The 288,358-nt window shown below is 39.7% G+C and overlaps 2 protein-coding genes and 1 long non-coding RNA gene across 15 annotated transcripts; 2 read left to right on the forward strand and 1 right to left on the reverse strand.

Annotated features, from left to right (window-relative positions):
• The first annotated feature begins 26,263 nt into the window (after positions 1-26,263).
• LOC134539875 (sodium/bile acid cotransporter 7-like) lies at positions 26,264-74,400 on the forward strand. Its single transcript, XM_063382253.1, has 6 exons — positions 26,264-26,534; positions 31,498-31,720; positions 38,539-38,689; positions 40,966-41,209; positions 72,855-72,980; positions 74,357-74,400. The coding sequence occupies exons 1-6, from the start codon at positions 26,426-26,428 to the stop codon at positions 74,398-74,400; spliced, it is 897 nt and encodes a 298-aa protein (XP_063238323.1). The 5' UTR covers positions 26,264-26,425.
• Positions 74,401-78,466: 4,066 nt separating this feature from the next.
• LOC134527111 (uncharacterized) lies at positions 78,467-212,621 on the reverse strand. Of its 13 annotated transcripts, XR_010074077.1 has the most exons (12): positions 212,366-212,621; positions 194,657-194,885; positions 183,584-183,760; positions 153,185-153,389; positions 142,421-142,644; positions 139,813-139,957; positions 134,406-134,595; positions 104,262-104,378; positions 99,546-99,669; positions 95,399-95,523; positions 93,853-94,086; positions 78,468-82,519 (listed from the first exon to the last, which is right to left on the reverse strand). XR_010074077.1 is itself a non-coding variant. In XM_063359463.1 (11 exons), the coding sequence occupies exons 1-11, from the start codon at positions 212,497-212,499 to the stop codon at positions 82,297-82,299; spliced, it is 2,010 nt and encodes a 669-aa protein (XP_063215533.1). In that variant the 5' UTR covers positions 212,500-212,621; the 3' UTR covers positions 78,467-82,296. The 13 variants fall into 13 exon arrangements, 9 of the variants coding, with proteins under 9 accessions (XP_063215533.1, XP_063215540.1, XP_063215537.1 ...); XM_063359463.1 differs by lacking the exon at positions 104,262-104,378 and having other exon boundaries at positions 78,467-82,519; XM_063359470.1 differs by lacking the exon at positions 104,262-104,378 and having other exon boundaries at positions 78,467-82,519; positions 211,912-212,621.
• Positions 212,622-275,800: 63,179 nt separating this feature from the next.
• LOC134529682 (uncharacterized) lies at positions 275,801-280,240 on the forward strand. The gene is made up of 3 exons (XR_010074663.1): positions 275,801-276,006; positions 276,568-276,670; positions 280,066-280,240. It is a non-coding gene; the product is annotated as an uncharacterized LOC134529682 (long non-coding RNA).
• Positions 280,241-288,358: the final 8,118 nt, after the last annotated feature.

Here is a 288,358-nt window from a genome sequence, read left to right on the forward strand (position 1 = left end):
CTAAAACAAAACAAAAACAAATAGACGACTGATTTCTTAACATACATTTATTAAACTCTTAGGCCTATAGATATATAATGAACTATGTTTTTATTTCGTTAAAACGCATGGTGATCTAAAAGTCTGCCCCACACGACACCCAATTCCTTAGCAGTTTTCATGTAATTTTTATGCTAGCGCGCCTGCTCCCGTGTGGGTAACATTTCAGCACTCTTCCAAGGGGTCTGGCTCTGGGTATAAAAGTTTTCATAACCGAAGTCTTAGCCAAAACCGTAATAGAATGTGTTCTATTTTTCTGCTATACCCACGAGCTGGAGCCGTCAAGATGGCGGACCCACGTTTTGCAATATAACCCCGTATATAGTCTGTATTGTCAACATTAAGGGACGTAACAAATGTAATGGTATGCCAAATGAAACTTTATAATAGTAAAACTACTATGGAATATATTTGTTAAGCTGAAAATGCCACAGAAAGAAGTAATCGGAAATTTTAAAATACGTTATGAAAATACGTTGCAATCTATATTACCCATTATCTCCTATCATATTCGTAAAAGTTGCGGTAGCGTAGTGGCGAAGGGCACGATGGCAGCGGTAGAAGGGTGATTTTGAAGGTTGTTCGAATCCTCATCAGTCCAATTTTTTTTAGTTTTTTTTAAATAACAGATAATTAAATTGTACATAGGCTACTGTGCTTTCTGCAAATATAAATTATTAGAATTAATTTATGATATAATATTATTAACTACATTTAGGGGTCTCAGTCCATTGATTTTATTCATAGTACTACGTACCTAGATTTATTTTTACTTTTAAAAAAGTAAAGTAAAATCACATGTTCACAAATAGTTTAAACCAAAAGTTAATTTTATAATTAAAACGCCAACGTTTATTAAGAAACGAGTGTCCATAAATTAATAATGAATAAACTGATACTTCATAGCGACACACCTGTGAGGGTAAAAAAAACATGCAAAATGTTTTTCTTCACCTAAGATTTAAATTTATTACGCGGTATGTGCGTGTTTATTTGTCTCACTGGGTTACAAAAAATATTAGTTACAATTCCTCTAATTATGTAGTTAAATATATAAGTAATCGATAAATCTTATATAATATAACATATATGAATCGGTAGCATTTTTTTACTATTACAATGAAATTAGCTTGATTAACTGTATAATTAAATTAATATTAGAATTTAAGCCGTACATAAACTACATTTAGTAAACCCAATGTCCCTTGTATCATTTAAATTTATATATTTTTAGATTTTGAAATTAACCTACAACTTAAAAATATATTTGTAATTCCAAAATTGCTCTTAATTTGTTTTTAAATACTAAACCAATTTTGTTATTTATTTGCAAATGAAAAATATAAGATAAAATATCAAATAATATTTCCGCAAGTTACATAATTTTTAACACAAACAGGTGTAACTTTTACTTTTTTTTCAGTATTTTGATAAGTTGACTTCGACAGGTTTATCCTCCCCTGATATGTTTGCTTTGGTCGGCAACTGCGTTGGCTGGTTTTCTGTTAGCATTCTAGGTATAGTGTGTATGGAGTTTAGAAATCTTTCTGCGGTTCTGCTATACAAATTTTTATGAAAATTTTTATACCCATGGCCATGGGTATAACAGAAATTATAGCAGAAAATGGGCATCGTGTGGGGTGGGCTTAAGCAGCAATATCTTTAGCAAACAGGATAAGTCTATTGCCTCTGTGTTAAACTTTCAGTGTGTGTGTATATATATATATATATATATATATATATATATATATATATATATATATATACACACACATATATATATATATATACACACACATATATATATACGTATATACGTGTATATATATATATATAGTATTGATTAAATTCTATACTTAGGTAATAAATATAATACATGGACACCGCTCTGTCTGCATCCCTGTGCTGGTTGTAGGTCCGTAAAGAAAATAAGTGTGTGACGCCACCGTCAGTGCTCCCTCTGAGAGTACAGGCCGTTATGTGTCCTCAACACCTGATCAGTGCCGTGCCTCGAGCACGCCCGTGCGTGCAACGAAGTGCAGTGCACCGAACGGCGTGACGTCAGTCACGGCCTCCTACGTGTGCAAAGCGCCCGGCCGGGTGTGGCACTGCGCAACTAAATAATCTGTTCATGCATTCGATAAAACAAGCAAAAACTAGAACTTGTAAAATAACCAATAATTAATGTTAATTCAATAATCATTTTGTAAACCAATATCGTTCACAAAACTGACCGAAATCATCTTCCCACGCTCCGCAGTTTCCCGCGGAATTTTCCCCCTCCCTGGCTCCGGTGGCCAGGGAGGTTAGTCAGTAGCCATCCAGCACTCGCCAGGGCCGGCAGCCCCGCGCACGGGGAGCATTCATCTTTCGCGCCAATCTCACCATTAACTGCAATAGGTAATTATAGTCTAACCGTTTCAACAGCTCCCCGGTCGGCCTTAACCTGCTGTACGATATTTCGTGCAGTCTTTCAATATAATGTGTGACTCGCCACCGGGTCTTTCTTGTGCTACGTAAATTAATTAGGTGACCTACCGTGGCATCTGAGCCTCACGCTACTGAAACTCCCCACGGGGAATTAGTTCATCGCCCACGCGGGGCGGCATTGTGCCAAACGCGAGACTAAGTTTACGGACGATTCATCAACTGGGACGTGCAACGGTCACGGACGCGATATCCCGCTGGATTCCACCGTGCCCGTACCCAGCAAAACGTGGCCCTCGCCACCACGCGGAGTAGCCGCCATTGTGTGACCACCTGAGTGGGACACTTGAACTTGGCCCGAACCCGGGACTAGCCCTAGTGACTATAGTGTATTGTTTTGTATTAAGTAACTTTGTAGGACCAGTCGTAAACGTATTTCACGTTACGTCCCGCACAAACCTTCACGTGTGCAGAAACAGGCTTGCCGCTCACCCGAGCATTCATCTCGCAACTCGCCGGGTAACTACCCCTCCTAACGTACTAGCCGCCGGACTACCAAGCTACCGTAACGAGTACCGCCAATTGAGGGTTGTGTAGGCTGAGTGCAGGTCGACGATGATGCAGCCAGTCGCGTGCGAGTGCCATATGTGACGTAGCTAAGTGTAACGTGTGCGATGTAATAAATCGGTTAAAAGTACGTGTGTGTTTTTTCTAATACGGCGTCCTGGAAGGCCATAACAGCCCGGGGAGCCCTTTGCCGACGCGTCCCTGCCTGCAGCCACGAGGCCAGGAACCCTGCCCTTGAGATCCAAATTCTTTAAAACCTTTTAATTTAACTTAAATTCAAAACAGGCAGCGGGGACGGCGTCATGTGTCCCAGGGTTCGGTTCGGCCATGTGACCGGAGGCATAGGCATGTCAACCAGGGGCATAGCCAGGGGGGGTTTTTTGGGGTTGGAACCCCCCCTTAGCACCAAATCATTAATTACTTTCTTATTCATCACTCAAACAAATTTCATATCAAAATTAATAAAAATTTTACCATTACAATATTTTAATTTAAGAACAGAAAACGGCAAAAATATCAATATTGTACACCTTAAAATCCAAATTTTCCCGGGGAGGAAGCCCGGACCCCCGCTTTAATACGCTGCTTTAATACGGGGGAGGGGGGGGAGCATGCTTCTTAACACCCCCCATACACAAATCCTGGCTACGCCACTGATGTCGACTGAAGGACTCCCTGGGTTCTTCAGGCTACCCAGGACGCCGTATTAAATGAAAAATAATAATGCACGAATAAAACTTGTGGTGGTTTGTATGCACTGGCACGAATTACACGGCACTATCGTACCCCTGACCATTTCTGTTATCGTATAGACGTCTCTGCACTAACGCGGCCCCTTCCAGTGGCAGCACTGATTACGTTGCTGGTGTAGGCCTTTCCCGACGAGTGATGCGGCAGACGTTTCCGTGTGTAACTAAGTCCCCGCAGCTAATGCATGAAACAGCTACATGCATACAGCTAGTACATACATGAAAATCCGACGTTGTACTTAAGGCGAAGATGTCGTCGTGTTACTGTGCGTGTGATGTGCAGTACTATACCGACATGGCGGACGTCTCCATTACATGCTCGTTTGCACGCGAAAGTGCTGTTTCCGCATGGCATGGAGGCTGCCAGCCTCTGTGAGCTCCCGATAGTGACTAACTTGCCTCCCCAGCGCCGGGCCGGAAGGAGACTCTAACTCCCGCCAAAAAGCGCAGAGCGCGGGAAAACAGAAGTGGCCAGTTTTACGACATAGTTGCACGTTGAGCAATTTGTATTTATCAAAAAAGTAATTGAAAGCTGTTTCAAGTTTTAGTTTGTCCCTGTAAAGAAATACATAAACCCTTTAGCCTAGTTCGGCAGAAGCGTCTTGCCACACCCGGCGGAGTGATATTGCCAACGTGGCCGGTAGTGACGCTATCTTTGTAGCTATCTTAATCCAAATTCACTCATCAATGAAAAATTACCATGACCCGAGTAGGGGTTATAGGCTGTTACTGGCCCAATGTAAACATATAAATGTAAACACCACGCCAGTACCAGCCTGGGGGCCGCCATTGTTGTTGACATTGGTTACCAGGGCGCGCCACCGTCTGCTGGAGGCCGCCATCTTAGTTCAGCCTTTAGTTACCGGAGCGCGCCACCGTCGCTCCGAAGGCGGGAATTGTATACAAAAAAACCTGGGCACTGGGTGGATTCGATCCCGGGGACGCACCAACATCGTGGTTAGGAGGCGGACGCCTTGACCACTAGACCACGGGACCAGATGAAGTATGGGTAATTAAATAACGAACATATGCTTTAAAGAAGCTATGCCTAAAATAAGCTATGTCTTTAAAAGCAATAATATCTATGCTTAAAATTCGAAAAACAATATGTCTATAAATCCCCACCCAAAGTATGTCTAAAAAACCCGCCATTATGCATAACCGCCATATTGTTAAATTTTAAAAAATATATATATGTCTATAACCCCCCACTCCAAGTATGCCTAAAACCGCCATGTCTTTAAATTTTAAAAAATATATATGTCTTTAAACCTCCACCACTCCACAACCACCATATTTTTTAAAAAAATATGCTTAAAAAAAGCAACCGCCATGTTGTAAAAATTCGAAAATAAATAAAATACTGCTATGCTTAAATTTCGAAAGAAAAAAAAATGCTTAAATAATACAGTCATTCTAGCTATGTCTATAAAACCCCACCCCATATTAGCTATGTCTAAACCACCATGTTTTTAAATTACAAAAAGTATGTTAAATCAATTACCGCCATATTAGCTATGACTAAACCCCTCCACTATAAGTAAGCTTAATCACAATGCTTAATTTCCAACCGCCATATTAGCTATGACTAAAGAAACATAACTTCAAAAATCCTGCGCAGAGAGAGCGAGATGTTGCCCGCTCGAGCGTCACTCGTAAACTGCGCAATTATAATCCCCACATCATATTATAAGCATAATAATGTCTTAAAAAAAATGCTTTAAGTAATAAGCATAGTTAAAAAAAATGTGTTAAGCATTACTTTACATCGAGTAAAATAAATATAATAAATAAAGAAAATAAGCATAGTTAAAAGTTTTAATAATATTAAGCATATTTAAATTTAATAATATATTTATAAACACTGTGTAGTAAATGGCTCTCGGCCAATGTGTTAAGCATTACAAACGCCGTGCTGGAAACCTCGCTCGTGCGACCAGGAATGTATTAAGGAACCCCTACAGGTAACACAAAACGTTAAGTAATTAGCTGCGGCATGAATGCCAGAAATAAACTTTATAGGCATAGTTAAAAAAAAGTACGCAAAGTTAAAATAAAGAAACAGTTCTATCCCTCCAAATAGTGGTCTGAAACATATACCAATAAGCATACATAAAATAAAAACTCACCGGAACGCACCCTCACCCACTCCGGCGACATGTAACAAAATAAATATAAAGTAAATGTTGTGTAGGGAGCTGCAAGCATGTTCTCACACTGGTGGCCGCGATGCGTCTGCAGATGACTTGTTGACAAAGAGTCTGCATGTAGTGAAAGTGTTTACCGATGCGGCGTGTGGCCGGAGGGGGGAAGGTGAAAGCACCACTCCCGGTCTCGTCCGCGAACGCTCAAGGGGGCAAGTTGTTATGCCGGACACAGGCGGCGAGGCCGAAAAACAAAAGCCGGAGGGGGAATGACGGGCGACCCACAAACCTACCGGCTAATATCATGGTAATTAACCCAAGTCTTTACAGAAACGGGAAAACCTTTCCACGACACTAGGAAACGTTCACCACACTTTTTATGAATTTTATTCACTAAATAAGTATCGGGGTAGGCAGTTACTTGAATCTCAGGACCATAAAATCCGCCTTTAATTTCATTACCGTCCAAATCACTCAAATGAAACACACGTGGAAAATTATTCATAACTCTGACCACTCTGAAAACTTCGTGCGACCACCTCGGTTTGAATCCCTTCTCAAACATTGTCTTGTGTTTTGATATACGTACGTACGAACTCACGCGAGCCTTTGACCGTCTAGAATCTATTTTCTTAACATATCTGTAAACTTTTTGTAGCAAAGAGTTATCCCTCACAGCATTCGGAGCCATGCCTATAGTGCGGTGGAACCTATTATTGTAGACAGAAAGTAATTTCGGTAAAAGTGTAAGCCACTTATAATTTCCTTGTGCCGAGAACTCATGGTAAAGCATATCCTTTAAAGTCCTATTAAAACGTTCTACAACAGACGCCTTGACTTCGCTATAACTAGAGTAATGATTAATTGCATACTTTTGCATTAAGGCTTGAAAATGTTTATTGTAAAATTCCGCTCCAGCATCGCTTTGAATATTCTTAAAACTTCCCGCCTCATTTAAAATACTCTTCATGGCCACGGTGACTAATATTCCCGTCTTTCGTTTAACTGGAATCGCATAAGCACGTTTGCTATAAACATCTATAGCAGTAAGGATGTACTTGAAACCGCTATTCATCCCGCTGTACGGAATCATCTCCACCAAATCAATCTGTAATAAATCGCGAAGCCCATATGTCAACACAGGTCTACGAGGAAAAATTCTGCGAACTCCGCGATGCAGTTCATTAGAAATCCCACGTTGTGCGACACTCATTTTACGATATATCCAGCTTCCTTCAACTCTTCAAGAATAGATATCACCTCGTTGCTATGTCCGGTATGGCCAGCAGCTTGCGAGGCCATTAGTAATCTGAGGCGAGCAATAAGTTGGTTCGGGTTGTCCCAATAGATAAATTGCTTTGTGCGTTGCAAATCCAATGTTTTTTGTAACAAACCACTTCCTCGCTGAGATGAGTCAATATTCGGAAACAATCCTTTAATGATATCAAACTTTGCATGCGTTTCGCTTTTATATCGTTTCGTCGCAGGATCATTTCTTTTATTATAAGCATTTGTAATATCTAGTAAATGTCCGTATTGTTTTAAGGCAGAATCGGAGTAGGTGTGCGGCACTCGGCGGAACAATAATTCGAATAAGCCGGGAGCAGGCTGTATCAATTCTTCGTTGACGCGAATTAAATTATTATCGTGAAAAAATACTTCCGCATCCCCTAAGAACCAATGGTTGTTGCGTTTATAGAGACCGTAGGTCCCATCACCCGAGCGAAGGTTGTAGCTCCGTAAGTAAGACTGTAATTCACCCAATGAATCATTCATAACATTGCGACGTATACTAGTGTCAGAATCATAACCATCACTCATTACTGGTTCCGGCTTCACCTCTGAAGTCTCTTGTTTCGGAACAATATCACGTTGCGGGATAGACTGCACAAACGACTGTCCAAGACTATCCAAACGCGAATTAACAGACTTGAACATTTCCTGATTAATCGTATCCCTCTCCATTCGCGCTCGCTTAGCCAAAATATATTTGGCACGTATGTTCCGTATGACATGATCTAAAGCGTTTGCCTCGGCAGACATGACTTAAGATAACCATACAGCATAAAGCCTTTTTATATACAAAATGTCTAAGTTTTAGGAGGCGGGCTCTGAGGTGTGGGCCGCTTAGCAACAGTCCTCGCAGTCGATGCAGAAACCAGTCCATCAACACCATTCTTAACAACACCAATAGTACGAGCCAATTGAGACACACGTTGCGAAATGTCAGCGCCACTAGCGGTAAGTTTCAATATCAGTTCCGCCAAGATACCGTTTACCTTTTCTATAATCGTATTCTCAAATAGATCGAGTTTATTCTCCAACAAAGTAACATACATATCACCCAACTTTGTTGGCAGTATCGACAGACGAGAATTGATTTGGTCTACAGACCGCTGCTCCTTCACCTCCATATTACGTAAAAACTCGATAATACCAACCTGTACATCCCGTACATTGACTAACGACGAATTGAGCTCCGTAAACCGACGCAACAGCTCCTCCGTCACCGTGCGAGTGATTACACTCGCGACCGAGTCGATATAATGTTTACTCGCGCCATCCCCAGCATCCTTTGGCATACCCACACGCTTTAAAAGTTTTCCGCCCAAATCGCAATTCCCATCAAGATCGCGAGATATACACGAGTCAATCTGACGTTTCAGAGGACCACCTCCAAACTTTGATACGCTGTAGGACATCCTTCAATGACTCGCAACAATAAAATGATCAAAACCACAACAATACCTGCCATTAAGTAAAGGATAATCCTTTACGATAACAAGAAAACCATGTTCATTTTTCCAACACAAGAAGCACATATCCTTAAACGCGCGAAACTCCATATCACTGTTTACATGATCATCGTAGGCATGTCGCAAATTAAGCATATCCACGCGTAAAAGCACGATAACATTCGCATTATCACGAAGCAAATGTTTAGGTATTCTGCCATAAGTTTGACCTAGGTAAAAACAATCAACATGTGCGTGTCGACCCATAGAAAAATACTGTTGTATGATTCCTTGTTTCTCACACATTATATCGTCAAACACAAACACCGAATTGGCTCTGGCCTCGCTAGGAGGTACCACATCAGCATTTTCAGTATACGGGAAAAATCCTAAACCTTCCACCGCTCTAAGAACCGTAGCCAGCCGTTTATACTTTGGTTGGTGCAGCGATTTTGAATAAAGATACACATTCTCGAACCGAAGACCGTTCGGTTCCTCGAGTAAACTGAGTAGGACACACGTTTTTCCGCATTCGGACGGACCGACAATCAAACATCTTATTGTCGAAGGTAATAAAGTACCATGCCGAAACTCGCGAGCACTGGCTTCATCAGCCTGTGTAATCCGCACAGGCAGCGACTCGCGCTGTGGCACTACTTCCATTACGCAACTAAACAGAAAACTATAAAAACAGCGTACTTATACCAACTCGAATCAGTATAGTGTTATGCATTGTACACGAAAGAAGGTACAAAGAGGTGGAGGAATAATAAACTCTTTTATTAACAAGCTGCCAGTAGAAGTACATCTGCCAGGATATAATTTCTGCGGTCCGGGAACGAAACTCGCCAAGAGGCTAGCACGCGGTGATACAGGAGTCAACTCCCTTGACGAGGCGTGTCGTCTCCACGATATTAGCTATTCTAAAAGTAATAACCTAAGTGACAGACATATAGCCGACAGTATATTAGCGAACCAAGCCGCACAAATAGCAAAGAATCCCGCAACGAAATTCGGTGAAAAGATTGCAGTGTGGGGAGTCAATAAGATAATGAGAGTAAAACGTAAGATTGGCGGCGGCGTCTCAACAAAGAAAAACCGCGCGAAAAAAGGCGGGCTACTACCTTTCATTTTCCCAGCGCTGGCAGCGCTAGGCAGTCTGATTGGCGGAGCGGCGGGTATAGCCAAGACAGTGAACAACGCACAGCACAATAGTAAAATGCGGGCGCTTGCAAAAAACGGTGCGGGCCTATACCTGCGTCCCTACCCAAAGTCAGGGGGAGGGGTCAAGCGGAAAAGAAGGAAGAGGGGCGGGAAAAGGAAATGAGGATACTGAGTAACCTGCCAAAGCGAGCCCTTACCACCACAGACATAAATACAGCAATTAGGAAATTAAAAATTCCACATTTTAGAAATGTGTTTATGAAGGATAAATTACCCACAAAACCATATCACAACGAGAGCGGTATTATTAATTTAGATACGAGTAAGGGGCCTGGAACGCATTGGGTAGCGTATGCCAAGGCCGGTCGTACGGCCCGGTATTACGATAGTTTTGGAAACCTGCTGCCCCCTTTAGAAATGCAGCGATACCTGAGAGGCTGCAAAATAACATATAATTACGATAGACAGCAAAAGTTAAACTCATTAAACTGTGGACACTTGTGCATAAAGTTTCTCATCTCGGTATATAAGAGAACCGGCTTCGAAAGAACATGTCCATCACGCTAATACTAAGTGGAAACACATCGGAACTGTGTTCAACACACTTCCCACCGATCGACTTAAGTGACGGGTTATGGCAGCTCGCTCTCGTGGATTTTACCGTATACAATTCCATCCCGAACGTGGACGAAAACAACCGGATGTTTAGGTACAAGCTGAAGAACGAAGAGATGACGCGAGAAATTAAATTACCTATAGGTTCCTACGAAGTCTTAGACATTGAAATGTATATTAAACAACACCTACCCACAGACGTAATGTTTTCGTTGAAAGGTAATCCAAACACTCTACAATGCGTATTGCACAGCAATGCACAAATCGACTGCACCGGCGACTGTTCCCTAGCCCCGATGCTTGGATTCGAACCGGAAGTCTACGAGGCGAATAAAATTCACGAGTCGACCCAGCCCGTAAACGTGATGCCGGTAAATGTGATTAGAATCACGGCGAATATTATTGGCCACAGCTTCCTTAATGGAAAACCAAACAGTACGATACATGAATTTTCCTCGAACGTTCCTCCAGGATATAAGCTCAGTGATACGCCTCAAACACTTATTTACAGTCCGGTTACCGTGCAACAAATACGAGAGTTGGTTATTAGAGTGGTAGACCAGAACGGTAAATTAATCAACTTTAGAAAAGAGGTGACTACACTACGCTTACATTTGAAAAAAGTATGGGGGTAAGATACTTTGGTTTGCATAAAGGGGCGGGGGTGAGCAAGCATAGAGCCAGTACGAAAGCAAACAGCAAGCGGTTAACACCTGCCAACGTGAGGTTCCTAGAAAAATTAGGTTTCAAAGTATTTCCAAATGGAATATAGTATACTCGATGTGCAACAATCACCGCAGTTTGATGATGCAGTCTCAAAATGTGAAATGCACACGTACAAACCATACATTGCGGGACCGTACGAGCCAAGCTCCGAGATAGTTATAGCAATACAAAACTCTGACGTGTATACGCACATTGCTAAATCGTTTCTGCGAATTCGCGGTGCATTCACGAAACCAAACGGGCAGATACCAGACAATGCAAACATCGTAAACAATGGTATACTGCATATGATAAATCGAATATCATTCGAACTTAACGGCGTGACAATCGACGAGGTACGTGAAGTTGGAATTGTGACAACTGTGAAAAACTATTTATCGCGCACGCGTGACGAAAAATCCGTAAATAAGATGGCGGGATGGTGTCCGGACGGCGACTACAGTTTACCACTTACAGCGCAAGGCGAGTTTGAAATATGCGTTCCGTTGAACCAGTTGCTAGGCTTTGCAGAAGACTATAAACAAATATTAATAAATTGCAAACAAACGCTCGTTATAATCACCGCAAACAGTTATATTAATGCTATAATGGACACAAGCCATCAGCCACAGCAAGTGACATTAAGTTTGCAATCTATCGACTGGCTTGTTCGGCATGTAACTGTAAGCCCCGCCCAGCGCACACGGCTGTTGAAAATGATTGAAAAAGGCCGCGACATAGATATGGCTTTCAGATCGTGGGGAGTAGAAGTTTACCCGAGTTTACCACCATCACAGAGCATCAGTTGGGCTGTAAAATCTAGGTTCTCCAGCGAACGCCCTCGTTATATAATAGTGGCATTTCAAACCGGCAGGTATAATGTTCTAGCCACAAACAAATCTAAATTCGACCATTGTTATTTACAAAATATCAAGGTCTATCTTAATTCCGAGGCGTATCCATATTCGGACCTAGCAATAAACTTTACGAATGGATACTACCTACTTGCATATAATATGTACTCGGACTTTCAAGCGAGCTACTACGGTAGACTAAATACACCTCTACTTGACCCGGAGGGATTTAAAGATAAGGCCCCTCTCTTTGTATTCGACGTGTTACGTCAAAACGAAAAACTGACCTCAACCGTCATAGATTGTAAAATAGACATTACCGCAGCAAACAATATACCGCCACTAACACAGGCATACGCAATTATTCTACACGATAGATTAGTATCGTACCGAGGGATCAAAGTATTAAAATAATGAGTTAAACACGATGTATGTTCAGTCGTGTCTCAGCTGCCATGGCGAAGTGTGTTAACCTCCAAGGCTTCTTCTCACAGCACGGGTTTATCGTTAAGGAAGTTAGCATCGCAGACGCGGAAGGGAACGTGATTACGCGCTTGTTTCAACCACCATTTGCGTGGGAACATTTAATTAGAAAACATCAACAAACAAACACGTGGCTCACCAACAACTTCCACAATCTGAAATGGGAAGACGGAATATTTTCCTACACAAGCCTGCCAAACATATTGACGGCGCACCTGAGTGGAACTATAATGGTCGCCGGGGCCGAACAGAAACGTTGGCTAGCTAAACATTGTCGCAAACATGTGCGCATAGTGAATGTTCAAAGTGAATATGGCTGCCCATCATTAAAGTTATTAGATAAAACGTACAGCAACAACCGCAGGGGCACAAGACCGGTATCGTCGCGCCACAACGCAGCGCTGCTCAGAACATGGATGGTTGAAAAAATTGCCGAGAGCAATGAGAAGGCGGAATTGTCAGAGGAGGAGGGGTAGGCTGCAAGGTCGCAGCAAGCGGCGAGAACGTAAAAAACAAAAACAAGATGTCGGTATAAATATAGCTCGGTGGTCCAGAGCTAACCAGTAAACGGTAGCCCACACCCGTTGGGAATGACGTTCGACCCAACAGCACACTACCTGGAGGTAACGCCGGGCTTCCGCCGCGTGCAGTGTGTCACCCCCGACGGTCATTTTCAGCTACACGTATGCAACTTTGATCATCATTGGGTGAGTGACTGCGACGAGGAGAACCCAGACATCCTCGAGACGCCCTGCAAGCTGTCAGACTGTGTCGTACACCATATACGGCCAGATACTACTTTCCCCACAACGCTAGAAGAACTTAAGGCAGCAGCTGACACTGAAACTATAAATTCAATTCCCGATTATTCCTCCGTAACGTGTGAACTGACACGCATCACGAAGCCAGAGACTATCGTTCGTTGGGTAGAGAGTTGCGGTGGACTTATTCACTATACCATATATGGTAATCATAGATGGTACACATCGTGCAGCTTCCTACAGTGTAGACTCTTCCGCTTCAAACCTCTCGTGTAACAATGTTACGTAACCGCAAACCAAGGACTCTGAACGAAGCAATCACAATAAGACATAATGTTGCGCGCTGGGCTGAAGACTATATACCTGACGCTATAGACATACACGATGATCCTGTATTATACCCGCTGTGGCATCTATCGCCGGACCCAACACAGTGTGAAAGGCAGGCATGCACTATGTTTGACCCTACCGAAAAAAGATACATGCTTACCCATGCGGGTTTGCATAGTATAGAATACCGAATACGCTTCTATGATACAAACAATCCAAACATTATCAAAGCCTTCACATACCTTGAGTACTGCAGAGACAACACGCATTTCCGATTGAGGTGGGAACCGAAACGGCCATATAATACTGTGCGACGTGTGAGCGTGTTTCAGTGTGAGGGTAAAGACTGTATTTTCCATTTGAGCCATCCGCATGCACGCTTCCCATGCACGCGTCACGACCTTGAAACATCCAGAATACCTGCTGAAGAATCCGGTTACGCCAAGACGTGTGCCGGATCATCACATTCTCGCTATGACATGCAATTACCAACAGGATGGATACAAACGCATGACACGCCTTGTAGTCACCATTTGTGTCCGTTGGGGCGAGCCTACATATTAAAATTAAACAACTTCTCAGTGCCTTCGTATCTAAATACCCAAGTAACAGGTCGTACACCGAAACATTGCCGTTTGATGCCACTCCTCTTACTACAATAAACTGTTCAGAATGCCGTGATTGCATAATCCATTTAATTATTCATCTGGTAAATATTGTTTTAAATAGACACGCAGGTCCGTGCGTGAACAGTCGTGCGGAAACAGTGACGGTGTAAAGATGGCTAGCTTTAATCCCCGGAACACGTATCCAGATGTAACTCCAAGGGTAGACAGTGTAGAGTATAGCGAGTGGAGTCAGGGCGCGTTGAGACATGTTACGGAAGAATGTGACTCTACCGTGCACTCGAAACATATACACAACCCAAGACCGGAAGACCTGCCTCTAGAAGTGATTCCCTGCCCCGGCTTCGGCGAGTGCTGCGTTAGTATGCTACGCAACGATACAACTCTACCCGCAACAAGTGCAGAGGTCTACGCACACTCCTTCGAGACGCAGCCGCCATTGCCCGCCTGCAGCCAGACTTCACCGCCGTCGGTAGAGCCGAGACGCCGACGCCGCCCTTCCGCCCACAGAGTGCGGGGCCTCGATGAGGGCGACCTGGGTCCAGCGGTGAGCAATGACCAAGCAATGGACGAAAGAGTGTTAGACATTGCCAGAACCGCACTGCGCAAAGTACTTACAGACCTTTTAAAGAAAATATAATTTATTTTATACGTAATTTTTTGTATTTACATGTAATATCATTTATGCGTAATATCATTTAAACTTAATTTCAATGTAATATCTTTATACGTTAAATTGTTTTTAGTGTAATATCTTTATACGTAAATTGTTTTCAATGTGACTTTTATTTTATACGTAAAAAAAAAACATATATTCAGTGTAACTTTTAATTTATACGTCAACATTGTCTTCAGTGTAACTTGTATTAATTTCAATGTAACTTTTAATTTCAGTGTAACTTTTATTTTATACGTCAACATTGTCTTCAGTGTAATATCTTTATACGTAAAAATTGTAACTTTTATTTTATACGTCAACATTGTCTTCAGTGTAACTTTTATTAATTTCAATATAACTTTTAATTTCAATGTAATGTAACTTTTATACGTAATAAGTTTGTAACTCTATTCCAATGGGTGTGGGCTGTTAAAAAAATTTAAAAAAAATGTCTCGATGTATTTTTCTTTCTACTTGACCCTGACAACTACACTAATGTGTTCACTCGTGACCTTGCAAACCACATAAATATTTTTTTAAAAATGGGTTCACTCGTGACTTTGCAAACCACATAAATATTTTTTTTTAAATGTGTTCAGACGGAAAACGTCCGTGTGATGTACATGTTTACGGACGTGTGGTGAAAGTGTGTCCGACCCGGACTGACCTAGCTGGGCATGCATAAATACCGCCGTCGGGAGGTGATTGCTTGCATTTGATGTCGGCGCATGCTACGTGAGGTAAGTCTCATCCGCTAGTGTTAATTGTATTACACATTTTCTATTAATCACATCTCTACGTCTCTACACAGTCCCTCCCGCTGGCTGGGAACTTTAATAGCAGGCTCCCTCCCATTACATGAAGCTGGCGACTTGTTCTCCCCTGGAGAGTGTTATCTTGGACTCTGCTTTTGCTAACCAGATAGTGGACTTTCGGATCGGAAATGATGTTGAGTCTATTGATCCCGATTTGGACCGGTTTCTACAGAGATGTAGGGTTCCCTTTCTGGCCTTAACTTCCGTCTTGGTACGCCCCTTTAAAGTCTACATTTCACTCTCGGCTTCATTTGTTAAGGAATCTGTGGAGGGAGGCGAGAGTGAGACATTTCATTTTACAACCCACTCAGCCGCGGTAATGCTCTCTGATGAGGTAGGGGAAATCTATGATTCAGTATTCATTCCGGAAATCAATAGGAACGTTAGCGAATTCGCTGCTCGTGGCAGTGGGTGGGCTCTACAGCGATTGATTAACATGGATGTACATGTTTCAAGCTATAAGGCTTTCACTGTTGGCGCGCCGCACACGAAATAACCGACGTTTTTATTCAATAGGAAAGCTTGTGTCAATATTGAATGTCCCGAGCAGCATTGCTTTCTGTATGCCGTTATGGCAGACGTGATGCCGGCGGAGGCTAATGTTAACCGAGCCAGTTCGTATCCGGATCCACTTGTGGCTTTCAATACGTCTGGTTTGAGTTTCCCATCCACTCTCCATCAGATTAACACATTCGAGAGGAACAATAATATTTCCGTTAACGTTTATGCTTGCGTAGACAGTAAGGGGAGTATTGTTGATGAATGTTTTAGTGGCAAATCTGTATCCTCTATCCAGCCTCTTCGCGTATCCTCTGAGCGAAGAGCAAGACATGTAAATATTTTAGCGATTCGTTCTAGTGGCGCGGCAGAGCACCTACACTTTGTAACAATTAAGAGTCTGTCCAGATTATTAAATTCCCAACTGTCAAGGTCTAATCGTAAGAAATGGATTTGCGAGCGCTGTCTTCAATACTTTACAAGTGAAGACAGGTTAACTTCTCACACTGTTCTCTGCAGCCAGCATCAAGCGGTGCGTTCCTGTTTTCCTACAGAGGAGAACAAATATTTACAGTTTACAAATATTGCAAAACAGTATCGCCTCGGCTTTATTGCGTACTGTGACACCGAGTCATACCTTAAGCCGATATCCACCTGTTTACCCGGTGATGAGACATCTAATACCACACGGGTAAACGAACATGTACCATACGCATGCAGTATTTTGTTAGTGTGTGGATATGATAGCTCTTTGACCAGGTATGTGCAATTCTAGGGTGATACTTGTATTGCTGAAATGGTTGCCGAATTAGTTTCAATGACAAAGTGGGTATGTGATATTTATTCAAAGACCGTTCCTATTAAGACGCCGACTCCAGCCGTCTCTGCAAGGCTTGCGAGTCAAACACATTGCCATATCTGTAAGAAGGTATTGGCTGGGCAGAAGGTGCTCGATCACTGCCATTTGACTGGTGAAATACGTGGTTATGCACATTTAAAATGCAACCTGGCTTTCAGGATGCAAAAGAAACAGCTTGTCGCGGTATTCCATAATTTGCAAAATTAAGATGCCCACTTTTTAATGAAGCATTTAGTTTCGCGGCGGATTGCACAGCCGGACGGCTCCTTTGTTGTGGAGAATCCCGGCGAGGTCAAAGTATTAGGCGTAACTCTAGATAGTTACAAATGTATTACTAAATACATACCTGTCTCAGATAATGCGCAAGGAGGCGTGCGCGCTGTCCGTCTTCGATTTATTGATTCACTTAACTTTTTAAATTCATCTCTGGAAACTCTCGCTGGCAATCTCACGCCGGATCAGTTGAAACTCACCCGTTCAATGTTTCCAGATGACGCACAGTTTCAGTTAGCTACGCGTAAAGGTGTGTTTCCCTATGACTTTGTTAAGTCTAGTGAACATTTGCAGACTGCCTCGTTACCACCAAAGGATGCGTTCCATAACGTAATGAGTGGCACGGACGTGAGTGATCAGGACTATACTTATGCTCAAACGGCTTGGGACGTATTCCATTGCGCCACATTGAAAGAGTACGCACTTAGTTACCTTAAGGTGGATACTTGTTTGCTGGCCGATATATTCGAATCTTTTCGTTTCGTTTGCCTACAGCATTATTCGCTTGATCCCGCACATTACATCACCGCTCCCTCGCTCGCATGGGATGCACTTTTAATTAAAACCGGTGTGCGTCTTGAACTTGTGACCGACCCGGACATATACCTCTTCCTAGAGTCTGCCGTTCGTGGAGGTATTACAAACGTATGTCAACGTCACGCGAAAGCTAACAATGTGTACATGTCCAGTCACGACCCGAGCCTTCCGTCTTCATACATTTGTTATTTCGATGTAAACGCACTGTATGCTCACACAATGTTGGATAAGCTTCCTGTGGGTAATTTCCAATGGGTTCCCAGGGATGAGTATACGAGTTGGGATTTCAACACCATTGACATCGATGGTGATACATCATTTTTCGCGGAAGTAGATTTGACCTTTCCCGATGATTGTCACGATCGCCTATCAGATCTGCCTCTGGCCCCTGTGAATGGCGTACCGCCAAACGGGCGTATGAGTAAATTACTGTTAACTCTCGCGCCGCGTACTAAATATGTTGTCCATGCTAAAACACTGCGGCACTACGTTCAGTATGGGGCGGTCATCGGCCAGGTTCACCGCGTGCTGCGGTTTGCGCAGGCGGCCTGGATGAGGGACGATATAGCCTTTAATGCTGAGCGTCGTGCCCAGGCTGCGAACCCCTTTGAGAAATCGTTTTTTAAATTAGTGTCGAACTCGGTTTACGGAAAAAGTTTCGAAAATACGCGAAAGCATAAGGATATACGCATTGCTTCACGATACGATTCCATTTATGGGGCGGCTGAGCTGATTGGTCGTCCGACATTCAAGGCTCGGCAAATCATCGATGAGAATCTAGTCCTCATAGAGTTGCAGAAAGGGACGATTACCTTTGATAGACCATTGTACACAGGTGTCGCCATTTTAGATTCATCTAAATTAGTTCTCTACGATTTCCATTATAATTACATGCAAAAGAAATTCCCTCCACAGTCTCTGCATCTCCTGTACACGGATACGGATTCTTTAATTTACCACGTTGTGTGTGACAACATTTACGATTCGATTCGCCCCGATTTAGCTTCCCGTTTCGATACTTCAAATTATGCGCCAGGTAATGAGCAACGCTTCCCCTTGGTTAATAAGGGTGTAATGGGGGTGATGAAGGATGAGGCCGCTGGCAATATCATCACAGAGTTTGTTGGTCTTCGCCCGAAGCTTTACGCGTTTAAGATGGAGGACGGTTCTTCTACGCATAAGGCCAAGGGAATCAAGGCCAGCGCACTGCTTTCACTCCTGTTTCCTCAATACCTGGAATGCTTGCTTCAAAATTCACTGGTTCTCGCGACCCAACACCATTTCCGATCGCGAGGCCACACAGTGTTTACGGAGCGTGTGACCAAGGTAGCATTGTCTTCAGGAGATGATAAGCGTTGGCTTTCTGAAGACGGTGTCAGCACTCTACCTTGGGGACATAAGGACCTACGCCTTTCCCCGGATAATGATTAGCCCTTTCCTATTGTTACGTTCAGCTATGCTGTCGTCCCCGAGTGATGGGGTCGCCTAGCGCTCCGATTCTACCACCGTTGCACGTGGAGAATATCCTATTGGTATGTCACAGTACACAAGTAATTTATTTTTCTCTTTAAAAAAAGTTATCTCTTTTACAAAGGCTAATGTAATTTAATTTATTTTTCTCTTTAATAAAAAAGGAATGTTAACATAATTTATATAATTCTATTTTAAAGCTAGAATGATTTTAACGTATTTTATACACACGTAATTTTAACGTAATTTATACACGTTTATACACGTTTAAAGTTAGAATGATCTTAACGTAATTTGTTTTAAACATGTTATTTAATTTTCCTCTTTTACAAAGGCTAATGTAATTTATTTTTTTTCTTTACAAGTCTTAACGTAATCTCTTTTACACCAGTAATTTATACAAATGTTAACATATTTTATACAAACGTTAACGTATTTTCTCTTTACAAATCTTAACGTAAATGTTTTACACACTTGGGTTATGCTGTAGCTATTGCGTATGTATTGTTCTGCAGATCTCCCCAACACGAGATGGCTGTATCATGTGATGATATGTCAGCCCTTATACCGAAAGAGATCGCCGAGCTGTTCTTTATGGAGGAGGGTGAGCCACAGCCACCGCGGGAACGTGAGCCTGAAGTTGGCCGCAGCGATGGCTCGACCGCGCGCCGAGGGAGTTGAAGAGTTGGCGGGGGCTTCGGGGTTGGAGTTGTCCACCGCACATGTTTTATACATAAAGTTAAATAAAACAAACATTCTTTTTTACCCGTGTGTTGTCTACATTATTTCTTTTTCCACCTCTGTATATACCTTGTGCTTGCTCCTTTCCTGTACGCAGCGATGACCTGACCTTGTTTATCTGTGGTAAACACTTTCACTGTCACCCAGCAGGTAAACACATTCCTGGTCGCCGGCGCACGCTCTCAGCACGGCATTTGTAACTTGACGTACAGTAATGCTTAACACATTGGCCGAGAGCCACTTACTACAAAGTGTTTGTAATAATTTTATTAAATTTAAATATGCTTAATATTATTAAAACTTTTAACTATGCTTATTTTCTTTATTTATTATATTTATTTTACTCGATGTAAAGTAATGCTTACCACATTTTTTTTAACTATGCTTATTACTTAAAGCATTTTTTTAAAGACATTATTATGCTTATAATATGATGTGGGGATTATAATTGCGTAGTTTACGAGTGACGCTCGAGCGGGCAACATCTCGCTCTCTCTGCGCAGGATTTTTGAGGTTATGTTTCTTTATTCATAGCTAATATGGCGGTTGGAAATTAAGCATTGTGATTAAGCATACTTATAGTGGAGGGGTTTAGTCATAGCTAATATGGTGGTAATTGATTTAACATACTTTTTGTAATTTAAAAACATGGTGGTTTAGACATAGCTAATATGGGGTGGGGTTTTATAGACATAGCTAGAATGACTGTATTATTTAAGCATATTTTTTTTTCTTTCGAAATTTAAGCATAGCAGTATTTTATTTATTTTCGAATTTTTACAACATGGCGATTGCTTCTTTTAAGCATATTTTTTTTAAAAAATATGGCGGTTGTGGAGTGGTGGGGGTTTAAAGACATATATTTTTTTTTAAATTTAAAGACATGGCGGTTTTAGGCATACTTGGGGTGGGGGGTTATAGACATATATATATTTTTTAAAATTTAACAATATGGCGGTTATGCATAATGGCGGGTTTTTTTAGACATACTTGGGGTGGGGGTTTATAGACATTTTTTTTTTCGAATTTTAAGCATAGCTAGTATTGCTTTTAAAGACATAGCTTCTTTTAGGCATAGCTTCTTTAAAGCATATGTTCGTTATTTAATTACCCATACTTCATCTGGTCCCGTGATCTAGTGGTCAAGGCGTCCGCCTCCTAACCACGATGTTGGTGCGTCCCCGGGATCGAATCCACCCAGTGCCCAGGTTTTTTTGTATACAATTCCCGCCTTCGGAGCGACGGTGGCGCGCTCCGGTAACTAAAGGCTGAACTAAGATGGCGGCCTCCAGCAGACGGTGGCGCGCCCTGGTAACCAATGTCAACAACAATGGCGGCCCCCACGTGACAAGATGGCGGCCCCCCAGGCTGGTACTGGCGTGGTGTTTACATTTCTATGTTTACATTGAGCCAGTAACAGCCTATACCCCCTACTGACCCGCACAGGGATTTTAATTATAACATATCATGCTCAAATCCCTAATGTTCAAGAATCTGTAACAGTTCATGACACGCACACTGTCTTTAAAAAAACTTCCAAACAGATTTACTTAGAAAATTCCATTTCGTATTAAATAAATGGATATATGTGTCTCCTCAAAATACTGTTTCAGAACTATGCTGAAAAAGTTTAGATCAGCATTTGTTATACAAAATCATAGGAATTTATAATTTTAGATTTATAAACTCAAGGCTTTCCTTTTCAAGAAAACACTTCAAAGCCGCGGGTATCATAAGTTGCGCCCGCCAGCCTACTGCGTGGTAACAACGCCAATACAAAAAAAAAGACATAAATCTAAAAAAAATTATTCAAAATCAAACTACTTTACTTGAGACTAGATTGCACTATCTCAACCTCAACTGCCCAGGACTCCGAACACGCGTGTATGCCGCAGGGAACAAAATTACATTTAAAAAAAAAAGGGCAGATTTAATTATTTTACCCAACAAAATCTTCACAAGAAAATTTACCTAGCACCAAGAATAATTTAAGACAAACCAACACTTACTGTTTCAGATGCCATCTACAGGATTCAGACGATGCACTAATAATTTGCGCAACCCAAAGCACAAACACTTATTCTGCGACAGCTGAAACTGAACTGGAAAACTGAAACTGCCGACCTCTCTTACCCACTTCTTCAGCACCGACGATCCATTGGACGATCATGTAGACACAGCTCCGAATTACAAACAACTGCCGATTCACTGCCGATCTTCATAAGATTCAGGACGACTCGACAAAAGAAATTAAATTTATTCTTACTAAACTTTGACTGCAATACTGAAGAATAATTGTAAAAAAAAATAAGTTAAAAAAATTAACTCAACGATGTTGAAGTTGTTCAAGTTGACTGCCTGCTCGTCGACAACATTCTTGTCCTTTCTAGCTAAGTCCTATGTTTCCCTAATACCTCGTTCACAAAAAAAAATTATGTTTCGCTCTTGATCAATATTCCAAATTTTCTTAATAATAATATTTAGTAATACTGCGTCATTATGTAGAGGCCCCGATGTTATTACGTACATTATTTACGTAGCTGTACATTCTTGCATTACAGGAAAATGCTGTTCGAAACAAGTTTTTGGTGCTGCTTGTCTAATACTTCATTGCCGCCCCGCTTCAACGATTTCTACCAGCCAACCGAGCCCTCGACTGTCCGCGAGACTCATCACCCGCCTCCCTGCGAGCCAACTTCGTGTTTCAAAACTAAACACCGCCGATCTTCTTCCCGACGCGCCCGTCCCAAACTTCGTCGTGCTGAAGACTACCTTTTCTTACGTAGCTTCACAGCGCATATCTTTAACTTGAAGTCACAGTGCCAGTTCCCGACAGCTCACACCTGTCCCCTCTCATTCCGCTCAACCACTTGACCTCCTATCATCACGTCTCTAGCGCTGTGACCAACCTGCGCTGACAGCTGACAGAAAGTCGCGGCGCTCAACGATCCGCCCACGTCACACAAACACATTTGCGCGCAGCGCAAAACAAAATGTGACAACCGGAAACGGGTGTCACAACATCCTTTGCGTAGTTTTAAAGATGTAAGCATACATAGGGACAGACAGACAGCGGGAAGCAACTTTGTTTTATACCAAGTATGTAGTGATTTACAACTTCTAGCGGCCGGGGCCCAAACCATTTATTCTGATCATTGTAATTTTTGTAATTTCTAAGTTTATCAAAAGAAAATAATGAAAATGATAATTAACAATAACAAGAGTAAGCTCGAAGCATAATTCTTCTTTTTTATTTACTACTTCAAATGCGAGCCATAATCGACTTCCTATTGTGAGAAGAAAGATTTTTTGTTTTGTTTCTCCCTTGTATACCTCTGAGTATACTGTTGTATGTTTCGCCCACTTAAAGCAGCTTCCAGGGCTTTTATAACAAAGTTAATATAAAGTTTTCTTTAACCACACAAGGGCAGTAACAATGTCCAGTGTGTAACCTTTTTTCCGAATGTGTGTCTAGTGTGTGTATTGCAAGTTCGTTACGTGTCCTGTGTTTCCATTGTGTGTACTGTGTGTTCATTGCTCGTCCAGTGTGTATACTATGTATACATTGTGCGACCAGTTTGTGTGTATTATGTGTTCATTGCGTGTCCTATGTTAGTACTATGTGTTCATTGCGTGTCCTATGTTAGTACTGTGTGTCCATTGCATGTCCTGTGTGTACTGTGTGCTTATTGTGTGTTTATTGTGTATGTACTCTGTGTATTGTGAGTTCATCATGTTTCCAGGGTGTGTAATACAGTATGTGTGTACTGTGTGACTATTGTGTTTAATATGTGTCGTGGATAAGTTGGGTTTCCTAGGTTGGCGACAGTGAACTAGCGCAATAATGGACGACAGACACGAGGCAGTAGTGTATAATGTTTTATCTGTCACCAGCTAGAGCCTGTCTCACCAACAGCTAAGCACCAAGAGGACCTACAGTCAATACTTTCCACACCAGCGTCGGCGACCACCCATCAAAGCGACGGATCTCCAGAGTTTCGGGGATTCGACAATGAGGACTTTCCAACAGTGACAGGAAAACACCCAATCACACTAGTGACAACCAAAACACGCAGTGGGAGAAGAGTACTTCCACCTGAGAAACTTAATTTGTGAATTAGTCAAGTCAGGTCAGGTTAAACTCCTGACCATTACATTCGAAACCTAGGCCCAAGAAGCAGAAAAAGGGAGATGTCGTGGATAAGTTGGGTTTCCTAGGTTGGCGACAGTGAACTAGCGCAATAATGGACGACAGACACGAGGCAGTAGTGTATAATGTTTTATCTGTAACTAAGCAGTGTTTCTAATTATCCGTCTATGTAGTCGTGTATTGTTGACAACTACCTTAGTAGTTATTAAAGGACTTTATGTGAAACTACAACATGTGTTATTTTCCTGTGTAGAATGTGTATCGTTTCGTTAATTGTACGTAGTCAAAACTGCAGTAGCTCTGAATATTTACTTTTTCAATACATGTTGGACTTGAGAAAACATTTTTCAAGAATTCTTGGTCCTTTAGTAAGCGCAAAACATATTCCGTTAGTTTAATTGCTTGTTGTAAATGTATTTCACGCATCGAAAAAAAAAAATAGTCTTCCGTGTTTGGCAACGCGACATTTTTAATTCATCGGACAGGTATCTTGCATAGATTAATTTTTTCGTAAAGAGAATTATTAATATACTCCACGAAGTGTAATAGAGAATAGGATTTCATTTGATATTAAGTTTTAGTTAATAATCACTTGTCGAGAAAGAAACCAAGGATGGATATTTTTTGAATCAATCATTATTTAATACATGAAATTTTTTGATGAATTTTGGAACATTCCAATTTTAGGTCAATAAATATATATTTCTAAGATGCCGAGCATATCGGCTTACTGTAGGCTGGTAAATGAAAAATTTAACTTGCTTTTAGGATTTTGAACGTGATTGATTAAATAAGTCTTTTTTGACCAAAAACAAATTTTTGAATCAGTCAAGTATCTAATCAAGACTGGGAATCGATCGAATCAATTATTATTTCCACAATTTTTTTTTATATTTTTTTTTTTAATATTTTGCGTTTTCCTAGCTTAAAAATTACATATTTTCTAGAGGGTAACAATTACAACATGGGAGTATCGCCCTCTAGCAGAAAAAAACAAGATGGCGGCTTCGAGCAGACGAAAACATGATGACGGGCGTGACGTCGTACTATCTATCAATTTATACCTTGGCATTAGTGGTGGGAGGTCAGTCTGTCGGTGGCTTCCATGGAGGAAGGATCAGTCACCATTTTTTTTTTGTTCTCACTATGTTTGAACCGAGTAATTCAAGCTCCGTGTCATAAGTGAGTTTTTTAATTATAGTTTTATTAAAATTTAATTAAATAAATTTTTATAAAGTTAATTTTTTTCACAAATTCTAGCTAAATAATTATGAATGTTCAAGTTGGCAGATGTGACGTCATGACCCAAGATAGCGGAATGACATTTGTTAAAAAAAATTATTAATTTAAATTTTTTTCCCGATTATCTAGGATTTTTATAATAGCGGTCGTAACAAAAATTGCAGTGTTCTAGATGCCAAGATTGCGTTTGTAACGAAATGTGTTACAATGACATCATACATTCCGCTCAGTGTCGAAGGCAGATTTCAATCATGTAGGCTACTCATGAACTGTGTCCAAGATAGGTTCAGTGTGTAAGGAGAATTTTAATAGAAAGCCAGTACGGTACGTACTCGCCTTTAATGATAAAGTCGTACACCGTGGTTAGGGCTAACAGATTATTACGCAACACTTGCGCAATATAACGGTGAACTGTTACATGCAGACGAAGATCTGCAGCCAGTACAATTATATTTGCTACCATCATATTATTAAATGGAAGCACTTGATGTCACAATGAAAAGGTTTATATGTTATGACTTTAAAACATTGGCTTTCCAAGATTAGCCGTGAAGATGCTTAATTGAAGCGGAAAATTCATATTGTTTAATTTTATGTGTTTGCATTTACACACGCACGTTTGCATACATGTATGAAACTATAATTTTCAATAGACTTACAATAGACTTGGCATAAAGCCAAATTAAACCGATAAGTAGCTAAACCAAATACAATAAATATAGCAAGTTTTTGGTTAAACTTTTTTAACATGTCATCAAAACGCTATCTACATTAGAATAAAGTAACATTTTTTTTAATTAGCGCGCCTTACTTTCTTTCTTAAGTAATGTCTTTGGCCAGAATATATAAACAAGTTTTTTCATTGCATTGTGAAAACTTGTGACTGAGTTTTTAATTCTGTTTGTGTTTAATTTATTGATGGTTTGAAATAATAACTGCCAAAATCACCTGTTATGTGTTACATATGAAAGGAACTCTAAAAAATGGAGCGCTATCTTAATGCCGTATATTCTACTCAAAGGTTATGGCTACCATTAAGTCTGATTTTTTCAGCTGCGTTGGCTGCTGTTCTGCCGGTGCAGATCAGCGAAGGTGAGTGGAATATGCCTAACATTAATCTTCGTGCTACGAATGACTATGTCTAAGAGTGGCCGCTGAGAAAAATTATTCTAGCCACATAGTTCCCGCTATCTGGGCCTTTTAAAAATGTTTACATAAATGTTATTTAATATTTAGTTATAGATGTATTTTATGGTTCGACACTGCATCAACAATAATTTACTCCTTTTTTTAGTTCGTTAATAATATTATTGATTTGTTACATTAAGATGAAAATATTACTTTATTGGAATATCTAAAAATTCAATAAGTGTAGCACACTCGGTGAAACAATTTCGAATTAGTAAGCTTAAATAAATATCCTTGGCTATTCGCTACGCTACACCAAGTTCTAAATTGTCGAAAAAAATAGTTTTTGTTTATAGTGCGAGCGATGGCTGAATTTGTAAACATGCAATGAAGATAGTAAAAGCCTTCATTAGATAAACACATTTTAAATACAGCACGATTTCATTTTCATGGTCATCCAAATATTCCCGAAGACGCTAGGCTGCTCGGCAGATTTTATTTCGCGGTACCGTAATTGAATTGTTTTCTAGTCAACGTGACTGCTAAATAAATACGTAAAGGAATAGGTTAAGCATTTGCTATGTGTTTCGGTAAATTAAATATGAAAGCACGTCTTTTATTAGTGTTTTGATGCAGAATGAAAATATTTTATGAATTGTACATAGAAATGGGAAATGCATAAAATGAAAAATTCATTAAAAATATTTAGCATAACCGAATTTCTTCTGTAATACTAAGTGTACACAAACGTTTGAGACATTAGACATATTTTACCGATATTGTTTAAGTCGCAAGCAGCGACGGGTGCTGGAGCCTGCAAACGGGCGTCCGAAGAGGTGCGGCCGCCATCTAGGTCTTCGGGCAACACGTCAAACACTTTTTTCACTAAACTTACTAAAATTTAAGTGTATTTGCAGACGTGGTCTGGGTTAGGAAGGGTCCTAGGTGCGTCTCAGACCAAAGCCATACGCCTAGTCATGCTGAGGATTAGCCATGCAGAGAGAGGGTCGCACGCATCGTGTGCTCTGTGCGAGGATTGGCCAGCTACGGCAGCGAATACATGACTAACTCCTCTATCTTAAATCTATTACGTAAAGTTGGGTCCGCAGGCAAAAACTGCATAAACACAGGGAAAACCCTGGGCACAGACATGCGAGCTGCTATGGACATGCTGTATAAATGTACAGGACAGAGGATGGTCTGAATGAAAGAAGAATGGTCAGAGCAGAAAATATTCTACCATGCGGGGGCTGGGGGCACTCGGGCACTAGGTCCGCTTTCATATATAAATTCACATCTTGTCTTTGTAACCATGGACGCAAGCGCCCCTAGTGGTGGGTGGCTACAATCATCGTCCACCCGGCTTTCAGCAGTACCTTAAGGAATAAAGGAAAAAACCACTTACACACTGTGCAATTGATTAATACACTTTGTGTACGTCCTGTAGCTACCTCCTCGGTTCTGAGTCCGTTTCGATTATTATTTTTTCAAGGTCCTACATACCTTAAACTAGTCTGAAGATAATAATAATCTTTATTTTATTTCTTGTAGATTTTTATCTTATTTGTGTATTTTTATTTTCTTAAGGCTTTTAGATTTAATATTCAGTACTAAATCTCATCACTTGCGAGCTGCCGAGCTGCCCTGCACGGGCCACCTCCTCGGTCACTGGCCACTCGGAGTCCGTTCCGCCTTTGAATTTAAATGGAGTCGGATACACGAACACTTTCGAACTTACCAGAACTCTGTCGCTCTATCGAGCATATTCATGGTCGGAATAAAAACCACCATTTTGCGAGGGTAATTTTTTACTTTTATTATTAATTTTACGATTTCAAGGTATTTTAAAAGTCGCTGACATAACCTAACTAACATTTCATTTTAGTTACGATCACCTAGACGTGCAAGAGAATATTTGCAACGTATAGTTAGCACACGCTACTTAAACTACATTTTACCTTTATAGCAGAAAAAAAAAATTAAAAATTAATATTTTGACAAATGTGAGCGAGCCTTTCAGTACTCGCCAGAGATGTGTAATATCTAACCTCGGTAACGTGCGAACTCATGTGTTCTCATGTTGCAAATACCCTTATAATAGGAAACTCAGAAACAAAATTTTACGTAATATCCTTTAAAATAATGCCGAACGTGATAAGTATACGCAAATTGTGTTTTAAACTACATTACTTGACGCGAATCAAACCTAGTTTCCGCACCCGCCGCTAGAATTCGCTGCCGTAGCAGCTACGTTGAACTATTGAATCGTTTGATTAGCAGGCCAAAATGATAAACTATATAATGAAACGGCTCCGATAAAAGCGAAAAGTAATTGAAAAATGACTAAACGCCGGATTTGCACCTGATTTTCGACAAGGATTTTTTTTAAATACTGCTAAAAATTATTAAAAATACACTCAATAATTATTACTATAAAGTTGACCTTTGGCTTTGTGAGCATTGGTTCGCGCTATCCGCCACAGATGGCAGCACCATGGTTACACATTCCTATTAGATGCAACATCCGTTCGATTCACGAAATTACTCCTACCAAAAGCCGTAAACCGAAAGCTAAGATATTGCATATCAAAAATCCGAACATGCATGAACGCAGAATATTCAGGCATCTGACTCGGGTTGAGCGGATATTATTTCTCAAGGGGGCAATGCGTAGTGCAGTTCAGACAGGGCCAAGCGCGGAAAGCCCTGAAAAGAAGCGAGACCTGCGATGGCGACGGTCTGCCCAAGAGGGCCAAGACCTGGGCTGCGTTTAGAAGCTGCGCAAGGAATGCAACAGCGCAACCAACGCAAGGAAATTACAGTAGTTCATAAAGCACGCAAGTCGCAAGACGTCACCAACCCTATGGCTTCAAATTGTAAAACCAAATAAAACATTTTTCTACACCGGACTTGTTTTTATAATTCCAATTTATCACGAAAAAATAAAAATAAAAAATTGTCAATAATTCGACACAATCAATTTATTTTCGTTCACTGTGTGGAATTTTACAAGTGTGATGTATACAGTAAAAATAACATCGTGGGGGCTTCTATGCACATCATGTTTACGTCTTCAAATGTTTTCGGAACGCTTATAAGTACTGCGTCGAAAACGCAAACCAAAACGCAAGAAAGTTCGTAAGTTGAACAATACTTGCGTTACGTTATTGCTTCTTGCGTAGTTTATAAACCCCGCCTTAAGCACGTTCCGTGACACGGAAGCGGGGACGGATATCACGGAACGGAGTACCTACAATAGCTAGCATGCGTACGGATTACCTCGGCAATGCTCAGCTCTCCCGTTTACGTCACTCTGTACTACCAATAGAGGGCGCTTTTTAATTTGGCCGCGGTGGTAGCCATGTTTGTTCACCTTTTAAATACCATAAAAATTTGTTTCAAATATAAGACTATCTAAAATTTCGTCATATATTTATGGATTATTTGTATTATACAGCCTACTTACAAAAATCGTGACCGTGATTTAAACTTAGATCTTAATTTTTTTTCAATTACATTAAATTTTCGTAAACTGAAATTCATTCATATTGGATGCCATTTGTTACGTTTTCCGTGCACTGGTGGAAGCGGCAGACATACAGTGAAATTAAACATCTTTATGGGCCGGGACAGTTTTCGTTTTTACGTTTCCGTGCCAGTGTGGAATGAGCCGTAGGGGAGACCAGGGCAGGTTGTAACAGTTTTTGTATTTAATTTTTTTTGTGTTCATGTATAATACCTAAGAAAAATATTTACTGGGCAAATTATGAAAGAGCCCTTCTTCTTCCATCTCAGGTATTTTGGAAACAATCATTCTGCTATTTTTTGCTGCACAAGGGGAAAACCGCTTAAGAGAAAAGTGTTACAACCAGCCCCGCTCTGGGGCTGGTTGTAACAGACCCTGGGGTTGGTTGTAACAGTATTTAAAAGTATTTAAAAATTGAAATCCAGGAATTATTTACAATTTATTGCGAACCATACAGGAAATATTAAACATATATAGGTACCTGTCGTCATCTATGGGATTTCTCAAGACACACTCGTTTTACCCACCCATTCACTCCGCCAGTGTACATTGTCATGCCATCTTTTGTCCTATGTATCGACCCGAATGTTGAGAGATGTCAAGCCTTCATTTAAGCCCACCGCACACGGTACAATATTTTCTACTAGTTTTCTTACTAGAATGCTTACTGGTTTCTGTACTGTGTAGGCTACTAGCTGAAACACTAGGCGCGCTACAAGTTTCTGCTGCACACGATTCTAGCTGCCTTACTAGTTTTGTTAAGAGAATATTCTCCACAACAAATTTTTATTATGATAATTCACATTTTTTACTGCATACAAACAAGGCTTTTCTTTGTATGCATTTATTAAAACGAGAAGTTGGTCACTAGTCCACTTCTTTCCATCCATGTTTATCACGACATTCGCGCTTAAAAGTGTAATCAACCCCTCGTGCTGTTTTCGTGAGTTCTGATTGGCCACTCCTTAAATATTGGAACACACCAAGCAACGAAAATAGGACGCTGTATATTACGCAAAACCAGTAGGCCAGCTCGTACAGCTCTAGTATCCAGTTTGAATTCCAGTGAAGAAACTAGTAGTAGAGCCAGTACGACTCCTAGCTTACAATATTGTAAGGAATATTGTACTGTGTGCGGCGGGCTTTATTAACAGTAAAACATTATTTGCGATCAGAGAATTTGCGACTATACTTTTAAAATTTAGTCCTAAATGGTTTTAAAGGCCATTCATTAACTTAAAACCGTATGAAATTTGTAATAATATTTTGCTAGTAATACAGCATTCATGAAGTTTGTACAGTGATATACCTGGTATGAAATAACTGGAAATGTAACTTATTTGGTTACATCAATATTTTCTTGTATTAAAATCAACAGTACTGTCTTGTTTTTATTTACAGTTTCAGATTTGATAAACATCATCGATAGATGGTCAGCTGTGACAGTTGCTTTCACCAGTGGCTTTTTCATATCAACTAATAAATTCCTACATTATGCGAGGAAACCCAGGATCCATTTATTTGTAGTGATAATCAGTCTGGTATTCATCCCAATTTTTACAGAGATAACTACTTATCTGCTGACGGTAACTAATGTTATAGACAGTGACGACTTCATTGAAGGGTAAGTGACAGTTCTATAAAAAAATAATGTATTTATTTTTACTTGTAGGTGAGAGTGGGTGAATAGGGCCCACCTAAGATAAATTACTCTTAAATTTGAAAATCACAGATCTTTCTTCCATTGTTTTTTCATGTGAGTAATAAGTCATATGTCAACTGTTCAGTAGACATATTAAATATTCATGTTAAGTATTTCAGTTTGTCAAACTAATGTAAAATGCAACATACTGCACTGAGCCCCATTACCCAACCATGAGGGGCAATGGGGCTCACAGTATGAACAAATGTAGAGAGTGAAACATGCATTACATTTAAGTTTTACAAAATAATAAGTTGCATAAAATAATTCACTATTATTGTTTACATACTTAATTTTCTTCCTTTTTTAGATTTTTCATGAGAATTGAAACACTGCACACCAATACAAGGTTGCGAATCATTTCTTGCAAAAATCACACATGTAATTTGCTGGAGAGTCAAAACCACTGCATTCAGAGTGTGCCCAAGCACCACACACATCGTACAATTATACCACAGTTCTTGGTTCTGTTCAAAATCCCCACAAACAGCACAGGTAAAGGTATTATCTTCGTTGCTCACATTCAGTGTTCCTTCGTCTTCATCATCACAAAGTTCTTCTTCATTGTAGTCTTCCTCTTCAGTTGATGACTCTTCAAATATCAGACTCTTTTTTTTCCACACACCATTCTTTCTATTTTTATTTTTCATTAGCTTTGCAGCAGGATGTTTAACAATAGGCATTTTTTGTCTTCTCTTCTGTTCTTTTTCTTTATAGACATGTTTTAACGGTGTTCCCATAAGCACTTCGGAATGTTGTTTCTTTATAGCAATTTTGGATTTCTTTTATGATGGGCCAGGAATTGGAACTACGATTCTCATCTCTGAGAGGAAGTATTTTCATTTTATACTTGCTCTTTTTCTCTGTTACCATCAGGCCGGGTATTTTCGTCATTAGGCCTAGATGTTCCGTGTGTTGATTCAAAAAGTCTTGATTTTGATGACAGGCTGCAGCAAAATCCTCATATGAGAAAACATTAGGGTTAAATGGGAAGATGCCAGTTACCTCAAAACCCTTAGTTGCTTTCTCAATCGTAGCAACACGACTATAGGCCTTATTAAACAACATAGCCAATTCATATGGTGTTATCTTCTCATGAATATGTGACTTCATGTAAAGACCACATTATCGATGGAATGCTGTTTTCAAAGGTCCATAAAACGTTACATCTAACAGTTGGATTTTGTGAGAGGTATGTGGAGGTATAGAGACCATATGTACCTATGCCATTGCTTCTGCAGAACTGGTAAGCAGCCAGTGATATATGGCTAGAGTGATTATCGAGTACCAATACCACGGGATTTTCTACACTACAACTTGTGAGTTTTTTGAAATGTTCTAACCATATTACGAACACCTCTTCAATCATCCAGCCTGATTTTGAACAAATATAAATAGCACCTAGAGGGCCATCTTTTTGGAGAAGGGGAGTCATTCTCTGTCTAGGAAAAATGAATATTGGTTGAATATATATTTCTGATGCACTGAAACAACACCCAACTGTGACATTCTTGCCCCTTTCCCAGCTTGTGGCTGCACCAACCTGTTTTTGGCCTCTTTCTGCAAACACATTACTTGGTTGGTGCACGGTGGAGAGACCAGTTTCATCGAAATTAAATAACCTATTTGGTTCAATCATGATTTTAGTGACAGTATTTTCCAGATTCTCCTTGTTAAAGGCAGTAATTCTATTTATACTGGTTGCTTCTGGTTTTCGAAGACTGAGTCTGCGGTTTCTTTTCAAAAAATTATACCTGTCCTTACCTGTAAAACGACTGTTTACATTAAAATTATGTGCAATTTCATTCTTTTCAGCAAATTCAAATGCTATGTGGCGTACCTCTAAAGGCGTTAGCCCGTAAAAGACCTTTGATAAAAGGAAAATGTGATCTGCAATTTTTTTCTCTTGTTCTCCTGAAAATACTGCTTTCCGCCCTAGAGAAGCTTCTGTGTTGTTACCTGATTTGATGCGTTTTCTCAGAGTAGTGTAGGGAATCCCGTAAGCCCTGGAAAATTCTCTCACCCCTCTCCCTCCAGCAACTGCAGTCATGGCAGCCTATAGTGTTTCTGCAGTCCAGGAAGCTTTATTTGTTTTCCTTTTAAAAATACGTGGCATTTGAAATAATTGAAATAGATTCCCTTGTATTGTTTGTAAAATTTTGTAGACAGAGGAATAAATGTAGGCATTTTAGATAGACACACAAAAGCTATCAGTACCGTACCAGCAGCACATCTTCATATTTTATACAAATAAAATTAACCAAATAAACTTATTCATCTGAAGTCTAATTCGCGAAAAATGTAAATTTGCTATTTTGAGTGTTTTCACACGAGACACTTCTTAACAATTTTTGTCACAGTAAACATCTACAAGCTGAACTTTGTTGGTACCTATATAGTTAGGTGTTTTTCCACAAACAACGTCTGTAAGCAGTTTTGTCTCATATATAAAATGATGTACCTACCTATGAAATGTGAATTATATAGGTTTCTATTTAAATATTTGTAAAACTTAGCATACTATAATTTTATTATAATTAAATAAGTTGAAAAGGTTTCGTATTTAATTTCATGTGGGAAAATGGGGCTCACTTGAGGGGTAATTGGAACCACAACTGAGCCCCGTAACCCCTCGACGCCATGTCATGTTTAACCTAGACAACAATATTTACCTGCTAAGAAAGACAGTTTTTCTTTCACACGTGCCTGTTCTTAAAAGAAAATAGATAGTAACCAAATAAAAACTGAAACATTTCACTCAGTAAAATGAGATTTGGTACCTTCAAAGAGAAGGACTTCAACTAAGTAGAAGAAATATGCGCGATTCACAAAAATCATCACAGACTAGAGGTGGGTTGCAGAGTATTAACTTGCTACTTTGTAACTGATGCACGCCTGTATCAAGTACTACAAACGAGTACACTATTCAAGTATCAAGAACTTTTGTATCAGTTTAAAATTCGCCTGGAACAACACCACAGCCAATGTGCGCAGAACCCGATCGCAGATGACGGTCACTTGGGCGGAGCTTGTGAAAGGGGAAGGAGCGGCACGACGAATAAGAGAAAAAAAAGGGAAAGAATGTAGGGGAGGGGAAAGCCTAAGATGTACATCAAGTTCTGTCCCTCCCCGAATACGCCCGAATATTCACCTTCGGCCAACCTCGGGTTTATTTATATATATTTATATTTCTCTGTTTATTTTAATGTAGCTATACTAACCTAACTAACGGTCCATAGTGTTTTAAAGTGTTTTAATGTAGCTAACCTAACCGACCACTTTTAATATTTAAATTCATTTTTCCTGCGCAAAAATAAAACAAATCCCGAGGTTGGCCAAAGGTGAATATTCGGGCGTGTTCGGGCAGGGACAGAGCTTGATGTACATATTAGGCTTCTCATCAAAGTACGCTGAGTGCACAGTGCGTGCTCCTTGCGAAGATTGAAGACTCCGATTACGAAAGGCGTGGAAAGAGAACACCGATATCTTTTTTCGACTACGAAGAATATAGAATGAGAAATCTGATACCTTTTTACGACTACGAAGAATATAGATTGAGAAAACTGGTACCTTTTTACGCTGGTGATGATGGCACTGAGGATGTGTAACCTTTAACGAGAATGCTGATACCTTTTTGCTTCCTGGGACCACTACTGCTCTAGCTGATACAGAAGTATCAGCTACTTGTAACCAGTATTTTACTGGATCAGTAACAGGTTGGAACAGATACCGAAAATTTCTGAAACAACTCACCTCTATCACAGACAGACGCGTATGTACAGCTTGGCAGCCATCGTTCCACTATAGAATAAACACTACAGTCGCTAGGTGGCAGCACTAGATGGAGCGGAAAATTGCCAGTAGTTTCTCTTACAAAGACGTGGGCCCAATTACCCACTGGGCCTCATTCCCCTACTCTCCCCTACATCATCAAGACACATGGGCTACATATGACAAAATGATCTTTCCTCAATTGTACAGTAAAAAAATTATATATAAGTAACTTCAATTAGAGTAAGTACCCTTCATTTTTTAAGATGAAAGCACATTGCTTGGGATGAAAGGGATAGCCACTTATGTCCAATGTGTTATTAAATGGCCCGTCAACAATAGCAATGTCCTAAACGGTGTCCGGACACTCGTCGCTGATTGGTCCACGTGACCCTCTGACGTCATGCGTCAAGTGGGCGAAGGTCCGAACCTACCTGGTACGAAGACATTCGTAAATTTGAACTTTTTGTCCCAACATGTGTACTTCGGACACAGAAAAAGAACAGAACACTCACAATATTTGAATTTCCGGTTCCCGTTTGAAAACGTGGTGTTTGTTTTTGTTATTGAAGGAAATGGAAGGTGTTGTATGTCACTTATAACTAACATAACTTTCATAAGTTCAATCTCAAACTACAAAGCATCAAAACAATAAACAAAAAAAATTGGTTTGGCACATTTACTGCGCTCTGGTGACAACTTTAGAAATCAATACATTCGGACATCGAACATCGCAATTGTGGAAAGGGCAGTTTTCCGTGAGACAATGTGACGTCACTCACATTCGGATAAGGATGCGGACCACGCACAGGTTCGGACTATTATAGACGGGCTCTAAAAGATACATTCAAAAAATCACAGCTGTATGACACTATGCTAGCTTTACGGAATTTTATGGAAGCAATACGTAATGTGTTTTTGCAGATAGGTGCAACAAAAATTATAAATAGTCTTTCGAATAATCTTGGTTCTTCAAATGTAAGAAATAAACAAAGTAAAATTTGAGAAATCACGAAGAAAAACTTAGATTTATACAAATAATAATTCTGTTCAGAATTAAACTAATAAATAACTCATTTAATAATTATTAATATCTCACTGAGTGTACCAACAACAGCAATGCATATGTTTTTTGAACATATTGTTAAGAGTGGGAATATGGGTCCGGAAAGGATAAGTAACTCAATTAATTGATTTTAGCTTTAGTAAATAATAATTTCTCTATTTCTAAAAACACAACAATCTAAATGTCTGCCCACAAATTAATCACAACTTTGTAGGAACACTTTCCTACTCTCTTCACTGGAGCTCGGCTCGAAAGAAACTTCCACTACTGTTAGAGCTTAACTCGCACCTCAGTCTTAACACATCGCCTCGCACTATCCACTCGTCCGTCGGACACACAACACTGCCCGGATGCTTTTGTCCCCAATGATACTATCTTTGCACAAGAAGCCCATCGTTTGTCTCTTGCAAAGGGGTCTTTCATCTTCTTCAATTCACCACTCCAAGGATCCGCACATCATCAAGGTTGACTTAACACCCGAAGTTATGAGAACAACGGTGTTAGTTATGCCACTTCATGTGGACGGGGCAAACACTCGAGAGGGAAATACAGGTGCCGCTCTAACTGGTTTACCACATAGCGGAGTGACAGGCGCTACCTGTTTCCAGGAGGGGGGTCTTCCCTGTTCTCCCTGCTGGCCAGCATGCTGGGCTGACTGGCCTGTCCCATTGCTTCATCTCTAGTGTCCTTGCTATAATATGTATACTTTACCGCAAAGAAAGTGTAAGTGACTGTCATAATTTTCTTAAAAAAAAAAAAAAAAATAATGTTTACTATGTGACTATTGTGTATTCCTCCAAAAACAGAAAATTTTCGCCTTCCACAAGCTTTTTTCTCAAACCATACTCATCCCGTTGTCACTCAATCGTAAAACCTACTGCAACCTACAGAGCCAATTCTGAAAAGTTAATTATGGCTGTACTTTGTGCAAGCTTTAGCAGGCTATGACGTATTGCCCAAGCCCAACGGTGGCAAAACCATGGCAAGCGGACCATTTTTGACACTAAAAATAAATTGCAACTGGACTGCTAAATTAATTAAAATTTCTAAATTATACTGGTTAACAATTTTTTAGATAGTATGGTAAAAGGTATTTAATCTGGCTCATTAGGAACCACGGCCAGCCAGATTATCGATCATCAATATAATTTTAGCGGGAATACCAAATGTGAAATGTGAAACGTTACTTGCTATAAAACAGGAAACACTATTGAAATGAAAATGGACAGTAATGATAAACTCTGAGTGAACTAAAAATGTTTGCAGCGTGTAATGGGACATGGCTGCCAAGGTCAACAGCCGGATCTACCTGAAAAAATCTGAACGTGAGCGGCTCCATTGTGCTGAACATAGAATGCCTGATTTAATACCTTCAATGTGAATATCAGTTGCTTGTATGTACTTACATTCTATAAGTTACCATATACTGAAACGTCATAACAGGATACTAAAACTTAAGAGTTCCAGTTACTGGTCCGTACTCTGGGTTTGCTAATGTTGCCCCAGGCCAAGCCAACTTTAGGTCCTGCTCTTACCAGCAAACCTTGTAAGCAAAATGGTCACTTGAACTGATATTTGTATGTAATTTTCTTTAGATTTTTTAATGATATAGTTCAAGCAATTTTACTAATGCCTATTTGTTTAGTTGTGTTTAATCATTTATATTTTAATGGTAAATATTTATACCTCCCAATATAGCTATGCTTAATATAATTTCTGTCTCAGGCATTTTTACAATGGTTATTGGAATACTATGGTATCAGTCTATTTCTTGGTCCATGTCTTTATTTTGTAAAGTTTTTAATAACCTACATTATTTAATCAAAATAATTTTTGGTTGACTCATGTTCGACCATGGAAAAGATCCATACAGAATCATATGACAATTTTGACTTTATTACAGACTCATAATCACCAGCTGTATGCCAGCATCATTCAGAAGTGTTGTCACACTGACTTTTGATGGCTTAGGGAACGAGACTAGTGCAATGATAAGCGTCATTCTTTGCAAGTATCTAGCAGTAGTGGTGACACCTTTATGGATAACAATATTCGTAAGTACGTAATTTATACATTAACATAAAATTGCTATAGAAATAAATTAGAATTGTGATCCTTTTAAGTTGTCAGTGTAAATGAGTCACTAAATGTGTTCATTAGTTATAGAAAAGTTTGCATTTAACTGACAAACCTTATTTGGCAATCAGTTTGTTGTTGTAACCCATTTTTCAAATGGGAGTAATTACTGGATGAAACATTTAGAACATATTGCCACTGTAGGTAAATATGGTAGTCACGTAAAATCCTAGAATTTGACATAGAAAAACAAAACAAGAAACAAATTAAATTTACTACAAATTACAAACACTAAACATGAAAAAAACTAATAGTTGATAAAAATTGAGTTCATACAAAAATATTCAATATTACTCCATGAAATAAAGATAACACAAAATAAGAAAACTGTTAAAATAAGACATACACAGATGGACAATATACAATGGTGATGACATATACTATTACCCAGTGGCGTAGCCAGGATTTGCATATGGGGGGTGTTAAGAAGCATGGCCCCCCCCCCCCCGTATTAAAGCGGGGGGTCCGGGGGTCCTCCCCCGGGAAAATTTGGATTTTAAGGTGTAAAATAGTGCTATTTTAGCAGTTTTCGGTACTTAAATTTAAATATTGTAATGGTAAAAATTTTATTAATTTTAATATGAAATTTGTTTGAGTGATGAATAAGAAATTAATTAAAGATTTGGTGCTAAGGGGGGGGTTCGAACCCCTAAAACCCCCCCTGGCTACGCCCCTGCTATTACCTACTTAATAATGGGAACATGTAATAGTTCATAAACTTTGCTACACATACAAAATAAATGGCTATTATCATAAATTATGCATGGGAAAAATTAGCAAAGTGTTATGGATGTGTTATGGCCAAGTATAAGTAATCTAATGCTTGTGTTCATGTGAATGTTGCAAGTATTATACCAGTGATTTTGCAAGAAAATATTAGTCACCTAACTTTGATGTTTTTTGTGTTGTGTATAACAAATTATACAACATAGTAGTTTTATAAACATTCTTCAGGTTGGAACTTTTTTTAAGATTAACTAACAAAGCTGTGTGTGATTTTAAGTTTAAATACACTAGCCTAAACTAAAAAAAAGTCAAATTTATAGTATTGTAATATATATATGTCTATAAAAGGCCTGTGCACATTACGGCCAATTCTCTCCAGTGACTGGGCCTGAGATGACAACTAGGTCCACCTGTATATTAATTTGGCACTGAATGTTGATAGACAAACACATGTATGATACCAACACTTGCAAAATGAATGGGCACATGCACGTGAATGTTGGGAACCGAATGTGGGTCATCGAATGTGCATCATCTGAGTTTAGATTCCTACCAGCAATCATGAAACACTGCTGTTGAAACACAGCGCATTTGTATGCCAATGCGCATGTCCACAAGTATAATTACCACTTATCCGCGGTAATATGCATTTTGTCACAAAAATTCTCCAGAAAAGATTTTTTTTCACCAAGCTCCATCACAATTTTGACTCTAGCCCTTAGCTTGATAGTACTCATGCAGACACAAAGACTAGTAGAAAATACAATATTACCAGTTTTAAGGATTAAATTTTTCCCGGATGAATAATAGCTGGTTCTTGTCATTGCAGAGTTTTTATATATAACATACAACTATTTTGTATGATATATATATAAAATTATTCTGAACTATTGCTGGTTATGAAAAAAGAAATTTCTGTAACCTGGAGGTATAGGACACCATGTCACAAAATTGTAATTAGGGAAATAGTGATGCAGGCTTTTGTATATAAAAATTGCACTACCTATGTACTATAATTTTGTATACAAAAATTGCAGACTTAATGGTATGAATGCTCTATACCAATATGTAGGGTGAAAAATCTACATCTTGGACATGGGTCCTACTATTTCATAAAAAATGATTCAAATTTACAGTGTGTACTGTTAGATTGGAAAAAGCTAACTATAATATTTTTCTTTGTTTCCAATTGGACATGTCAGCTCAGTTATAAAACTTTCTGACAGGTGAGCTGAGGGATCTGGGTTCAATTCCCGGCAGGATCAACAATCTCTAACTTGTGAAAAAATTCCCTCCTGGGTTAAGGACTAGGTAATGTGCTGCCTCTTTACTTCCATACTGTGGAAGGCAGTGAGCGGTAAGCCAGCCATTGTTGAATCATCTCGCTCAGTACACCTCCTATGGGGATGGCCGAAGGATTCAGACCAGCCTCTGACCAACCCCCTTCTAACAACCTCCTTGGTTCCAGCTGGGAAGTGCAGAAGTGAGTACAATACGAGAATCCCTGTGGGGCCTGAACAGTACGCTTCTGGGGCCTTTCGTCCTGGGGCACGCGATCCAGCGCTTGACGGACTTCCACAACGAGATGGTGATGCCATTTGACATTGCGATGAAGGTTATCTTACTTTTTAACTTCTACGTAGCAGCAAGTCAATTATCACAAGAACTAGAAATCTATAGACCACTCGAGATGCTGACACTGTTCATCACAGGTGAGACAGCAATAACTTCTTCAAGTCTCATGTCGTAGATGATTGCATATGTTTTTGCCCCCTCATACAATGCCAGCAGAGTGAACTGTAATATTAGAGAGTGATGTGGTTTTATATCCCTCATTTAATAAGAATAACACCAGAAGATATTTGCTCAGAAAATGATGTTCTTTCACACCAAGAACATTTCAAAATAGTTTTATGTTTACATTGGCATATCTGTTTCCACAAATCAAAACCAAGCTTTAGAGAAAATAGATGATTACATTATTAATTTAACAGCAAACAAAAATTCATAAAAATAGATTTTTTTGAAAATGTAGGTTTCTGAGAAAATATTTACCAGACTACATTTATAATAATTCAATAATTGTATTTATTCTATAGATATTTCTTTCGTTAGTAACATGCACGGCACACACCCATCCACAAACAATGCATGCACACAATACCCAATCATGCACTAATGCATATGCACATGTGTACACATTTACACATATATGCAAGTGCATACACACAGAGACAAAAAAAGAGAGACTAACGCAGTTTTTTTTGCCATAGAAACCTATGCTGTTGTGTTGTCCAGATTATTTGTGACGACACCTGGCTCTCTGACCCCTGTTGCGAGTGATTCCCTGTCGTGACGAGAGCGCCGGCCAGCCTAAAACTCAGGGAGTTAACAGGTTCTCACCTTGTGGCTTACAACAGGGGGCCAGGACAAAGGCGACCCCTCGAGCTGTCGGCCACTCAAGACGCCATTTAGTTCAGTCTATGTCTGTCCGTAGTTCGGTCTATGTCATTAAGGCACTGGCTGCTAAACGGCGAACCACTCACGAGTCGCTAGCGGCGAAGTGCGGAGCAGCGCTCAGATGCGTCCGTCGCGGATGAGAGGCGAGGTACGACTGACTCCGTCCCATGCACCGGCGCACGGCGAGCGAGAAGCACGGGTGGGGGACGCACGAGATGCGTGGGAGACAGTACGCGGTCCGGGTCAGATTACACCGTCGTTCGTCACACCAGCGCTCGGGTGCCCTCACCTCTCTAAGCACCACTCAAAACACTTTGTTACACTCATGCCAGGACCAGACGACTATGGGCAACAGCGGGCCTAGGGACCAGGATGGACACGACAGCTGTTGTCATTAGTTTAGTTTAGTTTCATAGTTGGGGTCATCTGTCCCTCGCTGTGTTGTTCAATAAGGTTGTTGTTTGTCTGTATTATCTGTTATTGTTGAAAATTTCTCATCATTCCTTTCACAGAATTCTCTGTGCTATAATGCATTTAACATTTGAGATGATTCAGACTTGTGTGTTTATATAACCATCTCTGTCATACATTCTTGATGTTTTTGTATAACAACCAGTTAAACCAGGAATAGCATATGTTCAAGAAATTATTTAAAATCAATAATCCTTTTGTAAGAATGATTCAAAGAACTTTATAATCCTTGTTTACATGACACCTATCTGTGGAGACAAAGAATTTCATAAAAGAATAACATCAGTGCATGAACAGGTGTGAAACATGCCGGGAATGTTTGAGAGGGTCCTGAAATATATGGTGCATCAGTTTCAAGCCTGCGTGGAAGTCGGTGGATGTGGATCCCTCAAGAAGGAGAGGTATAATTAAAGAGTTAGTGTGAGTGGCACATGACCTTGTACCAGAGTGGATGTCTCAAGGCAGGCCTACAGTTTCACAAAGTGCATCTTCCCACTGGTGACTGGGAAGTGCATACCTTTAAATCTTGTATTATTGCTTATGAAATAAATCTATGATAGTGGGGTTCTAGGTCATAATTATCATTGCAAGTGTAGGCCGACATAAGTTATGTTTCTAATTTCACAATTACTTCTTAATTTTCTTGTACACCTATAAAAAACTTTCAACACAGTACTTTTGAAAAAAAAATAATAATTTGTTCAAACACAAATGTAGAAAATAATCAATCCACACAATCTTTGTGATTCTTTTCCTTTTGCCTTAAAAAAAAAAAAAAATCTTGATAAACTTAATTTTGGTGTTGAAATTTCAAAAGCTCAGCAGCTAAAAAATTTGGTTAACTCTCCAGCTCTTATACTCAGTCATGATGAAAACAACCAGTGCGTGGGGCCGTTTCACTCATGTCGAAACCCGACTGCAATTAGCAGGGGGTAACACTTTGTATGCAAAGGTTAAAAAAAAATGCTTCCTGGTTTCAAGCAGTACCGTGCCATTTTTCCTGCACATTCTGGTTGCTTGTTGAGGCAACAGCCATGCAGACCACCTCGTCTACATTGCAGCAGTAGGCCTTGTGGTCCGGGAGTCTCACAAAGCTCCCGAGCCACGGGGTCGAACACCGTCGCAGCTGACTTAGTTCCATAGAGGTGAAATTTTTCATTGCGGTTAGAAAGCTGAATTTTGGTTTACAATGAAAGAAGTTTGGAAATTAATTGTTGGCGGACTGAACATGAGGTTCAAACTCATGCTTGCTGAGTGTTGAAGGCATGCAAGTTGAAAAAAAAAAAAGGCAGTACAGTAAAACTTAAATTAACCATACCATCCAGACCAGGCCTCTCACGAATAACCGAATAGATAACAGAAATCTGTTAATATATATGTACAGTAACATGATTTCACTAAGGACTTGTGACAAAAATAAAAATATTCTCTTTTAAAATTAAATAATACTGTATTTAATTTAAAAATCCATCAATATGAACTCCAATATGTATATGTTAAATTAATAATGTGATGTATGTATACCTTACATACATATGTGCAACTATAAATCTAAGTTACTTTAAAATAAACTGTCAGTGTCCTCTGTGTCTTTGAGACTCGAGCTTTCGCATGGCAATGATGGATAACAGAAACTGACGGCTAAACAAGTGGTGGTTAGTCAAAGTTTTACCATAAAAACAAGCTACTAGATGAAATGTAAAGCTGTGTCCTTTTTGTTCGTTCACTCAGGGTGCAGCGAATCTACGCCGTTTGTTACGTGACAACCTCCTATCTGTCGTAGCCTCCTAGTTCACGAATCATAGCATTCCTGTGGTGAATGGTACTTTTGTGTTGTTAAACTTGATGAAACGATTTAATGTGATTTGCGAGTTAAATAAGGTGTGCCCTTTCTCACCCTCATTACAGTCCTTGCAAACAACCCAACCAGCCAATCAAACAAACCGGCACATGTAAAAAATTCACGCTTCATGCTTCTAGCAATGCATGGAGGGAGTTTGTAGACATATTTTATGAATACCATTTTTTGTCTCATAGTGACTGACAACCCACTTAAGTTTGACCTTAAAGTCTGCAAACACCTTGCATATAATTTGTGTCATGTATCATTAAGTATTGGTTTATATTTATAATTTTTAACAGTTAAATAATATATAATAACTAAAAAATTGTTTTGGGCCAAACACTTCCACACTGTTGTTGAAATGACATCTCAATCTTGGCTCTGTCGAAATTAATTTTTCTGAAATGATGTTAACACATTACTTAGCAAAGACACTGCCTACATCACAATTCATATTTAGACACAATTGAGACCCAGCATCTTTTAAAATACAGATAGGTAAATTTAACACTACTGTAAGCCGTGCATAATTGAAAATAAGAAGATTCATTATCACAGAAACAAAACAAAATTTGACTGTTAGCTTTACTTTAAAAGACTTAACAGTGACCCTGAACCTGTTAATATCAGACGTACTCAGCAAAGCATCTCAAACAAATTGTGAAGGTGCACAAGTTTTACCAACTACTTGATCCAAATGCAATTGTTTAGACCAAAGAACTTGATGAAGTTCACCCACAGTTTTCAATTTGGCCAAAAGTGGGATGATAGCAGCACAATGTAGCTACCACACTTTGTGAGAGTTTATGAATAGGATGCCAGACTAGTATAAAGTCAAGGAATTTTAGCTGTTTACTAAAAAGTTTGGCTATCAGAATCATGTAAACATTTTCTACCCAATTTTCAGTGTAAATATAATGGGATGAGTTTGTCTAAAATATGTAAAGTCTTCGGCAACTGTTTGGCTAAGAAATAATGGACAGACATAATTTTAGCAATATCTAGAGTGTCTCTTTTAAATATACTACCACAAATTCTTGACAATCTACGGACAGTAAATATATTTACTCTGATGTAAATGCTTTGAAAAGCATAGAAATTTAGCACTGAACTAACTCTCTGGCTACATTCTAAAAGTAATTGCCATATCTACAATTATTCATAGAGCTGGTGTAAAATGTTTACGAAAGTTCTGTGAGTAAAATAATTGGTGTCTAAATTTCTGTCTGCATGCAATATCCTTTGGCCTAAATGCAACTTGCAAAGATAGTAAACTAGCATTCATAGAGTTTACCATTATAAAAATCTGCAAACATCTAATGTAGCTGAATACACAAAGGATGGAATTGATATTCATCAAATAAGCATTTCTGGAAACAAGTTTTGCTTGTAATCATTATTAAGTACCCGTAACAATTATCAATCTATAGTAGTCTTCACCAGTAATACTTTTTGCCAACCTTGAGGTAATGCTTCATGAAGTACTTACTTTATATGTAGTTCTTATTAATTCATAGTGACAAAAAGAATAGTGCTTGTTTACCAGGAATTCAGTCACAAAATAGGTAGTATTTCTTATGTGCCAAGAATTCACAGTCAATGAAGCAGTGCTTAATGGTCTACATAAGTTGATTTTCAAGAATAAACTGTAGTTGACTTAAGCATTATTCTCCTTATATTATACTTGAGGTGGTGATAGTCATTGGACTGATATGGATATGTGCATGAAAATGTAACCGAAAATTACAAAGATGACATATTGTGTTTTTCAAGTGACTGTAACTATTTTCAAAATGGTTTTAGGTAGTCTATACACTGGGTGGTTAAAAAAATATATAGTTTTTGAGAAAATATTTTTATGTGAATTGTATTTAATGGAGAATATAAATCGTATAAATTTAAAAAATTTCATTACGTACTAACCAACAAAAGTAAATTCAGCAATTTTTTTGTGTGAAACATAAAAAAATTATATAAAATATGATGAACAAATGATCAATAGTTTGAGAAGATTGCTTTTAACAAATATAAAAGTAATAATATATAGTATTGTGTGAGCATAGACACCAATTTTTTTTAGGTTAGTAACTAATCAGTATTACGGTTTCTTGTGAAGCATAAACAAACTTTGCTTAGTAAGTCACCAGTAGAATTTACTCATCAAAGGTTATTTTTAAATTGATTTAAAACATGTACTGCTCTATTCATTAATTTAAATAACACTACCATTTACATTTTAATAGTTTATTAATTTTTTATTGGTAAGAATGTACATTGAAAAATCATTAATATGATAATATTTTATGTAATATAGGTAATTTAAAATAAGTGTCTATATAAAAAATGAAAAATCGACTGAGGTTTGAACCTACGCCACGTGATTATTGATTATTTGTCAGTAGGATACACTATACACAATGTATAACTGAGTTGTTAAGAAATTTTTAATTTCTTTTACTACAGGTTATTTTTTTTTTCTTTTAACCCCTTAACATATTAACCTGAGTATATTTGTTTTTTTACATTTGGCACGTAATTATTAACCCGAGTTTACTCGTCTGATTAACAAAAATGTGCGTCCGATTATATTATTTTGAGTTTACTCAAAATAGTTACATGAGCTCTCGCTAGATGTCGCGGTAGGTATTGTCAGCCTTTGAAACAGACTTCCAGTAGTTTTATGTTACCCACTAGATGTCAGGGCAGATTCGATCCATCACAGTAGCCTACTTACACGCGTTCGCCGTTTATGTTTGAAAAATTGTACATAAGATGTCTCTAATAGTACTATTATGAATTAATGACGTTCCCGCCAATGTTTATATATTTTAGCTGAGGTTTCAACATTACTGTAATGTGAATAATATAAATTGTTCAAAATGAGTGATTCTGACAGTGAAGGAAGCGACGTGAGAGATCTTGATAAATAGGGATCTGATAGTAGCGACAATATAATGACATTTCAAGCTCGGAAGAATCAGGTAGTGAAGAGATATCTGGCAGAATGTGGTGTGAGATAAACTGTATTGTGCCAACTATCTCTCCTCCAAGATACCCATTTACAGGTAAACCAGGCGTCAATGTAAATGTAAATGTTGACGATAATTTTCTTCGTTATTTTCTCTTATTTTTTGATAATGATTTGGCTGAACTCATAGCTACAGAAATGAACAGTTTTGCATCACAGTACATTCAAACACATCCTCAAACAAAATAGAAACCAACAAACAAAGAGGAAATCTATGTTTTTCTTGCACTAGTTGTGGCTCAAAGCATAGTCAAAAAAACCTACATATCAAGTGTACTGGGCTAAGACCCAATATTTGACACACCATTTTATAGGAAAACCATGCCATTTCGCAGATTTGTTCAGCTGAAACAGTTTCTTCATTAAGTGGATAATGAGTCATATGATGCAGCCACCCATCCAAACCCTAAACTGAACAAAATATGGCCTATATATATTCATTTGCAAAATAAACTTTCTGAACTTTACACTCCAGAAAAAGATGTCACAGTAGATAAAAGCCTTATGTTTTACTAGCTGACCCGGCAGACTTCGTACTGCCTAATTAAATTGCAAAAAGTCCTGTCAAAATGATTTGTAATGTGACATTTTTTACCCTACATATTTTATAGTCGGGGCAAAAAATTCTCGTGAACAGAACTGTCACCCTGGTGATAGGGTGTGACGCCGTCCCCGTTGCCTGATCTGAATTTACGTAAATTGAAACTGGTGGGTTAATTTTGAATCTCAAGGGTGGGGTTCCTGGCCTCGTGGCTGCAGTCAGGAATGCGGCGACAAAGGACTCCCCGGGCTGTTATGGCCTCCCAGGACGCCTTATTAATGAAACACACACGTACTTATAGCCGTTTTATTGCGTAGCACAGTTTACACGCCACACGTTCACGTAACTGGCCGCTTTATCGTCGACCTAAGCTCCGCGCACGATGAACCTGCTATGGCTTCTGCGAGAGTACTCGGACGCGACGTGAGGTGTGTGGACGATCGGTCCCGCAAATTACTTATGAAAACACATTACACTAAAAGGACGGCAGGTCCCGCGAATTTACTTATGAAAACACATTACACTAAATTACTGTGATTAGTCCCGCACAGGAGGATATGCACAAGCGGCTAGTCCGCGGGGTGGCGAAGGCCACGTTAAGCTGGGTACGGACTCGGTGGAATCTGGTACGATATCACACACGTGGCCGTGGCACGTCCCAGTTGCTGACTCGTTCGAATGTTTGTGGTCGCGTTTGGCGCAGTGCCGCCCTGCATGGGCAAAGAACTATGTCCCGAGGTGGGGCGTTATAGCGTGAGGCGCAGGTGCCACGAAGGATCACCTAATTGATTACGTAAGATATAAAAATCCCTGGTGGGATACACATTTTATTAATAGACCGCGCGAGGTTGCTAACGGCCGATGTGGGCCGACCGGGGAGCTGATATAAAAACGGTTTGGCTATAATTACCTATTGCAGTTACAAGATGTTGGCGCGAAAGTTGAAGGCTCCCCGTGCGTGGGCTGCCGGCCCGGGCGAGTGCTGGATGGCGACTGACTAACCTCCCTGGCCGCCGGGGCCAGGGAGGGGGGAAATTCCGCGGGAAAACTGCGGAGCGCGGGAAGATGACTTCGGCCAGTTTTGTGAATTATAACCCTTTATAACATGATTATTAAATTAACATTGATTATTGATGGTTTTAGATTTATTAGTTTCTGTTTATATTATAAAATGCATGAATAAACACTACCCTTGCGCAGTGCCACACCCGGCCGGGCGCTTTGCACACGTAGGAGGCCGTGACTGACGTCACGCCGTTCGGGGCACTGCACTACGTTGCGCGCGCGGGCACGTTCGGGGCGCGGCACTTACCAGGTGTTGAGGACACATAACGGCCTGTGCTCTCAGAGGGAGCACTGACGGCGGCGTCAAATGCCCCCCCCCCCCCCTCGACGAGGCCGCTATGTGCCTCAACACCTTTACACACGGCGGGTCGCAGCACTCTGACGTTGCACTGGTTCGCACACGGGTCTGGCTAAGCTATGAGTATGACACTGGGGCAAGGTGTGGTCCCTCCAGATGAATATGGCCCCCCCCCCCCTGTGGAGGCTGGGTGTCCCTGGCTGTGTGCCCCCGGTGAGTGCTGACATTGTCCCCAGGAAGTAGTCCCGGAGGTGGGTAGGGGCATGGCGAGTGCGGCCTAGGCGGCCACGGGGGCCTGGGGGCTCAGTTTCGGGCCGGTGGGTGCGAGTGGGGGCCCCGGCCCCCCGGTTGCTATTTGCCTCCCTGTCGGCCTGGTCGCCGGTGACGTAGTCACCTAGGTGCGAAGGGGCCCGTCGGTCCCTCTGGGGCCGGGCCGTCCCTGTGTCGGCCTGTTCGTCCAGGTCCCTCGTGTCCCTGTCTGCCCTAGCTTTCAGGCCAGCTGCCCCGTCTCCTTCTCCCCCTGCCGGCGGTTCTCCTGTACAGCACGTGGGCCGCACCAGACGCCGCCTCCGGCGTGGATACCTCCTCTCCACTATCTCCTTGTCCCCTGCCTCGGCCGCCGGTTCCACAATCACTACACGGAATGTCGACGTGCTCAGGTTTAGGTCTATCGGCCACCACAGCTCGTCCTCCTCGTCCGCTTCCGGTACGTAGGCCTCGTCGTCCGGGTGACTCACAATGGGTGCGGTCTCGCCCGTGTCGGTGGGGTCAGTAGCGGGGTGGTTACGGGAGTATGTCGTCGCCCCTGCTCCGTCCGGTTGGTCGTCGGTGAGTACGGCGACTGGACTCGTCGGGATGTTGACGTCAGTGGGTACGGCGACTGGACTCGTCGGGAGGTTGACGTCAGTGGATACGGTGACTGGACTCGTCGGGATGTCGACGTCAGTGGGTACGGCGACTGGACTCGTCGGGATGTTGACGTCCGTGGGTACGGTGACTGGACTCGTCGGGATGTCGATGTCAGTGGGTACGGCAACTGGACTCGTCGGGATGTTGACGTCCGTGGGTGCGGTGACTGGGATCATCGGAAGGTTGACATACCGTGGGTGCGGTGGAATCGGGGCCCCCCGTGTGTCGCCCCCTCGCCCCGTCGGTCGGTGTGTCGGGGAGGGTGGTTACTAGTCTTAAATCGTCCCGATGTACCTTGGCCGGACGTCCGCTCGGGGTGCGCACGGCGTAGGTGGACGGCCCCGTCTTCCACAGCACCTGCCGCGGCGGGGACCACTTCGGGGCCAGCCCGGCGCAGAAGTTCTTTGCCCCCGCCGAAAGGTGGTGTTGGCGAACGTATACCCACTGTCCAGGTGTGAGGGGGACAGGGGCGTGCGTGGTGGCGGGTGTTTTGCGGGCGAGGAACTGGGCCTGTCTCTCCCGCGCCTGCTCTCGCATGGCCTCGATTTGGGGCCGCAGCTCCTCTCCCCACCAGTCCTCGGTGGCTGTGTTGGCTACTCGGCACTCTCCCGGGAGTGCCAGGTTTTGCCCCTGTACGATCTCCGCGGGAGAGTGGCCGGTAACGGCGTTGACGCGCCGCCTCAGGCAATACAAGATCTTAGGCAAGTGAACGTCCCATTTAGTGTGGTCATCCCCCAGGCGTAGCCGGAGCTGGGCCTTGATGTCCTGATTTCTCCTCTCCGTAGGGTTGGCGCGAGGATGGTACGTGGGGGTAGTATGGTGGGTGATGCCCCAACGGCGACAGTCCGCCCGCCATTGCTTGCCCATGAACTGACTGCCGTTGTCCGTCAGGAGGACCTTCGGGAAGCCGTACCGGGAGTAGACCTCCCCCTCCAACAGGTTGGTGATCGTCCGCGCCCGGACGTTAGACGCCGGAAACGCCTCCACCCATCGCGTGAATAGGTCGGTGACTACCACGAGGAAGCCCTTCCCCCTGGGTGTCCTTGGGTACGGGCCCATGACGTCCAACGCCAGCGTGTGGAAGGGTGCCTGTGGCCTGTGGGGCTGTTGTTGTTCTACCCCGTCGGCCCTCCGGGCCTTGCGTTGTTGGCACGGCTGACAGCCCCGGACGTACTCCCGTACGTCTCGCGCTACCCCGGGCCAGTGGAAGGTGTGTCGCAGCGCCTCCTGGGTCTGTTCCGCCCCGGGATGCCCCGCCAGGTCGTGATCGTGATAGAAATGCATTACCGCCGGACGGGCAGCGGCGGGCACGTATGTGCGCCAGCTCTCCATGTCGCCGGGGGCGCGTGTCTGCAGCTCGCCGTCCAGACACCGCTGGAAGGAGCGGTGCCCGGCCGGGCACGCAGCCACGTCGGCGAGCGCCGTCGCGTCCGTCAGTTGTGCGTGACGCACGACCTGGACGAGGCGGGCCAGGTTGTCGGGCTGGGGGTTTTCCGGCGTAGCGGTGTGTTGGGTGGCGTACAGGGCGGCTGTCTCCCCCCCCTCGGACTGTTCATGGGAAGTTCCAGGTGGCGACAACAACTCCTCCCACGTCCCCTCGTCCTCGAACTCCGTGCCCGGGTCGGGGTGGCGGGACAACTCGTCGGCCAGTTGATTCTCCCAACCCGGCACGTTCTCTACATGGAAGTCAAATGTTTGTAAGGTGAGAGCCCACCGGGTGAACTTGGATTTCCGCCCCTGCACCGAATCCAGCCATTTTAGGCACTGGCTGTCCGTCCGGAGTGTAAAGGGTCGACCCTCGAGGTGGTGCCGGTAGCATCCCACGGCCCACACGACGGCCAGACACTCCTGCTCGTTCACGTGGTAGCGGCGCGCCGCCGGCCCAAATTTGGAACTGGCGTATTCCACGACGCGCCGCTCCCCGTCGGGACCCAGCTGATACAGGACCGCGCCCATGCCCTCCTGGCTGGCGTCGGTCTGCAGGTATATGTGCTCTGCGGGTTGTAGACGAGCAAGGGTGTGACATTCCCAGAACAGGCGTTTGACGGCGTTCAGGGTGTGGTCGTCCTCTGGGGTCCACCGGAACCGGTACTTGGGCGACAGAAGGTCGGTCAGGGGGGCGGTGACGATGGCGAAGTCGGGTATGAAGCTCCTGAGCCAGTTGAGCTGCCCCACCAGCTGCTGCAACTGCTTCCGGGTACGTGGGGGAGGCTTGGACTCGATCAGATCGAGCTGGGCTGGCAGAGGCCGGCACCCGTCCGCACTCACCATGTGCCCCAGGTAGGCAAGATCCACCGCGCCGACATGGCACTTGCGGGGCGCGCATGTCAGGCCGTGGCGGGCCAGCCGTTCGAGTACCATGGCGAGATGATGCGCATGGTCCTCCCACGTCCGCGACCAGATGATGACATCATCCAGGTAGGCCGCGGCAAACTTGCCCACGAACCCATCCAGGACGCGCACCATCATGGTCTGAAAAGTCGCGGGGGCGTCCATCAGCCCGAACGGCATGGCGCAGAACTGGAACCTGCGGCCGTCGGGCGCAGTAAAGGCCGTCTTCGGCCGGTCCTCGGGGCGGACGGGTACCTGCCAGTACCCTGACTTGAGGTCCAGTGAGGTGAATATGCCTGCTTCCCCCAGTCCTGCTAGTGCGTCAGTGATATTGATGATCGGTGGAGGGGCGGGGAGGGTGACTGCGTTAATGGGCTTGAAGTTTACGCAGAACCGGAGTGAGCCGTCCTTCTTCTTGGCCATCCCCACCAAGCAATTGTACGGCGACTCACTCGGTTCGATTACCCCGTCCCGCAACATCTCCGCGATCTGGGTCTGAATCGCCTCTCGCTCCCTGGGTCCGAACCCGAAGGGCTTGACAAAGCGGGGCTCGTGTGGCCGTGTCGGGATGGTGTGTTGGGTGACTGTGGTCCGCCGCAGCATGTCCGCGGCGGCGAACCCTGCGCTTGTTGGGCCAGTACCCCATTGAACATGTCTCTGTACTCTGGGGGCACCTCGTTCTGCAGGTCCGCTAGGGTGACGACGGGGGCTGGCGGGGCTGTCCCCCTCTGGTTGACACTGTACAGCGTCCTCCTCCCCTGATGCCCGACGTGAATCCTACCCTCACCTACGTCGATGGCGGCGTTCTCCTGCACGAGCCACGGTAGTCCCAGGATCAGGTCGTCCCTCAGCTCCGGCACCACCAGGGCTGTTGTCCGACTGCACATGTCCCTGACGTCGATTCTTACCTGGGCGCGCCCCGTCGTGAGCGCACTAGCTCCCCAGGTGGCCAGCTGGATGCCTCCCTCCTGCTGCTCCAGGTCCGCCTCGGACACCAGGTGGGCCGCGACGTATGTGTGGCTCGCCGCGGTGTCCACCAGGGCATGGATGGGCTGGCCATTCAGCAGGACGGGCACCCGCATCAGCTTGTCCGTGGTGTTCCCCGCTCGCCCCAGCCGCGGCGATGGTGCCCGGTCAGGTCCCGCAGGCGGTGCTGGGTGCGTCGGGGGCGCCATTGACGCGGCGCCGCTCGCCGACGACCCGGGGCGGGACGTCGACGGGTGCTGGGGCACACCGCCGCCTGGTCTGACGGGCGGCGATGGTGCCTGGTCAGGTCCCGCAGGTGGTGTCGGGTGCGTCGGGGGCGCCCGTGACACGGCGCCGCTCGCCGACGACCCGGGGCGGGACGTTGACGGGTGCTGGGGCACACCACCGCCTGGTCTGACGGGCGGTGATGGTGCCTGGTCAGGTCCCGCAGGTGGGGCTGGGTGTGTCAGGGGCGCCCGTGACACGGCGCCGCTCGCCGACGAGCCGGGGTGGGACGTTGACGGGTGGTGGGGCACACCACCGCCTGGTCTGACGGGCGGTGATGGTGCCTGGTCAGGTCCCGCAGGTGGGGCCGGGTGTGTCGGGGGCGCCCGTGACATGGCGCCGCTCGCCGACGACCCGGGGCGGGACGTTGACAGATGCTGATGTTCGCCACCGCCCGGTCTGACGGGCAGCGGTGTTGCTATGCGGACTGGCCTCGTGGTTGGTGCGTTGGCCGTGATCCAGGAACAGTAGCCCGCCGGTATCCTGTTCCCTAGCGGGCGTTTCCCGACTGCGTTGCGCCGGGCCGGCGATCCTGCCATAGCGCGGCCCGTGTGGGACACACCTCGTGCCAGTGGTAGGCCTCCTCCCTGCAGTAGCGGCACCGTGGGGGCCGGTCTCGCTGTCCCTCGGCTCGCGGGTAAGCGCGCGCGGCCCGCGGCGTGGTGGTGTTAGCCACGGGTGCGGCGGGTTGCGTCGTGGTCCCTCTCTCCCTCACCTCGCCTCCCCCAACGGGTGGCGCCGGAAGGGGGAGGGGGGTTCACGTACGGTACTACCGCCCACTCGTCCTCCGGGGCCGTCGCGGGTGACGGGGACGCCCCTCGGCGGCGAGCTGCTGTGTCCCGTGGGCGCGGTGACAGGCGTAGGTCCCGCTCTATTTCCTTCGCCAGCTGGACGAAGTCCTCGAGCTACCTGTCCACGGCCCCCCGCAGGTGCGGGCGCAGCTCCCTCTTTATCAGCTTTACCGTCACGTCAAGCGCCGCGTTGACTGGTCCGCCGGCGTCCAGACGTCGGTGTAGCCTCAGCTTGGACCGGATGAAGGTTGCCACGTCCTCGTCCGCCCTTTGCGGTTCGCAGAACAGGGCGCGCTGGGACTGGGCGCGTGCGCGGGCGGCATTGAATCGGGCCTCCAGACGTGGCGCGAAGTCCTCCCATTCCACGCCGTATTCGCCCGTCATGGACCACCAGTCCGTCGCTGGCCCCCTAAGCTGTTCCGTGACGCGTTCCGTCCACTCCTCTTTGGGTACGCCGTACCTGGCCAGGCGGTCCTGGCACGCCCGTGTGTATTTCTCCGGGTCTTCATATGGGTGCCCGGAGAACTCGGGCAGCTTGACCCGGATGTTGTCCCGTCGGGTTTCACTTACGATGGTCACGGGTGCGGGCGAGTTGACTTTGTTCTCGCAAGCCGCGCACATGAATAGGCCGTCGCGAAAGTTCAGGAATTCTCTAGCTTCCGTGCACGTGCGGTGTCTCGTGGTGCCGCACTGGTGGCAGTATGCTACTTCTTCGAGCTGGCTGTGGCACTCTACGGCGTGGCAGCGTCGCGCCGACGCGACCCTGACCTCCCTCTTGACCTGGGCCATCGCTTCCCGCGCGCCGCCTTCCCGTGTGGTTCTTTCTACCCCGCCTGTCAAGAAGTCCGTATTCCACCACTCCCCCATGTCAATCGTGACGTCGGTCTGTATCGCGCCGCGGCAGGACGGCTCGGGCGGCAGGTCGTGACGTCGCTGTCCCGACTCCATGGTGGCGCGGCCGTGTGACGTCACCCCTCACAGCTGGTCTGGGGTGGAGCGTGGTGGGGAGGGGTGGTGAGCGGAGCGATGCGCGAGCTGAGGGGTGGTATCGGGCGTAGGAGGGAAGGGGTGGTGAGTGGAGTGACGTGCGGGGTGAGGGGTGGTCTCGGGCGGAGGAGGGGAGGGGTACTGTGCGGGCAGGAATGCGGGGGCGGGGGGTTGTCCGGCTGGCGTGGCGCCGCTCCGTCGCGCGGTGTTGCCACGCTGCGCGCTGTTGCACTGTCCCAACTCGAGCCCTTTGTCCACTAAATTCTCCGTTTCGTTTTCTTGGCTTGATTGTCGAAAGAGTTTGGTGATGTTCTAGCCACACTAGTTGGGCGCCATTTTGACGCCGTCCCCGTTGCCTGATCTGAATTTACGTAAATTGAAACTGGTGGGTTAATTTTGAATCTCAAGGGTGGGGTTCCTGGCCTAGTGGCTGCAGGCAGGGATGCGGCGACAAAGGACTCCCCGGGCTGTTATGGCTTCCCAGGACGCCTTATTAATGAAACACACACGTACTTGTAGCCGTTTTATTGCGTAGCACAGTCTACACGCCACACGTTCACGTAACTGGCCGCTTCATCGTCGACCTAAGCTCCGCGCACGATGAACCTGCTATGGCTTCTGCGAGAGTACTCGGACGCGACGTGAGGTGTGTGGACGATCGGTCCCGCAAATTACTTATGAAAACACATTACACTAAAAGGATGGCAGGTCCCGCGAATTTACTTATGAAAACACATTACACTAAATTACTGTGATTAGTCCCGCACAGGAGGATATGCACAAGCGGCTAGTCCGCGGGGTGGCGAAGGCCACGTTAAGCTGGGTACAGACACGGTGGAATCTGGTACGATATCACACACGTGGCCGTGGCACGTCCCAGTTGCTGACTCGTTCGAATGTTTGTGGTCGCATTTGGCGCAGTGCCGCCCTGCGTGGGCAAAGAACTATGTCCTGAGGTGGGGCGTTATAGCGTGAGGCGCAGGTGCCACGAAGGATCACCTAATTGATTACGTAAGATATAAAAATCCCTGGTGGGATACACATTTTATTAATAGACCGCGCGAGGTTGCTAACGGCCGATGTGGGCCGACCGGGGAGCTGATATAAAAACGGTTTGGCTATAATTACCTATTGCAGTTACAAGATGTTGGCGCGAAAGTTGAAGGCTCCCCGTGCGTGGGCTGCCGGCCCGGGCGAGTGCTGGATGGCGACTGACTAACCTCCCTGGCCGCCGGGGCCAGGGAGGGGGGAAATTCCGCGGGAAAACTGCGGAGCGCGGGAAGATGACTTCGGCCAGTTTTGTGAATTATAACCCTTTATAACATGATTATTAAATTAACATTGATTATTGATGGTTTTAGATTTATTAGTTTCTGTTTATATTATAAAATGCATGAATAAACACTACCCTTGCGCAGTGCCACACCCGGCCGGGCGCTTTGCACACGTAGGAGGCCGTGACTGACGTCACGCCGTTCGGGGCACTGCACTTCGTTGCGCGCGTGGGCGCGTTCGGGGCGCGGCATTTATCAGGTGTTGAGGACACATAACGGCCTGTGCTCTCAGAGGGAGCACTGACGGCGGCGTCAGGTGTTGTGAATAAGAAATATAATTAAATAAAACATATAAACAAAAAGATAAATAGAAAAAAATAATTAATCTCTTTATTGTTAATCATGTGAAACATAAAAAAATTTATTTTCATTGTAGTGCATGATTAGATCGGTAATTAGCTTGGTTTGTAGCATTTCGGGTTCTTCTACTTAAATTGATTCATCTAATAGGAGGCATATCTTCTATATTATAGATTATTTTGTCACATGCAATAATTAGCGATCATAGGTAAACAAACACTGCACAAATCATTATATAGGTAAGAATTTGTTTCGTGTATAAGTTGACAAAAGCAAATTCATTAGGGTAGGTAACCTAAAATCCAAGGAAAAAAAAAAACACTGACATTGACATTTTGTTTTGTTTCAACTTTTTTTACATTTGGTATGATTTGGAGGCAAATCCTTCAAGCCGTATTTAAATTGGGAAAAGAAATAATAAAAACTTATGCATTTTAAAGTAAAACAAATGAAATAATATCGCGAAGCCGACCAAATTGAACTATTCGATTTCGTTTTTTTTTTTTTTTTAAATTTATCTGTGCTTCAACGCACACTGTTTTGATAGATATGATTGAACGTTGTACAGAGGTAATAAAGTGCAAATTGACTCTTTGACGTTAGGAACATACCTACATTGTTCAAACAACAATGAGTGCTCGTTTTAGTTAGAAAACGTTTGTTAGTCCATTGAAAAGTTACATTTGGGGTTGCGTTTTTTAGAGGACGCAATTTTATTTTTTTGATGTGTAGGGGGGGGTCAGTATAAAGCTAAAACCAAGTTTGTGGGGTCGCCACCCGTGTCCCACGGCCGCCATCTTGAAAATAGGGGTTGAAATGGTTTTTACGATTATATCTCTTAAACTATTTATTTGATTAAAAAAAAGTGTTATTAATTTTTGTTGCAAATTAAATGCTCTACAACTTTGGCCCAGTAAGTTTTTGTCGTAGAACTATAAATAACAAAGTTATAAACGAAAATCGAAAATCTTCAGAAATTCAAAAAAAAAATTTATATTTTTCGATATTAATTTTTTTTTTTTATCATTTTACGAAAAAATGATATCTGGCCATTTTTGTAGATCGTTTTTTGAGGAACAACTTTTATTCACATCATTTTTTCATTAAGTCAATAGCTAAGGTTTTACAGCGCTCCGAACTGAGTACTATTTTTCAGTACTCTTAACTATACCTATATTATACGTGTGTACTAATAATATGTCATCAGTTATTGTTTTTTTTATTTTGTTATTTTAATTACAAATTTTGCAATATTATTTATCATTAATTATTGACTGTGACGTCAGCCGGGGCTTCGCCCCACGAGCCTGATCATCCTCCGTTCCCTTTCCCAACACCTTCCCTACCCGGCATTTGTGTCGTAACGTACGTAGCCGTGTGCGATTCAAACTGCGCGCCACGAACTACAGCAAGAGGGCGCTTAGACGCAGTGCGCTGCACCCCTAAGTATACCAATTCATATTGTAACCCTTTTTCTTTTATTCTTTTGCACCAGTGTCTTGTTGCAGTGTAATCATGTGGTTCTCCAATTTAAATATTATAATTAATTATAAAACTATAGACGTTGCCCGGGCGGACCCGAACAGGCACGGACTTGAACGAGGGTAGAAATGTTTTAGAATAATTCTTAATAACTACGTAAACATTAATGTATTTTAAATTACCAGTAATTTCTATATAATTATTAATGTAATCTACTATTTACTTAACTTTCGCCGGGGCACGGAATCGCAGAGTGTGTAACGGTCATTGTGTTCGGCGCGAAGGGGCGCCATGTTACCACCTGCAAACCATGATCTCATCCCAGTCTCCTTCTACAGCCGGCCGAGAGCGGACGTCTCTGTCGACACCCCGAGGACATCACCGTTGAGTCACTGAGTCTTAATTCCATAGTTTAATTTATTCGAATCTCTTTCTTTCATCCTCGGGGCCTCTCTCGGTCGGAGAGACTGTTTGAATAATTAATAGTAACTCCTCTGAGTTTTTAATATCACCATCGTAATACGTAACGACTTGGGGCGGCCACGTGCGTGGTCCGCCTCTCCATCTAAACCGATTCGTGCCCCGGGCATTTTACCTGCTGTACCAGTGAAAGAACGTGTACGGAAATAAATCGTGAGTAAATAAACTAATTAACTGTGTTCCGTGTCTTTGTGTTCGGGGGACCACGTGGGACCCCAACCTGGTCGGCGGCATGTGGGACGCCCTGAGAGCCCACTGAGTGTTAGAAGCGTGCCCGACGCTGAGAGCGGGCTTAGGTAGGGTCGAGAGCGGCGCGTTCAATATCCAGAGGGCCAAATATCTCGCCGCACACAGGCCATGTAACGCCCTGAGTAAGAGTATCAAGCCGGGTCCACGTGCCCACTCACGTGGTGGTGCCCACTATTTAATATCGATAAATTCACCACAACACCGTACGCCCTCAAAAGGCGCCCAAGAGCGTGTGGCGGGATATTCGTGTCGTGAATACCAGCTCCACACGAGTTAGCGCGAGTTAGGCGGTTGTGCACCGGAGCGCGAGAGACAACGGTACCGAGCGGCCACGTGACCAGCCGAGCGCGCGCGCTTCTGAGAATTCGCAGCGAGCAGCCAGGTGGCTGTATTCCTGGCAACAACAACAACTCAGGCAGTGTGTGTGTGTACCGCCAACCGCGTCGCGTCGCGTAGCGAGGAGAAGAGAGACAATCGACCGGGTCTCACAACCACTCAGCCATGTCGGACAATTACGGACTTAACAACAATCCGGGCGCGATTCAGGCAAGTGAGTTGTTTAAAAAGAATAACTTGTATTGTGTTATGTGCGCGCGACCGCGCCAGATGACCGGGACGGCGGGAACCTCCTGGATGGACACGTGTGTGTGCTTAGGGCAGTATGACGTACCACGGTATCACGAGCAGGCGGTACGGGCGGAGCATTACGGGCCGGAACACGGGAAGTGCACGAGCGCGGAGTGCGGCGGAGACGTGCGGGGAGGAGGATGGTGCCGGAACTGTCGCGCGTTCAAGCACACGGCATGCTTCGCGAAAACCGAAATCACCTCGTTTCAAGACGGGTGGTACACGTGCCAATGGTGTCACCACGCGAGGCGAGCGAGTGTGCCGAGTCACAGCCCGGTGAGGGACGTTGCCGATACACTACGTGGCAGGATACCCCTTGTAGGCCACGTCGAGCTGCCGGAGTTCGCCGGGAGGACCAGCGACGACCCGCGAAAATTCGTGCGCGCGTGCCAAGAACGTCTGAGCCGCTACGGAGTCCCGGAGTGCGAGTGGGCGGACAGGGTCGGCAGCACGCTTAAGGGCGACGCCAAGACGTGGTGGCAGATCACTCACGAGTACGACATGCCGTGGGCGGAGTTTGCAAGGCAGTTCGAGACAAGATTTGCTGACGTTAAGGCGGAAATGAGAGTGCGGGCGGAGCTGTACTGCCTCGAGCAAGGGGCGGTGGAGACGGAGGAGGCGCTTCGTCATCAAGAAAATACGTCTACACAAGCGGCTGTGCCCCGACGGAGAGCCGACGGAGGTCCTGGAGCGGGCGGTGGAGCTGATGCGCCCGGAACTTAGGCCACATCTGCGCCTGCTGACGCGATGCTCGGCCGAGGAGTTCGTCCAGCATGCCCGCGCCATAGAGCAAGACCTGCGGGGCGCGAGGCCGACTAGGGACACCACACCCTCCAGAGGCAAGCAGGAGGACGTGGCGCCCGCCGACACCAAGGCGCTGGTGCCCTACGTCACACCCACTCGGAGCGACACCCGGCGCGACGAGTCCGGGTCAGGCGGCCCTCTCCAGCCGGCATGGCGGAGGCGTACTCCTGACGGCAGCCAACCACCGCAGTGCCACACGTGCCCGCCCGGCACGCGACACTGGCACGAGGACTGCCCGGTGCTGAACAAGTTCCGGCCCGACATCATGAACAGACGGCCGTCGGGAAACGGGCGGCAGGGGGCGGCGAACTGAAACGGCTCACCCCCCCCCCCCCTGCCACGATCAACAACAACGGACCAACAACGGCGGGGCCTCTCCTGGGTCACGTGGGAGCAGCGGAAGCAGACCTGTTGCGGATCCCGGTGGTTGTCAACGGGCGTGCAGTCCACGCGCTTGTTGACACCGCCGCCAGCCATAACTGCGTGGCCGCGCGCGTGATCGGCCGCGCTGACGTCGAGTCGCGCCCAGGCCAACTCCACCTGGCAACTACGGGAGACGTCTGCCACACCCGGGGCGTCGCGACGCTGGAGGTAGACGTGCAGGACCACTGATCCACCACGACGGCACTGGTCGTGGAGTGACTGCGCGACGACGTCATCCTGGGGCTGCCCTGGCTCTACGAGCAGCACGCCGCCATCGACGTCCGGGCCGGATGCGTGCACGTCGGCACCCAGTGACGGCGCACCATCCACGGGCTGGGTAGGCCGACGCCACCAGCAGTAAACAAGGTCAGTCTCGACGAGTTTCAGCACGGGGTGCCCCCCGAGTTCCATGCCATCATCCAGCAGGTCCTCGATCACCAGTGTAATGTGTTTGCATCCGCGGATCTGCTAAAACGTACCACCATAGCTGAACATGCCATCCCAACCCATCCTCACGAGCCCATGTTCAACCCGCCCGGTAGTTACGGCCACGCCGGTAAACAGACCATCCTAGACCAAGTTCAGGACATGTTACAGGATGGGATAATTGAGCCTAGCGAGAGCCCATACAATTTACAGGTTGTGCTGGCAGAGAAAAAGGACGGCAAATTACGTTTTTGTGTCAACTTTAAGCCTATTAACAGAGTAACAGTTAATGCACCGCCCCCTCTGTTGAACATAGCCGACACGCTCACGGGACTGGGAAACGCCAAAATATTTTCTTCCCTTGACTTAAAATCGGGGTATTGGAAAGTGCCCATACGGCAGGCGGACCGGCCCAAGACAGCATTCACGGCCCCAGACGGGCGTAGGTTTCAATTTTGCGCGATGCCATTCGGCCTCCAAGACGCCCCAGCCACGTTCCAGGGGATGATGACACGCGTTCTAGATAATTATTCGGGCAAGTTTGCAGCCGCATACCTAGACGACATAATTATATGGTCACAGACGTGGGAGGAGCACGCACATCACCTAGCGCTAGTCTTAGAACGCCTGGAGAGCCACGGCCTCACGTGTAATCGCGAGAAATGTCACTTGGGGACCACGGAACTGGACTTCCTGGGTTTGGTAGTCAACGCAGAGGGAAACCGGCCCACGGAAAAACAACTTAACGTCATTGTCAACAAAGAGCCCCCACACACTCGTAAACAGCTGCAGAGATTCCTGGGATTAGCCAACTGGCTGCGAGCCTTCATTCCGGAATTCTCAGTAATAGCCGCGCCGATGACGGAACAGCTGTCACCCAAGCGACCGTTTCGGTGGACAGCGCAGGCTCAGGACGCTTTCGACGAGTTAAAGAACAGATTTCGGCAGTGTCATTTGCTCGCGCGACTGGACCCGACCAAACCATTGATTGTACAAACGGACGCGAGCGAGAAGGGGATAGGGGCCATACTCCTACAACTCGGCGATGACGGCGAACCCCGGGTAATCGAATACGCGAGCGCCAAGTTTGGGGACATCGAGCGGCGGTACAGCGTTAATGAGAGGGAGTGTCTCGGCGTGGTTTGGGCCCTGAGGCGCTGCCGCCCACACTTGGAGGGGCAGTCCTTCGTGTTGCGGACGGACAGCCAATGTCTGAAGTGGCTGGCCACCATGCAGGGGCGGCGTTCAAAACTGACTCGGTGGGCCATGCTCCTACAGGCCCTAGATTTCAAGGTCGAACACGTGCCTGGGAAGCATAACGAGCTAGCGGACGAGCTATCACGCAACCCGGACGTCACGATAACAGCACACGACGATGCCGAGTGGAAAGAACTACTACGGCCGTCCAAAGGGCGCACACCCCGAACATCTCACCTCGACACCGAACGCCGCACTTTGCGCGATCGCCCCGAACACCACACCGACACTACCCCCAGGCGCGGAGCTAGACGACCTGGACGCGTATGTGCGGGCGGTCCAGCTGACGGACCCAAACACACAAGGACTCATACGTCACTGCGGAGAGGCGGAATGCGAGGGGTACCGGGTGGTGGACGGGCTACTCCAGGCACGACCGAAGGGGACGGACGACCCATGGCGGACATTCGCACCGTCAACTACGAGGCGGGAGGTTTTCGACATGTTCCACGTGAACCGACTAGCAGGACATCCCGGCGCAGACCAGACGCGTCACGACGTACGGGGGCGATTCTACTGGCCAGGGGTGAACCAGTTTGTACGAGACTGTGTACGGAAGTGCCGGCACTGTCAGCGGCACAAGGCACGCCATACAGACGGGACAGCTCAGCAGATACCTAGGCGACCCACGGAGCCCTTTCACACGGTCGCCCTTGACCTCATGGGGCCGTATCCACGATCGCCGCGAGGGAAACGATTTTTGCTAGTCGTGACAGATTGTTATACGCGCTGGGTAGAGGCGTACCCCCTCACGAACGCCCGGGCCAGCACCATTGCGCGCAGTCTAGAGACAGAGTTTTTCCCTAGGTGGGGCTACCCACGTGTCCTGCTGACAGACAACGCCACTCAGTTTGCCGGGCGCCGGTGGGCGCAGCTGGGGAGGAAGTGGCGGGTCATCCTGCACACCACACCCATATATCACCCACGCGCAAACCCCACGGAGCGACGTAATCAGGAGGTAAAAGTGCAGCTGCGGTTGAGACTCTCGGATGTCCACGCCCAGTGGGATGCCCACATCCCCGACATACTGTACTGCATCCGACGACGGGTGAATGCTGCAACCGGCGAAACACCGGCCACAATGGTCCAGGGGCGGAACCTCACTCTCCCTGGGGAATACCACGTGCGCCAACAACAGATCGAGGCGGATGTAGAGAGCCCCGAGATGCGCTTGAGGCGGTTGGCCGAGACGCATGACGCCGCGCGACGCAACCAGGAGGCGTACCAGGCACTGCGAATACCCGGGACAACTCGCCCACCACCTGACTTGAGCCCCGGCCAGCTGGTATACGCCCGACTTCACCGACTCTCTTCCGGTTGTCGCAACTTCTGCGCCGGATTAGCGCCGAAGTGGCTCGGCCCGGTGACGGTAATTAAAGCGGGACCCACGGCGGTGGTGATAAAACTACCCTCTGGCCGGGCCGCAAAATAACACCGGGACGACGTCAGGGTAGCAGGGCGAGAAGACGGAGAGACGGAGAACGTGACGGACGACGGGGAGACGGAGAACGTGGCGGACGACGGAGCGGCGGGAAGAGACGGAGAACGTGACGGACGACGGGGAGACGGAGAACGTGGCGGACGACGGAGCGGCGGAGCGGCGGGAAGAGGCGGAGAACGTGACGGACGACGGGGAGACGGAGAACGTGACGGGCGGCGGAGAGGCAGCACAACCGGTCACGTCCACACCAACGGACGCAGATGGGGACGGGTTCAGGGGCTTCCCGGAGGTAGAGGCGGGACAGGGGACACCCGCGGCAACGACGACTACCCGACCAAGGCGGCTGTTTGAGTATTCGGGAGACGGGGCCTCACCCTTCAGGGGATTCCTCAGTGACACGGCCGGAACATCAGACCAACCAGAGCCCCAACCACTCGTATGGGAGCCAGAGGGAGAGGAGGTTAGACCGGCATCACCAGACGAGCCGCTGTGGCCGCTACACTTCTCTCTGGCGGACGCTACGTTTAGTGTGACAGTGGAGGAGCCGCCAGAGGACGAGACGGCGCAGGGGGCGGCGGGAGATCCCGCGTCGGAGACACCGATCCCGGCGCCACGGTACCAGCTGCGTGCCCGCGTGCTCGCGCGAGAATCCAGATGCTGTGCGATAGGGACGTGGGAAGACGGCGCGCACACCAGGAGCGGGCACGCCCACCGGGCACGAAAGGAAACGTCGGCATGACAGGCTATTCGAGAGGGGGGCAATTGACGTCAGCCGGGGCTTCGCCCCACGAGCCTGATCATCCTCCGTTCCCTTTCCCAACACCTTCCCTACCCGGCATTTGTGTCGTAACGTACGTAGCCGTGTGCGATTCAAACTGCGCGCCACAAACTACAGCAAGAGGGTGCTTAGACGCAGTGCGCCGCACCCCTAAGTATACCAATTCATATTGTAACCCTTTTTCTTTTATTCTTTTGCCCCAGTGTCTTGTTGCAGTGTAATCATGTGGTTCTCCAATTTAAATATTATAATTAATTATAAAACTATAGACGTTGCCCGGGCGGACCCGAACAGGCACGGACTTGAACGAGGGTAGAAATGTTTTAGAATAATTCTTAATAACTACGTAAACATTAATGTATTTTAAATTACCAGTAATTTCTATATAATTATTAATGTAATCTACTATTTACTTAACTTTCGCCGGGGCACGGAATCGCAGAGTGTGTAACGGTCATTGTGTTCGGCGCGAAGGGGCGCCATGTTGCCACCTGCAAACCATGATCTCATCCCAGTCTCCTTCTACAGCCGGCCGAGAGCGGACGTCTCTGTCGACACCCCGAGGACATCACCGTTGAGTCACTGAGTCTTAATTCCATAGTTTAATTTATTCGAATCTCTTTCTTTCATCCTCGGGGCCTCTCTCGGTCGGAGAGACTGTTTGAATAATTAATAGTAACTCCTCTGAGTTTTTAATATCACCATCGTAATACGTAACGACTTGGGGCGGCCACGTGCGTGGTCCGCCTCTCCATCTAAACCGATTCGTGCCCCGGGCATTTTACCTGCTGTACCAGTGAAAGAACGTGTACGGAAATAAATCGTGAGTACATAAACTAATTAACTGTGTTACGTGTCTTTGTGTTCGGGGGACCACGTGGGACCCCAACCTGGTCGGCGGCGTGTGGGACGCCCTGAGAGCCCACTGAGTGTTAGAAGCGTGCCCGACGCTGAGAGCGGGCTTAGGTAGGGTCGAGAGCGGCGCGTTCAATATCCAGAGGGCCAAATATCTCGCCGCACACGGGCCACGTAACGCCCTGAGTAAGAGTATCAAGCCGGGTCCACGTGCCCACTCACGTGGTGGCGCCCACTATTTAATATCGATAAATTCACCACAACACCGTACGCCCTCAACTCTTTTCCCCACCAACCACGAGGTAGAGTCTAGAGGCGCGGTTTTTTTTACGTGGTATCCCCAATAGTCATAATCCACTGTGATTTTCTAAATAAGAACTACTCCGTCCTTAGTCGTTTCGATGGACCAGGCTGCGGCTCAGCATCTGATCGGCTTTCTGAATTAAATACCAGTGGGAGAACTGGAGAAGGAAGGGGTGTTAATGTCGGCGGTTCATCATCAGTCATTTTCATTTATTAATTCTGAGAGTTCCATTAAGTTGCTGGAAGTCTCTCCAAAACAATGGAAGCACACTGCAGAACATTTCAGCCCTGCTTTTCGACATCCACACATCGCTCCACAGTTTCCTTTGCATTTGCAAAAGATCAATTTTAGAAGTTCAGGGGGTGCTGGAGGTTTAGAGTTCTGCACTGGCATCAATAATTTTCCACATTTTTTCCAGCCCCAGTCTTCAGGATCATTATAATTACCAAGCCACGACTGGACCTGATGGTAGACTCGGAAAGTATGAAAGCGAGCTGTGTCTTGTGTTGGAGGAAGTGAAGATAAGTTAAATGTACTTTTTGTCACTGCCTTGGCGAATTGTTTGTATCTTAGCTTGTCAAGAGAATTATCATCTTTATTACCACCGTATAAAGATAAAAAAACGTTCACCAATTACAGTGAGCAAAGCAGGGTCAACTCTCTTGTTGAGAAACAAAGCCGTTCCACTTGCAAACTCTAAATGTTTTTCCAGGTTTTTCACAAATTTCATTTTACCGATATTGTAAGGAGCTGAAGTTGTGTCACATCCGGAAAAAGCATGAAGAAACAGCAAGTTATCCGCAATGACATTTCCGTACATAAAACCTGACGCACAATATAATTGTTCTGCTGTTCGTCCTTTTGATGGTTTTAAAAAAAATACATTTGCTTGTTCTCTGCCAAGTGCTGTGAGCAATATCAGTATGTCAATATCTTCAGCTAAAATAGTAACAGTATTAAATAATGGAGATGCAGCAAGAGCAGTGCGAACGATAAGAGCGTCTGCGTCTGATTCTGCTTGGTCAACAGTGAAACCCATTTCCGAGAATACAGTTTTAAAAAGTATAATAAAGTTAGATTTGTTCTTCTCATTACCAAGAAATTTCTCTTGTGATAATGTCGGTATGGTGTTCTTGTCAAATTTTACTTCTGTCGACTGGTGTTTTTTCGTGCGGTGCAAACGTTCCCAAAACTTTCTTCCTGCGACATCAGGGTGGTCTGAGTAACCGTCAAACACAATGCTTGCAGAGAGCCCGAAGTGTTCTTGTACATATTTGACGTATTTTGTAGTTATATCCTTGAACAATGAATTTCGATCCCAAATTACTTTATGTAAAAAAAAACCACCGTCAATAACAAAATGACTCCTGGCGCTGATGTTAGAGGATCGTTCCACCGGTGTAAAGGCATTAAACAAAGATGACTTAGTACCTTTTCTCATGCCATCCTCCACGAATAATGACACGTATAAAATAGGTATAGTTAAGAGTACTGAAAAATAGTACTCACTTCGGAGCGCTGTAAAACCTTAGCTATTGACTTAATGAAAACATGATGCGAATAAAAGTTTTTCCTCAAAAAACGATCTACAAAAATGGTCAGTTATCATTTTTTCGTAAAATGATAAAAAAAAAGTTATATCGAAAAATATCAATTTTTTCCTCGAATTTCTGAAGATTTTCGCTTATAACTTTTTTATTTATAGTTCTACGACAAAACGTTACTGGACAAAAGTTGTAGAGAATTGAATTTGCAACAAAAAATGTTAACAAACTTTTTTTATCAAATAAATAGTTTAAGAGATATATCGTAAAAACCATTTCAACCCCTATTTTCAAGATGGCGGCCGTGGGACAAGGGTGGCGACCCCACAAACTTGGTTTTAGCTTTATACTGACCCCCCCTACACATCAAAAAAATAAAATTGCGTCCTCTAAAAAACGCAAGGTAAGGCCTAAAAAATGTAACATTTCAATGGACTATGTATGGGAAAAAGAAAAGGGCTGGTTTTAGGGTTTTTCCGGCAATTATTCAAATTTTTCTCGCCGTAGAAACCATCTTTGAACTTCAACGAACATTTAAAAAAAAAATTGGCCAAATTGGTCCAGGCGTTGTTGAGTTATGCGCTTACCAAAACATTTTGCGATTCATTTTTATATTATAGATAAAGGGCGTCTAGGTTGCAAACAGTACTTACCTCTCAAAAGGGCGCGGTTCGGAATAAAGTCATTCATGTTATGTGAATCGTCAATTGGATATATATATTCCTTCGTAATTTACACCGGACGAGGAAAAACTTTTGATGATGAATACAAAGGCTTGCCATTGTCGTCACAAGTAGTTATGTCATTAGTGAAACCTCTTCTTGGGAAAGGTTATTGTGTCATTACTGACAATTTTTACCTCACCACAGCTATCAGATATGTTGCTATCACATTGAACCGATTATTATGGGACTGTGAAAACTACAAGAAAAGAAATGCCACCAGAATTGCAGAAACAAAAATTGCCGAAAGGCAGTGTCATGGCTTTCCAAAGAGGGAAACTATTGGCATTGAAGTGGATGGACAAGAAACCAGTCACAATGTTGTCTACAATCCACAATTCTGAAATGAAAAGTGTTACAATCTATGGACAACAGCACATGAAACCACAAGTTGTGTTAGATTACAACAGTACAATGGGAGGTGTGGACATTGTTGACCAGCGCACAACAGACTATGCAGTACCCAGGAAAAGGGGGACAAAATACTATAAGAAGATTTTTTTCCATTTAGTGGACCTAGCAATATGGAATTCATTTTTGTTATATTCAAAGTTGGGAGGGTAGCAGTCACATTTGGAGTACAGAGAGGCTGTTGTCAAAAATTTGATTGAACAGTTTCACAAGCCAACAATGTCGCCAGGACGAGTTAGGCCTGGAAAATCAACGAATCCACTGAGAATGATTGAACGTCACTTTCCAGCTACGATCTCGCCAACTGACAAAAAAAGTAATCCTACACGCCAGTGTGCAATGTGCAGCAGGGTGACAGATGCATGGGGGAAAAAAATACGGCGTGAAACACGGTACATGTGTGAAGACTGTGGTGTGCCACTGTGTGTAGTGCTGTGCTTCAGAGTTTATCATACAACAGCAGACATTTAGGCAGAAATTAGTTAGGCCTACAGTCAGAGTGAAATGCATTCAAGAATAACTCCACAAATGTCAATACAGACTCGTGACATTATTCAGCTCTGTATTCAAATAAACATTCTGTGAAAAAAACTGAATGTCTCACATAAAAACTTTGTTTTTTTTGTAAAGAATGACATCCTTGACATTACAATGATTTTTTGTGTATTTGTGAATGTTCAGCTATTGCAATTAGTGTATACTGTACAAACCTTGCGGGGTAAATTTTTATACGAAGATCTATTCGGACTGACAACATTTACATAAAATATGTACATATGTATTTTGGTTTTCATGCTATTCAGGCAATTTTATAAAAAAGTAGATGTAATTTTGTAAAAGAAATATGTTATGTTGCAAAAGTTATTTCATTGGTTTCCATGTAAGCTTATACTAAATCTGGCTAATGTTATAAATATTTTTAGTAATATTAGCACTGACAAGTATACACTGGTTAGTAAACCAGTGTCCATTCAAAATGACATGATGGTGTGATAAACGTGAAATTTTAATGTATTTTGTGTGCAGTGGCGAGGCGTGAGGTTTACATGAGGGGAAGCAACAACTCCGTTCACACCAAAACATGATGAGGTTGGGGGGGGGGGGGTGGGGGGTCTGGGGGCCCTCCGCAGGGAAAATATGGATTTCAAGGTACAAAATGGTGCTATTTAAGTAGTTTTCTTAACTGAACATTGACTATTCCACAGGTAGAAAAATTGAAATTTTTTTAAATACATTATTTTTGAAAAATAATGATTGACTTACATTATTCTGATAGTAAAATACCTACTCTACATTACTTATATACTAAGTGGGAGTGTAGTATCATCGTACGCCCACAAATCCCCCACGCACTGCCAGCCAACAGCCCGCGGGAGAGATGCGCGCGCCCCGAGAGACGACCGCCGACTGAAACGCGACATCGCCACCTGCCGTGCCGAACTGTACCGGACATAGCCGAAGCAGTCGGCGGAAGAATTCCACCGTCTGCTTCGGCCATGTTCGCTCCAGTTCGGCAAGAAAGCGTTACCTTCGTAGCTTCTACCACGTATTTTTCCAGCCAATCCCCTCCCTGAACCTTTGTACCATGCCACCCCCCTCCCGAAAGGAAACTACTGCGGCAGCCTTCCTGCTGAAAGCGATCCTACCAGCGCTTCTAAACCTAGCAACGCTTCTAAAACAGAATGTTTTTGTGTCAACGAGTTCTTTTCTTATAGCGCACAGCGCACAGTATTGGGTCCCAAGAAGATAGTGTAAAAAATACATACACCTAACTGCATGAGCCAAAGTAAAATACTATTCTGAATAAAATATTTATTTAAAAAATACAATGTCTGGAAACTGCCTGGGCAAGCACTGCTTGCCTTGCTTGCCCTGACGAGACGCCACTGTTTGTGTGGTATGTCTATTTGCATATTGAATAGGTAAAATATATTGCTGCATAAATGTGATTTTCAGATAACTACTTTTGAGAAATAATTCTAACCATGCTGAACATTACTAATGTTGTTATAATAACTGTTCAACTTCCAATATGTGTTAAATTTTTTTTATCTAAATATTTATCTATATGATTATATTCCATAATTATTTATAATGTATTTACATATATTTCAACAATGGTGAGTATACTTGGGTGAGTAAAACAGTGAGCATTAAAAATTACATAATTTTGTAAAAAATGTAAAAATGTATGTTTTACATGTGGTAAGTTTATTTGCATAAAGAAAACAATAGATTACTGCAAAAAAAACAAAATTTGAAAAATGTATTTTTTGACACACATATCTAGCCATAATATAAATGTTAAGGGGTTAAGAGACAGTATTTTACTAACTTATACATGCTTTAGAGAATGTGTAATAAGTTTACATTGATTTAAACTTCATTAGTTTGTTACAGACTGATAAATACACTAGGTTATAGCTTCTGCACACCATCATGGTTGTGCGCCTCCCTCTACGAGGTGATACGCAACACGGAAACAGTTTCGTGTTTAGTTACTGACGAACCTTAGATGTTAAAGTAGGTACTGAGAAGCTTACAGAAAATAATATAATCTTAAAATAAGCTGTAAATACTGTTTTGTATGCAGCAGGATTAACACATGTTCAGCACAACTACTTAAATTATTAATTCATCATGTACAAAATGGGATGCATAAGTAGTGCTTCTTCGACCATTATTAAGTACTTGTTCCAATATCATTAATTCATCACCAGATAAGTAGGGTTTATATTATAGGAACTACTTCACAAAATATACTTTGTTTGCAAATAAATCCCCTGTTACAAATTCCACCACACATAAGGCGCCTGCCTAGCCAGGGATGTATTAGTGGTAATGAGGTGGGATAATAAGAGCAACACTCGCTAGTGCTTCTAGTGCAGGGTTGTGAACTGGCGCAGACTTCTCATCGTGCATTTGGCGACTACAAAGTTAAAGAGGTAAAAATAACATCATATGGTGGAGAAATGAAGAGAATGGTGTAATGCCAATTCCTTGAGTGCTTTCAAGAATCTGTAGCGGGTGTTTCATGCCTGAAATTTATTCTGAAAACACATGTTTAAGCCATTTGCACTCTTATAAAAATACAGTTTAAAAACTAAATACGAAAACAGAACTGCCCCTCCGGCTTCAGGGTGTTCTTAAGGGCTCCGCCTACCCGGACACACATACGGTGTGCAGAGCTTCAGGAAAAACAACGCGATTTCAAAACTACTCAAGATATCCGAGTGGGGTCTGTTTACGAAAAGCATTTTAGAGCTCGCTGAGGGCCGAAAAGTACTTTTGATTTCGGATTAAGTTTTTAAACTGTAGTTTTAGAAGAGTTAAAATGGCTAAAACGCATGTTTTCAGAGTGATTTTTAGGCGTAAAACAACCAGTACAGATTCTTGAAAGCACTTAAAGGACTTGCATTACGCCTTTATCATCATTTCTCAGCCATATAATGTTACGGTCACCGCTCAAATTTCATAGTTATCCTGTGACGACGAGACAACTGCGCGGCAGTTCAGAGCCTTGCGCTTAGAGGCGACACAGCGCTAGAAGCACCAATGATCGTCGCGCTTATCATCCCGCCTCACCAACACCCCCTGACGAGGCGGGCCCCTTAAATGCTTTTCATAAACAGACTCCACTTGGATATCTAAAACAGTTTTCAAATCGAGTTATTTTTTCTGACGTTCTGTATGCCATGTGTGTGCCCAGATAGGCTGGACCCCTAAGTGTTGAAGCGGCAAGATCGCATGGGTCCATAGCTCAACTTCAGCGTGAAAGCGAAGTGGGTTCAAGTTACTATAACCTTAAAGCTGTGATATAAGACTTTCTGAGACAAACAAATAATTTACTATTAAACTATGTAAGACAAACCTTGAATTGTTACATTTATACATATACTAACTTTAACAAAAATAAAATTTTTTGGCTTGAATGTTTTTTCATAGTGGCCATAACTCTGACTGTTTTGAAACTGATAATAGCAAAAATATCAGATATAATGGAATTAGATCCAGAGTCAAGAAATTCTATTGCTATTACGTATGCAGCAACACACAAGTCTCTTCGTTCCGGTAAGTAAATTACATTAATTTTTATTTATACTACAAACTTTAATCAACATAAAACAATGTAAATTTATTAAAGAAAATGACAGCTATATACAATTGACTATTTGTACTTATTGTGATTAAATTTATCTCAAAGTAATGTCTTGTAAACTTAACATGTAGTTATATAACCCGTACAAGACTTACAATAACTCAGAACTTAGTTTAATATAAACATTATTCAGACTGCAAGTGACTAAAGAAATCAATACATCTGTTTATCTTCATGTCAACTTTGAGGTCATTAGAGATGATAAATGGATTACATAGTACGACGGAACGAGAAAAATAGGCGTACTATGGGAAAAGTTACCAGTATATGGCATGTGCATGATGTTTCCTACTCAATAAAAATGAGGGAGAGAAGTGGTGTGACCATCCAATTACAGAGGTTCCCACCATAACAAATGGTTAGGTTCTAAAGCTTTCATGCTTGTTCTACGGCAATTCTTCAAACTGCTTCACTAAAGAAGTAGTATTGCATCTAGGTTTCTGTTGCAGAGTTTGGCAACACTATAAATCAAGTATTGAGTAGAGTGGAAGGTTGGGGAGAGCTGGGGCAACGAGGTGCGAAGGATGTGGCCAGCTTCTTCTCTATGGGAAAAATACTTAATAGATGCTAATGCCAGCTCCTCTAGGAAATGTGTTTTAAATAGTTATTTTTTAAAATTATGTTTATTCCTTGGTTCTACATTATAAGTTATTTTTAGTTTATTTTAGTAAATTAATTTGTTTAGCCATAAGCACCAATAGAAACAACTGTCTAGTTATTTTAAGGTAAAGTTGGTAAAGTAGGTAAAGTTTTTATTGCATTATGTTTTTAATGCATTTTTAGTTTAAATTGTTTTAAGATATTTTGTTAATTTTAGTGTAACGTATATTTTACGTGAGGCCTAAAATACGTGAACAAGTATGAACTATAAAATACACAAATGAACTTGCGCTCCAATAAAAACTGTTTGCACATCTCCGCCGCCAGGCGCGGTGCAGACAGGGATGAAGAGTGACGTAGTGACGAGTACGACAAGGCATTCGCAAGCACTCAGGTGACTGGTGCGGACGTCTGTGTGTGATTGCTGGCCACAAGGGCGGTTGCAGCGATTGGGCCGGACTGTACAGTAGTGATGGCTGAACTTAACTAACTTTAAGTAAATGTTACGTATTTGAGATGCACGAGTCGAGAGTACCGGAAGGGGAATCGGTGAGCAAAAGTCGTGGCGAATAAGTACGTGTGCGCTCAACCAGTGAGTCCATAAGCTGGGCAAGCCTTCAAGTAGCTGCTTGGTGGATTGCCAAAATTCCTGTTTATGGTACCAGGTAAGAAGACCTGGTTTTCGCAGCGACATCATCAATGAACAAGTCAGTCATAAGCTCCGTCGCCTAAGCCCTTGCATTCCCGTGGGCGAAGTCAGCTACTATGTTACATGGCGTCCCAGTTTGACTATACGAGTGTTGCGACTTCATATTAATGGTCGTGTGAGGGTACCGCCTGAAAACTTGAATTAAACTATATCGAAAGTGAAGTTTATGGCCAGTAGAACTACTTTAAGTAAAAGAAGAAAACATGCCCCTGAAAGGAAAATTTGTGGTACCGCCGTGCGCGGACTATTAATAGACCCGGGTTGAATCATTTAAATATTATTGTATGGGGCAATTTAATAAGTATTTGTGTTAATAGGTTTTTAAGTATTTTCCATGTGTAGAGGCTTAAATTGCTTATGTATGATAACCAGGCTGAATTGTATTAAGACATTTTCTGTAATTGTAAGTATGGTAAATATATATAAAAAATATACAGTAGTAGCAAATATTTTGTAGCTGTTATTAAATGTGGGCTGATCGAATAAGTTGATTGCATTTGGTTCTTACCTTAAATTTTGTGTATTTGATTGTTTTACTCTGTTTTTCGGGGCACCTGCTTTAAGGAACAGTGAGAAAAATCACACTAAAAATGAGGCAAATAAAAAAAAATTGTAATTTTTTAATTAATTTGAAGACAGTGTCCAAGCAGGTGTCTGATTTGTGTTGGCTTAGCCTGGATTGGGTAACCCACCACAAGGAGAAGACTACAAGTGGGAGAGAGAACTCTAGGAAATTTTTTAAGGACAGAACAGAAAGGGCAAAAAACTTAATGATAGTGAAAATGATAGGGACATGGAATGTCTTGGATGATGAGTGTGTGATGGCAACAAGCAGAATGAGAGGAAAGTAGGGTGAATGCTTGCCACCGGGCTTGTACACAATTGCAGCAGTTTTCAAATAAAAATATATAATTAGTTATTTGATGATTGTAAAATTTTTGAGATGTGCTCATAATTTAAATATGCTATATTAAAAAACTTCAATTTTTTTCAAAGCTGATAGTAATGTTTACCACACACACTCTGTATTCTCAAAGGTGGAGCGATGGTCAGGTGTTAACATCACCCCCTCCCAAGGCAAACAGGGTTACATTCCAGCAGGATCAAACCTTGAATTTTTGTAAATAGGAAACCTTATAAACATGACCATGCTCCAGTGGGTTTTCTTGTGGTGCTCTTATTTCCCTTGCACATTCAATCCGCCAATGCTCCATTTTCATCCCATTACCTCTTATTGTCTCTAATTACCCCTATGCTTTAGTCATTTTATCACTTTATTTTCAAATACAAAAAGTGTCTTAGTAAAATATTTAAATGTGAAGTCGCTGAGGCTAAAAAAGTGAGAGTTCTCATTAATGTAACAATAAACGGTGACCCTACCAATTTTGCCAAAGTTATATTACATGCTGCATGTCTGCTGAATATAAATATTAATCACTGTGAAATAATCTGTTTTTGATATTTTTTACCAACCATTTGGTTAACATACACAGGAAACACAATAATAATATCACTATAATAATGGCATAAACAAGTTTTTACATTCTGTTTGAATGCAGTGAGTCCTCACTACAACATACCTGTAAAAACCCACCTTTACACCATGCTTTTATTTGCTTGATTGTATGTACGTACATACGTATGAATGAATGAATGAAAATGGACTATGCAATAAAATCTTTCCATTAAATTTTTACCCACTTTTGAACATCTGTATGTGTTGAAATTTTGCATATGTATAAAAAACTTAAGACCTTAGTGTTAAGGGGAAGTTTAGGGGGGGGGGGGGGGGAAGAAGTCAGAGGGTCACAAAAACCCAATTTTGAGCTATGGGTAATAACCATGCTTTTTGTGTATCCATGAGGTTGGGAGTTGGGACGTGGTGGGAATTATTTTCACCAGAATAGACTATAACTCCAAAGGAAGGGGGGGGGGGGGGGGGGGGAAGTTAAAAACCAAAATTTAAAAATTTAAAAAATTAATGCCTTTTCAATTTGGAATGTTTCCGATCCAAAAGGTCGGAAAATGTGCCCAGGGAAAAGGAGCGCGGGGGGTTTCTGCCCTTAAATTTAAAAAAATTTAAAAATATATTTGTTTTGATTAAGAGTGTTTCTGAGGTCGGGTTATAGTAGAAAATTTGCCATGGGTTCGTTGATGGCAATATGGGTACTATATCTGAAATTATCTGGCCACTATTCAGGTGTGATCAAGTCCGTGTTGATTTTGCCACAGATGGTGTACAAATAATTAAAACAATACTCATTTAGTTTCCAGCAAAATACAGCCATGGTACTGCTGAAAGGCGAATGTTGCCATTAATACTGAGTTGGGCATCTACCATACATAAAATTCAAGGCTGCACTGTAGATTATGCAGCTGTTTATTTGGTATTGCGTCTCTTTGCTGCCGGACAGGCTTATGTAGCTCTTAGTCACGTAAAGTCACTGGATGGTCTCAAAGTAGCAGAACTTGATTGCTCTAGGATAACAAGAACAGTTTATGGTTTTAATGGTGATGCATTAGCTGAAATGACTAGGTTACGTTAACATTAATGACAAATTTTAAGTTTATTGTAACAAATAATATTTTAATCACTCATATTTAGTATTTTTAATTTGTTTCAATTACTCATATTCAATATTTTAATTTTATTTTGAGTCTAAAAAGAAGAAAATAAACTTATAGTTTATTAAAAACCAAAAACACTTTTATCATTGACTGAACTAAGTATTAAAAATTAAATTTAAGTTTTTTGTCCAACAGCCAAATAATGCACCATATCTTTGTATAACTAAAAGCATGGGTGCTCTCTTCTTTCATTTTCGTAATGACTATATCCTAAAAGTAGTGATATAAAATTTAAGACAAATATAATCAAGCACCTCACACTTTTAGTTATACAGAGTTGTGGAGCATTATTTGGCTGTTGAACAAATATCTTAAAATTAAATTAAATTTTTTTAATTTTTAATTTATTCAACGATAAAGGCATTTTTTTAACTATGCGTTTTTTTAACTATAAATGTTTATTAGTACTTAATAATGAAAGTTCTTTATACTGAACAGTACTTAATGTAAAACCTCTTCATTAGTGAAAGGACAAGAAAGGAGTAAAAAAAAAAAAAAAAAAAAAAAGTAGAAAGGAACGGACAAAAAAAAAAGGACTAGAATTGCCAGTGATCAGAAATACTAGTTCGGGTTAAGGCTGGATTAAAAGTACGGAACAACTTCCCTTTTTTTCTTAGAATCTCTTCATTACAAATAATTTTATTCCTTCATATTTTTAAAAACTAATAATTAGTGTCAGTAACATGTTTACATTTGTTTAGTATAAATCATTTACTAAATTTTGCTGTATTGTATAACCTAAATACATTTGAATTCAATTAGCCGTGATTTCTGCTAATCCGTCCTGACTTGCCCCCCCCCCACCACCACATTTTCTCGGTTAATCAAGGTTCTACTGTTCTTTAAAGTGAGAAATCCTTTATAGTGAGGTACTTTATAACGAGGTTTCACTGTAGTCAAATATCACACATTTTATTTAAGAACTGCCCACTAAAACTCTGCTTATCATTTGAAAGCCTGAACTAAATGGTGCTACCTGGTTTGTATAAGTATTCAATATAGCAAAATACACGTTAGTGAAAACAATTTTTTTGTGACAAATTTTAAAGTAATAAATTTAAACCAATGCCTGAATGTGATAAATGACATTCTGAAACTTCCACAAAGATCGCAATACTAATTTATTTCGAAACTATTTTTATTTAGTTATTATTTTTAAACATTTCCAGGGTACAAGCTATATATTATAGGTAACAAAATATTTATGCAGACAAAAATTATAAATTTTTTATGTACTGTATATCAGTTTAAACATTTAAATCTTTTGTGATAAAAAAATATTATTTCACAAATAACTATAACAAAACTTAAAGCTGTAAACTCAGGTACAGTCATAATTACATATGTATAAGGGACATGAAAAGTATCATAATTGAGCATCTCCTCTGTGACATTAATAATAATTTAATATTTAGAGTGCATAAATCAATAATAATCTGATAATTAAAATTCTTGTTGTGATTTTAGGTATACTGATACTGAAGGATTCAACGGCTGTGCCTTGTGCGCTCTGGCTGTATTTTATTTGTCAAGTGATGGTTGGCTGTTTCTTCTCTCTCTTCTTCAAATTCTCTGTGAGAAATCATGAATAAATCCAGTCTTCCAAATAAGTTTTTTTTTTCTTCAAAAAGACAGTACATTCAATATATTACTTTGAAAATTTGTGTCTTTTTGAGTGTTGAAAGACAAAACCAAATAACAATAAATTACTTATATTTATTAATTTAATAGAAGAATATTATGTAGCAATATGCAGTAGATGCTAACATTTATGTTGGAACATATTTGGTTTTTATTTCTTTGATGTACTAATTGACCAAAATTTCTCAGATTTCAAAACTTGCATCAGCTTATAAAATAAAATGTAAGCCTGATGTGCCAAGTTTCAAGCAAAAAATCACAAATTTTTAGCAACAAAGTAAAAAGAACATACAGTATAGTAAAAAAAAATTCCAGTTGTTATTTTACCTCAAAAAATTGGCAGTGCAATATGGTAGCAAATGTCAAGTTGCAGGTTTGATTTAAAGTAATTCACAAATAAACTGGATTAATTGGGTTGGGCTTGTACTTTGAAGTTATCTCGGCTACACGTAAGTTGTCCGCATCAAAGAAACATGGAAATTTCATATATAGTATGGACACAAAAAGTACCGTAGAGATTGATAACCATAAAATCACCACATGTGTCAAGTGTAACCTTATTGGGGAATACCAAGTATCTGCAGTACTGCTGTGGTTTATTTCTCACTCTCGCTAAAACAATATGTAAATACATAAATGCAGCCTGTTTTATTACCATCCACAGCCCATCATACACCTTTTGACCATGAAAAAAAAGGAAAATCTGCATGAAGGATGGTGGATGACTTACTTCTGTGTATTAACTGATGTGCTAATAAATCTTAAGTGACTAACATACATTGAAAAGTTCAGTTGAGCTTTGATTATCCAAACTAACAGCAACTGGGGGGTGTTTTGATAAATGATATTTCGGATAACCCATCATTTTTGGAAAAAAAAAACATACTAGGATTATATGAGCATAATGAAACAAATAAATAAACAGTGGTAATAAACACAAATATGTATGTATTTTGTATTATGATGCTCACACAAGAACTACTATGTAAACAAATTGCAGTACACAAAAAAAAAACATAAACACACGAACAAAGAAAAAAAAGAATCAATTATGTAAGGAATAAAATGATCAAAGAAATCTGCAGAAAATTAAAAATACTGTAGGTCTACATTCATTTTAAGAAAATAATTTCAAAATTATATTTTGCTTCAGAGAGGATACTCTTTTTCTTGCTACTAAATCTCTTAAACATTTAATGAAAGTAGTTTAATAGAATCACTCTCTTCTTTAAGGCTGTCTCTAGGCACCGAAAAGCTACCTCAGTGGATGGTGTTTTTTTAATTTGTTCTTCATTACTAAACTACTCCTTGTCATCATGGTCTTCTGAAGGGCTTTGGTCTTCCAAGAGAATAGCAAGGATTTCATCGTATGTCAATACTTGGTGATCACATTCGAGCCATTCTTGAATGTTTTCCTGGTCACAATCTTCAAATCCTGTAGATTATAAATCAACTCAGCCAGTTCTGATACAAATTCACTGTTTGGTGGCTCTTCAGGAGCAGTGGTAGTCATATGATGGAAGAAGCTTATGCCAAGCTTTAGCAAGGGTTGTGTCCTTGACTTCTGTACACATCATCCTTCAAATTGATTTCTTTGTACAGTTGTAGAATAGTTTTTTCATTGACCTGCCCCATTAGTTCCATGCGCAGCAATGCCTTTCTCTAATTGGTCCATTGGTTGGAGGACTGAAATTATGTTGGCAGGCAAAAAAGCAACTTTAAATTTGTTTTCTCTTTCCAGTGAAAGGTTTCATGGATCACTTGGGGCATTATGAATCAAAAATAAAACATCTCCAGAATTTCCAGTTGCATGCTGATGATTTTTAACTTCAGGAATAAATATGTTGTTTGTACCATTCTACAAAAAGATTTGTATCCATCCATGACTTGTTTTGGTTCTTATAGATGACTGGAAATTTTTCATCCCCATTAAGCACCGTTGAATATTTGATTTTCCTATCAGAAACAAAGCAAGCCTGTGTAAACTGGTAACATCCCCACATACCAGAGCACATGTGCCTGGGGCACGGTCTACATGGATGGAATGGGGCTGACTCTCATAGGAGCCGGCTGCCCTACCTGAGGGACAGACCTGTCATTCTGGCTAGACTGGAGAATGTATGAGATGAGATGGGGTATGGAGCAGCAATGGGATGAAGTGGTGGGGAAAACGGGACAATACGAGAAAACACACAGGCCGCTGCAATGTCTGCCACGTTTCCCTCTTGCGAAAATCCTGGTTCGAGCCCACTGGGATTCAAACTCTGGTCGCCTATACCAGTGCAGTAATACGTGATTTGCTTTCCTTGAAGCCAGGTGCTGACATTTCGTTCTTAGAAACTAGGGACTTTGTTGGCATTTTCTTTCAATAAAAACCAGTTTTGTCTGCCCTGTACACATCAACTTATTTGTAGCCCTCCTATCAATAATTTTTTTAAAGAATATTTAAAAAGTTCAGCTGATTCAGTATCAGCTTTTCACCTTGGATGTCCAATTCCCTAATTCCATGCATGGATTTGAAACTTTGAAAGGCATAAGCCAGCCGGTAAAGGCTTTAAAATCAGCGTTACCTTGAAGATTCTTGTTCATTTCAAGAGCTTTGCATTTGCATTGCCCTTGGCTATGCATCTGCATAAACCATGTATAAACTGTAGTGTCGAAGTCCTGATTTTCTGCAATTTTTATTGTTTTTCTGCACAAGCTTCCATTTTCACTTTCAAGCACACTCAAAAATTTTGTAATGGCATCACTGTTTTTTTTAATATCTGATACTGTTGCTTTTTTAACTCTATACTAACGAGCTAAACTTGATCCAATAACACCATTCATCAACTGATATATTATTCCAAGTTTATCAGAAACGCTGAGAACGACATGTTTACCTTTGGATTCCATGTGTATGGCATGACAAACTACACTACATGTTTCACTATCGAAGGTTCATAAGCCACTAACGATGTAACATTGGTCGCGTAGACCACACTTGGCAGGGAGGGGAAAACCACGCCTGTACTAACAATGCTTGCTGCTTAGTGTGGAAATCCTACAGTGCATGGCGCACAAATTTGAATTAATTTTGCCTTTCGAAACACGTTTGGGTAACCAAGGTTCAGATAATCGATACTCCACTGTAATTATAAATGCACATGTGTCCCAGACAAGTTATGAAGTACGAATATAAGGTTTGTCAGGTCCCTGTAAATCTGAAAGTTAGGTTTGAAGCTTTCTAAGTGTGAAATAGTACATTTTATCACACAATTTTTAAACAAAAAGCACTTATTTTTAAAAGTAGCTAAAACAAAATTTATGTTCCAAATTAGTCACAGTTAGCTTTTTAAGTGTCAATTAGCAAAAAAATCAAATCTACAGCAGGATACAAATTTTTCCACCTCTTATGCATATGTATGTTTAATTTTTTTAATACATTTACTCTGATAGTTGTCAATTTTGGTTTGTATTTTTGTTTGACATAATAGAGAAAGGGCAAAACACCAGTAAATAATACAATTTGTTGGTAAAAAAAAAAAAACTTTTATGAAGATGAGCATAATATACAAAATAGAAAATCTCTAATGCTGACATTTTCAATAACATTTTTATAAAAAAAAGGAACGGTAAACTTATAGTCCAGCTATAATTTTACACATAACTTAATCAAATAAATTATAGCTCTCCCAGAAACACGGTACCACACTCACTCTGCAAGGATGGAAAACCATCTCCACCAAGTGGAATCCTGGTATAATGCCGAAAGTATAATACAAATTTCGCACTACATGTCTGGTCCACTCCTCTTCGGAGCGAATGGGAGCATTCATGGTATTGTTGTAGCTGTGTATCTTGGTGATCAATGATGGCCTCCACACATTCATCCTGTAAACAACATAAAATATTAAGCTAAAGAACAAAAGCCATTGGTAGTTACAACTTGAAAACAATAAATAAATAAAAATCACAATCATGAAGGAGACCAGATTGTCAAATAATTGAAACTGCATCCATGCAAATCTTGAGATAACCTTCCCCCTGAGTAACAGTTCTGCCACTACCTTTCAAAAACAGTTATATAAAATAGTTTTTAAAAAAAAACCACAATTGCTTTGAAACAATGTTAACCCCTCCTTTATAACCTAACAATTTTTGCTGGTGCAGGACATAAAGGCTGCTGGAACATCATAAAAGGTACAAAAGGTACTGAAAAATTAACAATTTGCATTTAAAAAAAATCTCAAAATTACTTCCAATTTAAAAACAATTAAAATATCAATAAATATGATTTTTTTATAAATTGTCTACAAATATCTAGTATTCTTATTAAACTAACTCTATGGTAAGATTTAGAAAAAGAGAATACCTGCAACATACTTACATTATATCACCAATAAGAAGTTAAGAGAGACAAGGCACAAAAATACAGTATAAAAATTTTTTTTGATCACAATACCTCCTGTGTGAGCAGTTATTTTTTGTCTTTTTTGTAATTATTTTTGTTTAGCAAAAGTTAAAAACAATAATCTGCACTAATAAAGGAAGTTTTGACAGAAAATAAAAGGCTGATTTAAGTCATAAAAATAATATGTAGCAATATACATTTTCAAATATGTACTATTAAATACAGTAAGAAAATAGTTAAAGTTACCATACTATACTGATAAGTTGCATGCATTTAGGGCAGATATGCAAGGAAAAAATGTAAACAATGCATCCATATAACTTGGATGCAGCCACAATTCAGAATTACAAAGCCAGTCTCAAAAAGATTTTCATGAAGGCTTTGAACTGGTTGAATATATGATTGGAAACGTAGACTGAAATACTTTTAAATTATATTTAATATTCTAACAACAGTGCAAATGTTCTAAACTACATACACATTTTAAAATAGTTAAAACTTCGAAGAATTATTTATTTTATAACTTTGTTGAAACTTATTTTCAAAAATTATTTATTTTTAATCTACACGCCATAAAATGATGTTTTAATGTTGACCAAAAGCAAACTATATGGTACAGTAAAGTCCCAAAACTCGGCACTCGATAACCCGGCAGTCCGGATAACTTAGCCACACCATGGCAGAGCAAAAAACCCCACGCCCAGACCCGTTCAAGGTCCTGCATTCCTTTGTCTCGCGCCACACTCCCACTTCTCCACCACGTGTCTGTCTGGCGCCGGTGCGCGCTCAGCCGTTCAGACCCGGCAGCCTTTGCCCGGGTTAGTCGATTTCTTAACTGCATTGCGAATGTTCAGAGCTGTTTCACAGTTTGGGGTGCTGAACAGTACTCTGCAATGGCATCTTCCGTTAAAAGAAAATGAGCGAACTTTTCTATGGAGCAAAATTTGTGGACACTAAAGAGACTGGATAAGGGAGAAAGTGTCAGTGCAGTGGCTAAGGATTTGGGAGTCTGCAAAAGTATGATTGGAGACTGAAAGAAGAAGCGGACGGAATTGAGTCCTGGTGTGTTAAAAGAATGTGTACAGAACCATAGTAAGAAAGGAAAAATATGAAGGAAAGTGACTTTAATGAGATAAATGAAGCACTTTACATTTGGTTTCGCCAAAAAAGAAGGAAGGGCACGCAAATTAGTGGACAAATCTTGAAAGAGAAGGCCTTGAAATTTTATGAAAAATTTAAAAAAGACAATGATCTTAAATTTGTCGCAAGCACTGGCTGGCTTGATCGGATTGCTGGAAGAAACGCTAAGGAGTCCGGCAGCTTAGTATTTGTAAAGAAAAACTATCTGGGGACACGGAGGGTATGTCTCAGTTTAAGGAAAACTTTCAGAAATTTATTGAAGTTGAAGATTTGACTGGAGAGCAATCGTACAATTGTGATGAAACAGGGTTAAATTATAAACTGTGACTAGCGAAAAGTCTTGCTCTCAAAGAAGAACAGTCAGCCCTAGGTTTTGAAAGGAGCAAGGAGAGGGTAACCAGTAATGCAACAGATAAGCAGAAATTAAAACTTGGTCTCATAGGAAAATCAAAGAAACCACGTGCATTTAAGCAAATTGAAATAGATAAACTTCAGTTTGGTACCGAAACCAGTCACATGCCTGGATGAGCTGTGCAATTTTCTAAGAAGGGTTCCAGGAAATATTTGTTCCATCGGTTGAGCAGTTTTTAAAATCTAAAAACCTGCCAAAGAAGCCTATTCTGATTTTGGACAACACATCTTCTCACCTAAACATTAAAGAGTTAAAAATTGGAGACATAAGAGCAATGTTTTTACCATCCAATGTCCACAGCGTTATGCCAGCCAATGGACCAAGCAGTTTTAGTTAGTCTCAAGAGAAGATATTGGTACAAGCTGTTATCCGCCCTTCTTTCTGCAAACGATGAGGTCAAGGTATTATCCAGAACTTAAAGAAAATTAACCTATGGGATGTTGTTGGATGAGTGGCAGATGCCTGGAACTACATCAACACTAGTTCGTTCCTGGTGAAAACTCCTTCATCAAGAGGGAAATGAGTTCATTGAACATGACGATGCAGAAAATGTAAAATACTTAACCTCCTGAAAAGAGTTCCTGGATGTGCAGAAGCCAAAGAAAATGACGTCAAACAGTGGTTCCAGAATGATACAGAGGAAAACATTATGTCCGGAGAAGTTATTGCTGCTGTCACAGTTAATGAAACAATGCCGGAAAATGATGAAGACGATGTTGAGGACTCCATTGTACAAGCTCCTAAAATATCACATAGTGAGGGACTAAGTATGTTGTATAACTCAGTACGTTGAATAACAAGGTGTGACGGTAATGGACTTACGTTCCTTCGTCTTCTTGAAGAAGCAGCAAAACACAGTGCAGTGTGGAAGACAACAGGAAATTACAAATTTCTTTAAAAAAAAAAAAAGTAGACAGTTTTTGCAAAGTCAGGTAGTTAATTTTCATTATAGACAGCTTTATGCCTTCATTAAGTATTTTTCTGAAGTCTGTCTTATCAGGTAAATTATTGTACACTGTGTCTTCATTAATTTTCATTTTCATGTAGTAAAGGCTCTAAGCCTTCATAAAGTAGGTACTTTTCGTTTGTTTAAGGATATTTGGGCAGTTTATTCTCTGCTGTATTCTAAAGCAAACAATAAATACAAATACAGTAATGCATTTTCTGATGAAACAATCATACTTATTCTTTTTTTAACCCCATTCCCGATAACCCGGCATTTTCACAAACTCGGCACCCTTCTGTCCACATTAGGCAGAGTTTTCGGGACTCTACTGTATAAGTGCAACATAAAGGACTGAAGAACATTATAAGACTAAATGCGAGGTGAATGGTGACAAAATGTAACAAATGAAGAAGCTGATGAAAGATGTTACATTAATGGTTCTCAGTAAATGACCAACACACCACACTCGGTGCTAGGTGAAAATGAATTATGCTCACGCTTGTTAACTGCGGGCATGCCTCGTCAATGTTATCTGCATCTGTCCTTGATGTGGCCTGCAGAACTACCAATGTAAAGAAGTAGTGCTTTTCTTGTTTACATTTACTCCTAATGCACAAGAGATTTCTTCCACCTCCAAACGCTAAAATCTAACAAGATAAGACATGGCGACCTTGTCGTACTACAGACCACCTGGCTAGCAAATGGATTGGCCTTGGAGTGAACATGCATGTTTCATTAACACTAGCAGAAATAAATTGGGTGCTGAAAAAAATTTAAGTTCCAGAAAAAATGCTGTTAATGTTATCAATCGGTTTTGGAAATAACGTCTCTCAGGACACAAACAGATATTAATATATTTTTATTGAGACTTGAAAAAATTCACAGTCCACATGGCAGCCATCTTCCGACCATAAAATCCAGTCAAGTAGAGTATACAAATTTTTGCACATAACCTCTTCAAAGACACAAAAAACACACATGTCAACTGATCGCAGGTACCGAAGGATGAATATTAAAAGAAAGTTTGCAATTAAGTCCCGTGGTTGCACACGAACACACAGTACAGGATGCAGGACTAAATCCTTAGAACAAAGACAAAGTTCACTCAATCCTTGTTGTGGACTAAATACCTGCAACTGTGATCAGAAAATTCTAAATGAAAGTTTGAAATGATAAAAAAAAATGTTTATATAAGGTAGTGGCCAGACCACAAAATTCTATATAAACTCACATAAATATATTATTTGTGAGCCACGCCCGGCACATGACTTACCGGCAGGGGCGCAACAACTAAATTTCCAAGGGGGGGGGGGAGGGGGCAATATACCTTTATATAAAGAATCATCAATTCCCCCTATTGAAGTGGGGGGTCGGAGGTCCTTCCCCGGGAAAATTTGTTTTTCAAGGTGGAAAATGGTGCTATTTAAGCAGTTTTATTATCTAAAAATTGATTGCACAGCACTTTCTTTGCCCCCGTTTGCCACCACTTCAAGGTTTCAGAGAGAGGGCAAAATACCCTTCCCCCCCCACCTGTTGTTGCGCCCCTGCTTACCGATACCTCTTTCAGACAATGACTAATGAGGCTATGTGCAAAGGCATACCACCCGAAGGAAGTGGCAGTGCACGACCTCTCCAGCCAATCACAGCACTTCCCTCACAAAAACATGGCAGCACACAAATTTCCTGCCCCACGCACCAAGTCCTTTCTGACAAAAATTACAATGAAAAAAAAAAATCACAGATTCTGGTGACAACATTTTTAACCAATCACAAAAATACCTTAAAAAAATAACAGCCAATACTGGCACATAGCAACAGCACCCAGTCCTTTGTCATGGCTACTGAACTCTCTGTCTCTCTCTAACTATTACGCAACTGGCAAACTACCGCATTTGCTTGTTCAAATAAAGGGCCATTACAAACAAAGAAAAATAAATAGAAATACTTAAATACGTGAAGGCACACAAAAATGTAACTATACAAATAAACAAACAAGTAAAAATAATGCCTAGGGGCTTATTCACCATAAAGCAAGCAAATTATCAGAAAAACTTATAAGCATGGAAAGGTAAATTATGATCTTGAAATGTATGGCAAATACACAAATATACTTTTTAAAATGAATAAAAAGTGGTTATTTTAATTCTATCAGAAAACCTAACAAATGAACATGATAGAACTCTATAATAATTAGTTAATTAAATTATTTAACAAGTGGGGAGGGCAGTGGTCTGGGTTGTTACAACCTTGCTGGCCATGATACCAGACCACCATGAGCGATCCATCCATCAGGCAAACATTCATCGTGGAATGCTTGCACCATATGAGTAAAATGAATTGATGCATCATGATACTTGCAATGCTGTGTTGCCATTTGAATACAATCAGCGAGATCCCAAAACCTTCTATATAATTAAACATTCTTATGTTAAGAATATTTATATTTTAATGAATAGTATCTTGATATCCAACAAATGTGCAAAGAAAAATTAAATTTAAACTAACTATAATGATGGATTCACTGTTAAATACACAAAACATAAATAAATGAGAAATCTCGGCGATTGGATGCTCAACTGTTACTGAGGAGCAAAGTCAGTGAAGGGCCGTGATTGGCCAGTAGTCACGAGGAGGTGGTTTCTTAGCCCAGTGTCAGCTGGAGGAAGGTCACTTCAACAGCCAAGGAACCGTGACGACATGTCCACAGTCTGATCTCATGAGTGGGGACAAGAGTTCATGGTTTTATTTTTAGGTCAATATAGTTTTTAAAAAAGGATAAATCTGTGTTATTGTTTTTTTATACATTGTCTTTATTCATGAAGATAGTGTATTATTCAATAATAATGAAAATTTGATTTCTCAGTACCTACTTATTTCAACCAAACCGTTACATTTTTAGTGATATAGGATGCACTTATACAGTAAAATAATTTGTAATAAGCACTTCTTGGACAGAACTACTCTGGAAAAGGAAATAAATAGGCATACATTTATGCATTCGAAAAAATGTGCCAATGTCATTATTGTTAAAAAAAGGTTAGTTAGGCCAACAATAGTATAGTTGCCAGGGTATTTGGAGCTGATTTCATATGAATTTGGTGCCCTGAATTCAAATATAACTTTAGGTTTTGCCTAGGAGGTCAAATTTCAAAATATAACATTTTAGTGAAATGTACATTTGACATTATTTTAGATTAAATCCATGAATCAAATCTAAAAATTAAACACAATTCTTAATATTAAATTACATACATTTTATTATAAAATACAAATCATATATTATATAAATATAATAATATATTAAAATATTGTACCAATTCATCGATGAAACCAACTAGTCACTCAATACTTTGGAAGCTTCTTTATCGTGAACTTCTTGAATATATCATGGAACAGTCCCTGTTTAAACTCCACCAATATTCTGTCATCATGTGCGTATCCCATCTTCATTGATAGCGGTCCTTCATAATTTTAATATCTTGATGAAATCTTTCACCTTGCTGCTCACTGCAGTCTCCTAAATTTTCAGGAAAACAGTCTCGGTGGCTGTGTAAATAGTGCACCTTAATACTCAAGTTGCACCCAAGGGATTTGAAATTTTTAAACATATAGTTTACCAGTTCAACATAGTTTTCTGCTTTTCGTTCACCCAGAAAATTTCTGACCACTGCAACAAATGAAGTCCAGGATTTTCGCGCAGCCTCATTCATGGAATTTACAAAGGCTTGGTCCTTAATGAATTTTCTTAATTCTGGGCTGTTAAAAATTCCTGCTTTATTTTTTCCTTTCTCTAATCAGGCATTTTTTTCTTATAAATGTTGAATCGTCCGGGGCTGCGTCCTAGCTCGATAAGCCACCACCTCCCTAACTACCGTCCTTCCTTGGCATTTGAACCGCCCGCCGACGTCACGGGAGTGTGTGTGCGTGTGAGAGAGCGCCATGGACTACAGGAAAAGGGCGCAGTAGAGTCAGTGCTTTGCTCCCGTGATTATTATTAAGTGTCATGTTTGTTGTTTTCTTTAAAAAAAAACCTCCATTAAGTAAATGTAGCTTTTAATAACAGTATTCCCTTCAATTTTGTTCCACCTAAATATTAGCTGGCCGCTATAGACGCAGACTTGCCGAAGGCCATTTGGCAATATTATCTTTTATATTTAATATTTGATTAACTGAACTTTTATGTAATTGCAGTGCATGTAGCTTTATTTTTAAATGTGAAGAGGTGTTTGTACGTTTTATGTATTTCTTAAATCTGCCACGGCGTGGTCTAGTTGGAATAAAGGTACTGTCCGTTTCGGTGCGTAGCGCCACTGTCTTGCTACCACGGCTGCCATTTTTCACCCCAGTCTCTTCTTATCGCTACCCGAGGTAGGACGCTTCCAGCACTCCGGGGACTTCAACTTTGCTTCCGCTGATCTGGTAATTCTGTTTGTGTAATTTAAAATTCTAATCGCTTTCGTTCGTCCTCGGAGCCTACCTGGGGGGCTGACTGTTTAATTAAATTATTAACCCCGTTTGCGGGACTTTGAATAAACGCGAATCTTAAATCCCGGCCACGTGATGGCTGGCCCTCATCTAAACTGATCGCGCCGCAAGGCTTTTGAACAGCTTTCTTTCGTAAGTAGATGTAACGTGTTGTGCGAGCCCCCTGTTCCTACAGGGGCTAATAAACCACAAAAGCTCCGAACTCATGCTGTTCTTTTAATTGACCACGTGTGTACCCTCATCGGCGAGCGTGTGGGACGCCCTAAGAGCCTACTGCGTAAGCATAGTGTGTCCGACGCTGAGAGCGGGCTGAGGTCAGGCTATTCTATAAGCAGTGCGCAGGGGAAACGAGTCATGTCCTCACACGGGCGATGTCACGCCCCGAGTTAGAAGTCTCACCGGGTCCACGTGCCTCACCACCTGGTGGCGCCCACTAACATACCGCCTTAAAGCCGTCCGAACAACCCCCGGCCACGTCAAATGCAAAGTATGAGCCATCCTTACCAAGACCCTTTACAAACTGCTTCATAAGGCTCAGCTTGATATGCAGTGGAGGAAAAATGATTTTCTCTCGTTCAACTAAGGGTTCGTTAATAACGTTTTTTTTTGCCTCAAACGATCACGTCTTCTTTCTTAGGCCACTCTTGTCTAACACAGTGGTGTGTTTTATCTCTGCTGTCCCAGAGGCACAAGACACAAGGATATTTGGTGGGGCCACTTTGCCGTCCGAGGAGAAAGTTTACCACTTCTAAGTCCACACAAATGTTCACAATACATTATCTTCTCCAAAACCAAAGCTAAGGTGCTATATGTTTCTTTCATTATCATTGAGTGAGCAATTGGGATTGAACCATATTTGTTCCCATTGTGTAGAAGAATACATTTAAAGCTTCTCTTATCTCAAAAAGTAGAGCTGATAGGAAAAAAAAATAATTTCATATTTAGATTCAACGCCCCAAATATAGCTAAAATCAGTTACAAATTTCTAGGCACCAAAAAAGTTTTTTTTCTTGTTGGCCTTTGTAATAAGAGATGCAAGTCAAACAAAATAAAATTGATTTTTTGAAATTAATTCAGTTTTTTTTTTGGTAATCTCTTCAAGCTAAATAAATTACATTAATTGAATTCACTAAAATAAAATATTACATTTTTGTAAATTTGATGTAATCACGATAAGAATGTTCTCTCGCTCAGCTACCTCTTGTTGAACAGCTCTCTCGTTAGATAGGCATGCACTGGGCAGAGATCCAGTCTCTTTCAATGTACAAAATACAGAGGTAATGTTTATTAGGATATTTGCAACCAGGAAAACAAAACTGGTATTCTGCACAAGCATAAACTGCTTTTCCATTGCACTTGCAATAAAAAAAAAATCATATCTTCAGACCTGCCACGAGTTAACATTGATGGCATCTCGATTTTGATGAGCCACAAAGAAAACCACCAACTATTGTGTTGCACTGTTTTGCAGCAACTACCACCAGTCAATTCTTCAAGTGAATATGCTTCACGTTGGTGCATTTTTTCACATCATCATAACTCCTTCTTCACACCATAACCCCTCATGTTGATATTGTAACAGGGCATTTTAAATCAACAATAATAAATTGCTATTTTATCAGGTATGATACACCTTTTTTTGGGGGAAAAATTACATAATTTACAACAAATAAGACTGAAATTATTTTTCTGGTAGAGCAACTCAAAGAAAACAGAGGACTTTAAACTCTTACCATAATTTATTCTGGAATCGGCCCGTTTCATTCCCGTCGGGACTTTCCAGAGTATGTCTATTTACTTATTTCAAGGGTTAAAATATAAATAAATTAAAAATAATGCAAAACTAAATTCAATAAAAATAATCTTTTACTAAGACAATAACAAAATATTTAAAATTACAATTAATTATTTACGAACTGATTTTAATTAAGATAAAGTAATTGCACAACTGAAAATGTTAAAATAAACGTGATACAATAGCTTAGTGGCGACTATAAACATCAGGGGAATGTCAAAAAATTCTATTTAAGCTGAAGATACTCCTTTTTTACTTGACTAACAGAACCATAAAAATTACCTTAAATATTTTCAGCCATAGCGACAACAATGTGGGTTTATTTTCCGAAAGATAGAGAAATTCTCTAAAGTACCTTGACAGCTGTTCCACGAGCCCCTTAGGCCTCGAGTGTCTAAGTGAAATTTAAAAGACATCTTAAATTTTCTTAGCTTCTCTTCTTATAATCTAGCAGACTCATTGCAGGACAGACCTGACCCTATCCAGTAGGCTTAACTGAAACCAAATCTTCAGCTATTCAACGCGTGGCCTACGAGAAGCATAGCCTTCCCCTCAGTCAGCCACAAATCCACTCCCACTTAAATCTCAGTGTGCCCAGCTTACCAGAACAACCCGTGGTAGCTGAAACCAAATTTACAAACAACTAACCAGGACAGTTGAGAAAACTCTTTCACCCCTCCCGTGCGTGCTGCATCATGCAGCCTGTTGCCCCAGCGCGACCCAGTTTCCGTGGCCACAGAATGTGCAAGCGCGTGGCCGAACAATCAAACAGGATCGTACTGTGCCAGCCCTGTGCCCCAATTACTTGGTCACATCACCTGCGCGGCGAGTGAACAGAGCAGCCAGCCCAAAGTCCCAACAGTGAAGTCCTAAAATTTGATCTAAAATACCCTGGAAAAATTTGATACATGGAAATATTTGATTTTTTACCCCAAATAACCAGTTATCGGCTATACAGTTTATTCCAATTCATCTCTACTCACCTTAAATGTTCTTGCAACCCCAATTTATAACACACAAGAACTGTATCAAATACTATAAGGATTTAGGTATCATATGCTTCAACCATTGTTTTTGTAATAGTATGTAAGTTATTCATGAAATCTTTCTTGAAAACCAAAATGAAAAAAAAAAAAAAAAATTGCAAGAATAAATTTATTTTTCATCTAAGGAAAACTCTCCAGACAATGATGGTGCCACGTAAAGAAGATGAAAACCTGCCAATGTCATGGTAAGTCTGATGACTAGGGCACATCAGTCTGCAGTGTGTTGCAGATGGATGGATTATGACTTACTGTAATAGGAATAATGAGGGCGGTGAGATGAGAATGGAGCATTGAAGGAATGAATGGGTGGGGAAAACAGGAGTACCCTGAGAAAACCCGACTGACACCTACGGAAACATCCATCATGTTTCCCACTTGAACTCACTGAGTCCCACGGTTACCAGAGAGTTTCGTTGTGGAAGGGTGGCCTCCAGCCGCCTTGGGAATAAGAGGAGCAAAGGGGTAAAAGCTGAGGGGATATCATACAAATAATACTACCACCATCATTACGAGGGTGTGTATCGCAGTAACATAAAAAACTCGTCAAAACATTTAAGGTAACATAGGAAAGGAGGGAAAATTGGTACAAAAGACACAAAAAGGCTGCTTATAATATTTAAGCTAATGGAAAATAATTATCAACTAACTGACCCTAAGCTAAAAGTAGAACATTGCCTAAGCAGGTTGGCTCATGGCAATAGAAAATAAAATATGAAAGTGAGGAAGAATTCATTCATTCATAGCCAACACATTATTACAGATTAATACTGTTCACAATATTATTTTACTGGTATTACTGCTATTATACTTCCACAAATAAGGAAGACAAGTAAAAAAAAAAAAAAGAAAAAGAAAATGTGTTAAGTAAACAAGAAAGACCAGTTATTTCTTAAATTAATAGATAAAACTGCATAAGTAAGTTAACTAAGATATTTCTATGGACAATATTCAATAAAATTTGTAAGACTGCAGTAGTGGTATCAGTTTACCTGTCTAAATGATTCTGCAGAGTTTTTGCCTCGCCAATTCCCAATGACAGAGAGTCAACACACAAAAACAAAAATGTTAGCCGCACAGCGTTTAAGGCAAACTTCTCTACAAGCTCCTTCTTCAATTTGTGCTTTGAATTTGACAAACAGATGATGGCAAATCTTTCCAAATTTGAGCAGTCATTTAGTGCAATGAATATAGGTGCTATATCACCCAGATGATTTTGGTAAATCCTAGAAAGCAAAGCATTTTCCCAAGAAACATAAATAATTCATCATACTTTTTCCTACTCTGGTGAACATTAGATAAACACTTAAACAGTACACAAAATTTGTCTAACCTAAAGAAATTTCAATGGAATAAAAAAATTCAAAGTATCCTTCTGTAACATCAACATTTATTCCATGATATACTGATTAAAATTTTGATATGCATGCCAAGAATACATGATTACCGTTAGCAAAAATTATTATTAGAGTATTTCAGATAAACTGCTGGTAACCCTAGTTTCCTCAGCCATAGATCAATGAGACCTGATAAACACCACCAATGACGCTATTGTAAATTCTTCAAACACAATTTCACTTCAACACTTGTTATTTTACCGGACATGGGGTAAGATGAGAGGAATGCTGGGCATTTCCTTGCAAAAAGATAATATAAAAAAGATATGTATTACTAACAGAACAAGCTAAAATATAACTATCACTTGGGTGTGTGACTTCAGCCTACAGCCGAGCATTTGTTTTTTACAATATTCTGTGTCTGGTGTTTGTTCTGGGTGCTGCGGAGACTACGTTTGTGAAGGGGGAGAGGAGGAAACAATAGCCTGCACAGACCACAGCTTCCTTCGCACTGTGTCTACAGGCCGTACACCATCGTGTAGTCAAGGCTGACGAGTTCAAAAGGAATGATGTTATAATTCGTCTGCCACAAGGCCATCAAGGGGTGGGGTCAAAATCCCCAAGGCCCGTGCTCCAGGGGCCAGGTTGAGTTTCAAAATTGTTAACTGAATTCATAGGAAACCTTACAAATTATGTGATAAGTGCAAATCACATTTACAATTGAAGCCACAGTAAAGTTTACAAGCTTTTAAATTAAAATTTTCCAAAGGTGTACATTAAATCATAGGGAGGGGTCCTGACGAAATGATTTGCCCCAAGCCCTTAGTTTCTCTCAGCTCTGGTCTGCCATAATTAAGATCTCTTTCACCATTCGTAGTGTTTCATCTGAACACTACCAAGATTTCAAGATCTAAGGAACCATTTGACATTTTTCCTACACACCGGAGTGAAGAGGGGGAAGAGACATGCCCATCGGCCTTGAACCCAGGGCTAAATCATGCTTCAGGCCACAATGCAAATGCTTGCTGTTGGATAGCCAATAGTCACAATGTAACATGTAAAAATTACAACATTACAAGTGTATAACATTTTGCACCTATTAATTGGATTTATGGTAACAAAAAAGTTGTGCAGTACAAAAAATTCCCAAGCTAAAACAATCATCTTCCCTGAGAAAACATAAAAAAATGTAACACATTACCTGAAATCTTTCAAGTTCTTAAACTTTGGCAATGCTTTCACCAAGTTTGCTGAGTATGTACACAACCCATACATGCCCAAGTTTGATAAGTGAAGAGAACTCAGTCTGGAACATGACTGTGCCACCTAGAGAAGAAAAAAATTCTATGGAAATACTTATTTTAGATAGGAATTATTTCAAAAGTATTTTATTGAAATAATGTAAACATTATGAATTTTTAGGGCAGCCATATTTTTTTTATCAACAAGAATAATATCAATTACAAATTACAGAGTTAATACACATTGAAACGGTAGGTACATAAAAGCCAAATTAAAAAAAACCTGATTACATAACTACTAAATATAGGTTATGATTTGAGACATTATCAAATCTGGGTATCACATCCTTATTTATGCACTATCCAGCTTGTTATAATTGTCTACAAGACAAACCCAAAAAAATTGAAGAAAAAAACCTTACAGACCAATGCCCATTTATTAAAAAAAGGTGAGGGGGGAAGAGGAATAGATTGGCAAAAACCAATGTTCAGTTGTTTTATTTAATTTATCTTATTTTACGTTTCCCAAAAGAGTGCACTTGTAACACCACTTATACTGAAGGTACAACTGACTGTTTGTGTGGCAATAAATTCAGAATAGAACTTAATATGCATAAGATGGATGGTGGGGATTGAAAAGAAGACTCTATCCAGTTGGGACAATGTCTAGTTTTGAGGAAAATACTGCAGTGGTTGACACTCAAATATTTGGTACAAATAAAAAATATCATACATACGTATAATTAAACATCGACCAGGGCTTCGCCCCATAAGCCTGTTTTGACTAAACTCCCTTCCTTGACCTTCACCTGTTCCTTCCCGGCATGGAATTACAGAAGTACGTAGTCATGCGTTTTCAAACAGCGCGCCAAGAACTACCGGAAGACTGCGTTTTAAGCTCAGTGCTTCGGTACAACAACGGCACCATAGCGGACCGGAACTGAACTAACCTGGATTCTGTTTATAGTGATGTTGCCGGGGGTTGTCGGGGCGTTAGAGAGATGTTAAATAAGAAGGGCACCATCATGTCTAGGGAGCACCGACCCGGATGAGACTCTTAACTCTGGGTGTGACGTCACCCGTGTGGGGACATGACTCGACCCCCGTACACTGCCTACAGAATAGTTGACCTGGGCCCGCTCTCAGCGACAGGCACGCTATGTAGTAACGTTGTGGGCTCTTATGGCGTCCCACATGCCAACCTGGAGTGCACACGTGGTTAAACGAAAAAAGGCAAGTTCGATAACGCTGTGATTTCTTATAGACTACACGGTCGACGTCAATATGTTAGTTTAGTAATAACTGTAGGTTCACATGTAGCTAAGTAACGAGAGGGCATGTATTTTTTATGTCAGTATTTTAAGAGTGTTTTCTTGTTTACCCGCGGCACATAACTAAACTAGTGTAATGATTCTGTAGTTCGGCGGAAGATGCCATGTCGCCGATGGGAGCGCGCCCTTCCAACCAGGTCTGCAACTAGCAACGGTCGAGGTGAGACGCTTACGCACCCTGGGAACTTCATCCATTTGCATCGCTGAACTGAACTTAGATATTTTAACATAATTCAATCTTAATCAATTTCATATTATCCTCGGGGCTTGCCTCGGCCGGCAGACTGTTCAATTCAGTATTTTTTTAACCCTTAGCGGGACTTTGCCAGACAGCTAAGTGATATCAACCTGTGCGATCACCGCATGGTCTGGCTCTTGCCTAGCTCAGTTCGTGCCGTGGGTACTGTGTAACCTGACGTCGAAGTATAATAAAAAACCGTACTGAGTTCACAGTGTTGTTCACAGTGTTATTTACTGACCATGTTACAGCTCTCGCAGGTATCAGGCGTATGGGTCGCCTTTAAGAGCACACTGGAGTGTGCACCATCTTCGTCATGTGTAAGCATGCCCGATGCTGAGAGTGGGCCAGGTCTGTGCGATGACTGGAGGCTAGGAGGGATCGAATCTCGTTCCCCACATGGGCAATGTCGTGCCCTCAGATGAGTCTCTGCCGGGCTTGCGTACCCTTATCATACGGTGGCGCCCAAATTCACAACCGTTGACTATTCACACCCTCCGGAACCACGGCAAATTTTTTTAAACCTTGTTTCCAAAAAATATATTCACAAGATGCTGAAAATAAGACAAATTTTCCTACGTCACAATTTCCTGTGTTTACATTCGTAGAGCTTGTGAGACTGTTTTAAATTAGGTGACTACATATATAAGATTACAGAAAAGCCAATGTTGCATTTAATTTGTTTCAGTACATAATGAAACAGAGTATTTTACATTTTTATATATTTCCTTATTGCAAGTATAAAGTCAATACAAGTATATTCTTTCATTAAATTCCAAATAATTGAATTATAAATAAATAATTGCTACAGTAACACACTGCAACAAAAAAACAGTAACAATATCATTGAGACCATGCCTGTAATTAATGATCACTTTATCGACAGGAGAAAATTACAACCAAATTCTGGTCCATGCATTTTTTTTTACTATTGCTCTATGACTTTATAACTGAACAGCTGTACAAAAAATACATCTCACAATCTTAGTGTACAAAATTTTATTCCCAATAAACACATTGTAGATGAGTACTACACTTGAGTAGTAAAATGCCATGGTTTATCACAATTAATTAATTAATTGGGTGCAAACTAAGGTTTTTTTTCATTCTTGACAATAAGTTTTTATATGAATCAATGTAAATTTTGGTTTTTTTCTTGTGGTCAGGTCATTATGTTCACAAAATATTTATTTCTAAATGATAAGTTAGGTGTCTATTTGCCTTACAAAACATTTATATTTAGGCTACTTACTGGTTGACTAAAATTTATTTAAGTTCGTATAGACTAAAATATAACCAACGGGACACTATGTTCACAGATTAACATCACACATGCCTTGAATGGAAAAAATAACCTAAATAAAGAAGTAGGTTTACTACTGTAAATATGTAGCTGAGTAAGGGTTGTGGATAGAAATTATTTTCAAGAAAACATGTATATTTTTAATTATAAATAGAAAACTATATTTGTTGTAAAAATTATTTCTTGTCACCACCACCTTTGAGTCTGTGAGAAAACGACTACTATCAAAGAAAAGTAAAAAAAAATTTAATGAATATTAAGTAAATAAATTTGTGATGGTTCATATCCCAATTTTCTGAAATCCAAATCTTGAATTAAAATCTCAGAGTACGAATCTATGTGTCACGGGTAAAAATAAAATTAGTGCACAATAAATGAAAATGTTAACTAGGTGTTAAAATATTCTACCCTTTAAATAGTTGTTTCACAAACTATGTTTCCAAAATCTATACATATTGTAATTTTAAAAGTAAAATATTTTGGGAAATGGTAACAGGACAGATATGAAAAAAAATTTATCTAGTAAACTTTAAAGGTTATAGTGTTGAATTTTTAATTTACTTTATTTCCTTAAATAGTTTTCTTGAAATAATTTTCCTCAAATATTGAATCCTTAGAATAGTAATGGTTTGATGGTGTTTGAGGATTTGACTGGCCCATCCCTAAAATAAATAAATTCCATTCAAGCGTGTTAAGGCTCGTTCTCACACGCCATGTGGATTTTTTTTGTAATTACTTTTATTTAAGGGTTAGTATTTGTGAATACCTCCCTTGTTTTCCTGCTAAATTTTTAACAAATATTCACTTAGTGTGATTCATGGGTGGAAAAAGTTGCAGAAGTTTTCATTATCATCACCTCTTTCACAAATTTTACTTCCATAATATTACACTAAGTAAAAATGTGTTGAAAATAATTTTAGCAGGACATAAAATTCAAGGGAGTTAAGTTAAAATTTTAGAAATAGCCTTTAAATGATAAGAGTAATGGCAAAAAAAAAAAAGAAATTAAATCCGAGCTTTAAGATTTCCAAAAGAAATAAATAAAAATATTAACTAAAGGTACAAATTTTTTCCAGACACATCCTTACACAGGGCTCCACCAATGTTTACATTACACTGTCCCAAAAACATACCCCTTATCTAGTGGGATAACCTCAAAGCTTTCAAGCAACACCTACCCGAAATGGTCAATTTAAATAAACCTAAAACAAAAAACTATGTTTTGTAGGCATTACCTCAGGAAAAAAGGCTCCAGTTCGAATTGGCACATCACTGAGAACCAGTCGTTCAAGATTATGCAAGAGTGCAACGTTCCACAACTCTGCCTCCGCCTCCACTTGGCTCGGCATTGATGCTGTGCTGCACACATCCATCCACACTGAGCCATTGGCAACTGCATCACCTATATTTTATTTATTTATTTTGTATGGTGAAACTAAGGCATGCCCACCTTGTCTTCCACGTTAATATATTAATGTTTTGCCAAGTACATGTAATAAAATAATAAAACAAAAACTCACATAAATACGTTAACCTAAATAACAGAGAAGATGAACACGAAGTTACAATCGAACTAAATAAAAACATTCCAGCAAGTATATTGTCACGTTTCAGAATTTTTCGGTATAGCCGCCTGTAAATATCTGTCTCTTGGTGCAGGCTGGCTGGTGTCACCACAGCTGCACAGTGGCGCAGCTCGGACACAGGAGCACTTGGCGGGTGTGGGCTGTGGTTGTGTGGCGCAGGCTCGGCCGCGCGTCCGGCACTGTCTCGAGTGGACGTTTCTAGGGCACTTTGTGGTGTCCCTCGGAGCGTGAGCGACGAGGGTCCCACTCAGCAAGTCTGTGCCCTGATTGTGAAATTTGGGGTCGGCGGGCCAGAGGAGGAGAGAGGCTTTTAATTACGATGGGCTGGAAGGGCTGTGGCCCGTGAAGAAGAATTCAGAAACTTTGTAGAGAACGGGAATCATAGATGCACGGGACCCCCTTGTCGAAGTAAGTCTCTCTAGTTTAATACTATTGCAGTAGGTAATGTGTCCATTGAAGCTAAAAGTTACAGTGAGTAAAGGTTTTGATACACTCCCTTGTTCATTGGTCGTAGGGGTAAGTGTAGCTGGGTTAATGATGAAGAGATTTTAGGTTCCCTAATTGTCCCCTAATTTTAACTTTTCTTTATTATGTAAAGTCTGACTGGAAACACCTTATAATTTTGGTTTTGTTGTTTTAAATAAATGTTAGCTGTCTGAAACCCAGTGTTAATGATTATTTTTATGTACACCCTAGGCTGTCATCTTTCTCGAGACATCCTGTATGGGATGTAGAAACTAGATCTTTAGAGCCGGGTAGTAAAAATATTTAGTTAAATTAAGATCGTTTATAATGAGTAGATACCTCTTGCCAAGCGAGTGCAGAAAGAGGCAAGGGAAGAAAGGAAGAGGGGACCTAACCCCCCCCATACTGATTTTTTTAAAGTTTTTTGATCCCGAAATTCTATAGTGTCATCTATTTAGCCTACCTCTATTTATTTGACTTACATTTTCAATTAAGTAATTTAAACCCCGGAGTCACACTATAAAAAAAAACAACTATAAATTAAATCAAATATGATGTTACAAAGTGGTTTAACATAGCCTGCAAGATTTAAAAAACTTAAGATAAAAAAAAATAAATCAATATACAATATTACAGACAATACTCATAAAAATGAGGTTTCAAAATTTACTTAACACTACAATTTAAACTACATTAACACTCATTTTGTAATATACCATTTTATAAAATCAACCTGAAAAACTATCCTAAAAACTAAAAAAACCTAAAATTTACTAATAAATTTTCTAATAATAATTTACTCATATTCTACCATACACATCACTGATACCACAGCTTAACCTGAACTAGTAAGTACCTCAATAATGTTTTCTTAAACATTGAAAGTTAATTTTGAAGCCTGATTAACTTGTTTACTGATGATACCGGTTCTGTTACGAGGATGAACATTTGTTAGAGAAACCATTTCATGACGAAGGCTCACAATACTGATAAACATCATTAGCGAGAGTATTTTTCACATGGAAGTGATGAAGTGATGGAAGTGATGAAGTGATGGAAGTGATGAAGTGATGCAAGTATCAGCATCAGGTTGCCTAATTCTCAAATGTGTTATGCTGTAAAAAAAAAACAGAGGCAAAGGAACTAGGGGTATGTGAGTATATTAAATAAATGAACTTATAGTTTAGAAAACTAAAACTAAAAAAAAAAATCACTGAATTAACTACAAATAAAAAATAAAATCTAAATTTAAGTTTTTAGTCCAACAGGCAAATAATGCATCAACACCCTGTATAACACTTTCATTTTCATAATGACTACATATATCCTAAAATTAGCAATAAAAATTTAAGACAAATTATATAAAGCACCCCATTACTAATTTTTAAGTTCAGTATTGTTATTAAGTTCTTACGGTCATTTTTATAACGACTATAGCCTAAAATTTTTGAAATGACTAAAGCATAAAACTTTTGAAATGAATATTGCCTAAAATTTTTTAAATGACTATACTTATCCTAAAATTAGTGATAGTAAATCTATCACAAAATCATATTTTCATTACTGACAAGAAGACCCGGTGAACTTTATACTACCTACCTAAAATTAATTTGATTGTAACTCTTCATAAGTCATTATCAATCCTTATCAACTTTCCAAATCTAATTCATTGAGATCAAGAATTTTAGCCGCATAGTGTACAATTTGGTTTTCGTTTGTTTATTAAATAAAACATATTATTAACCTCAAACTTATTCCTTGAGTTTGGCTAATACACATTTGAATTAATTTGTGGTTATGTCTAAGCCTAAAAAAGTCAATTTACCTGAATAGAATGGCTAATCAAAATGTTTTCTAAATGTAATTAAATTTGCTTAAACCAAACCTTTTTTCAAAATCCACTACCTTTATTTTACGAAAAAATTATTTTAAATGTAAAAGATTTTACACAACCGCACGGAATGAATAACAGTCATGCATGGCACAGCTCTTATTTATCGAGTGTTGCTGAAACACATTTAATGGGTTTGTGGTTATGTCTAAGCCTGCAAAGTCAATTTACCTTAATAGAATGGCTGATAAAAATGTTTGCAAAATGTTATTAAATTTTCTTTGACCAAACCTACTCTCAAAATTCACTATCTTTATTTCACGAAAAAATGATTTTAAATGTAAAAGATTTCATACAACCACACAGAATGAAAAACACATAGAGAAAAAACAGTTCTGCATGACACAGCTGTCAAAAAAAGGTCCTCCATGTACGCCATCTATTGAATGTAATCGGAAGTAGCAATTCCTATACAAAATTACCAATTTTGATTTTTTCATTATTTTGGCTGTTTTTTTAAGTTTTTCCTTATGTACTTTTTTCCAAACCACCCCAGTATTAAGGCAAACAAAAAAAAAATAATTATTCAAACCGGTCAAGCCATTTTTGAGTTTTTGCGAAACTTACGCACTGCAATTGCTTTTTATATATAGACTAACTAATGCCCGGCATGAGTTGCAATGCCTCTATACTGTTTTTTTTACAAATTTTCAAAAGTAGGTATACATAAACAGAGTGCGTGTGAGTGTGTCTCTTTCCCGCTCTATCTCTATACCTCTATGTAACTCTGTATATCTATCTCTATCTGTATAGCTCTCTCTATACTCATTCTCTCCCATTCTCCCTCCCTCTACACCATTCTTACTCTCTCCCTCCCTCTATCTTCCTCTGTCCCAACCTCCCTCCCACCATTATTATTCAGACTACAGGAAAGAGGAAATAATATAAAATACATACAGGTAACTATCAATATGACTAGTGCGCCACCTTAAATTCTGCTTTAAGGGTTGGTGTTATTGTAATCTCACCTAAACAGTGACCTTCCTTGTGTTTCGAAGGTCAAGTGTGCAAAATTTCATCGAGATCGGATGAGTGGTTTAGGAACGCATAGAGGACAAACATATAAACATTCAAAAGTAATTCGAGTGGCAATTCCCATACAAAATTACCAAATTTGATTTTTTCAATTTTTCGAATGTTCCTTTGGGTTTTTTCTAATTTTTTTCCCCCTCTAAACCATCCCTGTAATAAGCGAACAAAACAAAAATAAAAATCATTCAAATCGGTCAAGAATTTACTAGTTTTAGCGAGAGTAACGCCCTGCAATTGAGTTTTATATATAGAGATAGAAGATTAAAGACAAATGATATAAAGCACCCCATTACTATTTTGTTATTAATTACATATATTCATTTTCGTAGTGATTACATCTTAAAAATAGTGATAGAAAATTTACGACAAATGATATGAAGCACCCCATAACTAATTATAAGTTTATAATGTTATTAAGTTCATATAGTCATTCTTGTAATGACTGCATCCTAAAAATAGTGACAGAAAATCTAAGACAAATGATATCAAGCACCCAATTACTAATTTTAAGTTCAATATTGTTATTAAATTGAAATAGTTATTTTCATAATGACTATATCATCAAATTTTCATATTGACTATATGCTAAAATTAGTGATAGAAAATATATTGTAAATCATATTGTTATTACTGATAGGAAATTTAAGACAAATGATATCAAGCAACCCAGTTTTTAGTTATACAGAGTTGTGGTGAATTATGTGCCTGTTGGACAAAAATGTAAATTGAAACTTTATTTTTTAAGTTTTAGTTCATTCAACGATAAAAGTTTGTTTTTGTTTTTTATACTATAAGTTTATTTTATTCTGTTTAGTCTTAAAATAAAATTAAAATACTGAATATGAGTTATTGAAACAAATTAACAATGCTAAATATGAGTAATTTAAGTCTTTATTAGTTACAATGAAATTAAGAAATTAAAATTAGTCAATAATGTTCATGTAATCTAGTCATTTTAGCTAATGCATCAACATTACCTAGAACTTTTCTTGTTATCTTAAAGCATGCACTTAAGTGAATGCATTTTCAAGCTGTTGGTCACATTCTCAATGTTGCTGCATAAGTTAGCTTATTGTTTCAGTTGATTTCTCGAGCTAAAAAAAAACATCTTTTGCATTATCAAACCCTTCTAATAATTCAATTTCTGACCAATAAGGCATGTATTGAATTAGCAAGCTTTAATTGGATCTGATGATGCTATGAAGTATGGCACTCTCACAATTGCAGGGATGATTCTTACAGTCATTTCTGCAATCTTTCAATGTGATTAGTTGACGAAGGATTTTTGATAGATATTCATAAGCGTCATGATTAACACTTTCTTCTGTTTTGTTTGCTTTATTTGATAAAAGAGTTCGAACATCAAAACTCTGCAAGACTCATACATGAGAATTTATAATCAGGATGTTTCAAAGTACTTTATATACCTTTCAAAAATGTTGCTACAATAGCCAGTGGCATGGCCAGTCTTGTCAAATTGCAACACTCTACACCACTGCTCTGGTTTTCTAGTGTTAAGAAACACAAATTCTCAAAGGAAATGTAAATTCACGTAAAGGAATGTGACATAGACGATAAGCACATTCAGCAGCTGATACTTGACATTCATAAAAAATCTTCATACAAATCCGAAATAATTAACGTGAGATATCGGATTCTTCACGCTGCATTTGATGTATTTCCTGCACTATCTACTCCTGTGGGATTTGCTTTTGATAAGTACTTGGCAAAATAGTAGGCAATTGCTTCGTTTGAACTGCATGGCTGAATATCCATCATATGTTCAATATATCTGGATGATAATTATTAACCCCAGCATCTCCCTTTCGGCACTTAAGTAGACAAATTCTTCCTCCATTACAAATAAAATCATCAGAAGAATGAGAAAATATTTGAGTCTCTCTGCATTGCTGTCATGTAAAGTAAAAACCACTTTCTGCACACCGTAATACATCTAGTTTTGTCTCAATTACTTGAACACGATGCATTACACTCTCACTTGGAAGACATGATTCCAATATGATTTCAACTGCAGTTGCTTGTGCATGTACAGTTACCGGCAGACATGTGGGCCGACACTGCTTTGCGTTAGGAAACTTATTGTAATAGAGAAATAAAGGAAACTGGTACAAAATACACGAGACAAGTGATGCCAGCAAACCTGATGGTGTGGAGTGTACCTACATTTTAAATAAGTGCATAAATATTGGTTTACAGTAGTGGCATCTAGTGGCGTGGAGTGTAAAATAGTTTGAAAGCAATGCTGTAAATTGTCTCCAATGCTAATTGGCCAGAGTTTCCATAGGGTCTTATTTGGTGTTAGTGCGAGTGAGTTCCCTGCCACTGGCTAGACTGAAGTTCATCACTGCACAGTCTGTAGCCGGGGGCAATGGTACTGCTTGGCGGCATACTCGCAAACGTAAAAACATTTGGTCTTTTACACTCCATAGCCGCAACTGAACTTGCCATTACTGATGTTTGTACAACAGCAGATAGCGTAGTCAGATCTGCGCGCGCATCTCTTCCCCAGCCCCCTCATTTGGTATAGTTAACTGTATACCACGGCACATCTGTTTACTGCAAGTTGAAGCAGACTTTGTGGCATTACGGCTAACTTTTTTTTCATTTGTGGCAATTTTGTTTTAACTGAAATTTACAGAAGTGTTATTCAAGACTGGGGCAGTAAAATTAAAATCACGCTAAATTAATTCACACAATATGAAGACGTGCTAAGTGAGGGATTGGTGTACCGTGAAATATACATCCAAGTTTTCCCACTGATATTCTAAACAAGTCATTTACTCTCTAAATATAAAAAAAAAATATAAATTATACAGAATAAATATGAATCCTTTCTACTATTCTCTGTTTTCCCACTTTATAAAAAAGGCTAAATGGCTTACATCTAGAGATAAAAAATACTGGCTGCAAAATATAAAGAAAATCAAAAATAATCCAAAAAAAATTCTGAAACTACATTAGAATTATGAGAAAAGGTTACGATCAACAACTATTACTGAAGGTAAATTATATATTAACTAATGACCTTACACTTATTGCTAACTGTTTTGCTGAATACTTTTCCAATGTCTATGTGACTCCTACCAGCAACAATAATCTACCTACTTCCTTCTCTAATAGTTTTTCTATACCCATGACAAACATATCTGAAAATCTTGTCCTCTGGAGTATTAAAACTTTAAAATCTACCTTCTCAAAAGATCCCGATGATACTCCTAATTTTACTATCAAAGGCTGTTCCCTTCTCCTTGCCCCTATCCGCCAGCACATAATTATATAACATTAGTATAAACAGTGGTATTTATCCTTCCAAATGGAAGCTAGCTTAAATAATTCTCATTTATAAAAAAGGTACCAAGCTTGATGTCTCAAACTATAGGCCTATTTCCCTCCTCAACGGTTTTGCAAAAATCTTTGATAAAATTATATTAAATTATAAAATTTTAAAAAATCAATTCACCGACTCTCAACATAGTTTCAGAACCGGTAAAACCATCACAACTAATTTTGCCTCTTTTTAAAAACCTATCTATTCAGAAGTTATTATTCGTAGGCCAGTCGATACTTGTTATTTTGACTTAGCCAAAGCTTTTGATACTGTAAACAACCAAATTCTTCTTACCAAATGTTCTAATTTCTATCTAAGTGATGAATTATTAACTTGGCTATCAACAGAAATTTCTTTTTATCAGTAAACAATGTAAAATCCAATCTGCATCTCGCTACTTCCAGCGTTCCTCAAGGTTGCACACTTTCACTTCTATTATTCAATATTTATATTAATGACATTATCTCACAGTTAAGGCGATTGGTGCATGGAAAATATTACGACAAAACTAATTTAACTGTACATATTTATTTTTGATGCTTCTTTTTAAGACATAATATACCTAGGATATTTTTAATAAACTTTTTTTTACTGAGTTATGTCATTTTAAATGCATTTATTTTATTCCAAGCCAGAATTATTTAGAAAACACATAATTATGTTAAACTTAAGTATAGTTCAAGAAACAAGTGTACGAATAGGTTTCTGCACATATAAAAGTAAGAAGAAAAAATTTTCATCGTCAAAATTACAGTTTAATATTGACAATTTCCATTGATCACTGCTGGACTACTTCATGAGCGATTTAAAGAATAAATTTAAATGAAAATGAAAACATAATTGGCAGAACACTATTGAGTTATGTATATATTTTCATATCCTTTTGTTTTTGATACGATCCGACTCAAAACATGCCCTCTGGAGTGACAGTTATAGTGCTGCGTGTAAAACTCTCGCCGCCGGGAAGAATGTCCCCGCGACGTGGCGCTGAGGGCGGCGCTTGTCGCAACCAGGTAGTCCGGCGGAGCTCCGGCCGGCGGGCAGCAGCCTGCGGGTGGGGAGGGAGAAGAATGGGGTGTAGAGGGATGACGGAGAGGAGACCGAAGAAACGAAGGGACTGTCAAGGTCGCGCTCATGGAGCTAATATACAGTAATACATCTGGAGAGGACAGAGGTGAAGCCGGGTATCGGCTTCCTACGCTGGAAGAAAATGAAAAAGAGCCAAACTCGCCTCGCGCGGCCGAGAATCCTCCAAACTAAACTCGCAACAGCTCCGAAACTATCAAAACAATCAAACTGAAAATTTTACTGGAGTATCTATAAACATTTTTCCCCACATCGCTTTAATATTTTTTTCAAAACATGAATGCTTTCATTTTTAAAAATTAAATACTTATTTACTGCCAACATTTTTTGTGATTATGCAGAGTAAATTACAACATCGAGGAAAAAATTTTGTTTGCAATTGTAAGTGGGGGACACTAGCGTATGCAATAAGGAAGAAGCCTCAAATTTTATTTATATACCCCTTTTGACGCATTCAACCCCATACTTTTATTTTTACAGAGAGTTGAAGTGGGAATAATGTTTCAGTGGGTAACACTACCGACATATGTCTTCGGAACACACTTATTTTTGTTATTATACATCTCAAAATTTATAATTTAATACACAACGTTTATAAAAACGAATTCTTACTTACCTCATTTAATCTATTACAAACCTCTTGTAATATACGTGTATTAGTAGAAGAACCAACGTAACATGCAAACCTTAGGTAAACACTGGTAGAGAATTGTTTGGAATAACTGTAATGCTATGCATATACTGACAATGTAAGAAACTTCCAATTTTATTAATTGTTTGCATAAGAATTAATAATTTAAAAAAAAATCATAGAATAGGCCTTTAAAGACTGAAAACCTTTCACGTAGTTTCAAGTCGCGTACAAAAAAGTTTTTTAATATATACAATTACCAAATATTGTTGAATATATTTAACATTTTTATACATGTTACAACACACATATAATAACAAACCTATATAGTATATAAAAAGACAAACGCCAAATTTTAGCATTTTGTATTTCTTTTCTCTGTGTGAATAAAATAACAGTTCTTAACGTACCTAGTTGCTAATACTGTACTATATTTCTAAAAAAAAATTGCGAAAACCCCTGACATCATCACCATAACAATGATAAATTTGCAAAATAATTAAGGCACATCTTTTAATGCTACGAAGCACACTCTTAAGAGAAATGTTTTAAACTTATGTTGGGATGTAACTAATATCTTAAAAGCATTGTGAAACCGTTACTTTGAGGGAAACCTTAATATACCGAACACCATACCATCCTTTAATCGAGTACAATTTTCGCTTCTTAAGACCCATTTGTCTTCAAAATGCACTGTACTGTGTAAGTAATAAATCAGTCTTAAAATCAGTTAATTATTTTGTCTTCCTCTTTCGTATTCTAATTGAGATAAATATCAGATAAGCATGTGTTACTTGTATCACGACATCAAGGTATTATTTATCAGTAATTAATATTTCATTTTATTTTTTTGTTAACTAATGCGCATAGGGCAGTGCACTAGACATCACTACCTGTGTGTAGTGTTGCGTTACACTTTTTAACGCATTAGAGTTTACATAAAATGATAAATTCAAAATTTCATTTAAAAGTATAAATATCAGAGATCAATTTAATTAATGTCCAGTATAACTCAGTCAGTAAAACATTCGGAAATATGTATAGGACCTGTTAACCTAAATATTTGTTAACAGTTAAACTGAACTAAGATGTGTTAGAGTGGTGTTAGAGTGATGTTAGAGTGGTTTTTTCTCTGTCCGTATATTAGAGGTATGGAACATCAATAAATATAGTTTAAAAAACTAAAGAAACATGCTTTTAAAGATTATCAAACTAAAAAGTTAAAAATAATTTTAAAATTTAATTTATGACAATAGTATATAAGCAATACTAGTATATTTGAGAAAAAAAGCTTGAGGGGCTTTGTGCCATATTTTTTGTATATTAAGCGCCCCATGCTTTTTTCTCATTTATACTAGTATTGCTTATATACTAGTCATAAATTAAATTTTAAAATTATTTTTAACTTTTTAGTTTGATAATTTTAAAAGCATGTTTCTTTAGTTTTTAAACTATATTTATTTTTAACTTTTTAGTTTAATATTCTTTAAAAGCATGTTTTTTTAGTTTTTTAAACTATATTTATGTATAATTATCAAAGGGAAATGAGTTACCGACACTACCTATTACCATCTGAGATAACTATTTGGAGTTGCAACGTCACAAAGAAATGGTAAAGTCTCTCCGAATCATTTACAGTTAGATGTATGGATATAATCTTAGAATTTACCAGAAAAAAAATTTTTTTTTTCCGGCGTGGCCGGGAGTAGAACCCACGATCACTGAATCCGAAAGCTGACGTCTCAGAAGTTGCGCGCCTTAGACTGCTCGGCTAACGAACGTGATGAAATTGGTGGGACATTTTACAGTGATGAGCCACTCATTCTTAGTCGAAAGAGTTACAGACGGACAGACAAACAAACATACAGGTAAAGCTAATATAAAGCATGTAATAGAATACGCATCTGTCGCCCATTTACTTTAAATACAGAATTATAAACTACATATTGTGAAAACATTCTGCAGCCATTTTTGCTGAACGGAAAAACACGGATGAGAAGACAGACGAAATGTGTTTGGTAAGTGATTTTTCGTCAAATGAAATGGAACAGGACAGTGCTTATCAGAATGAAATTACAGAACTACTTTTGTGCAAGGAAATGTATTTTACAAAGACATTTCAAGAGAAATCACCTTTAAATGAAATAGATCTTGCTGACATGGAAGAAATAGACTTAGATTTAGAGGCCAGGCCCCTTTCAAGTGATGAAATTTCTCTTGAAGGGCTGAAATATGTTTCTGGCTATATAGCTCACCGTTTCAGAAATAAGTATCCTGACCTTGGCACTACGGATTTCAATTCGGAGGACGATAGCTGGATACATGTACAATCAAAGGGTAACTTAAAATGTCCCACTAAAGTTTTTTGAATTAATAAAGATCGCTGAAATGTGTTTTGATAATATTCATGGCAACAATTTGTGCAAAAAAGAGCGGATTTTTGAATCACTGACTAAAATTATTTGCGGAACTACTGAAAATAAATATCCAGAAGAAGTTATATACTGTTTTGTCAGGACAAGAACGTATATGCGTATCAAGTATTTGAACATGAAATATTTTAACGAACAAGACCAAAAACGCAAAGAAAGAAATAAGATGAGGAAAACTACCCTCTAAGATTTTTCAGTGTGATAGTGTCCACTTTCCTTCACCATAATATGTATGTTCATAATTTATTTACGATGTTTTTTAATTACTATATTTAAGAAAAGCATTTATTGTGATTATCGCAGCAACTATGTAGGGCTTAAGGTATTTATTGTATTCCAAATATTGAGTATGTCATTTTTATTGCCTTTATTAAAAATAATATATATATTAACAATGTAACAAAATTGCGATATTTTTGTATTGCTATTGCAATTTCGTTTCTTGTAAACATTATTGTAGACTTTTTCATATTGAAATTAAATTTGCTATAGGGTTGTTTGTATTTTAATTTTACAGTTATAAGATTTTTTATATGTTGTTTACTGTTTACAAACATTTGAAAAATATTTCCTTAACCATATTTCCATTTCCATGGCAATAGTCTTGTTAGCTTTTCGGGTAACTCTTCTACATGGATGATAAGATGGTGCGACATTTATATCACACCACCTTTACATAACTATTAAACTAAGAGGTGTTTTCTTTACATAATATTAAAGCACAATGTTTCCTTGTGGCGTAGGTGATTTAGAATTTTCATTCATCTAGAAAAATGGGCTTTCAGAATGTTTTTTAACGCACAGTGTTTGGGAAGGTTTTTGAAGAAAAAAATTGACTACCCGTTTTATTTTTTTGCAGCTGAATTCGGGCACTTACATGAAATATAATTAATCCGTAGGAAGCGCAATGGTTTAAAGTATTGATGTTGAAGATTTGAAAAGATTTATTGAAATAGTGTGAGAGAATGAGCGAGTTGAGTGAGAAGAGTGCGGGAGTGGCCACATATCGTCTGCGCAGTTGCAGACAAAAATTATCCATTCCGCCTCCCCATGGCGAAGAATGAGTGAAAGAGAAACCTGATAAACCTTCCCCTCCTCCGGGCACGATAGAACCTTATCGGCTGTGTGTTAGAGGGAGAGCGAGATACAACCTTCGAGGTTTTGTTAGTTCCCGCTAGATGGCAGGCCGCAGAGCGACCGCCAGCAACACCCTTCCCGTATGAAGGCCATCTCGCCACTGACGAGCTGTAACTAAGCTCCTGACCTCCCTACATAGTAACGGTCACCCACATAGGCATCTAGACTCTTTAGTGGTCATATGATACAAAATTCATTGTTTTCGGGCCTGTGACCGTTTTTTACCGTGCACCAATCGCCTTAAACCACTCCACTGAAACTCTTTTATGACTTAAAAATACATCGAAAAATATCATTCAATCATGACTGTTACCTACTTCAGCCTGACGTCTCAGAAGTTATAAATTGGTGTCACTCTTAACATGTCTAACTTAACAATGGAAAAAACTACCATTTAAACCATCTCCAGAAAAATATATCCCATTGACTATATACTTGACAATTATCCTAAATTAAAATGACTTTATGTTAAGAATCTAGGCATTTTACTTGATTCCAAGTTAAATTTTCCATTTACATACTGAATCCCTTATCTCTCATTCTAACAGAACTCTTGGTCTCATTAAGTTAACCTACTATTATACAAACTTAAAATTCCACTCTGTTCTTCTTTATTACCCTTATTAAATCCAAACTTGAATATAGCTCCATTTTTGGAATAATATCAACAATACTAAATTTGAAAAACTAAAAAAAAATGCAAAAAAAATTAAATTATTTATTTCAAATAAACAAATTACACTATTGTTCTAAATTACCTTTCATGATCTCTAAAGGATAGAAGGAACATTTGTGATACATTATTTATTCATAATTAAATTACTATTATCATTACCTCAATTATCCCTATATTTTCGAAACTACCTACTGGCATTAAAATTCCTTCCTTCAACAGTCGTAGAACACCGCTACTTTGCATCTCAAATAAGAATAATGATAAAGTATACAGATTGATAACTAATTTCAACAAGTATGAGGAATATTTACATCCAACCAATAACATAATACTCCTTAAAAATGTTCTATACAAAGCCCATCCTTAATGAAAACTTATATAATTGTATTTATTTCATATATGTATACATACTTAATTTTATATTTATTTATATTTCCATAACAATTTATTCCAATCATTTAGGAATAAAACTTATTTCTTGTATATAATGTTAAATCTTATTTTTTGTCTGTTATTTTACCAATTTATATATATGTTCTTATGACTATATGTTTTTTTACACATGAATTTATGTCATTCTGTGTTTGCCTATATTTGATGTATTGGTGATTGATTGTATTTGTTGTTATCACTGCTCTCGTTCTAGTGCGTTGGCCATGTGCGGCTGGGGGGTGCGGCGTTTGTCCTAAAATCGTTTGTCCTAAAGCGTTTATCCTAATTTCGTTTGTCCTAAAAATTAGGACAAACGACTTTAGGACAAACGACGTTAGGACAAACGACTTTAGGACAAACGACTTTAGGACAAACGAATTTTAGGACAAACGACGGAACAGCTTCAAAATACTTTTACTCTGAGTTTTAGGACAAACGACTTTAGGACAAACGACATTAGGACAAACGACTTCAGGACAAACGACTTTAGGACAAACGACTTTAGGACAAACGACTTTTAGGACAAACGACGGTTCCAGTATCGATAAATCCTTACTCTGAGTTTTAGGACAAACGACTTTAGGACAAACGACATTAGGACAAACGACTTTAGGACAAACGACATTAGGATAAATGACTTTAGGACAAACGACATTAGGACAAACGACTTTAGGACAAACGACATTAGGACAAACGACTTTAGGACAAACGACTTTAGGACAAACAAATTTTAGGACAAATGATTTTAGGAAAAACGACATTATGAAAAACTTAGTTAGGACAAATGACTTTAGGACAAAAAACTTTGAGTCGAACTATTTTATTTAAAAACCACAGAGCATGTGAGAACTTACAGTAAAAGAAAACGTTTGAAAAAATAATGTTATATACTGGGGAAATACTTTACATTGTAGGTATGTAAAAAAAATTCAGCGTTTACGATCGTTACAATTTTTAGACATCTAGGAATAAACGACTACGGTTTCGACCTTAATCTGTTTTTTTTTTTTTTTGGCCATCTTGGATCCGCCATATTTAAATAGAACGCCTCACTCATGATGAAATTTTCGTCATGACTGCCATATTGATTTTTTCTGTTCCACTGGAGGCCGCCATCTTGGATGCCGTCGACTTTGTTTCTGTTTTTTGTTCCTAGATAGCGCCAGCAACGCTCTTGATTTTTTTTTGTTCTTCTGGAGGCCGCCATCTTGGATACCGTTGACTTTGTTTCTGCTGTTTGTTCCTAGAGAGCGCCAGCCTAGCTCTTTATTTTATTTATTTTTGTTCTTCTGGAGGTCACCATCTTGGATACCAAGGACTTTGTTTCTGCTGTTTGTTCATAGAGAGCGCCAGCGTCGCTCTGATTCATCACATAAGGTCGATGTTCCATTACCTACCATAGCTATTATGGTCCTTATCGACATATTAAATTTAAATTTTTTAACAAAATACATTGAAAGCGCTGTGATTCGAACCATCGCAGCTCTGATCTCTAGATTGGAAAACATACTCCTTTAACCGCACGGCCATCGAGACATTTACCAAACTGAGAATAAAATAAGGTATATATAAAAATAACATGCATATTCGGACTTGTAATTTTTTTTGATTTGAAGTCATAATAGCACCACCTGTTCGAGACAGAACCACCATCATGTATTAAGACGTAACTGTAACAATTATCGTTACGGTCACAATCTTAAATATCCGTCATTGTTTTGTTAGAAAATCGGGAAAAAATTTAAAAATCATTAAAAAATTAATCAATCAAATGAAATAATAAAAATCTTAAAAAACACCGTTGCACTTTTCGTTACGGTCGCTATCTTGAAAATACATAATTTTAATGCTAGAGATTCGAAAAAAAAATTACTTATTAGAATACTGATTAATTAGTTCGATTCCTGTCCTTGCTTCGAAACTATTAGAGCAAAAAAAAACAGTGAAATTTTACTTTGACCTTGAAATATGATTTTACCTTGACGACCATCATGGATCCGCCATTTCTCGTTCAGTACATGCTACCAGGAGCTACCACCTGCTAGAGGTCATTGCCACCATCTTGTTTTCGTCTGCTGGAGGACACCATCTTGTGCGTGTACTCGTCTTATAGAGTACATTACCATCATTCTTGTCTAAGTTTTACCCGCTAGAGTGCAGTAATCATTTATTATTACTGAAGTGCCTGCCATCTTGAAATTTGGGCGCCATCTTGGAATCGTGTAATTATTTAGCTAGAAATTCTGGATAAAATTACAAAATTCATCAAAAAATTCACTCATTAAAGAAATGATTGATTATATCAATTCCTGTTCTTGGTTCGATCCTTGGATGATGCAAAAAAATAATTTTATGGAAAAAATAATTATTATAATAAATTATTATCAAAGTCCTAAAAGAGACTTAAAATCATCTATCACCATCATCCTTTAAACCATTACGACCGCTATTTTAGATATTTGTATTTATTGACTTATTAGTTCGGGAAAAATTTCAAAATTCACCGAAAAAATCACACATTATTTTACACATTGAATCGAAACTTTCTTCGATCTATGAACGAAGCTGAAAATAAAATTTAATTTAAATACCAGAAAAATGTCAGCTTCGAGAAATAAAACACCGCAAGTTCTTTTACAAACATAATATTTATTACATTATTTCTATCCTACTAAAGGATCACTTGCGAAAGCCAGCAATCTTATAAATATTTAGCCCTGCATAGACGTGAAACGACTAATTCTTAGCTCCAACAGCTCCAACTGCTCCAAATGCTCTAACAGCTCCAACAGCTCCAGAGGATCCAAATGCTCCATATGCTCCAACAGCTCAAAATGCTACAAAGGCTCCAAATGCACCAAATGCTCCAACAGCTCCAAATGCTCCAAATGCTCCAACAGCTCCAAATGCTCCAAATTCTCCAAATGCTCCAAATGCTACAAATGCTCCAACTGCTCCAACAGCTCCAAATGCTCCAACTAATTTCAATTACTTTTTTTTATCGAACATGACATGAATACATGCATGACTTTATCAATATACATTTTGGATGTCAGTGGTGACTTTTTTACACCTTTTAGTTATAAATTTATTTAGATATGAGCTTTCGAGAAATGATAAAGTACATTTTTAAAAAATCTTAATTTTTCTTTAAGTACACATGCAATTAATGGAAACCATTATTTTATGTAGCCAGCTTCCCTCAGTTCTTTAAGTATGAAGGATATTTCTTTGATGCTCGAATAGTTTCCTGCACAAAGCGAACCATGTAGAAGTCTTAGCCTGTCAACCAATATGTTAGGATCTTCCCATGAGGTATAATCAATCTCTCTGCTACGTTCATCTTCCGTGTATGTTTATAATAAAAATGATTATCCCTGGTGTCTTCTGGTTCAACACCAACGACAAGGTCACTTTTCATCGACCAGTGATTATCACAAGCTTGATTAGGATAATTTATTTTGTGCCGGAAATTAGGCATTTCGTCACCTTTTTTTTATTTTTCTATAATTTTAATTTTTTTTTGGAAATCTTATTTTTTTAATTTATCTGGTTGTTAAGGCGATTGGTGCACGGTAAAAAAACGGTCACAGGCCCGAAAACAATTAATTTTTTATCATATGACCACTAAAGAGTCTAGATGCCTATGTGGGTGACCGTTACTATGTAGGGAGGTCAGGAGCTTAGTTCCAGCTCGTCAGTGGCGAGATGGCCTTCATACGGGAAGGGTGTCGCTGGTGGTCGCTCTGCGGCCTGCCATCTAGCGGGAACTAACAAAACCTCGAAGGTTGTATCTCGCTCTCCCTCTAACACACAGCCGATAAGGTTCTATTGTGCCCGGAGGAGGGGAAGGTTTATCAGGTTTCTCTTTCACTCATCCTTCGCCATGGGGAGGCGGAATGGATTATCTTTTGTCCGCAACTGCGCAGACGTCATGTGGCCACTCCCGCACTCTTCTCACTCAACTCGCTCATTCTCTCACACTATTTCAATAAATCTTTTCAAATCTTCAACATCAATACTTTAAACCATTGCGCTTCCTACGGATAAATTATATTTCATGCAAGTGCCCGAATTCAGCTGCAAAAAAATAAAACGCGTAGTCAATTTTTTTTTCAAAAACCTTCCCAAACACTGTGTGTTAAAAAACATTCTGAAAGCCCATTTTTCTAGATAAATGGAAATTCTAAATCACCTACGCCACAAGGAAACATTGTGCTTTAATATTATGTAAAGAAAACACCTCTTAGTTTTATAGTTATGTAAAGGTGGTGTGATATGTTTTAGATGTTGCACCATCTTATCATCCATGTAGAAGAGTTACCCGAAAAGCTAACAAGACTATTGCCATGGAAATGGAAATATGGTTAAGGAAATATTTTTCAAATGTTTGTAAACAGTAAACAACATATAAAAAATCTTATAACTGTAAAATTAAAATACAAACAACCCTATAGCAAATTTAATTTCAATATGAAAAAGTCTACAATAATGTTTACAAGAAACGAAATTGCAATAGCAATACAAAAATATCGCAATTTTGTTACATTGTTAATATATATATTATTTTTAATAAAGGCAATAAAAATGACATACTCAATATTTGGAATACAATAAATACCTTAAGCCCTACATAGTTGCTGCGATATTCACAATAAATGCTTTTCTTAAATATTGTAATTAAAAAACATCGTAAATAAATTATGAACATACATATTATGGTGAAGGAAAGTGGACACTATCACACTGAAAAATCTTAGAGGGTAGTTTTCCTCATCTTATTTCTTTCTTTGCGTTTTTGGTCTTGTTCGTTAAAATATTTCATGTTCAAATACTTGATACGCATATACGTTCTTGTCCTGACAAAACTTCTTCTGGATATTTATTTTCAGTAGTTCCGCAAATAATTTTAGTCAGTGATTCAAAAATCCGCTCTTTTTTGCACAAATTGTTGCCATGAATATTATCAAAACACATTTCAGCGATCTTTATTAATTCAAAAAATTCATTAGTGGGACATTTTAAGTTACCCTTTGATTATACATGTATCCAGCTATCGTCCTCCGAATTGAAATCCGTAGTGCCAAGGTCAGGATATTTATTTCTGAAACGGTGAGCTATATAGCCAGAAACATATTTCAGCCCTTCAAGAGAAATTTCGTCACTTGAAAGGGGCCTGGCCTCTAAATCTAAAGCTGGGTTTACGATTGTTTTCTTTAAGAATTATACTTAACATCGAGCACACGATTAAGTCAAAACTACATTTTACAGTTTATGATTGCCATAGAAGTCGTTAATTCTAACCAATCACAGAACAAAACACATGGTCGGCCATTGTTCGAAACGGAGAAGCAGGTTTGAAATAGGTTATTGACAAATGGGATATCTATTTTTCGAAATGGATGATGATTACAAATTACATACGAATTCTAACCCAAAATACTGCCTCGCTCAGTCCAATAATAAGACATAAACTTCCGGTTGAAAGGTTCCGGTTTGTTGTGATTGGTCGCTTCCCTTAAGTCTTAACGAAAAATATAAAATATAACCATTTCTGTTAAGTCTTAAGTCATCATATGGTTCGCACACGACCCGTCAAAATTCACACACGACAATCATAAACCATTCCACTAGTTTACATAGAGTCATATGGTAAGTACAGGACTAAGTCTTAAGTCTTAATTCTTAATTTTCAATCGTAAACCCACCTTAAGTCTATTTCTTCCATGTCAGCAAGATCTATTTCATTTAAAGGTGATTTCTCTTGAAATGTATTTGTAAAATACATTTCCTTGCACAAAAGTAGTTCTGTAATTTCATTCTGATAAGCACTGTCTCTGTCAATACCTACTTCATGTCCTGGGGAATCCTTCCCAACCCCGCCAAGACAGAAGCAATTCTTTTCACCAGACGCCGCCCCCGTCAGCCACCAGCACTGTTCGTGGGAGGCGCAGTGATCAACTGGAGCGATTCAGTGAAATACCTTGGTGTGACACTGGATCGCACACTGCGCTTCTCACAGCACTTCTCGTCGGCCACTGCCCGGGCCTATCGCGTATTCAACTCGCTCTCCCCCATACTCCGCCCCTAAAGCCCCCTCCCAGACCAGGACCGTGTACGCCTCTTCAAGGCGTACATAGTACCTATCTTATTGTATTTATCAGTAATATTTGCCCATGTACCCGACATCCGTTTCCACCAACTAAATACATGTTTCAATAAACTACTCAGAGCCACACTCGGGAAATAGAGACACGTAACCAACATACAGCTACATGACCTTGCAAACACACAATCACCAAGATCTCTAGTCACACGATACACAGACAAATTCTTCCACAAAGCTGCACAACACCCGTCTACACTGATACAGAACATTGGCAAACACGACATCACCAGACCCTATCCACACAAACTCATTACAGATTACCACCCCGGCAGGCCACCCTGACTGGGCGGCCCCAAGATCTCCACTGGGACACCATCCAAAGTGAAAGTGCAGTGTATATCATGTATATATGTGTATAGTATGGACGCCAACCACAGTGCCATACCGGTGTAGCCATTAACGGACGGCAACCATAGCGCATTGTTTGTTTGTTTGTTTGATAGCTTAGTTTTTAAACCAATAATATTCAGTTTTCTTGTAACACTTATCTGTATTTATTCATTTTTAATTCTTTGTAAATAATACTAAATGTAATAATGTGTGCATTTCCCAGTGATGTGAAGACATTGAGCCCAATGGCTCCAAAGGCAAAGACAAAAGGTTTTTTAAAGTTTCCTTTTATGATATGTATATATTCTGTGCCATGTAAAAACTGAAGTGTTAATATGTAAAAATTTGGCAAAAGAGCAGGAAACTGCTGGTATGTCTAAATAACCCTGCAAACCATGTATTGTGACAATTACGAAAAATAAAAACCTATTAAAAACCTAAAAAAAAACTTCTGAGACGTCAGCTTTCGGATTCAGCGATCGTGGGTTCTACTCCCGGCCACGCCGGAAAAAAAATGTTTTTTATTCTGGTAAATTCTAAGATTATATCCATACATCTAACTGTAAATGATTCGGAGAGACTTTACCATTTCTTTGTGACGTTGCAACTCCAAATAGTTATCTCAGATGGTAATAGGTAGTGTCGGTAACTCATTTCACTATGATAATTATACATAAATATAGTTTAAAAAACTAAAAAAAACATGCTTTTAAAGAATATCAAACTAAAAAGTTAAAAATAAAAATAGTTTAAAAAACTAAAGAAACATGCTTTTAAAGATTATCAAACTAAAAAGTTAAAAATAATTTTAAAATTTAATTTATGACAATAGTATATAAGCAATACTAGTATAAATGAGAATAAAGCATGGGGCGCTTAATATACAAAAAATATGGCACAAAGCGCCTCAAGCTTTTTTTCTCATTTATACTAGTATTGCTTATGTACTATTGTCATAAATTAAATTTTAAAATTATTTTTAACTTTTTAGTTTGATAATCTTTAAAAGCATGTTTCTTTAGTTTTTTAAACTATATTTATTGATGTTCCATACCTCTAATATACGGACAGAGAAAAAACCACTCTAACAATCTTAGTTCAGTTTAACTGTTAACAAATATTTAGCTTAACAGGTCCTATACATATTTCCGAATGTTTTACTGACTGAGTTATACTGGACATTAATTAAATTGATCTCTGATATTTATACTTTTAAACGAAAATTTGAATTTATCATTTTATGTAAACTCTAATGCGTTAAAAAGTGTAACGCAACACTACACACAGGTAGTGATGTCTAGTGCACTGCCCTATGCACATTAGTTAACAAAAAAATAAAATGAAATATTAATTACTGATGTCGTGATACAAGTAACACATGCTTATCTGATATTTATCTCAATTAGAATACGAAATAGGAAGACAAAATAATTAACTGATTTTAAGACTGATTTATTACTTACACAGTACAGTGCATTTTGAAGACAAATGGGTCTTAAGAAGCGAAAATCGTACTCGATTAAAGGATGGTATGGTGTTCGGTATATTAAGGTTTCCCTCAAAGTAACGGTTTCAGAATGCTTTTAAGATATTAGTTACATCCCAACATAAGTTTAAAACATTTCTCTTAAGAGTGTGCTTCGTAGCATTAAAAGATGTGCCTTAATTATTTTGCAAATTTATCATTTTTATGGTGACGATGTCAGGGGTTTTCGTAATTTTTTTTTAGAAATATAGTACAGTATTAGCAACTACGTTAAGAACTGTTATTTTATTCACACAGAGAAAAGAAATACAAAATGCTAAAATTTGGCGTTTGTCTTTTTATACACTATATAGGTTTGTTATTATATGTGTGTTGTAACATGTATAAAAATGTTAAATATATTCAACAATATTTGGTAATTATATATATTAAAAAACTTTTATGTACGCGACTTGAAACTACGTGAAAGGTTTTCAGTCTATAAAGGCCTATTCTATGATTTTTTTAAAATTATTAATTCTTATGCAAACAATTAATAAAATTGGAAGTTTCTTACATTGTCAGTATATGCATAGCATTACAGTTATTCCAAACAATTCTCTACCAGTGTTTACCTAAGGTTTGCATGTTACGTTGGTTCTTCTACTAATACACGTATATTACAAGAGGTTTGTAATAGATTAAATGAGGTAAGTAAGAATTCGTTTTTATAAACATTGTGTATGAAATTATAAATTTTGAGATGTATAATAACAAAAAGAAGTGCGTTCCGAAGACATATGTCAGTAGTGTTACCCACTGAAACATTATTCCCACTTCAACTCTCTGTAAAAATAAAAGTATGGGGTTGAATGCGTCAAAAGGGGTATATAAATAAAATTTGAGGCTTCTTCCTTATTTCATACGCTAGTGTCCCCCACTTACAATTGCAAACAAAAAATTTTCCTCCATGTTGTAATTTACTCTGCGTAATCACAAAAATTTTTGGCAGTAAATAAGTATTTAATTTTTAAAAATGAAAGCATTCATGTTTCGAAAAAAATATTAAAGCGATGTGGGGAAAAATGTTTATAGATACTCCAGTAAAATTTTCAGTTTGATTGTTTTGATAATTTCGGAGCTGTTGCGAGTTTAGTTTGGAGGATTCTTCGGCCGCGCGAGGCGAGTTTGGCTCTTTTTCATTTTCTTCCAGCCGATACCCGGCTTCACCTCGCATCCTCTGCTGGTCTTCCCTTGTCCTCTCCAGATGTATTACTGTATATTAGCTCCATGAGCGCGACCTTGACAGACCCTTCGTTTCTTCCGTCTCCTCTCTCGTCATCCCTCTACACCCCATTTTTACCCCTCCCCTACGCAGGCTGCGGCCCGCCGGCCGGAGCTCCGCCGGACTACCTGGTTGCGACAAGTGCCGCCCTCAGCGCCACGTCGCGGGGACATTCTTCCCGGCGGCGAGAGTTTTACACGCAGCACTAGAACTGTCACTCCAGAGGGCATGTTTTGAGTCGGATCGTATCAAAAACAAAATGATATGAAAATATATACATAACTCAATAGTGTTCTGCCAATTATGTTTTCATTTTCATTTAAATTTATTCTTTAATTCGCTCCTGAAGTAGTCCAGCAGTGATCAATGGAAATTGTCAATATTAAACTGTAATTTTGACGATGAAAATTTTTTCTTCTTACTTTTATATGTGCAGAAACCTATTCGTACACTTGTTTCTTGAACTATAATTAAGTTTAACATAATTATGTGTATTCTCAATAATTCTGGCTTGGAATAAAAATAAATGCATTTAAAATGACATAACTCAGTAAAAAAAAGTTTATTAAAAATATTCTAGGTATATTATGTCTTAAAAAGAAGCATCAAAAATAAATATATACAGTTAAATTAGTTTTTTCGTAATATTTTCCATGCACCAATCGCCTTAAGGGGGTGACTTACTCTTTGTTAGGCCGGTGTACGCCACGTGTTTAAACTTTGTGCCAGTGGACCGAAGACCCCTTTCCCAGGGGGCCTATCTGATATTTTGCTGTCAAATGTGGATGTGGGCAGCCCAGTTGAAATTTCTCTCGCCTGCAGTCACGTCCCGAGTTTGTAATTTTATTTCTCTTCATGACAAAAATTGCATAGATTGGCTTCTGGGCTGCAAGCTGCTACTTCTTAGAGGCCTTCTGAGAATAGCAAGTCTCGTCACGAATGAGTCTCCAGTGGACCTGTGTTCCCACCTTAGTGGCTATTTCTGTCCCCCCTTCCTCTCACTCCACCTCACATTTGTTCTGAGAAATCAAGTCGGGAGCAGTGACCTGACGTGAACTTAGCCAAGACGATGGGCTTATTCAAGGACTTTCTCCCTGGTCTTACAGAGACGTCCACGACATCTAGCGGCAGAAAAAGTAACCGCGGGCCTGGTCGCCAGCGTGTATAGCACACCCTCTTGACACCTGGTGGCAAGTCAGCACACCGCCTCAATTAGTTCCCCTTTACACCGCTAGAAAGCAGCACCGCAGTGCCATAAGGCACTATGTTTCTTCTCGCGGCCTGTAGAAGTCGATTGTTTGTTGCCTTCTGTACTTGCCAGTAGAGAGTGCGCATGTCTGTGTTCTTGTCACGACCGCCTCGGACTCCTTCGCATGTTTGCGGCCATGAGTCCACCCTTCCCCTACTTTTTTCCTAGGGCCGACCACCCGATTTAATTAGTAGCTTTGACCGTCATCGCCAGGACTCAGTACTCTGACGTCGGCTGCTGACCACGTCTTCTCAGCATCCTCTGCGCTAAGAGGCTTTTCGCGGGAATGGCGACTTTCGGTTGCATAAAAGATGTAGTCAGTTGCTTAAGGAAAGTGATCCCATTTGTACAGTAGCCAGGCAGATATAGTTTTTAGAAAAAGTCATGTGTAGTTAAAATTTTTATTTTTTTTATTCTTTAAAAATTTGTTTTCCTAACGCGCATCCGCGATTTCTCGGTGCGCGTCATCCTGATGTCGGCGCGAGACACCTCGGAGGCCCTGTTTCCGCACCCTGTTTGGTAAGTAATCCGTTTTTTCCTCCTCCCCATATTCCCATTGTTGGCCTTTCGCGCCGAATGTGTATGACTGTCTGGAAGCAGGTCTAATTCGTTTTAAATTTGACTTGTGTTTCAGACAGGGTCCAAGTTTATGGGGAGAGAAATTGCTCCCCACATGATCTTCGGGACCTCCGGCTGATTTCCCCCTTTAGAAGAGTTTTCCTCTCGGAGCGACGTCATCCTGGGAAGACCCGGGTGATATGAGCTATATATATTTTCCGCTTGCATGGAAGGAACTAAATTCATTAAAAAGATACCAGCGAGCAGTGCTTTAAGAACGTAATCCTCAAGAACATGTAAAATCAAGGAAACTAATATATATGTAATCGTTGGGAGAATCAAATTATGGTGCTATACTTGAAATTTTGTTAATGTAATAATTTGTTTGTTAAGGTGTAATATGTATTGTTTTAAATAATGTAGGGGCTCCCCCTTAACTTTGTTCATTACTAAGATCTTTACTATCATGTCGAAATAATGCTAAAACAAAACCTCTTAATGATAAACCAGGAAAACCTATAGACCAAATTATTTATATAGTGTATTTATTTATCATATACCTTCTTCTACATAATGATCCACGAACTCCCAAGTTACTAGAGTGCAACGAGTGTAAATTTTGTCGTGTTCACCGCCTCGTGTCCCCTCTGGTAATTAACTTTAATTTTCTTAATATTTTGCCCAGCAGTTTCCAAGGTGTTTTTAATTAATTTAAAATAATATATTTTTTGGGCACGAGGGGTGTTACAATTTTATTACGTCATTTCCATCGTTTTGATCTCAAGCCACCATCACTTTCTTCGCTCTTGACCGCTTTAGGTGCTTCAGCACAGTACTCAATTATGTCAGCATCACAAGCTTGATCAGGAAATTAATTTTATTACGTCGTTTCCATCGTTTTGGTCTCAAGCCACCATCACAGTCTTCGCTCTTGCATGATTTAGGTGCTTCAGCACAGTACTCATTCATGTCAGCCTTAGATTTGTCAGCACAGTCATCGATCATGTCAGCCTCAGATGTGTCACCAAAATCTTCAATAATGTCAGCTTCAGATGTTTCATACAGTCATCAGTCTTGTCAGCTTCAGGTGGTTCTCCATCTTTCACATTTTCATGGAGATGACTAGATATTGATGTAAATATATTTTAATTTCTAATGAGGTTTCTACTTTCTTCGTTTTTTTTTTTTTTTTAATTATTGTCTTGATATATATCAGTATTTTTAGCATTAGCTTTTTTACATTCTTCATAATCATTATTGTCTTCTAATATTCTGCCTTCGTTCCTCTTCCACGATGTTGGAGCACAGTCTTCGTTATCTTTATTCATCTTAGTTGTACAGTTATTGCAATGTCTATCCAAGTAATATCTTCAACCAAAGGATTTATGGCACTGACTGCAATTATATGGTTTTTGACAAGGGCCCAAATTAAACTCCTTCTCTCATGTCGTTTAGCATTTTTTCTCAAGTTAAACATCTTGCTGCAGTATCTACAGTGATGTCGTTTTGATACAGCTACAGGCAACGAATCAGGGTACATGTTAGATTCTGCGACTAATGGCAGATGCAAACTAAGAGTTTTAAATTGAAACCATTACTGAAATAGAATTTTTTAAATATTTCGTCAGCGAGAGTTAAATTATCTCATGCAAAAGTACTGGTTGTAAGTAGTTATGCTTTTCAACAACAGATGATGCCACGTGTTGCTGCAGGTAAATAATATTTATTTCTTTTATGCGGGATGCGGATGTTCACTAACGATCGCAAAAGAAGGATGGCTTGCTAGACTCCAAGGAGAAGAAAGTTTGTTCATCCAGTTAGTGTTTCTCAGATTTCTCAGGGCATATTATTATTTGACTGAATAATGATTTTTTTTTAAATTCCACCTGTTAAAAATATTGCAAGTGGTGATTTAGTAGCAGAAATTCACTAATTAAATTTAACCTTGAATATAATGACATGTCTCATTAAAAGTAAAACTCCTTCATGGAGAGATCGGTTTCTCAGAAATAACCAGAAGCACTTGGAGAAACCATAGGAATGATCGCAAGCACACGGAAAAAAACCATCAAAATATTGACAAGTATAATTAGGAGCACATGGAGATAACCATCATAATATTGACATGGATAATCGGGAGCACACGGAGAAAACCACCACACATTTTTTTTTTTGATAAATTACAAAAAAAAATTAAACAAAAATTACAAAATATAAAAAACTGATTCTGCTAGCTTATAAAATTCTCATTATTGAGCAAAGATAGAGTTCTAGTCCAAGCCAGAATCAGTTTTTGTATGTTTTGTAATTTTTGTTTAATTTTTATATTTTTTTTTTTTGTAATTTATGAAAGAAAATGTGTGGTGGTTTTCTCTGTGTGCTCCCGATTATCGTTGTCAATATTTTGATGGTGTTCTCCGTGTGCTCCTAATTATTCTTGTCAATATTGTGATGGTTTTTTCCGTGTGCTTGCGATCATTCATGTGGTTTCTCAAAGGGATTCTGGTTATTTATGAGAAACCGATCTCTCCATGAAGGAGTTTTACTCTTAATGAGACATGTCATTATATTCAAGGTTAAATTTAATTAGTGAATTTCTGCTACTAAATCACCACTTGCAATATTTTTATCAGGTGGAATTTAAAAAAAATCATTATTCAGTCAAATAATAATATGCCCTAAGAAATCTGAGAAACACTAACTGAATAAACAAACTTCCTTCTCCTTGGAGTCTAGCAAAGCCATCCTTCTTTTGCGATCGTTAGTGAACATCCGCATCCCGCATAAAAGAAATAAATATTATTTACCTGCAGCAACACGTGGCATCATCTGTTGTTGAAAAGCATAACTACTTACAACCAGTACTTTTGCATGAGATAATTTAACTCTCGCTGACGAAATATTTAAAAAATTCTATTTAAGTAATGGTTTTAATTTAAAACTCTTAGTTTGCATCTGCCATTAGTCGCAGAATCTAACATGTACCCTGATTCGTTGCCTGTAGCTGTATCAAAACGACATCACTGTAGATACTGCAGCAAGATGTTTACCTTGAGAAAGAATGCTAAACGACATGAGAGAAGGAGTTTAATTTGGGTCCTTGTCAAAAACCATATAATTGCAGTCAGTGTCATAAATCCTTTGGTTGAAGATATTACTTGGATAGACATTGCAAGAACTGTACAACTAAGATGAATAAAGATAACGAAGACTGTGCTCCAACATCGTGGAAGAGGAACGAAGGCAGAATATTAGACAATAATAATTATGAAAAATGTAAAAAAGCTAATGCTAAAAATACTGATATATATCAAGACAATAATTTCAAAAAAAAAAAAAAAAAAACGAAGAAAGTAGAAACCTCATTAGAAATGAAAATATATTTACATCAATATTTAGTCATCTCCATGAAAATGTGAAAGATGGAGAACCACCTGAAGCTGACAAGACCGAAGACTGTGATGAAACTTTTGAAGCTGACATTATTGAAGATTGTGGTGACATATCTGAGGCTGGCATGATCGATGACTGTGCTGACAAATCTAAGGCTGACATGATTGAGTACTGTGCTGAAGCACCTAAAGCGGTCAAGATCGAAGACTGTGATGGTGGCCTGAGACAAAAACGATGGAAACGTCGTAATAAAATAAATTATCCTGATCAAGCTTGTAATGCTGACATGAATGAGTACTGTGCTGAAGCACCTAAATCATGCAAGAGCAAAGACTGTGATGGTGGCTTGAGACCAAAACGATGGAAACGACGTAATAAAATTAATTTCCTGATCAAGCTTGTGATGCTGACATAATTGAGTACTGTGCTGAAGCACCTAAAGCGGTCAAGAGCGAAGAAAGTGATGGTGGCTTGAGATCAAAACGATGGAAATGACGTAATAAAATTGTAACGCCCCTCGTGCCCAAAAAATATATTATTTTAAATTAATTAAAAACACATTGGAAACTGCTGGGCAAAATATTAAGTAAATTAAAGTTAATTACCAGAGGGGACACGAGGCGGTGAACACGACAAAATTTACACTCGTTGCACTCTAGTAACTTGGGAGTTCGTGGATCATTATGTAGAAGAAGGTATATGATAAATAAATACACTATATAAATAATTTGGTCTATAGGTTTTCCTGGTTTATCATTAAGAGGTTTTGTTTTAGCATTATGTCGACATGATAATAAAGATCTTAGTAATGAACAAAGTTAAGGGGGAGCCCCTACATTATTTAAAACAATACATATTACACCTTAACAAACAAATTATTACATTAACAAAATTTCAAGTATAGCACCATAATTTGATTCTCCCAACGATTACATATATATTAGTTTCCTTGATTTTACATGTTCTTGAGGATTACGTTCTTAAAGCACTGCTCGCTGGTATCTTTTTAATGAATTTAGTTCCTTCCATGCAAGCGGAAAATATATATAGCTCATATCACCCGGATCTTCCCAGGATGACGTCGGACCGAGAGAAAAACTCTTCTAAAGGGGGAAATCAGCTGGAGTTCCCGAAGATCATGAGGGGAGCAATTTCTCTCCCCAGAAACTTGGACCCTGTCTGAAACACAAATCAAATTTAAAGCGAATTAGACCTGCTTCCAGACAGTCATACACAGTCGGCGCGAAAGGCCAACAAACGGGAATATGGGGAGGGGGAAATAACGGATTTCTCACCAATTAGGGTGTGGAAACAGGGCCTCCGAGGTGTCTCGCGCCGGCATCAGGATGACGCGCACCGAGAAAGCGCAGATGCGCGTTAGGAAAACAAATTTTTAAAGAATAAAAAAAATAAAAATTTTAACTACACATGACTTTTTCTAAAAACTATATCTGCCTGGCTACTGTACAAATGGGATCACATCCCTTAAGCAACTGACTACATCTTTTATGCAACCGAAAATCGCCGTTCATGCGAAAAGCCTCTTAGCGCAGAGGACACTGAGAAGATGTGGTCGGCAGCCGAGGTCAGAGTACTGAGTCCTGGCGATGAAGGTCATAGCTACTAATTAAATCGGGTGGTCGGTCGGCCCTAGGATAAAAGAGGGGGAAGGTTCGGCTCATGGCCGAAAACATGCGAAGGAGTCCGAGGCGGTCGTGACAAGAACACAGACATGTGCACTCTCTACCGGCAAGTACAGAAGGCAACAAACAATCGACTTCTACAGGCCGCGAGAAGAAACATTGTGCCTTATGGCGCCGCGGCTTTGCTTTCTAGCGGCGTAAAGGGGAACTAATTGAGGCGGTGAGTTTACTTGCCACCAGGTGTCACGAGGGTGTGCTCTACATGCTGGCGACCAGGCCCGCGGTTACTTTTTCTGCCGCTAGATGTCGTGGACGTCTCTGTAAGACCAGGGAGAAAGTCCTTGAATTAGCCCATCGTCTTGGCTAAGTTCACGTCAGGTCACTGCTCCCGACTTGATATCTCAGAACAAATGTGAGGTGGAGTGAGAGGAAGGGGGGACAGAAATAGCCACTAAGGTGGGAACACAGGTCCACTGGAGACCCATTCGTGACGAGACTTGCTATTCTCAGCAGGCCTCTAAGAAGAAGCAGCTTGCAGCCCAGAAGCCAATCTATGCAATTTTGGTCATGAAGATAAATAAAATTACAAACTCGGGACGTGACTGCAGGCGAGAGAAATTTCAACTGGGCTGCCCACGTCCACATTTGACAGCAAAATATCAGATAAGCCCCCTGGGAAAAGGGTCTTCGGTCCACTGGCACAAAGTTTAAACACCTGGCGTACAGCGGCCTAACAAAGAGTAAATCACCCCCTTAACAACCAGATAAATTAAAAAAATAAGATTTCCAAAAAAAATTAAAATTATAGAAAAATAAAAAAAAAGTGACTAAATGCCTAATTTCCGGCACAAAATAAATTATCCTAATCAAGCTTGTGATAATCACTTGTCGATGACGAAAGTGACCTTGTGGTTGGTGTTGAAACAAAAGACACCAGGGATAATCATTTTTATTATAAACATACACGGAAGATGAACGTAGCAGAAAGATTGATTATAACTCATGGGAAGATCCTAACATATTGGTTGACAGGCTAAGACTTCTACATGGTTCGCTTTGTGCAGGAAACTATTCGAGCATCAAAGAAATATCCTTCATACTTAAAGAACTGAGGGAAGCTAGCTACATAAAATAATGGTTTCCATTAATTGCATGTGTATAAACATGAAGAAAAATTAAGATTTTTTAAAAATGTACTTTATCATTTCTCGAAAGCTCATTTCTAAATAAATTTATAACTAAAAAGTGTAAAAAAGTCACCACTGACATCCAAAATGTATACTAATAAAGTCATGCATGTAATCATGTCAAGTTCAATAAAAAAAAAGTAATTGAAATCAGTTGGAGCATTTGGAGCATTTGGAGCTGTTGGTGTAATTGGAGCTGTTGGAGCACTTGAAGCATTTGGAGCTGTTGGAGCATTTGGAGCCTTTGGAGCATTTGGAGATGATGAAGCTGTTGGAGCATTTGGATCTGTTGGAGCATTTGGAGCATATGGAGCATTTTGAGCTGTTGGAGCATTTGGAGCTGTTGGAGCATTTGGAGCATTTGGTGCATTTGGAGCCTTTGTAACATTTGGAGCTGTTGGAGCATTTGGAGCATTTGTAGCTGTTGGAGCAGTTGCAGCTGTTAGAGCATTTGGAGGAGTTGGAGCTGTTGGAGCTAAGAATTAGTCTTTTCACGTCTATGCAGGGCTAAATGTTTATAAGATTGCTGGCTTTCGCAAGTGATCCTTTAGTAGGATAAAAATTATGTAATAAATACTATGTTTGTAAAAGAACTTGCGGTGTTTTATTTCTCGAACCTGACAATTTTATGGTATTTAAATTAAATTTATTTTCAGCTTCGTTCATAGATCAAAGAAAGTTTCGATTCAATATGTAAAATAATGTGTGATTTTTTCGGTGAATTTTGGAATTTTTCCCGAACTAATAAGTCAATAAATACAAATATCTAAAATGGCGGTCGTAATGGTTTAAAGGATGATGGTGATAGATGATTTTAAGTCTCTTTTAGGACTTTGATAATAATTTATTATATTAATTATTTTTTCCATAAAATTATTTTTTTGCATCATCCAAGGATCGAACCAAGAACAGGAATTGATATAATCAATCATTACTTTAATGAGTGAATTTTTTGTTGAATTTTGAAATTTAATCCAGAATTTCTAGCTAAATATTTACACTATTCCAAGATGGCGCCCAAATTTTAAGATGGCAGGCACTTCAGTAATAATAAATGATTACTGCACTCTAGCAGGTAAAACTTATACAAGTATGATGGTAATGTACTCTATAAGACGAGTACACGCACAAGATGGTGTCCTCCAGCAGACGAAAACAAGATGGTGGCAATGACCTCTAGCAGGTGGTAGCTCCTGGTAGCATGTACTAAACGCAAAATGGCGGATCCATGATGGTCGTTAAGGTAAAATCAAATTTCAAGGTTCAAGGTCAAATTTCAAGGTCAAAATCAAATTTCAAGGTCAAGGTCAATGTTCAATGCCAACAGTTGAGGACAAAGTTGTGGTGAACATAATATTAGACTAACATGGTATCAGCACACTCTAGCAGACGAAAACAAGATGGTTTTCTCCAGCGGATGAAGACAAGATGGCGGACATGTCGTCATACTAGCTGACGATATATATATATATATATACCTTGCTATTGGTGGCGGAGATCAATCTGTAGGTGGTTTCTGTGGAGGAAGGATCTGTTTTTTTAATTTTTGCTCTAATAGTTTCGAACCAAGGACAGGAATCGAACTAATTAATCAGTATTCTAATAAGTAATTTTTTTTTCGAATCTCTAGCATTAAAATTATGTATTTTCAAGATGGCGACCGTAACGAAAAGTGCAACGGTGTTTTTTAACATTTTTATTATTTCATTTGATTGATTAATTTTTTAATGATTTTTAAATTTTTTCCGCTTTTTTTTCTAACAAAACAATTACGCATATTCAAGATTGTGACCGTAACGATAATTGTTACAGTTACGTCTTAATACATGATGGTGGTTCTGTCTCGAACAGGTGGTGCTTTTATTACTTCAAATCAAAATAATTACAAGTCCGAATATGCATGTTATTTTTATATATACCTTATTTTATTCCCAGTTTGGTAAATGTCTCGATGGCCGTGCGGTTAAAGGCGTAAGTTTTCCAATCTAGAGATCAGAGCTGCAATGGTTCGAATCACAGCACTTCCAATGTGTTTTGTTAAAAAATTTAAATTTAATATGTCGATAAGGACCATAATAGCTATGGTAGGTAATGGAACATCGACCTTATGTGATGAATTAGAGCGACGCTGGCGCTCTCTATGAACAAACAGCAGAAACAAAGTCCTTGGTATCCAAGATGGTGACCTCCAGAAGAATAAAAATAAATAAAATAAAGAACTAGGCTGGCGCTCTCTAGGAACAAACAGCAGAAACAAAGTCAACGGTATCCAAGATGGCGGCCTCCAGAAGAACAAAAAAAAAATCAAGAGCGTTGCTGGCGCTATCTAGGAACAAAAAACAGAAACAAAGTCGACAGCATCCAAGATGGCGGCCTCCAGTGGAACAGAAAAATTCAATATGGCGGTCATGACGAAAATTTCATCATGAGTGGGGCGTTCTATTTAAATATGGCGGATCCAAGATGGCAAAAAAAAAAAAAAAAACATATTAAGGTTGAAACCGTAGTCGTTTATTCCTAGATGTCTAAAAATTGTAACGATCGTAAACGCTGAATTTTTTTTACATAGAATGTAATGTATTTCCCCAGTATATAACATTATTTTTTCAAACGTTTTCTTTTACTGTAAGTTCTCACATGCTCTGTGGTTTTTAAATAAAATAGTTCGACTCAAAGTTTTTTGTCCTAAAGTCATTTGTCCTAACTTGGTTTTTCATAATGTCGTTTGTCCTAAAATCATTTGTCCTAAAATTCATTTGTCCTAAAGTCGTTTGTCCTAATATCGTTTGTCCTAAAGTCGTTTGTCCTAATGTCGTTTGTCCTAAAGTCGTTTATCCTAATGTCGTTTGTCCTAAAGTCGTTTGTCCTAATGTCGTTTGTCCTAATGTCGTTTGTCCTAAAGTCGTTTGTCCTAAAACTCAGAGTAAGGATTTATCGATACTGGAACCGTCGTTTGTCCTAAAAGTCGTTTGTCCTAAAGTCGTTTGTCCTAAAGTCGTTTGTCCTAAAGTCGTTTGTCCTAATGTCGTTTGTCCTAAAATTCGTTTGTCCTAAAGTCGTTTGTCCTAAAGTCGTTTGTCCTAACGTCGTTTGTCCTAAAGTCGTTTGTCCTAATTTTTAGGACAAACGAAATTAGGATAAACGCTTTAGGACAAACGATTTTAGGACAAACGACGTGTACCCGTGCGGCTGTCCTGCCTGCTATGGTGCCGACGGGGTGGGAGTCCATACATTCATAGTTATATATAACCTTGTATTTGTCTATATGTGTAGTACCCATCTTTATAGACGATTGTCTGTCAGTGGGCATGTTACAATAAAGAAAGAAATAAAAATTTGCTATGGAAACAAAATAATTTTTCAAGTTGTTGCAAATTGATAGCTAAACTAAGAAAATATTGTAGATTTTTGGTTGCAGATGGTTATGATGTAAATTACTATTCAAGATGACTACGTAGGTTGCCTAATACAAGATTGATGAACACCACAACGAAAGGACAATTTTCTCTCTTGATTTCTGGGCATGAACCTACCATACATACAACTTAATTTATAGTGTTAATAACTTAATAAGTTATTAAAATGGTACGATAAAAGTACGCACTATACTGCAACAGTGCTGCCAATTTCCAGGCACACTCGGAATCACATTTAGGCATACAATAAAATAGTGCAAAAAAATGCAATATAGTTTAAGTGAATTCAAACCATTTTTTGAGCATGATGCACAAGAAACTACAGAAAGCTTTTTGTAAACATCTCACATAGTTAAATGGCGATGTGAAAAGTGACATAACAGTGCCTTCTGTATTGTTGAGTGTTGCCAAAACATTACCTATACATCACACAATTATGATACTGTTAGCGCAAAGCATACCCAAATCATAATGCAATACGTATATGCAGCCAACTGGCCACATGAGCACGATTTATTGTACGAAACTCTGATAGAAATGATACTTCAGACATGTCATTACTTTCTTCTTTGTACAGATAACGTAATTCCGTGACCAGATGTCTAAATCAGTAATAATTAAAGAAAACCTATAATACATGACATTGCTGCTGTGAATTTAAAAAATTAAAAAGACACACTTACATTTGTGGAAGAAAATTACCCACAATAGTGTGAGAACGAATATCCAGTTCTCTAAGATCATGGCTAGAATTCACCAATTCCCTGAACACAGACGTACCACGTGACTGTGCTACATGTGCAACACGACATCGTTTAGGTTTAAAGAGAGCTGTTTCTTCGACAGAAGATACTGCTTGGGTGTCTCTTTCTGCTGGAAAGACAATAAAAAACTTATGAAAACATATAAAAATTACAAGGAAGAGAACATTTCCAGCAAGTGAAAGTTAGATCTCTAATTATTCTTAAAAAACTTCAGAATAAACTAACCCTGAACACCTTGTGTTTGTAAAATTTAGTTTATAAAATAAATGTTTTTGTTAAGATGGTAACATATGTTGACAATTGTAAATTCAGAAAGTTATTTTATCTAAGATTATTAAATGAATAAGAATGTGATAAAGGTCCCGCCGAGACAGTTTGCGTGAAGGGGTAAGGGCGTCACATCATCACATCATATGATTTTAGGAGCATAGAGACCGAACTCCTATTGCAGGGCGAGCTGTTTCCCACGTGGCTGATGAGAGCGGGATGTCGAAACTGCCCCTCTCTCAGCGACGGGACGCTAAATGATATGCAAATACAGTTGGTTTCAGTTCATGAATATTATTCACTACCTTGCACATACATGTTGAAAGCTCAGCTAACTGAGAAAATTGCCTACAGACTCGCAACTGGCTAAGGAGAGACGACCAAGACAACGCCACGTGGTCGAACGGCAACAAGAGAGGCAGACAAAGTAGCAATGATACGTCAGCTCTCTCTGTGTCTGGCCGTGCTGGAGCTTGTGTTGCCAGTTATAAAAATACATCAATGAGAAACAATATTAATCCAAAATCTGAATAGTAAAAATAATTATAAAAATAACAATTTCCCATCTGATAAGAATACCCACAATCTAACTAAAAAAACAATACACAATGAAGAAACTAGGAAATTGAGATGGCAACATCCAAAAAGTTATGCAGCGAATGTTAGTTATATAAAAACAAAACAGAAATAGTTCCACAACATTAAACCCACAAAACACTAAAAAAATTAACACAACCAAAACCACTGCAGATACACACACACTTCAGTCAACCCTCGGGGGAAGTTGCGCACACGCACGAACAAGCAGAGATCAACGCAATGAGTCAGAGACATGCTGGGGTGCGGACTTAGCTGAAGTGAACAACTACTAATAACTTTAAAATAATAAAACTACAAACAAAAAACAGAATTTGTCAATGATTACGTGAACTGACATACTGACTATCTTGGTGTATACATCTTACATAATTTAAAAAAAGTATAAAGTTCTTATTTCAATGTACCTCGTGTTGACTGAAAATTTTTAACGTACTATTAAGACTTGCACCTAATGTAAAAAAATAATTTTTTTTGATTCCGAATTTAAAACCAAATAATAACAGTAATAATAAAATAACGACAGTTTGAAGGGATTTGCCGAAACTGATAATAATGCAGGGTGTCCGATGTATTTGTCAGGCAGTTTGTTCTAGTGGTCAAGAATCCTGATAAAGTGTTAATTACTGGCTGGGCCGAGGATTTTCCAGTTGTGAAATGTTTCCTATCCTGGTTTAAATCTGTCATTGCAGAATCACCCTGCCATGAAAACTTCCACTCATCAGCTGTAAAAAGTACACTTGAGAGTATGGTGCAGGTTGTGATAATTCATGTATATTTAACGTCTGTACATAAATTATTGGTCGGTAAACATATAAATTTAATTTGTAAAATGTTTAATAGGTATAATGTAACAAGTTTAGCACTCTCTACCATAGGCGTACCCATGATTTTTTTCGAAAGGGGAAGGGGGGCTGAGTGAGTTAGTCTAGATTATTAAGAAAAATTTCACTGATGGCAAAAATGAATTTTACTGTAACATATAAAAGACCATAGACTTTTCATCAATAACTTTTCTTTTTTCTCATATTTTATTCTAAAATGTGACCTATAACAACAAGAAGCATTAATTGTTATTTAAAAATAAAAAATTGTGGACCTAAAATTAAAAATTTCATTAACTGGGAACTTAGGGAACATGAGTGATATTATAGATAGGTTATTTTATATAAGCCAAGTGGTCCTTGGCTGACCTAGCTGAATAAAATAAAAAATAAAAACATTAAACTGGAATAAAACTTAACTTAGTATAAAAAAACCTTTGATTATATTCCAATGAATTTAGTTATTTCTTAAATAAGTAAACAGAATAGCAGCGAATTTCATTTTTTTAATACTGGACTATTGAAGGTTTGTAGTTTGTAAGCAAATTTGCTTTCAATTCACTTAAGTAAGTATACATTACAAAATTTAAATACCTACACAACCCTAATAAAATAAAAAATACATAAAAGTAAAGTACCTACTATGTATTACTACTGTTACCAAAATAATTAATTAATTAACCCACCAAACTTAAGTAGGCACTTTATAGACGTATCATTAATTAAGTCAATGTTGGAAAGACAATATAATTGATATATAATTTGATTGAAAGGTTGTTAACAATTAACAGTTGAAGTGCAGTAAAACAGAATTCAAAAACAAGTTTTGAAACTAACCTCTCTTTCATGCGCAGTGATTTAGAAAGATTTTTAGCAGAGGTGAGCCAAAGATAGGCTCTGAACTATACTATCACATATGTATGTTTGAATATGTACTTACTATCACAGAGCCATAATTTTTAACATGTCACTTGTAGAAGTTAAAAAATGTGTGTGCTCCACTAAACGACATAGCGATGACAGATCTAAAGAATATAAAGACCTACATATTGAGCTAAGGCCACTAAGTTACTGACTCAAATGAAACTTCTCACTGCATGGTTGGTTCGTTTCATCTAAGGCGGAAAACTAAAGTTTCAGTTTTCCAATGTTTGTAACAGTCATTTAAAATTAGGCATCGCACGCTAATCAAACGTTTGGCTGCTTGGACAAAGGTGAGTACAATTAAACCCGAGGTGAACACGAGGGCAAACATTAAACAAATTTATAATTACTCTCATAAAGAAGGAGAATAAAGTGGATTGAGTAGTGATTCAGTTAAATAAATAACAGGTGGTTAATTTCAAAACCTACCATGTTTATTTGGAATTATAGTTTTCATTATTTAATTTTGATAGTTTCAAGAATTACAAAATTACACAGAACAAAGTTACTGGAGCCCTGGCCATCAAAACTATTGATTACAAATAGATTATCAATTGTTCATTGTATACAAATTTAATATTTTTCTTTGACCAACTAGACAACTCATAATCAAGCTTTCACAAAAAATTAATGTTAAAATTTAACTAAGATAGTTTATGATTAAAATACTGCCTTAAAACATTTGTTAACCCAACCAGTACATGACTATGTATAATTTATTATTTCTGATTTAACAATATCTGATACCGTTGACTGTTCACTGGCACTGACTAGAAGCAAGGAGAAGAGGTGACGGCTCAACGGTTATCCAGCTGGAAAGACGCATGGAATAACTCATATTAACTCAAGAAGGAAGAGGATGTAAATTTAGTTGAATTTAGCTATGGACTTGAGCTGGAGACAGACCCGAACTCTTGGACCCTAATGGAACCAAACGAAAAGGAGGTCCAGTGGTCAAGAATAGAAATAAAGGGGCCAAGAAACTGGGATGATGAAATCAGGGCAAAAATTTAAGTAAAAAGTCAAACTATAGAGGAAAGGAGTAGAATTTTCCACTAACCATTCTGGGGGTAGAATGATGAAAATCACTCCCTCTAGAGATGCATTAGCGCTCACAGGAGCCACGCACGAGTCATACTAAAGATTATCTAGTAATAAAAGCTAACACGAATATCAATCTAGAAATAAATAAAATAGGGATCACTCCCGGACTCCATTAAGCTAGTCACTGCGAGACTGATTTGCGAAAGGGATCATAGGCAAGAAGCACCGGAAATAAACAACCATGGTGATGGCAGAAAGATGAATCAATCACCCCTTTGGGCTGCATGAAGTTAAAACTCACACTAGGAGCCTGGAACCTAGGAATTGGGGGAACTAGCCTCTGATTGGCTGCAGGTTACAGTCGAAGGACTGCTTTGACGACCCAAAAAAAAAAGTGGCTGGTCGCTTAACTGAGGGGGCATCTGAGGTAACTTTTTGCGCTCCGAAAGCAGCGCGCTGTGTCGGGTTAGTTCACAAAAGTCCCGCGGTGGTGGGGGGGGGGGGGGGGGGGAGGTTGTAGCCGACTAGCGTAAACCTGGCGCTTATGGGCCCAACTGGGCTGCGCTCTGTCAGGCTAATAGGGAAAGAGGTTGTGGCAGCGGCCAATAGAGGCCTCTCTACTTGCCGAACTAAAGTTAAGTAGTCTGGATCTTTGCCACAAGATGGCATAGGCAGACCTTTTTTCGACCAGCGAGATGTCCTTGATTTTGGCCTGCCAAGAGCCAAGGTTAAGGCCCGGTCAGTGCTCTCGGTGAAGTTCATGGAAAAGCAGGAGGGGGGAAAGAAGGAGGAATTTGCTGTCCTGATGGGAAATGGACTTCAACGGAGCCCAGATTATGCCTAGCAGGTCAGAAATCCTAGAAAGGACTGTGACAAGAGTTGATCACCTGAGGCCAACTTTTGGAACAGAGCTGTCCTGGGGGCACGCTGAGGAAGGCATTAAGCACGAAGATAAAGTTACAAGAAGTGGCCGTGCCTCGAGATGGGAAGAAAATGTGTCTAACTGCTTGTGCCGCGAAAAGTTTCCAAACTGTCATTTAGGTGCTTAGAACTCTCAAGGAATCTGGTGGGAAAAAAATTTAATGGGTAACAACAATAAGAAACTAAATTTATGTTAAACTATAAATTCTCTGTCAAAATTAAAATGCAAAATTAACTTTTAGGTCAAAAATAAATCAGTGCCGATAATCCCAAATTTGCGGCACAGAGTTTGTACGAAATTAAGTAACAGTGTTGCAATCACTACTGCTACTCAATGTCCAATTCTATTAAGAAAAACAAAAACATAATCGAAGTTGAGTTGTACTGACTAGTCCATTAACCAATGACCACTTTTCGAAAATTAAGACTGATAATCATGAACCAATCACTGTGATTCAACTTTGTTTACGTTTGATTACATATTGAACTGCTCGGTGACGTTATCTCGCGCATCACTCTGTGAAAAACTTCAGACAATGAGCTTCGAATGACATGAGTATTCACAATTTTCTTGACTCTATAATGGGGGAAGGGGGTTTAAACCACAAAACACACGCCCTGGGTAAGCCTATGCTCTCTGTATTATTCTTCCTTTAAACAATACACACTTTTAAACTTTTAACACACTTGTTTACAACACCAAACGAAAGAAAGATAAATAACTTAACAACTATCAGGGAAACACTTACATTTCAAAATGCATAGAGGCAGGCATAGTTTAGTGAGTTCAGTACACGACTTCAAAAATGACCAGTCTACGGTGTTCAACAAGAAATCCTTTCCTTGAATGAACACTTCTTTCAAATGTGGCAAAGAAAGATGTTGGCAAATTTCCTGGAATCAAAGCAGGTAAAATTAACAAGGCAACATGTGTGGAAATCATCACCCCCCCTCCCCACCAAACAAACACATGCGCACACACGCACACAAAATTATTGTCAATGTTGCCATTTTCTCCCTCAAATACTTCAATTAAATTGTTGTTTATCTGGACTAAATTTTACATGGCAAAACTACAGGATACACCTTCTCTTCAATTCTAACAAATTATAATAATAACAATTGCTTATACAAAAAGATAAAAGTAAAATAAAAATATTCCAATTGATAAAAGCATAGTGTGTTAGACCACTATTATGTAAATTGCTTATACAAGTAATGACAAGTAACACAATGACTAACATAGGGCATGTTTAAGAATATTCAGTTCATTATTTCTACTGTAGCGAAAAACTCTCTGTCAGAATTTCAAACACAAAAATTTGAATTCATGTTTTAACAATGGCTGACACTTCATTCCATGCCCTTGAAACAGACAAAATGAAGGATTTGGCTAAGATTTGCGTTCAGCATGCCGGGACTGAAATATCAGAGTAGGATCATCTGGTGCAGGTATTTAACCAACTGAAACCATAAGTGTAAGCATTTAGGGTATATAGTTAACAATATAACGTAATAGTGAAAACAATTTAAACTTATGTGCATCTTTCCAATTACATTTTTTCAAAGTACAGTGATTTTAGATTCCAAAATTTAAGTAGTGATTATTGGAATATTGTAACTTGATGTAAGTTTTTGGACATACGCCATTGCTAAGAACTTAGCAATGGCGTATGTCCAAAAACTTACATCAAGTCATGCACTCCCATTGCACAAATCTTTTAAAGATAACTGGAATATTGTAAATTCTGTAATTTATATCCCGATTTTCATTTATATTGGTGAATATATATTGCAAAAACTTTGGTGAAGAAACACTACATCTTGTACTAGTTTTTTTTTCACATTTTCAGAGATATATATTTTTAGTTTCGGTAGTAAATGAAGGCCAAAATTAATTTGCTTACTAAGCATCTCCAGCCAACTGGCAGCCTGGCAACAATGCGAGGAAAGACTACACCTGGCAACGCCACATGCCACCCACACTGCACATGAAGCCTGTTCAAACCCGCAGCAAGTACACATTTTGTCGTTTACTGAAAGAATTCTACAATATACAGTCCAGGCATCAAAAAAAAAAAACTAGTACAAGATGTAGTGTTTCCTCACCTAATTTATTGCCACTTTATCAACATCAATATAAACAACAATCTGGGTAGAAAATAAAGATATTACATAATTTCTGTATTCACTACTTCAAACTGATATGTTGTGATGACATTTCACATTTATAGTACATATGTAAGCCCTCACTGACCATGTTTTCTCGTGTTTTAAATGGTGAAAATAGGTCAGTGCTTTTCACCAGCCACATGAGGAGCAGAGGTCCATCTTCAAAGCTGGATTCAAGCTAAGCACAATTGTATTTTCAGAACAATACTTGCAACAGAGATTTAGAATTGAGAACTTGATATTCATTACAGAAATGTGCAAAACAGGTGTAAACAAAGAGATTACCTAGATAAGAAACGAACAGTAACTCTAGCGACCAGTTTACACAAGTAGGATATGGTGTTTTGAGGAATGTTCATGAGTTGCACAACAATACCTATTAGATGATATAAATCAGAGTGAAGGAACACATACATAACATTTATTGGGCCAAATATACACTCTGCCCTTATGCATACTTGAAGTCAAACCATAGAAGCAAAAACACAGTGCTGAAAAAGCACATACAAAACACGTCTGCACTCAGAGAGAGCTCACAGATTAATTATGGTAGTAATATTAAGTAATAACTATAATATATGTATGTATAGTATTTGGTTAAGCAATTATGTAATCAACTATTATATAAGCATTATCATACTACATTTTTCCCCTGTAGTTTTAATAATATTTTGGGGGCGACTGGCTATGGACCTGCGTGGTATTTAAACTCGAAATATGTTATTTGATGCGTTGACAATGAAAAGGATGTACCTACGTAACATTATTTTTTTCAGGTAAAGAAAAACCAATTGAGGAGTATAAATACACTACCACTGTGTTATTTTGTTGTAATAAAATAAAATTTGTGGTACTTTTGGTTCATGTTCACTTTTGCATCTTCAGTAGATCCTTCTTTTCCTGGGGTGGCAATGTGTTTAAATATGGCACTTACCTCCTTTACAATGACAATGCCTCAATTATTAAAATAAATATAAAAGAAATATTTTACAGGACTACTTCATGCAACCAATAAAAAACTCAAGAATTTTTGATATGATGTTGAACTGTAAAACCACAAACCACCCTTTGCCTGAATCAGAAAATCTGGACCAATGAAAATTAAATGATAAAAAAATTGATTCAGAACCAATATTTAGTACATTTTGTGATACTTAAAATAATATCTTACATTTATTTACTTACAAGCTGTTCTTTTGAAAATATTTTTAGTTGTCGTAACATGGGGAAACATTCTCTTTGGAAATAGACATCATTAGAGTCCGTAAAAACGTCAGCAGAGGCCAGGCATAGGTTTTTACTTGTGAACATGTTCTTGTTTGTGAAAGTCATTTCATCAAGCAAACACATTGCTTTAGCATGTTGCATGTTATCCATATTCTCCATCCAACCTCGAAGGTAATCTGGATCTATATAAATGCATAAAATTACACACAATGATCAAAACCTTAGTTAAATATCAAACAATGAGTATTTTGTTGGGAAGCTAAAAGAATAAAGATTAATCCAAAATACTTTAAATCTTTATCTCTTTAAAATAGTCTAGAAATGTTTGAGAACATCAAAAGGTATGCAAGGTGTGGTTTCACTTTTCATAGCAAGAACAATATCTAAACTCATTCAGTACCATCAGGATGAGACAATATAATGTAAGAAAACGAAATTGGTAAACTCCGCTTCTTTTTATTGACGTGACATCTATTAAATCAATGAACACCGGCTGCACGCACGAAAAAGTGTCCCGTAATGCACATTGTCCCACTACGATGTGTCCCGTTACGCTCATTGTACGCTTGCGCCAAATCTATCTCTCTTCCACTCGATTGGAACAACCATAGATTTGACTTTTCAATCATGTTTTCGTCGTTTGCATTATTAATATTATGTAATTTAACGATCGTCCACCAATTTTCAGCACAATCGGTACGCTTATTTAAAAGTAATGTTGAATTTTCAAATACGTTTTTGTATGAACAATGGTGTTTTAAAGTTACACATAATAATTCAAATTACACCCGGGATCATTTGCACAATGTTTTAAAAAATACTGTAACACATTATAAATACATTTGGTGTATTTCGGATGCGTATTTGTTATAAAATCGTATGATAAAAACGAAATAATATTATTCCCCTACGGTGCTGTCATCTACGGTGACGGACGCGAACCAAACGTATAGCGCTATCTATCCGCTTCCGCGACAACCAGGCACTCATTAATACATATTTTCCTTTGTTTATCGCGAGGGGCATTATTATTAATGAATAATAAATAAAATTTCGTGCCTGGGGCCACAATTGCATATCATTTTGAGCACTGGAAGACATAAAAACGTAAAATATTTTCGACAAATTTTAATCCTCGGCCTCAGCGCACCACGAGCGTCTGGGTTGGAGATAAAGCCGAAAATTCTTTCTTAAACTTACTAATACTTATTTTATTAACTGCAAGGGCATTTTTATTAAATTCTACGTTTAATTTCACGACGAACAAACTTCGTCGTTAAATGTGTAATTGCGGAAAAGCGTAAAACATTCTCGACGATATTGAAGTTAAATAGCAAACATGTATAATTGTTATAGTTAAAATAATCTCTTCGTTAAAGTAATAAACATTTTTGAATTAATGAGTGCAAATAAAAGTAAATTTATCAATTAAATTGTAGATTTTATTTCACTCCTTCTTTGTATCCAAACAAAATAGTGATATTCAATAAATATGATTCAATTTTATTCATAAAAGTATGCAATCATTTCATCAATGTTTTGTTATGACGTTGTCACGTTTAACTATCGTCCGTAAACCGACTTTACAGACAACCAATTTTCTTTATTTATAATTTTAGCCACCACTTTGTATTTCTTAAAGTTTTTAAAATTTAATTTTAATGGTTAAATGATAATGCATAGCCATTAAAACATCTGATATTTAATTTGAACTTTTGTTTGGTTATGTTCTTTGATATTTCAATTACTATAAGATACTTTATTCCCTTTCTTGCTATATTATTTTCTGGGATTGATTCTTATAATCTGGTTTTGATAGTGATTTTTCTTGCAGGCATGTAAGAAAGAGCCTTTGTGTTATGTGGCTCTAGACCATTGTTCTTTTTCTTTTTACAGCCTGTAGAGACTTCGTGGCAATCAGTAGCAGTCAGTGGAAAGAAGTGTGCCGCTGCAAGTCAGCAAAAGATGTATGCTTGCAGTCTTAGGTGTCCAATAGGCAGCAGTGTAGTGTTTAGTTAGCACAGTTAAGATTTTTACATTAAGTGGTATTGTACTGTCTTTTGAGTACTATGTCAGTGTGATAATTTACCAATTTTGTAGATAAGATAGTCATGCAAAATGATTACGTGTAGTTTACAAAAATTATAAATTTTATAAAAAAACAAATCTGTATAAATGATTTGATTTTGTATAAACACTGTAAAGACTGTTTAATTACATCATTTTAAAGGTAAGAACTACAGTGTAAACTCTAGATAACGACACTTAACGGACTGAGCATTTGAGTGTTATAGAGAGTGGACGTTAAATGGAGAGAAATAAAAGATATAATTTTGCTATTCTATAGTAATATGTATTTACTAATAAAGTACACATTTTACACACAAACATTAATATTCATACAAATAACAACACATATTGCGTAAAAACTGTTATCTTCATCTGATGTTTTTTGCTGCTCCAATATTTTAATTGTATTTTCTTATGTACAGTATTTGACTGATATCATGAGATACTGCTGGATCACCTTAATTATATAAAAAGTATTTTTCTAATAGTTTCGATGCATCAAGTGGTTGTTTGATGCTTGGTAGGAGCACAGGATTTTCTGTTTCATCTTCTTCATCCACTTATTGTTCCTCAGTTTTTCTCACCGAATCCACAATTTCTTTAATTTTATCACTAATTATATGTACTTTGTATGTTCAAAGTAAGACAGCAAAACACACATTTTTAGTTTGAAGGTGAAATACAAAATATGAAAAACTAATTCAAAAGTTTTTTTAACGTATAAAATTCTAATCACGTGGCCTGAAAGCAAAAAATTTTACTGTGCATGCACACAGCATTGTTTTCTGCCAAATCAGTAAAATACCCACATTTATTCATTATTTACTTACTATCAGTCTTTATTAAGAAGTTATTAAGGATTATTAGTGAAATTTAAGGACTTTTAAGGGCCCTTATTCAATTAAAGATAAATAAAGACCTTTTCAAGGATATTAAGGAGGTGTACGAACCCTGATGTTACGGCCCTGGGTAAGAATCAGAGCCAGGTCCATGTGGCCTTCCAAGTGGTATTGGTAGTGCCCCTGCAGACACACTACCATCCGGAACCCTCAATTCCAACTTGCTTGCATTCAACGCCATATGAAAATATTATGATTGTCGTAAGCAGGCCTGTCAGTGTAAGCGTTTATCAGCAACAAGAAAATAAAAAATGTTTGTAAAAATAAATATGCAATGCATTTTTTGTAATAACTAAAAAAAAAGTAAAAATGGTCAATTTGCAACACACCAAAAAAATAAGCGTAAAAAATAATTATTAATTTTAAGCATACAGTTTTCACATTTTTCTCTGAGTAGGAACCCCCAGATACCGATTTCAAAATATGTGTCACATTACACCAATAGAGTAGGATCTTCCATACCTGGTTTAGGCTTATTAAACTGTACAATTTGCTTTTGAAAGTCAATACACAGTCATAACGTTATGTTAAGCCTAAGCCGCATCCCAATTCGCTGATGTCTTTGCCAACTCTTGATGTCATGTGGACTGTGTTGCTGCCCCAACTTGAAGGAGAAAAGGGCTAAAGGGATAAAGTTTACTCGCTGAACACCCTTACTTATGTTTTGGCAATCTTAATTTTAAAATTGTACTACTATAGGTATTAATGAGGTTTAAAATATTTTTAAAAAGTATGTAATACACATAATTATTTATTTAAAAAAAAAAATTAGTCACTACTGTCACGATGAAGGAGATGGAAACATAACATTGTACCAACCTTTCAATTACATTAATGTAACAAGCGCTTGACAACAGCAGAGAAAACGGAAACTAGAGAGCAGCACACTTACTAGAATAAAGATATAGAGCGCTGTATACTTCCCGACTTGGAGGCTGAATACTAAGAGATTTATTGGTTTGTATATTTTTTGAGATTGCCGTACTAATTAGTACTCTATTGTATAATTTGTTATTATCTTACTGTAGGTTTCGCCCCACATTCAACACTGCCACATTTTTAACAGAATATGAAACAACTTTACAAAAACTCGCACACAGCAAAGAAATAGTTTCCTGGAAATGTACATTCCTCAATGTAATTCAAAAGGGAACTTTTTTCCTAGGCCCGAGTCATTTCTCACTCCTAATATTTGTCGTTGTTCATCACTTGTTCATCATCTTGCATATCTCTTTCCTTGTGAAAAAGGGGTTTGATATGTTTTCATCAGCCTTACCGACATCACTCAAATAAAAAGAAATGTTTCTGTTACATTCATTACACATCTCATACTTGTTGTATCTGTGACTAGGGCAGTAGCGGGCAAGATGGCCATGCGGCTGGTCTATCTCAGGTACATCATGTGCCTGCGGGTTATGGTTTAATGAGTTGTACTTGATTACGGTTACGGAGAGACGATGCAACATGGTGGCAGCAGTAAATTTGGTTGATCCTTTTCAATCTGTCGTGGTTTGTGTATGTGAAACGGGTCGTGTATAAACTGGTCTTGTGTCGGCAACAAGCGTCCAACATGGACGACGGTGGTAAGGACATAGAAAAGCTTCCGCGGCCGAGCAGCCAACACATAAAACCGCCCACCCCGCTCGATTTCGCTGATGCTAACGCGTGGCCCCGCTGGAAGTTGCGTTTCGAGCGGTACCTTAACCTCACCGGTCAAAATGTAAACAAGGACAAAGACAAGATTGACCTACTGATGTATTTATTGGGTGAACAAGCGGACGACGTAATAGTGACGTTTCCCCGACCGTCGGGAGAGTGGTCGTATGCTGAGTTAGTTGCAGCTTTCGATAAGCACTTCTAACCTCGTATAAACATTATATTTGAATGCTTCAAATTTAACTCAAGGGTTCAGCAACCAGGAGAAACGGCTGAGGTGTTCATAACTGCACTACATACACTCGTGGAGACATGCGAGTACGGGCCTCTTAAAGCAGAGTTGATACGCGATCGCATCGTCGTGGGAATGTGCGATACTGAACTCAGTGATAAAATGCAGTTAGTGAGTGACTTAACCTTACAAGAGGCCATCAACATGTGCAGACAAGCTGAGCTACAGTCGTCACAGTCCTCTCAGTTACGTGGGAAAAGACCCGAGGAGGTGAATTATGTACGTCGAGATCACACAACCAATCGCGATCACCTAAAATATCAGTATGGTGCCTATCCACGGTGGAGGGGGAATGCAGGGTCGTCAGGGAGGGAACAAAGCAACAATTGTGCTTATTGTGGTAGGACTCATGTCAACAATAAGTGCCCTGCAATTAACACTGAGTGTTATTCTTGCGGTCGCAAAGGTCACTTTTCTAGAGTTTGTAGGGCCAAAAAAAATGTCCAAACTATTAACGAAAATCAAAACCCTCCATACAGCTCGAATTAATTTGTAGTTGGTAGTGTGGCCGTAGGGTTAGGCTCGGCGGGAAGTCAGCGGAAACACGACTCATTTCAAGTCAAGATGGAAGTCCCAGAATTGGGCACGACAGTGGACTTTGTAACTGATACGGGGGCAGACATCACTTGTCTTCCAGCTGTTATCTTAGACGAAAAGAATGTCATCCTGGAAACCAGTTTCAGCACAGTCTGTGGGCCCGATGGACACCTGCTTGATGTTGTCGGTTTCCGGTACTTAACCTTGCGATACAAGGGGCAAGAGAAGAAGATAAAGACTTACTTCATCAACAAGTTACGCAATCCCTTGTTGGGTAAAGATGCCCTTCGTGCTCTGCAAGTGATTCAAGTGGCTCGCAGTGTTAATGTTGCAGCTGAATTTCCCCAAGTCTGTACAGGCTTGGGTAAGTTCGAAGGAGAGATGGAGATACATTTGCAGAATGAGGCACAACCCTACGCGCTGACTGCACCCCAGTTAGTTCCACTGCCTTTATTACCAAAGGTGAAAGAAGAGTTAGAAAGAATGGTTAGGTTAGGTGTCATTACACCAGTAGATTACCCTACACAGTTTTGCGCTCCCATGGTAGTTGTGGCTAAGGGAGGATTTGTTGTGATTTTACTGAACTGAATAAATATGTGGACCGCCCAGTGTTTCCCATACATAAAGTTCAGTACACATTGTCACAACTGAACAATGCTAAAATCTTTAGTAAAATAGATACTAACTCGGGATTTTACCAAGTCCCACTTAGCGAACATAGCCAGCCTCTAACAACCTTCATCACCCCATTTGGGAGGTTCATGTATCGAAGGTTGCCTTTTGGCCTAAATGCAGCTCCAGAGTATTTCAGTTGCAAGATTGCTCGCATGTTAGAAAATGTACCAAATGTTCTGCAACATGTTTATGACGTTCTTGTCTATGGGGAAAATGTCGAACAACATGATGCTACTCTGCGCTTGGTGTTGACTAAGTACAAGGAAGTAGGTATCACAATTAATATGGACAAAAGTGTTTTTGGGGTAGATACAGTCAAGTTCCTGGGTCAGATAGTTTCAGCAAAGGGTATATCAGTTGACCCGAGCAGAGTTACAGCCATTGCACAATTTTCAGAACCTAGGAATAGGACAGAATTAATGCGGTTCCTGGGCATGGTTAATTATGTAGGGACATATATACCTAACAAAAGTCAGGTTCTACAATCCCTGCGGGAATTACTAAAAGAAAATTGCATGTATATGTGGGGAAAGGACCAACAGACAGCCTTCCAGGGAATAAAACAGCTCTTGCTACATGCTCCTTGTCTAGCTCACTTCGATGTGAGGAAAAAAATGATTGTGAGTGCAGACAGCTCTTCGTTTGGATTAGGATGTGTTTTAATGCAAGCAGGAGAGAATGGTACAAGGGAGGTAGTTTGTTATGGCTCTAGAGTTCTCACCAAGACCGAAACGAGATATGCCCGAATAGAGAAAGAGGCCCTGGCCTTGACATGAGCATGTGAGAAATTTCAAGAATACGTTCTAGGCCTTCAAGTGGAATTGGAGACCGACCAAAAGCCCCTAATTCAAATACTAACCTCAAAAAACATTGATGACCTGAGCCCTAGGTTGCAGAGATTCAGAATCAGGCTGATGAAGTATTCGTATACAGTGTCTTATGTGCCAGGTAAGCAGTTAGTCATAGCGGATTGTTTGTCACGCAACTCACTTCCGGGTACAGACCCATTAGCTGAGGAACTAGCAGCAGACACAGAGGCACAGGTGAACATGGTCATAGCCAATGTGTCTGTTGCACCTAATACCCTAGAGCAGATCAAAGCCAAACAGCAAACCGATCCCGTTTGTCAAAAACTTACAGAGTTCACCAAAACACAGTGGCCTCCTAAGCGACAGTTGCCAAAAGAACTTGACAAATACTATCAGTACAGGTTGGAAATAAACATTTGTGGAGAATTCCTGCTAAAGGGCACACGGTTAATAGTTCCCGTTGAGATGCAGCAGTACGTCCTCGGACAGCTGCATAAAGGCCACTTAGGCATAACAAAATGTAAAGCCAGAGCTAGAGAAACTGTTTGGTGGTTGGGAATAAAGGACCAGATTGCAGCAGTCATAGCAGTGTCCCCCACATGCATCAAACACAGGAGCCAGCCTACGGAACCATTCATTTAGCCTACGGAACCATTCATTTCCGAGGCCATCCCAGACTACCCATGGCAAAAGGTGGCTATGGACTTAATGAAATGTCAAGGTAGATGGTATCTAGTAATAGTGAACTTTGAGCTGATCGAAATAACTAACCTAACAGAAACTGCAGTCGTACACCAGTGCAAGACAGTTTTTGCACGCTTTGGAGTCCCTGAAATTGTACGAACAGATAATGGCCCTCAGTTCAGGGGAAGGTTTTGTGACTTTGCAAAAGAATATGGTTTCAGACACCAAACTAGCAGTCCTTACTACCCGCAGTCAAATGGTTGTGCAGAGGCAGCCGTGAAAACTGCAAAAAGATTATTAACTAAGTGTAAGGATGTTCACGAGGCTCTTCTTGCATACCGGAGTACCCCTCTAGAATGCGGGTTTTCCCCAGCGGAAATTATGCTAGGTAGAAAAGTTAGGACCTCACTTCCATCGTTGGTATCGGGAAAGCCCAACGAGCAATTAAAACAGAGGTTGGAAAAAGTCAAAGAGTATTACGCTCAATGGTACGACAAAAGACACAGAGCAAAGGAGCTTCCTTTGCTCACTAAAGGTGATAGAGTCTGGGTCCCGGACCTTAAGAAGTACGGAAGGACAATCAATGACTATAACTGCTTCACTGCACCTAGGTCATCAGGTTCAGGTTGGCGGCAAAACATACAGGCGCAACCGTCACCACTTGGTGTGTGCACCCTCTCAGGGAATAGTGGGACTCCGTAGGGGGTCGATGCAGAACAGCGGGGAGCAACTACAGAACACAGAGGGAAACCAGGGAAACGCCGAGCAGACAGAAGGTCCCACGGCTAATACTTCAGGAGAAGGGTCTAATGAGTCCGACAGCGACAGTGACTGGAAAGGATGGGATAATGAAGGAAATCAGGCCAGTCCAATTCTTCGTAAGTCTGGTAGAAAAAGGGGCCCTCCAAAGTGGCTGACAGAGTATAGTGTATAATAAAGAGGCTTAGTAAACTCAGGGTATGTTTTGTAAAATATTCTATCTTGATTGTATTAGATTGTTTGAGCTGTGTAATGAAAGAATTGTCTTATATAATTGATTAGTACTTGTATGTGTATCTAGCTAAGTAACCATTAATAATGGTAAATTATAATTTCGGTTTATTTGTATGAGATCTTAGGAATGGAAAAAAAAAATGAAGATGTATCAGATGTATCTGTGTTATCTAGTGGCTTGATGTATTTTGCAAATCCAAATAAAAAGGGAAAGATGTTGTATCTGTGACTAGGGCAGTAGCGGGCAAGATGGCCGTGCGGCTGGTCTATCTCAGGTACATCATGTGCCTGCGGGTTATGATTTAATGAGTTGTACTTGATTACGGTTACGGAGAGACGATGCAACAATACTGAAACTTCTTATTCCTAGAATATTCCTCCTCTATTAGGTACAAGTATTTCATTAGCAGTACACATATATTCTGTTCCTACATTGCAACCAAAATCCAAAACACGAGAATCAAAAGCAGACAAACAAGAACTTTCTTCAATAGTTTATTTTACCATTTTTTTATGAATTTATTTTTATACATGAACCTACAGTTTCTGTATTTGCCTCTGAAGCTGTCTCACATTTTAGATTTTTGGCTATAAATAGCTAAGACATGTACTCCTAAGAAGGATTATTTGTACCAAGATAACAGGTCAAAACTTCCAGTTATCTTCAAAGTAAATCGAAAACCCTCTCGTAAATTTGGTTAGTTTTCCTTACCCACAGCTTATGGCTACCTAATGAATTATCACGTAATTTTTAATATTATACATGAACCTACAGTTTCTGTATTTGCCTCTGAAGCTGTCTCACGTTTTAGATTTTTGGCTATAAATAGCTAAGACATGTACTCCTAAGAAGGATTATTTGTACCAAAATAACAGGTCAAAACTTCCAGTTATCTTCAAAGTAAATCGAAAACCCTCTCGTAAATTTGGTTAGTTTTCCTTACCCACAGCTTATGGCTACCTAATGAATTATCACGTAATTTTTAATATTATTAAATAAACTTCACAATCATTAGTAAACTCGAGAATTTATTCTCACAAAAACCCACACTGTGCACAGAGCAGGCAAAAAATCTGTGATGCAAAATGTAAACTAGACAAAGACGAGACTTGACCTGGGAAAACAGTGAAGTTACGCTTTGTTGCTTCCCATACTTTGCATTTTCATGTAATGATAATCATTTATTATACAAAGCTCAGGTTTCCTATGCCAATATTTTTGCTATATGAACCAGATTCTCAGGCGTACTTAATTTTATCATTGCTAGCTATTTAAATATGTATCTGATGGCCTAAAATATCTTCAGGTTATAAAATTCTAGCTTGTGGGTTCTGCAACAAAATGTTATATCTTCTGGGTGAAAAAGATACATAGTGTGAATAAATATGTTTCAGAGTTTTGAAAGACATTTTAACATTGGTCAGACCAATTATTTATTTATTTTTTGTTTATTTACAATTTGTGCCAAGCCCACCAACAGTTAAGGGATATTAAAGGTGGGCACAACACAATGACAAACAAACAAAACAAAACAAAATACATAAATACAAAAGACAAATCAATATACAAAGGACAAACAGGCAGGCACTGCGGACACCACAAGTAGGTGAGCACTACAATCAGGGAAGGGCCCTGCATGTAAGCACCTCCCGCAATTAGGCAACACCTACAGGCAGGCACCACAACCCTGCAGGCACAGCTAGTAGGACAAATACAAAATACCAAGGTACATTATAGGAAATATACTGTGTTTATTACACATGTATTTTGCTGAGGGCGGAGCCAAAAGTGAGCGTCTCAGTTTGTTCAAGTGAGCCGGAGGGTGGTGAAGGAGAGCGCAGTGCAATAATGAACACACTCAAGTTGTGACATTCTTTCCTTTCTCTCGCAAGTAGTATCTTCTAGTTCTCTCTGCAGGCCCAATAACGGCAGCTTTAAAGCTTTAAATTTCCCAGCCATCTTTAATGTGAATGTTGACATTATCTTTATAAGTACCTAATGTAATGGAACTGGCTTAGCTAGAGAACAAATATACTTACTCTTAAATTACTTAGCTGCAAAAATAAAAACATATAAAAAGGTTTACAAATAAAAATTATTTCTTACTTGTTCTTGCAGTATACATATTTCTTCCTTTGTAGTCCACAATAAAATAGTCCCAGTCTGTTGAACATTTAGCCAAGGCATTGAACTCTCTGGTACTGCTATGGGAACAACTACTGCAGACCTTAAAACTCAATTGCAAAGACCGTAAATGCTTGGGAAGTGATGAAAAGTGATCCTTTGGGTATCCACAAGTTAAACCAGTAATCTGGGAGGAAACAAAAAACAATATTATTGATCATTCCTAAACATGCCTTTACAAAACTACCAAAATTAATTTCAGTATTAAGTTGTTTCCGGCTAATAACACTTCAAGACTGGCATGCAGAAAAGACTAATTCCACTCTCACACACTCACATACACATACACAAAAACATACCAATATGTGACTAGAGTAGTAAGTGAGGATTGCCTCTATGCCTAAAACACCCCAGACCACCTCGGCTAGCTCAAAATTCGGTCTGAAGTGGACATACATAAACACTTACAAAAAAAAATGATTTGGGTGATGAAAATTATATAGGTTCTGGAAAAATGTTACTATCGTTGATTAGTGTATTGGAATAATGTCTCTCAGACACCAAACTGATTTTAACCTAATTTTATTGATACTTGAAGAAAATTCACGATCTTTTTGTCTGCAATCGTACGACCACACACAGCAGTACATATATAGTATAAAACATTTGCACATAATCTCTTTCCAGACTTCCACAACAAACACAATGTTGACTGGGTACTTTATAAGACATTTCGCACTAATGTCCCGTGGTTACACATGAACTCATGGTATACAGGACTATGTCCTCGGAACAAAGCTGTGATCAATTCAGCCATATTTTTGGGCGATTACCGACTATGGTCAAAAATTCTAATTACAAAGTCCTAATGATAAAAACAGGTTGATCTTACATGGTGGCTCACAGACCACAGCTGCCAAATGCTCTCTTCAACTACATAACTTCATACTTTTTGAGCCACTGCCAAAGACGCGGCCTATCGGTACCTCGTCCAGACAATGACTGACGAAACACAGCACATCACAAAAAATTATGTTATCGCTCAATTTACGAACAAAGACAAATAAACCATACTGAGGAATTATATGAAAGCATATAAAAACTCAGATAAGTAGGTGAAACAAAGTAAAAATCCAGTTCAAAGACTTTTTCATAATTAAATAAACTCACTATCAGAAACATAAATCAAAAAATGAAAATTTTTAATTCTGATTATAAAACAATTGGTAAACACATCAATGCTCCTTAGAATGAATAACAAGCTGATACTTAAATTATATAAAAGGGAATTAATCTTAAAATTAATTACAAGATAACCTAATAAAATTTAAATTAAAGTATTTATAAAATGGGAAGGCAGTAAACTGGGCTGCTACAAACTTATGAAAAGAGGAAGCTTGGAGGTATTTATTCCCTGACAATAAGTATATCACCTCAATGGAGCAAGTTTTCTTTAAGTTATACACATCTTGATTTTTCCCTTTCCAAAATGTTGATTTTATAAAAGCTATGTATTAATAACTGTTTTAAGGTATTCCATGAGGAATATGATTTTACCAGCCGATGCATGGACCTTATAAAGTGATGACCAATAATTTCATTTATAAAAATTTATTTGTTAAACAAATACAAAAAATTACATGAACTCATTTACAGTGAGGACAAAATAATCTTTATACAACTGCAATTTTATAATATACTTGCAGAACCCAGCAGACGTTGTCCTGCCCGTGTTTATTTATTTACTGCTATATATATATATATGTATATATAAAATTAATACTATGTATTGACGTCGACCAGGGCTACACCCTCCCTAAGCCCGATGTGCCTCACGCTGCTGCCGACCACATCTCCTCCCATCGACACCCTCTAATTCAAACCTCCTACCAAAAAGTGTGTGTGTGTGTTCGGTCGCCCACCCTAACTTGAGCAGTGGAGACATCATCTTTTTAAATAATGTAGTTAATAATAAAATAACTGTAATATGTAATGTTTAATTGTTCTGTTATATCAATCTACTAACAGTAAATTCAGCACTTCCTGCAGCCATGACACCCATGGCCCGACCTAGTCTCTTCCGTTCGCCGTGCGGGGCACTACTTCAACTACTGCTCTCAACTGATCTGCTATCATCCACCATCATAATTATTTTCAAACCTTTTTTAATTAACCTTCAAGGCCTACCCCGGTGGCAGACTGTATAACTTAACTAATTAAAGTTTTCCTCCCTCCCCCCCCCCCCCCCCCCCACACGGAGCTTTTTGTATTTTTCGGCGAGCTTGCACTTTCGGGGCCAGTCCACGCGGTGTCCTGGTCAGCATGACAGCTGGACTACTTTCTGTTTTTTTATTTTTGTACGCATTGTCAGTATACGTGTCGGCAGCAATAAAACTTAATATTCACCTGACTAGCACTCAATTCTCGACCACTATCTTTCTAGTACAGAGACGGAGGTGTATGGGGAACCTAAAGACCCCACAAGCAGTCGTCTTCACCAGTAACATAGCATGCCCGCCGCTGAGAGCGGGCCCGTGAGTTATAGCGTATCCACGCAGGGGGAAACTAACTCCACATGGGTCACGTCACGGCCCTGGGACAGAGTCGGTAGCCGGGTTTGCATGCCCATCCATGTGGTGGCGCCCAAGGTCCACACGTACGGCAATCCAAAGTCCCCCCCCCCCCCCCCCAAAAGACAGTATGTAATTTATCATCTATAGTGAGTTAGAAAATTTGGATAGATGAAGGATTACTCCTTTTGATAATATTCTATTATTGAAGATTAAGGACAGTATAAATCACAATAAATCATTTTTATGGCAATCATTTGAATGGAATATAAGTTTATCTGCTGCAGGGCTATCTAGTGGCAAGTTATAGCAAAATGGAGTAAAAATTTTCCCAGTGTTCAAATACCTATATATGGGTGTTTCTCTGCTATTTGGAAATTCGTCCATACAAGACTGTCTTGAAGTAATTTTTTTAAATGTTGAGTATGTTTGTAAATAAAATGAAGGGAAATAGTAAATTAAATATATATCTTAAAAAAGCCCACACATTTTCCTCTTGATTTTTGAGTTATGGACGATTTTTTTGCCGTGACAGGGGACTGTTGTATCCATTCAGGGGAATGTTTTATGGACAAAAACAATTAGTATTTTTTTTTAAGTAATAAAAGTCTTTATTTTTCTTTGCCATTCTTAAAATATGTAATTTTTTGAAATAAATCAACAGTATTAAAACAAATTTTACTTATTATAGTGACATTTCTTAAGCCTAATAACAGTTGCGTTAAACTTAAAAAAATCAACTTCTTAGTTTAACAGTATTTTTAAGACTAATTAGTATGACACTAAAGTCAGTCTTTATAATAATGAAAATATGGTATCCTGCAAAAAGAAAAAAACATTACTACTGCTAATTAATTATCACAACTGATATTTTACTTTTACATAATACTTACATTGAAATATTTGTACTTTTGAAGTAACTAAAGTAATTAACATTAATTTTACAACACCTTACATTCATATCAGTCTTAACGTTGTACTTTAGGGAAAAATATTTAAATTTACTTATTTTTCTTAAAGACTGGTACAGATACAGGAAAATAATAAAATAATGTTCTCCCTTTTAGACTTAGATCTGGATCTGGTAACTTCTGCAAAATTTGGTCAAAACTGACATCAGAAATATCATTTTCATCCATTCTAAACTTGCGGCCCTTATTATCACAAATTTTCATAAAAGTTACTGTTAGTTCGCCTTCCTCATTATCAAATTGAGTGATAACAGCAGTATAACGATATTCTGTGTTTCCAACGTTAAACTTGACTATAACGTAATCACCACTGTTGTACTGCTGTTGGTTGATTATACTGGGCCCTGCACTATTCTCAAAATCAGTATTGGTATTGTCACACGGTCGTGAAATTTCTGTTTCTGTAATAATGTTACTATCCGGAGAGTTATGGGCTAGCCTGGTTTTGCTTTCGGATGCTAAGTCTGTGTAAATGTCCTGAACGTGAAGTTTCTTCACTTGGTAGATCATAACCCCTAGAATAAAATGCTGACACTCTTCTTCGCAAGTGCAGCTTAAACTTTTCATAATAAGCTCCTCAGCACCTTTCGGTAATCCTAAAGGGCATTGTGATATTTTACCAATCTGATGTATTTTGATGGTACCATTGAAACTTTTCAAATTCTTGGCGGCGTTCTGAATACTGTTAGTCATATTATCAATTGCATCATCGTCAATCGCAAACATTGTAATTGCAGGACATCTTTGTTGCACAGATTCAATAAAAGATTCCAAACTGTCAATGTAACCTGCAGCAACGATGGCATCTGCGGTCCTCTTGCATGTAGCTCCAACACCATCTGCGGCACCCTTGTCATGGCCACTCTCTGAAAAGTTCCAGGAAAACTTTTGTATATTTGGAACCTCTACATGAAGCCTTTGTTATGTTGTATGTGTGGCCCGGCTAAGCACACAGAGAAACGTAACAAAACAAAAACAAAGACAAACAATGTTCTTTAGGGATTTTTCATTACGATGGTTGCGTTCTACGTTATTTGGAAATAAAAGAGTTTATTAAATTACCTTTGTTTATTCTTTTCACACAAAATGTTTTTTTCTCATCGTTACATGGCCTCAGTACACAATTTTACAAATGAATTTAGTTAGAAAACTTCGTTACTTGCACAGTTTTTTGTCTTTTCTTATACAAATTTTAACGATGACTTTGAATTTTGATAGGATGAGGTTCAAATACATACCACAGCACCATACATCTTGCCATTGATGGTCAAGGAGTCTTGTCACTCGCCAAAAAAAAAAAAAAAAAACTTTAGTAATGTCCCTTGGTTAACTACATAACTCAAGGTACCGTCGATCGCTGACCGTAATCACACGAAGTTGGGCCGATGCAGACGCCTAGGGTCTAAATTTCTAATTACATTGTCCAAAGATAAAGAATTTAGGTTACAAAAATACGCCTGGCCCCAGCCCCTAGGCGTAAAATTATCTCTTAGTAACTTTCCATGGTGTCTTGTGACTTGCCGATGACGCGACCGGGTTCGGCAACGATCGAGCAACAAGTGACCTGGTCGACGAGATTACCTTCCCTTGTAAAGGTGAACACAAGGGAGGCAACCCCGTGGGCCAACTGACCAATCAGCTCACAGAATTCCAAAACATGACCATATAAGGAAATTCGGAAGGGCGCATCATTCCATGCCAGGGCTCGCCCTGATTGGCTGGCTAGCCTCCAGAGACCCTTCCAGACGGTCGCTACAGCTGTGCATCCATGTGATGCGTAAATCCCAAACACGCATTTACAAGGTGAAAAATAACTTTCTGGCGCCAGGGTGTCGCGCCTGTCCGCTCTTCCTTCTGTACCTTCCAGACTATTCTTGAATTATTACACTAGCAATATCCAATAGAATTTAAAATTACCCAACAAATTTAAATACAATGTTCAAATTTTAGTAATCAAAGTTGAAATTCATACCGTATTAGAAATTTTAGTTTAAAAATGATGTCCTGTAAAATTATTCTACACTGCTTTAAACAAAACAATTACGGAAATTAATTATCAAATATAAAAATTAATTATGGACTGGAATTAACCCTCAAATTAATAATTAAGTATCTCAAGGAAATAAGTATTTTAATACTTTCCATGAAATTTAACCAAAGTAATTAATAACAATTCTTAACAGCTCTGAACCATTATCCTTATCTACATATTTAATATTATCCTTCATATCAAAGTTATTCTTAATCAATATTCTTATGACCCGAAAAAAAAAAACATGTATACTATAATAAATCCTCATTGTGCAATGCTACACCTTGTAGCCAATATATGGGACATAGTTTAGTTCCGATACTGTGTAACGGGTCCGTCGCTTATAAAATGGATGCAGGTAGTATGCGTCGATAAAGTTTTGAAAATTGGCTTCAAGTGTTCCCATATAGCAGCTGGTGAATGTGCGGTGTTTTGCGAAACAGTAAAATAGGATTTCGTAGAGTCTTTTGTGTAAACTACTACAGTGTGAAGACTGAGCTGAAGCCTAGACTCTCCAAAATGATATGCCTGTATTTCTTCATTATACTTGGTACAGTAGTTCTCTGAAAAGTTCATAAGTATTGCAACTTCGTTATCATTAATATTTGCTTTTAACTCCCTAAAGGCTTTATACTGATGCAATATGTTTCTTTCGTGACTATAATACGCATCCAATTCCTCGTGCAGTTCTTGTATCAGTTCACCCAAACGAACCGTTAGACTTTTTTTTACATATTTTGTTGTAGATTGTACTTTATTCAAATTAGGATCCTTGTAATCTTGTTTTTCAGCTATCCATTTTTTTTAAACGTTATAGGCTTTGTATCATCAAATTCTTCATAATCGGGATTCTTGTTGAAACAACGCAGGCATTCCCGAGATAAACATTGCTCATCATAACGATCACAGCAAGTGTTTTCAAGCAATTTATTGTGGTTATTGTAACGCAGAATCTTTCGACAATGCAATGCAGTCAATTTCAAATCAATATTAGCATGTTTTATGCAGAGGCACGTATCCCATTCGTTTATCTTGGGTGTTACCACCCAGAAAGGACGTAAACGACAGAAAGTCTGGTAACTGATTAGACCAGAGTTATTATTCTGAAATTTCTTGTATAGATTGGATATTGTATCTAATAAATATCTTTTTTGTTTTTTGACTCCGTTTGTGGTCACACATTCCCGTTAGTTTTGCACTGTCTTCAAATGTTCTTTCGAAATGAACGCTAGAGGAGTGCGTTTCATTGGTAATAGAGAGAGTGATTTTTGGATTTCTGAATTCTCTTGTATGATTCAGCACTATTTTGAACCCTCCATAACTTATATTATTTTACTATTGCACCAGATACAACTTTCCCAAAAATTTTTTTCTCTTTTTGCATTTTTAAACCCGCATAGTTCTCTTTTAATTGTTTATCCAATACTTCCCCGAAAAGTGCCTTTTTAACAACATATTTTTGAGTTTCTGGAGTATCACACATTCTTGCTAGTTTTGTGTTAGGTGTCTCTCCATTTTTACTGTTATTATTAGCCTTCATTTCCAACCGCTGTAACCTCTTTTTATACTTTTCCATTTTCCGTTTGTATTCCTGAATCATATGGTATTTTTCTTTCAGTACCCTTTTGCGTTTCTTTTTAGCATTTTTCTTTCTTGCTTTAAGTAATGCACTTTCTGATGATCTTCAAGGTGCCTGACGTTCTTCTGCGGGATCCTCTGAATCAGGTGTATTTTCCCTTGCAAAAGTATTTGTTATGTCTTTCATGACTTTTTTTTGCACGATACTTAGAACTCTTTTCAAACATTTTTTACGGCCTTATGCTCACCACGACTTATATCTTTACCTAATTTTCTTTTGCCTTTTTCTTTTGATATTTCCGCCTTTCTTTTTCTTTCAATTCTTCTTTTTTTTGAGGGTCATTTTTAAATTGTTGATATCTCAAACGCTCAGCAATATGTTTTTGTTCTAGTACTTCTTCTCTTTTTTTGGGTGGCTTCTTTTTTGGTGGCATTTTGAGATAATACCTACAAAAGAGACGATACTTTTAATGGTCAAAACCTAAGAAAACAGTCCCCTGTGCTATTAAATGACAGGGGACTGTTGGCCAGGGGACTTTCATTTTTACATGAATACTTAATAAAACAATATCATTTAAAAACATCAGATAAATGAAACAGATGTGGCTAAATACTAGATGATCAATTATTTTAAACAAATTGTCATTATTAGAACTCTTAAAATAGTAAATTAAAAGCTTACCAGGGGACTGTTTTCACTAACGGCCGAGACGCGTGGTTCACCAGCTGACGCAGTAGTAGCACTAAACAAAATGGTGGCTGCCCGCTTAGCTACACAACCCAACAAACTTCACACCAATTGCGTTCCGTTTCACGATCTAAATGCTTCGCGCCAAAACTAAATTTGACTTCAGCACAGTTTTAAAATTTTAACAGAGGACTGTTTCAATAATTTGAGGACAGCATTTGCCCATAGATATCTTGATTAAAATTCTATTGTAAAAATATAATTTTGATGTATACAGATGCTTACTGTTTTTGTTAATGTATTTGGATATTTTTTATTCAGTTATCAATGGCAAAAAAATAAATATTTGTAACAAGATTTGTAATTCTGGAAAAGGGACGTACCAGGGGACTGTGTTTTGAGACGTTTGAGGTTCATTTATTCGAATATTCCATTATTAAATTACTAAATAAGCTGTGGCGTGCTAAGAATACCTAATACTATGTCGGTATTGATACAAAAAACTGAGCAATTTTAAGATTTATTACATAAAATTGACTTGACACAGTGGTTTTCCATTTAGTGGAGAAATGCTCATATACCAATTTTCATTGAGATTGGTTGCATGGTATAGAAGTTGATACACTGCAGCACCATCTAGTGGTGAGTTATTGCTACATGGATAGCATAAAAACCTTCTCTATTGAAAAAAAATCCCTTGATGTGCCAACATTCATGATGATCGGTCAAATGGTGTCGGAGTTTATCAACATTATATATACCAACATCCATTTTTACATATATAGATAGTGGGGACCGTAATAGACGAGGAAACAAAAGATATGCTATACTTTCCTTACTTGGGTTAAAAGGCAGTAAATGCCTGTCTACAATTGCAATGTCCCGAATTGTGTCCCATGAACAATGCTCAATCATTGGTGCACATAACCCTTTGACATCATGGAAGGTGTGGGTGATGGTACAAATCACTATGGTCCACATACGTTGGTCAACTTGAACATTTTGTCCCAAACTGTGTTTAAGGAAGAATGAAAAAGAAGACTCCTGATACTGTTTCAAAATAGTAAACAGAAAAGAACGGATGTTGTAGAAGGAAGCCAAAAACACGAAGACAAAATAATGATCACAACTGTAATTTTGTGACCTGCACTTTTCAAAGGCCGAACACACAAATTCATTATTGGCAGTGTGAATAGAAATATTAAAACTTAGCTGTGTAATCATTTAAAATGCATGGAAAAAATAAACAAAAACTGAAAAACACTTCTTTGGTGCTCCATATCTACTATGCTGTAGTGACTACTTCAGAAATCATCAGATTGGATAATGGATATCACAACTGAAGACAGAACAGTTTCCTGTGTAACAATGTGACATCATTCACGTTAGAATAAGGACACGGACTGCCCACAGGTTCAGACTGTTGCAGAAGGGGCCTAATACGACACAAATCAGGAACACCAAGCCTGCAAATATGTAACAACCCAGCATTTGCCTGGAAAGACTTCAGGGAACCAAAGAAACAATATTGGGAAAAACCGGACTGGGATTCGAACCAGAGTCCTCTGGAACGCTAGTCCAGTTTTTTTATCACTGCTCCATTAGAGATGCTATTCTTTCTTTGTAGCAATTAAATTATTTTTATTTAATCTATATTTAATTTGGTTATTTTTAATGATTTCTGTATCTTTATATAGTCACATCAAAAAAAATTATTGATGAAACCCATAATTATTTAAACATTCTAACGTATAAGTTTTAAATAATAGTGAAATTTATTATCATCCAAAAATGGATTCTATTTTATAATATATTGTACACAAAATTCTATTAAGCATACACAAATTCTTGGATCGTGATATAAAACAATAATCAATTAATGCAATGTATATGTTTTGAGTCCTATTTAGATACATGAATTTGTAAAAAAATTTAATCAGTTGATGTTTTCTTTATTTTATTTATAGGTTTTACTAATCCCTACTATAAAGGCAATATTTACCCTTTATAGAAAGTAAATATTTAATTTCCTTAGTATTTATTTTGTTTAATTCACTTTATTCCGTATGTTTACATTTGTAATCTATGATTAATTCAAATTTAAATTTCTTTGGTTATCGTTTTGTCTATGTATTACTCTATGTTAATTTTTATTTTAAATTATTGTCAAAGCTAGTATAGCAGTATTTCTTGAAACCAATATTAATTTAAAGATGAACAACGACAGTAATGGGTAGTAATTTTAATAGTTTTGTTTTATCAACAACCTTAAGAAAGTCGTTTATTAGTAACGGTGAAAAGATTCTTTAGAACGAATTGAGACTCGATGAAGGCAACATCTAAAAACGCAACGACTTCGACATTAATTGATAATTGAATATTTATAGAAGAATTAAAAATGTTTATTAATGATAACATTGAATGAGATTTCGAAGAAACTACTAATTTGAATCAACGAAGATAAAACTCAAACGTCAAGAATTCCAACAATTATTTAAGAAGAGAGGTCGACGAATATTCAGATTCAAGAGAGCGTCCAATGAATATAAATTGCTTTGAAACTACGAAGAAAGAAGAATTCCGTCGAAGAATGAAAAGTCGCAGTTCGAGCCCGGGAAGGATGACCGTCGTGCAGTCCAGCCCAGTTCCTGCCCGCAGCCCGAAGGATGGAGTCGTGATGGCGCGTATTCCTGCCGCCCGCTAGAGACCGGAGGAGCAACACCGAGTTCGCAGTCCTGATTGAGGCGAACCAAGGATTCTTCGAGCACCTACACGTCTCGTGGGTATCCTGCGGCAAGGTTTGGTCCCTTACCCCATTACCCGAAGACTCGCTGACTAAAGAAGTATACTCACGAATTACGATTTAAACAATACGAACAATTTTCACCGAACTAGAATCTTTTAAGTTATCGAACATATTCTTTGTATATAAAGACCGTGTACTTGTTCATCTTTAGATTTAGCATTTAAATTCCGGAATCGCGATCCCGAACTAAATACTATTAGATAGTATAGATGGAACTTGATATTGAAAGAACATGTTGCTATTTTGTTTGACGGGTACTGCAAGTTACGTACCCAGTAGTCCACGCTCTGCGGACTGAAGCTAGTTTAAAATAAATAACACACAAATGATTAACATTTTATCTTAAAGATAACTTACTCAAATGAAAGAATTGTGAGATGCTTTAAAGTCGAGAGTGATAACAAATTCCATCTGTATTTTAACATAAATTAATTTAGTTAAGTTATTTATATAAAGTGTGATATTGTGCTTGTCGAAGTATATTGTCACCGTCTGCACAAAACCTTACACGCAAATATAAATATTACATTTGAATTTGTTTACACATCATTGACAGGTCTAGTCACGAGATTTGTATTTAAAATATTTTTGACACACTGTAATTTGACTTTCAGACACAAGCTTCTAGACACAATTCTTAAAACTGAGAGAGATAGGCTAGAGAAACTGAAATTATTAACTACATTTAATAATTTACATAATTACACTAGCTGACTTTTCAGTTTAGGTGGACTATAAGATAGGAACACGTAAACTGAAAATACCTTTCACTACGAACCTTTAGCTGACACGAGAAAGCCGACTATCTTACTACTTTAGTAACCGAGTTTGACATTGCCAGTCAGAAATGTGCTCCTGCTTCAGAGAGGAATCGAACCAAAGACTCTCTTACCTCTAAACCCGACTTCATCAGCTTGTTTGGTAGAGTACCATGCTTGTTTAATAGAGTACTGTGGAAAAAATGTTGAATTTAATCAAAGATAAATGAATACACTTTTCTTGTTACTAACAAAATATTTTCCATTCTCATGTGACATTTTGTGTGATGAAAACACTTTTCTTGTTACTAACAAAATATTTTCCATTCTCATGTGACATTTTGTGTGATGAAAAATAAATACTGAGATCTTATGATATAGATAAATCTTATACATAAGTATATATGCGGGTTTCATTATATGCACCAAAATCACCAGGATTTCTATTAATTTTAATTTAATGTTGGGCACCTTTAAAATGTGAGCTATGAAAATTAATATACAACATTAGAGCAAAAAAAAAAAAAAAAGAAATAGTCCGTGAACCTTGCATGGGACTTCGACATTTACAGTATAGCCTTTACCTTATCACAATTTGAATAATTTTCTAGAAGAAAACTTATGACTAATCATTAATGTAACAACCAAAGATAAGGTTGAATCCAACAGTTCTGGACAGTCTAATATTATTAGCTCAATTTTTCATACCATTTCTTAATTTTAACTTCCAAATGAGCAACAAACAAATATGATATTTTATAGCAAACAATCAAAGTTTTACTTTGGTTTTATATTTAAAATTACATAAAGTTAATACTTCAATCTAAGCAGAACTTGGACTACTTGGTATTTACTATAAGCAATCATGTGCAAATTTATTATCAGTAAGGGACATTGAATTGATATCTGAGTCTAAAAATTAACCACTGGATTCATCCATAGTTTTTTTCATTAAAAAATGTCAATATGACTAAACCAATTAATTTCAAAAATACTAATTGACCAAAGCTTTAACTGAGTAGGATACAAATTTGTACTCAGCAAATATGATTTGGTTCAGCAAGTTTAAAGTATACTTCAAAATTGCTTACTTTATGAAATGTAACATCAAGTCTCTACGGAAACTGAACTTCTTCCTTGTACCTTGGAATGAAAATAGAGTTAGCAACAATGTTGGACTGCTATCGGCAAGACGATGAAGTTGTCAATATCCTTCTGCACATCAAGATCTCTGGCTCTCTTACGCAGATGGCAGATGGCATCAGACTTGGCGGTGTCTGCAATTTCGGGCTACGATCTGCATAGTGACACCGTGGCTTCAGGACATTACCGAAGTCGACATCCTTCATTATGTACAGTCTCTGGTTTTCTTATTTAGACGTAGTTGGAAGTGGCAATGACTGCTGCTCCAAGTTTTCCATTGGCACTTTCTATAACTCTCTCTCTTGCTTTAAGTTCTTGCAAATAGTCTTTGTTTATAACTCCAATAGCACTCGTCAATTTTCTGAATACAGTGCAATTTGGACTATTTTAAGGGTTTTATAGATGTAATAAATCAAAATCCAACATAGGTAATGGTGATTTAATCTTCTTCCATCTTTAATTGTATTAGTAGCTTGATATCATTAATTACATCTGACCAAAACTTTCTCGCGCAATATTTGTATCCATTCAACAATTTTATAGTTAAAAGTTAAATATAAAAATATTTTTTAATATTTAAATTTTTAAAATAGATACCTGTAGATTTATTAGGCATAATTTATCAAAGTTTTACTGGATAACAAGCTCATTTTAAAAAACCAACTCTTTGATTTGACATGAACTCAATTTTGTACCAAACATTCTGATTGGTAATCACAGACATATATTAGTATACAAATATCAAATACTGTGTTAAAATAAAAAAACAAAACTATTTAAACAGAATAGAAGGTATAACATAATTGCAGTTACTGAAATCATGCAAAGACAAAAGAATATTAATTTGGTATTATAAATACTCATTTCTATGAAGGTGATGTTTTACCTTTCATACTCTGTTGTGAATAAGAACAAACTTAATTTGGTTATTGTTTGTTTACTTTCATCTTTGGTATTTTCACAGTTATCTACAAAAATGCATTCTACGTCTTTTTCGCTAAACTGTCTATGGTTTTGATTTGGTATATGTGCAAAAGCCTTACACCCAAAAACTCGCAGATGTCTCAGTCTGGTTTTCGACCACTCCAGGCTTCCTCTGGTGTTTGTCCATTCAGTACCCTGGATGGTGAGCGATTGTGTAAATAAGATGCTGTATTTACTGCTTCGGCTCAGAATGTGCAATCCAGCCCTGTCACAATGAGAAGGCAGCGTGCTTTCTCCACAAGGGTGCGATTTAGTCTCTCAGCTACTCCATTCTGTTCAGGTATATAGGAGCAAGTGGTCTGGTGCTGAATTCCCAGATCCCTTAAGGTTGCCAACATAGTCTGTGTTCACATATTCACCCCCATTGTAGGTACGCAATGTCTTGACACGTCACCTTGTTTGTCTCTCAACAAAAGACCGAAAAACCTTCTTAGAGTAATCATAGATGAGCGTGAATAAATAGCGTGAACCTCCAATTGATTATTCATCCATTGGGCCAAAAATAACAGAGTGCACTTATTGAAGTGGTTCATATGCCATAGACACCAGATGATGGAATTAAAGTCTGTGCTGCTTACCTTTCACACACGTGGTACAGGGGGGACTTTCAACAGTGATTTCAAGGTATGCTGTTGAAGGTTCAAGTGATTTTGTATTGATACTGATAGTGATGTAGAAGTAATCAAGAGACTTACATACATAACATAAAGGAGGCCCAACATGGCAATAGAACAAGCACACAGCACATTACCACAATTTGAGAAGCTGATTGGCTAAGAAAATTACAACAAATGGCTGTCTGCCACGAGCACTTACATTGAACATGAAGAACTAGGCAGTGTGTTACTGGCGAAGAATACAATGCCAAAGATAATTTTTTTCTATTTTTTTTGGTGAAATATATGCATGTCCAAGACGGGACTACAGTAAAGAAGGCATGGGACAAGTTAAAGAGTTTTTCAGGATTCAGGTTTGACATAAAGGGTGGGATTACTAAGAACACTAATAACAACTAAACTATAAACCTGCATTTCTGTGGACGAGTATGTCAATGCCATTATAAACACGGCACACATCTTCGAGGCATCAATTTTGAAGTAAGTGAGGAATGGATTGGAACATTATTGCTAGCTGGATTACCAGACAAATATGGGCCAATGATTATGGGTCTAGAAAGTTCAGGAATGCCTATTATGGGTGATTCTGATTCTATTAAAAAAAATCTGCTGCAAGACGTTCAAGTTACAACATATTAAGCATTTGTTGCCTGGCCAGACGTCGGCCTTCTATAGCACTAAAGAAAAAAATGGTTTTAAGAAGGGTCCCAGATGCTATGATTGCACATAGCATGATATTTGCCCAATTTATGTACGAAGGACACAGATCTAAGGAAAAAAGGTAACAGTGCAGTTCTGAATGTTCTTTCAATGGAAAATGCAGACGCTGAGGAATGGTATATAGAATCTGGGGCAATGGCACACCTAACTAGAAAACTCAACTGTCTTTTGGATGCTCACTAAAATGCAAATGATCAAGTTGTAATGGCTGATAACAACTGACTGTTAGCTAGTTGCAAGGTAGATGTACTTCTGAAAGTATTCGTAACTGGTAAGGCTGACAACATTAAGGCAAAAAAAGTATTATATGTGCCTAATCTTTCGACCAATATTCTCTCAGTAAGTAGAATTGTCAAGAATGGCCACTCTGTGATTTTTAATGGCAAAGGGTGTGGCATATACAACACTAACCGGGAACTGGTTGCCACAGCCTCCTTAGTTAACAACATGTACAGGCTGAATTGTCCTGAAGAGAAGGCGAATTGTACCTTGATGTCTCATATCTCTAGAGGTGCATTGTGGCATAGAAGACTGAATCGATGGGGCATGAGGCAATTAAGGAACGGCTCCGCGACTGGTAAGTAAGCTAGACAAGGATTGTTGTCATACAAATATGAACATCCTATGTGACAGTAAAAGTGTGATTGCCAATATGATAGCAAGAGCTTGCCAATCACCAAGCACAGTTTAGGTGTTAAGGGTCTGGGACTCAGGCAACTGATTTAATTCAAGCTCAAAGTATGTTTTAGTGGGAGTGTTGTGAATAAGAACAGGCTTCATTTGGTTATTCTTTGTTTAATGTTATCTTTGGTATTTTCTGTGTGTGTGCTCCGCTAGTGTTTTGTCTGGTATGTTTTATATTTGTCATTCGTGTGTGCACATGCTGTAGTGAAATAGTTTGTTTTATTTATTCGGTCCTACAAATCATTACATAAACATCCAAAAGTTAAAAAATGGAAGAAAGGAAAAAAGATACGGTTGCAACAAAAATTTCAATGTACACAATTTTTTATTGACACAATATAAAATATTTTAACATCACCAAGTGCATGCATTTTTTAACATGTATTACATTCACCTAATATAAGCTTTTGTTTTTTACAATTAAATTGTTTGAATCAATTGAGCATCCAGTTTGTTGCATCATGGGAATTGGAATGCAGGAGAGAGTTCGGGTCCAGGTCCAGTACATTTAAGCATCATCTGTGTGAGGTGGGATTTTACTGTGAAAAAGTAATTGTGACACATACATTAATTACGACGTACTGTAAAGCTGTGTTAAGAATTTGAACATTTGTGTGAAGTGGTTGGCCTGTACTGCAAAACCACTTGAGTAATTAGATAGTCCATATCAGCAGCATCTCTTGAAAAGGCATTGGGACTCTTCCAGGTCACAAAATTTAGTGACATCACCAAACTTTTGTGCTTGTAGCACGTGTTTAGTGATTTTAAACTTGATTCCACATGTAATATAAACTTCAAAACATTTTGACACTAAAAAAGTCACTTGAAATTACTATAGGAGAGAGGAGGGCACATTTCAACATGGGGCACCTTTCAACAGCTTGAATTTTATACCAATGGAGCCTTGTTTTGATTGGTTAATGGGAAACTAATCAAGTTCCACAACAGAACAATAGCTAGCAATGGATTTCCCTCCATCTCTTTTCATAAGTGCTTTGTGATTCAGTAAACACTGTTTTATGTGTTGCAAAGTAAAAAGTTATTGTTGTTTTCAGCACTGCATTTTACAGTCTCTACTTTGATTGATGTAAGTAGGATTTATTTACCCAATTAAATAAGATATTCTGCATCTGAAAATAATATGAACATCTTTAAAAACAGTTTCTAAAAGTAGTAACATTACTATAACTTCAATGATTGCTCATGGGGCAGATATCAACAAACTGCTGGGGGTAGATTTCAACATTGTTGAAATGTACCCCTTTACATGTATATGGTTCATTTAAGCAATAACATAGGAATATTACAGCCTTTTTGTAGAGTTCAATATGCCTAGGCTCATAATAAAATGGCTGAGTCAAATGCTATTACTAAAATAAGTTAACTATCATTTAAGTATTAGGCAGGTGTATGTAATGTTAATACTTATACCTTTTGTTTTCTCAGTATTCCAAATAAAATTATAATAAAATATCAAAATTAGGGTTAAACAATAATTGTTGCAAACAATAAAATCATTAGGTAACTTTGGTGTTGGTTTGAATAAGTTATGTTGGTACGACTGTAATAGTGTAAGAAAATATATATGGCTGGCGTGTGAGAAACGTGTCCTATAGGAATTTACCCTTTCAATCCAATACAAATCCCATTGTTAAATACTATAATAATATAATATAATAAGAGGAAATTACACAATATTAAGAAAGATGCTGAGTTTTTAATATAACCTATTAACAGGTTATGGGCCCAGACCATATGAAAGCACACTGGTGTTATTGAATAATTATCACCGTTTTATTGCGATAGTGATGTGTTGAGAAAAGAAGAAGAAAATACGCAGTGCGGGCGTCCATCATGGAATCCAACTACAACTGCATTAGATTGGCAAATGGATCAAACTGGAGTGTATGGAAATTTCAAATTACGGTCGTGTTAAAATCAAAAGGTTTATATAGCATGGTGTCTGGAAAGGAGTTTAAACCTACTGTGGTGGATGACGATTCACAAACCGAGATGGAAAAGAAGAAATTAAAGGAATGGGTGACACGAGACAGCAAAGCTCAAGAAATAATTGTCACAAGATTAGAAGAAGGACAATTATGCACATTTTGGCTTGCGAGTCAGCACAAGAGATGTTGAATAAACTGTTATCAATTTTCGAACAGCAGTCGGAAGTAAGCTTGCATCAACTTCAGCACAAGTTCTTTTCTTTGAAATACGAAGGGAAAGGAGTCGCGGCTTTCCTGTCAAAACTGCAAGAGTTGGTGGTTCGGCTGAAGCAGCATGGGGAGAAGCTGTCCGATCAAATGCTTATGACGAAGATTTTAGTATCACTACCGGAAGAATATAAACACTTTGTGTCGGCATGGGAGTCTGTGTCAACAAAGGACCAAAAACTGTCAGAGTTAAGTGCGCGTCTGTTGATTGAAGAGGAGCGTATCTCTGGAAAGGGCAGTCAGGATAACGCCCTGTTGTCTAAAAATCAAGGTAGGCCGAATCCATTAAAGTGTTTTAAGTGTGGGAAGGCAGGACACATTCAGAAAAACTGCTATTCAAATAAATCGTAAACTAATAATCCAGGTGGGAGACGTATGTGCTATTACTGCGAAAAGATGGGACATATTAGTAAAGATTGTAGATGGAGGTTAAAAGCTGAAAATAGCTCTGACCCTGCTCACCGCACACTAAAGGGGGGCAATCTGAATGCTTTTATCAGTGCTGCAATGGTAAGTGAAAGCCTGGATGACAAAAGCTGGTATGTGGACAGTGGAGTATCTGAACACATGTGTGCTCAAAGACATTTTTTTTATGACATGCGCAAGTTGGATAATGAAAAACATATTGTAATTGGTGATAGGTCAATACTTGTAGCAAACGAGGTAGGAACTGTGAGAGTAGAAGTGTATGATGGTAATTATTGGCAAATATCGGAGATAAAAGATGTGTTATATGTTTCTGATATCAAATTCAATTTATTCTCTGTTGGTGCAGTGTTGAGAAGAGGTTATCAAATTGAATGGAGAGAGTCTAAATGTGAACTTAGTAAATCTGGAAAAGTGTATGCTGTTGGAACTCTGGAGGGGAAGCTGTACAAGATGATGTTTAGGTGTGAACCAATCCCAGCTGTGGTGAGTGTTGTGAAGAAGCCTTCCATTAAAATATGGCATGAAAAGTTGGTGCACCAAAATACAGAGCAGGTCAAAAATATTCTGAAGAGCCACAACATAGAAGTGCAAGGTACTGAGGACTTATTTTGTGAAGCTTGCATAAAGGGGAAACAACAGAGACTACACAAAACGACGGAGACTTGTGAGATCGTTCATGCAGACATTTGTGGCCCGATGGAAACAGCATCAATTGGAGGTTCAAGATATTTCCTATTGATAAAAGATGATTTTTCAAGGTATAAATTTGTTTACTTCTTGAAGTTCAAAGATGAAGCTAAAGAAAAGATTAAGAACTTTCTAAGTATAGCTAAGAACGACACCGGAACTCCAGTAAAAATTCTGAGAACGGGAAACGACACTGAACTGTGCAGTCAAGAAATGCGGAAAATCACTGATGAAATGGGAATACGGCACCAGAAGTCTGCACCTTACTGCCCAGAGCAAAATGGGAAAGTTGAAAGAGAACTAAGAACAGTTGTGGAGGCAGCCAGGACTATGCTGGAAGCCAAAAACCTGAACAAAACCTTATGGGCGAAAGCAGTTAATACTGCAGTATACACCATCAACCGGACAGGCACGAGTTCTGTTAAAGGAAAAAGCCCATATGAACTATGGTTCAAGTCAGTTCCTGAAATCAAACATTTTGAAGTGTTTGGAACAGAGACTTACATGCAGGTGCCTAAAGAAAAAAGAAAGAAATGGGACGCTAAGAGCACAAAAGGACTATTTGTAGGGTATCAGGAAAATGCTAAGGCCTACAGGGTATATGTACCGAACCAAGGAAAAATTGAAATATCAAGAAATGTAGTGTTCAAGCCAGATGGTGTAACAACAACAATGGGAATCGAAGTTACCAAACCTATCCAAACTGAAGGGCACTGCAGGGATGAAGCGGAAGGCATACAACTGGAAAATGTAGAGGGAAGCAGTACAATTGAACAAAGTTCCTTAAATAATGAATCTGCAGATGAAGAGGAATTCAGAGGCTTTGAAACAGATAACTGTGGAAAGAAATGTGAAAAGGTGGGAACATGTAATTTGAGGGATAGAACAAAACTAAAGGAACCAAGGTATCTGAGCCAATATGAGACAAGTTTTCTTTGTGCAGATGAGCCGCAAACATACGGAGAAGCAATGATGAGCAATGAAAGGCAAAAGTGGAAAGAAGCTATCAATATTGAATTGAACTCTATATAAAGGAAACTGACACCTGGTCAGAAGTTACACCTCCAAAAAGACGCCTGTGTCATAGGCAGCAAATGGGTATTTAAGATTAAACAAAATGAAAAAGGAGAACCAGTGCAGTACAAAGCGAGACTAGTTGCAAGAGGTTTTGAGCAGCTCAGCGTTTTTGATGCAAGTGAAGTGTATGTGCCAGTGGCTAAGATGGCGATGCTTAGAATTCTGTTGGCGACTGCAAATGACCTGGGCATGCCGGTGTATCAAATGGATGTTCAAAGTGCTTTTCTTTATGGTGATATAGATGATGAAGTTTTCATAGCAAAACCAGATGGAATGGAGGGGGATGAAAAGACAGTTTACAAACTAAAAAAATCTCTCTATGGACTTAAAAATTCACCAAAATGCTGGAACGAAAAGTTCAATGAAGCTATAGAAAGGGAAGGATTGAAAAGATCAAAACATTACTGCTTGTATGTCAAGAACACAGACAAAACGAAGCTATATGTCCTGCTGTATGTGGATGACCAGCTAATAGTAGGCAACGATGAAAACCAAATTCAGGCATTGAAATAAAGTCTGAAGAACAAGTTCAAGATGAAAGACCTAGGACCGGTGTCAAACTACTTAGGAATTTGTATCTCGCAAGATTTAAAGTCTGGAACTCTAAAATTGAATCAAACTCATTTTTTGAAATCATTGTTAGTGAAATATGGGATGGCGGACTGTAGACCCGTGTCCACACCAATGGACCCACTGTGTAAAATAAACTGCCAGGACACTGAAGAAGACAAAGAGCTGGAAACAAAATGTCGACAGATTATTGGAAGCCTGTTGTATTTCGCCCTAGGCACAAGACCGGATCTTAGTGCTACTCTTGGCATTCTGAGTAGATATCAAAACCGGGCAAGTAAAGCGCTATGGGTTGCCCTGAAACGCGTTTTGAGATATATAAAGGGGACCTTGGACTTGACACTTGTCTACAGACGACAAGAAACCGCAGCTCAGCTGAGTGGATATTGTGATGGTACCGGCTTTACCGCCGACTTATTGGGTTTTGTGGTCCGGCCGAAGATGAGCCGCCGGACGAATAACTTAAGCCGAACTACTGGTGTTTCTATTCATTTATTATCACATGCTCACAGGCCCCAGGTCACTGGCCAGCACTTATTACACAGCACGGCGGCACTCGGCCATTCACTCTCGCGTCACACAACACAACTACCTAGTTCCTTCCTGCCCTTTTCATGAACAGCACTTTTTTAATCCAACATGGCGGACACCATTGGCTCCACCCACAATCACAATTAAATATTACACAGTTCAGCCAAGTTCCTCATACTGGTTGCAAAACACATCTAGATATATTAACCAACTTTGGACTGCTCACCTATGACAATAAAACATTATGATAAGCCACAAAGATTAAAGTTACATGCGGATGAAGAAATAGTCCCGTGGAGGGATCTGTACACGACAGCAACATGGAACAGTGTTCTTCACCCATAACGTTCTAGAATGAAAGTGGGCCGCCAATGCAACTTCCGGCAATACATTCACATGAGAGCAAAAAGGCACCATCTCCACAATTACATAATTATTAAAATAAGGGAGGTTAACTAGAACAAAGAAAACTTGTTAAATATAAAATGAATAAAAAATGGTTATCAGACATAAAAGATCAGAAATAAATCAGTGATCACAATGGTACCTAAATAGTCCGTGATATTTAGTATTTAAAATTATATTAAATTTAATGACAATAGGAATTTGAAATTTAACTGTACCAGCACCATTTTCCATGTTACTGACGGTTACCTCAAAGGACCAAACACATGTTACACCAGGTTAACATCCTTTTCTATAATTATTAAACTATTAAGTGACAGACATTGAAGCATATAAAATTATGTTTCTTGTTCACAAATTAAGGAAATACAATATCAAACACAAAAAAAAATAAAGATTACAAATATTCCAATTATGGTTACCGTGAGCAGTCTGCTAACTAGTTCAACTATAATAAAATTGGCCTTTGCCGTAACCCAGGTGAAAATTCATATTTTACAGTAATTTTATTACAGCATTTCGTTTTAATTAATAGTCCAAACAAAGAAAGAAAAACCATAAACATAAGGTATTAGCTCATTTTTGTCCTTCCAGTTGCATTGTAGAAGATGCTCATAAGTTCTTACAAGCTTATTTATTGTGGATTATTTAAATTGTAACACCAGATCGCCATCTGTTTTATATATATATTTATTCAAACACCATGATGTCACCATCACATGCTCCTTAAATCACTCACACACGATGCTGTAGATCCTTGTTGTTGGTGCGTAGGGGAAAGCATAATGACCCAAAATAAATTGACAATTTAAAACAATATAAGAGTGCAGGGATCCACATTTGCACCTATCCCTCTGTAGACAAATATGGGAGGATGGACACTTGACATACCTTTGACAGAGGCTAACTTACTTCACCCGGACCTCCAAGAAACAGTCAACTGTTGCCCTGTCATCTACCGAGGCGGAATACATGGCTCTGAGTGGTGCAGCGGCCGAAGCGTGTTGGATCAGAGGGGTACTGCAGGATCTGGCAGTGTTAAAAAATGAACCTGTGATCCTATACGAAGACAATCAAGGTGCAATAAGAGTGTCAAAAAACCCAGAGAATCACAGACGGTTCAAACACATTGACATTCGCCATCATTTTGTCCGAGAAAAATTCAGTGAGGGTCTTATCAGTGTAAAATATGTGTGTACTCAGAATCAAATAGCTGACATGTTCACTAAAGCAGTGAATAAGATCACACTCTTGAACTGTATAAGAAGTACAGGGCTAGAATAATGCAAATTATTGGTTTAGTTTTTTTTTAGCTGTTCACTTGTATTGTTTACTTAATTGTTTCGCAAAGTCTACCTAGATAAAGTTTATTGAGGGGGGCTGTTGGAAACAATAAAATCATTAGGTAACTTTGGTGTTGGTTTGAATAAGTTATGTTAGTACGACTGTAATAGTGTGAGTAAGAAAATATATATGGCTGGTGTGTGAGAAATGTATGTAATAGAAAGAGGAAATTACACAATATTAAGAAAGATGCTGAGTTTTTAATATAACCTTTTAACAATGATGGATTAACTGTGTATTTACATTATAACTAAACTGACCATTTAAATCAAAACTGAAAATTGCAGAAAATGATTGGCGGTTATCAAATCCTGGCAAAACTGTAACCATTCATAACCTAGCTGCTTTGATGAACACAGCATATATTGCTTCATTTACTCTTAAAACATCACAGCAGCTTTTAAAGCAACATGTACTTGGCAAGTGTCTCGTCTTAAGACGATTCTGATGTTTCAAACTTCACACCAGAAAAATCAAAACACTGTGAAAGAAACACAAGTAGACCTGAAGGAATTCTGACACCTGACGATGTTTGGCCTTTTCCAAAAGCAGAACCAAGAAGAAAAATTGGAGGAAGAAAGAAAAAGAAGTAAACAATACTTACTGGAAAAAAACTGAGTTGAAGAGGAAACAATGAAAAGGTTAGAAAAGAAGTCAAAATTAGGCACGAAGAAAATGTAATTAGAGAAAATAATCAAAACTGGAAAACACAAGCCTACAAGAAAATGTTTCAATGATGAATATTGTGATAGTGAAGGTAGTGAAATTCTTTTGCAAGACGAGTCTGATTGTAAAGATATATAGATAAACTTTTGATTTCCACATCAGAGTTTGAAGAAAATGTATATTTGGAAAATAATGATACAGTAATTCAAATAAATGATTTTGTGCTAGTTTCTTTTGCAGGAAAGAAGTACAAAGTCTTATTTGTAGGGCAAGTAGAAGACCAAGAAGAAAACAAGTTAGACTCATGCAAAGGAATGAAGACCCGTAGAAATTTTATTTCCCCGAAAAAACTATATTACATTGTTGACAGAAGTGACATTATGATGAAACTCCCGCAGCCAACCATGAGTGGAGGAACATCTTGAGCCATTTCTTCTATGGAATTTGCTGTAAACTACCTTCAGTTAACAAGAAAATAATGTAATACATAAATGTTATGCTGTAAGTGAATAAGATGATTTAACCATATCTATTAATTTTTTATTTTTTATTTTGTTGCATTTGTATATTGTTATACATATATTAGCTTATTTGACTTATTCCAATAAATGTTTTATTCATTTGAAAGTAAAGACAAATATTATTTATTTGTTGAAAGGTACCCCACCACCTGTTGAAATGTCATGATAGGGGTACAATTCAACAAACGTAAGCGGTTCATAAAATATAAAATATAACCTCATAGTTGAGATTAGAGACTGCAGTAAAAAATTAACAAGCTGCTCAACATACTATTAAAACTAATGATGCTAATTACCAGGATAAAAAATTAAATGTTTAATTTAAAAATATTATACAATAAAATTTGTTGAAATGTGCCCCCCTCTCCCCTACTATTGAGTATTACAGTATAGGAATCAATTGCAATACTGACCAGAACTTTGCCAGAGCTTATAAATAAAATTTCTCAGAGGAAAAGTTTTATGAAATTTGAAACATTTAATTTATATTTTGAGAACTTTTGACATATAAGAACATTTGCTTTATGTGAGCCCATCATACTGGCCATGCTAGTCAGAGATTTTATTATTCAATTCCAATTATTTTTACCAGGACAAAGTTCGAGTAATTTTCTGATTTTAATATTTTGTATAATAAATTTTAATGATTACCAAGTATGTGTTTCTGTATGATTGTCAAGTCATCACGTTTTCCAAATGTATTGTTATTTCATGTGGTGATGATTTTGCACTTTCGTTACTACAAGTATATCAATACATTTAAAATCTATATATTTAATTCAATATTAGTTTTTCCTTCTCAAATCGCCAATGAATTATGTTCATTTAAGTGAAACGTAAGGTAATAATAAGAGTAAAGCCTATTACTGATATAAGAGAGGGCAGAATAAAAAACACAAACATAGGGACAATGTTAAATGTTGTAGGGATTCAAGTTCACATGTTTCTCTACAGAGGGCACCCAACACCTTGCACATTTTACCGTTAAACCACATTCCTGTGTTTTCCAACTGTTGGTCTCACAACAGTTAAGACCAGGTAGGTAATCTGTGGGTTTAATCACAAAACCAAGCAGAGAGATGTCTCTTACTTAAAAAAGATTTTTTATTGAATCTAAATTTGTGATATAAGTAAATGAAATTAATTCTCTGTACCTAGTGTCAATATTTATACTAGTTAAGACCATGAAATCAAAAGACAAAAAATTTCAATTTATTTAGGAGATGAATTTAAGATGTTTAGAATAAATGTATTAGGTCTTATTGTCTCATCAGCATCAGAACAATTGAAGACAGTGAGAGGTGTTAAAATGAAAATGGATCTTTGATGGTATGCATGAATAATAGGAACAGGAGTACTGCAATACAACACACCAGCTCATGTGAAATTCTGCTAGGTTTCCCAACTTTTGAAAATACCATGTTTCACCCCATCAAAATTCAAACCAGAATCTCCTAACAACGAGACCACTGCAACCCCAAAGGATATTAAAAAAACTAGCAATGTTTGGACATGTTCAGATTGTAGGTAGGCATAGGTAAATAAATCCTTCTAACAACTTCCCCATGGTCACTAAGCCTGATTCACACACGAGACATTGAGTGAACAGATTAGGGCTGAGCCGATACCACTTTTCACCGATTCCACCGATAGCGATTCTTATGGGCAGATACTGCCGATACTCGATGCCGATACTAACCAAAGAAATGTTTGTGTTATGAAAGGATATTTTACTTATAAAGTATTTTTTAATTTCATATTATGACAGTACCATCAAACGGTCAAAACACTAACATGCATCTTACAATAATAATAAAACGCACACAAATACTTTTTTTTCACCCCACATGTTAAAGCATTGCCCCACCTCGTGATATTTTTTACATGGCAGAAAGTGCATGTACCCTTGGAATCTTCATTTAATTGAAGAGTGAAGTAGGGGAGAGTTGGACAAAACCGGGTGGTCTGGTAAAACGGGGTACTGCTGTTATTTCCACTATACCGTGCTGCCATCTACCTCTGCTCGTGTCAGTTAATTACTCGTACGAGTACTGCTAGCCAGCAACAAATAGCGCGGCAGTCGGCAGCGTCAAGCGTTGTATATTGAGAAAAGTGTGTTTTCTGACTGATGTGATGTAATTTTTGGCTTTTGTTTGTATGATAACTGCAGATGAATGAAACCGTCAAACTATACAGGTGAGTGGGCATAGAAATGAGTGTAGTATGCACTACAAATACGTGTGTGTACTATCTTGTACGTTTCTCATCTTTCCTTATAAATGAATTTATTTTGTAGCAAGGCGTAGTCTGACAAAACAGGGTACTGCGTGGTCGGTTAAAACAGGGTAGTACCCTGTTTTATCCGACTATACCCTGTTTTATCAAACCGTTTCTTAACTATAGCTTTAAGTACAATGATCATTTGATATTGTTACCCATAAGTTCTAAACCATTATTTATTTGGTTTCGGGCACAAATTAATGTACAGTATTTTATTTAGACAGTGAATCATCATGCCTTATGTTCGCCAAACCAACAGACAGTCTTGGTCTCAAGATGCTATGAAAAATGCAGTTGCTGAGGTTTTGGCTGCCAGAATGGGATACCTTAAGGCTTCTAAAATGTTTGGCGTCCAACAATCAACTTCTTAAAGCGAGAGTGAAAAAAGCCAGAACTGGTTTATCGCTTGAGGATGGTAACTAAGAAAGGCAAGCACTTTAAAATTATTGCATTCTGAGAAGTGTAAAAAATAAATATGTATCATTTTTTAATATATTTATTGGAAAAAAAAAAACTAAATAAAATCTCTATTATTTTGCTGAATGTTGACTTTTTAAAATAAGAAGCATCATAATGTGTGAATTATTATGTTTTAGGCTTAGGCTGGATGTTCCAACCTGCTGAAACCACTGAAAGGCCTTTAGAGGAAGCAAAGTTTGGCCATTTCAAGCATCCACCAACAATTGGTACAACCTACCATGGCTGAATCTGAACCTATGGCCAGCACATCTGAACGTGCATCTAGCCAACGTGAATCTCATGGGCCATTTTCGCAGTGTCTTTTGGATTCCGAAGCATCCACATCAACAGCCACATCGGCATTAAACCCATACCTATAGCTCAGAGGAAGGTTGAAACCAAAAATAACAGGATACGTGGCAAAACTGTGATCCTCACGAGCTCCCCTTATAAAAATGAACTAGGCCTAATTGCTGCACAAAGTAAGACATCTGCGCATAGTTCTACTGCTAATCCCAAAACAGTAAAAATAAAACTGAATTCATCTAGAGACAGGTCACATGTTAATGAGTCTACAACTCGCAAAGACCACAGTAATAAAAATGCAGTAAAATATCCGTAATGACTCAGGACAACTCTGAAACATCTGATGAAGAGGAAACAAATGCAGCATGTCTCTTCTGCTAGGACTTGTATTCAAACTCCAAATCAGAAGAAGGGTGGATTAAGTGTGTTATGTGCGATGAATGGGCACACAAACAGTGTGCAGGTATAGACAGTGATGATGTTGGTCCTTACACTTGTGATTATTTCCAGCGATAGAATATTGTTTTGGTATAAATGTGTTGTATAACTTGCACTGATACTCAGAGAGTCTGTGATTTCAGGCATTTTGAAAAATGAGATCCTTACAAACTGATAATGATGACATTTGACATCCTTATTGTGCTATTTGTTAATGTATCATAGTAAACTGTAATATACATGCAAGTCATAAATCATATGTAATAACGTTGTCAACACATTTGTATTAAATATGTCTCAATTTGTATCTAAATACCTGCACTAATATGTTCGACATTGATGTACCCCGTTTTATCCGACCGGTATGATAAAACAGGGTACTTAGCAACATGAAAGAAAAATATTAATGTTTTATTTCACATTGCTTTGATCCGACTCTTCATATGCACAATATCAGTAGGGATATATATAGTGTTTCCTTGCAAATAATGGATACTAAGGTATAATTACCAGCCACTTAATGAGCATATAAACACTAAGTACCCCGTTTTAGCCAACTCTCCCCTATTTCCAAACTTCACTTCTCTTCCCAGCCATATCATCACCTTCAGAAAAATTCTTAAAATATCGCTTTAGGTTTAGATTTTAACAATTCAAGCTAACATTAATACTAAATTGTAAACAAACACAATAACATAACATCAGCAAAGCCAATGATATATAAATAACAGGGAGATGGGGCAAGCTACTCAGACGTTCTTCAGCAACTGTTTCTATGATCGCGAGTGCTGTAAACGTGATCACGAGTGCAATTTACTTTATCACGAGCACTGGTAAACATAACGTGATGCAGTCTTTGCTCCACAGTTGGCAATGAATATTTTTTTATTTATTTATTCAGTTTTTGTTCAGTGGATCCCATATGGAGTTAAGGCATAGAAAAGAGAGGGAGGGATAGAAAGGCCACTCTCTGAATAACAGCTAGAACGCTATTTGCAGCGCTGTTGTGGCCGTGCACAGTACTAACCGTATAAACATTGGTGGAAGAATGACCTAAGTAGCTATTTATGCTAAAACCACCTATGTCACAAGCTAGCATTACTATTGAAGTTTGCAATCACATCTACAGCATTAAGAGGGTGGAGAGTTTTCAGCTTCTCGACGTTTATTCTCTGTATCCATTCATTGTATACCGTTTCTTCGTAAACTGGGAAGCGGTGTCTAACAGCAAATTTTTCATCGCAACCAGTCACACAGCATTTTTGTACACGTGGCTGCATTGTATTTTACTTAATACGTAATTTTATACTCAATTTAACAATCTTACTTCAATGAAAATATGACCACTAAATAATTGAATAAATAAATGCCAGATATTTTCCAGTTTCCACCTACGAAGCAATAAGCAAGTAGCACGCAAATAACCTAAAGTCCTAAACAAAAATACGAAAGAAAAATTGCCGCCATTACAAATGAGCCTTGGCAACGAATTGTAAACAAACATTGAGCAGTGAGCACACTAGCGCTCTTACGGCCGTGCACACAAACAAAACGTTGTTCAAGCATCTCTCTAATGAGTGCACATCCCGTGAGTTAAGGGCTCCGGGATATAGAACAAGTCAACTCAATTTTATACAGATAATACATATATATACATACATACTGCATAAGTACAATTATTAAGCATTATAGAGTGCATTGGTACATAAGAAATGGTATAAACTCAAGTTTAGGACATTTATAGTATCCACGTCTCTATGGTTCTCGGGCTCCATTGTATTTTTAAAACAATCAACACGACCGGTTTTCTTTAAAACAGTAGCGCTGTGGGAAAGAAACTTAGGGTAATATGCATAAATTACAAAATTAAACAATTATTTTAAAAATTAGTTTTGACTTTAAAAAAACCAGTTGCGTGAAATACTATTCCTTAGTGATTTTTTTCTAACAAAAACAATATAATACAGTTTAAGAACTTGGACTGAGGTATCAGCGCGAAGTATCGGCAAATATTTTACAGATGCTGCTGATGCCGATACTCTGAATATCGGCCGATACTTAGGAATCGGAATCGGCATCGGCCCAGCCCTAAACAGAGTGGTAGTATAAACAGTCAATTAAAAACACAACCTCACCATACATGTGAGCTATACTGAAATATCGTGCTCATGCTGTCTGCTCAGCACTTCCTTGTATTACTTGTAGTCCAAGCGAAGCGACATCTGCAGATCAAGTTGAGCGAATCTGCCTACGTATATATGTAAGTGACATTGTCCTAGGATAACTTTTGAACTATTCATTAGAATTTTATAAGTTTTGGTAGTTAGACATGTAGGGCTAATAAAATTTTAAAGCTTCTGCTTGAGCTAAATCGGTCAATCTTTTTATATTGGGGTCAAAAGGAGGTAAATTATTTCAAAGTGAGTTAAGTGGGGTAGGTACCCTATAAACATTCCTTCTACATTTAAGAACTAATGTTTTTACTGTAGGCTTTATGTTTTTAGTCATAATAACCCAAAATATAGTCAGAGTTAGATTTAGTATGCTGCAATCGATGCAAGTTGAGATTAGAGGGTACCTTTACAAAAGGTTTTTTTACAAATTTATTTAAAAATACTTATGAAACTAAATAACCTAATTGCAGTACGAAAGTCACACTACCTACACTATGAACAGAACATTGTAAAGTATCAGCTCAGAGCAAACTAATAGCTTTGTTTCACCAATATTTTGGTGGCTAAACAATCTCACACAAAATTAGCAAAAGAAAATTTTGCTGATTAATTCTGTAACACATTTTGGCACAAAACACAGGAGTCACTGATCTTACTTACTAGAGAACATTGCACTTTGAGCTCAAAAAATGAATTATTTTCTGTAGTGCGTATGACTATTACTTACCCTCAACTGCTGAAGACCAGCACATGCGATGATGAGGGGCCACACATTTGCATGAACTCTTCCTGGTGTAATGTAGATGAAGAGGCTTTCAACTTTTCCAAGGCCTGAGCAACGCAAATAATCTGATTCAGTTGGAAGATACACCCTTTGGTTCCATGTCAGTGATAGTTTAGTAATCTGAAAATTTTAGAAAAAAAAAAATACAATACCTATTACAAAATGATTACATTATACATTCAGTGCTAAAATTATTAGAAAATATTATTACTAATATGTCCTACACATACCATGCATTTATGTAATTTAATATTTTAAAGTACTTTTATAAGTGTTCGATAAGAATACGTTAGATAAAAACATCAATATAAACCGAGTATAAATAATGGTCAAAAGTTAAGCTAGAAAGTGGGTCATCATTTAGTCTCTCTAATGATTCTACTGTTACCAAAATGTAAATACCAAAAAAATAAAAAGGTTAATTGATTTATTTGATATCTATTGAAAATCGCAGTATCTAGTGAATCCTTCCAAAAGAAACTCAATCAAGTGGAAAATGTTCAGCGAAAAGTCTTTAACCAACACATTCAGAACTGCAGTCATGCGAGATATGAGATTTTGAGGATATTGAATATCAATATAGTTTTAACGGTAAAATTGAATGAGAAATGTAACCCACTAGAAAACTGAAAACAGACAAAAAAGATAAACTCCGAGCCAACTAAAGGTGCTGACAGCACAGTAAGGCTACTTTGCGGACAAGGTTAACAGCCAGAATCCACCTGAAAAAAACTGAACGTGAGTAACTCCATTGGTGTCGGATTAGAGAAAGTTCTGAGCAATAGACCTTCTGCTGTGACCCACTGCCACACAGAGTTGCACTAAAATGACTGCATGCACTACTCGGCAGGCCAAGTCAAGGTTTGTAAAAATGACTAATGTGTGTCACATGGTGTTATTTATTTTCTTTATTACAGCATGTAATAAAAAAGTATTTTATTGTGAAATGTTACTGATTGTGATAGAATAAATAAATTAGATTATGTATGTGTACACAGTAGTATTGATAGAAGTGGGTGTTGGTAGAAATGGGAGCACCTGCTTGTGAAAAAATGTGGTTTTATTGTAACATCTCGGGCTCCTGTCATTGTAGCAAATTAAAATATATTCCAGTTTTCAACACAATCCATAAGCTTTTATACAAAAAGATTTTCATTAAAATCGGTCCAGTAGTTTTTATGGAATACTGGAAGAAACAAACAGAAAAACAAATATTCGATAACAATATAAAAATTCAATAAAAAATAATTAAATAATAAAATATTTTAATTCAAACTATTTTTAACTAAGAAATAAAAATATTATATATACATATACTAGCTGCAGTTCCCAGCCTTGTAATATTGTGTAACCCAGGGTGATATAGTTTCCGGGATTTAAAGGAAATTGGATAGCCCTATATGACAGTGTGGTGGACATAGAGAAATGATACACAATTACTGTTTGTATGTCTATGACCTATGGGTTTTCAGTTTACCCATGGCGATCGGTTGATTGGTTTAGAAGTTGATGTGCTGCAGTGCTATCTAATGGTCAGTTACAAAAAAAAAATGGATAGCATAAAAACCTTCTCCAAGAAAAAAACACTTTGATGTTCCAACTTTCATGGGAATTTATCAAACATTGTCGGAGTTTATCAATTTCATACATACATACCAACATCCTAAATTGTATATATACAGATGATATCAAATTTATATGGATTAACTGCATGGTTTTTTCTAAAAAGAGATAAATTCATTTGAGTTCTTATTGTATTGTAATAGGTTTGTTTTACTTGAAGTCTCTGACCTTTTAATTTTTAAAAATATGGCTGGTGGTCATTTTACTCGTAGCGGCAAGATGTGGTCCCGTCAATCAGGTCATGCCCTCGATGCTACTCTCGGGGGATAGTTGTGAAGGCAACTGGTCTGCTGGTTGTTTTGGCACAATCATCTATTTCTGTGTAGTTCATGATGTTCAGTGTATTGTGATTTTCAGGACAATGACTAACTTATTTATCATGTTACATATAACTGACATCGTTCAGGGCTATGCCCTCCCTTAAACATGATGTGCCTCGCCGCTTCAGACCCCTTCTCCTCCCACCATCGCCCTCTGTTCCAAACTGCCCGCCATGTTTGTGCGTGTGTATGTGTACGAGTTTGAATAGTGCGCCACAAGCTACTGTAGGAGGGCACAGTATTCTCAATGCTTTGTTCCCGTAAATTAGTAAATAAATCAATATGCAACTATTTTATTTGTTCTTTAGTGTTTTGTGTTTTTAGCAGATGGGGTGACCACTTCAAAAAGGGTTGTACTTTTAATTATAATATAATAAATATTCCTAGACCTTAAAATTGCCGAACAGTCCCGAAGCGGGCCTTAATTAATATTTTGTTGTTTTAAATAGTTTACTCTATCAGTATTACTGTTTGCAGCCATTGGGCTAAGTGTAAGTAAGGTTTGTATGTAGTCATTCCTTTTCCTGGTAGCATGCTTTTTCCAAATTTTTGTAAAGGAAATGGCCCGGTGGTCTGCCTCTAGGATGCGCTCGGAGGAGTCCAGTCTGTTGCCGCCACTACCTGAGGTAAGGAGCTATGGTCACCCATCGTTTTCAACTTTACAATTCTCTGATCCATATCCATCTGTTCACTAAAATTATATCAATCACTTTCACGTAACTTCAGCTATTACCTCTGGTAGTAGACTGCTTTACATAATGATTATATTTAACCATTACTGAATTTGTCATGTCCTACGAACTCTAATTCTGTTCAGCACACGCGGTGTCCTGGACCAACTCTTAAACTATTCGTGCCACAGGCTTTTTAACTGTGTAAAATGATGTGGAGGGAGAACGGACTTGTATCGTGAAAATAAATTCATGAATAGGAATAGTTGTTTCTTTTGTGAGCGTGACCACGTGCAATGACATTGGGTAGACTGAAAGGTGTGGGCCGCCTTCAAGAGCCTAATTAATATACCTTTTAATATGAATGTAGTGTCTCCACCTCTGAATAAGAACGAGGTGTTTTATTGTAAATTGGTGGTACAAGCCTCGCTACACACAGGCGACATCACAACCCTGAAATAGGAGTAGCCAGGGCCACATGCCCAGAAACACAAGTGGTGGCGCCCTAGTCAAAATAACACATTTAACATAACTCAAAACAATCCCTTGTGCGATAGCAAATGGTGCCCAAGAGCATGTGGAAAGGCAGCAAATAAACTATCACAGGATTCTGGAGCTCGTGAGTTGTGAGGTTTTGCGCGGAAGCGCAGCAACGAGGCAACCTACCATTGTCCCAGGAACGGGAATTCCACCGGGCCATGTGACCAAAGCATGTGCACAGGCACAGATGTGTTAACAACAGGCAGACAGTAATTCTAGGGCCACATATCGTGTTGCAATTAAGGAAACAGAACTCTGACACCGGTTCCGCAATCATTCACTGCCATATCAGTTCGCTCGGAGATTCGAAGCACATTTTCCCGACACTTGCGCTAGATGAAAGTGCGCACGGAACTCTATTGTTTGGAGCAGAGGCCAACGGAGACGGCAGAGGCATTCGTGACTCTGAAAGTGCGCCTACAGCGGCGATTGTTCTCAGGAAACATCTAAGAACATGTGTTTGAAGCAATGCGGCCAGAACTGTACCTGCACCTATGTCATGCGACGCGATGACCCGTGGAAAAGATTATCAGATACGCACGCACCATCAAGCAGGACTTACAAAGGTGGTGAAGGTGTCCCAAACAAGCCTGTAATGAATTGTCACGCCGAGAACAAGACATCTTCTAGTCCAGGGGTGTTAGTGCCACATACGCCACCGACCGAGAACCCCAGTCACGCAGCCAACTCGCAGTGAGAGAGCCGAGCGACCCCCACCTGGCGCAATCGAGTCATTGGGGAGGGATCACCACCCAGGTGCCAGATGTGTTTGGGAGCTGTGCATCACTGGCACATGCACTGCCCGGTACGGAACCAGTTCCGCCATGGAGGCACCAGAGATGATCCAGCGGGAAATGGGCCGCAGGGGCGGCACGGTATACCACAAACCCTCCCCCGCACAAAACCCTGATGACAACAACTTACAGATATCGACTGGTCGCATCCTGGGTTACGTGAGTAACCCGCAGAGGGATAATTCATTTGAGTGCCAGTGGTAGTGAACGGACACGCTTTCAAGGCCTTGGTTGACACAGCTGCAAGCCATAACTGCGTCACGGCACAACTCGTCGTGGAAGATCACTTTATGGCTCAAGCGGGCCGACTTCAGCTGGCCACCGCAGAGATGCCTGCAACACGCAGGGTGTTAAGAAACTGCCCATTAGAGTCTGTGACCAGGACTCCTCTACAACCCCTGTAGTGGTCAACGGACTGCAAGATGATGTCAGCCTTGGGCTGCCGTGGCTGAGTGAGCAGACGCGCACATCTAGGTAAGGTTGGGGTGCATCCACGGCATCTGTCAACCCATGCCCCCGCTGCCAAACAGGGTAAGTCTCGACCAACTGCACCACAGTGTTCAGCATGAGCACCGTGTTCAATACAGTGCGTGGTTGACCAACAGAGCTATAAGTTTGCCACAGCTGACTCCCTGAAGCATACGACAGTGATGGAGCATGCAATACTGACCTACCCTCACGAGCCTATATTCATCCCCCCGAGGCAGTTAGGGACACGCGGGGAAACAAACAATTCTGGCGCAAGTCTGGGAAACGTTACGTGATGGAATAATAAAGCCCACAGAAAGCACATATAATTTTCAAATTGTTCTTGCAGAAAAGAAAGATGGTAGCTTACGTTATTATGTAAATTTCAAGCCCATCAACAAACTAACTATAAACGCCCCACCACCTCTGTTGAACATTGCCAACAAAGTCACTAGAATGAGGAATGCAAAAATTTTTTTATCACTTGATCTTAAGTCAGGATACTATCTACCAAGAGGATAGACCTAAGACCGCATTCACAATAGCCGACGGGCACAGGTTTCAATTCTGTGCAATACCCTTCAGCTTGCAGGACTCCCAAGCCAGGCTACGCAGGGGACTTTGCTGCAGCTTATCAAGATGATACCTACATACATACCTACATAACTACATACTTGCATAACTACTTAACTTTATAACTACATTCCTACATACATGCATGCATGCATACAAATATACATACATACATAATTTAATTAAGCTGTTATCATTTGTGGCAATATATTAGGTATTACAAAATCAGTTTCGCTTTCAAAAAATCTCAATTCGCAATTGCATTTTTCATGAAGTCTGCTTTTGTACCAGGTTAAAAAAAAATAAACTTCAAGTCATTTTTTTTGCTTATATGAGAGTTCCTAACTATATTAGCCTATGTTAATTTGCTCCTTATCTCTTATAACTCCTAGGGAGCAATAGAGATGGCGAGTCAAAAAAACCTGATGTGGTTGCAGAAAACTAAAGTTCATATAACATTCATTATCATTATCCCCATTAAAGTTTTTTTCTTAAGTTACAATTAGGTGTTTACAAGGTTCTATAGCCCAAACAAAAAAAAAAACACATTTATTATAAATTATAGCATATGTTTTTTTTTAATTCATAGACATTTTACAATACCTAAAAACCCCGTATTTTGCTTATGTAAAAAATGAATTAGTAAACCATCCATTAATGCATTCACGTAATTTACTTTGATTAAATAAGGCATTTGATTTGGATAGCTACAATAGCTACAAGATGAGTGCCAAAACCAAATTTTTTATAATAAGCTATTTATGACTAATTTAAAATTATAATGGCAACTATAATCAAACACTGTTTGATTATAATGGCATCTATAATCAAACACTGTTTCAGCTTGGCACCAAACCTCGGGGCGGCCAGGCTCCGCTGTGCCATTATGTAATGCCAACCTCCAAAGTGAGGTACTGGGCATGCCTTTAGCTATTTCTGACTCTGAAATAAGAACTAAATTTTCATTTAAACCGTTGGCACTAACTCTTTGTACAGGTATTAGTTTGTTTAACAGAGCCTTCTGTAAAGGCTATTTATTTAAATGTTTAGATATTTATTTAAAACTTTAGTTCATTCCTTTAAGAGCTATTTTTTGGTGTGTACGCCACTTAGTGGTCAAGTACTGCTTAAAACTGCCTGCGCTGAAGCGAAGGTGTACCATACATGTTACGAGCAGCCCAAGTTTTAAGTATCATAACTGGGTGCAGGTGTGCCAATATTGAGGGAGCTAACACGTGTGAATTCCGGTATGTTGCATTGGTGCATTAGCCGTGTGCGCATGCGCAAAGAGCCGAGGTAGAGACTCGAGCTGTCGAGCGCCAGGAGAGCTCCTACGATGACTTGGAGGTGACAGCATATCCACGGAGCGGGGTGCTCAACAATGTGGTCTACGAGGCAGGCCATGATCAAAGACTGGGTCTTCCAACTACCTGCCCCGTACGAGTGTGGAGCACCGTCGCTGCAAGAGCCGCAAATACTCAATTAAGGTTCGCGCCAACTCAGGTGCAAGTTCAGCAGAAACGCAAGTCTGTGAAAAAGTATTTACTATTTTTTATTTGGGATTTGATTGACTCAGTTTCAGACACGTGTGCATTTTGAAAGTTTTTGTAAACTTGCTGCCATAATTCAAAGTAATATATTTTTTTAAATTTAATAACATTGATCCCTACCTTTCGCAAACTCAAATAAGCATAAACTTTGAGAGGAGCGTTTGGAAAGGATTACCAACAATATTCAAAACTGTGTTTTTGGGTTCGTCGGCTTGGTGCAATGTAAGCGATCCTGAAGTGCTGTGCGACTACAAGACAGCAATGCATGCATAAACATTTTACCTGGCACGCAAAAAGGTTTAGGGTAAGCGAGCCTTTGAACACCTGTTGTGTTGATGCAAGATCAAGCTGTCTCGGTAAGGTAACTAACTGATTTGCTACCTTCGAGAAACATTTTATCAATCTTTCAGGAACTTATTTTTGCGTCCATAAAAACTCTGGGATTTCTTAATATCTCGAAGAGTTTTTTCTGCGAACATACTTTACACTTGATTCAAGAAAAAAACAATTCATTGTTTGCAGGCAACATTAACTAATTGAATTGAGTGTTGCATTTTTTAAGTGGGTGCTGGACTTAAAGTCATTTTGCATCCACTTGGCACCTCATCACAACTTGTCTAGTTCTACTCAAGCCCCAAAGCATCATAAAGTAAAAATGGTGCTTGTTAATATTTTTGCAAGCATTGTACTCAATGGGAGAGTATATAGTGTACTTTAAGCAATATAGAGTAAGTTTTTTTTAATTTGGTGCACGAGATGAGTGTTACATTTAATTTACCATTGCTAAAATTTCAAATAAATTTTGCCACTAAAGTGCTGAGGTGCAGAATCAAACCAGATTCTTATTTATTACTGATCAACCTGAGTAACACCCTCTGCGACCTATTCCCAGGAGCCCGACTCGAGGTTTTTGCGGCCACATGTAGTTTACCTTGTTTTGGAGTAATTTATTAGTTAAGTTTTGGTCGTACCCTCAGGTGGGGGTTACAAAAGATGACGTCTCCCCAACGAGAGCAACAGTGCAGGCACAGCAGTTGCTCCTTTATAACCTTTGGGACTCCACCCCGACTACAGGGACTGCGAGGATCCCACAGCTGTGAGAGTGGCATTCCCGGAGACATATGGCCAAGACTCACAGAGTCGAGACCATTCTCGACCCCCCTCCTCCACCCCCCCCCCCCCCCAGGCCCTTCCCACGGAGGGAATGGGGGGGATGGGGGAGAACATATTCCCCCGAAATCTTAAAAAATGTATCATTCCGACCAACAAAAGGAAATAATTTAAAAGCAAACAGCAGGCAAAGTGGATCTATCACCCCTCCCCTTTGCCCTCTGAAATCCTAAATAAAATTCTGCATACGCTCCTGCCTATCCCCAACCCTCCATCAATTCTGTCGTGCTCTCTGACTCTATGTCTGTGTGCTATCTCTACAGGTTGGGGCTTATCATCTTCACCTTTGTACTGGACTACACTACCAACTTGCATCTTTAAGTCCACTAGCAAGTCAATAGACATCAAGTTGGCAGGGGAAAAGAAAGATGAAAGAAGAAAGATATGAAAGATTTTGAGTCTTAATGAATTTTCACACAAAATACCATCACCACCATCATACAGTAAACACCTTAACGTGTAATAAGAGTTTACACAGGTAACAGCTAGAATGCCATCATATGAAGTGATGTGCATTTGAGATGATGTTCAAATCTTCTTTTAGCTATGATAACAATACTTAAGTTATTTTAGATAAATAACTATAATGAAAAATTGTAAGCCTACTCAATACTTATTAATTTCTGATACATTTTTAAATTTATATTAAGATGAAAAATGCAATGAATGTTTTGTTTCTGGGTCATGATTATATTTCCAAAAATTACAAGAAAAAAATACTTAGTGAGATCAACATCCATATACAATCTCAGGCTTGAAAAAAATAGATATAATATGAACAAAAATTTAATTCTGGCCCTACATTTTGGCCTGGAAACATTTGACATCTGGAAAGTTTCGGATTTGTTTTAGTTACAAAACAAATACATAAAAAAATTAAACCCAGTATATTTAAATTTGCTTTGCTCACTTAGATAAAAAACAACTGGCAATCACATTTTAAAAATATTAGTAACCAGTACAAAAATTATAACTGGAAAAGTATATCCAAATAACAGACATAAATAATAAAGTTCAATCTCACCCTGACTGATGCAAGTATATGATTAAAAATATAGTTTAAAAAACTAAAGAAACATGCTTTTAAAGATTATCAAACTAAAAAGTTAAAAATAATTTTAAAATTTAATTTATGACAATAGTATCTAAGCAATACTAGTATAAACGAGAAAAAAGCTTGAGGCGCTTTGTGCCATATTTTTTGTATATTAAGCACCCCATGCTTTTTTCTTGTTTATACTAGTATTGCTTATATACTATTGTCATAAATTAAATTTTAAAATTATTTTTAACTTTTTAGTTTGATAATCTTTAAAAGCATGTTTCTTTAGTTTTTTAAACTATATTTATTTTTAACTTTTTAGTTTGATATTCTTTAAAAGCACGTTTTTTTAGTTTTTCAAACTATATTTATGTATAATTATCATAGGGAAATGAGTTACCGACACTACCTATTACCATCTGAGATAACTATTTGGAGTTGCAACGTCACAAAGAAATGGTAAAGTCTCTCTGAATCATTTACAGTTAGATGTACGGATACAATCTTAGAATTTACCGAAAAAAAGAAAGAAAAAAAAAACATTTTTTTTTTGGCGTGACCGGGAGTAGAACCCACGATCGCTGAATCCGAAAGCTGACGTCACAGAAATCGCGCGCCTTAGACCGCTCGGCTAACGAACATAATGAAATTGGTGGGACATTTTACAGTGATGAGCCACTCACTCTTTGTCGAAAGAGTTACAGACGGACAGACAAACAAACATACAGGTGAAGCTAATATAAAGCATGTAAAAAAAAAGGGTGCATGTACTTATGTGCATGCGTTAGAAGTTATACTTACTTGAGGTAGTAAAAAATTAACTTTAATTCCGCATGAAATAATAAATAGAAAAAAAATTATAAAAGGACTGGAGTGAGAATATAAAAATTGTTAGTAAAGAATAAATTCAAACAAATTAATTAAATAATCATTATCCTACATCAATATAAACACATACCTATATAATATTAATTATTTAATTTATTAAAATAATTAAGATAATTTTAATTAATAATTAAAATACAAAACTTGCTGAATGTTTATTCTAATTTATTAATTTTAATTTTTTATTAATAATTAATGTAATAATTAATAATACAAATAAATTATACATACAAGAACATAACCTCACTTACACAAAATACATTTAAAAAAAATTAAGAACATAAATCCTATAACTAATATTCACAATAAATAAATATTTTTAATTATATGGATCAGTATTCAATATCAATCACTAAAATATATGATTTAAAAGCACATATATATACTTAATTTTTATTTGTATGTAGCCTTTTTCTAGTCATGTGAAAAGTTCGTAGCATGGTGTGCATGCATTATATAAATTTCTTCTTATCTTTGTTTCACAACATGCCTAAAGAAGTAAAACTTCAAAAATAAAAAGGTCCTGACACAATTAAAGTAATAATGGTAGTCTAAACTAACATAAGTACCTACACAAAGTATAAATAGCCATAAGTGCAGGTGATGAATCTAGAAACAGACAATAGCCGTAGCAAGTAGGTATGACCAATTTTACTGTAGTTGCAGTTCTGGTGTACCAGCAGACTATGTTTAAAGTTTGGTCTCACATGCCAAGTTGATTTTTTTTGTTTTATAATTATTACTTTTATTTAAGAGATATTAATGAAATTTTAACTTAACACTTCCCTTGCATTTGTTGTTCTAGAAAAAATATTTTCAACTCCTTTTCAGTTAGTGTAATCAAGGATGTAAAAAGGAGTGTAAATTTTTCTCATCAACACTTGTGCACACACCCATGACATTATACTAAGTGAATGTGTGTTGAAAATATTTGTAGCAGAACAACATACGCAAGGGAAGTATCGAGTTAAAATTTTAGAAACAACTCTTAAATAAAAATAATGAAAAAAATTAACATGGCATGTGATAACTGAACCTTAAAACAGTCATTCCATTACAGTAATTAAAATGTTCATGGAATGCAAAATAGAAAATAGTATTTTTCTTGCAGCATAAAAATTTATGTTTTACATTCTGTAAATATTTATAAATGGCACACAAACAGAAAAAAAAACATTTTTGTTGAAATCATTTAATACAATGTTCTCAAGAATGCAGTTTTGTCCAAATGCTAACAAAATAATGTTCACCAAACTTGGAGAATACCACATACACACAAGCAGTTGATGTAATAAGCAGCCAATCAGAGCCAACCAGCCATTCACTTTTGTCATCATCTCAGTTATACCAGGACCTTAGAGATAATCCAATCATACTTACCTCTTTGTTTTCATCTAATAATGCCAGTATGTGATGGATACTAAACTTTGTATCCGCCACATAAAAAATCTTCAGGTTAGTGAGTTTCAGAGCTAAACGCAGGATATCATTAGGATCCAAATAGCAGCAACTTGTCAAATTTAGCTCAACCACATAATCTCGGCCAGGTAAGATGAAATTTTTCACGTCAATGAAAGGCACATAATATGCTTTTGAAAAACTGGTTTTCCTAAAAAAAAAAATAATAATAATATAATAATAAATAAATGTTAGAAAAATCTAATTCTATCACACAAATGTAGTTAGTAAACAAAAAATGGTTTCCTAGCCCAGAAAAACATATAGTTTATCGTCATATTATATATATATATATATAAATTGGACGTGTGTGTGTGCTTACATTTCACTCTGCAGCCAAAACTACACATCGCAGACGAATGGTGTTTGTGTGTGGTAGTACCCCCAAGTCTCCCATCATGCACTATGATGATAGCGCATTGATAACTATAAGGGTGTGGAAGATACAGGGCGTACATGCTACAATTTATTTTTAATAAGAAAAATTGTACGAATAAAGGAAAAAAGTATAAATTAAAAAGTAAATATGAAAAAATAAAAAATAAAAAAACAAATCAAAAGCATACAAAATACTTTTCCATAATAATCTAGAACAGTCGAGGACTATGTGTGAGTAGTGGGGATGCCTTCTGAGACTATAAAGGTGAAATGTGACACACATGCTACAATTGATTTTTCATAACAAAAAATGTAGGAATAAAATATATTTCTGTATACACTAGATAACAAATAAACTACTGTAATGTATAATAATTTATTTTAATAAAATTAGTTAGTATATGTAAGATATTATTGTGTATGCTTAGTACGCAAGATATTTAGGTGTATAAAATAAAAAAATAAACAAAATAAAAAAAATAAGTCTTTTAACACAAGCTTTTATACAACAAAAACTATACTAGATAATAAATAATTTAAATGTACAGCAGCTAGCATAAAATATAAACATTTATCTTTGCAATCGCCAGGTGCATTTATTGTGAGATAATAACACAGACATATTTAACACATCTGAAAGTTATTTAATGGTGCTGATAGTAAGAAACCTATTTTAGGTAGATTTCAAAGAAAACTTCCTCTGTCTCTCTCTCTCTCTCTCTCTATCTATATATATATATATATATATATATATATATATATATATATATATATATATATATATATATATATATATATATATATATATATATCAAAATTCATGTTACAACACTTCAGGGTAGAAAGCTCTTATTATTTGCAACCATTTTTACCGATAAACATGTTGCCGGAAACGCGTAGTTAAGCCCATGTAGCCCCAGAAAGAGTCAGCGTAGGCAACCCGTTGTAGAGTGTTATGTTGTGGATGTGCGGGCGTTCGAGTAGAGAAATAACCTTTTTAATCGTGGCACAGATTTTAATTTCACTCTGAAATCAATCACAGCTTCGGCTTTGTTTCACAACATTGAAATTGTTGCATACGTTTTAACAACGTGACAGCCTAAAGCAACGGCTCAAAAACACGCCCACCTTGAGCGACACAGAGGTGGCAACGGCGAATCATGTTTTCACGGATACGCTGGAGCATGTGTGGAGTCGACCTTATGATTTTGAACGCTTCAATGATTCGCTGTGTAAGCTCTTCTACCGTTTCTACTGGCGTAGCGTAGATAAGCCCTTTTACGTAACCCCACAGAAAGAAATCTAACCGGGTTAGGTCCGGTGACCTTGGCGGCCATGCGACAGGGCTCGCTCGTCCAATCCATCGGTTTGGAAATGTTTGGTTTAAATACTCTCGCACTTGCAGGGAAAAATGAGGTGGTGCCCCGTCATGTTGGTACCACATCACACGTCGGACATGCAATGGAACCTCTTCAAGAAGACCTGGTAGTTCGTTCTGAAAGAAGTGGAGGTATCCGGCGCCGGTAAGTCGTGGCGGAAGAAAAAAAGGCCCGATGAGTACGCCGTCAACAATACCGGACCACACATTAACTGAAAAACGTTCCTGGCGAGCTGTAACACACGTTGCATGCGGATTGACATCATTCCAAACATGACTGTTGTGCGAATTGAGAATAGCGTCTTGAGTGAACTTGGCTTCATCGCTGAATAAAACCGCTAACTCGGGGTTCCTCCATACTCTTTGAATGTACCAACGAGAAAAGGTCATGCGAAGAGGATAGTCCGCTGGACCTATGTGTTGCACTTTTTGAAGGTGGTACGGGTACAAGAGTTGCTCATGAAGAGCTCGCCAAACAGCCATTTTGTCAGCGTCCATATCGGAACCTTCTGCCCTTGTGCTTGTATCCGGACTCTCCTCAAATCTCTGAAGTACATCTTCTTCAAAACTGGGAGTACGAACCCTGCGTGGAACACCAGCATTTGGTCTTGTGACGGCACATGTACCAGTATCACGCATTCGCTGAGTAAGTCTTGCAAACATGGTGTGAGCTGGAATCCTACAACCCGGATATCGTTCTTCGTACAGACGACGAGCGGCTCGTCCATTTTGTCTAGCTTCCCCGTAATCAAGCAGCATGTCCGTGTACTCACTAGACATGTATTCCATTGAGCTCCACAAAAATGTCGCCCTTTTCAGAACCACAGCGAAATAAATGACACCATGAGTTTGCTTGTACGACAGAACAGTCAACGACAGACCACCAGTGATATCAAAACACACTGCGACACTGCGATGTCACGCTGCGCAGTGCTATGGCACGGCACGAACGGAAGAAAAGAGGTGAGGGCGCCACCAACGGAAGTAAAAAGGGGCGGGGGTTAGCATTCGACATCGTACAGTCCTCTCGAGCGCTGCCCGGCGTCGTAAACACGTAATTCACCACAGCAACGTCTGTCTCGCACAAAGCACAACGGGTTGCCTGCGCTGACTCTTTCTGGGGCTACAGGGGCTTAACTACGCGTTTCCGGCAACATGTTTATTGGCAAATATGGTTGCAAATAATAAGAGCTTTCTACCATCAAGCGTTATAACATAAATTTTGATACACCATGTATATATATATATATATATATATATATATATATATATATATATATATATATTATATATATATATATATAATTATATATATATATATAAATTTTGAAAACCGTAACTACTGTAATTTTTTTACAAATCACTTCCAAACTGATACATTAAATCTAGTAGTGGAAAAACTCGGTCCAATTTGTTAACAAGCAATATCCGACCAAAGAGGTAGAAATAGAAAAGGTTTTTTGAAAAACAGAAAAATCGCTAAAACTCCCATTATATGATGACTATCATATCCGTTTGAACATATTATAACTGGTAGGAGTAATACCAAAAACGTTTGTCTAAAAACATTTGCAGTTGCAAGGGGGTGGAAAAACAAGGGTTGGAGGACAAAAAATATGATAACTATATTTGTAGGCACACCATCAAATTCATTTAAAGTTTTTGTTCATCTTATCATTTTTATCTAAACTTTTTTTGTAACAATTTCTGATAAGACAAACCATTGCTGCAAGGTGTTGAAAAAGAAAGAGGTAGAAATAAAAAAAATTAAAATTATAAAATCAGTTCTTTGTACACCAATCCCTCACTTAGCACATCTTCAAATTGCGCAAATTCATTTAGCGCAATGTTAAATTTACTGCCACAGTTTTGAATAGCACATCTGTAAATTTCAGTTAGCATGAAATCGCAAACAGGCGAAAAAATTTGGACATGACGCCACAAAGTTTGCTTCAACTCTGTACAGATGTGTCGTGGCATACAGTTAGCCATACAAGGGGGGAAGAGGTGCATGCGCAGGTCTGAATACGTTATTGGCTGTTGTACAAACATCAGCTATAGCAAGGTAAGTTGCTGCTAGGGAGTGTAAAGGACTAACTGTTTTTACGTCCGCATATATGCCGCCAGGACGTACCGTTATCGCCCAGCCACAGACCAGGCCGTGATGAACTTCAGTCTAGCCCGTGGTAGTGAACTCGCACCAACACAAAGCAACGTCTGATCATTTGACTGCCGGTAACTGTACGTGCGCAATCACCTGCAGTTCGAATCTTATTGTATTCATGGCTTCCAAGTGAGAGCGTAATGCATCGTGTTCAAGCATTTGAGACAAAACTAGAAGTATTACGGTGTGCAGGATGTCATGAAGGCAACACTTATGTTGGTCACACATTAGTTTTAAGCATGTCAACTGTGTGTACAATCATGCAAAATAAAGGACTCTATCAAACCATGCTGGTATTGGTTGTACTAGCGGAATATATTTGACATTAGATACCGAAACAGAAATGAACAGATGATTCACATGGAGAAGGTTGTTAAATGAATGCTGCAATGAAAAAAAAAATAACCGGGCCTGACAGGATGGTTTAGAAAGTTCGTGGAAAGCTATGCGACGTGAATTGAAGGTCACGCCAGGGCGAGAAAGCCAACCACACGACTGACAAAAAGTACATACATATAATCTCCCGTTACATGGTGTCATATTTGACATACAAAGAATTTGATGGTAGGCTTAAAAAGATAAGCGGTGTGACATATTTATCCTTGAGTGTTATTTTACACATTAATATTACATAAAGAATATTTCCTTACATATTTTGGAACATACAGAGTAAATTAGCAGTGTTATTTATGGAGACTAATGGTTCAGAATATGCAATTTAGAAAAAAAAAAAAACATTTTTAGGAACACATTAGTCGTGCTAAGTGAGGGATTGGTGTACACTATTAAAGCCATTCCTTTTAATTGTAAAACCTAAAAATAGTATGTACAACTTTCATTTGAAATTGTTTTATATATGACAAACTATTACTGCGAGTGGAAAATAACAGGAGTTGAAACACAAAAAAATTCATAACTCCTTTAATATTCATTCAAATTGTTTGTAAACTGTGTAAATAAAATTTAAAACTTTTGCCTGAAAAAAAAAATTTACGACCAACAATAAATGCAAGGGGAGGAAAAAAACAAGTTGGAAAGAAAAAAAATTTATGAAATCCCTTAGTAAGGCCACAATCAAATCTGTCGAAATTGTTCGTGAATCTTATAATTTTTATCTAAAATTTTTGTCCGAAACAATTTTAGATAGTACAAACCATTAGTGCAAGGGGTTGAAAAAACCTGAGGTAGGAATAAGAAAATATATAAAATTTCCCTACCATTTACACTATTGAATCCATTCTTATTTTTGTTTAACTTTATAAAAATTGTTTAAACCTATTGTTAAAATAAATTTTTATCCAACCAACCATTACTGCAGGGGTGTAAATAACCTGGTTTGAAAATAAAAAATAATCAATATTTTTTAATAGATACACTATCAAATCCGTTATAATTTATTGCGTATAAATTGTAAACTTCATCTAAAACTTTAGCTCGAACAATTTTTTATGAAACAAACTATTACATTAAAAACAGGGATTGAAATTTTAAAAAATCAACCCTTTCTTAGTATCAAATTCATTAAAATTTATTTTAAACTATCTTAATTTTATCTTAAACCTTGGTGCCAGCACATTTTTATATGATCAGGCTATTAGTGCAAGAGATAAAAAATAATGTTCGAAGGTAAGAAAAAATTAAATAATTACCTTTGTGCCGCCAGTTAGCATTTTTTTGGCACAATTGGAAATATGAATTGTTAAATTAATATTTCAGCAGTAATTTAGTAGCTGAACTTCAACTTATTCCACTCAATGCACACTTCCACTTAATCTTTGTCAGGCTAGTTCCCCAATTATTTCCCAGTGACATATCTGATTTTTGCAAACGATCTAACGAGCCAACATGCAGGCTCGTCTTATCCACGCTTTGGTGCACGTCTGGACACGGTAACACTGTCTGTCGCTGTGACCAAGACTGCTTGTTCCTGCAGACTCCCAGGACTTTGTTTTTCTCGGAGCTCGCCTGACACGAGCACTACAAAGCATGATTACAAAAACCCGCAGTCATGTCCCCAGGCTCTGTAGAACTAGTTTCCCACTGCCCTTGCACATTTCCCCCTCCCCCCCTCCCACACCCGCCTTTCCTGGGAACACTGAACACTGCCCAGAGCAGTGACCGGTCCTTATCCCCGGCCAGGGTCGACCTGTCTCAAGGTCTCGACACTAGTGTTTGATATACCGCCTCTGCCCTCTAGTGGCGAAATTAGCAATTACTCCGAGCGGTTGTCAAGCTTAGGCTGCCCCATTCTGACACATGCAACAAACATTTCCCTGTGTTTCTTTTCCAAGCCACCAGAGCACTCCACAAGTCTCCTCCATAAGCCCCATGCTTTCGAAATAACCTCGTGCAAGATATGCACTAGTTGATTTCTTCTCGGTTCGGCCACTACTCAGTAGGTTGTGCGGCGAGCGGGCACCAAAAGAAACCTCGATATATTGAAGTCAGTATTTCTCGACCACCCCCTCGGAAGTCTCCGGAACCTTTCGGACCTGAAGCTGAAGTTCCCCCTTTTATTTCTAATTCAAGCGCCAGTTTTTAATTAGGCGTCACCTCGCCCTACCAGGGATTTCAAGCCGCGACGTCAGACTGACTACTTCGCTTCTCGGCCAGCCCTCAGCAAGATTCCACTTCTGTCTTTGTACGAGAATGTAGTCGCCTCGTCAAGGAATGTTTCCCTAATTTAGATAGTAGTTTAGTCAGTCTATGTTTTTCATGCATTAATTTCTTTATTTTGGCTAAATTTTTAATATTCTAAATTATGAGTACTTCTGCATCAACCGCGCCTGCCCGGTACTGTTGCCGCTCACCTCCCGGTGGGACCACTTCCTGAGCGCTAGGAGCAAAACCCTGTTTTGGTGAGTTACGACAACCTTACCTTTCCCTGACCCTCTCCGTTTTTGTGAGCATTTTTCCTTGTTTAATAACTGTCTGTGAAACAGGCCAAATCCTTTTGAATTTGTCTTGTTTACAGACAGGGTCCAAGAGCCTGGAGCCGACATGGCGTCCACAAGCTTTTCCTCGTTCTCGGTGACCAAGGACTGCTATGGCACCCTGGTAGCCCCTCTATAGCAAAATTCATCATCCTAGGCCAGCTATTTTCTAACATCATATCTCCAAATTCTCCACAGTATCTGCAGCGTGCCAGTTAGGCTACTACTTCAATGATCCCGAGAGATTATTAACAGGACTTTGATTAAGCTGTTATAAGAATTAAAATTCTGGGATTCTTTTTATTTTTGTTTTCCTAAAACAAAGAAATGTTAATAATATTTTGATTAGGGCCAGCCCATATGACAAATTTAATAGTATCCATGTATTAATCCTATTATGTATTTGAAAGTACTGTTATTAAGATAATGTTTGTGTACTCATCTTCCCTCACCTATAAAAAGACCAAATAAATAGAAGCAAAGATATAGACAAAATTTCACTTGTTGATATTTATGCATTTTTAACTTAGATCCACCAACTACCATAATGTACCCAGGGAGTGTAACAAAGTGGTAGCAGAGCTGGTGGTTCAATTGTATTTAGTGTGGTATTCTCTATAATCAATCCCAGTAATATAACACAAAATAAATATATAAAATCAATTTTTAGATATATATTTTTTTTGATAGGAGTAGTTAAGCTGGCATCCTTATATTTTTATAGCGCAACTATAAGTAACTTTTCCATTTTAAAATCTCACAAGTGATATTCAGATTAGTCTCTCGCAAGACGTCTTCTTTTCAGCGCAGCCCAGTTCACACTGCTGCCCCGCGTGACGCACGTTGGCACACCTTAGTTCGCATATAATATGAAATTAGTTCTACGCTATTCACCGATGGATACATTGAGTGATAAAGATTTGTAATATTTTTGCTGCATTGAAAATAAGAAAATATTTAATCGATCATTTATTTATATCATTAATTAATATTGGAGAACAAAAATATGTTATGTTCATTATTTTCTTAAAATGTTCCAAATGTTTATATAAGTTTCAAAAATATTTCCAGAATAAATAAGTACTTTGAAATCTACTTACGCCTGTAGGCTGTGCCGAAAGGGACTTTTCTTTTCCTTTTCTTCAAATTTATACCTTAAATCTCATAAAAATTATTGAAACAATAAGAAAAGTGAAACAACTAAATACTGGAAAATATTTCACCACTTAGTTTTAAGTAGCTATTAGGGGCATGCATACATCGTGAAAAGATTTAGAGACTAGCTGAAAGTTAAACACTGTAGCATTGTCTGTGTTTCATCATTCAGTGAGTTTCTTTCAGGTGCATTTCTACTGTCGACATACGAATCACCGCCATTAAGTGCAGAAGCCAACGTGTCCTGAGTGGCTCGGTCAAGCAAGGCAAAGACATCTCTTGCAGACGACCACCAATCACAAGAAAGAAACCGCTGGTGCGGATATATCTTGTTGCCATCTAATAGGCATCCAGATTTTGTCACAAAAAATGCCTCCCCTTAGTAACTATGTATGTACGTGTATGCTTTGTTTAGTAGTTACAAAATTTATGATAGTCTTTTTTTTATGCTTTGGTACAGTTAAATGAAAAATTATACACTGCACAACATTTTGTACAAAATAGTAACATTTCAATATTTAGAAACTAAGCATGGATTCTCTGACATACTGCTATTCTGTAAAGAAAAAAATTTATATAGTATTCAAAAATTTTCCAAATTCTGTAGGAACATAAGATTTTTTATATAATAAAACATTTACCTGGTGGATTCTTAAGGCATTCCACATGCCTGATGTCTACAGGTTACTGGCACGTGGCCAAGAACTAACACGAGATCTCAGTAAAGCATGTTTATTGCCATTCCATGCTACAAGCGCTCATTCACAATTAAATGATAGCTATTAAAAATCCCTACGGCACGAACACAGTTAGGGAGGTTCAGCAGCCCCTCATGATCAAACATAACTGCAAGAGTTATTTAAGATCAAAGTCTATGCAAAGAGTTAAATATTATTAACGAAAAAAGTCTGCCTCTCAAGACAGACCTTAAGGTATTAAGAAAGTTTCTGATATAATTGATATTAAAAAAGAAATACTATTCAGCGATGGCAAGCAATGAAGTCTCAGGTGCCAACAAAACATACAAAGGGCCAGGGTAGTGAGAAGTCGTATCAAACTCTAGGTCAAATATAAATATGAATGGTATAATTTTTTATACTAGAAAGAATATGGACAGCTGTAGTATACCCAAAATGATGTATACCCGAACATTAGTTTCATAAAGAAACAGATTGGTGTGTGAATGTTCTTCATATTCCCGTTCTTGTCTCGTAAGATGGTAGGGGTGGTAATTACGTCAGCACTGCCAAGCTGATGATGTCATCTATTATGAAGGCCCTGATACAACAGGATGCTGCTGGCGCAGTGCTGGTTCTAAAGTGTTTGTAGCCACAATAGTTGCCGGTGCTTGGACGGTGAGCCTAGTTTCACTTCCTAGTATAGGTGGTGTACAGAGTAATACAATACCTTCACAGAACAATAATTCAGGGTACTAAACATGTTTACCATTTTGTCTATGGATCATAGTAGTATGTTTAAAAAAAAGTGTTTTGTTTCGCTATGTTAAATTAGATATTTCAATATGTTTTGCGTATATTAAATTCATGTTTAATATTTGCACATCCAAATACGTTGTTTTAGCCAACGACCAATAAGAAGTCTCATTTCTACTAAGCATTTATTGAAAATTGAAGATGTAATTTATTGTGAGTTGTAATTTGGATTCTGAACATTTGGAAATTGTATATTCAGTAATAATGCACATATTAATAATGTCAAAGTAACAACAAATCAAAGCTTTTAACAGTTATATATACATTTATGACTGATAAGAAATTGTAACGAGGACAGTGATTGTTCGGCAAACTTGTTAACTCTGAGCATAGGCAATCAACTTCTGTTTTACCAGAGGAGAAGTTTCTTCGTCCGGGGAAATCAACAGCCTAAATTTGAACAGAACATTAGTCTGAATAGGAATGTTAACCTGACAAAGAATGGTGATTTAGTAAAATCAATGTCAAGATACTGAATGAATAGTTGATTATCGAAGATTTGCTATAATTAACAAATTTATGGTGTAATTGAAATAATTATATATCGGGCAAATTTTAATCTTACGATTCGAAAATTCACTGTCACTGTGAATTGTAGAACCACCAATGACTGTACCAATGTTAAAGAAACTAGAAAGTTTTCATCACTTTCAAGTAACAATAGTTTCTGGAAGGAATATTACTGCCACAAGCCATAACTTTACACTGTGCGTCTGATGGTGACATTATTATATTTCTCCTGAGTTCCTCAGTTAAAGAAACAGTCTCTTCGAAAATGGAAATAAGTCAGAAGTTGCAGAGTCCAAATTCAACAACGAAGCCAAGCAGATACCAGCTCAGAGTTTTCACCCAGGCTGACCGGGGGTTCCCCATTCCAGTAGCTGTCGACGACTTCACCCACCATGTGTCTACGAGGTTCTTCAGGTTGATAGACTGAGACATTACCAAAGTAAGGTTGTGTATGCCAAGTAAGCTAGAGAGGGTCTTATTTAAATTTTCCCATGACTTATTTAACTGTTTCACTACTATTTAGTATCAGCCATCCAGTACTGAACTAACTCAATCAGCAAATTCTATAATTAAATAATTGTGTTGTAGAAAAGTCTTGTTTCTTGAAAAGAATATGATTTCTATCATTCTAACCAAGTTATTTATTGTTTTATTTAAACTCCATGTTTTACACCTAGTGATCCAGCTCTATTAACACTGAGTTTAGTTTGTTAATCAATTATTTAAAGTTATTTCAACATCATATTCGTCTATTTGAATCTTATGGTACAAATTATATGAGCAAATTTGACAAAACCCATAGACAAATTGCCAGGCTGTTAAATGTAAGTAAGACATGTGTGACAAACACTATTCGCAAATATCATGCGAGTGGTGCAGCGAAAGACTTGCTGCGCAGCGGACGACCGCTAGTCACGTCGTCACGCCAAGACCGTACGATCGGCATGATTGCTAAAGCAAATTGCCATGCCAGTGTTCCAGCTGTTTTACAATAGTTTACAGACAAGACTGGTAAACATGTGTCACAGAGGATAGTTGGACGCCGCCTTTATCAACAAGGTCTGCATTCGTATACCCCAATGAAAAAGCCATTGCTAACTGTAAAAACACGACGTGCTAGAATTTTGTGGTGTCGTGACAAGAAAAACTGGGGTATGGAGCACTGGGGTAAGGTTTTGTTTAGCAACGAGTCTCGTTTCCAGCTTTTTCCGTCACGCAAGGTCCGTGTTCGCCGCACACCCACAGAACGGTACCTCCCCGAGTGTTTGGCCCCTGCTGTGCAATGCGGATGTGGTGCCTTCATGGTATGGGGATGCATGTCAGCTGCCGGGACTGGAATTCTACGTTTCCTTGAAGGGACTATGGATTCAAAAGAGTACATGTGCACACTCAGTGAGAACATGCTGCCCTCTGGACGCAGGCTCCATCAGGGTTATTATGCGTTTCAATAGGACAACGCACCTTGTCACAAGTCTCCTGCAACCATCGCCTGACTCCAGGAAAATGAAATTGCTGTTCTGCCATGGCCGGCTCGAAGCCCAGACCTCAGCCCAATAGAGAATATGTGGAATATAATTGGACAGCATCTTGCATCCTATCAACAGACATCGTTGGCAGAACTGCGCCAGCAAATCTCGTTAGTGTGGAATGTGATCAGCCAGGAGATGTGCCTGAAATTGGTCAGTAGCATGCCCTCACGTGTTCGTGAATGCATACAACGCAATGGTGGTTCTATAGACTACTAGACACTTAAAATAATGTTTTCCATACATTGTATAATTTCTGTATTGCACTGTATTCACATTCCGTTGATGTAAATTAAAGTGTTTCTAACTTTATGGGTGGTCTTAAAATTTTGATCTTTACTGTATATATTTAGTAGAGTACACAAACTTAGCAAATTCACAGTGGTAGGGTGATCATATTCATATACTACATTTTTTCGCTAGGCAAAACAATAAAAATTGCCTACAATAAAGTAATAAATGGCAAAAAACAACACTAAAATACAGCAAATGTTTATTAAGATCTAGTGCTAGTCAATGTTACAAGTCTGTAAATAAAGTAAACATTGGTTATGTATGTTTTATGCGCATCAAAAACTTGCATATTTTTTATATCCGTAAATAGAAGCTTTCTTAACATTGAGCTTACGTTTACTATTCACATTTAAATTTTGCCCATATTAACTATAATGTGATAAATAAACAAACAGTGAAAATTTACATGACACAAACTGCTTCTTTTAATCACAAGCAAATTTTCAGTCAATGAAAGTTAATTAGTGAGCTTGTTTTAACAAGACTTTTTTTTACATGTTTTTTATTTCAAATAATATATTTTCAATGTGCCTACTGTGTTCTTTATGGGATTACATTTGATTTGGCAAATGGCAGGTGAGACATCACAGAATAACGGCCAATCACACATGGGCCGCTGGCCCACCGAAACAGCCTTAAAGATGAAAGCTGGGCATCTAGAATGGGGCACTATAAAGTCTAGGTATTAAATGCAGCCATTTTCTGTCACGTGCAAGAAGGTACGCCGACACCCGGCCAGTGCAGCCATGTGCAGTGGTAAAATAAGCTTGTCACTGTGAAGAAACCAACAAACCAAATTCATAAAAAAATTTTAGGTACTGTTCTTTAAGGTAAGTAGCCTCCAATGGTAGAGTTTTTATAACTGTAGTCGCTATAATACGCCAACAAAAATAATAACAAATTTACACACATTTTTGGGAATTGTAAGGTGATCTGTCATATATATATAGATAGTGATTTCCTCACAATCATTTTGAATATTTATAGGGTTGCAAGTTTCGTACGCTCTTGTACATGGCACAATGGGACACCACTCCCGGCCAACGCAGCCGAACACAGCTGTAAAATAAACTTGTCATTGTGCACAAACTGTATAGTAGTACAAATTTTTTATTGTCTATTTCTTAAGGTATATAGTCTTCAAATTAACATTTCAGCCACAAGAATATACTACAAAAAATAACAGAAAACTACACAAGTCTTTGAAGGTTCAAGATTTCATCTACATTAATTCTTTTCGCTCGGTAAGTAATGTAATCATAAAAAAAACATAAATAAAGGGATTAATCTTAGTTTTTCAGTAAATGTACTAAGTAAAAACACAATAAAAGGACATTTTAAGCATCCAAATGATATAGAATATAAAAAAATACAATTAAAAATTTTTCTAGATTATTTATTAATAATTTTAGCCCTAAACCCTGTTCTATAAATATTATTATAGTAGGTACAATAAAGTGAAAAAATTCAAAAATAAATATTAGACACAGTACATTTCAAAACATCGCCAATGTAAATTATTTGTTTTTCTAAACCATTCCTGATCAAACTTTATGCTGATTAAATTATTTAATTCTACAGAGATCCAGTAATAGTTCTAAATTAATAGTAATACATTTCATTTTGATTACATTAATAATGATGACATTCCAGAATTTCAGAATTTTATATCCTATTGAATCATAGTTGAAATTCCATTTAGTTACTAACACCTCACTAGTGAACAAAATAATAGCATTTTAAGAATGAAAGGACATTTTACCAAAACTTTTCAAACACTGATCACAGGTTTTAAAATTAAAAAAACCCATTGTTTGGTTGAAAAAAGAAATGAAAATATTGCAAAGAATGAATTTGATTTACTAAAAACAGGCTAATAAATTATAACAATAAATTGTGTTTTTAACAATTATATTATTTGAAAAGCATTAGGAACTATATGAGACTCTGTGTGAAAGTTTTTATTTATTACTGCATGGCATCCTCTGTAAGGGGGCCACTCTTGTTATCTTAAACATTCAGTGTTTCCACTGGAAGTGAAGGGATAGGGTAGTAGTTGTAATTTGGTAAGAGAGGGGTTCGGGATTGTATTGAACTGTGCTTTCATGATTCTCATACTTGCTATTTAAGTAATGATTTTTATTCTCTTAACACTGTCCTGCCCAGTGCATGGACGGGTTACTCTAATAGAGAATCGAAGATAGGACCTCAACCGCTAGTTCCAGCTGCCCGGCGCATGACTAGGTGAGGCTCGTAGCCTGCTGCACTCAACTCCCACTTGCCGCTTAGCGACAAAATATTATTTCTGAGTAACTACTAACATCGGCCAAAAACAAACATCCCTGGATCTTGCAAACCACACACTGTGAACTTTCCCAAACCCGCAGCACCAAAACTACCTAGGTACCTTTTAACTCGATGCTCGCGCTGGGCGAAAGACAATGAAAAGCAAGGTGGTGGTTCTCAGTGGTGAAAGGGGGAGTGGGGGGGGGGGGGGGGGGGAAGAACAGCAACCTGGGTGCTGCATTGACAAGTGCACACACTCCGAGAGCCTTCAGACATTGCTAAATAAATCCTCTAATCTTAGGTTCTCTTATCTCTTACATTAAATATAAAACCTTTTCTCTGCATTATGTACATACATGCATAAGTATAAGATTTTGCACAGAATTAATAGATCTGTTACAAAGAATTCAATATTCTGGGTCATGACCAAAGAAAAAGTTTTAAATTTCTGTAAAATAAGTAAAAACGAATAAATTATTAGCAGTAACACTGCCAGTGTGAGAATTTGAAAATTCAGCATCTCATTGTTATATCCACAATACAAACCATTGCAGCAATAGTGCTTCGGTACAGTATTTAATTTTTAATACCACTGCATTGTATAAGTCAATGTATAAACATATAAATTCATACATATAAATGCCCACAGATATTTGAGTAATATCAAAATTGAAACAACTAAGGAATTTTTTTGAGACAACAGTTTTGAAAACAATTTCTACTGTGCCATGTATGGAGCACGCGGAACACTAAAACATAAAAAAATACAAGAAAATTTTAAGGGAACTGCTAGGTATATACATTAACGTTTAGAAAAAGTAGATTTTAGTTTACCTTTACTGCACATTCTGTATAAGTACTTACATTACCTAATTACATAATTGGGGAAACAAATATTCTTTGATACAGAAAGTTGAACAAATCACCTCATGAAACTTAAAAAATATTCACAATGTACTAGTATTTTTGCTACCTAACTTATTATAGACTACAGTGTTAAAAACTTAACCATTAAAGGCTATGCACCTGAAGGATCAGAACTTTATAGTTTTATGCAGTTTCATTGGTTAGTTTCTTTACAACAAAGAGTTTATTTTACCACTGCGTATAACTGCGCAGGCCAGGAGTCCCCGTCCCTTCTCGCACAAGTACAAAGATGGCAACCATGGATACCCAGTCTTTCTAGTAGCCTTAATTGTAACCATAGTATCAAGGCAGGCCGGAACGACAACCCATCCAATCAGCTTCAGGAATTGGGAGTAGCACGTACCATCACATCGGGTACCATCCTAGTGTAGCGTGTTTATGGTCGCACATTGTAATATTGCATTCCGCAACCTTAGTACGTCAACGCAGATTGTCTGTCATTGCCTCTGTTCCCCTTAACATACCCCTCTCCACTATCTTCCCTTCCACCCCTATTCCAACATTCCCTGTATCCCTTCGGTTCTTTCCTCTACCGCTACTCCCCTGTTGTTCGCACATATGCATGTTGGTGTTAAAGTTTGGGTATTTAACCCTTCACCTGCGTTTGGTAGTCTGTGAGATATCATTCAACAGTGTCCCAGACAGGTTCTTCGAGTGAGCAATGACAAATCATTACGTTATAAAATCTCTGTTGGTGTGTTATGGCTTGTAAAGTAAGGCTTAGCTAGTTCAACATTTTCTGTTTCGGCCACCACTTTAAAATTTACTTTTGACTAGATTTATTGCTGGCTGGGTGCCATAAGTGATTGCCACGAGTCTGAACAAGTTTCCTCTTGGAGGCACCTTTTTAAAATTAAAAGGGTCTTGTAATCCTGTATTAAACACAAATCTTGGTAATGGCGAAGTAATGCTCACCAGTCCCAGATTCCCTCAGAGTGCCAGGACGACACTGTATTTATCCTCCGATATTTTTTTGCCCGTAATATAACCCAAGTGTAAACATTTACATTTTATATCCTCTTGTTATCATTATTGGACTTAGAATTCAAATTGTAATTTATCTCGTCTTGTGTCTTTTTGCCCATACACCACAATAGCTTGTACTATTGTTATTTGTGGGCACAGTAATTATAAACTTGTTCCTTTTTGTGTGCAAGGACAAGTTAGGTTAAAGTTTCATACCACGTGTAAAATTTTATTCCTTGATCCTGATATTATGATCATGAATATTTTGATCCTGTGGTAGATACAGCTTGCTGTTTTAATTTAGTACGTCGAAAGATCCTGGACCTAACAAATACTTGTGATATAAAAATGAATTATAGTCATAAGTTGAATAAAAAATAAATTTTCCTTTTAATTCAAATTAAGATCATTACTTATTTTTAGGGGCCTATATCAGAAGTTTCTGTCATGCAGGATATTTCGACGTACTAAATTTAAAACAGCAATTATCATATACCACATGATCATGAAATCAGGATAACGGGATAAACTCAATAAGTGATACAGAACAATTACATAAGTTACATATAATGATACACTTGAGCTAACAATTTTGTACCTTTCTCATCCATGAGTAGGCCTACATGAATGTTTTGAAAGCACATATAATCAAATCACTGTTGCTTGTTAATTAATCTTTCAGATACATATATTTCGTTGTCAACTAATGAGTTTTTAATTTTTTTGTATAAGATATTGAGCGTAAGTAATGTGCTTTATCAATTTTTCCATATGGGTCAGTGTTGCCAGACGTAACCGAATTCGGATACACGTATCCAAATTACCATGTCATACCTGGTACCCAAGAAGATTCAATCGTGTTCGTAAATGTAGGCCTACCCCAATTTGGGAAAAAGAAAAAAACAATAGTCAAAAATATTTAACAATTTTCACTTGATATGCAAAACCAATGAAGGTGTCAAACATAACGCACTGACATTAAACATCCCAGCCTTTTAGAAAACAGCAGGCTCTCTGAAGAACCACAGAATTAAAAAACAGAGCATCGAAAACAGGATCAGGAATATCTCTCATTGAAAACAGTCTCTGACAACTATTACAACACAACACAAATCTGAGACAACATACTTATATTAGAGGTAATATTTACAATGATGTTACACCAACCTTTAACCTAAAAATATCAATTTTTTAAATAATGTGGTTGAGATAGTAGAATTCAATGTTTAAATTATAACATTTTGTCCCTTTTTTTTCATTAATTCATTTAAAAATCCTATGCACAGGCTTTAGCAACCAGGGCCAATATTGCATTTAAACTATAATATTTTATGTTGTCACACTATTATGAGATTTAACAGAACAGTTATGTGATATTTCGATTAAAGAAAAAGGAATATTTTGTTTTCATGTTCCTGAATGACACCTGAACTGAGAACTTCTTGATATCCAAAGTACCCGATTTGTTGAAGATGCGCAGATCATAACATTATCACGCATTTACAGTGGAATTCAAAATGACACTTCCAGAGAATTTATTTTCGTATGTAGCTAAATATTCGTTACATTCAAGGCATATTTTCAAGCAAATTTAATATATATAAAGCTAAACGAGCCATACCGGAAAACTGTTCTATCACTCATCAAGTTTTTTAACCTCTGACATGTTCCAGAAACTGCTATTTTGTCTTCGTACTTTAATATATACGCGCACACCATCAACAACAACTCATCAGAAAAATCTAATAAATTCATATTTCACAACATTAATACTTATTTCCACTATCATAGACATAACTGATCGGTTATTTGAGATAGAGAGGAAAAATAAGGTTTGTTATTTCATTTGATAGGTTACCATTTACTCAATACCAATATAGACCATACACAAAGATGAGCTATTATAAGTTTTTCAAGTTAATAAACTAACATTTCATAGGTTTTGATTAGAACTATAAAAATAGTGTGTAATGGTGGACTTAGGTAGTATGTTTTGGGTTAATGTAGTTCCATTTTAAATTATTACGTATTAATGCACTTAAATAAGTACTGTATTAAATAACAGCTTTACAACTTAAAAACAAAACTAAATATGTTTTGTAATTGCACAGTTTCATCTCGATGTGACCAATTTTTTTTTTATTATTATCATCTTTTCGGTGAAAAAATATGAGTTGGTTGAGCACCAACCGATGTATTTAGTAAAATGTATATTGGCTCACAGACGATAGAGCTTAAGGTCTCAGGAATAAAGAGGTTCGGCTTAAGGCTAAGATGAGGTAATATTACCATACATAACTACAGGCTTAACACTGGTAGTAGGCCTACAGGAAGCCTTGCTATGAATAGGACACTACGAAATCTAACATATGTATTTATAAACAAAAAAACTCTAACTCGCAATTTGTTACTGCCCATCACACTAACAAGCAGATAAGTAAACCTGACAAGCACATACATATACACAAACACCCGATAAGAAGCAGCACAATCGTCGCTTACGGGTGGTCAGCTTCTAAACTGATCTGTCCCGATTGCTGCTCACGCCGATAGCAGAGGGCTCTAATTGATGATGCTCTCACTGTGCTAGCCAATGACTGACTGTCTTGCACAACAAAGTATTGACCTTACTCACTCCTGCATAACAATTCTTTACGACACAACTGCAGCGACGTGCGAGCCGGCCTAGTTGCGGCATCAGCGCAACAGCAGCGCCAGCGCAAATACTGGGGCAGCACTTCGGCATGAGGCTGGCCACCGCTACAAAAAGCGAACGGGGTCGAGAGGGGGTAGGAACAGGGCCGCAACTAGGGGGGAGCAAGCGGGGCATACGCCCCGGGCGCAAAGCTGTGGGGGGCGCCGAAATCGCTTGCATTGTAATTCCTACTACAACTGGTAACTAGTAAAAAGTGTTTTAACTTGCATGCCAGGAATATCTAATCTGATTTACAATATAACGTCTCAACATATTGAATGAACAAGTCTAGTGATTGTACGGACTACTTTATGGACATAGTGGGTTCATGCATGGAAGGTACAGTAGCACAGAAACTGTTACATGTAGGTATGGAAAATGCTTTAATAGCACCATTTTTCCGTGGGAGGGCCCCCAGACCCCCCGCTTTACTGGTGTGGTATGTGCAAAAAAAGAGGGGGGGGGGGTGCATGAATCCATTCATGCCCCGGGTGCCAGAGACTCTAGTTGCGGCCCTGGGTAGGAACGAGGACTGTCGACGATGCCGCGGACCCAAGGTCTCAAATATGGCAGCCACCCCCGAAAGGGGGCTGAGACCAAGCTCGGTGCGCGTCGCGTGACTCTCGTCGCCGCTTCCCGCCTCGCCGAGAGGTCTGCCGCGAGCGCGTCGCAAGAGAGTGGAGGTAAGAGACTCACAGGTGTGATAGCGAGGCACGTAGATTAACTTAAATATATTTTATAGATTTAACTCAATGGGTAACGGCGTTGACCATTGTAATAGTTAGTAGTAAATTAAAGTGGAACTGAAGTTATTTTCGAGACCTTATTTTATAACCCCTTATTCCCTTCAAGCCCCATTTATTAAAGAAGGTAATAAGACTTTAATTAGGAGAGAACTCGACATAACACTTGTGGAGGCTCCTTAAGTTGTCACCTCTTGTAGCAAGAAAGAAGTCCATCACCCCACCACCCACACTACCATTTTATTTTTGTATTGCCATCAGCCGGGGTTTCGGATGCGATTCCCGCGGCGAGTCTAAGGAGCTGTACGTGAAAATTGGGGTGTTTTCTGGGAGGGCGCCAGGCTAGCTCTGTCGTCTAACCGTGAGTGGGTCGATCCGCCCCAGCGTGTCCCCTAGACTCGGTGGCTTGACTTGGAAAGTAGCGATGGCCGGGTTAATCCCTGCACCATAGAAAAAAAAAAGACCCGGAGTCGCGTGGGGAGTTGCGTTGAAAATGTATTTGGTGATGACTATAGTTACCAGTCGTGAAAAATCAGAGACAAAACTTGAAGGCTCCCAACGGTACGCGCACATCCGCTCCGGGCCGCGAGCTGATCAGAACTGTCTCAGGGGTTGGCGTGCGGAGGGAGAAACACTCCCTCCGTGTGCCAAGGTTACGCCGCTCATCTCATTTGGGTGGAGACTTGGCAAGGGGTGCGTTCTGCCAGCAAGAGCCAGTACTGCGGGCTGAGGCTGGGCTAATGGTCTTCGGTCGGTACAACGTCAAACGCCCTCCCCCCCCCCCAGCCCACCGAGGAAGCCCGGACTTGCACGGGATCAGGCTCTGTGGTGTTTACACCCCTAGCATGTCGTTGACTCCCCATCCTGGCGCCTGGGGTGGCTGAGGGTGGTCGGCCGGCGCTCTGGACCTGGTGGCTGCGGCTGGTGGGGCCGCGTGGAGGCGTGATGAGGTGGTGTACAATGTTGTGGTCATGTGGTGGTGTGGTGTGGTGTGCTGGCCTAGTTTTTACAGCATATCCAGGCGGTTGGGGCTCTGGGTGGTCACAGGTGGTAGTGCGTGTCCACCGGTGGTCGAGTTTCCTCCGTCGTGCCCTCGGAATTGTGGGGGCCACGGTGGCCCCTCTGGCCCTCCCGAGGTCGTACTCGGCCAGGTACCACAGGGGCCGCCTGTCCCTGGCAGGTCTCGTCACTTGGCGTGTGGGCGGTTCGTCGGGTGCTCCTGGTGGGTCGTGAGGCGTCCGAGTGGTGGTCGTGGTGGTGTTGTTGTGGTCTTCCATCGGGGTTGTATGGCGGTTGCTCGCGTCGTGGTTGTTGGATGGCCCGCTAGAGTAAGGTTGTATCCTTCGTTCGAGTATACCCGGGGTTTCTCCTGCCTCGTCATTGGGTTCCTCCACAATGGGTGTGCCCTCAGGTAGGGTTGCCGCCTCCACCTCTGATGCGTGGGCAATCACTGGCCCAGCCGCACAGAGTTGTAGTTGTCGGCGGCGCCGAGTACCACGACATCGGGTACGTCGACGACGGTGGCAGTGTCTCCCAATAGGCCCTCTGGGTCGCTCAGTGAGACGTCGGTGATGGTCACCTGTCCGTGGCAGGTCATCTGTCCCGGTTGGCGTGACGTCGTCTCGTTCATGGGATCTTATGCATCACTTGGTGTTTCCAGGTCGTCGAGGGCCTCTTCTGGTGTCCTGGTTCGGATGTCGTGGTCATGCTCTCCGGTAGCTGATTCGGGCTCGTCTGCTACCGGTTGTTCGTCGTCGTGCATGTCATCATGTGTCTCGTCGTGGTCGGGTTCTTCCGACATCAGCTCACCCGGTGTCGTGGCCAGCCGTATATTATCGCGGTGGATCTTCCGGATGCACCGCCCCCCGAGTCTAACCAGATATGCGGTCCTGCCCACGCATCTCTGGATTTTGTAAGGCCCGCTCCAGCTCGGTGCCAATCCAGCGCAGTAGTTGCGGGAGGCTGCAGACAGCGGGTGGACCCGGGTGTATACTTGGTCTCACGCTCGGACTAGGGGTGGCTCCCGCGTGGTCTTGGGGGTGATCTTCTGCGAGTAGATCATTTGTCGTCGTCGTGGCATCTTCATACATGTCTGTCCTGCGCTGGTCGCGTTCCTCCGTCCCTTCTCCGTCGTGCGGCGTCCCGTGGGTGGCCCATTCGCCTGGGAGGTGCAGGTTATTTTTTTGCACCATATCGGCGGGCATGTGGCCGGTGGCTGCATTCACACGACGGCGGATGCAGAACAGGGTGTCGGCGAGGTGTTGGTCCCACTTCGAGTGGTCGTGAATCAGTCGGAGTTGAATCTTCAAGTCCTGGTTCCTGCGCTCGGTGGGTTTGGCTCTGGGATGGTAAGCTGGGGTGGTGTGGTGCTGGATATGCACCCGCGCGCACCTTTCCTGCCATTGCTTGCCGATGAACTGGCTGCCATTATCTGTCAAGGCCGACTGTGGGTAGCCCCAATGAGGCAGGAGCTCCTGCGTCATGAGGTGGATGATGGTGGACGCCCTGGCAATGCTGCACGGATATGCCTCTGTCCATCTTGTGAAAATATCTGACACAAGGAGTATGAACCTCTTCCCTCTGGGCGACTTGGGGTAGGGCCCCATCAGGTCGAGTGCGATGGTCTGTAAGGCGTGGGTCGGTTGTCGTGGGTGCTGTTGCTGCTCCCCGTCGCATAGGCGCGCCTTGCAGACCTGGCAGACCTCGCACTCCCGGACGTACTCCCTCACATCCCTTGCCATGCCGGGTCAATGGTAGTGTTAGGAGACCACGTATCTTGTCTGGTCCGTACCGGGGTGTCCTGTCAGGTCGTGGTCGTGGTAGAACCTCAAGACGGCCTCGCACGCCTCGGGAGGCACGTAGGTCTACCACGACCCAGCCTCTCCAAGCGCTCGGTGCATGATCCGGCCGTCCTGGTCTCTCCACGTCGGGTGTAGTTCGTCTCCGGCTTGTTGTCGTCGGGTCATTTCGGTTGATTGACGTTGAGCGGTCATGACCTGTTGGTCGACATCAGTTGCGGTGTCAGGTGGTGGGTTGGTTTGGTTGTCATCGGTCGTGATATGTAAACAGGTGTTTAGTGGTGAGAGGTGTTCGGTGTTGGGACCAGGTGGCAGCATGTCCTCCCACTCCTCCACATCGATGACCTAGTGTTGGTCGCTCGGTTGCCGCGACAGGGCATCTGGCAGCTGGTTTTCTCGCTCTGGCACGTGCTCCACCACGAAGTCGAAGGACTGGAGGAGTAATGCCCAACGTATGAGTTTCCCTTTTCTGCCCTGCATTGTCTGGAGCCAGGTGAGGCAGCATTTGTCAGAACAGAGAGTAAAGATCCGGCCCTCGAGGTGCGGCCAGTACATTTTTACTGCCCAGATCACCGCCAAACACTCCTGCTCATTCCTGTGGTATCTAAGCTCAGCAGGCCCGAACTTCGCGCTGGCATATTCCACTACGTGCTTGTTTCCTTGGTGGTCAACTTGAAACAGGACAGCGCCTACCCCTAAGGCGCTGGCATCTGTCTGCAGGATGAGTGGGCGTTCGGGGTCAATATGCACGTGGTGGTGGCAGCGAGTGGACATGCTCTTCACCTCCTCGAATGCACGTTGCGCATCGCTGTACCAGTGGTAGCACCTTTATGGTGACAGCAGATCGGTGAGGGTTGCGATTACCCGGGAGAAATCGGGTATGTATACTCTCAGCCAATTGATCAGACCGATAAACCTTTGGAGCTGCTTCATCTTATGTGGGGCCTCCGCAGTCGCGATCTATTGGAGATGGCCAGTCTGAGGCTGGCTCCTCTCCGCATTGACGTGGTGCCCCAGGAATTCCACCTCCTCGGTACCCAGGTGGCATTTAGCGGGGTTCGCTGTCAAGTGGTGGGTAGCGAGTCTCTCGAGCACGAGTGCTAGGTGGCGGCAGTGGTCCTCTCATGTCTCCGAGAAGATGATAAGATCGTCTAGATACACGAGGGCGAACTGTCCGAGGTACTCTTCTAGCACCCGCGTCATCATTGCTTGGAATATCGCTGGTGCACACTTGAGCTCGAAAGGCATGGCCCTGTACTGGAATCGCCTGCCATCGGGGACGGTGAAGGCAGTTTTCTACCGGTCTTGGTGTTTTATTGGTACTTGCCAGTACCCCGACTTCAGATCTAGTGTGCTGAACACGCGGGCCCTCCCGAGGCCAGATACCACTGTCTCGATGCTGATCTGCGGGGGTGGTGCACTGATGGTTACGGCGTTGAGGGGGCGAAAATCAGTCAGAAACGCAGAGTACCGTCCCTTTTGGGGGCCAGAACAATACACACATTGTAGGGGCTGTTGGAGGGGTCGATCACCCCAATGTGCAGCATTTCAGTGACCTTCTCCCATATGATCCTCTGCTCCTTGTACCCATAACCCCGGGGTGATTCATAGATGGGTTGGTCGATGGTGGTCGGGATGAAGTGCTCGGTTACAGTTGTGCGTCGTAATGGCTCGGTGGTCGCGAACACGCCTCGTCGTTCGTGCAGGACTTTGTTGATGGCGCTATGGAACTCTGGTGGTACATCGTGGTGGAAGTCGTCTAGGGTTATGGTTGGGCCTGATGGTCTAGGTGTTCGACCCACCGCATACACAGCGAACCTCTCAGTTCAACCCACATTGATTTTAGCTGGCCCCATCTCCAACACGGCATCGTGTTCTGCCAGCCAGGGTTTCCCTAACACAAGCTCTTCCCCCAAGTCCCCCACAACAACAGCGGTCACTGGTGTAGTTAGCTCCCGAAGACTTACCTTCACATCCACGTGTCCCATAATCCCGCTGGTGTGGGTGGTGGTTGCCAGAAGGAGCTCGCCCTGGTGTGGGTGGAAGGTGCTGGGAGGTACCAGCGAGGTGTGGATTAACACCTGGCTCGCCCCCGTGTAAATGAGGGCGAGGGTCTGGCGTCCATTCACCTCGACGGGCATGCGGAGCAGGTGGTCGCTGGGTTGTGCGAGTTGTCCCATCCTGGGGGGTTGTTGTAACTGGATTAGTCCACTGTGGGCGTGCTGTTAGGTGTGGTTGTGGTGTATGTCGGCGCGGTGGGTGTGCTCGGCGGTTGAGCGTGGTGTGGTGCTAGGGTCGCCGGGTCCTGTCATGAGTGTCGTGGTGGGTTCTGTCGTGGTTGGCATATCTGGTGGTCTTCGGTAGCGAGGTGTTGTGGTGGGTGGTGCTTGTCGTGGCTCGTCGTGGTTGTCACCGGCGCTCATGTGGCGTATGTTGGCATGGTGGATGCACTCGGCGGTTGAGCGTGGCACGGCGCTGGGGTCATCACGTCCTGTCATGAGTGTCATGGTGGGTGGTTCACGTCGTGCTTCCTTTGTCGCAGGTGGGTTTGCCGTGGTCGTGGCATCATTTGGTTCGCATGTCGGTATTGCGGGTGGGGGGCTCCATCTGTGTCCCCCCCTTACTAGTTTCCCGTCGGCTCTTGGCCGTGCGAGGTGGTGGGTGGCCGGTAGGCGGGTTGTGTCATGCGCCGGGCGTTTGCCCCCTAGGACAGTCGCTGTGCCAGTGGTACGTGCCCTGGGAGCATCCTAACCTGCACAGCGGCGGTTGATAATTCGCGCTGGTTTCCGGCCGCGTCAGGCCATCGGTGCATAGTGTTCTTGGATCCCTGAGGTTGGGGCCCCTCTGTTGTGGTTGGGGTGGTGGTTCCTGGATTGCTAGCAGGTGTCGGCGGTTGGGTGCGCTGCTCCGTTCTCGCTCGGGGCCACGTGCGTTCATTCCCCACATCCTCTGAACATTTTGCTCTGCCGCCACCGCGAGTTGCATGTATTCCATGACGGTGATTACATGGGTGACGTGCATGAACAGCTGGAGCTCATCCCTCAACAGTAGGGTGATGGTGGGGAGTGCTCTGGTGGGCTCTGCGAGTGGTGCTATGCGCTTGAAGAGCTGTAGCTTGTGTGCCACGAATTTCTCAACGGGTTACCCATCTCACTGTGTGTTCCCGTAGAATTGCGCGGTGCATTGCACCATCGTCGCGCCTACATCGAATCGTTGGCTGAAGGCCTCTGTGAACTCCTGCCACTCCATATCGAAGCGGCCCCATTGGCGCCACCAGGTCAGGGTGCTTCCCCGCAGCTGTTCGCTGGTCCGCTCGGGCCACTCGTCGATTGGGGTTCCGCTTCGTGTGAGTCGGATTTCGGACTGGTGGAGGTATGCGCGGGGGTCCTCGTGAGGCGCACCACTGAATTCGGGTAACCTCGATGAGTATAGGGCGTTTCGCACCGACTCCATGTGCGTGTTAGTGTGTCGCGTTGCAATGTCGTGCCCAATCGGTTGTGCTGTGATTTGGTGTGGGGGCATGCCATAACATGTGTTTGGCTTGTTCCCGGTGACTGGCACTGTCAGTGTGGGTTGTGGTGGTATTGTATATCCTGTCTCTACTTTTTCCTTCCAAATCTTCTCCCAGTCTATGTTCCACTGTTCATGGTTCGCTTGGTTGGTTGGTGACGTGGTATTGGATTGCGCTGCGCATTGGCACGTGCTTTGCCAAGGCAGTGAGCCTGTCAGCAAGTCGGTGGTTCTCGGTTGCTTGCAGTGTGTGCATGTCCCATTGGATGTTTGGTGAAACATAATAGTGTTGCGACTCTTGGTGCTTTGGACTGCTGTTATCGTTGACGTGCCGCGCGCGCCTTAGCGGGTCCGCGGGCTGGGTGCCCGGACAGTCGCACAAAGCGGAGATCGCGATTGGGAGGGGGGTTGGTTGCGCACGCCGCTCCAGTGGCTCGGACGAAGGCGGTGGTGTGGACACCCATGTGAAGGTAGGGGCCGAGAGCGCCCGGACTGCTGCACAAAGCGGAGGACCGAATGGGCATGTTGGAGGAGGGGGAGTGCGGATAGCCGTGTGCATAGGCTGCCTAGAGTGCTCGGACAGCCGCACAAAGCGGAGGACCGAATGGGCATGGTGGAGGAGGGGGAGTGCTGATAGCCATGCGCAGCGGCGGCGGCGGCCGGACAGCCGCACAAAGCGGAGGTCAATGATGGATGCGGCGGAGGAGGTGATGCGGATGGGCGTGCGAAGCGACGGCAGAGAGCGCTCGAACAGCCGCACAAAGCGGAGGTGAAAAACGGTTGTTGAGGGGAGGGGATGTCAGGCTGTGCCGTCGCGCTCCCGCGTCGCGAAGGTCGTGAAGCGGGTGGCTGCAGGGGGTTGGGGAGAAGCTCCTATGTCCTCCTGCCTCGACGCGCCGTTCTGTCTGAACCTGATCCGTTCTCGCCCGCAAAAGGGCTGTTTCGTGCACGCTTTGTCGTCCGAGTTGGGAATGGCTTGAAGAATTCTGTTTTCATATTTCTCCTGGTTTGTTTTCTGTCCGGTTTTGCTTGATGGGTGTTTCTCTTGCTGATTTATTTTGCACTATTTGCCACACACAGGTGTGCCATTTGCCATCAGCCGGGGTTTTGGGTGCGATTCCCGCGGCGAGTCTAAGGAGCTGTACGTGAAAATTGGGGTGTTTTCCGGGAGGGCGCCAGGCTAGCTCTGTCGTCTAACCGTGAGTGGGCCGATCCACCCCAGCGTATCCCCTAGACTCGGTGGCTTGACTTGGAAAGTAGCGATGGCCGGGTTAATCCCTGCACCGTAGAAAAAAAACCGACCCGGAGTCGCTTGGGGAGTTGCGTTGAAAAAGGTATTTGGTGATGAATATAGTTACCAGTCGTGAAGAATCAGAGAGACAAAACTTGAAGGCTCCTCACGGTACGCACACGTCTGCTCCGGGCCGCGAGCTGATCAGAACTGCCTCAGGGGTTGGCGTGCGGTGGGGGGGACACTCCCTCCGTGCGCCAAGGTTAGGCCTCTCGTCTCATCTGGGTGGAGATTTGGTGAGGGGTGCGTTCCGCCAGCAGGAGCCAGTACTGCGGGCTGAGTCGGGGCTAATGGCCTTCGGTCGGTACGACGTCAGTATATCGACAGCTACAGCCAGACCTATCACACCTAAAAATAGGCATAATGTTTGTATACAGTTGCATGTAAACTAACCTATTTTAACATTGCTTTGCTTATCCCTTTAATTCCCAGTGTGTCCATATGGACACACTTTTAGTGCTCTACAAAAAAATTCAGAGAAATTTTTTGGTGAAATGTTTTGTGTTTGTACCTGCACTATGTGATACAGTAGATATGTTAGTTTTGTCAAGTATAAACAACTAGTGTTCATTATTGTTGTTGTGATGTGTGACAGTATTAAATAGTGAATATTTTTATAATTCAAAAACCATGGACGTTGACAAAGAGTAAGTACTATATCATTCCCTAAAATAATAATAATTATATATGTAGTTATTAAAAATATAACCTAAAGGCATGTTCTTTTGAATGTTGAGGTTAAGATTCATGTTCATTGGAATATTCTTGTCTATACTTGGCATGAAACATTTGTGTGTCTATTTGGACACGCTAGGCATTCGTGATATCACTTTTCACTAAGTACAGAAGTGAATCAAAATTGAGAATTCTTATTACCAAAAGGTAAACAGTACTCTAGCCATGCTTAAAAATTTTACAAAGAAGATACGGACACTAAACATAATATTATTTTAGTTATATAGCATTCAAGTTTTATATTCTTATAAATGAGTACAATTACAAGTGTATTTCAGTTTACAATTATTTCCATGACAACATTCAATATCATTCTCTAGTTTCAACTCAGCTGAGACTTACCAATTGTATGTGATTGTACATCAACCTGTCCACTGGTACAAAACTAAATGTTTTGTCATGAAAATAACTGTAAAAATATCCACTCATTCGTGACACAAACTTTCATATTCTGGCATTGCACTGATTGAAATGATTCTTTATTGCAGGCATTGGAAGAACATTCTGCAGCCAGATGTGTCTGTCCAGGAGGCTTTGGACATTATATTTGCTGATGCTGAAAATGAAGCTGGTACTGCAGAAACAGTATATATCGCACCACTGGATCCATCTGTTCTGACTGATGAAGACTCTGGTGATGAAGATACTGGTGGAATAGCAGAAAACTTGAATCCTCGGCAACTAAGAGTACAAGCAGAATTACGATATAATGATGAAAGGGATGAAGACTCCAGACCTTTTCAACACCAAGCAACATCAGCAAAGAAAAAATGGGTGCATGGGGAAATGGAATCGTGTTTGAAAACTTTTCCTGAACAGGACTGTAGTTAATATAGGGACTTTTCAATTGTAGAACTGTTTGAATTATACATAGATGATGATATAATTGAGTATTTTGTTCGGGAATCAAACAAATATGCTATTTTCAAAAACTATGAACATCCTTGTATTACTAAGAATGAAATTAGGTGTTTGATTGGAATTTTGATTCTCAGTGGTTATAACAGTGTTCCCAATGAAATAAATTACTGGGAAAATAGTAAAGACACCAGAAATGAGTTAGTTTCCAATGCAATGAGAAGAAATAGTTTTGAGCAAATCCTAATGTTTTTGCACTGTGCAGACAACAATATGATTGATTATGAAGACAAAATGTAGAAAATTAGGCCCTTGATAGAAAAAATCGAAAAGAAATGCCTAAAACACTTCATTCCTTAAACAGAAGCTCTTGTATGATGAATCAATGATGAAATATTTTGGAAAACACTCATGCAAGCAGTTTATTCGAGGGAAACCCGTACGATTTGGATATAAACTGTGGAGTTTGACTTCTGTTCAGGGATATCTAGTTAATTTTAGAATTTATCAAGGGAAATCACCTCGTTCAAACACAGACTATGATAATTATTTTGGTAAGGCATTTGCACCACTCATTCAAATGATCGAAGACTTAAGTTCATAAGTAAGAGCTTTGCCTTTCCACTTCTTCTTTGACAATCTGTTCACTGGGCTAAATTTGCTATCTTTTCTTAGAGATAAAGGATACAGTGGTACTGGCACAATTAGAACAATAGGATACCTAAATCTTGTCCAATGTCATCTAATAGTATTCTACTAAAGAAGGAAAGAGGACATTATGAATCAGCTATTGTCATGTGGGTCGATAATGCAGTAGTATCCATTGCATCAAACTGTCTTGGTGTTGAACCACTTTCTACAACAAAATTATATTTCCAGAAGGAGAAACGCATCAATCAAGTGCAACACCCCTTTCTTATTGGAGAGTATAGCCAGAAAATGGGTGGAGTTGACCATCTGGATCAAAATGTAGGCACTTAAGGATAAACATCCGAAACAAAAAATGGTACTGGCCTCTGCTGTCATGGCTAATTGATGTGTGTGTCCAGAATCCCTGGCAGCTGGCAAGAAATTAAGGAAAGAAATATTCACATTTAGAGTTCAGGCGTGAAATTATCCAGGTGTACCTGTTGAGGTTTGCGAATCCATCCAAAGGTTTGGGAAGACCAACTACTTTATCAAACAAATCAAGAATACCTGATGAAGTCCGATTTGACAGCTTGAATCACCTTGTAAAACGGTGCAGGAAAAAAAAAGGTGCTGGAGAGGGATGCCGGTTGAAGACGTCTGCAGTTCGCACTAAGTGTGGAAAATGTGACGTGGGACTGTGTTTGGACTGCTTTGAAACATTTCATTCCAAATGAATTTGAATTGTTAAAAAAAACATTTTAGCCCTTACAGTGAAGGAACTTTGGAGAAATAGATTGGTGAAGAAGATTATGTTTGTGATATGTAAATATGCTAAAAAGAACCAATATTTTCACATTCATGTTGATAATTTTTACTCTCATAACTGCATAGTGTGTCCATATGGACACATGTATTTTTAGCCACTGTAAGATAAATAGATTTTTTATATAATTTTTGGTTATTGTATGGTGTGTTTTTAGTTTATATGTTGAAGGAAAATGAAATCATGAGAAACAAAATTAATTTGGGCAGTAAAGGGATACTATAGTGTTAAAAGTGTCAAATGGATAGTAATAATAGTACATGGTGAATGACGAGGGATCGCGTCCCATAAAAGTGCAGCCAAGCATTTATTCGAGACACTGTTAGCAAGCCCAGGTTCCAGAGCAAGTGCCTCGCAGTAAGGACTGAGTCAGGACACAGACACAAATGTAACACAGGTTTTTAATTCATTAGTTTCACGTGCACAGAAGATTGTTACCACTAATCCAGAGGTGTTACAACGTATTATGCGAGCGTTCCTCGGTAAACTATTTCTCAGGGATTAGATCAAGCACAGGTGAATGATACAGAACTTGATACACAGTATGATGACTTTCTTCATGAGATAGGTTCAGGAAATTCATTTGGGGAGAACAATGATAGAAATGTAGAAAACACGAGGAGCACACACTTAGACACACACACATATGGTAACAGCATGGCGCAACAACCAGTCAAGGTATTTCTAGAGTCACATATACCTAAAGTGAGCCATAAATTTTCATATTCTCCTGGCTCATCTTTAGACTTAGGATAATTTAAATAAATTTTTTAAGTATTCTTTCTGCATCCTGTCACAGCCTATAAAAATTTTCATCCCAGTATTGTACTCTCCTAATTAATTATGTCTCCAGCCACGAAGAACGCCTAAGGTTGTTGTCAAAATAAGAGACGCAACTAGGATTGCACTGATAGACACAGGTAGTACGTGTAGTTGCATCGCACCCACTATAATCACGAGCCAAAAAAAGAATGGAACCATTGAAAGAAAACATTACACACATTTAATATACAAGGACATTCATGCACACAATCATTTCTAGTAATCGAAAACCTAAGTTTAGATATAATCCTTGGGTGTGACTTTCTTAAGCAGTACAACATGGTCCTATTTATGAAGGAAGGAATCATTCTAATGGAAATGGCAAAATCCTAGAAAATGATTCAAATACAGATGGTTAATATAGACCCACAAACATGTGTGGGTTCGATCGAAGAATGCATTCGTAGAGCAGAAGAAATTCAGGTAGAACAGGCGAAGTCACCATACAAAGGTATCAATACAAAGCTATCGCAGCAGGAACAAGTGAAGTTAAGGCGGATCATAAAAGAAAATGAAGATCGCTTCGCATTCTAAATACAATATATAGCAGAAACAAAATATTATCAAATAAAAATTGATTTAATAACAGACAAACCAATCCACACAAGACCATATAGAATTGTGCCAAAAGTTAGAAATGCGTTAGTAACACAGGTACAGCAAATGAAGGCGGCCGGCATTATTGAGCGGTCGGATAGTGCTTATGCAGCACCATCATTAGTGATACAGAAGAAAAGCGGCGGAATACGCTTTCTCACAGATTTTCGCCTTCTAAATAATTACGTCAACAAAATGTCGTATCCTACACCACGAACATACGATATACCTTTTTCAGGCATTACAAAATTCGCTATATATCACATCGCTTGACCTATTTTCAGGATTTTACGCTATACCCGTACGAAAGGAAGATAGGCATAAGTTAGCTTTCACTATTGACAAAATAGTGCTTTATCACTATAACAGGATGCCAATGGGGCTTTCGAACTCACCAGGTTATTTCCAAGAGTTTATTGATATTTTATTGGGACCAATGAGATGGCATTCTGTGATAGCATATGCGGACGATATTTTTGCAATGGGGGACACATTCGATGAACACCTACAAAATCTGCAGGATATATTCAACAGACTACGACAGTTTCAAGTAAAAATTAATTCTGCCAAATGCCAATTCACGAAGAATGAAATAAAAATATTGGGACATTGTATAACACCATACTTTAACGCCCCTCGAGCCTCAAAATTAAATTATTTTAAATTATTTAAAAAAAACCTTGGGAACTGCTGGGATCAAAAATATTAAGCTAATTAAAGTTATTGACCAGAGGTGGCACGAGGTGGAGAACAAGACAATTTGGAACTCCCTACACACAAGCAACTTGGGAGCTAGTGGATCGTTAAAGAGAATAAGGTATATAATAAATAAATAAACACTAAACAAGTAGCTTGGTCTATAGGTTTCTTGTTTTATTTAAAAATGTAAATAATTATTTAGGTTATCCATTTGTTTTGGCATTTGTAAGGGTATTAACAATATATTTAAGTTATTTGAGAATGGGCCGGCCCGATATTATTAAAACAACACATATTCAACTTTAACAAACGAACGTTTACATAAACAAAAATTTGAAGTATCACACCAAAATTTGATTTGTCCAATGATTACATAGATAATTAGTTTCCTTGATTCTACATGTTCTTGAGAATTAAGTTCTTAAGTCACTGCTCGCTGGTAGGCTATTCATTCGGTTAATGTAGTTCGTAGACAGAAAGGGGGAGATGTTTATTTTACATTATCACCCGGGTCTTCAAGGTAAGACGTCGGGCCGGGAACGATCTCTTCTAAAGGGACTCGGAGCTCGAGGTCCAGGACAACATGCTGGGAGCAATTTCGTCCCCCAACACTTGGACCCTGTCTGAAACACAAGTCAAATTAAAAACGAATTAGACCTGCTTCCAGACAGTCATACACAGTCGGCGCGAAAGGCCAACAAACGGGAATTTGGGGAGGAGAAAAAAAGGCCAGATTACTCACCAAACAGGGTGTAGATTCAGGGCTCACGAGATGTCTCGCGCCGACATCAGGATGGCGCGCACCGAGAAATCGCGGATGACGCTAAAGAAACCAAATTTTTAGGAAAATAAAATAAAAAAAATTAACTAAACATGATTTTTTCTAATTACTACTCCTGACTGGCTACTGTACAACTGGGATCATATCCCTTAAGTCAACTGACTACATCTCTTATGCACACGAATTCGCCGTTCCCGCGAAAAGCCTCTTAACCCAGAGGACACCGAGATGACGTGGTAAGTAGCCGAAGTCAGAGTACTGAGTGCGGCGATTGCGGACGAAGCTCCTAATTAAAACGGGCGCTAGGGCCCTAGGGAGGAGGGGGAAGGTTCGGCTTTGGACCGAACATATACGGTGGTGCCCGACGTGGTCATCGTCACGACTTCATTTTTTTTTGCGGCAAAGGGCGACTGCTGCGGTCTCTACCGGCAGGTACGGAAAGCAACATACAATCGACTATTACATGCCGGGGGAGGAAGCATAGGGCCTTAAGGCGTAGCTGGTGGTGCGCTCAGGCGGCCTAAAGGGGAACTAACGGAGGCGGTGAACTGAACCGCCGCCAGGTGTCACTGGCGTAGTCTCTGCTCGCTGGCCACCAGGGCCGAAGTTGCTTTTTTTGCCGCTAGATGTCGTGGAGGTCTCTGTAGGACAAGGGAGAATGTTCTTGGAGTCAGCCATCTTCTTGGCGAGGTTCACGTCAGGTCACTGCTCCTAGCATAATTTCTCAGAACTAAGGGGGGTGGAGAGAGAGGGGAGGGTGGACAGAAAACGCCACTAAGCTGGGAACGGAGGTCCACTGGAGACCCATTCGTGACGAGATTCGATACTCTCAGCAGGCCGCTAAGAAGTAGCAGCTTAGCAGGCCAGAAGCTGCTCTATGCAATTTTAGTCAGGCAGGGAATTAATATTACAAACCCGGGACGTGACTGCAGGCGAGAGAAATTTCAGCCGGTCTGCCTACGTCCACATTAGACTAGCAAAATATCAGATAGGTCCCTGAGAAAGGTGCTTCGGTCCACTGGCACAAAGTTTAACTACGTGGTGTACACCGGCCTAACAAAGAGTAAATCAACCCTTTAGTAACCAGATAAATTAAAAAATAAAATGTCCAAAAATTATTTAAAATTATAATAAAAATTTAAAAAAAGGTTTCGAAATTCCTAATTTCCGGCACAGTACGGAATCAAACCCGATACGGATAAGGTAGAAGCCATAAATCATATTACACAGCCAAAATACATTAAACAGCTGTGGTCATTTCTGGGTATAACTTCGTATTTGAGGAACTTCGTATTTGAGGAGGTATATAAACAACTATGCAACTGTAGCAGAGCCACAGATAGAGCTTACAAAAAAGCGAGTGAACCTTCTATGGGGGGTAAAGCAACAAACTGTCTTCGAAAAATTAAAACAGGCAGTCTCAGCCGTACCACTTATAGAAAAATTTATTGAAACCAGAGAAACAATTTTAGCATGTGACGCATCACAAACGGCGATAGGAGCGACCTTAATGCAAAAGGATGAACACGGAAAATGTCACATTATAGCATTTGTGTCTATGAAACTCATACCAAACGAAACTCGCTGGTCAACAACAGTACGCGAACTAGGCGCAATAAAATACTTCTGCCATCTGTTTAAGCAATATCTATATGGCATACATTTTATTATTGAGGCAGACCATGCTAGTCTGAGATACTTAAGAAGCATGGCGGAACATAATATGTGGATACAAAAATTCGCTACATCAGTTGCGGAGTTCGATTTCGAAGCAAAAATAGTGAAAGGCGTGAATAATAAAATTCCAGATGCACTATCACGTGTACCAACGACGGACGAACAGTATATTACTAGGTGTGTGGGGCATAAGGAATATATAGTAATCGGCCTAAAATGACATACTCGGATAAAATGACACAGTGGATGTTTTCCGAAATCCACACCATCGGCGAATGTCAGAACAGTCTCCAAGTATTCTATGGTTGGCAACAGTGTCACTGTGTTGATGGCAACTATAAGTGTTGTTTATTTCTTGCTCCACAAATGAAAAATAAAGTGTGAGTATTCTAAACTTTAAAAATGATGATATTCTCTAACTTGTAGCTATTTCTATGCTAAGAATTATCAATTAAATATAGTATTGATAGAAAGTGTAGTCTTTTTTGCTGCTTAGTTAGAATAATATCATTAGGATTTCGCTTCACTAGAAATATTACAGGCCATTAAACTAAAACTACTACTGTTTTTTACTACTACGGTATTATTTATTTCACTTATCATGCTAGATTAATTTTATTTATCATTGTAAACATTAATCCAGTGTCTGTTCAGCTTTTTAAAATTTGTTTATCCTTATTTAAAAAAATTAAATACCTTGTTTAATAATCTTGTTACAGATGGTTGAAAAATATGTATAAGAGGACAACTATGAGGCAAAGCTGGAATAGTGAATGTATGAACCAAGCTATTCAAGCAATCGAGAACAATGAGATGGGCTGGTTGAAAGCATCAAAGACATTCGGCGTTCCTCAAGCTACACAGAGAATACGGTGCAAGAATGGTAAGAATAAGATATTTAAAGGTTCAGTTAAAGGGCTAGGATGTTATCAAACAACATTTGATGCCAATACTGAAAGCAAACTAGTGGAACACATAAAACTAATGGAATACAGCTATTTTGGCTTAACAGCTACAGATGTGAGAAGACTCGCTTTTGAATTAGCGGAAAAAAATTAATTAGGTCATCGTTTCAACAAAGAGACCCATATGGCAGGTTGGGATTGGTTATCTGGTTTTCGTAATCGCAATCCAGATATATCATTAAGGAAACCAGAACCAACTAGTGCTGCTCGTGCCATGGCTTTCAATAGACTTCAATTAAATCATTTTTTCGAACTTTATACAAAAGGTTTCTCAGAAAATAATGTTCAGTCAACACGGATTTATAATGTTGACGAAAGTGCTTTGTCAACAGTTCAAAAGCCCAGTAAATGTTTTGCTAAAAGGTAAAAAGCAAGTTGGCGCTTTGACTAGTACAGAAAGAGGTCAACACGTGACAGTAGGATGATGCATAGGAACAAGTGGACATTTTGTCCTGCCGTCACTGATTTTTGCTCGTAAAAAGTGGAAAAACGAGCTGATTGATGGGACTCCTACCGGTACCATAGGACTCACACAAGATAAAGGCTGCATGACTGGTGAGGTCTTTTTACAATGGCTGCACCATTTTGCACATTATGTAAAGCAAAGTAAGGAGGACAAAGTTCTATTGATTGTAGATGGTCACTCCAGCCACAAAAGCTTGGAAGTCATCGAGTTTGCCAAAGAAAATGGTATTGTCATTGTGTGCCTCCCACCACACTGTACACATAGATTACAACCTCTTGATGTGGCTTTTTATGGGCCACTTAAAACTTTCTACGATCAAGAGGTATCTAAATGGCTGAGAGCACACCCTGGAAGAGTTGTGACGCAGTACCAAATAAGTGGTATTTTTGCAGTAGCATATGGGAAAGCTGCTACAGTGAAAATAGCCCTCAGTGGATTTGAGCAGACCGGTCTGTTTCCAATTAATCCTGACATTTTCGAAGATCACATGTTTGCTGCCAGTGAGACAACAAATCACCCTACCGCTGAGCAAAATGAAACTGATCTGGCACATGCATCCGAGTTAGAGCCTCGAGCATCTTTGTCAATGCAGCAGGCTTCCCCACATCCAGAGTCTTCAATAGGGGAGCCTATATTTCCAACAAATTCTAATGGCAATACACAACTCGTAGGAACTGAATCACTTCAGCTGGATTCTTTGTACCTAACTGTAGATAAGTCTGCTGCTCCGTCACAGGTGTGCATAGTTGAACAACAACTTACACTCAATACTCAGCCTTCTACTTCTACCTGTTTGTCTTCTAGCCCCATCAAAAGTGACTATGGTCTTCACCCAAAACACAAATCAAGCAAGAAAGTAAGAGTAGAAGAACTATCACCGATCCCAGTAGCCACAGTTGAAGGAAGTCAACGAAAGAAACACAAAAGTCAAGGAGCAGCTGAGATGACTAGTAGTCCGTATATCAAAATATTGAAGACGAAATCACAGGAAAAAGGAAAATCAGTTACGGCTGTTAAGAAGAAATTGAGGTTTAGGCCCGACTCCAAAAGGCTAAAGTCGTGTGCAAATAAAGATGATCTCTGCTTATACTGTGACGATTTGTTCTCAAGATCCAAGCAAGGGGAGTCATGGATCCAGTGCATGCAGTGCAAATCATGGGATCACTGTGAGTGTGCAGAACTTACAAGAAGATGCAAAATCTTAATTTGTGATCTCTGCCAATGACTCCATTTATTATGCCTCATAAGTACTTTTTATATGAGCATACTGTTAGTGTGCAGGACTTCCAATTAGTAACAAAATTATTATTTGTGATATGTGACAATGACCTTTCCTTAACTATTGACAACTTTGAACTTTTACAAATAAATAAGCAATGAGAAACGAGCCATTGAAAAACAAGAGGATCTGGGAAGAATCCACACCACTCATACAGGAATACGATAAAATAAAAAGAAAAATCAAAGAATCAGCCTTCATTATTAGCAATAAAAATATTTTCAGCCAGCAGAGCATTGAATTAAAAAATATGTGGATCCCTTTGATAAAAAGAGAAACATCCCTGCAGCACAAAACAATAGCCAATACTCAACCTACCATAACCAATCCGCTTTAACTCCATGGTGCACAGCCAATGGGGAGACAGCTCGTCTGCCATTGGCTGAGCAAGATGTAGCCCCTTCTACCCTCATTTTTCCAGCTCATTCTATACCGAATACTGGTTGGAGTAGGTAGTCATATCTCTTAGCCTAGCCTGGTTTCCTACAAAGGAAACTCAGGTCAGTGGCCAGTGTGTAAGGTGTTAGGTCGGGTAGGCAGCTGCGATAGTGCGACCTGTAATTGCGACGCGAGACACCGCGGACGAGTCAGGAATGGTGGTCCCTGCTTTTTTCAAAGCAGGGTGCCAACCTTCAGGGATGGAGGAAGGGGAAGAGATGGATTGTGGCGCGGCCACAAAACACGCACGAGACGACAGTGACTCGGATGTCACCGCAGCTAAGAAACCTTCAGGGACCCAGATCCCACAAAATTCAGACTCGGACTGCGAGGATGATTTTACAACCGTCAAAAGCCGCAGCAGTAGGCGCAACAATGCACCGCACGCGAGCACTTCTAACAACTTTCAAGGCGCAGAAGCCCCAAAATACATACGGGTCCCGTTTGTTATTTGTGATGCGCGGGTCATCGGCAAAATAGGCCCTGTTTTTGCTCAAATTGGCGTCAAACACCGAACGAGCCTAAACAAAAAACAGGAAGTTAGGATAACTTTCGACGCCAAGTCAGACCAGGACAAGGGTGTGGCCTGGCTGAATGCAAATGGAGTGCCGCACCACACTTTCTCGCAGCCCTGCGAAAGGGGGGAAAAGGTGGTGATTAGGGGCCTCAGTAAATTCACACCAGTCGATGCCCTTAAGGAGGAGCTCACTTCAATCGGTTTCGAAGTTACGTTTATTAAGCAGCTGAATGCAAAACTCACGGACAGGTCTACAGGCCAGATATATTACGAGCTTTCTCCCTCGTTCATTGCGAATGTTGCGCCGAGCGCACGGGATATCTACTCCGTCACGCACTTGTATTATACAAGTGGAGTTAAAGTCGAAACGTATGTGCACCGCGCGGAAGATATTCCGCTGTGTAAACGATGTGGTGTGTTCGGGCACACAACAGGAAACTGTAGGGAAACTCCGCAGTGTATCAGGTGCTCTGGGGTGCATCCCAGGAGCGAGTGTCAGGCTCCGGAGGAGGCGCCGAAAGTTTGCCTTAATTGCAAAGCCACAGGGCACACCGCGGCGTGGAGACAGTGTCCAGACTTTCTGCGCAGGGCCAGAAAGCGCGTCGAGGCCGAGCAGGCAGCCCAGAAGGCAGCCCATAGAGTAAGTAAAGGGAGAGGCGCCACTCCCATAGTAATGATCGTTTGCTTAAATTTGTAAACAAAACCCTTGCGATCATACCATTTCTTTGCAACTTGACAACGAAAAAATTACAGCCAGATACAACCTGAGAAAGGTTTAGCGTGTGATAGTTGGCACCGTTGGCACCTTTGTAGTCGTCATATTTTATATTTTTTCGATAAAGGCTACTGATATTGTAAAATTGCTTTATGTTAGTCCTTATAATGGGACGTTAAACTATTTCCGCAATAGAAAAAAAAAGCTTCGAACTAAGGTTGAATCGAACTCTCAATCGTCAGTTACGAGCCATGACGCCTTTACCCACAAGACCACCAATTTAACTTGAGTTAGTTATTAACAAGTGTATATACTTACATTATTTTTTTTCTACACTAGTTAAGTCCAAATTAATTATACAGCCAGATTGAAACTGATGATCGTTTGGTTATACAACCTATAGAACCGACCGCGACACTCTAGGGGGCGGTACAGCCATCCTTATTAAGCACGGAATAAATCATCACCCTATAGAAATAACTGGCTTAGTAGTCCACTCATTATAGACATAAAAAAGGTATTCTGGTGCAAAAGGTTGAGGAGTTTTGAAAATTGTCAGGATTGAAGACTTGGGTGTCCTGTATATAACCTTAAGTTTGCGACCTTTAACGACCGCCGCGTCCGCCGCCATCTTGAAAAAATGGTGCCCAAATTAGCTTTTTTGCAAATAACGTATTTCCTGAAGATTTTAGAGAAAAATGTTTAAGATAAAAAATGAAGAAGATAACATTTTCTACAAAATAACTCCTAAGAGGTTTTTTCGTCAGACCTAAAGTTTCCGAGTTACAGGGCCAAAACATCAAGTGAGTGGTTATAAACTGTAGAAAATCAGTATTTACAATCTACGTTTCACCAATTTTCCGCCCAATAGCGTACGAAAAAACGTTTCATGCAATAAAGAAATAAAAAACCTCTTACTTCTACATACTCTTTTCCACCCCACCCCCGAGGACGAGTTGAGTTCCGCGTTTTTTAATGCGCATTAACTCCGCGCACCATTGCTTCGGACTTCCATTGTTGAAAACAAGATTCACTTGACCTGCAGACAATGCGTGCGGTAGTTTTTACATGTGGTTTTAAGAAACATACGGCTAAATATAAGAAAGGTAAAGAGATATTACTTTTTTAAAATGTGAAAATGTATTATTTAAGCTTATAATAGTGATTTCCAGGGAAAATTTCATGCCTGCCTATGAATACTGTATGTTAAACAAAACAAAGTATTTCTTTGCTAGTCGTTTGTTATTTACAGATCATTTAATTTTACTTATTTGCAGTATACAAAGTTCTTCAGACTAGGTATTCTTTGTAATGTATGCAGAAATCACTGATGGTTAACTGTCTAAGGTAAAACACCTCCTGGACTGGAATGCAAGGCAACTGTACATTCTGCATGAAATCTATGCAAATGGCTCCTAAATCACCCGTTTTATCAGCTTTGATTATCTCGCTGATTTCCTTTATTTTCGCTGAAAATTTCTTAGCCCGACGCAAATGCACACATTTTTATGCTTCAGCTACTTTCTTAACACACTAAATCCATGGCTATACGGGAATCAAGCAAATTGGTGCTTTGTGGTGTTTGTTTGGGCATAGTGCTAGAATGTGTGGTGGTTTGGATATTTGAATTTGGCGCCATCGATCGTGAGTGCGCCACTGTGGCGGCCATCTTGGTCAGCAGTGCCATCTGTAAATAGTTTCGTCAGTCTTTTACAGTTTCTCCGCGTTGCTGGGCGTCATGCAGCTAAACTATTAGTTTCAATTCAGTTTTGTGAACATTTTTTGGCCCTCCGGGCCGGATATCTGTATGTTTGAGCCAGTTTATTCGGTGGATCGCATAAACAACGTAAAAGCCATTCAGATATCGGTCTTCTTTGTTCAAAAATAGACATGTGCAGTACCGTTACGAATCGCGTGCGTGACTTTATCCGGAACTATAGTGTTGTGCTATCAAGAAAATATCAGTGTATACGCAAACACTGTATTATTTGAGCTCATAAATGTACTTTACGTAATTTTGATTGCGTGCAAGCGATTATAGGCAACACGTGTGGTTTTAGGTTAGGCCTAGGTTACGTATCTTGCATTGGTTCGTGTATTGCCGGTGCGTCCGAACGTCTGCAAGACCGTTAATTAAAATTTCAAATCAAGCCAAAACACGTTTGCGCCTCGTTAAGTGCCGCATTACAAGACTTCTGACGCTCGCCGACGAAGTCGAGCGCAACCCGAGTCGCGCGGGACTTTTCAAGGCCACGTGTACCGATTTACACCAATTGAAGACAGACTTTGAAGAAAATCACATGCAACTTGCTATTCAAGCTACAGAGACCGAGTCGTTAGTGGAATCTGAAGCCAGCGAAAGGGAACTTGAGGAATTTGATGAAGCCTACTATAGGATACAGGAAGTATTTAACAAGCTCACTGTTAACGAAACAGGCCAGAACAAACAACGCAATCAAATTGCCAAGACATCTTCGAACGTTAAGTTGCCGAAGCTGCAGTTGCCAGAATTCAAGGGTCTCTTGACTGACTGGCCCACATTTTATGACCTTTTCACATCCTTGGTGCATAATAATGAGGGCCTGTCAGATGTGGAGAAACACCAATACCTTCTTACATCACTATCAGGTGAGCCATTTAATCTAATAAAGACACTCCCACTGTCTAAGGAAAATTATATTCTGGCATGGCAAACGTTGGTAGATAGGTATCACAATGTCCGGGCAATTGCAAACATGCATTGGGACAAGATTGTGCAACTTCCTCGTCTGTCAATTGTTGCGCCTGACAAACTGAGAAATATGGTAGATGTTTTAAAGGAGAATCTGGGTGCCTTGAAAGTTCTCAAGTTGCCTGTTACTGAATGGAGCTTTGTGTTGCTGAATCTAATGTTACCAAAGCTTGATCCAGATACAAGAAATCAGTTTGAAATAGCACACAAAAATGTTCAAATGCCCACATTTATTCAATTGTTAGAGTTCGTGGAGCTGCAGTCTAAGGCCCTGATGATGTCAAATCACACTCCAGCTGTAGTGCCTGCTGCACGCCCTTTTCCAAAGAGGTCACTGCCTCAAAACCCAAATTTTAAATCCTCATTTCTAGTGACAGCAGAAGCAGAGCCCTGTAGTGCCTGTGGAGACATGCATGGACTTCACAAGTGCCCTGTTTTTACGGGTCAGTCAAGCGATGACAGGATAGAGTTTGTACGTAGGAAGATGCTGTGTTTTAACTGCTTACAAGGTCACAGAGTGAAGGATTGTAGGTCAAGAAGAAACTGTTATCACTGCGGCAGGAGACACCACTCTCTCCTTCACACTGCGGTTCCCAATCAAGAAGTGAAACTACCTGCAGGTGAATCCATCCAAGAGATTACTATGCCACAAGCAAGTCACAAGGAGGATGCTGCGATAGTGGTATCACTAACTTCTTCACCTGCAGTTTCAACCACAGTCGTTCTAGGTACTGCTATGGTACGAGTCCAGGATGCAAGTGGAATGCTGCAAAATGTTAGAGTACTACTCGATTCAGGATCGCAGAGCTCATTTATTACCGAAGAATGTGTTCATAGGTTGGGGCTAAAGTGTCGAAGGGCTAAGGTTCCTGTTGTGGGTCTGGCTCACTCTGTTGTTGTTGCTAACAGTGGTGCAGTTACTTGTTTTCTAACATCATGTAAGGGTGTAGGAACTGGCGTTGTTACTGATGCTTTAGTGTTGAAGAACATAGCTGCCAATTTACCCACCATTCCCCTTCCCCACCATGTGACAGACATGTATCGACATCTGGAACTAGCAGACCCATCTTTTGATACTCCAGGAGCAATTGATATCCTTCTTGGTGCTGATGTATATCCAGACGTGTTTGATGGTGGGCGGTACCAGCCTTCGAAGGGAGTTCCCGTAGCATTGCACAGTATATTTGGTTGGGTTATTATGGGTAAGGTGACTCAGGTTGCAGATACTTCCAGTAGTGGTGTTGTCTCAATGTATGCGTCATCGGATACAGCCCTAACAGATACCATCCGCAAGTTCTGGGAGACCGAGGAGTTACCATCTGTCCAGCATTCCAGCCTAGAAGACACAAAATGTGAGAATCATTTTGTTGAGACTCACTCACGAAACCTCGTAGGAAGATATGTACTGAGACTACCATTTAAGGAGAGAGACCCAGATTTAGGCGATACACGTAGTCATGCAGTTAAGAGGTTACGTCAGTTGGAATCCAGACTACATCACCAACCGGAAGCCTATACCGAATATTGCAAGTTCCTCCGTGAATATGAGCAACTGGGGCACATGCATTGTCTAGATAATGCAACTGGTCAGGAACGTCGTTACTACATCCCTCATCACTATGTGTGCAAGGAATCCAGCTCAACAACAAGGTTACGAGTTGTGTTTGATGCCTCAACTCGCTCCACTTCAGGGAAGTCACTCAATGATGTTTTGATGACTGGACCCAAGCTTCAAAATGACATTGTGGACATAATCACTCACTTCCGTCTTCACCATGTGGTATTAACTACAGACATCTGCAAAATGTATCGTCAGGTTCTCGTGCATCCAGACGATGCACCATACCAGGTAATTCTGTGGAGGGAGAACCCTGACCAACCAATACGTGAATTCCAACTTGACACTGTCACTTACGGAGTCTCAGCTGCTCCATTTATGGCGATGAGAGCCTTACAGCAACTTGCAATGGAAGAGGGTCCTCGGTATCCGATGGCAGCAAGGGTTGTGATGGATGACGTGTTTGTAGATGACATTGTGACTGGTGCAGCATCAGTCACGGAAGCTCTCGCGTTACAGTAAGAATTAATAAATCTCCTGAAACAAGGTGGTTTTGAACTAAGAAAATGGTCCAGTAATAGTAAGGCAGTTTTGGATGCAGTTCCAGAAGATCACCGGGAGAGTCCACTTAGTTTTCATGGTAGCAATGAAGTTATTAAGGTACTTGGTCTTCAATGGGATTGGAAGTCAGATGTTTTCTCATATCATGTTCAGCATGCTAGTGCAACAGTCACCAAGAGAACCATCCTTTCAGAAATTGCTAGGTTATATGATCCGCTAGGGTGGATTACTCCAGTCATCATTCGAGCCAAAATCTTTCTCCAAAGGCTTTGGTTACTGGGAGTTTCTTGGGACGACACCCCACCACTAGACTTAGTTGCTGATTGGCAGGTTTTCATTGGCCAGTTGGATGTCCTAAGCAAGCTGTCCGTACCTCGTCTTGTTTCTGCACCACTGTCTGAATACCAGCTCCATGGTTTTAGTGATGCATCCAATGAGGAATACGCAGCTGTTGTGTATTTGCGGACTTCTAGCCACGGTGAAACAAAATCACATTTGCTTCTCGCCAAGTCACGTGTTGCACCACTGAAGACCGTCACACTTCCGCGACTTGAATTGCAGGCTGCACTCTTGCTTATCAAATTGATTGAATCACTGATCACAACACTGTCCGAGCGAATTCATATAAGTTGAATTTATGCATGGTGTGACTCGACCGTAGTGCTTGCTTGGATTAAGATTCCGCCACATCGGCTGAAAACATTTGTGGCGAACAGAGTTTCTCGTATTCAGGAGAGCAAGGTTCCGGTCCACTGGAGACATGTTTCCTCTGCTGAAAATGCTGCAGACTGTGCATCAAGAGGACTCTCACCCAAGGAGCTTCTAACCCACCCACTTTGGTGGACTGGGCCAGGTTGGTTGACAGCAGAGGTGGATTTATGGCCCAGTCAAGGATATACCAGTTCAGAGGAAGGTAAAGAGGAGTTGAAGGCAATCACGCTAGTCTCATTGGTTGGTCAGTGTATACCGAACATTCTTAACATCCTTTGTAGGTTTTCGTCCTGGTCACGACTGCAAAGAGTACTTGCGTACGTGTTGAGATTTGCATTAAATTTAAAGGTTTCAAAGGAGTTGCGACACACAGGTCCTCTCACTGTAGCAGAAATTGACGCTGCCAAGAAGGTGTGTTTGAAGCAGCTTCAGCAAGAGAATTTCAAATTAGAGTTTGATTGTTTGGCTACAGCTCGCGAATGTTCCTCTGGAATTAAAAGACTACAGCCATTCATTGACGCTGATGGGATCATCCGTGTAGGTGGACGCCTGCAGAATTCACATGTAGCCTATGAAATGAAACATCAAGTCCTGCTTCCCAAAAGGAGTTTTGTGACAGAAATTATTATTGACTACTATCATGTCTTACACCTTCATGCTGGCCCCAGTGCCACACATGCTGCAATTCGGTGTGAGTACTGGATAGTGGCAGGTAGAGGAGCTGTCAAGACTAGGATACACGCCTGTGTAAAATGTTACAGATTCAGAGCCACCAATGTGCAGCCATCCATGGGAAATCTTCCACCAAGTCGAGTGCAACAAACAAGACCATTTCTGAATGTGGGTGTTGACTATGGGGGCCCTTTCCAAGTCAGGCTTTCGAATGGTCGAAACAGTCGTTCATCCAAGGCCTACCTGTGTTTATTCATATGCTTAGCAACTAAGGCAGTACACTTGGAAGTTGTTTCATCATTGAGTACCACTGCCTACTTAAATGCCTTTTTCAGATTCGTGGCTAGGCGTGGACTCTGTAAGGCTGTTTTTTTCAGATTGTGGAACCAACTTCATAGGGGCACGTCGCTACTTCAATGACCTTCAAAGGTACCTGAGGATCGCCTCTAACTGGCGTTGTGTGGCAGACACTCTGGCTACTCGTGGGATTCAGTGGAACCTCAATCCTCCATCTGCGCCACATTTTGGAGGCCTGTGGGAGGCAAGCATCAAGTCTGCAAAGTACGATCTCAAGAGAGTCGTTGGCCAGCAGATACTCACGTTTGAAGAGCTGTCGACTTTGTTCACTCAAATTGAAGCTGTCCTCAATTCACGTCCACTCTGTGCCATTTCATCAGATCCAAATGACGTGGAGGCCCTTACGCCAGCACATTTCCTTGTTGGCACTTCTCTGACATCACCTCCAGCTGCAGACCTCACGGAAATTCAGACCAACAGATTAGACAGATGGCAGCTGGTACAGAGTGCATCACAGCACTTCTGGCAGCGGTGGCACAAGGAATATTTGCACACTCTACAACCACGTGGCAAGTGGACCAAAAGCGAAGGTGACCTGCAGGTTGGTGACCTTGTCCTCATCAAAGAAGACCATCTTCCACCCCTGCAGTGGCAACTCGGCCGCGTCGCAACCCTACATCCTGGTCAGGATGGTGTGTCAAGAGTAGCTACCATCAAACAGCAGCATCGAGTGGTGAAGCGGCCAGTGATAAAATTGTGTCGGTTGCCAGTCAACTAAGAACCAGTGTAGTGAAACATAAAAAATGTTATTTTTGGTGGGCGGTATGTTTGGGCATAGTGCTAGAATGTGTGGTGGTTTGGATATTTGAATTTGGCGCCATCGATCGCGAGTGCGCCACTGTGGCGGCCATCTTGTTCAGCAGTGCCATCTGTAAATAGTTTCGTCAGTCTTTTACCGTTTCTCCGCGTTGCTGGGCGTCATGCAGCTAAACTATTAGTTTCAATTCAGTTTTGTGAACAGTGTTTGAGTGGGGTATTTGAGAAACAACATAAGTCCTGGACTTATGTTGTTTCTCAAATACATAGCAACTAGAGAATGCTATATCTATGCAATGATTGCGTGGACTTAAGTGGTTATTTGCTAGCATGTACAACTACCCTCCAACAAGATGTTATTGTTGGTAACTCATTTTTGCCAAAATGTGGACTTATGTTGTTTCTCAAATTCCCGATTCAACTGTGGTTTCCTATGGACCCAGAGACGGAATTTTGTGGTCTCATTGAGATTCACAGTGTATTGTAAGTTTTGTTCAAGAACTATCAGGTACTTACTGCAGTTTACGGAGGGATATAAAATGAACAAAATCGTCACTGTTTAAAGCATTTAGTCCAGTGGACAAACCTGTACAACAGAATGACAGCTTGCATTTATTGGATGGCGGCTTCTTGTTGCATCGAGGGGTATGGCATCGCAACGATTTGTATGGCACAATATGCATGTACTACGTGCAATATGTCCAAAGACACTTTGGTCCTAGTACAGTTGTAGTCTTTGACGGTTATCCAGCGAACGCTGCTAGCCGTAATACAAAGAGTGCAGAAAGATGTCGACGCTCCAGAGCACATATGTCTACTGATATAATTTTTGGTGAAGATATGATTCCGCCTGTTTCGCAAGAAAAATTTTTGGCGAGCGATGCTAACGAAAGGAATTTAATTTCAATGTTGGTTACAAAGTTTGAAGAAAATAATTTCACAGTGAAGCAGGCAGTAGAAGATTCGGATGTGCTCATCATTCAGACCGCCATCGACATGTCATCAACATTTACACGTGTTTTTGTTGTCGGAGCAGATATAGATTTGTTGGTTCTCTTAACTACAAAGGCGAGAAATAATTCAAATATTTTTTTGCTGAAACCGGCAATTGGCAAAAGTGTAGAAACACTTTATTCGACACGAAGCCTGAAATATAACGAATATGTGGCTAAGAATATTTTGTTTTTACATGCAATCAGTGGTTGTGATACCACCTCTGCTCTATTTAATCAAGGTAAATTGAAGTTCCTCAGGAAAAAACGAATCGTTGCTTCACACTGCAGCAACCTTCAAAGACATAGAAGCAGATGTAGAGGCTCTCGCCGCAGCTGGTGAAACATTCTTATTGGCACTGTATGGTGGATCGTCTGCAGAGGACACATTGGATTCACTACGCTTCAAAACTTTTGTGAAATCTGTGTCCAAGAACAAATTTAATCTTGCATCCCTTCCACCCATAAGAGATGCTGCAAGACAACAATGTCTGCGAACATACCACCAAGTCGCGATGTGGTGTGATAGTGAAAAATATCCTGAGAAATATGGCTGGTAGAAAACGAAACATGGGCTCGATGCTATTCGCACTACTTCAGAACCAGCCCCCGACATCATTTTAAAATCGATATCCTGTAAATGTAAAAAAGGGTGTGCAGGAGCATGTGGATGTCGGAAAATTGGCTTAAAGTGCTCGGTGATGTGTCTTTACTGCAATGGGACAGCATGTGAAAACATTCCCGATTTAGTAGCGGATTCCGACTCAGAAGACACATTCGAGGTTGATGACGTCCTCGATTCTTTGGAGAGGGGGTTGGAGGAGGATGGATACGAGCAAGACTCTAAAGATTGTGAGCATAGTGAACCAGGGACATCGTTTAGTACAAAATGACAGAAAACATACATGTAAGCTTTGAGTAAGGATTGTTTTGAGCAAGGACTGTTTTGAGCGTGGATTAAGCCTACGAGGGATACCACATTAAAAAAATATGCGCCGCTTTACTCTACCTCATGGGTGGTGTGGAAACGAGTTGATTGAATGATAAACTTTTATTACTTTATTGCTTAAAACAACTTTTAGTAAGCTAATGGCCAGATAATCAGCCCAAAGTAACTTGCTAATGCGGATATAATGCAATTTTAAAATATTTGCCTCAGTTTTCAGCCCTAGTATAACTCGAAAAATGTAGGTCTGACGAAAAAAGCACATAGAAGCAATTTTGTATATAATTTTATCCTCTACATTTTTTATTTGAAATATTTTTCTGTAAAACATTCAGGAACTAAGTTATTTGCAAAAAACCTATTTTGGGTGCCATGTTTTCAAGATGGCGGTGGTCGCGGCGGTCGCCCAAGGTCGCAAACTTAAGGTTATATTTCAGGCTCCCAAGTCTACAATCCTGCCAAGTTTCAAAACTCCTCAACCTTTTGCACCAAAATTATACCTAATGGGTGGACTATAGAGCATATTGAGGCCACCAGCATAAATATTCGTAACAAAAATGCTCACGTCTGTATGTCGGCAGTCTATAAACCACCGAACAAGCCTTTATTGTTTAGGGATTTAAATAAATTAATAAATCCAATGCAGCACTTTTTCATAGCAGGTGATCTAAATAGTAAAAACGAAGACTGGGGTTGCAGAAATACCAACCCAGCCGGGAGAAATTTAACTGAGCATGCGGCTCGAAATAACTACGAAATTTTTGCTCCATATTCGCCGACTAGCTACCCAACTAATGGGGGCATGCCGGAAATTTTAGATATAGCCATTACCAATATTCCGGGAGCACAGGTTACTTCCGAAAAATTATATGAGTTAGACTCCGATCATTTTCCTGTATTAATACAATTGACTTTTGATGCCCAGTTTTGCGCGGCAATTTTTAGCCGAACTTTCGGAGTTACCGACTGGGACAAATTCCGCGAAGATTTAGAAACAATTTTTATTGAACCACCACCGATAAATACTCCAGATGAGCTTGACACACAGGTTAAGTTGTTTACTGACACGATTACAGAGGTGCGCAAAAAACACACGAAATTAGTAAACAAAAGAGAATTTACACGAATTACTATCCAGATGTTGATATTTTAATCATTTTAAAACGTCAGGCGCGAAATAACTATCAGCGAACTCTAACACCGCAGGCAAGGACTGAATACAATCGCCTAAAAGCCCAAGTTACTCGAAAACTTAAACAATTAAAAATAGATAAATTCGGGAATCTAGTCACCGAAGTCGTAACACAACCTCGACAAATGTGGCACCTTACGCGTACACTAAGAGGCAATAATAAATTTATTTCTACTCCCGCGATAATTACAGACACAGGCATAAAATATGACGCAGCTGACAAAGCAAATGCTATAGCTGATATTTTTGAGAAACAATTTTCGCCAAATGAGGAGGTAAATAACCCTCAGTTTACTAGAACCACTACAGTAGCAGTAAATAATTATTTACAAATAGCCACACAAATAGAGCCGGAACTTATAACAGTTCACGAGCTATTACGAGTAATTCAATCGCGACCTAAAAATAAAGCAGGCGGACCTGATGGTATAAATTTCGAATCACTTAAAAAATTACCTCTTCCAGCACTCGAATATTTATTAAAAATTTTGAATGCGATATTTATTTTAAAAACTTATCCTTCCGAGTGGAAAATCGCGAAAGTTATTACGATTCCGAAGCCAGGAAAAAATGCGGCTTTACCGCAAAATAGGCGCCCTATTAGCCTTTTAAATAGCACTAGTAAAATTTTCGGAAAAATTTTATTACAACGACTTAAAGAGCACTCCGACCAACACAGCATTATCCCAGATAACCAATTCGGTTTTCGGAGTGGCCACTCTACATCTCATCCTTTAATCAAGCTTATTGAAGATGCCACCGATGGCTTTAATTCACGAGCAAAGTTCACAGTAGCTACTATGTTAGATGCGGAAAAGGCCTTCGACAAGGTCTGGATTCCTGGCCTAATTTTCAAATTGGTGACTTTTAATTTTCCAGACACATATATTCATCTGGTGGCCCATTATTTATGGCGCCGAAAGTTCTTTGTCGCGATAGATGGGGCGAAGTCCTCTATTCGAGATCTCACAGCTGGGGTGCCGCAGGGTTCCCCCCTCTCCCCCTTCTTTTATAATGTGTATACGGCCGATATACCACGCGAACATGCACATGTACAGCTCTATGCGGATGACACTGCGGTAGTTTATCAATCTTCTAATTTAAATTTCGCCTTAACTATTGTCCAAAGACAGCTCACATCACTAGAACAGTGGTACACTCGCTGGCGCATTAAAATTAATTGAGCCAAGTCAACCACAATAATTTTAACTAAAAAACGTACAGCTCCTGATCGCGCACTTAAAATCTTTAATCAAGAAATTCCTTGCGAAAAATCCGTAAGATATTTAGGCCTAACTCTCGACTCAAGTCTCACCTGGAAACATCAGGTTAATAAAGTTTCCAGGATTGCACTCGGCACTTTAAGATCCCTATACCAAATGTTTAAGGCCCCTCAATTCCCTAGAAGGAAAAAACTTCAACTATACCTGCAAATAGTTCGCCCTCAACTTCTTTATGCTTGCGAGATATATGGCTATGCAGCCCAGTCGCACATAAAGAAGCATCAAATAACACAAAATAGATTCCTGAGACTCTCAGGCTGAGAGTAATATCAGATTGTACCTGGTATACTAGCACTTTAGAAGTACACCAGCTCCTTAAAGTAGAATATGTCTCGGAATATATAAAACGCCAAAATAGGTCTTTTTATGGCCAACTCCCGGCACACCCTAATGTTTTTATACATTCTATCCCCGACTACGACCCAGCTGTCCAGCGACAATTTAAAAAACCGCGACTTGCCTAAGCCAAGGCCACATACATCCCAGTGCACACAGCACCGAAACGAGTACACACAGCCGAAATGCGGCCCAGCGGGGCTCTGAATTGTTTTTTGATATAGTTAGCGGTGTTGCCTGGCCAAGTACTGTCCATGCCCATGGTGAAAGTACGCACCGTTGAAGCTGGTCTCGCCAACGAGTGACATGCCTGGGCTGGCGGTGCCGAGTGCTGGGCACACGATTGCGGTTATTTCTGGCCCATGCGGGGCTCTATATCAGCATGTAAATTCATTATTAGTTTTGCCCGGTCAACTGTACATCACCGTTTAGAACTTGAGCGTAGGAGTTGTGGCCAGGGACTCGTGATGAAGGTTTGGGCAATTTCTCTAACTGACCGACTGCCTTTTGCTGGTGACAGGCAACATGAAGCTATGTCCTCTCCTGAGCGTGGCCCGAAGCAGCAACTCACGGGAAACTTTACATTTACGTTAATCATTTTACGAATTTAATTTAAATTATTATAATTTCATTCTTTCAGGTCTTCATTAGCCCAGGCGGGGCTATAGTTCATGCTAGTTGTTTTCCCCAGGTACTTTTTAATAAAAAATGCAGGATCATCGCAGTGTTTACTAATACTATGCGCTCTCTCCTTCACCGGACTATACCTACACGATGATATGCCTGCTTGGTCAGCCGGGTATGTGCGGCCTTGGAGCTATACACTACACTCACACAACGAGATTAATTAGGCCATTTTTGCGCACACTCCACACGCCTCTAAATACAGACATCACGACACTTTCATGCATCAGTTAGCCAACTAACTGAGGGGAAAGGGTGACCTCCCCCCGCCTGACATCTACACTATTAAAAATAGAGCCAAGCAACAAGCGACAGCTATTTTATTACTTTTTGGACCGTGAGCCACCCTTAATCTTAAAATCGCACACTTCGCGCCCCGCCGTCCTTTCCAATGATTCTATCAAAGTGACGGGGTCGCAATATTTATATTGGCAACCACATAGCGAGTTATGGGAACATAATAGTTCCTGGTATCGCTCTCGGCCGAGCATATGAGGAAACGGCGAGCCCCTACTCACTTCGCACCAGGCAGCGGTGCAGGGAAGACAGCTTCCCTAAGGCATAGCCTCTCCTGTCACCAGGTTTTGGTCAGCCGCCGCTGCTTTTGGGAGTTAGGCGACCGGCGGGTCGGATAGCCCGCGAGCCGCGATTCGCGACAGGGAACAGGGACGGCGAGTACTACCGTACAGGACATGATGGAAACACAGCAGACAAACGCCAAGCGAGAGCGAGCTGATGACGACACCGAGTTCCAACAGGTTGGGGGGAAAAAAGCCTCGCGGAACAAACAACCACATGACCGAAGCCACTCGCTCGGCAGGCGACGGGAGATAGTGTTAGGAAACAGCGAAGATGTTTGAACAGCCAGGCGTGACTCCGCACAGTCACAGTCAACAGGCACATCCGCGATCCCGCTCCACAACAGCTTCGCGCACTGGCAAACCTGCCCGCTGACACTCGACCGCAGTCAAAAACCCAACCACAGACCACAAACTCGGCCGGTAACAGGTACAAGGGTGTACCGATCATGGTCAGGGAAGTTGCGAGGCTCAAGGAGATCGCAACTTTCCTGAACACACACCGTATCGCGTTCAGGAACACGATCACGCGCAGGAGAGAGCTGCGACTCACTTTCGAACGGGATCTACCACCACACGTTCGTGCATCCCGACGAGCGTAACACAAAGGTCGTCATTAAGGGACTGTACCCCGAGGTCGCCGAGGCCGACATCGCCGCGGAGCTGACGGAGAAGGGCTTCGTGGTACACGACGTGCGCAATTTCGAGATTACCCGGGCAGACGCCACAGGACAACCGCAACGTTTCCGATCAGGGACTTTCTGCGCGACCGTAGCGGCATCGGACAACAACATACTGGCAGTCAGAACGTTACACTACACTTCGGTAACGTTACAAAAGTACCAATCCCGCCCACAATACATCGCCCAGTGCAAGCGCTGTGGCGAATTTGACCACACGCACACTCGCTGCAGCAAGCCACCGCGTTGCGTCAGGTGCGGCGAAAACCACGCCCGCAAGGACTGTCAAAAGTCTGAGGAAACAGAAAAATTTTGCTTCAACTGTAAAGTGCGGGGTCACACTGCAGCCTGGAAGCAGTGCCCAGTATTTTTGAAAATGGTCGCGAGTAGGACACAGCGACAAGCCGCGTAGACACAGGCGCAGACAAAACAACAACCACCAGCCACGAACAGCCAGGTGGAGTTACCCCCCACCTGCCCCGCTCACGCACAGCCGCGCGCCCAGATGGTCAACAAGCCACCAACAACAACAACAACCACCGAGCTGACACGACCGGAGCGCAAATACTCGCAGGCCGTGAAGGAACCTCGCACCACGCACACTCCGGCACAGGACAGGATTGAGGGAAACACCGTCGGTGATCTCTTCGAGCTAGCCGAAATCCTTAAACTGTGTAACTTCTCACAGCTTATTGCTACACTCGCACCACACTACGCCACCATCCGAGCCGAACCCGACGTGTCGAAGCGACAGATAATACTACTATCCGCAATCATGAATCTCGCTACACCTTAAAATGGCACAGAACCCGGGGAAGCAGTAGCGGTCAGTGATGTTAAATAATGGGTGTTCACACACTCATACATACACACATGCTAACACATATGCACTCATAAAGGAAAAAAAAAACCTCCTACCTTACTGCGTACTAGAAGCCTGTTTTGGTGTCAGATTATCTGTTGGTGCGGCACCGTAGCAGTTACTGCTTATCTTGGAGTCGTGAAAGATATATTTCGTTTATTACACAAACTAATGTCTGTAATTGTAGCCCGAATTATCACAACGAAGCTTATTGAGCAGACTAGTTGTTTTTTAAGATATTTTAAATTGTAATTCAAAATGGTAGATCGCTGATCAAGCCTCACATAAATAATAATAAATTATGTTTGATGTTCTTGATTTTTAAAATTTGTGGCTGGGCTTAAGCTTATCAAAGTGTTGTGCCTGTAAACAATGTGAATCTAAAAAATATGATTTTACAAACTTCAATGCTACAAAGGTATTGCACCATTATTTATTTGTAAAAAAAATCCATTCTTCTGGTTTTCAGCTGAGCAAACTTGTTGATGACTCTATGATTAAAATCATGCATGCTATTTATTAGTCTTTTTTCTATTGACAACATTGCTAAAGCAGTAAGTCTTTCTTAGTGACATAGTGTTCCTAAATTTTTAATTGTTAACTTTTCCTTGTAGTAGGTAAGTTTTCTGTTCGCTAAAATTGTTTGTACGGAATTCATTATGGCGATTTTTAAATATTGTACATGTTTGCTATACGCGCTAAATAACGCAGTCACATTTTCACAGTTAAAGTCTTACAACAAAGGGAAACTTTATAAAATAGGTAGGTACCTCAGAAAAATGTTGTCCTGCGTAAGGCACAGAAAAATATTTTACAAACGCACACACACACTAATTATTTAAAGATATTTACGCTCGCATTGAACCACACGCAACTATTTGTTTCTACTGGACGTAAAAAACTGAAAACGAAAGGTTTGTTTGGTTAGGGGTGATAGTATTGGAGTGGACAATCCTGGCATCTACCGGGCTGATTCATAAGTTATGACTTACTTCTCTGATCAGTGCTGCTGTGCGTGCTGAAATTTGGAACTACATCAATGAAACGCTAGGACAATCACGAGCACACCAGAGTCGTGCACTCGTCCAGTGTTAAATGTCCCATAGGAGGTGACGTAATTCCTTCGTGCGCATGCGCAAAAGGACCGAGGCAGGCATGCAGGCAGCGCGTTTCGTGCACAGATCCATTGTGAACACTACAGCGTTGCCGTATCGCCGCAATCGAAAAAATAAAAACAGACGTCCGTGACAGATGCAAACAAAGCGACGTGTGTTACTCTGGTGTCTGGTAGCTGCCACTGGTAAAAGTAGATTAAAAGGAACTTTTAACTCTACAAAATAAATAAATGTTCTGTAGAAAACTGGGTGTGCACGTGCACTTGTGCTCTTTAATACCGGCCGCTACTGCGGGGAAGTCTTTACAGGTTCTAATATTGAATGCACATGGCCTCCAAAATAAAATCTATGAACTGGAACAGTTACTTTTTGTACACGGAGTCGATGTCGCTTTCATCTCTGAAACTTTTCTAAAACCACACGTGCGAGCTTACATATGCGGTTACACAATATACAGAACAGACCGCCCCGCACTCCGCGGCGGCGTTACAGCCATACTAATTAAACACGGAATTCACCACCACCCGATAACTATAAACGGACTACAACACATTGAGGTCACCAGCATAAACGTCCGTAATAATAATTCACATGTTTGCATGTCTGTGGTATACAAGACGCCACAAGACCCACTCACACCACAGGACCTCAATAAATTAATGGAAGTCGAGGATCAATTTTTTATAGCAGGGGACTTAAACAGCAAACACACTGACTGGGGCTGCACACAAACAAACGCCAATGGGAACATTCTACACGGCCACGCGGCAGCGGGAAACGACATCATTCTTGCACCTGACTCCCCGACATGCTATTCAATAAGTGGTGGCACTCCAGAAATTTTAGACATAGCCCTAACAAACATACCAAACGCTCAGATAAATACAGAAACATTAGATGAACTAAACTCCGATCACTTACCGTTGCTAACACAAATAACTTTTAATGCTACATCCAACGTAAAACTTTTTAATAATAACCTAAAAATCACAGATTAGGACGGGTTTAAGGAAGAGCTTATAGACACACTAAATCAGCCCCCCGAAATAAATTCACCTGAGGAAATAAATCCACACGTAAAACGTTTCCCAGACACAGTAAAAAATGCCATTAAAAACACTCTCGCTTTGAAACAAAAAGTCAGTTCACTCGAACAAACTACACCGATCTGGATTATTACATTTCTCTTAGGCGGCAAGCCAGAAACAGAGCACAAAGACTCCGCACACCAGAAGCCAGAAACGAATACAACAGACTGAATAATCTCGTACAGCGCAAATTAAAACAGGAAAAAATAAATCAATTCGGAAACTTAATAAACGAAGTAGCCACAAAACCGCAGGAAATGTGGAAACTATCTCGCAGGCAGGCGCGTAGGAAGCAAAGGAGAGTATCAGTATAAGTGGTGGATTTAACAAAGGGGGTGTCCGGGGGCTCTCCCCCGGTAGAAAAAAAAATTGTATTTTAATGAGCAAAATGGTGCTATTTAAGCATCTTTCGTATAAAAATAGAATGTACAATTAGCAGAAACTTTAACTTTTTTTTATAACAAATTTACTTAAGGTTCGGCATCACAAAGCAGTGTTCACTTTTCAGTTTTCACCTCGTAGAATTCATTTTAAAGGCAATTTGTTTAATTTCCCCACTGCACAGAGTACATAAATTTCAAGCACCTTCAAATTTAGTCCCCAGACATCAAGTTATCTAGAGCTGTTGAAAAGGCAAAGATGAATGTATAATTAAAAATATGTTTGACTAATTGCATCATAATTACACGACGGTGGTTGAAGATTAATATTTGTAGTGTGAGATAATATATTTTGCCAACTATCTATAGCTATAGTCAGGGGCATAGCCAGGGGGGGGGGGTTAGGGGTTCAACCCCCCCCCCCCCCCCCTTAGCACCAAAACTTTAATTTCTTATTCTTCACTCAAACAAATTTCTTATTAAAATTAATAAAATTTTTACCATTACAATATTTAAATTTAAGTACCGAAAACTGCTGGAATAGCACTATTTTACACCTTAAAATCCAAATTTTCCCAGGGGGACCCCCGGACCACCCGCTTTAATACGGGGGGGGGGGGGGGGGGGCATTCTTCTTAACACCCCCCATACATAAATCCTGGCTACGCCACTGGCTATAGTTACATTTTCTTAATATGTGCTAACAAACAACTGCAATAATCAAAACAAGCTATAATCAAATATTTAAGTGACTTGAGTAAACAATTTAACAAAGACGTCGTTATCCCACTCTTTGCCCACTCTTAAGTAAATTCATTTGAATATCAGGACAGGCGAACTCTTAATGTTACACACCTTTAATTAAATATTCTTAGATGATGCCAATATTCAGAATGTATTGACACAAGCATATGGTGTACCTAGTGACCACTGAATATTAATTTAAAACGTGACAGAAAAACTGCTTTACCATTAAAAAATCTGAAAATCTAAATATCTAATGATAAGTTATATGACAAAATAACACATTCAAATTGATAAAGACAAATCACAATATAACAAAACTCGGAATAGTGAGCCGTTCGACATATTACTATAATAGCATTTTTATGTTCCTCATAATTTAATTTACAATACATAAAAACATTCTGAAAATTCTCATAATTATTTGTACAAACAATCCGTATTTTTTCATTGACAACTGCACAGCTACTAGAAATGAAAATAAAAAATTAAAGATGGAAAAAAGCTTTTCGCAATAACACTCATATCATTTTATTCAGGAAAGTCGAAATTTTATTTTGGTATTAAAAATTAAAAAAGTCAATATTTTAATTTTTTTACTGTCAGACTCCCCTTAAGAATAAGTTTAAAATGCGAACCCCACAGAATAGGCGAATGAAGATGCTTAAAAATAACTGCAAAACTGCTTGATAAATTCTTGTTCAATGATTTGTAGATTCAAAGAAATTTTTTTATTACTCGATGGAATAATCACGAGCGAAGAGCGGAAAAAAATAATGTACCGACATACTTAACTTTAATTTGATGCAAGTTTTTGGACATACGCCATTGCTAAGAACTTTTTTCTGTTGAAGAAAAACTAAAAACTAAAATAAAGAAATAAATAAATAAAAATACCCAAAAAAAAAGACAAAACACACAAAATTAAGCAAACAATTGCTGTTGTCAACAAGAATATGAACACCACAAAATATTCCGTAACAGGAATACGGTCAACAAACAAAGAAAACAAAGAAAAAAGTACTAAGAGAACGGAAAAAAAAACCCACAAATGATGACAACACAAAAATATTGAACCCAAAATAATTCAGCACAACAGTTGAAACGAGACAAAAACACGACAAAACGAAAAGACAAACGAACACAATAGTTTTACCAAAACAGAAACAAGCGACGTTTCGGGAACTGCTATCTGCTCCCGTCCTCAGGCAGAAACGCACATGGTATGGAAACACAGGTGCGACTCATACCATGTGCGTTTCTGCCTGAGGACGGGAGCAGATAGCAGTTCCCGAAACGTCGCTTGTTTCTGTTTTGGTAAAACTATTGTGTTCGTTTGTCTTTTCGTTTTGTCGTGTTTTTGTCTCGTTTCAACTGTTGTGCTGAATTATTTTGGGTTCAATATTTTTGTGTTGTCATCATTTGTGGGTTTTTTTTCGTTCTCTTAGTACATTTTTCTTTGTTTTCTTTGTTTGTTGACCATATTCCTGTTACGGAATATTTTGTGGTGTTCATATTCTTGTTGAAAACAGCATTTGTTTGCTTAATTTTGTGTGTTTTTTGTCTTTTTTTTTTTGGTATTTTTATTTATTTATTTCTTTATTTTAGTTTTTAGTTTTTCTTCAACAGAAAAAGTTCTTAGCAATGGCGTATGTCCAAAAACTTACATCAAGTCATGCACTCCCATTGCACAAATCTTTTAAAGATAACACTAAACTTTAATGTTAAATAGGTATATTACATATGTTTTTCGGGATCATGTAAATATTCGTCTCAGTCTAAACTTCTCAAAAGTAATACCTGAGTTAAAGGAATCCAACTCTTCTTTAGGATCTTTGTCTTCACAGGCATTACAGCCTAATGTGCACTGCTTTTTAGGCGGTGGTGTGATGAACTGCAGGACTGTGCAGAACGGTTGTTGAAGAAAAAGTTGATGCTTTTCTGAGTCATTGTACGCCGCAAAAATTAAAATACTGCTATAAATTTTTTCCTTAAACCCTAAATGTTTTTCATCACTGCCATTCCGCACTACTCACTCACGATACTACAGATAAATAAGTTTATTTTAAAGAGTTCTGTAGTACGGCTCACAAATTTTCTTGGACTTAAAAGCAAGACGTACAGCTGTTGAATGATGACTGATGTGGAAAGCGCTCTGCACGTCAGGTCGTTACCGTTAGGTAGAAACGAGGCGGGGTGAATGTAAGGGTCTGAAGGTCAGGTAGACAAGGGTGGACAAAAATGGAGCGTAAGCTACTGCAACGAGCGGAAACATTTACTGGTCTTATACCCCTCAATAATGTATTTATTGTGCCTGTACACTTATCGAAAAGTCTTAATTTATTTTAAGAATAAAGTAACGCACAGACAAGAAAATCCCACAAAACCACTTAGCATTGCAATGAAGACAATGCCTCTTGTTCATCTGATGCAATGGCCGGGCAAAACCATCACTTTGCCCGGCCATGAAATGTTATGGCCGGGCAGTCGCCTGGGTCGCCCCCCCCCCCCCTGTTCCTTCGCGCCTGCTCGCAGGCTCCGCGGTAACAAAAAATTTATTTCAACTCCAGCTATTATAACAGCCACCGGGGCTAAATACATCGCAGAGGACAAGGCCAACGCAGTCGCAGACCTTCTTGAAAAACAATTCTCCCCGAACACAGACGTAAATGACAGAAATTTCACTTTAACAACAACACAGGTGGTAAATAACTTTCTACAAACAGGCACGCAATCTGTCCCTGAACCAATAACATTAAGGGAACTTTTAAAGCTAATTAAAGCCAGTCCGAACAACAAATCAGGCGGCACGCACGCAATAAACTACGAAACACTTAAAAAACTCCCTCTAGAGGCACTTGAATATTTACTAGCGATATAACGCTATACTAACACATAAAACTTACCCCGACTCCTGGAAACTAGCAAAAATAATCACAATACCTAAACCAGGGAAAAACCCAGCCATTCCAAAAAACCGGCGACCCATAAGCCTTTTAAACAGCATGAGTAAAATTTTTGAAAAAGAATTACACTCGCGCCTTCAAGGACACGCAGAGGAACACAACGTGATTCCAGACATTCAGTTTGGTTTCAGGAAAGGTCATTCAACAATCCAGCCCTTAATAAAAATCGTAGAAGCTGCTACCGACGGATTTAATAACACATCTAAAGCTTACACTGTGATGACAATGCTCGACGCAGAAAAAGCTTTCGACAAAGTCTGGATTCCGGGCCTTATTCCAAAATTCATAAACTTTAATTTCCCAGACACATATATTTACCTGGTGGCACACTATTTATGGCGTCGTAATTTTTATGTTGCTCTGGACGGGGCTAAATCGACTACTCGCGAACTTACAGCTGGGGTGCCGCAGGGCTCCCCTCTCTCTCCTTCTTCTATAATATTTACACAGCCGACATACCGCACGAAAACTCCTACGTATGGATGTATGCGGACGATACAGCCATAATTAAACAATCCGGAAACTTAAAATATGCCATGGTTTGCGTCCAACGACAGCTGACAGCACTTGAGCAATTCTACACTCGGTGGCGAAATAAAAATAAATGCAGCAAAATCAACCACGCTTGTAATATCAAAACGTAGAGGCAGACCAGACAGGGAGCTAGAAATTTTTCATCAACCCATTCCTAATGTTACACAGGCTAAATATCTAGGACTCACGCTAGACAGAACACTACTATGGGGAAAACACATCGCTCGAGCAACAAACATTGCAACAGGATCCTTAAGAAGCCTGTACCCAATGTTAAAAGCACCTAATTTACCACGCAGGAAAAAACTCCAACTTTACACTCAAATTGTACGCCCGCAGTTGCTATATGGATGCGAGGTCTGGGGCTATGCTGCAAATCACCATATAAATCGGCTACAAGTTAAATAGAATAATTTCCTAAGGGCCATTTTAGATTGCAATAGATTTACGAGTAACGAAACTATTCACAACGCACTTAAAATTCCGTACATCCGCGAAATAATATCAAAGAATAATAATAAAATGTACCTAGATTTACCACAGCACTAAAACGCACTGATAAATTCAATAGCGATATACGACCCGTCCGAGCAACGTAAACATAAAAAACTTCGTTTAAATTAAAACGATAAATATTAAAAACGAAAGCGACATAAATTCAGTTTTTAAAAGTCTTCAATAACTTTAAAATTACATAAAATAGCATCCCGAACACCTCGTGCGGCGGCCTGTGGGGGACCGACCAATCACGGGCCTTGGAGCGCGCTGATTGGTCGGGCCGCCGAGGGTCGCCAAACAAAACTATTTTTCCGCCTGTCCCCAGGACATTCCTGCCCTAGTCTCCGACGGATGCAGATCAGTCCTGTTATCCTCAGAGCCATGCCCAGGCCTAAGCGACCTAGCTTTGAGGCTCGCTACGAAAGCGGAATCAACAAGAGCTACGAGGGCCCAGTGTTCGCTGCGGAATTGCACAGACTGGGACCCGTCCCAGCGGACAATGTTGCGGTTCGGGGAGCTGGCCGCGCTGTGCGGTGCCTGTTTCCTCTCGCCCTGCCTGGAGGACAAGTCCAGGGAGAGGTTTTGGGTGCGGACCTCGCAGCAGATGCGCAGCATCCTGAGCTTTATTCAAGATAACTTGACCATGGTGCAAATCGAAGAGATGGCAGTCCGCATTTGCTCGCGTCCTGCCCAGTATGTCTCGTGGTCTATCTACGAGAAGATGCTGGCATTTGAGGCGGACACCGGGCTGCTGCCCCCAGGGAGCCCACCACCACCGCAAGAAGCACCACGGCGGACGAGGGATGGCTGGACGCAGTCCTCGACAGCCCCACCTGCCCCAAGGCTGTGTCACAGCAGCACACAGACAGACCAGCAAGCGGGAATACGACACAACTCGTGTCAGACGCCCGCCCCAGCCAAGTGGAAACACTCTGGCACCCAAACCGCCGTTTTTACGGCAGAGAAAGGTACCAGCACTGCAACCACAGCACCAGCACCAGATCAACAACAGCTGCACACGCCTCGAGACCGCCCAGTGACGTCGGCCCCTCCAGCCAAGAAGAGGGAGGCGGCCGCCACTGCGGTGCAAGAACCAAGACAACAACCTGCTGCAGAAAATCGCCAGCAGCCTCCGCAACTGAAGAGAGTGCCCTGGTACTTTGTCGTCCTTCGGGGCGGCGGAGGGGCTGGGGTGCCGACCGAAGAAGTGGAGTCTGCACTGCACGAGGCCGGCCACAAACCGACCAAGTGTTGGCGCATACGCAGCAAGGCAACAGGGCGCCCCACCGGCTTTCACCGAGTGGCTTTTGCTACACCTGAAGAAGCCACTCGACTCCTGGAGGCCGGCCTAGCCACCAAGGGCGCAAAACTCGCAGCTGAACCAGCTCACACCAGACCGCAGCTCCCCAGGGCCTGGGGCCGCACCGAGCTGCAGTCTGATCCGCGCGGCGCAGTGCTGCAGTTGGCAGAAATGTTAACTGCGGTGCTGAGCCGTGCTAGGTACACCACGAGCCAGCCGTGGGCAGAGGGGACTCGTCCCCTCCGCCGGCCTAGCCCCTCTTCCCGTTAAAGGGAGGGGGTCAGCAGCCCACGGTCTAGGAACCTCGCCACACACACAACACACTAGCTAACACAGTAAATAAGTCCAGCCTTTGCCCACGCGCAAATAAAAAAATCAACACGTTTTTAATAACAACATATAAATCAAAACAAACTGAGCAGCCAAGGCCAACTGCTCAGCTTAAATTAATCACCCCCCTTCCCCCCCCCCCCTTTGAATTTAAATTTTAAACTTAAAGGGAGGGCTGGACAACACACGAGTTTAAAGTAGAGTCACCACACGAAATTAAAGTAGATTATACCAGGTCATTTGCAACAAAACACAGCTTCGCAGCTTATTTAGAAAGTCATTCACAAAAAGTCAAAACATAATTCACAATAGGCAAAACAGGAGGTTATGGGTCGGCAGGAAGCCACCTGGTACTCCTAAAGGGTCGCGGAGTTCGATGCCAAGTTGCGGCATTCGGGCCCCGCGGCCCTCATCGGCGATGATGTTATCCCTTTATCAGTCAGACGAGAGTCTGCTGAGGGGGTGCTTCATTAAGCACTGATACTGAGCCTGTCCCCAGGACACCCATTCTTTACCGCGTGCTGGTCGGAGAAGGGTCAGCCTCTCTCTTTGCCTAGCCTGGCGTTCCTAAAAAGGAAGCTCAGGTCAGTGGCCAGTGCGTAAGGTGCTAGGTTCGTTAGCTAGTTAGGACGCGGCGATTCGTACAGACAAACACGCCCGATAGTTTAACCGACACGCCAGTTGTGTGCCCTGCTTTTTTCAAGGTGGGGCACCTACTTGCGATGGCAAGCAGCGACGAGGAGATGGAGGTCGGCACCGCGACGAAGCGCACGTATGAGGGCAGCGACTCAGAGACTGAACACTCTGTTCAGTCTAAAAAACCGTCAGGGCTCCAGCCCACCACAACCGAGGACGACAACAGTGGCTTCACCACTGTTGAGCGTAGAGAACGCATGCGTAATAGCGATGCGTCACAAGCGGTACCGACACCGCAACAACGGACACCAACTGACGAGGCTCCCCGCTACAAACGCGTCCCCTTCGTCGTACGCAACAGCCAGGCAATCGGCAGCTTGGGCCCTGCATTCGCGCGACTCGGCGTCAAAAACCGGATGACGCTGACGAAACGACAAGAAATACGCATCACGTTCGACGGTAAATCCGATCAAGACAAGGCGACCGCGTGGTTCAAGGCCAACGAGGTGCCCTACCACACCTTCTCCCAGCCCAGTGAGCGAGGCGAGAAAGTAGTAATAAAAAACTTGAGTAAATTCACGCCGGTAGACGCGATCACTGAGGAGCTCACCGCGTTTGGTTTTAAAGTAAATTTTATTAAGCAACTTAGTCGGCGGCTCACAGACCGCAACTCAGGACAGGAGGTTTTCGAGCCAACACCGTCATTCGTGGTGTGCGTGGCACCAAGCGCGCACGACATCTACGCCGTAAAACACTTTGTTATGATTCAACCTTAAGATGATCTCAATTATTTACTATTCTAAAACAGGGTGATAGGGGGCTCAAGACTAACAATGAAAGACAGTTCAATATAGAGACTTGATTTAATGTCACGTACTATTATAGAGTTAGCGGTCACCAAATTAGACAATTATCGGGGAGCCTCGCTACCACACCTCGGCAGGTTCCTTACCCACGCTGTGCTGGGTCGCGCTCGCGGCAGGAATTCGACGACGGACTGCGGCGGCCGAGGACCACGGCGCTCCGTGGTTCCGGCGTCACGACTTCAGCCGTCCAGTCGCCGGTGACCAGCAGAAGCCCCTTCTCGACGGTGGCTGTCGTTTTTATTCTTCCGTCCGCGTCCGTGTTGATGTTCCGTGTTGTCCTCTTTTCTCTCGCAGCGGCGGTTGGCCTTCGGCGACTCGCGTCGCTGTTTCGCTGGCGGTGTTGAAACTGCTGACACCTCGTGTTTGACTCAGGGCGAGCCTCGAAGCCGCTTGCCAGAGTGCTCAGAGCGAGTCATAACACTCTCCCCCTGGTTGGATTAAGAGGCTGTCCTCAGCCTAGTTCAAGAGGACACTGGAACTGCATCTTGGAGCGGGAACGTAGGTGTCTTGATGCATCGGCCGCGGACCCGATCTTCCTGTAGGTGCCTTCACGCTCGGAGCGCCGCGTGTCCTTTCTTCTCTCGCGGTCGGTTACGCGGATCGACTCGCATTCCTGACGTGGTGTGACAGCGAGACTTTCTATAGTTGTTATAACATTTCTATTTAGTATTCTGAGAATACCGATTTGTGATTACATTGATTTTTTTTTTATACAACCGATATAACATAACAAGACACAAATTAATATAATCAACGTGTTAACAACTTGATACATGTGAGTTGTATTATAAATATATCAATACAATTCATATGAACATACTCTGACTATATGTGTGGTAACCAGATTATTTTTATTTTTTTTTTTTCGTAATTTTACTCTATCATTTATTTATTTATTTATCCAATGTTACATTCACAGCAACACTCAAAGTGAGTCTAAATGTTGTGCACGACATACAAGACAACTACTACATACAAAATATATAAAATAAGGTGAAATAAATTATAAATACAAAAACAAAATTAAGACAAACTTATAACAAAATATACAAATTACAATACAAACCGCTTGGACAACAAAATATACAGACACATTGATAAAGGAATGATAATAATTATATCATCTAAAAGGAACATATCTTTGACACAAATGGAATATAAAATTAAGTTTTGTATGGAGACATAAAAACAATTTCCATATAATTATGTTTTTATTTTATATATATATACATACATATCCTTTTCTTTCATATATCTAATTAATAACATTACCCTACTATCTATAGCATATGTCATCCTCCTATATTATAAGCTGTAAGTTATAATTTATTGTATTAACTATTACTAATATCATAATTTATTTTATTAAACTACTCCTCATATCCGAAATCTCAGTAAGTTATTGACATGGACACTTATCTACAATATTTATACCATTATTTTATTTTACAAAAACGGGTCTACCCTTAACTCTTGTCCACTGTAGCGCTACATAACGTGAACTCCCGGGAGTGAAAATTGGTACCATGGCGAGGGAATTTTATAGGATAAGGATTTATTAACTATTTTACTATTTTACCTGCACCTATATAGGTGCTTTTTTCTTCATATATACTTGTACCTTGGCTGCTGGTTGGAACGGGTTTGCGGCCGTCTTGTTGTATTCTTATACTTACCTACTCTTATATATATATATATTTTTCCGAATACACACACGCTTAAGTACAAAAGCTAGGCATATTGTTACTGACGACACTGACTGCAAACATGCTGAGTATGAATAGATGCCAAATTCCCTGAAAGAACTCCATGATTGGCTCCTCCCCCTGTAATAAAACACATGCCATAAGGTTCATACATACTCTACTATGCTATATCAGTACCCTATTTATTTGTCTTGCCTTACTGTCTCATTGTTATCGTTATTCTTATTACTAGGCCGAGCATTATCACTCTGATAACAGTACGAATTGTCGGTTTATGTATGCTCGCTTTAAATGACGTGTTGACACTGTGTCGTTGATCATTTTATTACCTTTCTTCATTCTCAACACTACTGTCGCTGGCCCCAACACCTTGACAACCTGGAAAGGACCTATGTATTTAAATGATAGCGACTTATGCCGAGCTTTACGTCGAAGCCAAACGGAATCACCTTCCTTGTATGTATTGACTTTAAATTTCTTATTAAAATTGGTTTCCTGTGTTTTTTGACTGTGCATGATATTTATTTTTGCCTGCTCTCTATCACTACGCAAGTGTTTTTCCCAATCTACCGGCCGACGTGGAAATTTCCCAAGCACAGCGTGTGATGGTTGCATGGCCTCAACCCCGTGTACAAGGAAAAAGGGTGTGTATTTACTGCTGGAATTTACTGTCGTGTTATAATTAAAAATTATGTATTGGAGATATTCATCCCATCCGCGGGGGTCTTCAGCTGCCCATATTGTCAGCTGTTCTCCAATTACACGGTTAATAGATTCCACCAATCCATTACAACAGGGATTGAAACTTGTTGTCTGGAGCTTCTTGATCTGCAGTTTTTGTAAAAGTTTTGTTACTAACTCGTTATTAAATTACGTTCCTCTGTCCGTCAGCAGCCTGTCTGGACATCCAAAACGTAGAATAACGTCCTTGATAAATTCTGCACAAGTCTCGGCGTCGATTCTTGGTACTGCCTTAGCAACTACAAATCTTGACGCATATTCTGTCATAACAAGAATATACTTGTTCCCATTCCTGGTACAAGTAAGTGGACCTTTGGCATCCAGTGCCCACTGTTTAAATATTGGTAGCGGTTCAATTGGTTGCAACTGACCCGATGGTTTTTCACGCCCTTGTTTAGCTCTTTGACAAATTTCACATGATTTGACATAATTTTGTACGTCCTTACTCATTGTATCCCAATAATATGCCTGGCGTATTTTTGCAATTGTCTTAAATATGCCGAAATGGCTGCCTCCTAAAAGTGCATCATGGTGGGCTTGTATAATTTCCCGTTGAAAATTTTTAGGGACTAATGTCAGTTGAATTTCTCCTCCCGGTGTATTTAATTTATAATATATTTCCCCATTATTTTTCATTCCATAACGCCGAGCTAATTTGATGTATTTTCCCTCCGCATGTTCCGGGTCTGTAAGGGCTACTTTTAATTTTTGAATATGAGGGTCTTCACTGTATTCTCCTTGGAAGGGTGATGTGTTTACAATGTCGTTCACTGAAAATAGTAAATCTTCATCTCGTTCAATACCTATATCGTACCTGGAGTTCAACACTACTGTTTCGAATACTTGTTTATTATGTTTGTTATGTTTGAGCAGCACTATTGTGTGAGTAGGCATTTTAGTTTCGAATGTTTTTTCTTGACCTGTTTCTATATCAATTATCTTAATATTTATCTGATAAATTTCCACGGCTGCGTGTAATATAGGCTCACTTAATACCTCGTCCTTACTCATGTTTATTAGTATAATTTTTTCTTTGTTCAATATAGGGCTACCCAGGTTTTCGTAAAATGTTTTGTAATCACTCCAGTTTTTGTGGATGTGTTTAGCAATGGTTGTTTGTATTTCACTTTCCTTATTTTCTTCCGGAAATATTGCGTCAGCAAGAGAGTGAAAAATGGAATTACCTCGAGCGTGACATGCTCTTACTATATATTCCTTGTTTCCTACGCGCTTATTTATGTATTGCTCATCTGTCGTCGGCACACGTGATAGAGCGTCTGGAATTTTATTGTTCGCAACTTTCACTATTTTTGCTTCGAAGTCGAACTCAGCAACTGATGTGGCAAATTTTTGTATTCGCGTATTGTGTTCCGCCATGCTTCTTAAGTATCTCAAGCTAGCATGGTCTGTCTCAATAATAAAATGTCTGCCATATAAATATTGCTTAAACAGATGGCAGAAATATTTTATGGCGCCTAATTCTCATTCTGTTGTTGACCAACGAGTTTCATTGGATGTCAGTTTCCTTGATGCGTAAGCTATAATGTGACGGTTTCCGCGTTCATCCTTTTGCATTAAGGTTGCACCTATTGCCGTTTGTGATGCGTCACATGCTAAAATTGTTTCTCGGTTTTCAACAAATTTTTCTAGTAGTGGTACTTCCGAGACTGCCTGTTTTAACTGTTGGAAAGCAGTTTGCTGTTTTACCCCCCAATGGAGGTTCGTTTGTTTTTTTTGTAAGCTCTATTAATGGTTCTGCCACTGTTGCGTAGTTTTTTATGTATCTCCTTAAGTATGAAGTCATGCCCAGAAATGACCGTAACTGCTTAATGTTTTTTGGTTGTGTCATACGGTTTATGGCTTCCACCTTGTCTGTATCTGGTTTTATTCCATTCGGTGTTATACAATGTCCCAATATTTTTATTTCATCCTGTGCAAATTTGCACTTTGCAGGGTTGACTTTTACGTGAAACTGCCGTAACCTGTTAAATACATCCTGTAAATTTTGTAGATGTTCCTCGAATGAGTCTCCCATAACAAAAATGTCGTCCGCGTATGCTATCACAGAGTGCCACCTCAGTGGTCCTAATAAAATATCAATAAACTCTTGAAAATAACCTGGTGAGTTTGAAAGTCCCATTGGCATTCTATTGTAGTGGTATAACCCTATTTTGTCAATAGTGAAAGCTAACTTATGTCTGTCTTCCTTCCTTACGGGTATAGCGTAAAATCCTGAAAATAGGTCCAGTGATGTTATGTATCGCGAGTTCTGTAACGTCTGTAATATATCGTCCGTTCGTGGTGAAGGATATGACATTGTCTTGACGTAGTTATTTAAGAGACGAAAGTCTGTTAAGAAGCGTATTCCTCCGTTCTTCTTCTGTATCACCAGTGATGGTGCTGCGTACGCACTGTCCGACCTCTCGATAATTCCGGCTGCCTCCATTTGCTGCACCTGTGCCATTAAAGCTTCTCTAACTTTTGGCGCGATTCTGTATGGTCTTGTGTGGATCGGTTTGTCTGTTGTCAGTTCGATTTTTATTTGATAATTTTTAGTTTCTGTGATATCTTGTATTTTAAATGCAAAGCGATCTTCGTTTTCTTTAATAAGTCGTCGTAACTTTGCTTGTTCCTGCTGAGATAACTTTTTATTTATTCCTTCATATGGTGACTTCGCTTGTTCGTCCTGCATTTCCTCTACTTTACGAGTACATTCTTGAATCGAACCTACATATGTTTGGAAGTTTTCATTTATCATTTCTATTTGAATCATTTTCTGGGATTTTGCTGTTTCCATGACAATTATACCTTCTTTCATAAATGGGACCACATTGTAATTTTGTAGAAAGTCACACCCAAGTATTATATCTAAACTTAAATGTTCGATTACCAGGAATGTATGTGTGTATGAATATCCTTGTATACTAAATTTTAATTTCACCTGGTGTGTCGGAGTCGGGAGTGATTCTGTGGCTCCCACAAGTGTGATTTTTTCCTTCAATGGTTCTAGTGGTTGGTTGGTGACGATAGTAGACGCAATGCAACTGCGCGTACTTCCTGTGTCTATTAACGCAATTCTAGTGGCCTCTCCTATCTTGACAGCGACCTTGGGCGTTCTTCGTGTCTTGTTATTTTTTTCCCGCATGTGGTCAGCTGATTCTCTTCCTTCCTCGTCACGACCTTGTTTGTCAGCGACGCCACCACCCTGCTTACTCTGCATTTGTAGCGGTGCACGCGCGCCTGCTGTCGCCGCGTCATCAAGTTTGCTGCGATACTTCCTGTGTGTATTGTTCTCTCTCCACGGCAAGTTGGGTTGTTTATTTTGCAAACCAAACTTACGTTGAAATTCCTTGAACCTTTCTGACACATTTGTGTGCCACTCAAAATCTTGATTGGTAAATAATGGGCATTTATCTAAATGATGTCCTGTGTAAAAACACATTGCGCATGTATCCTGGAATTTGTTTGGTCCTCTTACCTGTGCTACTTTCTTAAATCTGTCGTTCTCTGTTACATTTATTCCGACTTCTTGTTCTGTGTCTCGGTTATAAGATCCTATTTGCGCTTGACCATTAATTTCTTGACCTTCCTTATCCTTTGACTTTCTCCTTGTTGCACATTCACAGTGTTGTTTCTCTTGTGCTATTGACGTTCTTGAAATTTTTATTTCACACCTTGGCTCTTCGTGTTCTTTTCTTTTAGGCATCTTTTTAATAATTGCTCTATATTGGTTTCTATACAGCGAAATGCATTTATTATCAGGCATAGCATTTCGCTTGCTAACTTCGGCGTAACTACTTTTTATTCTTGATTGATTTCCGTTTATTTTTTTCTGCTTTGGGAGCGCGGGAATCACTGTTTTCACTCCCTGCAATATTCGTTTTTTGAATGTTGCTCATACGACCTGTTCTTATTTCTGTATTGCCAGTTATCCATGTTTATGTCTCTGCTCTTGCTCCTATCATCTTCATTGTTATTCCTACATTGTCTGTCTTCGTACTGTCTTCGTTCATTGAACGTTCTCCCATTCAAACCTTCATGTCTCTTTTCAGTTCTTCGTATATTCTCAGCTTTGTCATAATTCGCACGCTGCTCTCTTCTATGACTGTTATTTTGGCTCGGCGACTGCCTGTAATGTGTCTGTCGCATAAAGTTTTGAGCATGCTGACACTGTGCGCAACTATTACTAAGAGCATACTGTGGAGGTTTGCTTCTATATCCCGATCTATTGTTTATAAATGTTCTGTCCCTGTATCTTACTTCCCTTGGCCCGTACTGTGGTTTTCTTGTTTTTTCGTGGGTGTCTTGTTGCTGTATGTTGTGTTTCGTGCTAGCGTTGTTGACTGTTAGACTACGTATTTCTTCTTTTAAATAACTTATTTCCTTTTCTAATGATTCTGTATTAAGTGTTGTGTTTTCAATGTTGGCTTTGTACCTACTATTTCCTATTTCTATTTTTCTCAAGCATGATTTCATGTCATCTAACGTATGAATGTTTTGCAAAAGCAACTTGTCCACGACAGATGGTAAAAGTGACTTCCACAAAATGTCCAAAATCTCTTCATCCTTCATATCTGCCTTATAGCGTTTTGCTAGGTACACTATATTTTCTACATGCAAGAGACTGCTTTCGTCTGTCTGTTGTCTTCGAGAGAGCAATTCTTGTCTGCGTCTATTAATTTTGTCTGGCGGCGTAAACAAGTCTTTTAATATTTCGACCGTCTGTTGCCACGTCCTGTTTGAGTCCTGTACTGTCTGTAAGTTTTCATACGCCCTCTTGGCTGTACCTCGTAGATATAGTCCTAACCGCTGTAGTCGGTCCTGGTCTGTCCATCCGTTGATTTCTCCAATTGTATTGTAATTGTGTAGGAACTCTTCTATATCTTCGAACGCTTTGCCTTCGAATGTACCTATAGGTATTTGTGACTCTAGGAAAACTTTAATTGGTTGCTGTGCCATGTTATTATCGTATGTGTGTGTTTCCATGTGTTTGTCCTTTATGTCTACAGTGATCCTACCGTTATCTTTCCCAGTTGACTTTCCTGAATCTATCTGGTTAAGAACGTCGTCATACTCTATGTCAGTGTTTTGTGTTGGTTCTACTCCTTGTGAAACAAGTTTACTGAGGAATGCTCGAGTAATACGTCTCCCTGTGTGATCCAACTGTTGTACCACCTCTGGATTAGTGGTAACAAGCTGCTGTGCTCGTGCGACTAACGAGTTAAAATCCTGTGTGGCATTTTTGTTTGTATCCTGACTCAGCCGTACTTGCGAGGCGCTAGCCTTGGAGCCGGGGCTTGCTGACAGTGTTTCAAACAATCGCTTGGCTGCACTTTTAATAGGTCGTGGTCCCTCGTCATTCGCCATATATTAACATTATTAACAAATTACACTCTTAATACTAGAGTTAGTATAAGCAAAGCAGCATAAAAGAGGTTAGTTTGCATGCAAATTTTATATAAGCACTATGTCTATTTAATAGGTGTGATAGGTCTGGCTACACCCGAAAAACAAAATATGACAGAAAAGGGTGGGTGGTGGGGTGATAAACTCGTAGCTCGCAGCAAGAGGTGGGAAACTTAAGGCGCCTCCACCATTGTTATGATTCAACCTTAAGATGATCTCAATTATTTACTATTCTAAGACAGGGTGATAGGGGGCTCAAGACTAACAATGAAAGACAGTTCAATATAGAGACTTGATTTAATGTCACGTACTATTATAGAGTTAGCGGTCACCAAATTAGACAATTATCGGGGAGCCTCGCTACCACACCTCGGCAGGTTCCTTACCCACGCTGTGCTGGGTCGCGCTCGCGGCAGGAATTCGACGACGGACTGCGGCGGCCGAGGACCACGGCGCTCCGTGGTTCCGGCGTCACGACTTCAGCCGTCCAGTCGCCGGTGACCAGCAGAAGCCCCTTCTCGACGGTGGCTGTCGTTTTTATTCTTCCGTCCGCGTCCGTGTTGATGTTCCGTGTTGTCCTCTTTTCTCTCGCAGCGGCGGTCGGCCTTCGGCGACTCGCGTCGCTGTTTCGCTGGCGGTGCTGAAACTGCTGACACCTCGTGTTTGACTCAGGGCGAGCCTCGAAGCCGCTTGCCAGAGTGCTCAGAGCGAGTCATAACAACTTGTACTATACAAGTGGAATAAAGATCGAGCGGTACACGACCCGCGCGGAGGACGTCCCGCTTTGTAAGAGGTGTAGTTCCTTCGGACACACCACAAAGAACTGCGCGGAGGTTCCGAAATGCATTAGGTGCGCGGGTTTGCATCCCCGCAGCGAATGTCCCGTCCCAGAGGAGGCACCAAAGGTGTGCTCGAACTGCAGGGAAACAGGCCACACCGCGGCCTGGCGACAGTGCCCAGCTTTCCTGAAAATAGTTGAGTCTAGGCGACAGGCCGCCGCGGAACAGGCAGCACAGAAAGCTGCGCGCACAGCCCCGCGAGCGCAGCCGGCCGCACCGACGCGGGACAGTTTCCCCCCTCCCCCCGCTCCCACCAGAGAACACGTGCACCGTACTACAACAACAACAACAACAGAGCGCAGTCCGCGAAGCGCGCCGATTCCGGGAAGCGCACGGCCCAGCGAGCAGGCCAGCCAACCGGGCATAACTCAATCACAGGCAGTAGCTTCCACGTCATACGCGGCAGCGACGTCCGGCGAACGCGCACCACGGCGCTCGGCGGAGCAAATTGTGCAGGCTCGCGTAGAAAAAAGTCAACACAGAACAGAAACCGCGCCAGAAGCACAGCCAACAAATAATATCACTAGCCTCGCGGAACTCGCAGAGATCTTGCGCATGTGCGATTATTGGAATTTAGTGAAGGCACTCGAGCCGTTTTACGCGCGCATCCGCTCCACCGAGAGCATAAAATACCGCCAAACCATTTTATTGGAAGCACTCGCGACAGTGCTCCAGTAAATGGCAGTAAATATGGGGAAAACACTACAACTCCTAAACTTTAATGCATGTGGTCTCCGCCTTTTGTCTTACGAGTTGGAACAGTGCCTTGTAATATATGGGATTGATGTGGCATTCATTACTGAGACTCACCTATCACCGCACCATCGATTTAATATTTGTGGTTACACCACTTACCGCACTGACCGCGCCACTCGTGGGGGCGGCACAGCCATATTAATTAAACACGGGATTTATCACCATCCGATAGAAATAACTGGCTTAGAGCACCTAGAGGCCACCAGCATAAATATTCGTAATAAAAATGCGCATGTCTGCATGTCGGCAGTTTATAAACCCCCAGATAAGCCACTACTTTCTAGGGATTTAAATTAATTAATTAATCCACAGCAACACTTTTTCATCGCAGGCGATTTAAACAGCAAAAACGAAGACTGGGTATGCAAAAATACTAACCCAGCAGGCAGAAAATGATTAGATCATTCGGTAGCAAATAATTACGAAATTTTTGCTCCAGGCTCGCCAACTTGCTATCCAACGAATGGTGGCATGCCTGACATATTAGATATAGCTCTTACAAACATACCAGGTGCGCAGGTTATTTCAGAAAAATTAGATGAGCTTGACTCAGACCATTTTCCGGTGCTAATTCAATTAACTTTTAATGCTCAATTTTGCGCAGCGATATTTAGCCGCACTTTTGGTATTCCCGACTGGGACAAATTTCGCGAAGACCTGGAATTAACTTTTACATAAACTCCAGCGATAGACACAGCAGATGAACTCGAAACTCACGTAAAACTTTTCACCGACACAATTACAGACGTGCGCAAAAAACACACAAAAATCGTGAATAAAAGAGAATTTACGCGAATAAATTACCCAGATGTAGACATGCTAATCGTTTTAAAACGGCAGGCGCGCAACACTTATCAACGAACGAGAACACCGCAAGCTAGGACTGAATACAATCGCCTTAAAGCTCAAGTCTCGCGAAAACTTAAAGATTTAAAAATAGAAAAATACGGAAACTTAATAACAGAGTGCGCAACTCAACCTCGGCAAATGTGGCGGCTCACAAGCAATTTACGAGGGAAAAATGAATTTATCTCCACACCTACCATTGTCACAAACGCGGGCATTAAATATGACGCGATAGATAAAGCAAATGCTATAGCAGACATTTTTGAAAAACAATTTTCACCAAACGAGGACATAAACGAGCCTCAGTTTACTAGGACCACGACAGTAGCTGTTAATAACTATTTACAAATCGTTCCACATGCCGAGCCGGAACTCGTAACAATTAAAGAGCTCTTAGAAGCTATTCACTCGCGACCAAAAAATAAAGCAGGCGGACCTGACGGAATAAATTTTGATACTTTAAAGAAATTATCATTTCAGGCTATACAATACTTTCTTAAAATAATAAATGCTATTTTTATTCTTAAATCCTACCCATCGTCATGGAAACTAGCTAAAGTTATCACCATTCCGAAACCGGGAAAAAATGCGTCACTACCACAAAACAGGCGACCTATTAGCCTCCTAAATAGCATGAGTAAAATTTTCGAAAAAATTTTACTCAAACGTCTTCAACACCATTCGGACGAACACGAAGTCATTCCAGATAACCAATTTGGTTTTAGAAGGGGCCACTCTACCTCTCACCCCCTAATTAAGCTCATTGAAGAGGCCACTGACGGTTTTAATTCACGAGCGAAATTTACTGTCGCAACTATGCTAGACGCGGAAAAAGCTTTCGACAAAGTTGGATACCTGGCTTAATTCAAAAATTAATTACATTTAACTTTCCAGACACGTATATTCATCTGGTGGCCCACTATTTATGGCGTCGAAAATTTTTTGTATTAATAGAGGGGGCGAAAACATCCACTCGGGAGCTGACAGCAGGTGTGCCGCAGGGGTCCCCACTCTCACCCTTTTTCTATAATGTTTACACAGCCGACATCCCGCGGGAACATGCCCACGTGCAATTATATGCAGACGACACTGCAATAATATATCAATCCCCGAATTTGAAGTTTGCTTTAACCAAAGTTCAGAGGCAGCTTACCTCACTCGAACAATGGTACACTCGCTGGCGCATTAAAATAAATGGAGCCAAGTCCACAACTATAATTTTAACTAAAAAATACACCGCCCCCGACCGCGAATTAAAATTTTTTAATCAAGCCATACCATTTGTTAAATCGGCTAGATATTTAGGTTTAACTCTAGATACCAGGCTCACCTGGAAAGTTCACACCACTAAGGTGACACAGTTTGCGCGAGGCACTTTGCGCAGCCTATACTCAATGTTTAAGGCCCCCCAATTTCCTAGAAAGAAAAAATTACAGCTGTATTTACAAATAGTTCGCCCTCAATTATTATATGCTTGCGAAATCTGGGGCTATGCAGCAAAATGCCATATCGATAAAGTACAGGTCACTCAAAATAAATTTCTTAGAGCCATTGCAGATTGCGGCTGGTACACCAGCACACTAGAAGTACACCAGCTACTCAAAGTAGAGTATGTAGAGGAATAAGTATATAAAACGGCAAAACAGGTCTTTTTATGGCCAGCTCCCTGAACATGCCAATACTTATATGAATTCACTTACGGACTACGACCCAGCTGCACAGCGACAGTTTAAAAAACCGCGACTTGCCTAAGCCAGGTTATACTAGAATCCACACATCCCATGTACGCAGGGCAATTTAGCAAACATAGCAGACGTTTCTCTCTGGCCCCGATGTGCCTGTCTACGTCCTGCGGTGCAAATAATCAACATTGGACTAGCCAATGATTGACATGCCCAGGACTCGTAAATATTGCGTCAACACTACTTTTGGCCCAGCGGGGCTCTATTTTATTGCGTCAACACTACCTTTGACCCAGCGGGGCTCTAATTATAAACCAGCGACAACTCGACCGCAGGCCCAAATTCCTTTAATTACCAAATCTTTCCTTCCCCCACCTCCTCCACTAGTCCTTGCTAGTTGTTTTCCCCAGCCATTATTAATTAATTCATTAATGTAACTTTTCATTTTCTTGCTAATTCGAAATGGTCCGAAGCGTGCAGGTGTAGGCTTTGACCCACGTAGAGGTTCACTGCCTGTGTGTTAGGGCTGACTCCCTATGCCTGAAGGGCGAGACCCGCCTGGCAGGCTTCACCTCCAGTGCCGGCCGCGTTTCGGAAGGCATGGGTTTTTGAATTGCACCAAAAAAAAAAAAAAAAAAAAAAAACACTGGACGAGGGCATCTCTCTGCTCGAACAACAATAGAATAGGATGACATTCATTTACTAATTTCAGTCTCTATTTTTCAGGTTTAGACGACAACAGCCTTGGGGCTAGCTACAGCAATACTGGTTTAGCCTAACTTTGACCGAACTATATTGGAACGCAATAGTTCGGTCCTTAAGGCGGCCAGGTGTTTACTAATCTATGTAATTTCTCCTACACATCGGTAAACTTACACGATGATATGCCTGCTTGGTCAGCCGGGTATGTGCGGCCTTGGAGCTATACACTACACTCACACAACGAAATTAATTAGGCCATTTTTGCGCACACTCCACACGCCTCTAAATACAGACATCACGACACTCTCATGCATCAGTTAGCCAACTAACTGAGGGGAAAGGGTGACCTCCCCCCGCCTGACACCTACACTATTAAAAATAGAGCCAAGCAACATGCGACAGCTATTTTACTTCTTCTGGACCGTGAGCCACCTTTAATCTTAAAATCGCACACATCGCGCCCCGCCGACGTTTCCAATGATTCGATCAAAGTGACGGGGTTGCACTATTTATATTGGCGACCACATAGCGAGTTATGGGAACGTAATAGTTCCCTGTATCGCTGTCACACGCTCCCGGCCGAGCATATGAGGAAACGGCGTCCCCAGGACAGTCACACTCCATCTCCGGACGTGTTCACACCGCGCGGAGTCTACAGTTTACAGTTAAAATTTACACTGCCTATACAATTTAAAAATGGTCCGAAGCACGCAGGTGTAGGTTTTGGCTCCCGGGAGTTCCACTGCCTGTGCTGTTAGGGCTGACTCCCTATGTCTGAAGGGTGAGACCCGCCTGGCCGGCTTCACCTCCAGTGCCGGCCGCGTTTCGGAAGGCATGGGATTTTGAATAAACAAGCAAAATTCCATCAACTTATCATCTCCTAATAAATATCTTTCCCTTCCCCGGGGTACGTACGTAAAATTTTACAGCCGCACCACTACAACACGCGCGACAATGGGTACACGTCGTTTGTCCTAAAATCGTTTGTCCTAAAGCGTTTATCCTAATTTCGTTTGTCCTAAAAATTAGGACAAACGCCTTTAGGACAAACGACGTTAGGACAAACGACTTTAGGACAAACGACTTTAGGACAAACGAAATTTAGGACAAACGACGGAACAGCTTCAAAATATTTTTACTCTGAGTTTTAGGACAAACGACTTTAGGACAAACGACTTTGGACAAACGACTTTAGGACAAACGACTTTAGGACAAACGACTTTCCGCACCCCCTACTGTAGTGTGTCTACATAGATAGTCTGTACAAATGACAGTAAATATGCATGAAATCGGCTCCAGCTTCAAAAGGCTTAAAATATATATTCAGGAAATAGATCCGCATCAGCTTAGTAAGCTGTAAAAATTCAAGTTCCAAACTCACCTGGAAGTATTTTTAAAGAAAGGTTGAAACTTTCAAGGAATAAGCAGTAAAACTTGTGTTTCCAAATGTAAACAATTAACGTATGAAGTTTTGTACGATGGATGGAGCTGTAGAAACATGTGTGCTCATGGGTGTGACGTGTGACATTCAATATCTAAAATTTTTTTACCTGTATTATCAACACCTCCCTAGGTTGTTTTAATACGCATTTTGCATGCTGGTTTGGTTAGGTTAGGTATCTACAACTTATTTTAAATGCAGTCATACTTAACCAAACAATACTAGCAGGTATGATGTATATATTAAACTAACCTAAGGTGGGTGGTTTGTAATAGTGGTGAAATAAAAGTAATTTCTAATTTTGTAATTTCCCTTTTAGGGTTGGAGTATTATTCCAATTGTTCGGTCGTAAGTTTCCACCCTGCAATTTTTTACTTATAATTAATAGTGCTACTTAACGATTTAACCCATTTATCTATGTCGGAACTAACAATTACTGCGTGTAGGCTAATATATGTGGAAACGTAAATACTGCTTATTTTTAGTGATTTTCAAACTTAAAAAAATATACTGCCAGATGAGTTTGCAACTTGAAATTTTTACAGCTTTCTACCTCCTGAATATATTTTTAAGCAGTTTTTGAAGCTGGAGCAGATTCCATGCATATTTATGCAAATGGCCATGTCCATGTACATGCTGCAAATGGTTTTTTTGTTATGCTTCAAAAAATATTTCTTAGGAAAAATCTTATTCAGGATGTTCAGGAACACATATTTAGGCAATCATACCAACCCACATGCAAATTAACATGATATTGCATTGCACAGATAGTAATTACTGAATATATGTGCTTAACTGTATTTTATTAACATATGGCGATTTTCACTGGATATCTGTGTGAATGTTAAGTTGAACATTTGGTAAAAAGGGCAGTATTCAAAATTTGCATACTCTCCCGTAGGATTTAAGAATAGATTTTCCTGAGAATACAATACTTGTTTTTTCACAAAACATTAATAACTTGTATTCAATTCCATTCTGTTGCTTGTATTTATTTACTTTTTTCCCTCTAGAATGGATGAGAATCCCAGGAAAAGGTGCAAAGCTATTTCATCCATATCTAAGAGACATTTGTGAAGAATAGTAAATCACACAACAAACAATTAAAGTTTGTATTCAGAATTTCATGATCTGAGTAATACAAGTACTGCATTAGACTCAGAAAATAATGTACCATGTTTGAGAACAGCACCTGAAATTCAAGTTCATAATAAAGCGGAAGTCAGAGGAAATAATAAAATTTGCAGTTCATTGAAGAATGCGAGGTTGCCTATTCCATCTGGAGTAAGATGAAATGTCAGTAGTGATGTGCAATCAAACTTTGATTCAGATTCTGACATAGAAAGTATCTGTGAAAGTATTGCTGAAAACAATTTAAAGGAACAGTCTTCTGGTTCAGATTTAAGGAAGGATTTACCTTTTTGGGCTGTTGATCACAACATACTACACAAAGCATTGTCTTCTTTATTAAAAATAATTAAGAAACACACATCAGGTTGTTAAATTCCTAAAGATGCTCGTACACTGTTGCTTGATCCTAGAACTATATCATTATCAGAAATCAAATGCTTCCAGGTGAATATCTTCATTTTGGCTTAGAAATAGCTTGCAAAAGAATTCTACAAGAACATGATGTGCGACTAGATGTTTTAAAGGACAGTTTAGAGTTATTGGTAAATACTGATGGATTGCCATTAGCAAAATCTTCTACCAGTTGCTTATGGCCTATTCTGTGTTCATTGTCTGCAATCAGCGATGTGTTTATTGTCGGTGTATACATGGGTATGAAAAACCATCACCTACTGTTTTTCTGCAGCAGTTTGTCAATGAAGCTATTTCTGTACTAAAGAATGGTATTGATTTTAATAAGCATGTTAGTGTTACTTTGCATGCACTTATATGTGATGCACCTGCGAAAACTTTGCTGTGCATAAATATGTTCAAATTAAATAGCACAAATGTGTATTAAAAATATATAGCCTATATATATATTTTTTAAATATGCCATGCAGATAGCTCGAGATTGAGAGGTCTCATCTGAAAATTTTTGGTTCAGACATTGGTATCTGTCGATTCAAATTTTCTGCAAATGTGGGTAATCTCACCAATATGATTATGAAAAACACTTTTTACATAAAACATATAATATTGTACTACCATATATTTTTTTTTTTTTTCAATTTCCGACTCATTATAAACAGATACTGCGCTACACAGATACTATGTACTGAACTTAGGTACTTGTGTGTAGTAATCCATCAATGATAGTGACGATTTTCACGAAAATGATGTTGCGGAATTTCAGTTGAATATCCAAATCCTTGGGTACGTCGGGATCCTGGGTGGTTTCCATGATATGTTTTTTTTTTCTAGGACAACAACGTCTCTTGTTTGGGTTCTGTGTGCTGGGTTTGCGTGTAAATTAATTTTATGTCAGTCATGATTTATTGTAACTTTCTAAATAATTTTTTTTTGCAGAATGATGTGTGTTTTTTTTTTGTTTTTCTGTGGAAGACAATTTGTTGCAATGGCATGTATCCACAATAACTAGCATTCTTGGAGTTAAATGCCTTTGTCAACTTTTTCAGGTACAGTTTCTTGGTGGTATTGGTGGACAGGGCATTTTTTCATGTGTCAACGCAGTGCTCAGGAGATTGATGACAAATTCTGCCGCATCCCAATACAGCTGGAGTGGGTTCAAAGGAAAGAAAACATTTATAAATTTAAGGCTGTCGCAAGTTGTGCTACGTAAGTGTTTTGTTAAAGATAAGACTATTTACATTAATGTTTTTTGAAAAAGTATTGCACCATATTTGTGTGCAACAATTCAATAGTAAATTTTACAAGGTATTCTTAAAAATATTGTACTTAAACTAAATTATTAATTTTTGAAAGTTATCAGTAACTTAACACCTTCTTATAAAATTGTTATAAAATAATTTTTCCCATGTTTTGTATGTTTTACAATATTGTTGACTGTGAGCCAAGGCCTTATGTTGGAGTAAATACGGTATTTAAACATTTCTGCAGTATAGTGGGTAGATGGCAACAATAAGTTGATACGCATAAAAACGTTTGCCAACATGAAAAAGAAAATTACAGCACTATAATTTAAAAATGGTATAATAACGATTATTACATTTTTTGCAAAATATTTTCCTTTTTTTTTTTGTTTTTTTTTTTTTTTGTGGAGGTGGTGGCATCGTATCTATCTGTGTCTGTTCCAATGACATTTGATGGTACCACTTCTTTTGCTATGCAAAATTTACTGAATGCAACAATAATTGTGGTTTTATTATTTTTTCCCAGATGTTGTACGGTTACATGTGCCAGGGGCTACTGAAACTGAAGTGTCAGAGCAGATACAAGCTTGGTTGAAGCATGCCAAAACAAGACTTGTCAGAACATCACAGTAAGATTATATTTAAAAACCCATATATTATCATCATCATCAGCGCCACCTGAAAATGGTAAAACTTGCCAGTGTGGGTGTGAAAATAAGCAAAAACATTGCAAAAAATCGGTGTAAAAGCTGAATAAGCTTTCGCTATAGCGAAGATGAGCCCACGGTGCATTCATTATTTACGAACTTTTTCCTACACAATCTATGGGAAAATGGTGGTGCCGATGATAATTATTGTTATAGCGGATTTTATGTTATAGACCGTACTCGCTACGACAGACTTTTACTGTATGTGTTTCCAAGTTCTATTATTTACTTACCACGACAATAAATTGACAATTTATGATTATAGTGCTTCTGCTTGGATAGTATAACATTGGTTCCACGTTAAAGCAGTGCACTGGGATTACGCAGGGAATGTGGGAAATGTACAGGAAATTAAAAGGACACCTTTGCTGGACACCCTGAATGTAGCTTACAAAGCATATGGAATGAATAACTTACTTTTCAGCTGCACTTGTACTAGAAATGGCCATTTTACTCTGCAACAGCACAAGCTATCACAAAATATTCTTGTCACAGTAGGGAGTTCCAGGGCCACCAAGTGCTCCACGATGAATTCCGTAGATAATTAAAACTTTACAGTTAGTTATTTTGGTAGCCATTTTGAAATACAAAATAATTGCAATCCAGGGGACAATCAGAATCCCTTGCATAGTGTACAAAATAAAGCTTTTGTGAAACGTTTCTGTCCATCTGTAAGATCTAGTGAATGACTAAAAGGAAGTATCTAGATTAGAGTTACACTCAAAATAGGACTGGCGTTGTTACTGTAGGAAGCATGGAACCTTTTTTATACTGAGGAGAAATAATATTGACATAGATGACCGAAAAAATAATTTAAAGTGGGCATCTGCGAGAACTCAAATTTTTGAGCCGAGTCACGCTTGAATTAAAAACTGCAGCTTGAAATAGCCAAGGCTAAAAAAAAACTGAACTTATGAGTTTTTATTTGTACCATAATAAGCACAACTGTTTAGTAATGCTGCATTTTATTTATTGTAAATTTTGTATTAAAATAAGCTCCATTTAAAACTCATGAGCTTTCTGGAAAACTTGCTCGAACTCAGCTTCAGTTCAAAAACCTGTACTTGCAGATCCCTAATTTAAAGTAAAATATTATCTTGTGTCTAATCCTTCATGGTATCGGCACATAGTATCGCCAGAATTGGCCCATAAGAATCTGTAGTAATGGAATTGATAAAAAGTTGTATCAGTCCAGCCCTACTGTTTTGTTAGGGACCAAGAAAAAATAAGTAAAAATCGGGAGAAATGTAAAAGGAGGGAAGTGTTTGAAATTTTTTTATTCTTACTATGGTGGAAACAAGCAAATACACACAACACCAAATAAAAAAGAGAAGATTACGTTTTTACTATAACAATTATCTCACATGGTGAAAACATTAAATCCACCCAAACTTGCAGTAATTCACAATTAATGTTTATTTAAAGTTGAAGATTAAAATTTTGGTTATTGAAGAAAGGATGTGAATGTTGAGCAATTAAAACGTCCACTATTAATGGTGAGATTTTATCACACAATTCTTATTTCTGACTTTGTGTATAATCGCTTGTTAATATTGATTTAATTTCAGAAATTTTATAGTAAACATTTGTTCTAAAATAACACGGCTACAGAACATAAAAGGTTAAAAAAAACTTTTCAGATGTGATGTTTGGAAATTCAGTGCTGCCAATCGTCTTTCTGCAATATTTCTTATGTGGTAAACCGAAAATTGCCGAACATGCATGAAGTCGCCATATTTACAAGAATTTTATATGTTGCTTTTAAAGTTATGTTAGTGGAACCACCGTAGTACAATATTTATTTAATTAAAACTCCACTATACAACTTAATTTTTAAGCATTATTCATTAAAGTTCAAAAGGGAGAGATAAAATATCAACTTAATTTTCACGTTCACGTCACCAAAGATTTGTTTACAATGGGTAAAGAACCTGCCATGACCTCAAAACATGCAATCACGTATAATAAGTAAAGTTTACTCTATTCGCTTTCAACTTTTATTGTTCCATCACAACTTTTCTAACGATTTTCTATTAAATACAGCACTGTTACAACGTAAATTGAAGGAAACACTTTCTTTTAACACGGGAAAATAATACATTAATACTGTAGGGAAAATGACGGTGCAAGAGAAAAAATACGTTAATCACGGGAATTCGTTGATCCCGGGTTCGTACAAATGAGGTTCTATTGTACTTTATCAATTTTTCAGGCTAGCCACAGGGATAGGTACATCCAGCATATCAAATAAGAGAGCATATTTTTTGAAAAGTTTTTGGAACTGTTTCACTTTGTGTACTGAAGGAAATGTGATGGGCCGCTCTGTCTCTAGTAATGATCATAACAATGCAAGCTGCTAACAGCTAGGGTTTTCTTTTCAAAAGTTGGATTTCAAAAAGTCTTTCCAGTGGTGAACGGACTATACTTTTAATAAAGCAAAAAATCCACTGTAAGTAGGGTTACCAGACACTGACAACAAAAAAGGAGGACATTCACCTCGCAAAAGGAGGACATTTCACTAAAAAGGAGGACAATATATATATATATATTTTTAAAAAGCCATGAATTAACTACAATGGAGTAAGATATTTTACAATGTTTTGGCATTTAATACAGTTTCAGTATAAAGAATCAAACAAACTACGCATAGGCCTATACAGCATATTAAAAACACGTGATTCTGCATGTGCTGCTACCTGTCAAACTGTCATAGAACTACTGACTATTGGGGTGACTCTGCGGACAGCGCATTAGCGCGCACCGCGCGCTTTACACAGAGTGTAACTGCAGGAATGATCTTACTTTATAAAAAAGCCGGACATTTTGGAGCATTAAGGAAAATCCGGCCGGACGCAAAAAAATACATAAAAAGGAGCACAAGTCCTCCTTTTGCCGGACGTCTGGTAACCCTAACTGTAAGCAAGTACATATTATGTTTAACACTGCAGTGTTTTGCAACAATAAGGAATAAATAACTTTTTAACTGTGAATAAGTGTGTATCATTTGCTCACTACAAAAGAGTGGTTGGCTTTTCCTACCACTGTCTTATTTTTTTTAAATGTCATAAAATAATTATTTAAAATGTTTGGTAATTAACAGATGGAATTATGGTAATTCAGAGACTAAACATGTTTTTATTTCCAATCTTCCAGCATTTCATATACGCATTTTGGTGTTATGAAATGCACTCATTCAGGTTTTGAAATGTTCACTACAAATGTTGACCCAACACAAATCGTGATGGTGTTGTTTTAACACTACATTTTTTTATATATATAGCCTTTGCATTACTAATAATGGTATTTTCTTTTTTCAGGAAGTTGCCAGTTTCTGACCAGTGTTGAAAAAAGAAGCATAAGAACTTAAGTGAACTACTTTGTAATGAATTTTACCAGGACATGAATTATTGTGCCAAATGAATGTTTAAAAATACCTTGCATATAATATTTTGATACTCTACTTTGAAAACTATAAAATACTTTGTAGAAATATTGCAGAATTAAACTTTTACTTACATTTATTAAAAGGTTTTGTTTTTTAACTGTCTTAATGCAACACTAATGTCTTGATTCAAAGCTACTACGCCTAACCAAAATACTTACCAGACCAGTCTCCAGCTGCGAACGAGTCTACTCAAAACTCGGTCCAATCTTCAGCGTGACCGACTCTGGCTTTTGTGATCTCGACTTGAAGGTCCTCCGGAGTCAACACAGACACATTGTTAACTTCGAGGATAATGTTGCGAACATGGTGCAAACCTTGTCTGTCGATTATGCCTCAATATATCGAGGGTCAAACGTTGACCTCTTACTACAAACAAAAAAACTTAATTTTGTGGAAGTTAAAAAAAGTTTGTTTATTTTAATGTATTCTGTGTGACTCATGTTAAATAATTTTACTGTAATAATAGTGAAGCTATTAAAAGATAATTCTGTCATGTACTACTATTTAATTTTTCAGTATATATTTTATTTTTACCAACAGAGTTTATTTTTTAATAACTTGTGTGTATTATCTACATTATCTATTACTTACTTAGATAAAGAGAATTAATTCATCGTACAGTAGCATCCCGATTTGATGAGATGCCATGGTTTTCTAAAATCTTTCCGCTAAATCAGTGTTTCATTAAATCCAACTTCACCATTGACCTCCAAATGTCCTTTGGTACGACATGATTCATGTTTTTCTATACCAAGTTTTTAAATTGCGAATGTAAAACTTGTATCACCCTACTTTCAGATTTGTCAGAAAAGTGAAGTTACTGTATTTAATTGCATAATGTCCACACATTTATTTTTAAATACTTGAAATGGATATTTTTTTTTGAATTTACATAAAGTCCACACCAGATTAAAGTAACAAGATATTAGTTCCGTGCTGAGAACGTCACCATCCTGGTTGTTTTGTTTATTGATCACTGTTGCCAAATTTATGGCGAGTTATCGTACAACGCAATAGTATTAAGCGAGATTCACGCATTTGTTAATTACGGTAAGAAGACACAAGATTTTTGTTGCTTGTACCAGAGTTATTGCTACTTTGTACAAGAAATATATCTGTTAGGTATAGCAATGCTTGTATTCTGCCATCTTTGCCTTCATCTTATTTACCGCTGGCTCTACCAAACATTGTGTCGCTGTAAACATAGGGAGTGAGGCTCGCCAGCGCCGGCTTATGCAGACATAAGACATCTGCCGCGTGTCGTCAGTGGCCGCCTTGTCCGTCACAATCATTGCATCAATTACACTTCTTTCTGTCCAGACAGTAAAGTGTGTGATATCTGACGGACGCGACAGTCATTGGTGTCAACGACTGCAGTGTAAGCATGGTCCAACTCCGGTTGGTTACCGGTGTGGGTGATCAAAAATAATATTGTAACGTTTTTACACAATGTTTTCTCATCACAGCAAGGTAAATCCAAATAAACTAATTATGATAAAAGAAAATTTTTTAATCTACATAAAAACATGATGTAAAATTTTGAGAAAAAATAATTTTCGGACTTCACCTCATAATGTCCGCACCCCATTTTCTTCATAAAAAATGTTGCCAAATTACTGCAGACATTATGCGAGTAAATGCAGTATTAATGTGATATGGGCAACAACCAGGGTTTTAAATTCCAAACATAAAACATGTTTGACACTGTTTTCAGAGCTGTCAGAAAAGTGAACTTATTATGTGATAGACTACCTAACTTGGCAATGCTGCTGATTAGTTGGCAGACAAACGTTGCTTCAAAGTTGTCTGGGACAATTTTGCTGGAAGGTTGTCTAGGGCAATTTTTCTGCAAAGTTGTCAGAGTAGCACTGCTGCAAAGTTGTCTGTGGCATCGTTGCTGCAAAGTTGTCTGTGGCAACGTTGCTGCAAAGTTGTCTGTGGCAACGTTGCTGCAAAGTTGTCTGTGGCAAAGTTTCTGCAAAGTTGTCTGGGGCAATGTTGCTGCAAAGTTGTCTGTGGCAACGTTGCTGCAAAGTTGTCTGTGACAACGTTGCTACAAAGTTGTCTGTGGCAACGTTGCTGCAAAGTTGTCTGGGCAACGTTGCTGCAAGGTTGTCTGGGGCAACGTTGCTGCAAAGTTGGCTGCACAACGTTGCTGCAACACTTTTCTTGGGTTGCTAAGCAATGTTGACGTTGTTTGGTGGTTTACAATTCAACGTTGTTACAACGTTGCATGAACAACGTTTCACAGGGCGGACATCTGGCCGTTGCATCAACGTTGATGCAACGTTGCATAAACATTACTTCAACATTGTAGCAACGTTGACAAATTTTAAGGCAACATTGTGGAAACGTTTCTGCAACGTTGATGTGTTATGTGGGATGTAATACATAAACAATGTATACAAGATCATGCCATCAGGATCAAGGGATAAATTTGAATACGTTATAGGCCTACAGAAGTTTTACCAATTTCACTTTTGGGACCAGTACGTAACTTATCACAATATCGTTATTACATTAATGACATCATTAACACGGCACGTTTATGTCATTACCATATTTGCACTATTATGTGTCTCGCATGAATATATGGGGGTTATAATGCTTGTTTTGCACAAAATATGTTTATGTATTAAACTATCTTTTTGGTATCGTTTTTTTTTCTATGGTCATGCTTATTCAAGATTTATAACATAATACCATAGATATATTACCTATGGTATCATATTATATACTTCACGATACTGAAGATATATTACATACGTCAATGTTATTTCTTAAGATACATATCTATCTGGTGCAAAATAAGTATATAAATCTCCTCCGTCCAAAGTTTTTTTTCCAGTGTTTGTACTTTTAGAATATACAAGTACATATGCGTGAATGCACAGGTATTATAATGTAAGCTTTAAACTCTGATTACTCGCTAACCTGTAGGAATTTAAAAATTCTGTTTTCATAGTAGGTAAATTCAGGGATATGTCTAGTGTCAATAAAGAATTTTATCTAATTTATTATTATTTTTTAGTTTACGGTAAAGCCACGATGTAACATTACTACCCACCTCTCTCCTAATAACAAATAAAATGCACACAATAATTTTATTGTTTGCGGCTTTTAAATAAATAAAGAAAAAATTCCAAAAATTCGTTTTTTCACATCCTGACATGTATTGAAATATTTTTCCAAGAGGATGTTGAGGTACTATAAGTAGTTTATCATTTTTAAAACTTCACAAGATTTTAATATGTTTGTTTTAATCAACACGCAAGATGAGTAAAAATTATAAAATATTATTTTATTTTTACTTCCAGATATGTTTTTGAGTCATTACCGAAGAAGGCAATACTTGCAGCAAGAAACTTTAACACATCACTTGATATGTGACAAATTGTGATTTTGAGGTCCCTCTTTTTATTGGAGCCAGCTGTTTGCAAGCACAGCAGGGACTCGCACGTGGCGGCGCTCGCGATATCGCAATCACGAATGTTAAAAATAATAAAACCATTAGTATACTACTTGATTTATCACAGTGCTGTCTCACAAAATTATTCAAAAACATTTCAGGAAGCAATAAATGTATTTTGTAGATTTTATTTTCTTGTTAGCAAAAATCTTATAAACTGGAAAATTAGAATGTACACAAAACACTACTACAAATCACTATAGTAATATGAATAGTATGTCCTGGGACAGGCGCCAGGCGCTGGTGCCGGGTGCCGGACCAATATCCGATTGCTCTGACGTCACAGCAGCCATATTGGATGACCTTGACCTGTAACTTTGACCTTGACCTTACCTAGACCTTGGCGGCCATCTTAGATCCGCAATCTTTAAATAGAGCACCCCACTCACTCTTGATGAAATTTTCACCACAGCCGCCATATTGAATTTTTTTACTATGCTGGAGGCCGCCATCTTGGATACCGTCAACTTTGTTTCTGTTGTTTGTTCCTAGAGAGCGCCAGCATAGTTCTATATATTTTTTCTTTTCTTCAGGAGGCCGCCATCTTGGATACCGCCGAATTTGTTCCTGCTGTTTGTTCCTAGAGAGCGCCAGCATTACTCTGTCTCATCACATAAGATCGATGTTCCATTACCTACCAGAGCTATTAAGATCCTTATCGACCGATTAAATTTAATTTTTTATGCAAAATACATTGGAAGCGCTGTGATTCTAACCATTGCCGCTCTGATCTTAAGGTTGGAAAACATCCGCCTTTAACCGCACGACCATCGAAACAATTACCAGACTGAGAATTAAATAAGGTTTATATAAAAATAACATGCATATTCGGACTTGTAAGTTTTTATTAAATTTGAATAATAGCAACACCTGTTCGAGACAGAACCGCCATCTTGTATTAAGACGTAACTGTTGCAAATATCGTAACGGCCGCCATCTAGAAAATATGTAATATTTATGCTGGAAATTGCGATTAATTTCTTTGCCGGAAATTTGGTATTTCGACACGTTTTTTTTTAATTTTATTATTATTTTAAATTATTTTTGGAAATTTTTATTGTCTATATAATATGGTTACAAAAGGGCGATTTATTCTTTGTTAGGCTGGTGTACTTCCCTTAGTTAAACTTTGTGCCAGTAGTCTGAAGCACCTTTCCCAGAGACCTATAGGATCTTTTGCAGATCTAAGACTTTGTTGCCAGCCTGTTTGAAATTTCCCTCGCTTACAGGCACGTCCCAGGCCTGTAACGTTACTTTACTTCATGACTAAAACTGCATACAACAGCTCTGGACGTGTTGATACCATTTCTCAGAGACGAGCTGACCATAGCCTTTACAGTCACGAATACGTCTTAGGTTCACTCCTCGAGAGTCACGTAATGGAGGCTCGTTCCCAGCGTCGTGGCGCTTTTTGTCCACCCCCTCCCCTTTCGGTTCTAAGAATTCGCCGAAGACCAATGACCGGTCATAAACCCAAGCAGACAGCGACCGTATCGAAGGACGACTTGTATAAAAAATGTGTGTGCAAAGATGGACCACCCCACGACATCTAGCGGCAGTAACAGTAGCTTATTATCTTGGCCGCTAGAGTGCATCTCCTGACTGCCCCCTTTATTTCTGTGTTAAGCAGACACCTTGAGCGAGTCCATTCTTTTTTATTTCTGACAGCCCTCAACAGGTAGCGCTAAAGTCGGCCTGTGCTACCAACTTCGATACATCAAAGTCAGAGTTTTTTATGATGCCCACTCGGAGAACTTCTGAACCTTTCGGTAGGGACGTCCCATTCCCCCCCCCCCCTCCACTTTCGGTTGAGCAGTTACTTTTAATTACGAGACGCGGTTATTCGTGAGAGATTTCACTTCGCGTCGCGACTGCAGACGGACCGTTTGCAATTATCGGCGAGTCGACGAGACACTGCAAGACTTCCATCCGACCGCAACCGGCAATGTAGTCGCTTAAATAAGGGATGCTATCCCTGTAATCTTTCTTAAGTAGTTTAGTCCGTCTGCTTAGTACAAGAGTAATAGTTATTTTGCTTTTAAATTATATCTTTTGAAATGAAGAAAATGACCGCGCACAGCCACGTATTCGCGGAATCCAGTTCCTGGCTGACGACACATCGGTAAATAGAAGCCAACTTCCCTCTCTGGTGAGTGACGATCCGCGACTTTCCCCAACGTCCCCTTATCCTTTGTGGGCATTTTCTGCCCCGCATACTGTCTGTGTACAAGTTCTGATCTGTTTTGATTTGGACTGTTCGCAGACAGGGTCCGAGAGCGGGACGCCGAATTGGCATTTTCATCTCCCTTCCTCAACAACACACAAGCGCCCTGGCATCATGTTTCCGCGTGATCTCCGGGAAACGAAGCCCTGACCTCCGGTGCTACTGTACCTTTATACCTTTTTTGAACTTTCCTAAATTACGCCGTCAGACAAAGTTTATCAGATAAATGTCACATCTGGACTTTGAGAATACTGGTATTATTTAAATATATTTGTGTTTTTTTATTGGTTTAAGTATTTTTAGTAAATGATACTTTTAATAATTGAATTCAGGGTCGACCCTTATATTTTTTTTAATATACCTGAGATCTGTTTAAGTCCTTAATTGATATTGTATGTTTATATTTTTTGATAACTGTTATAAACTTTCTTTTAATAAATTTTACGTAATTATATTCAGACGGAATCACACCTTGTTTCTGTTCATTTCTAATAATACTGTGAAACCTTAAAGATCCCCAGCACAAAAATGGTAATCAGAGTGTGGTTTGCTGCCACAAAAATGGTAGCAGAGCTGGGGTTTCTATTTTGTTAGTGTGTGATTTCGTCTTTAAACAATCCCAGTAGAAATAACATAAAGTAAATTAAATTTTTAGATCTTTGATCTTTTTATATAAATATTTGACCGGGAATCTTTATATATATATTTTTTAGCGGGAATATATGAATATTAATTTTAATATTCCTTATAAGTAATATTAGTCTAAGTTTCGCGCAAGAAGACGTCACCTAGCGGTCCCCAGCTGTCCTTAACGTGGCGCGTCAACAGACATGACATACACAAGGTTACAGACACCCCCCTTCCCTCTCTTCACCCCGCCCGACGGCCAGTGTTACCTTATCCCGTACGTGTCTTTAACGCTCGTGCGGACTTTCCCCCCCCCTCCACCCCAAATGTCCCAGAGGTCTCTCACCTCTGCGGGACGTAACCAGACGTACCAACTTATACGTCTTTCGGCCGTCATAATAATAATAAACAGAGCACGTGAGTGTTCGACCAGTATTTGGTTTAGCCTACTAATAGTAGGGAGAGCGTAGGGATACTGGGACCGATGTAAACATAGAAATGTAAACACCGGCCCCAGTACCCCCATGGGCGCCGCCATCTTGTTTCATGGGCGCCGCCATTGTTGGTGACATTGGTTACCAGGGCGCGCCACCGTCGCCGCCACTGGGCGCCGCCATTGTTGTTGACAATGGTTACCAGGGCGCGCCGGTAGGCCGCCATCTTAGTTCAGCCTTTAGTTACCGGAGCGCGCCACCGTCGCTCCGAATGTGGGAATTGTATACAAAAAACCTGGGCGCTGGGTGGATTCGATCCCGGGGACGCACCAACGTCGTGGTCAGGAGGCGGGCGCCTTGACCACTAGACCAGGGAACCTGATGAAGTATGGGGAATTAAAAAACGAACATATGCTTTAAAGAAGCTATGTCATTAAATTCCGAAAAAATATATGTCTATAAACCCCCACCCCACAACCGCCATTATGCCTAACCGCCATATTTTAAAAAAGTATGCCTATAGACCCCACCACCCCACAATCGCCGCCATGTTTAAATTACAAAAAGCAAACCCCACCACTCCACAACCGCCGCCATGTTGTATGCTTAAAACAATTGACGCCATGATGTATGCTTAAAGCAAACCCCCCACCATTATGCTTAACCGCCATGTCTTAAAAAAATATGTCTATAAACCCCCCACCACTCCACAACCGTCATATCTAAATATGCTTAACCCGCCATGTTGCATTCGAAAATAAACGTCTACAACCCCCCACTCCGAGTATGCTTAATCGCCATATCTAAATTTCGAAAATAAATAAAATATCGCTATGCTTAAATAATACAGTCATACTAGCTATGCCTAAACGGGTAACTTTCGAAAATAACCACCATGTTTAAAAGCCCCGCAATACCAGCTATGACTAAAACAAACATAACCTCAAAATCCCGCGCAGAGAGAGCGAGATGTTGCCTGCTGGAGCGTCACTCGTAAACTGCGCAACTATAATCCCCACATCATAATATAAGCATAATAAAGTCTTTAAAAACAACAGTGTGTGTGCAACACGCCAAGTAATAAGCATAGTTACTATTACGTCGAGTAAAAGAAGCATAGTTAAAAAAATAATATTGCGTAAACAATGTGTTAAGCATATTTAAATGTAATAATATTTTTACAGGCCAAGGTGTTAAGCATTACAAACGCCGTGCTGGAAACCTCGCTAGTGCGACCAGGAACGTGTTTACCTGCTGTGTAACAGTGAAAGTGTTTACCACAGAGAAACAAGGTCAGGCCATCGCTGCGTATAGGAAAGGAGCAAGCACAAGGAATATACAGAGGTGGAAATAAAATCCCCACGTCATATTATAAGCATAATATAGGCGCCATGTTGTATGCTTAAAACTC

The sequence above is a fragment of the Bacillus rossius genome, chromosome 1, assembly GCF_032445375.1.
Source record: "Bacillus rossius redtenbacheri isolate Brsri chromosome 1, Brsri_v3, whole genome shotgun sequence".
Classification (NCBI taxonomy): Eukaryota; Metazoa; Arthropoda; class Insecta; order Phasmatodea; family Bacillidae; genus Bacillus; species Bacillus rossius.

Bases quoted from the DNA above. Each gene is read 5' to 3' on its own strand.
- LOC134539875 (XM_063382253.1), top strand. From the start codon at position 26,426: ATGGAGCGCTATCTTAATGCCGTATATTCTACTCAAAGGTTATGGCTA. The intron at 38,690-40,965 runs GTAAGTACGTAA...CCTTGGTTCCAG, and splicing joins CTTTATGGATAACAATATTC to CTGGGAAGTGCAGAAGTGAG. The intron at 41,210-72,854 runs GTGAGACAGCAA...GTTTTTTCATAG, and splicing joins GCTGACACTGTTCATCACAG to TGGCCATAACTCTGACTGTT.
- LOC134527111 (XM_063359463.1), bottom strand. From the start codon at position 212,499: ATGAATTTATTAGATTTTTCTGATGAGTTGTTGTTGATGGTGTGCGCG. The intron at 142,645-153,184 runs GTAAGAAATAAT...GCATTTATATAG, and splicing joins TATGTATACTGCAAGAACAA to ATCCAGATTACCTTCGAGGT. The intron at 82,520-93,852 runs GTAAACTGATAC...TGTTGTTTACAG, and splicing joins CTGCAGAATCATTTAGACAG to GATGAATGTGTGGAGGCCAT.